At 37.5% G+C, this 288,358-nt stretch overlaps 4 protein-coding genes across 4 annotated transcripts; all 4 read left to right on the top strand.

The window, feature by feature from the left end:
• The first annotated feature begins 67,557 nt into the window (after positions 1-67,557).
• LOC113046348 (WAP four-disulfide core domain protein 18-like) lies at positions 67,558-69,035 on the top strand. Its single transcript, XM_026207235.1, has 3 exons — positions 67,558-67,726; positions 67,968-68,099; positions 68,789-69,035. The coding sequence occupies exons 1-3, from the start codon at positions 67,642-67,644 to the stop codon at positions 69,001-69,003; spliced, it is 432 nt and encodes a 143-aa protein (XP_026063020.1). The 5' UTR covers positions 67,558-67,641; the 3' UTR covers positions 69,004-69,035.
• Positions 69,036-79,700: 10,665 nt separating this feature from the next.
• Positions 79,701-197,827, top strand: hs6st1a (heparan sulfate 6-O-sulfotransferase 1a). Its single transcript, XM_026205314.1, has 2 exons — positions 79,701-80,557; positions 194,349-197,827. The coding sequence occupies exons 1-2, from the start codon at positions 80,037-80,039 to the stop codon at positions 195,070-195,072; spliced, it is 1,245 nt and encodes a 414-aa protein (XP_026061099.1). The 5' UTR covers positions 79,701-80,036; the 3' UTR covers positions 195,073-197,827.
• Positions 197,828-202,047: 4,220 nt separating this feature from the next.
• LOC113045129 (UDP-glucose:glycoprotein glucosyltransferase 1-like) lies at positions 202,048-227,261 on the top strand. The gene is made up of 40 exons (XM_026205312.1): positions 202,048-202,177; positions 203,056-203,194; positions 203,290-203,369; positions 203,658-203,788; positions 203,885-203,997; positions 204,691-204,865; positions 204,978-205,074; positions 205,191-205,272; positions 205,384-205,484; positions 206,083-206,182; positions 207,106-207,166; positions 207,996-208,087; positions 208,776-208,926; positions 209,009-209,128; positions 209,261-209,346; positions 209,635-209,770; positions 209,889-210,020; positions 210,267-210,431; positions 211,276-211,396; positions 211,949-212,047; positions 213,929-214,023; positions 214,961-215,167; positions 215,321-215,452; positions 215,534-215,664; positions 216,672-216,767; positions 216,839-216,941; positions 217,345-217,424; positions 217,633-217,822; positions 219,041-219,199; positions 219,286-219,371; positions 219,469-219,553; positions 221,302-221,390; positions 221,467-221,571; positions 222,345-222,429; positions 222,993-223,175; positions 223,614-223,774; positions 224,070-224,184; positions 224,271-224,387; positions 224,498-224,663; positions 225,696-227,261. The coding sequence occupies exons 1-40, from the start codon at positions 202,117-202,119 to the stop codon at positions 225,719-225,721; spliced, it is 4,653 nt and encodes a 1,550-aa protein (XP_026061097.1). The 5' UTR covers positions 202,048-202,116; the 3' UTR covers positions 225,722-227,261.
• Positions 227,262-249,138: 21,877 nt separating this feature from the next.
• On the top strand, positions 249,139-280,011 carry LOC113046239 (uncharacterized). Its single transcript, XM_026207184.1, has 3 exons — positions 249,139-250,345; positions 253,139-253,443; positions 279,876-280,011. Exons 1-3 carry the CDS (start codon positions 249,224-249,226, stop codon positions 280,009-280,011), a joined length of 1,563 nt encoding a protein of 520 aa, XP_026062969.1. The 5' UTR covers positions 249,139-249,223.
• Positions 280,012-288,358: the final 8,347 nt, after the last annotated feature.

Raw genomic sequence — 288,358 nt, 5'->3', positions numbered from 1 at the left:
TATCTAATAGGGCTGTCGAGCAAATACAGTTGAACAATTATTAATTACTGTAGCCAACATGATGTGCAGCGTTTTCTATAAAAATAATAATAAGAAGAAGAAGAAGAAAAAGAAGAACAGATTATACTAAACAGAAAACTAAAACCACAATTGTTCAACTAGCTGATTCATTTAGAAATTAAGCAAATCTTTATCAACAGGCCATTGAATCATTGGCTCACTTGGTTTAGTAAATCTGAATCTGTATCTGAATAATCTGAAGACTTATAACTTTCTAACGAATCTATATTCAGATTCACTTCTATATGTTCAGACTCATAACTATATATTCAGGATTTACTTCTATATATTCAGAATTATAACTATATATTCAGATTTACTCATATATTCAACATTTTAATTTTATATATTCAGATTTATAACTATATATTCAGACATAACAATATATTCAGGCTTATAACTATATATTCAGATTTACTTCTATATATTCAGAATTATAACTATATATTCAGATTAACATTTATATATTCAGATTTCTATATATTCAGACATAACAATATATTCAGGCTTATAACTATATATTCATATATTACATTTATATATTCAGATTTTTATATAATTATTTTCTGTTAGGCACCTCATACATTTGCTTTTGTGCAGATATTACAGAATATAGAGAAAATACAGCACTGGGGTGGGTATGTAAATGCATGAAGAAAACAAGCATAATGACTTGTCTGAGAATATATCATTTAAATGTTTTTCTTGATTTAAGCATAAACCTCACTACATTTTATGCTTAACACAAGAGTGAGAGAGAGAGAGAGAGAGAGAGAGAGAGAGAGAGAGAGAGAGAGAGAGACTCAATTAAGATATATTCTTTGAAAATAAGGCTAATCTAATGTAAGTAATTCTAATGCAGTATTACTTTTCAAGTAAATGAATCATGTTTAAAGAATGATTAGACATTTTAACGGGAAAACAAGACAAAAATACTGATTAAGATCATTTTTGTCTCAATTTAACTTCAGTTTGGTACCATATCGCTGTATGCAATCTGCAAGTAATATGCGACAGAATGACCTCATCTCAGACCCACACCCTCCCCTCACCCCGGACACGCACATAAATAAAGCTAAAGCCCAGACAGAGATTGAAACCAGAGCCTTGGCGATAACTCCCAGCCTCCTGTCTACCTCCTCCTCTATCAAGACCTGAAAAGTTTAAAGGAGTTTAAAGGCAGACAGGAAGTTTGCTGTGCTGCCAGACTTCACCCGGAGAGATTATAGATTGAGACCCCCCCACCCCACCCCGACCCCAGCACCGCCGCGACTCCAGATGCCCCTGTGACCCCTTTAAAACCTTCTCTGGCTGCCAAAGCCCAGTGGCACTCTGAGCTCGGGCCACGGGGTTCCTCTAGCAGAGAGGGCACCATCTGTCCAGCCCTGCTTGGTATTCGTTCAGGAGCCGCTTCGACGCTGCCCCTTCTCATCCAGTCACTTGTTGTGATGGCAGTTCTACCGCCCTGTCTGTGGTGTGAAATGCTTGTGCTGTGGCCAGACCCAATGTTGAGAAAAGGTCAATTGGCTGTGTCTGAATACTGAAGACATTCTCTTGTGTGTTCCTCTGTACCCCATTCATGCTCTCTTTTTCTCATTAGTAATAGTTTGCATGTGCTTCTGCATGCTATTTATATGCTTTTTTTAAATCCTAAAATATCTGATTATGTCTATGTATATCTGACACATTGTTTCTATGTTTAGATTGTTTAATTTTGAAAAATTTATTTTCTCATCCTCTTGTCATAATAATAATAATAAAAAAATCATACTAAAACTATCAGTACAACAACACCATTCTTTACTCGCTCTTATGTCATTCCAAATCTGTATATGTATTTTGATCTTTGATGTATTGAACATTACAGTGATTTTTTTTTTCTCCTTGCAGTGGAAGTTAAATGTTTGGCTCCTAATGTTCAACAATTATCTTAACCTAAACCGATGCATTGCTTTTTGGTTTAAAAGAACATCAAATCCTCCGCATGTTCAGCTTGTGTCTATTTATGCAGCAAATTACAAGGTGACAAAATCAAGTATTTAGATCCCTTGAGACTGAAATTGACTTCCTATGTGAGGGACTGAATCTCATTTTCACATTGTTCTTTTTTAAATATCATTTTCATGTGTGATATCACCATTGTTTCACAAAATATTATTTTTAGCTTAGCTGTTCTAGAGCATGTGCGGATGGGGGACATCCTGGACTGCCTCGAATTCATGAGATGATGTTTTTATGAAGGTATTACAGATATGGAGTTATGTGTCTTTTCTCTGTGTGATGATGTCTTCACAGTCTCTCTGTAGTGACTGTTTCAGTGACATCATCACTTTTTCTGTATCTCGTCACATCCAGGCTAAGGGATGTCTGATGGAAGTATGGGAATTAATGAAAACACTCCTCCTCCCTCACCAGGATTGGGAACTGAAGAGATTAAAGCAAAAAGGTCAGATATTAGACCAAGTATGACAGGCCTGAGGGAAGTTCCAGGCAGCTGGCAGTCTGACAGTCACTTTGCCTATCAGGCCAGTGCTGTGGTGTTACTATGTCTCATGTTTGTTGAACATGTACATGGGTTTTTATATGTCTTATAATCATTCTGTGCAAAAGCTTTTTATCAGGTTTTAAACTTAGCTGAGTATGTAAAGAAGTCACCAAAGTGGCAGAATTATAGGAATAGATGCCTTTCTCTCTGCACTAGTTACAAAGAGCTGAAAAAAAATCATTAGTATATTAAGATATTAATATACTGTATTGCAGCAATAGTGTTTATGAATTTACAGATGATAAACACATACTTAACTGTTCAGAAGTTTGGGGTTTGTATTTTATTATTATTATTATTATTATTATTAGAATTCTCGGTAACACTTTAGTATAGGGTCCAATTCACACTAATAAGTAGTTGCTTATTAGCATGTCTATTATTAACATATTGTCTGTTTATTAGTGCTTATAAAGTACATATAATGCATGACATCCATAATCCTACCCAATACCCTAAACTTAACTACTACCTTATAAACTATTAATAAGCAGCAAATAAGGAGTTAATTGAGGCAAAAGTCATAGTTAATGGTTAGTTAATAGTGAGAATTGGACCCTAAAATAAAGTGTGACCGAATTCTCTTACACTTAAGGCTGCATTAATTTGATTAAATATAAAGTTATGAAATATTATAGCAATTATTGCAACAATATATATCTTTCCAAATAATGCAACTTATACCCGTGATTGCAAAGCTACATTTTTGGCTGGCATTATTGCAATCTTTAGTGTTACATCATTCTTAAGAACTCATTCTAATATGCAGATTTGGTGCAAGAAACATTTCGGTAGCACTTTATTTTACAGTCCTGTTCCTCATGTAGATACTGTACTATGTACTTATTATAGTAAATAACAATAACTATGTAATAACTAGCTACTAACCCTGTTCCTACCCTTAAACCTAACCCTACCCCATGTTTTTACCTTGTATTACCAGAACTTTCTTAGATAAATACACTGTAAGTACACTATAAGTACATGTACTGTAAAATAAAGTGCAACCAACATTTCTTATTATAAAATTAATTCATTATCAACAGTTGTGTTGCTTAATATTTTTGTTGAAACCTAAAAAAACCCCAAAAACAAATACAACAAATGTACAGTAATACGTTTTCATACTCTTTGTATTTTTATGTACTGGTACATACTGGTACATATTGTAGTCCTATTTACATTTAAAAAAAAAGTAACCCAAAAGTAATCAAAAAGTAGTCTGATTATATTACTTAAAATGTGTTAATTTTTTTGTCATGTAATTTGGAATCTGTAACGGATTACAATTTGTAAGTATCAACCCAAACTCTCTCTCTCTTCTGTTTTCTGTAGTTATGAATATATCTTGACACACATATATATATATATATATATATATATATATATATATATATATATATATATATATATATATATAATTTATTTTATTGTTTTTAAATGGCAGACCGCTGTCAAATAACATTTTCTTCAATCATGAAGCAAAAATGCCATTTTTGTCTTTATTGTTATAATAGCACAAGATAATTGTTTAGTCCAACAGCAGTACAAAGTCACGAGGAGAAATTCCAGTAAATAATAGTCTCTCATTCTTGCTGTCTCACTCCCTCACATTGCTGTTGTAACCTTGAGGTGTATAACCAGGTGCAGTTAGCTCTATGCATTACCGCTGTGTGCTGAATGAAGCAACACCGCTGAATTAACTAATAGAGGGCACACTGACAGCTTTAATGTATTTTTAGCTCTTAGTTTCATGCTGGGTTTCAATTAATGGCCGTACTATGAGGCGCCTCTCTCAACTTGGTGCAGCCACTAAAAAAATCTCAGAATGACCTGATTATTACCCTCTTAATTTGAATGATAATTAGCATTTCATTCTTCTTTTTTTTTTATTTAATTGTCCTCCCATAAGGGGGTTGATTGAGATTTACACCAGGGGACTTGTACCTTTCTCACTGCAAAGGTTACACAAATCATATACATCAGAGAAGGAAAATATTGCTGTGAGCTGCATGTGAAAAAATATTTAAATTTCATGCCTTTTCTGTCTGGAACAATTATCTGAGTTCAAGCAGTAAACCTCCTCACCAGAAGGAAGCGCTACCGCTGTATATACTCTTATGTAAAAATAAATAAATAAATAAAACATGGATAGAGGAAAAACAAGGATATCCAGCTGAAGATAATCTGAATTTATTCGTTTTAAGTGCTTTCTAGGCTCTACTGAATTAAGAGGAATTAATGTTAAGTCATGGTAAGTAGATTTCCAAGATTATGTCTGTTTATTAAGTCCTGTGTCTAATCTACGGCCCGTTTAATTCAAGACAGTCTGAAAACCTTTCTTTAACCCTTAACTAATGTTATACAGATGTGTTACTATGGCAACTTTCTTTAAAAACTTTCTCTTACATGCAAGTTCCCAGAAGAAAATCTTAAAAGTAAATTATGGTACAAAAGTGAATATTAATAATCTTGTAACCTTGCCTTTTCCCTGCCTGTTCAAATATGTTTTGCTTTAAAGTGAAATTTATAATATAGCACTTTGTATCGGATAAAACAAAAATAAAAATAATATTTTATCATTCAAAGAATCTTGGTCTTAATTTGTAAATATATATTGAATAACCTTTTTTTCACCTGTACTAATATATTTACTGTGCTGGGATGTGGAAATAACTCATCCACACTCTACAGTTACAGTCCAGCAGGGACGTGATTATTTATATCCATTCCTTTCCCTGATATAGAAATTCACTTTGGCAGTGATGTGATGCAGGTCCACTCACACTTCATGAACAGCTTGGAGGGTCATCGTCTCGTCCCCATAGCTTCCATCTTCCTCTTGATTAATAACCTGATTGTGCTGGAGTGTGCTACAGTAATCAGCAGTGACACACTGCAAACCATGAGACACTCCATGCACTTTTACTTTATTAATCTCTATCTTTTAGCAGTTCCTGGGTCCTTCTTTCATCCACGATATAGGGAAGTATGCCAGACCTGTTTGGTTCTACTCTACTGAATGCGTAGTGTTTGTATAGGGTGGATAAATTCTTCTCTCATAATTTGGGAAAATGGATGAAAATTCTTAAGTAGCAGAAAAATGAAATAGTATGGCCAGTAAAAATATGATGGGCAAGGGGTCTGGCTGGTTAACATGCACCATTATTTACTTTATTATTATATAATTTAAAAAATAAATATTTTAATATACCCTATTACAGTAAATACATTTTAATCAGTGTCTAATTTTTTAGGTGTCTTATTTTCCAGATAAAACAGCCTTTAAATCTAAAATTCCTTGAAACCTGATTCACTTTTACTTACTTTGTAAATTATTTTAGAATACACATTTTAAATGGGTTCCTCTTTTCAAAAATGACTTAAACATTTTTTAATTGGGCTTTTTTAAAGTTCATTTTAAGTAAAAATCCACAAACCAAAAACAAATTATTGATTTGTTGAAAACATCAAGGCTTGTTTTTAGAAAATGTAGAATGTGTTTGGTTTTACTGCAATGGAAGACTTCTTTCGCTTTTAAAATAAACAAGTAACAAAAAAAAAAAAAAAAAAAAACAATATATGCATTAAGACAAATTACACCTTTAAGATGCAATCTATTAAAACAAGGTATTTTTGTTTAAATATAGACAGGATTTCAGATAGTTCTACTTAAGATACTTTTACGTTTTTTAAATCCATTTTTTTTTATTCTATTCATTCCATGTTAATTACGGTATGTCCTGTAAAAAACTAAAACTAAAAAAATGGTAGCACTTTATTTTAGTCCTGTTCCTCATGTACATACTATGTACTTATTATAGTAATTACAATAACTATGTAATAACTAGGTACTAACCCTGAACCTACCCCTAAACCTAACCCTACCCCATGTAGTTACCTTGTATTACCATAACCTTCTCAGATAAATACACTGTAAGTACACTATAAGTACATATTAGTACATGTACTGTTAAATAAAGTGCAACCAAAAAAACATTATATATATATATATATACTTTATATTTTATATATACTATATACTTTATATATTTTACTTTTAATAGTATTTTACTGTAAAATTATATATATATATATATATATATATATATATATAATTTTACAGTAAAATACTATTAAAAGTAAAATATTTGGTGTTAAAAAGAATAATAATTTGCAATGAGAAAATAATTCCCTGTGACATTTCTCATTTGATGGTTTTTCATTGAAGTGTTTCTGCTACCTTTCACATCATAGCTTAGAATTAGTTTGCTTTCTAGTGGTGCAACCGGTCAGTCAGCTTTGTCATGATGTCCTTTTTGATCTGCAAATGATGCAAACCAGATTCAAGCCTGCATTATGAGCATGTGCACTAAGCACTTGATCAAATCCCTGGCACTTGTATCTTTTTTCTACTCTTGTTGATGTTATTGTACATTAATTAAAGACAGAATTTATGAGCTAATATCCCTGCCCAAACCACAGAACTTTTTAACTGCATACAAAACAGCTGAACCGTACTAAATGCCATGCTATTTCTCAACATCATGATTGTTTTTTTGCTGATGATATACAGGGAGAGTTGAAAAATTCTATTACAAAGAAAAACTGCAAAGTGCATCCATTAGATTTCCATTCTCAAGTACAGTGAAGTCTGGTCACGGCACATTTCCCCTCCCACAGCTGTGTGTGTATCTGTCACAGCCGCTCTCTGTGCTCGAAGATCTAACCTGGGAAGACAAACACATGCCTAGTAATTGCCTACCAGACGGTGTGGTGTTTAGCCCAGCGCCCCATGTGCTCATTTCCTGCATATGCGGCTGGCTTTGCCCTCTCGTTCCATTGTCATTCCTCTTGGCGCTATCCATCCATGCATTCTTTTCCCTTCACATCCATGTATCCATCCATCCATGAATCCATACAGCTCAAACAACCCACCCCCCGCTTCCCAAACCTCTCTCAACCCCGGGTGCCCTCACTCTTCTGTGGCGCTGACTCCCATTGGGCGATGCTGTCATCTGTAATGACAGTGAGCTCTGGAGCTGCACCACTTGTGTGTTTGTATGGAGAAACAGCTTGCATAAAGCTTTTTTTTTTTTTTAAGCCTATAACCTGCTGTACAAACAGGCTCTTGGGCTAGATGAACCGTCTGCACTTTTCAAACGTGCTGAGTGCTTGAAATGTGCAAGGTTTTCTTTGTGGTCGGGAGAGATCTTTGAAGGGATCAGGGCTGCTGTGTTTGGACAGCGTCATCACACAAATGGAATTTTGGTTCGCTGGGACGCTAGTTGATTTAGCATTGACTGATATCATCTACCAGTAGATATACTGCTGCTCTGTAGTGCCAGAAAAAAAAAAAGTTTGATGAATATACGATATCTTTGCTAGCAGGTGGTTTCCACAGAAATGGAAATTATCATAATTTCCTCACCCTTATGTTGTTTCAAAACTGTACAATTACTTTACTTTAAATGATGGATTTCATGCAGTTACAAAAAAAAAAGAAAGTATCACAAGTATTGTGTAAATTATGTTTTCTTATGTCATATACACAACTTAAGTTATTTGTATATGGTAATGCTATAAAAATAAAAATTTTAATAAATGTCACTATATTCTCATTTGTATTTTAAACTATAAACTAAACTAAAATATAAACACTTTATATTTTTAATAAATCATTAACAAACATTTTATAACAAACAAATATAATGGTTAGGGTTTAAATGGCTAGAAATATGATATAGAATTTGTGAAAATGTTAAAGATTTATTTATGAAATAAAAGTTAATGAAAGTTATTTTATAGTGTTACCATGCATAGTTTAAATAAATAAATAAATAAAAAAGCAGCATTGGCACATACTACTATGTTCATATTCTAATTAAATATTATAATGTGAATGTTTATTTATTTATTTATACATAATGTATATACAATAAACCTGTTGATTTAGTTCATAAAACTAGCTTGAGTGAAATTTGGATTATCAGTGACAATTACATTTTGTCCCATTTCTGACATGAAGTTATTGTATGGCTTCAGGAGACCTATAATGTAACCTGTAAATGTTATGGACTACTTTTAATTATGGTGCTTCAGTTTTTACATTTGTTTTACATGTTTTGCAGGTTTCACAGTGTTCCACAAAAGAACCAAAGTCATATGGGTTTGATACGATGTGAGTAAATTTTATCAGAATGATCAATTTGTGTTATGTAATGGCCTTTAAGATCTTAAGAAAACTTCTGGAAGTGTGTAGATACAGAGGCTTCTGTTAGTGCAGTTTATATAAAATGCAATTTTGTATTATTCATTTAAAGAGACAGACTGTGCTCCAAACTAATTTTCCTCTCGAACCCCTGGGGTAAACTTTATTGCGATTGTTATGAATCTCTCCATGAGTGTTGGGCCTGTACTGTGTGAGGGGCATCAAAAGCTCCAAAACCTGAGCTGCCTACCTGAGTAACATTTTTAGACATCGCAGGCACACTCCTGTCACAAAGGCTGTTCAAAACTGTGAATGGCTAAATTAAAGCGTTCTCGTTTTAGCCAAATCACCATCACAACCCAGAAAGCATTGTGACAAGCAGTGAGAGTCAAGGTAAACACTTTTAAAAAAAAGGAATTGCTTTTTTTTTTACCCAATATTTGTGTTGTGAGTTTTTATGCTTCATTGAATTGTTAGCTTAGCAACATGCTAATGTCTAATTGTAGCCTACTGCAATCAGCATGAAACCAGTTCCCACATAATGGTGAAAAAATTAAGCCTATAGCTAAAAGATAGTAATGCTAACAGAAAGCATTACTGATTGTTGAGATCAGATCAGATTCAATATTCTTCTCAACTCTGAACTCTGAATCACATACTAGAATTAACTGCAAACATAGCCAATATTCTGTATGGGAATTGATAGACCAGTCTTGTTACCTTTATCTTAAGATTTTTGGTTAGTAGCCCACCTTAAAAGGTATTCGAAATAAAGTAGACACTGAGGCAGCTCATTAAGTTTTGAGATGGAGCTAAAATTTCGGTATAATTCCTCACTTCATCTTCATCTACTCATTGTTTCTTTCATCCATTCTCTCTCTGTCTCTCTCTATTTTTCTAGTGTCATCTTTAATCCTCTCAGCAGAGGCCTTCTGATAATGTGGCTAGTAAATGGAAATGAGGGGGGCCAGCGGCAGGCTGGTAACTGGACCCCCCTGTAATAAGGATGAAGAATGATAATTTGAATTTGGAGATTAATGGATTATCTGGAAAGGGCTTGTCACAGTGCCACAGCCAATGACCTTTTCAGATTGACGGATGACTCCATTTTACCTGAACGAATTCTCCAGTTCAAGGGACGGTACGGCCACTCTCTCTTCCCTTTCTGATCTGAGATTGAGAAAAGCTTTTTGGTATGTATTGGAATGTCGGAGTGAACTGTGAAAAAAATGATCAGATAGATTTTGTTGGCACAATATCAGCATAAAGTTAGACATAAGGAGACAGTATTATTTCATCCACTGCTAGAATTTCACAGAAAGGTCAATAGTCAGTTCTGTGATTGAAAAGAAGAGAAGAAATAAGGAGGAAGGGACAAACAGATGTTGGATGCTCCTTGATTTAAATCCCGCCTTTAAAAAAACAAAACAATCATCTAGTGTGCATTAGAAATACAATTAAAATTACCAGTGTTTTTTACTTTTTTTCTTTTTTGGCATGGTTTAAATGAAGAAACCGATACATTATTTGCCAAGATTGTTATCTCAAAGGGGCTTTGCAATATGTCCTACATAATTATAAAAAGAGAAATTAAGTCAAATAAACCTGGAATTGAACATCTACAGTATTTATATTTGATGCATCTATGGGTCCTCAACATGAAGTGGCTCTATGACTTATTTCTTTTAACAAGACACTCTAATAATCTAATGGCTTAATTCCTCACCAAAAAAGTGCCTAACGGTTAAACTTACATGAAACAACTAAATATTTATCACACAAGGGACATGAATATACACACAGTAAGTGGAGGACTTGATATACATTCCAGAGCTGATAACGTTTCAATGAGGTATTCATATATGCCTGCTATTCATGCAACGTCTATTTACATATCTTTTTTTCCAGAGGTGCTACATTTTAATTACAGCCTATGGCCTTGTGTTTGATGAGCACTGTAAGTAATATGTGTTCTTGAAGTAAGCATGACAAATGGCAAGAGGTGAATGTTGAGGAGAGTGATACTTGTGTTCTGAGGTATCATCCTTTGAAAAGGCTTAAGAGTTACTGTAGTCTCTCTGGAGCTGTTTTTCAAGGATTTTAGCCACTTGAACATCAAATGATGCCGAAAGCTGTTTGAGATTTGCATGCTGTTTGTATTATGCGTGTGTGAATGAGAAAGAGCAAGAGCTTGAGATTGTGCATGTTTATGCACTCTTTGAAAGCATTTTTTTCTAATTATTATTTAGCAGTATATGAGCCACAGCATAGTCTCTCCTAAAATACCCGAGAAGCTAATGCATATTACACACAAAATTGGTGCTTAAAGGAATAGTACACTGAAATAATCTTTTACTTATACTCAAGTTGTTAAAGTTTCTTTCTTCTGTTGAACACATTTTTTTTTCCCTTACTTTCAATAGCCACCATCAGCTATAAAATATTTATTAATCTTTCTTAACTTAAAAATTAAACTGCTCATTGTTCATGTTAGCTAAGGTCCATGAAAATATTTAACGTTTTATTTTATTAATAAATGTGATTTTATGTTACAATTAAAGTACTGTAAGATAAGATTTTTCCTTGCTTGTTCATGTTAACTAATGTTAACCAATGGAACTGTCTTGTAAAGTAACAAATAATTAATAGATATGGCAAACCTTGCTAGATTATAGTGACATCAATAAAGATTCAAGAGTTTTGCTTTGAGATTCAGAAGTGATCAAGTCAAGAATCACTTAATTAGCATAAATATATCAGATATGAATGCTTTAATATGGTAAATACTGTTCTCATATCATTTTTGTTCATACTAACCATTAATTCTAACTCATACATGTAGGCTATCTGGACACATTGGGCTTCAGTTATATCTTTGTTGCCCGACTGATTCTATAATTGTTTTTTAACAAGTCAGGTCAATGGGCATTTATAGCAGCAGTTAATGCAGACAGGTCTTATGTTTTAATAGTATAGGACTGTGAAGCAGAAGATGAGATGAACCACGCTGAGGCTGCAAACGCCACTCACTTTCTCACAGACTCCTGCAGTTTTGATGGTTAGCGCTTATGCTAATTAAGAATGCAGTATGACAGTGTTCAATGTGATGCCTGAATTCATCTTACGAGGGAAAATTCCTTTAGTTAGCTGTCTCTTTGCTGTAATGGGCAACTTGACATGGTGTTTAAACACTAATCCAGTAGGTTCTCTCTCAATTATGGGTATATTTTAGCTCTTGCGTTTTACAATTTGTGGTGTCACTCAGTATAAACAAAGGAACATTATTCAGATATGACTCAGTGGACGCAGGCTGTAGCACGCCTCACGCAGTGCTATTGTAGAAACACACAAACACATTAGCCGTGTTCCCACCTTAAATGTCTCGTAAAGGTCACGTTTAACATTTGAGTAAGCCATCAAGCCCGGCACAGCTGTAATAAGGGCAAGTCGGGATTATTTTGGGTGGAAGGAAATCACACTTAAGAAACCAATTTCAAGTCACCCGCTCAGCACTAATAAGGCAGGAAAAAGTTTTTTCCAAAACTTTAAAGGTGAAATGTGATTCAACCCAAGCCCCCATCCAAAAAATAATAAAAATAATAATACAGTAAAAACCATTCTGTTGTGAAATTTGAACACAATTGTAAAAAAAAAAAAAATAAAAAAAAAAAAAAAAAATAAAAAATATATATATATATATATATATATATATATATATATATATATATATATATATATATATATATATATATATATATATATATATATAATATATATTAGAGGTGGGCATAGATTATTTTTTAAAATCTAGATTAATCTCACTGTGATCTTGAAATTAATCTAGATTAATCTAGATTAAAATGGCTCATTCGAGTTCTGTCGACGGCATTCCGGATAGGTGTGTTACCCAAATAAAATTGACAAACAGTAAGTCTTTGAGAAGGGGTTTATCAAGCTAGATGGTGCATTAGAAATCTACATCTCCTGTTTCCAAAATGTGTCACAAACTGCTTGAAAAAGCTGTAAACTAATTCCACATTGCACACATTGCCCGGTGAAGGTTGTACCAGTGGGCCCTGTTCGAAATTTTCTAATTTGTATGTTCGTTTATTTATATTTATTTGTGCTATTTACACAATATTTAAGTTTTTTCAAGTTTGTAGGTGTCAAGGTACAGAAACTAAATAATTCAATGTAAAAAAGCACTGGATAGTCTTCAATGTAAAAATGAAATATACAATCAAACCTATATTTATTCGGACACCTTCAACATTTCTCACATTATTACAGTTTTGATATATATATATATATCAAAAAATAAATCTGGTGTCTGAATAATTTTTGGTTTGACTGTTAAAACTACAAAGTAGTCAAGAGCAGTGAGTGATTTTCTTTCTTTCATTCTCTTGGATTAACATTACATCAGCCAGCAGCTAAATTTAAGTCACGTTAAGAGACGATGAACGCATCCAATATAATACACATCTCATTTCTTTCCTCAACTGTTTACTTTCACTTAAGAAATAACTGACAGTTTTTTCGAGCATAATTTCCAAGGTGGATATTTTGACATATTTCGTATGTATTTGTCGGCACTAGAGAAAAATAAAGCAAATTCAATGTTCAAGTGTTTTGATCAAAACACTTGAAAACGCTTATTTTTTGCGTCTCGAGACGCCTTTCTCTGCGTGAGCCCTGAACACCAGAACACCGCGAGTACTGAATCGGGCTCTATCACATCTTGTTGTTTATTTCAAACTGCGATTTGTATTTGTTCGTTCCGTGCAGGAGGGACTTTGAGGAGAACTTCGCAGAAGAGAGCTCGGTTCAGTGTCACTGTCCGTTAGGCTGGCCTCAGCCAGTCGGTTATATAAAATATCAAAGTGAAAGTCATCATAGCTTGCTTAGTATAGACCCAGCTCCCAACCAAACTTTGAGAATAGATTAACGGCGATATTTTTTTTTATCGCCCGATAAGAGTCTCGCGTTAGCCGATAACGGCCCACCACTAATATATATATATATATTATATATATATAACTCCCCTATATATATACACACGTGTTTATAGATCACTTTGAATGGTAGTTTTGTATTAACAATTTTGTCTTGTTTTCAGTTAGCCCATAAATTTCTAAACATTTACTTAAATTCTAAAGATATGAAGACTTGTTTTTTACCCCAATCATTTGTATCCTTTGAAGAAACTACAATATGAAGTGATGTTCATGCAACAATAATTTATTTGTTATTTTTAGATGTTTTCCTGTTTTAGATTTAGAATGTTAAAATCTGTACCATGAGTCAGTCACACAGTACTTTTGCAATTCTTTTTAATGTACAAACATGCTGATTCAAACAAGCCAGAGTTTTCCCACATATATAGAGACATTGTGGATTGTTTCCACTGTTTGTTTAAATTCTTGCTCTCCTCTTTGGGAAAGTAAATGCAATACTTTAAGAGGCTTCTTGGAGTGCACTCTAGGTGCAGCTTTCAGGAGGTGTGGACTGTGAAATTAGAGCTGAAATCTGGAGGTGTGAAGAACTTTGGGAAGGAATGATCATGATCCCAAACTCTAGAAAACAACTAAAAGCCTCTTAGGTTGTGCTGTGGGACAGATGTAAGCCCATGCCTGCATCTACACTCCTGCATTGTTTCAATTTCCCTGGAGAAATATGAGATTATACATTAGAGTGCAGGCACTAGGGTTGATCCGAGATCCGTTAGACACTGAGTTGGCACTCACAAAACATGCAGAGATGCAGTGAATTTGTCCTTTACTCTGTTTTTCCATGGTGTTGAAATATTTTCATAAATAATTCTATAAGCAAATGCTGTAGATCCATATTTGCAGTGAGTCTTTCTTGAATGTGAATACTGATAACCCTGTTCTGCTGTCAGCATCGATCTAATGATGCATCTCACTGTCTCATCAGTTAATCTAATGAGAGCAAAATAACTTTTCACCATAATTTATCATCTGTAGAGAATAATACGTTACTCATCTGTATCATATTTGATACACAAATTTCGACAGCCTCTAAAATATCAACATTCTGTTTTTATTCTGTAAGATTTTTACATAAACACCTACTGGACTAAAGCATCTTAAATTTACCTGATTATCCATAAGTAATTTATTAGAAAATAATCTTAAATTGTGAATATCATATACAATACATCAGGAACTTTTGAGTAATGTTTATTTGTCCATCTCTCAATTATTGCATAGATCTCATTGATTTACATTACAAGCAATCAGAATTTCATCTTTCTTTTTGGCTATTTAAATATTAGTAGCTGCAGTGCACTGAATTGCATATTTTTGCTCAGTTTTAGGCTTCTGAATATGATTGAGTCATACTATATTAGTCATAAAAATCATGATGTATCAAATGTGATGTTCAAAAAAAAAAAAAAAAAAAAAAGCTAAAAAATTCAATATAATTTAATTTGTCAGTCTTTACAGGGTTAAATGTTCATCAGCATATCTAGAAAGACTGTCTATTGATTGCCCCATGCCATTTTAAGATTCAGCATTTTGACATTTGCAACGTAAACTTCCCAGCTGGTGGATGCACTGCCAAATAACACAATTAACCAAATTACGGGTCGCATGCAGTAAGGCTGATTAGTTTTGAGTGTAACCTGAAATGAACCTGATTAAAATGTCCAGCGCTATGGATTTCAGGCGGAGCGGAGATCTCTCCCGCCCAACCAGACTCCGATTCATCATGGGGAAGTCAAATTAAGGTTGACTGATATTAGAGGCAGCTCAAATATTTGTGTATTCAAACAGTTCTTTCGCAATTACAGCCCCTCCTTCAGATACAAGCAAAAAAAAAGAGGAGCATTTTAACAAGCAGTTGCAGAGTAATGATCACGCTGTTTATGGAGCGTTGATTGTTACTTAAGATGGTGCATCTTTTTATATGATATTATATTATATTATATTATATTATATTATATTATATTATATTATATTATATTATATTATATTATATTATATTATATTATATTATATTATACTATATTATTTTATATTATATCATATTATATTATATTATATTATATTATATTATACTATATTATATTATATTATATTATATTATATTATATTATATTATATTATGATGGTGAGAATTTCCATGTTCCCCTGGCTTAAGAAATGCAGATGCTTTCTGATGGTGGAAAGGAAGCGGTTGCCACTTTGCCACAAATGTGCAGAATTTGTTTATTTTGTGTGATCATTTTCTCTCTCCGCCTTCCTCTCTCCTGCTCTTGCTCCCTCTCTGTGTCTGTCTCTGTCTCTGTCTTGCTTTCTCTTCTTTGATTTCCCATGAGCCTGAGAAACAGACTCGAAGTGACAGTCTGTTGCAGACTCTTCAACTGTCTCAGCAGGGATTACCTGGGAATAGGGCTGCATGCAACATTTTAAAATATTTGTTTTGTGCAGTGCTCTCAGTGTCCTTGAAATGTTTAGGGTATTTACAGAGTCGTGTTTCTCATTACAGTGTTGACGGTGGTAAACAATTACTCTGAGAAAAATCTTAAAAGAGTTATTAAAGAAAGGAGTGGTTCTAAAAGGTTCTATCACACCATACTTTTGGTAAAAAGTATGAAATGCATAAGTTAAATATATGCAAAAGTTAAACATTTTAAAATAAGTCCTATGAAAATAAATACAAATGCATCTCAGTGTATCTGCCACATTTTTTTGTATAAATTTTTTTTGCATCAGTTTTAAAATTGTATAAAATGTCCATTTTGTAGAAGCCATTGAGATTTAATTCATGTCCACTCAGTCTGTTTTTAAGCATGAGTAACCTTGTTGGCATCACACATCATACTGCCATCTGCAGGTGGGATGTCCTCTCCCATGCACAGGTTAGATGATTAATATTATAATAATTACTATAAACATATATCATTATTTGTAGTTCAACACTTTTAGTATTATATTGCTTTAGTTTTAAATTAGTGGATGTCCTCTCATGGACACACACATTTCATGTGATTTCGAGAAGCACAGAGGGAATTGAGTGGCAGAAATGGGGGTGGGGGGGGGGGATCCAGCTGTTTCTAAACCAGGTAAAGGCACATTAAAGTGCTGACAGAGTGTGCGAAGAGCGCTGCTGCTGAATTATTCATGACCGCCGTGCGAAGGACAAGATTCTCACTCAAGAAGCAGCGTCACGGCCCCTCTCTGACAATTTGTCCTCCACATTCCCATTTACAGGTGCAGAACAGCAGTGGTTCAATCTTTATTATGACTCAGAAGTGCATAGCAATAACAGCCTGTTGCACCTCTACAGGTCTCCACATCCATCAGAGAGCGCAGGCACGGCCGCCTGCTCACACTAACTTCAGCCATTACCAATGAAGAATCTCTGTAATTAACAACGCTGATTAGTTTTGCGATTGTTCATAATTTATGACCATAATAAGCCTGGAATGTGGCTTGGGCTGCTGTTATGGGAATATTTCGGGTTCTGTGACTGTTGATTACCACAAAATTCCGACTTTATTACACTTATTGAATTATAGCTGTAACATTTCAAAAGACAACACTAGTGTTACAAAATATGTTGCAGAATTAACTATTTTCACTCGTGGCCATGGAAAGTCAGTAAACTCTGTAACTTGCACATTTAAAACACTGTAGAGCAGTGTTTACATGTGTATGCAAGGTGTACAATGTATTTTATGCTTGATTATTAATATTGTGCAATGTTTTTTTTTATTTTTTTTTCTATAAAAGATTGCATCTATTTAGCGGATCTAATACTGTACCTATGGTAATATGATGCTTCAAACAGGCTTGGCTCAGAAGTTTCTAATCTATAAATACATCACCCGCTGGTCTGGTTTCATTTGTAGGCAGTTCGGGTTCAGTGCCAAGACTTGCATTTCATTTGGGAAATCCAATATTTACTTTTTAAATCACATTATATTTGTAACTTCAATGCTGAATATCAGAGTCTTTTTACTTTTGACTGAATTGCTTAACTTTTATTATGGTTGTTTATTATATTATTATTCAGTAAATAATATTTTAAATAAATAATAATATTATTTAATAATAGTGTTTAATATTGAGAATCGGTGTGTGTGTATGTGTGTTCGTAATGGTGATTTTAGTTCTGCCATTGGATGGTGGCAAGAGATTTTATGTTTAAAAAAAACGGTGGTTTATTTAATAATAATAATGTTGGTATTCATGTTAGTTCACATTGCATTAACTGATGTTAACAGATACAATTTAGCATTAAATCAATTGCTCCTCAGTGGAACCTCTGCAGTGAATGAGTGCCGTCAGAATGAGCGTCAAAACTGCTGATAAAATCATGGCATCCATCCAAAAGTAATCCACACAACTCCAGTCCATCAGTAAACATCTTGTGAAATGAAAAGCTGTAGACCATCTGTAACTGCATTTTTGAGTGAACTATTCTTGATCAAACATGTAAGCATCAATCTCTGTTAGGACAAGCAGAGAATCCAACAAAACTTAATGCAGATTATTGTACCGCTATTTTCACCCTTTCCGTTATAGCCCTGGCTTTGCTTACATCCATCTTTTTCATGAGAGAGAGAGAGCGATTGGGTTTAAGAGAGAGACAGAGGCAGAAAGCAAGGTAGCCGGCAGCCCCTGATGATCCGTATATCTCACAGAAGGTTTAATACCATTGTGATCTCTTGACTTCTTGAGTAAAATCAATCCCTGCTGCTTCTGCACTTATCAATGTTCTTTTCAACGTAGCAATTGAAAAAGAAATCCAATACTCTTTCTTTAATTGAGCTATTAATACCCAGCTGGATATCTCAATGGCAGTGACTACACCCATTAAGTTGTATTAGATGGCTGAGGTCATTCTCATTTTAGTGCAATACCACCTTCTAGCCTGCATCCAATCAAGGGCCGAAGAAATGTGTTCCATCACATTCTCTTTTCATTGTCTTTCTCTTTTTGACTTTCGTATGGTCTTTTCTTTCTTTCTTTTCTAACAAATGATTGTCTGCTCACCTCAGCATTTAACGTAGAACTGTCTTTTCTTTCTTGCTAACCCTTTATCCCTCAAACATAATATATAATTTCAGTTGAATGTCATTTAATCAATTTAGCAGTAAATGTCAGGAGTTCCATGGGATTCTTGGCATGGGCCACTTAGGTACATTTTTTTAATCAAAAGATCTTCCGTGTCATCTTTGTTGTCTGTTTCCTCGTGAAGATTTGGGATATTGGCTGGATATTAAAATATATCTGTGTTCCCTTCTTTCTCTCTCTTTTTTTCCCTATCTGAGCTCACTATCCCAAAAACCCTTTCATATCCTCATTAGCATAGCTCTTGATTTATTAATTTTAATACCTGCTCATTTTTTGTTCTTAATAAAGGTTGAGGTAAGCACAGGATGAATGGCACATCTCTACTCCTTTCTCTGAAGCATGAAATTGCTTTTGGTCTTCCAGTCCATTTCTGAGTTCATAAAACCTATCCCTAACTGTCCATCTAGCTTTTCTGGAATTACTTTTTTTTTTTGGAGTGACTGTTATTGATTGGAATAAACTGTGATTATTGGCAGTACAATAGAGAACAAATGATCACTATTGTTGAAAGGTTTGGGGTCCCATAAGAAAAAATGGTGTGTGTGTGTGTGTGTGTGTGTGTTCATATATATATATAAAATTCAGTCTTCAGTATCACATGATTCTTCATTATTATTAAATCATTATTGGTGCTAAAGTAATTCTCTTATTGTTATCACTTATCACTGTTGAAAAACGTGTGCTGTTTGAGATTCTTTTGGAAAAACATTGTACTTTTTTCTTTAGGATTCATTGATGAATAGAAAGCATTTATTTGAAATTGTAATCCTTTTTTGCATCCATTTTATACATCCTTGCTGAATACAAATGTTCTTTTAAAAACAACAACAACACAACAAAATCTCACTGACCCAAACTTTGAACCATTGTGTTGGTTTAGTGTTGTTGTTTGACAGTTAAGGCTAATTGCTTTATTGTTACCTCAAAGCATATGCAATAGTTTATTATTGCATGAAATGATTTCACAAATGCTTAATTTGAATATTTATAGCTCATAATTTTATGATATGCAATTTAAAAGGCGTAATTTAATAATTTATAAAGCAGCCTTTGGAATCCTGTAAAGGAAAGTTAGATGAAGTAAGGTAAGTTTAGGATTATGTGGTGATTTTTTTTGCCCCTTGTCAATATTTTGTCAGTGTTGTGGCGTTTAAGCTTTTAAACACTGAGGAATCCAAAAGTGGGACAGGCCATCAGTTGTCAGCCAGGTCAATATGCGGCGAGTTAAAAAGAAGGTCAAGGTTACTGAAATGTTTTTCCCAGACTGCGTTTGGCTGGACTGAAATCACATTCCCTTCGGTGCGAGCGTGTGGAATGAAGCGGTCTCTCGTGCATCAGCAAACGCATCCTCACACACACGGGTTCCAGACAAACACTGTGGTTTTAACAGGTGTGCAGAGACACACACTCAAACACACACATGCTAAACATTATAAGACAGGAGCCAGAGGATTTTCTTCACCGCACAAATGTGTTGCCAGTTTGCCAGATGGCCCCTGTATGTGCAGAAAACAGGTTCCCCCTCCCTTACTGTGAGCAGAATCAACTGCCATCAATCACCAACCCCGGAGTACGATTTCCTCTAAACTTGTCTGCTTTTTCCCCCAATCACGTCATTTACATTTCATCTTCTGTAGATGAACAAAGACTATTGGTTGTTTTTTTGAAGCTCAGTTGAAATTAGTTGGTGCTCTCAAATCACATCAAATACTTTCATCAACGATTGTTCATAAACCGATGAAGGAACATTTGATCCCACTCAGACAGCTGAATTCTGCATTGTGAACAACAAACATAACCATAGCCATTCCCCCTTTGATGTGTCTGCATTTGAAAGCAGAAGCGTTTGAGCTAGACGAAGGCCCGGTGTGAATGGGCTTGCGCGTATGTCTTCTAACGTATCCTGACTGAGCGTGATAAACCTGCCTTTAAAAGGCCTGGTGTCGGCTTGCCTTTCTTTTATCCAATTACAGTTGTGATTACCCTTAGAAGATGGAGGCTTTCCTGCCTGTGTGGGGTCTCTGCAGAAATGTTAAGGATATAAAGTGCTCAGAGACATTCCACATGCACTCTTGTATGGAAATGTAAGCCTCCAGAGCAACCCTCCCCCTCAAAATAACTATGATATCATGTGTTTGACAGATTGTGCAGGGCATAATAACCGCCTGTTAGCTCATGCCGCAGAAGGAGCCTTTCTCTGAATATAACAATGTGGTGTTTCTCATATTTAACAGCATGTTTCTTTTATTAGCTAGGGGAAATCATATGCAAGCTGTGATCGTATACCTGATCTCTTTTTCCATTATTAATGTGGTCTATATATCTGTTTCAGTTTTATGATGGATTTTCATATTTAAATATTGAAAGTCTGGGATTAAGGCTAAATGTATAGGTAATTGGAATTTGATATAAGTGGTGTAGGTATGTGTAATACCTTCTTATTACAAAGAGAAAAAGTTTAAATATGGGACATAAAAGTGTGTGTATTTAATGTCTCTTGGGCTTGACAAAGCTGTGTTTATTTGATCAAAAATACAGCGAACCAGAAATACATATAAAATGATGTTGTGCTACTGAATCTTTTTTTGTGGAAACCTCAACACATTTTTTTGTGTATAAAAAAACACCAGCATGAATTTGAAATAGTTTTTGTTTTTGTCACTGTTTTATCCTTTCGTGAATATTCCATTACAGTGCCATTTCCATCACACCTCATATTATGTAAATTGTGTTTGATGAAATTCTGTGGAGGAAATGATGGCAATAGAAATTATATATATATATATATATATATATATATATATATATATATATATATATATATATATAAAAATACTGTAAAAGTCATAACAAACATTTTATCTTTGCTAATTACACAACACAATTTTTTTTCTTCAGAATTTACAAAATAACTGCTTAGAAATGAAATGCAACAAAATATTTTTTCTTATTTCAAACATCGCATATTTCTGTACTCTAAATTGTGAAATATTATTACATTTTAAATAAACATTTTATATTTTACTACATTTAAAACTGCTTTGGTTTCAAGAAGCCTTGACACATTTTTCCCCCCAAAGATGTACAAAAAGTTCAGAACAAATGAATTTATTGGAAATAGTTTATCTTTGCTGAATAAAATAATGATGTTGTTTCAGAACATAAACAAAACAAAACTCTGACTACCCAAAACTTCTGAGTGGTACTGTGTAAACAGTTTATACCATTTTGTTTTTAATCTTTATTGCAGAAATCCAGAATACATTACATAAATATGTGTTGGCAGTGTGTGTACATAACCATCCTATAATATACATATATATATATATATATATATATATATATATATATATATATATATATATATATATATATATATATATATATATATATAATTTTTATAATCTCCTAATATGATTAGCCTTTTCTCAAATCACGCTGTTCTTATATTCCTGAAAGTGTGACGTCAGATGTAGACAAGAATGACCCCTAAGCAATTGAGGTGCTTTGTTGTTGGATGTAATAATGAAAACACTTTTCTGACATTATGAAATGAGTTTAGAGTAAAAACATTTTATTAAATGTGGTATTTTCACATGCTTTCAGATGGAGCAGCATTTACTCAAACAGCTGTCATTATCGCAAGTAATATCTTCGATTTCATAATCATGAAATAACATTTTTTTTTGCGTAGCTTGTCAGTTAACTACACTTCTGAGCAGTAAATGTGGCTCCATCTAAAAGCATGTGATGGAGATTTACTGGTGATTACAGAATTGGCTTTTCTGACAAAATGCGCATGACAGTCGCATTCGATTATTTGTGCAGTCCTACTATCTTTGCACGAAATAATCGTGATCCAGCTTCACCTGCAGAAGTATAAGGTTTTTTTTCATGAATCTTTGTAAATCACCTTTCCTAATAACGTGCTAGTTTCACGGCTAAATGTGGTAAAAGTAAACAATCTCTTATCCCCTACTTCTATTCCACCATCTTGCACAGAAATCTTTCATCCTTTTTCATTACCTTTATTTCCTGATTGTGTTGAATTCACTAGACCATTAGAGCATTCAAGCTTTTCTGACAGCTGATGGACGTCGTACAAATGAGATCTGCTGAAGGCACATGAAATAGGACAGATAGATTTAAAAGGAAGTGTTCTGTGAATGACAGCATACATGTTTTTTTTTTTTTTTTTCTTCTGATGTTATTATATTTTGAACAAAGGCTGCAAGAATAATATGCACAAAAACAAAAACATTGCTACCAAATTGTGAGAAAACAATGGGGTAACTAATACAACTTGAATCTGTTATTAACACACACACACACACACATATAATTTGTAAGATGTGCTTTAATTTATGCGTAAAATGTTTTAACAGAATAACTGCCTGAAGGTGAAGTGTGTAATTTGTGTGCAATGCCTTTAGCATCATCAAACAATATTTGAAACTTATATAAACTTATATAATTTTATTTAATCCATTCTTTATATGTAGCTACATTAAATTATGCCCAGATAAACTTGCTGGTTTAGAAAGCTGCTTGACCAAGGAGAGTAATGAAGAACCTAACTGAAATTGGACACTGGATTTTATTTATTTATTTATTTTTAAGAGAAAATGTATCTACTTACAATGTCCAACAGCAGGAGAATTCTGGCATTTTTGTAGTCTTTCATCAATATTTCCATCACACTTCAAATTATGTTGTGTTGAATAAACTTATGTGATGGAGATGATGGTGATAAAAATACATTTTTAGACATTTGTCAAATACTATGGCAGACTTTTGATAAAGGTATAGTTCATCCAAAATCTTTTATTCTGTATTATTACTCACCCTCACGTCGGTCCAAATACTTAAGACCTTCGTTCATCTTCTGAACATGCATTTTGATTCTGCATAGACATCAATGTAATGCCACGTTCAAGGCCCAGAAAGGTATAGACATTGTTAAAATATGGGATATCAGTAGTTCACCCATTATTTTATGAAGCATAAAAGAATATGTGTGTGAAAAATTACACAGAAGAGAATAAATTGTTGAGTAAAGTTGTTAATTTTGTTTTCATTGCATACAAACAGTATTCTCTTAGCTTCATAAAATTTTAACAAAACCATGGGCCTTGGAATTACAGTATGTTGCTGTCTATGGAGGGTCAGAAAGCTCTTGGATTTCATCAAAAATATCTTAATTTGTGTTCCCCAGTGAAAACCTGGTCTCCTAGAAGGACAAGACCACAGGAACCAGATGAGTCCTTTGCACAATCTGACTTTGCTGCAGAATGGAACAACCTGCTGGTTCATCTATAGCCAGAGGAGAACTGGATTCCTGATTGAGCCTGGTTTCTTTCAAGGTTTTTTTTCTAGGCAGCTATCCAGTGCATCGTGATTGGCCTAATGCCTCAAGTGTGTGACAGAAAATGTTACGCCCCTTACCATACTGTGATGCTGTGTGTTCCAGCGCAACAAGACAAATCCAATAAAGGCCATTACAAATGAGGCATTTGTAGCATCCAGTGGGGACATAATTATTGATTATAATGATTTTTACGGTCATTTTATGCTTTGTGTTGTGTATCGCGTTGCATAAACATAAAACCATGTCTGCATTTGTGATCAGAGAAATGACAAACAACAAGTGCTACTCTACACTGTTCAAAACTCGCGTTTGAATCATCAGTGGCAAATCCTGTACATATGCAAACATACTTACAACTTTGAGTCAAAAGTGCCAGACTGTCCTTGCAAAGTTGGAATTGCCCCGCTTTAAAGAAACAAACAATGTTTTGTAGGCTGCTGGTTCAGGAAACTGTCCTCGTCCCCCGTAAAATGTGCTGCACAAATCTGAATATTTGGGTTGATCTGTTCTGGAACAGTGTTGTAAAAACAACTTAACCACTGATTTCTAGTTGTGTCCTCTTTTTGAACGCCAAACAAAGTAGTTTCGCTTTCACAACGAAACAACATCGCTATGACATTGCGCCTGCGGCAACCGCGAGAATAAAGTTATGCCTTCTTTCTTTGCGTGAAGATTTGGGCTGCATTATGCAAATATTACATTGTGATGTAGGGTGGTGTTAGAATGAGCCATTATAGGAGGGCATGGTTGACTCTTAACATTAATAAAGAATATCTCTTTGGATTTGAGACTTAAGTCTTTCAACTTTACAGATCTTTTTTATGCATCAAGAGATTGTAACACTCCAAAGAGAAAAGAAACATTTAAATCACACCATACGACTCATTTAAAAGCGCTATATAAATAAAGGTGACATCACTTGACCTTCGAAGATTAAATAAGGTTTTACGGTTTTGGAACGACACGAGGGTAAGTGATTAATAACAGAATTATCATTTTTAGGTGAACTATACCTTTAAGGTGAATTTCATAACTGATCTTTCATGTGCAGTTTTTAATAGTGCAATTAGTGTGATCAGACTGACAATTCCAACAAGAAAAAAAAAATTCACTTTAAATACCCAGATGATGCCATTATTTAACCAAAAATTAAATGTGGAATGTTGGACACTCTATGCTACTGACAGAGTTTTTATTGTATCGTAGAAGTAGAAGGGCTATCAGACATTGAGGATGTCAAAATAACCTTATAAAACTCATACATAGGAGAGTGCATAGTGTGTACTGTAGTTATACCAAAGAGGTCTATAATACCTGGAAAAAGCTAACCATAAGCATTCACATTCTTCTAAGTTGTAGTAACATGAGTGCTGGAGGCTTTTTTTTTTTTCAGAAAAGCATGTAATGTTGGAATAGCACAGTCCAGGTTTTGTCTCTTTAATGAGTTAGCACTTCCCACTCCAGGCCAAAAGATACTTGCTGATTCAGTCACTCCACTCAAAACTAATTGGTCACCCTTTCAAAGTGGCAATATGGCCAGATTTTTGGGAAAGTCCTAATGAGTAAAGGTTAAATACAATACCAATCTTTTTCTGGGTTGTGAAAGCATGCATTTTCACATGGCTTATTTCTTACTGTCTTTTGCTCCGGTGTGATTGATTCAGAGCAGGTCTGGGACCAGTAATTGCCAGTAGGTGTCATGGTGCTGGGCAGTTAAAAGCATTCTGTTCATATGAAAATGAGACAAAGAGGTTTATATAACCCTGTTAACCTGCCTATGCTGAAAGCTTTTAAATGTGTGCTTCAGGAAGCTGTAATGCACGTCTGTTACACAGTAGGTTTAAAGGAGATGAAAAATGGGACCCTTTGTCTAGGTGACAAAACTCACCAAACCCGAATACACTCTAAATTTGATTGGACGAGAGTTGTATAATTAACCTTGAGAAATAATTAACCTTTTTTTAAAGGTTAGTTTAGCCTAAAATGAACATGCTGTCTTCTTTCCTGACCTTCAAGTCATTCCAGACAATAGATTTTCTCAAGCTCTAAAAATATACAAAATATAAATATATTTTGGGTACTTTTATTATGGTTTCTGGTCATTTTATTTAAGCTAAACAGCACTATATCTTCATTTAACATGCCCCAAGGCGTTGTTAGATGCCAGTCTGTCCTGTCTTAGCTATGCAATGATTTTATATCAAAAACAGTATCATAACTACTAAACTATATCTTTAACCTCAGAACGATCTCAAAGTAAAAGGAGGTGCTAAAGTCTGATTTTGTGGTGGCTGTGCTTTAAAATTAAGCTATTATAATCTAAATTGAAGTGAAGAAGGATTTTGAAAGTCTGACAGTAATTAGTGTTGAGTACTATAAAGTTAACACTGCTTGTTTTAAATGATTTACAAAATGATTAACAGTAAAAAAATATTGTAAAGTCAAAATCAAAAAGCAACCAAATGTAATTTTCCTTAACTTTAATAAAGTAATTGAAATAGTTAGAATACTTATTACATTTTAATGACCTGCAACCTATTACATTTCCAAAGTAACCTTCCCAACACTGATTAATAGTCCCAAACAGACTTCTTAATTACTTTAACCAGATTTAACGTAGTAACAAGTACTTTGGTCAACTAGCTTCAACAGAGAGATTATCCAATTTTCAACTTGAACTACAGCTACAGTAAGTGAACCCACACTTAAACTCCTTAATGCCCCCCAACATAAACAAATCCATGTGTCGAGTGTTTAAGTAGAAAATCTGTGAAGTTCTGTGCTTCAGAATGTGTGTGGTTTAGCCAGTGTCTCAGACTTGAACTGGGCCCCGCAGCCCAGATCTGATTCACAACTGAGACATGAATAAAAGCCAGTGGCTATTATTTAGAGACAAGATGTTTTTGAAGAAAGCCTCACCCAGGGACATGAGTTGGAGGGAGGGAGGAAACGATAGTTCTCGGAGGGAATCTTCAATAAAGAAAGGAGGAATGAAATCTCTGTGTCATACAGCAGATCACCCTTGACTTTGGTTTTCTCCTCAGGACACAGAAGGTCAGTGACCTTGTATTGTTTGGCGTAATACGACTCCTGATTGCCTCGTGCGAGTGTTTGTGTAGCAGCGCAATTAAATTAGTCACAATCGCTCTCTTTCTCTGCACCACAAGCCTTTAGTACACTTGATTCCAGTAAAAGGCATAATTCATCATGGACATGACAAATTACAGAAGCCTACTTACTGTGAGAAGAGATCGGGTGTGTGTTTGTGCTCCCAGTTAGGCTGTAATATTGGTATATCTGAAGCTGGCAATTCTTGATTTTCGAAAGAGAAAAACGAGTCAGGCAGAGGCGGAGGAATTAGAATGGTTTGTTTTGAGTGTGACGCCCGCCCCGGGGACACTCTCGACTCCGGAGCCAGATGGCTAATAAGTCTGCTGAGGGGATCCGAGCTGTGGTTTGGGGCAATGGCTGAGGATGCTGAGATTGAGTGGAGATGGGAGGAACGGGTGCAGGGGGAATTTGTTGGGCTGGAAACAGAAGGATTTGCTGAGGCACATTCTGTCGAAGTTCCTGGGGCGAGTTATGAACTCTGATCATCAGCGATTTCTATTCCCTATAGGGTAAATATACCAATGAACACATCCAAACCTCAATTACCATTGGGCCATTACTGTCAGATCAGCCTCCCATGGCAATGTCTGCATCGATACATATAATCTACAATTATAAACGATAAAACACTCTTTCCACTTGGTTGGTAAAGAAAACTCAACACACAGTCTTGCAATGATATGCATTTCACGTCAGCTAAAATGAACCACAAGAGGCTGACAGCAATTTTACCCTAACCTCAAGTGGACTTTTTTTTTATTAAATGCCAGCAGCTTGATAGAAGACATCAATGTTCAAAAAAAATACATTTGTTAATGATAATAATTTACATTTATGCATTTGGCAGACACTTTTTTTCCAAGTTGACATTGCATTCAAGCTTTACATTTCTAGTTCTCTCATTCCCTTGGGACTGAACCCATGACTTTGGTGTTGCTAGCACCATAATATACTGTTTGAGCTACAACAAGGCTGTATTTAATTATATTTATTTAATTTAAATAAACAATTGGTCTGCCAAGTGGGTTTTTTAGCCTTATGGTAAACTGTTTTTACGGTTGCCTAGCAAAGTAGCAACTAACACGGTCCAACTTCTTTGAGTCAGATGTTTTCAATGAAACTGTTCAATAAACTGGTCTTTAAGATGTATTAACTAATCAGACTGAATCAGTCACTGAAGGTTTCTTTTAGATTTGGGTTAATGTAGCATCACCCTAGTTCCCTCCATAAAAATCAATAGGATTTTTTCCATTGGCTTTGGATTATTGTAGAAAATATTCTTTATGAACAACAAAAGTTTATGATTCTTACATGTTCATCGTAATAGTATTCACAAATGAACCCAACCCAATGAAGTAAAAAGCTGTGCATAGGTTATGTAAACTATACCACAGTTGCATGACTTCATGGTCCTCATTACTAAGCTTCACACCTTTTCAGTCTTTATGTAAAAACATTTTCCCTGAAAATTTGAACAATTTTAAAATAGTTGCAATAGCGTGATTATAAACAAGGCTGTGAGAGCGGACTAGTGAGTAGATGGGTTTATCTGTTCACATAAGGATGTTTAATGTCCCTGACAACCTCTGTAGTCCCATTTAGCCACTTGCTAGCAACTACCATTTTCCAAGACAAGTAAACACTTAAGAAATCCACAATATTAAAAAACCAAACAAAAAAACAACAACATTGATTTAAAGTCAGTCAAACCAGAAGTTGGTTTTGAAATATGTTGGCTATTAAAATATGTCATCCCTGCAGCACTCTATAATACATCCCCACCACTATTTCAAGTACCATGTGATGCTGTAAAATAACAGCTTTAACCAAGTCATTGAAGTGAATGGTTCAAAAGAACCAATTCAGACTCACTATGTGCATTAGTAATTCAGCTTATGCACGGTCAAAGGTGTGCATATATCAGCTATTTAACAGCTTTGAGCATAGCTCATCCAATCAGATTTCAGTGCCGTAACTATCAGTTTTATAATAAAGAGTTTCTCACAGTGTAATTCTCTGTGGTGTTAAAGACTCTTGAGCGGGTGCCAGACATGCTCTTTTGCTTCAGGAAACTGACTGCAACAGCAGGTGCAGGGTAATGGGAAGAGATCCCCTTAGGTGTGTGTGCACAGATGAAACTATTTAGATTCTTGGCTTGGACTGCACAGCTCACCCATCTAAATGCTGAGGGCTACCCGACAGCAGGGCAGGAAAGTGAACTATAGTTTCTGCAGAACTATTCACTTTTACCTAAGCAGCCTGTTTAAGTAGAAGTCTATGACAGAGCACTTTCCTCTGTTCTCAAAGCAAGCAGTCTGTTAAAATAAGCCACCTGTATGAGCACTCAAAGGTGTGTTTCTGGAGGTATAACAAGACCTTGGTACAAAATCACCCATCTGTGTACCCTTATGCACAGAAATTACAGTAGGGACACGTATGTTGCATAGCAACCAGCATGAAAGGTTACCGCAAGTGGGGCAAAGCTTACTAAAGACTGAGTGATGGTGTAAGTCACACAGACAAAGTTGCCAGCAGGTAGAGAAAATAACAGGCAGATGAGACAGACACCATGTGAAAGCTTCAGTTTAAAAGGCTTGAGCGGTAGTTTATGATCCTCCTGCGTGTTTTAGATACTGACAATTTCATTTGAAAACTATCAATCTTTACTGTCAATCTCTGTCAGTATTTATCAAGGTCCTTTTATAGGAAATCAGTCCACTCTGCGGACATCACAGTAACGCCCCCGGGCAGCTTGCCAGTCATGCACATACAGCTCCTACAGTATGTGCATGAATAGGAAAGTCCCACATGGTCAAATAATAGGAATAGGAAAGTCCCACATGGTTTACTAGGCATACACTTCAAGAACAGATCAATTCATCAACAAAATTAGATTTTATATATATATATATATATATATATATATATATATATATATATATATATATATATATATATATATATATATATATATATATATATTTGTATTTTATTTGTATTTATTTTGACTAGTGTGAGCACCTCGTGCTGCGCTCGGCGTGGTTCGTTTGACCGGCCCTGGCCCAGTTGGGCCAGGGCACGGTTTGGTTGGGCTCAGGCGCGGTACGCATGCAGTGTGAGTGCTAACCACGCCGGAGCACGGAACAGATAGTATTTTGTGTGAGTGCTAACCATGCCGGAGCACGGAACAGATAGTATTTTGTGTGAGTGCTAACCACGCCGGAGCACGGAACAGATAGTATTTTGCGTGAGTGCTAACCACGCCGGAGCACGGAACAGATAGTATTTTGTGTGAGTGCTAACCACGCCGGAGCACGGAACAGATAGTATTTTGCGTGCGAGACTGTCATCATACTACTACTACACTATAACTTTACCTTATTGATGAACAGGAAATGTAGTTTGGGAGTAAAGCTGCAGTGAGTACACCTTTAGTTGTTGTTTTTCATCTACTGTGGTACATATAAGTACATACAAATGTTTGTATAATTAAAGGGGTCATATGATGTTGCTAAAAATATTTTTTGGGGTGTATTTGGTGTAACGCAATGTGTTTATGTGGTTTAAGTTTCAAAAATCATATTATTTTCCACGTAATATACATTATTGTTTCTCCTCTATGCCCCGCCTTTCTGAAATGTGTAAATTTTTACAAAGCTCATCGTTCTGAAAAGCAAGGTATACGCTAAATTGGCCAGCTAACCAGTGTTTTGTGATTGGCTGAATGCCTGTGACGGAAATGTTCCTTACCACAGCAGTTCTCATTCCCAGTCCTCACTCCCCACTGCTCTGCATATTTTGCATATCTCTCTTAGTTAACAAACCTGTGATGCTGTGTTCCAGCGTGACAAGACAAAAACAATATAATCCATTATTTACGAGGCATTTGTTGCATACATTAGGGACATATTTCTGATTATAACGACTTATACTGTGTATTTATGCATTGCATTGCATATCGTGCTGCGTAAACATAAAACCATGTTTGCATTTGTGATGGGAGAAACAACAAATGCTACTCTACACTGCTTAAAACTCGCGTTTGAATAATCAGTGGAAAATTCTTTAAATATGTAAACATAATTCATACTCACAGGCTGTGAGTCAGAAGTGCCAGACAGTCCTTACAAATCTAAGCTTTCACAATGAAACACAGCGCCGGCGGGAATAGCGTTAATCAAAGTTACGTCTTCTTCCTTTGGGTGAACATTTGGGTGGTGTTAAGCAAATCTTCCCACATCATGACATAGACATATGTGTTAGAAGGAGTAATTTTAGGAGGGTGTGGTTGACTCTTAACTTTTATGAAGAATATCTCTCTTTGGATTTGATACTTTAGTTTTCACAACTTTACAGGTCTTCTTTATGCACCAAGAGCTTATAACACTCCAAAGAGAAAGGAAAAATTTAAATAACATCATATGACCCCTTTAATGTAGAAACAACAAAGACAGTATATTTGAAATACATATAAACAACTAAACAACTTATACTGTGTACTTAGACTGCTTACAGCCTATGTTTCATAATTCCTCCAGTAGATGGCGACAAGCGATTGTCCTTAATAAACGAGCAATTACAATTTATACAATTAAAAAGCTTGCTGTGTTATAAACTTCCATATCGTGCCAATCGTGCCGTTTTTAATATCAGTTCGCAATATATTTCTGCGCCACTCAGTCTTGCTGACGTTTGGGAACAACAGCACTCTTGCTTGTCTGCTACTGTTTGAATTATATACATAGCCTACTGTACACATACACATTATGCACTGCGGGTTGTGATAGGTGTGGTATGTCCCGGTCATGGTCTCTGTCTTTAACCTTGTCCCAACAACAAACAATATGAGATGCGAAGGCCCTTAAACTAAGTTTGACCTGTCAGCCAAGTGTCTTCCCAGCTCTCGCTCTCTGGTCATTATACACCTTCCTGTCAGCTAATCACATCTCTGTCACCTCTTCCCCTGGAACTGAGATCTTTCTCCTTGATCATGTCAGACATTAAGGACGTCCAGAAAAGAGCTACGCTCTGGCGTCACAGTGTCTGGAACACAGGGATATACAACCCAGGTTCTTCCGGCATTGAGAGCTCACCCTCTGAATTATTTAAGTCCAGATACCTCTGCATAGAGGACTCCTTTCTACATATGTCTGCTTTTGGCCCAGCTGAGCTGGCAGCTCAGAGCTGGTTGTGGCAGCTTATCAGGTGCTGACTTGTGGTGCGCGGCATTGTGATTGCTTGTGCAGCAGATGTAATCAGTTCTGGTATGTTTTCCTCATGAATGTGTGTGTTTACATTTTTAATTTTGCCTACTTCAGCAGCGTGGAAAGATTATAAGGGCAAGTGGGTGTAGCTGTGTTTTTATTTTATTGTTTTTTTTTGTTAGAGAGGAAAGAGATTTGTATAACACCTTTTACAATTTTTTTTTTTAAACAACACATTTTAGCAGTGTAAAAAACTGAGCATGTGATTCAGATGATATTGATTCTGGCAGCGGCTTCAGTTTTCAATCATGCTTTCCATCATTCCACATCCCCCTGACGACTGCCCTGCATACAAGTTAAAAGTGAATTTGTGAGATACACTAGTAGGCAGTCATTTAACAGACTTTTCTATCCAAAACGACTTGCAGTACACGTGTTCCAGCAACATTCCCCTGGAGCAAACTGAAGTTAAGTGCTTTGCTCAAGGACACTTTCTCTTTCTTCACTGACATAGGTTTTTGCAAACCCCTTGTGCTTCATAAAGTATTATATTTAGTGTGCAAAGAAGTAAAATAAAAATAAATCAATAAAATTTCACAAGATTAAACATAATATAGCCTATGTACTCTATTAGCTTTCATACTGTCTGCCAGTGTTTCTTGCACACACTATGCATCTCCCTGTTGTGTTCTAATTAATGTAAAAATGACTGTTGAACTTACTGCTGAAGTGTTTTAACAAGTATTATGTTTGTATTTCAAACATTCATGAAATACACCTCAGTGAGCAGTTGGAATTTGATTCATTCAGTCAGTGAAATATTCAGAACCCACTCCATCACTGAACCATGAGTCTTTTTCTTAGTTTTGTCTTTATTACAGCACATGCTGTCCAAGTGACTTTTAAAAAGCTAAATTAAAAAGCTTATTTAAACAGCAGTTCTGTAATTAAGAGATTAAAATGGAAATTTGGACCCTAAATGTATTGTTTAATCAGCCAGTGGAGATTTTTATTTTTTTTTTAATCTAGAACCCTGTGAACCCCTATACTATGCCATGTCACTAAAATAACATTTATATGACAGGATCAGTGTTGGGGAAAGTCACATTTAAAAGTAATGCATTACAGCTTTACATTAGTTCCTAAAAAAATGAATTGTTTGTCATATTCTTAGTTTGCATTTTACTGTTTTTTATTCATTTTGAAAAACACTGAATCTGTAAATGCCTTAGTCTACAACTACAGTAAGCATCATGTTTACACACAACACCTCCACACTTACTCAACATGGGGACAGGAGAGCCGCCAGCCAATAAATTGGAAACAAAATTACTGGCGTTACTTATTTGAAATAGTAGCTCAGATGTTTTCTTCAAAGTTAAACATTAATGTTTTATTTTACTAGTTACTTGTTTATTAGTAAGGTTGAACTGGATCATCAAAGGTCATTAGCAAAGATATTAGTTAATAAAATGGGATCAGATAAATGTTTTGTTAACATATTCATTATTGCAGGCTTGCGTCATATTCTGAGTTTGCATTTCAATGTTTTAATTTATTTTGATGACTACTAAATCTTTTTTCTTCATTTTTTTTTTCAAGTGGGATGATGTAACAGACACCTGTCAGTTACTTTGCCCGCAACTACACTCCTCACCACTAGGGGTATTAGTGAGACAACTGTGTTTTGATTAAGAGACAAGTGAGCAGTAGAATATATTATCAAGTCCTGTTGGGAAACAGTTTGTTTCATGCTCAACTGTAAGTAAAATGGTCATGTTAATATTTTAAGTTTTATTTACTGGTGAAATATTATCTTTGATTTTACTGAATATAGGAGATTTGATGCAGATAAATAATAGGAGGCATTTTGTGTTTTGTAGAAGGACTTTTCTGTATCTGCTGAATGAATTTTTGCCAACTTTGTGGTCCTGGTTGGGATTATGCCACATTGAATACATCGATGAGGTTCATGATTTGATTGCTACGGACTGCCTTTGATGGGAAATATATATGTTTGATGACTGTCACCTACACTTATTGGGTTTCGTTTACCATCAACCCTCCACATCATTTGGCTCCTTAAAGACAATCAAGACTTGCATCTTACTTCAACTTATATACAGAACTCAATATATATCTTGGTCTGCAGAGCGTTTTTTTTGTTCTTTTTCTTTTTCTTTTCTTTTTTCGCAATACAGTTTGAATGATGTTTCTTTGTTTTGAGTCTATTTTGGTGTTTATATAAGGTTCACAAAAGGTGCTAATATTGCTGTTTTTATTTAATAATTGGTTTAAAACATATGTTGATGCTTATGACCCTTCCTACAAACAGATTATTAATTAGCATTTACTCAGAGTAGCATGTGTTGATTATAATTAATTAATGCACATTCACATTTAGTCTAGAACTACGTCATGTTCACACAGCGCACACATCGCCTCTTTACTTCTGATTTCTCCTATCATGGGGACAGGAGACTTGTCAGTCAATAAATGAGAAAACAAAGTAACTGGCATTACATTTTTGTAAAAAGTTGCTCAGATTTTTTCTTCTAAGTTAAACAGTAATGTGTTGCTTAACTAGTTACTTGATAAAAGTAATCAGATCACGTTACTTGTTACCCCAACACTGGACAGGATGCATTACAAGATGTACACTCTCATAGACAATAACAAGCTACATGCCAAAATATAATACTCAGCAACAAGGTTTTGCACTTTTCGAAGAAACCAGACATACATGTTTTTGTTGTTGTAGTTTCCTTCCAACTGACAGTCAATAAAATGGGCAAAAATCCAGTGTATATCAAAGTAGGGGTTTGTGCTCTATCTAGAGAGCTGAATATCATCAAGACGTCTGGGATTTTGAATGCCACAGCATCGTGGCAGAGAATGCTGCATGACCAAGCAGCACGCAATATCGTTTTTGCAGTTTAAACACAATCAGTGTGATCAACACACACCGAGGTTCACAGCCCTATCACTGAGATAATCGACAGTCTGTTTCCGCACTATTGGATTTTCAGATCACGCCAAATCACACATCAAGAGCATTAACAACTTAATCATGCCACTCTTTTAAATTTAAACTATTCCGCAGCCCACTCCAGCACGCTCTCGGTGCATAATTCATTGAGAAGACAGAGAGCCGTTTATGAATTTGTTGGCCAATTTCCTCAGCCACATTTGACAATCGATATCTCCAGAGCTCAAAATAAGGGCACAAAATGAAATACAAATGACCCCCCTCTCCCAAAACGCAACGGACCCTGTGTCATTTTAGATTCGGACTAGAGCACACAAGATGACACACGCCAGCAATATGCTGTGTGCTTCTGACTGTGGGCGATTCTCTGATCTGCAGACTGCACAGTTCATGAACATGTTGCTAGTCCTCCCACATCAGCTATATTTGAAGTGCAAGAGCTATTATGCAAGTCAATACCGACTCCCACTAGCTCAAGGCAAAATCATTGATCATGCGAATAAAACAGTCTTCATCTAACTGTCTCCTTCCTTTGGCTTTTGAATGCTGTACGTTTGTCTGTCCAGAATTTATAACTTCCATGCTTAAAAGGATGCAGCGAGTAACTCTCTTCATTTCAGCAAAGAATTCTTGAATTAAAGAATAAAAAGAAAAAGTGTTTTTGTGTGAAATTTGTTTGCCAAAGGCAAGTCTATTCGATGCAAGGACTGTTCATTAGAAAGCAGTCAACAGCAGATTGCTGGTCTTATCGTATATGGATATAAGTACAAGTTTTTCACCACCTCCGTTCTGTCTATTTTCACTGTCTAAAGTCTGGCTGATTCCAGACACACTTACATCTGCAGCTTTAATATGTAAAAGCTCCTCAGGGCATGTCTGGCCATATGCTGCCTCCGAGAAAACCTCCTTAGAGGTTTAGCTTTCAAAGTTTGCTTTGAGGATACATAGTTGGGTTTGTAGAAATCGTTGGCTGAGAGAGCACATAGACAAAGAATAACCAGTCTATATATTTTTTGTTTGTTTTTTTACATTTTCAAGGTTTGAGATAAAGTTTGAATATAGCTGTTTGGAACTAGAGTTATTTATTTATTTGAATTATTAAAAGTGTTAGGGGTGCAAAATATTGTTACAGCATTAAAAATGTTAGTAGCTATACTGGAAGCATGCTTTGTAGGATATAAATGGCTGGAAGCACAGGAACTTAAAACCATAAACCAACAGCAAAACCAACCAAGAATTAGCCAAAGTATTTAGTAAAATTTCTTAGGGCCCTGTGTACTGGTAACACTTTACTTAAATCTAGTTTATAAAGAGTTCTTAAAGGGTATGATGCATTTGAATTATTCATAGTGTGCGTTGTAATACATTATATATTTTTGTGAACTGTCTTGGGTTAACTTACTTTTAAAAGTAATGTATTACAATATTGCGTTACTCCCTAAAAAATGTAACTAATTAGTCATGTTTTTTTTTTTTCTCTTTCTTGAGAGCACTTTACTCCGTATGAGTATTTACTTATTTGTCCCTATGTGTTGTGGAGTGTTCTGTGTTGTGTGTTTTTGTATTGGATGCCACAGTTATTGCACTGTAAAACAAATTTACCTACGGGTACAATAAAAGTAACCTAACCTAACCTAACTTAGTTACTTTTTATGGAAAGCAATGCATTGTTACTTTTGCGTTACTTTTAAAATATGTTCAGGGCTTGATTGTTTTCAACATAAGAAGTTCTATTTATAACAAATGTAAAAACCCTTTCACAGCAAAAAGTGCAATGAATAAACCTCAGGCTGAAGGAAAAGTAAATTCACATCTGTACAGAACACAGGAGAAGAAGGTTCAGCACTCTTCAGCAATAAAAAACAACAACAACAATGAAGCTATTAGTTTCTCTAAAGTCATTTTTGCTTATTAGTATGATTGAACTGGCTCATCAAAAGTCAGCAGCAAAGACATAGTTAGTAAAATGGGATCAGATACATTTATGTTAACATATTAATTATTGCAGTTTTGCATCATATTCCGAATTAGAATTTCACTGTTTTAATCCATTTTGATTAATGCACATTCACATTTAGTCTAGAACTACGTCATTTTCACACAGTGCACACATCGCCTCTGTACTTCTGATTTCTACCAATATGGGGGCATGAGACTTGTCAGCCAATAAATGAGAAACCAAAGTAACTTGGATTACATTTTTGAAAAAGTAACTCAGATATGTCCTTGTAAATTAAAAAGTAATGCATTATTTTATTGGTCTCTTGAAAAAAAGTAATCTGATTACATAACTCACGTTACTTATAATGCTTTACCCCCAACATTGGTTGTGAATAATTATAACAAAATTTAAAATGCATAATGTAGCAATCAAATGTTATAATGTATTAACTGTGGTTACAATCATTCATGAGATTGTATAATCCATTATAAGGTGCATTAAAGGCATAATATATTAAAAGTACTTTTATAATGCATTATACATAAAGGCTTTAAGGCAAAATAATAATAACCAATAAACCAAAAAAGAAAATTTCATAACATTTTAATTATATTTTTAATTCTTGATATTTTGTTGTGGTATCAGACTTTTGAACCTCACTTTACCTTATCAACTCAAACCAATGTTGTCATTTTACGTTGATTGAAAAAAAAAGTAATAAAATAATTACTTTTTAAAGGTTGATTAAAAAGAATGTACGATATTAGTTACTGCTATAAATATAAAGAAAAGGTTGAGTGGGAAGAACATTCAAATCTTAGTGCTCTGTCTGTAAGGCAAGATGTGTGAAATCTCCTACCTAACACTGTGTAATATAATACAGAGAAGTGAGTATTGAATATTCAGTGTGTATTTCATAAGAGACCTCAGTTTTTAAAAGTCTCTGTTAAACACAAATCTCCTTTGATGGCTCTCAGGAGAGCGATTCTGTTGAGTGCTCCTGGCTCCCTCCCTAAGAGCAGCTCTCAGATCTCTGCTGTCACTTTCACCAAGATTGCTAAGGCTCCTGGATGCTCTCAGGGTCATTTTGACACTGCACTTTTAATGTGTTGAGTAATATTCGCTTTTTCTGGATACAGATTTTCCTCATGGCTTTTTTTTTTCAGGGGATACAATCACATGCTAAGAGGGAGGTGCATCATGTTCTGATAAGACTTAAGAACTTGCATTAAAGGGATAGTCCACCCCAAAAAATAATCCTGTCATCATTTATTCACTCGCATGTTGTTCCAGTCCCGTATGCATTTTTTTCTTCTATGTACACAAGAAAAAAGATATTTTGAAGAATGTGGGTAACCAAACAGTTTTTGAACGATGGTACTCAAAACTGTTTATTTACCAGTATTGTTCAAAATATCTAATTTCATGTTCCTCAGAAGAAGGAAACTCATTGGAAGACATTAGGATGAGTAAATGAGGACAGAAAAGTCATTTTGTGGGTGGACTTTTTCATTTTAACTTTAAATCCAAATGAGAAATTTATGCTGTCTTGAGAGGATTCAAGATTAAAGGTCATTTTCAACCCAATTAGCAGACAAGATTTAATTCCTAAATTGAGACAAAACACACAACAAGTTCGTTTTTGTAATATTGATAATGTACTTCAAGAATACTACTGTTGACTCGCAGGGTTTTCACACAGACTTAGAAGTGGCAAGATTGGTGGTTGTGAAATTGGATGTCTTGCTCTGGCTGTCTGAAAGTAATACAAACACTGAATTCAATTTCAAGGCACTGTTTCTGTTCAGGAAGAGTTTTTAGAAATAATTGAAGAAAACTTCATCGGTACACTATAAAACACCTGCCACGGTACTTTTCGACTTTATATCATTAAACACTCAGCAGGTGTTCTTTAATGTAAAAACACTTCTTGTTTTGCGTGGATGCTTTTTGGATTGCCTGTTTTCCCATGCTAATGTGGAGCGAATGTTTTAAGCTGTTCTTTAATGGAATAGTCCACCCCCAGAACATTCTTTGCATATCAGTTGCTCATGTAGTACTTCCAGTTTTTTTTCAAAGCGCACCAGAAAAGAGCTGTTTAAGATTAGTGCTTAATTTAAAGCGAGCTGAAAAATACCAAAAAGTGCCACATATGGTGCTGAAAGATTACTGGAGATTCAGTCTTCTGTTTGTTTGCATCATTATCATTGGATCAAAACCAACCAAGGATTTGACACAAATGATGATAGCTCTCCCATGTCAGTCATTGTGATTGCATCTCTAATAAGACCCAATTGCTCCAGAGCTCCTGTCAGTAGATTTGCATTTCCTTGAGGCATTTCATAAACTCTGGAGTCACAAATGACTGATTTTAACTTTCAAACTGACAAATACATGTCTGAAAACCATCAATGATCTAATCAGAATAAGATTTCTTTCTTTCTTCTTTTTTTTACTTTAATATGCATATCTCATAAGTGATTCCTCAAGATTTGAGACTAGACTATTTATTCTTTTTCCTGAGTGGGCCAGCGGTGCATTTATTTTTTCTTCCGTTTTTCTCCTGCCTGTTCAATCACTCCACAGCCGGTATGTCAGCCGCTGAACAGTCCCAAACACTTCATCGTAGATTGACTGCATTCATTTTCATGGAGAATTTTCAAACACAATTTATTCATCACGGAACAGGCCGTCTTCTGCGACCTCTCAGCTCTTTGACAGTAAAGCGACGGGGCATGGTGTTTGCATATACACAGATCACAAAGAGGTTGGCTTTGTTCCATAAAGCAATCTTTTTGCCTTTAATGTTGTCATTTTTTGATCTGTCAACTTCAAAGTATTAGCTGCTTTTGCACACAGCATGCAGAACTACCAATTCCCCCGTTTTTGTTTGTATCAAAGGTTTAATTTGGTTTGTTGTGAACAGATTTCGGATTGAACCTAGTGAGCAGGGGTTTTGTCATATCGGATCATTTAATTTAGGAAGATGTGAGGCTCTCTTCAGTGTATTGCTGTGATTAGTCCGCCAGAGCTGCCTGATCTGTGTCGATGCCAACTTTGTCCATATTTTCTCTAATTAATTGATTTCAGATGAATCAGTGCCTGAATCATTTACATAGCTCATGGGAAGCCTGTGTCCCACTTTGGAAATAAACCTTTTTTGTTGCATTATCTTCAAACTAACATTGATTTAGATTGCGATCTAATCTAACCTGACACACTGCAGAAAATCATTTTCTTTATCAGTATTTTTGTCTTCCAGTAAAAAAAAAAAAAAACATATTTAAAGATCCTTAAAACAAGATTGTGAAATATATCTTGAAGTAAGTGTATTTCTTACCTCATTTGCAAATTACATGTTTGTTTAAGCATGAACCTCAATATATTTGATCAGATTTATGTTTAAAAGGGGACACACATTTTTTTTAAATTATATTCATTGGCTAAAACAAAAATATAAGGATATTTTATTTTATTTTATTTTATTTTTGCAGTGCAGGTTGATCATTAATTTTCCTGTAGTTGAATACCTGCAATTTAATTGCCACCCTTTGTGCTTTGTTTTGTCAATTTACTTTGTCCCAGACGGGTGAGAAACTTTGTATGTGTGGTTATCTGAATTTTACAGTAGCTTGTGTGGATGGGTTTACCGTTTGCTTTTCGTTTGAAATGTCTGCTGGTGAGTGAGAAGTTTATAGGATCCTACTATAGGAAAGGAAACTGTCTGACCTTTCATTATCAGTAAGTCAAAGGTCTATTGCAGGGTGCCAAGAGCCTCAAGGGTCTGGCCCTGACCCGTTCCCAGGCATATTATGGCCCTGAAGCACTGAAGTGAAAACAGAGGAATGTTCCTCCTCTCTTTCTCATCAGACCGAGAAGACTCTGACACATGTAACAGAGAGAAGGTGATGAAAGGCATTTTTTTTTACTTCTAATGAATTGACTTTTTTGAGACAGCAGCCCAAAAATAGTATTTTGCTTCAGAAAAAAAGTTTGATTTAAACCGCATCACTCACACACACACACAAAAAAAAAAAGCACACAAAATGATTTTTGAGTTAGAGTGATGGAGGAAAGCCTTTGATTTTTATGATTTCTATATAATACTTAATGTACCAACTAGGAAAATAATATTTGTATGTTGTACACAGTGAATTAAATTTCTTATACACCTTCCCTAAATGAAAATACAGATGTTGATATAGAATATAATACAAATATAATTAATACAAATATAAAGATGAAAATAAATAAAAATCATGGTTTCCACAAACATTTCGAGCAACACCACTGTGTACAACATTGATAATAATAAGACATTATTATTGGGCACCCAATCAGCCTATTAGAAAGATTTTTGAAAGACCATGTGACATAAGACTGAAATAATGGCTGCTGAAAATTCAGATATATTACCACGGGAATAAATTACATTTTAAATTATATTAAAATATAAAATGTTATTTTAAATAGCAATAATACTTTGCAATTTAGCTGTTATTATTAACCTAAATTATATCCCATTGCACTCAAAAACAAAATTTTTAAAGGCATTAAAATAGGTTGACTTATGAATGTAATTTATTTTATTTAAACACCGTTGTGAAGTAATGGATCGTTTTGGGTTTTTTTTAAGATTCCTCCCAAACAAGCAAATATAAGCGCATGTAAATGAATTCTGGTCTAGTTTGACTCTCTTTAACAGACACAATTTATGATTTAATGTTTAACTCTTTCCCTCTCCCGCTCTGGAATGGAATCATATCAGGAGACACAGCAGTGTTGTAGTTACAAGCGATGAATATTTAAGCTCACTTGTCTGTTCCACTGCGCTGAAGAACTGCTGAACTCTGCACTTGAGATCAGGGAACTGGTTTATGGCGCAGCAGAGCCTCCCCCACCAGCGGCATGGGGCGACTGATGTGGCCTAATCTCTGTCCCGGAGCGCGACACAGCAAATTATGCATTGGTTGGGAACACACACACACTGCCTTTCCACGCAAAATCCACTTGTTATCTTAGTCAGGCAGAAGTGTCCTGATTTTAATGGCTGTCGGAGACACACTCATGATGTGTGAAGCAAATGTGGCGTTAGCACTTTGTGACTAGACTGTGAAGTAACAGCTAAACAGTCAAACTTAATTGAAAAGCTGATCATTTAAATAAAACCACCAGCAAGCAGGCAATGGATTTTTAATAAGTGAGCAATAATCTCGAACACAAAGAAGAGGTGTCTTCCAAAAGGTCTATGTTTCATCATGTACAGCATATGACACACTGTCGTTTTATTGTACACATCACATGATTTCCTAATAACCCTCCTGAGAATTTTTAATCAATGGCATTTGTGCGTCAGCCATTTGTGATAATTGGTCTCTTTTTATGAACATTCACAAATGATGAAACAAGATTATCAAGTAAACAATATGTGTAATATTTCACACAATAAGCATTTCAGAGATTATTTATTAACCTCTCAAGCTGGATATGATTGTGATGTTACTAATGAACATGTCCCGGCATCATTATTGGTGCTGTGTAGCATTATCCAACTCTTCCCACCTTACATATCCCTTAACCTACCCGTCTCCACCCAACTGATCCCTAAACCCACCAATCTCCATCCAATAAGACCTAGACTGTCCAATAAGTTGCAGCTTAGCATTTTTATTCTTTGGTAACTGAAAAATGCATGTTAAGACAAGCACAGAATATAAGCTAATCAACACAGGTGATTCTGTTGTCGTTGTGTAACTTCAATAGTGCTTTACTCAGATCTGTATGTCCTTGAATTTATTATTACAGAGCAGATGGCGAGGGTGGCAATGTCATACGTGCTGTAAATAGAGCAAATGACATTTTAAAGAATATGCTAAGAGGTGACGTCTGTTCCCAACATCCACACGGAGCACGGGACAGAACGGCTCTAAAAACCAGTTAACCGAACACAATTAACCAAGCCGCTTGCCAGTGATGAACAGCTCTGCAATGTCGCCAAGTCTTCCGATCCTCCAGAACTGTAAATGAATCAACACAGGAATAAATCAGCCCGCTTTTACGTCAGCATTTTGACATAACCTTTGTTTCGGCTTTTAAAATGATTTGTTTCTCATAAGATGTGTTCTCCTATCATGGAAAAAATGGCTTGACAATAAAATCAATCAAAATATATTCGCTGGCAGTATATTAAAAAGATCAGGCATGTGCCTCTTTGGATTTGTCACTTTCAGATGTCACTCTGAACAAACAACAGCGATTTCTTCAGAAGTAAATCACATGTCGGTCGTTACATCTGAACTTAAAGTGGCAGGCAACGATATGCAGAATAAACCAGTATGGGTGAGCTTGAGGCGAATTCACTAATGTCTCACTCTCGTGCAAAGCATTTTAGCCACAAACCAGTTTAACCGGGCACTAAATGCCTTTACATTTACATGCAAACATTCTTGCTGTTGATAATTAGGTGCTTAAACAACTAAACTCATTCATTTTTAGGGAATTAGTTTTGAAGAAATGCTGACTTGTAGTGGACCGGATGGGAGGATTGCCGAAGCCAAGGTCGTCAGTGCGGTGTCAGCCAGTCAGGAGATCTGGAGGGAGGATTTCACAGCTTTAAATTGTACACACACCAAGCTAAAGAAGGTCATATTGGCAATCAAGGGGACAAATGGTGGCATAAATCATGTCAAGTGCAGTTACAAGAGATTGACATTCTGATAGTGAAGGTCACAGTTGATCCCTGTTCCATGGAACACCATGTTCCGTTAGTACAACAGTTTTTACACTCCCAAAAGTACAAATTAGATTTTCAGATAAGAGGTTTGTTTTATGACTTTAGACTTGAGCACACATGAGTTAGGACTGGGGGATATAGCCAGATCAACTGCCTTTTGATTTACTTCCATTAGAAATGTAACTAGATATGTTAAATGTACATTTAATTAGAAATGTTTAATGTAAACTATTGTAAAAATCTAATGAGAAATAATCAAAGCATTATTTGTATGTATATTACTGTTTAAAAATTGTGTGGGGTCAGTATGATTATATTATTATTATTATTATTATTATTATTATTATTTTAAATGAATGAATTAATACTTTTATTCAGCAAGGATGCATTAAATTTATTTATGGTAAAAGCACAACTGTTTTCAACTTCGATAATAAAAAAAAGAAATGTTTGTTAAGCAGCAAATCAGCATGTAAGAATGATTTCTGAAGGATCATGTGACACTCAAAACGGGAGAAATGGCTGCGGAAAATGTATAGAAATAAATAAAAAACAAAAATAGATTTTAAATATAAAAATAGACATTTGTTTTAGAAATGTAGTAATATTCCACATTTGTACTTTTTAAAAAATCTAATAAATGTCTTTTTTTAAGCATAAAAGAAACATACATAAATTTAACCAATCCAAAACATTTGAAAATAGTGTAAAATGTAAACATAAAATGAGCAAAATACTTATTCAGTACTCAAATGAATCAAAGTAATGAATCAGTTCAATTAAATGGTTTGTTTTAAAGGAAACTTATGGAAATCATTACAGTGTTGCTTAATTTTAAATTGCCAACAAATCTCCATGAAGCTCTTTGATAGCCAAAAGTTCTAGATAGAGTATGTACAATAAATATCTGCCAACACACAGTAATGCTGTTTTCCTGGTTTCAATTTGTCACTGTACGCAGATATGTTAGTTTCATAATGCAAATTTCTCTTATCTGAATAGACTCACCTACAGTACATAGCTATGTTTTTGTATTGTAACACCAGGCTCAATACCTTGTTGACTTTCAGGGGAGCTCACAGTAAGATTCTCCTGCAATCAGCAGGAATATTTGCCTCTGCTAAAGTGCCTTTTCCCACTCAGCTTGTTCAGAGGGAATTTGTGGTACATACATATTTCTTGATGTGAAGGTAATGACTCACTCTAAGGCCGACGGAACGCTTCGTTGACCTCAAGTACACAAACACAGACACATACAACCTAGGCCTGGACGTAAGCAGATACAATGGTGTCTAAGTACAGAATTGCTCTGTTGTCTGGTTCACTTCTTGCTCAGCAAACAGTCTATGTCTAAACGTGTGTTTTAAAACATGGAATGCATGTATTTATTAGTGATAGTTGTCTTTATCAGTACGTTTATGCATGGTATAAAACTTATACTGGTTTTTTTTTCTTAAATAATCTACATGTGTAACACTGTCTTTAATATGCATATTCTACATACTGTATAAGACAGATTAAACAAGTGGGGAAAAATGGTGCAGTAAAAATACACTTAACAATATATATAAAATAATATTTTATGAAGTGCTTGCTTCTCAAATAAATTTTGTGTTGTTTAAAGATTTGTCAAAATTCAAACTATTTTAGATAGTTTAACAAAATATTTAGATGTTTTAAATCAACTCAAGAAAGACTAATAATTAAAAACTTCTAATATAAGGTCATTCACCAAGAAATGAATAGTCATTTATTCAATTCATGTCAATAAAAATCCTTTTTTTTTTCATTGTATGGCAAACAGCAGCCTTGAATTTTTTTGTGTGTGTGTGTTTTATTAATAATCATTTTTGACCAGTATACTATGTTTTTTATTTGACTTAAAACAGTAAAACGGCAAAACGATGCCACAATCTTACATATTTATGGCATAACACATAATAGCCTCCTAAATATGTCTGCTGTCTTTCTTGGGTGCAGATTTGAAAAGTAGCATTTCTGTAGAAAGAGTTGGTTTTGAATGGTTGCTGATAGTGTGGGGTGCCAGCGGGAGACCGCATCAGATGCTCAGGTTGATTTTTAAGCGTGGAATATATGGCAGACAGTCTGTCTGATGTGAGAGAGTTCTCTGCACCCCTGCAGCTTCACAGAGACTTTCTGAGGGAGATTTTTTGATGTTTCTTGGTTTTCTGTGCCCTGCTTTTAACACCCTGAAAAAAATGGCTGGAGTGCACAGCAAAGTGAGATCTCACGAATACACTGTACAGATGATTGTTTGGACAGTCGGTCCTTACTTTCACATCCGATTTCCTTCAACATTCCCATATGGTTTCATTTACCCATTTTCATGAGTGCCAGAATCTATTTTAGGCTGTAGAGGTTAAAGAAACAGTCATTTTGACCCTCATGTCTTTTCGAACCAACATGATGTTATTTTTTTCAACAAATGCACCTTAAAAGTATTCCTTCAGACTTGTGCAATATTTCAAGTCTCATGAAACCAATGAGTAGCTTTGTGTAATGTACAGATGTAGGTTTAGCTGTAAACTCGCAAACCATTGCCCTTGATTCAGTGAGTTGTGAACTGAAACAGTGAATTAATTGAATGATTTGATTTAGTTCCTTTTAATGAATCAAACATATTCATTCACAAAGAACTCTCTCTTGGACACAGCGGATATACAGTATATATATATTTTTTTAATTTTCTGAAAATTGCTTGTACATTTTTGAAGCAGAAAAACTAAAACAGTACTGCACATTGTAAAATGTACTTCAGTATTTTTTTATTTATTTAGAACTTCAACAATATTTTTTATAGTGCAGACTTGGAAAGACAGCAGCATGATTTCATTTTTAAATGAACTTTTTTTTAATGTGATGAATGAATAACATACTGGATATTACTCATGCAGCTCCACTACAGAAAAAAAGAGACACAAATTTCTCAAAGCCAGATTGTTTATTTCTGTAGTGCTCCAGTAAATTTGTTCGGTGGTTTAAAAACAGGATGTAAATTAAATTCATTTTTATGTGACATTTTCAGTGTTGTTTGATTTCTTGAAATTAAAGCCACAAGCTGCAAGAGTTCCTCCCTCTATGCAAACGTTCCCTACACTCAATGTAACAAACTCTTTTTATATAAGTACAAAATATTTGGACTCTGAAACTATTTCCATTCTAGTGCAAACATGGGTTACCCCACAGAAACTTGAACTGTGGTTGATTGGAGTAGTGCTCCACATAACCATCCAGTGAACCAGACGGTGAGAACAAACAAGTCATATCACCATTAGCATGCTTCTAGGAGGTGTTTAAGATGTTTAGACTCCCTAAAGGGCGGATAGCAGTCCACTATTCTGACAATTTCTGAAGGCCTTGACCACAGGTCAACTACAGTATTTGACAATAAAGTGGTGTTCTTGTGCAATAGCATGAGGTTCTCTTCTCATTCTGACAAGGTCATGGAATCGGGTTTATCGTGTTATGTAAGCCGTGTTATGTTGTTTAACGAACGGCAAACAAAAATGTAAAGTTAGACTTGTGATTTTTCATTAACACATTGGCATGCATGCCTTTGACAGGGAGCAGACAAGTGCAAAAGGTTAGAAGAGAGAAAAGGTGAAATCGACACGGTTTCTCCAAGGAGATCTCACACTTCTTTTCCACAAATAAAGAATATTTTCATGCAGTGTCAGTGAAATGCCTTGCACTTTAAATAAAGAAAGTGACAGATCTTGGGTTTGTGACCGGGTTGTGTCCCTTCCCCTGAGACGTACAGGAGGGTCAAATAGAGGAGAAAACGAATCCCATTTTCCTGATATGTCTTTGACTCATCTGAAACAAGCAATGGTGAGAAAGCTGGAGTAGATGGAGCTCCTCTGTACAGTATACTTGTGCGAGAAGGAAATATTGCATATAAGAAAGTGTAAAATATGGTGTCTTATTCCACAAAGCTTAAATGTTTATTTTGCTTTATCATCTATAAAAGAAATAGATGACTGAATATTTATTTTACTTGTGATTTATCGTCTATAAAAGTACACAATATAAAAATTCAAAATCCAAATCTGAACTATAAAAATTATTCTTAAAGTGCTTAATCAAACAAAAACATTTTCTGCTTCATAATTACCAGCAATTTTCAGAAAATTGGGTGAAGTAAATCTTAGTAAATCACATTGGTTGAAGTAAATCTTAGTAAATCACCAGTTTTATATTATATATATATATATATATATATATATATATATATATATATATATATATATATATATATATATATATATATATATATATACTGTATATATATTCTATGCTTTCAAAGTAATCTTTCGTTAAGTTTCAACAACACACACACACACACACACACACACATATATATATATATATATATATATATATATGTGTGTGTGTGTGTGTGTGTGTGTGTGTGTGTGTGTGTTGTAGTTAACGAAACTTAACAAAAGATTGCTTTCAAAGTTTCTGCATCAATGTTACTTTACTGACAAATAGTTTTACTTGTTTCCAGATACTGAAATTAAGTTCTTGGCTGAAAACAGAAACTAAAATTTTTAGTAATCAGTTATTCAATCTATTAAATTCAACTCAAGTAAAAACTACTGCTAAATATGGTTGTGTATGATTTTTACTTTTGAGTAACAAAGTACAATTAAATCCTGATTTAGTAGAAGTATTACTTTATTAGAAGTATTTTACTTTAACACTATGTTTTTGGCAGTATACCGTGACATATTAATTAAGTGAATATTTGAGTCCCCATGCTATTTAATCCTATTTTCCACAACCTATTTTTGTACGTCATGATAGTGTATTTTCTGTGGACCCCCCTCACCCCCACCCAGCCTCCTTTCCTCCTTCCTCTGTGGTCTTGTATTTGTTTATTTGTGCTGTTTCTTAGTTTGAATTAATATTGATCCTCATCCAATCGTGTGGCTCCGTTGGGATTAGTTCAGTCAATAGCACTAATTACATCCAGCATTCCATGGCCTGTTCCTCTGCAAATTTGACACTGTCAATAAAAATAGATTCTACTTTTGCTGTTGCATTGGCAAAGTTACAAATGGAAATTACAATAAATATTAATGTGCCTTTGACTCACTCTTTATGCATAATTAAAGCACAGACATCAAAGGGGTGATGGGAATGACCTTGGGTTATTAATGACCTTCATTTATGGATGAATGAGCGATATGATGTTTTTTTTTGTTTTTGTTTTTCAGAAGAGCATAGTCTGGGAGTCTCTTGGGTCTGCCAAAACTGCCTTCCTCCTCGGTTTGGCCAATTAACTGAACATTTACCCATTGTATACAGCTGTATCACGGTGAAAGCATTAGCAGCTCCCTTTTTGTAACAACAGGAGGGAATTATCCGAGCCCAAATATTTCTCTTTCATAAAGATGATGGTGAAAGTTTACATGGGAGTTCAGTAAACAGACATGAGAGAACCTCAGGTCAGCCAAATCCCTCCCTCAGTGCAGCCAGCCAACAACACAGTCTTCCTGAATATCACAGGAAGCAGGAGAACCTCTTACTGTTTAAAATATATGGGAACACTTAGGGAAGAATAAACATTAAGATACAATTTTTCCAACCCCGGCTCTGACCTCATAGTAAGATGATTAAACCATTGTCCTTTTTCTCCCCATTGTAACAAGTTCAGTGTTTTTCAGAGGATTCATTCCAGCAATATTTGAAGTCTTGCCAGTATTCAGATTCGCATGTTCTGCTGTTGCCATTTTATACAACAGAAAATAAGCAGGAAGTGTTGTGAAGGTTTCTATTCTTCAGGATTCTTCATAAATAAGTTGGTCAAAATCATCAGATTGTGAGGTTATTTAAAAATTTAATTCATACTGGCATAATGGGTCTGATTTAAAGAATAATTCGTAATTTATCTAATAGCTGTTTTAAAGCCTCCTCCAAGCAACATAAAGTGGTGGTAATTAGATGCAGCAGACAATGACATGAACAGCAGTTGCTCACTGGACGGAAGCAAAGTTGATCCCAAATGGAAGGAAATTGGTTTCCAGCATGGTGTACACAACATACGGGCCTGACTGGTTGAAATATGATGGCCATTATAGATTCATAAAACACTGGCTGTAGCTCTCATCAGCTGTGCCCTGTGAACATCTCAGAAGAGCGTTTCAACCGCCCACCAGCCTACCAGCCTGGGACAAGCAGCAGAGCGTAGAAAGAAGAGCCATGTGTTGAACTGAACATAGAATTTTCTTTCATATCTTAAAATAAAATGGAAACTATATAAATGCAAACTGATTCAAAATCTAATCTATAATAATAGTAAAAAATAAAAACTACAATAGTATCTCAATGATACAAAAATAACAGTATAACTGGTGTAAGTCTATAAAGAAAAGTCTTTTATATTTTATTATTTACTTTATTATTTACTTATTTATTATATATTAATTATATACTAATTTTATATTTAATCAGTTACTTGCAGATTCTGAAATGTGAAATTAACTAGCTGTCACACTCTCAAGTGTAAGAAGACCCGTTTACCAAGAAATTTTGGAGCACTTCATGCTTCCTTCTGCTGACTAGCTTTTTGAAGATGCTGATTTCATTTTCCAGCAGAATTTGGCACCTGCCCACACTGGCAAAAGCACTTAAAGTTGCATTTTTCTTTTTCCCTGGCTTGTCATGGCCCCCTAGTATGATCTTTAGATAGCTTCTTTGGGGAACAGTTCACATGCATGATTATCTTAAGTGCATATGAATATATGTGTATGTGAATAAACTTCTTCTTCTTCTTCTTCTTCTTCTTCTTCTTCTTCTTCTTCTTCTTCTTCTTCTTCTTCTTCTTCTTCTTCTTCTTCTTCTTCTTCTTCTTCTTCTTCATGGTGTTGGTGTGCCTGACTGGCCAGCAAATTCACCAGACCTGAACTACATAGAGAATCTATGGGGTATTGTCAAGAATAAAATGAAAAATTTATTTAAAAAAATGAAACTGTGACTGGAGGCTCTGGCGGAGGGCAGACACCTGGGTGGAGGACGACGACAACCAAAGTTCAGGGTGGGTTATTGACACTTTTAATTGAGATTGTAGATAGAGTTTCAATAGTCCACTTGAGAGATAGGTGGCGGTAATGCATTTATAATTTGCGAACCGCCGTAAAACAAGAAATAGAGGAAGACGCACCACACACAGTCAGGAAAGTCCAGACAATGCAGTGAAAATCAGAGGTAAAAAACTATATAAATGCTGTTCAGTTTTTTGCAGAGACCGATTGTTTTGTGTCTTTACACAGCAATATATCATCAAGAGCCGCAGGTTTAATTTGGTTTCGTTTGTTTATGTTTGATGACTCCACTTACATTGTACGACTGACAGATTGTAACGGTTTGAGTTAAAAATGAAAAAGTTTGTGTTCTACTGAAGTAACAAAGTCATCTACATCTTGGATGCCCTGGGGGTAAGCAGAAAAACATAAAATAAAATTTTTTAGGTGAACTATCCCTTTAACGTTTAACTATGTTTAAATCCATGACACAGAGTTCTGCAGATTTTCTCATAAAAATGCTAAAAAAATAAAAATAATAATAATAATTAGATTGGACCTGGTTATAGGTATTATTCCACACATTTGTCTCACACGGATTATTTTCTACTGTGGATGAAATACTACACTAGTATTACTCAGATGTATTTGTGCAATTTGATCCACCTCCATAGAGCTGATGGCAGATGGGTTTGAACACTCAACTCAACAGAGTTCATTTGTGTGAAGGGTGCTGCAAGACGCACCCCAGAGCCACACACACTGCTGACTCCTGCAGCTTGCGTGTGCTGTCACTGCTATGATGCAAATAATTTGTTTTGATGAGATTTTCTGTTCATCAGCACAAAAAAAGACACACTGAACGGAAAGGTAAAACAGGTGCAGGCAGGTCTTGTTGTGCCTTGCTGCATGGTGGGAGGGGCGGTAGAACGAACAAGTTAGACAGGAGACTAAAATGATATTTTTGACAAGTTATCAAGACATGAGTCTCACTTGAGCTCTGCTGCTGTAAACAGCTGCAAACATTCAGCTATTATAAAGAGGTTATGGAATATTACAACAGAGCACTGACACCAGTTGTTTTGGGCTACATTTGAAGATGTTTTCATTGTTATATTATAAATTATACCTGCTCTGACCCTCCTTAGACACTAGTATACAGATGTAATTGCTGTGTAAATCCATTGAAAACAGTCAGTGTAAAGACAAACATTCACTGCTCCTTTAGAAGTGCCCTGTACTGCTTTTGCAATGTAAATTTGTCAGAAGGCAAGGTTTATTCTTCAGAATGCCAAACAGTCAAAAAATGCCTCCATAAGATATTCCATGAATGATAATATGAACAGTCACTGCGATAAATTAGGAACAAGCATATACACACGTGTGTGTGTGTGTGTGGAAGCATGCATAACATGTGTCAGTGTATAATTAGTATGCCACAAGGCTGTTTGCAGTTGATCGGATCTTGCAGTTCAGTGCACACTGCATCTGAATTCTGAGCAGTCCGGATGAACTTTGTCAACCTTCAGCTGTGCCCTTCAGATCAGCACTTTCTTCAGCCCAGATATTCTCTAATTATCATCCACTTACAGTATTTCAATAAATAATTAAAGCATAAGTCATCAATCAAGACTGAAACATTGATAACAAGAGAGGACAAAAATCCAATACACGCCAAGCCTCGTGACTCAATATCATAAATAAGTTGTGGGCCGTAATATTCGCATAAATCACGTCCCAAATATTACAGAGTGTGCTGCGAGCAAGGAGAATTTTGTTAATCATAGTGGATGCTGATAATTCGAAGTGTAAAAATGACACTGCCGCACTCAAGAGCCTAAAAGGCCTCACTCTGTGCCTGTAAGAGCCGAATAGCATTTCACTGGCAGTAAAACTAAAGGAAATGCCCGGCTTTTGGAGAGATTGATAGTTATTGATTTAGCCAGAGGCGGACAGACTCGTTCCTGTGGTTCCTGCTCTATAGCAGCTGCGGTAGTGTTGCATATTTTCGGCAAGCACGGACCACCTGCAGTGCATTGCAGCCTGGCAGAGACGCTTTATAAGACTGTGATCCTAAAATTCCACATGATGCAGCTGTTATATGGATTATGGATACAGACACACGCACACGTGCAATGAAATCTGCAACTTTTGTCCGGTGATGATTGTTGTTTTCTTCTCTCAGTACCTCCGGTGGGTCTTTCCAGATAAGAGCGACTGGTTGGTAGCTGCTGTCACCGGCGGGATTTCGCAATGAGCAGACGCCCTGCAAGGCTCCATATGCAGGAACATTCTGATAAGATGAGTGAAACTTAAGCCCTCAAGCCTCCGAAAAACAAGCGCCTGTGGCCTGCACAGAAAAAGTTCTGCAGAAATTACTTTTCCTCCCCGCTGGCTTTATGAGGTTTAACAAACTCATCTGTGCTTGAAACAGGAGGCTGAATGTGATGTCCTCGCCACATTCGAACGAGAGGTTCAGCATTCGTTTGAACCGCTTGACAGGGTAATTGAGGGCTCCACATTGACGCAAATGGGTCTATTATGGTGGCATGATAGCCTTGTCATGCACTTGCCATCTTAATGAATAGAAACGTAATGGCTGTCAATGGAGAGCAAAGAAAAGACAATTTGAACAACACTAATAAACTTTCATTTAAGGAATAGTTCAGGCAAAAATGTAAAGTTTGTCCTTATTTGCTTATGCTGAGGCATCTGAAATCCATATGCTATTATATTTACATTCACATTCAAAAATGGGAATGTCTGAAGAATCGTCACTCAGGATTTTCATACAATGACAGCTCTGATAATAACAGAAAATCTCTATAAAAGCATTAGTCCATAAAAAATTGCATTCTTTTGAAGCCATATAATAGGTTTGTGTGAGGGGGAAATTGTTTGGTTATCAACATTCTTCAACATATCTTCCTCTATATTCTGCAGAAGAAAAGAAGAAAGAATTACATACAGCTTTGGAACAGCGTGTGAGCAAATAATGACAAACTTTTCACCTTTGGGTGAAATCTTGCCTTAAAGCAGGAGTGTCAAACTTAATTCCTGGAGGGCTGAAGCTCTGCAGAGTTAAGCTTCAACCCTAATTAAACACACCTGATCCAACTAATCAAGCACGGCAGACTTATATGAAAACTATATGATATGTGTGTTGGAGCAGCTCCGGCCCTCCAGGAATTGAGTTTGACACCCCTGCCTTAAAGTCTTCATTGATTCATTGAATACATAATTACATTATGAAATTACATAAATTTATATATATATATATATGGCAGAAACAAGCTTCCGTAGATAGCTTCAAACTGTAGTATATACAAAGTCTGCATGAAGATCCTTTAAAATTTTCAATTTGTGTTTCACAGAAAAAGATGAAGGCATTGGGGTTTGGGACGATGCAAGTAAGTACTTACAGAATTATAATTTTGGTGTGAACTGTTCCTTTAAATATTTTGGTCTTCCATACAGTAGAGCTTGTTTGTGGTTGTAGCTGGAAATGTTTGTACCTGCATAAATTTTACTCTCCCATGAATTCTAATGCATGCTCCCTAATCAGACTTTGCCTTATATCTTCGGGGCCATGCCATTTTGATGATCGCATTACGATGCTGCAACACACGCTGTGTTTAACGCGTAATCTGTGTTGCCACGTTAGGAAAATCTCCCTGAACTTTCTTACTTACTGGAGGGTAAAAATGCATCAGCATTGCATCGGTAAATGTGTGATTTATGTGGTAACAGAGATGCAATCAGAAGAGTCCGGAGTCATCAATCACAACTATGTTTTTCTCTTCCCAGGCTGTGTATGGAGATGGTGCCGCCTCCGCAGTGCATTGACATGCAAACCAGATCCCACTAGAGACATAGAGAGAAGTATCAAACCGAGGACTGACTGATGAATGACTAAGGTTTGCTTAAAGGTTACCATCTCTTCTTTTCGCTCTTTTTATCACTCTTTCTCTCTCCTGTCATTCTCATTCCCTCCTCCTGATTAATTTGTCTTGATTATATGCCATGAAATGATTTGGCGCACGACACACACATATAACTCTGCTCTACTGATGTAACATTAAGCATGTCCGCTCACATCAGTTCAGCTCTCATTGACAGTTCTTTCCTAGTATTTAGTAGCTATTTTTGAAATGCACTAGAACTAGCTTTAGCATTGATGGAGACATGCTCTCAAGTAATGCATGTATTTACAAAATGCTGAGTTAATCTTGTCCATTACATTTGGCCATTTAATATAAAACTATGTAATCACCTCATTCTTTTTTTAATGCTATATAACAAAGCTCGACTGTAAGAATTTTCATGGGCCAGAGTGAGGAATTCTGTCATTCACTGTGCTTTGGTTTATTGTAACAAATCTGTCTATCAGAATCAGCATTTGTCGCACGTCTATTCATTTCACTTGACCTTTTTAGATGCTATGAATGCTTATAGTTTAAATTTGTCACAAAGGTATACATTATTTAGCTGATTGACATTACTAGACATGGTTCTGTCGAAATGGGAAAACTATGAATTATGAAAGCAAAAGAAAATGGTTTGTAAACATCAGTTTGAATCGAATGAAAAAGGCAAAAAATCAATACTGCTCTATACCACAAGCTGTTGGTTTGCAGCAAAAGCTAATAAGTTAGGAGCTTTTTCACAACAACTGTCTGCAAAATTTTTGCAATTATGATTAATTTGGCTTTACCATTTAGACATCCAAACTGAACAATTTTAGCCTTTCTCATATCCACCTCTCTAATTTCTATATGAATTCATAACTGCTTTCAATTTATTAACAAAAAAAAAAGCTAACTTTTGCATTAGTGCACAAGACAGTTTGTACAACATACAAAGAGATAAAAATGATTATTGAGCTCTGTACATACTGATACATACACTACTAAAAATAAAGATTCCAAAAAGTGGTTTTCGCACCCATTTTGGGTTCCACGAAGAACATTTCAGTGAGCAGTTCTCTGTCAGTTTTTTTTAAAGAAAGTTCTCTGTCAGTTTTCTCGGTAAGTAACATTTTAATAATCCAAATACCATTTGTCCACTATGAAGAATCTTTCGTGGATATGGAGATAAACGTTTCTTCATGAAACCATCAATGCCAGTAAAATAAAGCTTCCAAAAGTGGGTTTTTGCAGCGATGCCATAGAATAACTTTTCAGTAAACAGTTCTTAAAAGAACCATTTTTTTTCAAGTGCGAGGAACATTTCAATAATCTGAAGAACCGAAGAACCATTTTTGCTTCAGTGAGGTTATATGGAGGATTTTCATGGAACCATCAATGACAATAAAGAACCTTTATTTAGACCTTAATAGCTTATGGTGAAAATCAGGCCACTTTATGACAATCGTCTCATGGTCAAAAAGGTGTCCCAATTAACCTGAATTTACTTTAAACTTTTTTTCGACTTTCGTAATTCCTGAAGTTTCATCACTGAAGTAACTTTACAAACACAAGCTCTACAACTCTTCATAAGGAGAGCAAACAACAGTGTGCTGCTCTTATGAAGCTAACAACTATTAAACCGACGCTTTCAGCAAAACACAAGTCGGCACTTCATATCTCCGTTCCCTTTGAAGTCATTCAAATATAGAATCAGGTTGACAGTCCTAAAGATGGATGACATGGTTCACTGTGACTCCGAGAGTAAAACAACTTTGTTATTTGAGAATATTCCGCACTCTCAGATCCTTTTCCTTTTCTCCCCTGATGAAATAAGAGAAGCAAGAGAAAACGGCAGGAAAAACAAATGTGATTCACTCAGAAAGGACTCACCTAACAAGATTTACCAAAAAAGACTAACATAAAAAGATTTAACACATCTGTAAGTGTTTTCCAAGTCCTCATAGAGCAACTGAAGTGTTAGATTCAAGTTTTGAGTTGTTTTTTATATATATAATTATTGTTATGTATTAAGAACATAAGAAGTGTGAACCTCTTCAATAGCATCAGCAGACTTTAAAATGTGTTTATCTTTGGGATGTTTTAACAATGCTTCAGTCTGTATGGAGGCTAAATTCACTTCCTCCCAGTGACATCTTATTACGGTGGCCATTTAAGCCCCAGTGACAAGGTCAAACCAAGACGATTTCACTCGTCACATACTAATCGAGAGAGGCGAGACGATGGCTTTTGTGGATTTTGACCACAACAAGACTTCAATATCCTCAAATGAGACACTCTCCAAGTATAAGAGCCCCAACCCTTATTAAATATCTGACCTCAAGTATTTCCAGGGCAGAAATAAAAAAAGTGCATGGTGATTTGGTGACTCTTCTATTTCTTTTTTAAATATGGAAGACAGAGCATGTTATTTCCCTTGTCATGAGATAATTTTCCTGCTTTACAGTCCTATTACTATAGTCACTTGTAAATTAATTTGGAGCTGAAATGAAGAAGCCTGGGGACGACCATAGAGAGAATGATATGTAAAACTCCTGCTGCTTATTCCGTTCATGGTGAAGTTCTGTCAAAGCGGTTTGCCGAGGCAATCTCACGGGTCAGTGCACGCTCTAAATTACGTTACACATCCTAATTGCTGCCTGTAGCAATTAGAGCCGAAATATGGGTGCAATAAAATTAATACATAGTCTTTGTTTGACTGGAGAAATTTTGTTTGTGCACTAACCTGATTGTATTTATAGAAGCCATTTGACAAGTTGGTTTGCATTTGGATTCAGCACTAACTTTTCAGCGAGTGGAATCTTTCCACTGTGCACAATGTGTTGCTATTATACTTTTGTTTTTCTCTAAATACTGCTTATATTTTGTGTTTTCCCTTCCCTATAGTAGGTGCAAGCAAACCTCTTATTAACTCCTTAACACCGTAGCATTAAGTACAGAGCTGCCAGAGAGAACAGTGCAAGTCTGGAGCAGTTTGGAAGAGGAGAGAACCAGAAGGATAATTATAGAATCTCGTGACCAAACGCCAGAGAAAACATGTTTTTGTTTGTCTTCTGTGTCCCTATGAGAATCCTGAATGTTTGGAATAGGGCGGCAGACTGTGGGTTTTAAACTCTCCTGCCTAATCACGTCGGAAAAGATCAAATATTCAGGACAGAAGGACAGCCTTTTCTTTGCCCACCATTTCTCTGCATATCAAACACAGGAAGAGTTGAAGAAGAGAAAATGTCAAGGGGCCAGAGCCTCGTTTGAACCTAACTTCTGTAATTATCGAAGCTAATTTAAGTTGCTATTTTCCAGCACTTGCTGGAATGTAAAATCAGTGTTTAGTGAGGCAAGTGAAATGTTGAATTAAATGTTGCTGGTGTTGACTTTCATTTCCCTGAAAAACTGAAAATAAGAATTAGACCGATGATTAATAAATACAAATAAACAAATTTTATGTTACGTCTGGTTGCTGCCTCTTTCTATTACTACTGCCACTACAGGTTAATCACTGACATAAATGTCTCAAAACATAGCTGTTATTATTATTTTTCTGTTGCATGAACTGAACGCATGAACTGATGAATGTCACAAAATGCCATATTAGTTGCTTTAGTTAAGAATCTGCCCAATGCAAATATAATGTAATAAAGTACATGAAATTGTGTCACAATATGAAACCACCTATGACCATTGCTGAATCCAGCTATCTCTAATATAGAAGCATGTCAATGAAGAGATTTGTTTTACCGTGGTACTTAACATCACATCATTTTCAGTTCTGTTCTGTTTCAGCATATCTACACTAATACATGACAAGTTCTGTGTACTTGTGGTAACATAAAACAGGTTTTTGTGCTAATGAGGTGAAACTTCTCTATATACAGTTTCAGAATTTTTGTTTTATTAGGGGATCTAAAATATTTTACATTAAAAAAATGTAAAGCGTTGCTATGGACGACAGTAAATATCGGGAAATATCTGATTGCTAGTATAGCAACTGACCAAAAATTGAGTTACCTGCTGCTCATTTTTCTTAATTTTAACAGTAAAAATTAACTTTTATGTAATCATAAATGCCTACATACGAAATGTCTATGCTTATCGATCCTGCTGCTTTGCACTAGTTTAGTTTGTTGCTAACACTCATGTGCTTCTGTATCCAGCCTAGGCTCACTGGAAAAATGGGCTTCTATCTACACCTTTTGCAAATCTTCAAAAACCTAGCTATACATACAGTACAATTCACTGCCGTTTCCAGCTGAAAAAACAAACACTAGTGGCAGTAAAACACCAACAACTTGTGTTCTGTTCACCTGAATTATCATGCTTCTTTTGGCATTGCTACCACAAAATACTTTTATCATAGTGCAGATTTAAACTAATGCATTCTGACATTTCCATCACATAGCCAGAATCTTTTTTTTTTTTTTTTTTCTGATTTAACAACCTGTGACATGCAAGTCATGATAAAAAATGTCAAAGACTTGTTAAAGCAAACTAACATGGTTGCTTCAGCAAATGTTGATTTTGCAAATGTTGCTTCAGCAAATTATGAATTTTTTAACTGGATGTTGGTTTGATGTGTGTGCCTGCCACCAAGCACATGTAATGAAAATGTAATCTCCTGGTGCTCACGACTGGTTGGACTTTGTTATGTGGCACACCGTGTTCTGTTTCGAGAATGGTTAATTTGGAATGGCTTGGATACTTCAGTGTAACAGTCTGTAATAGTGTTTAATGTTTTGCATTATTAGATTTTTGGAAAGGTTTGGTATAATTACATTGAATAACGCACACAAACCAATCATAAATCAAAACATGGCTAAATCTGGCTTAAAAAATCAGAAGTGGTACTTAATGAAGAGCTATTTGGGAACTGAAAGAGCTGGATCTTAACTGATAAGCTGAGCTGAGCTGAGCCAAATGATCTTGCTAAACTAACATTAAAGCTGAAAACACTTCTCATAAGTATTATTGCATTGTGGGATGTGACAGATGAAGTGATAGCATAGCTGTAGCTTCTCTCAGTCCTGAGACACCCTTCGATCTCAGCCCTGTCAGATATTTATGAGTTGAGCTACTGTCCACTCACTTCTCAATACAAGCCAGGAAAACACATCTGACCTCCTGACACATGGAACTGGCTAAAGGCCCAGTGATATTCTGTAAATATGAAGAAGTTGAGCATCAGGCAGTTTTTGAACTCCTCTGCCATGGATAGTTGACTCTTTTACTCATTTTCTCCTAGAAGAGTTTTTAATTAATTTATTTATTTATTTTTCTTCTGTGGGCTGCTGTCTCCCTGGGCTATTTTTTATACATTTGAGGGAAACATGGAGGTGTGAGCACACTTATTAACGGTCTCTCACTTTGTTAATTTGCTGACTCACTAGCGAGCGAATATCTGGTTGGAGTCTGTGTGGATTTATGCCCTGAATCTGAGCAGGCATCTCAGCTGTCTGTCCTTTAGAAAGGCTGCAGTGACCGGAGACATTAAGGGAGGTAAAATACTGGTGCATTTAAAAGCGAATGGAATAATACAAATGGAGTGTGTATATCTGTCAGTGTACCTTGCTGAAAGAGAGACAGAGGGAAACAAAATGTTGACATTTTCATGCAGGTCTAAGCTGGTTTCTGTGATCTCATTAGTATTCAAGGGTAGGCCTATTTTTTGTAAACATTTTTAGACACTCATATTCACAAAGTCTTTTCACAAAGTTTTTCCAAAAAGTGCAGTTCATCAAAAAATAAATAAATAAATAATAATTTTAATGAAAAAGACTGAAAAACTGCTAAGGTATGAACATGTTCTTTGGTTAACAGTGATAAATCCGGGATTTCATGTCATTTTAAAGTAAAACATTATTACATTATTCCATATAAGATATGGAAGCTTTAGTCTAAGTTCTGCCAGGAAGACTCAATCACTTCGTCACTAATTAGCTTCATCATTATCCAATCACGTCTTTATACTCCTGTATAAAAGATCGTACTTACACATGTTTGAGTTCGCAGATGCCGACGCGACAACAACCTCCACCCTCCCCACCACCACCAGGATGGTCCTGTCCTTACCTTCCAGGGGGGTCGGCTGCGCCCCTGCCTTCGTCTTCAGGCAGGAAATGCAGATTCGCTACCCTCGGATTACGAACCATGGACGGGGCCTTCCGCCAAAGAAATTTATAATTGTGCTTGCTGAGCTGTCAATAAATGTTTGCTTCGTACATCATTTTATCTCCCGAATCTTTCTGGTAGAACTATATCTATTAGAGAGAGAGAGAGAGAGAGAGTTGGAGAAGAAAAGAGTAAATGTCTTGCAGAATTGATTTGTAGGTACCACTTGATGTTGAAATTCTTTGTGTGTGTGTGTGTATGTGTGCCTAAACTATATGCAAAAGGAGATCAAATCTGATTAAGATATATTGTTTGTAGATAATAAGTGATGTTTTTATGATGCATTATCCTTTTTTTGGATTTCTAATTCAGTTGGAACAAAGTCTCGTTGCCTCTCTTTGTCTTGTTTGTGTGCGATTAGACAACACTAAATCATCTTTCTTTCATTCTCTCTCGCTCATCATTAATGCATGATCTGCATGGCAGACTCTTTAATCTGTTGGCTTGTTGAGACGCAGTTTTGATCTCCCTCTCGCTGCGTTTTCTGCTGATTATATTCACATGCCAGGATTGATTGAAATTGAGAGATAATTAGTTTAAACAATCCCAGGCATAAAGAGGCTCTCTTCACATTTCATGAATAAGTCCGTCTCTGCCCCTCCCCCATGTTCCTGAACACCCTGTCAGATCAAGATGTGCCATGAAATAAGAGATGGATGATATTACTTGTGAAATTCAAAGGAGGGATATTTTGAGATGTGAATATTTTTGATAGCATAATAATTATAATAATAATTAAAAAGAATGCTATGTGTTAATGAATCATGAATCATCATGATGTTCATGTTTTTTCTCACAAACTCACCAATATTTTAGTGAGCAATTGAATTTCAGTCTGTTGCTCACACTAATTCATTCAGAAGACTTGGAATATAGTGCAAGAGTCACGAGAACCTCTTCCTTGATACAGTGTGTTTTAGTCATTTTGAAGCTTGACAACCACTAGTCCCCATTCATTCTTAATAAAAAAAAATAAAAATAAAAAAGGCACAAAAGAATTAAAAATAGGCCATAAGAAGGAATCTGAGTAAACCGTTTATTCAGTCTGAATGTCTGCATTCTTAGTCATTTTCATGTATCTGTTGTAAAACTTTTATACTTCTATTACATTGTTGTCATGTAAACATACCCTCAGATGTCAGTGTACCATGTTAGCTTTAAATCCTTACACTAAGCTGTCATATGGCTTTAGGAGACTTATATAGTGCAAGAGTCATTCAAACCTCTTCTATTTTGGATCAAATTCATAAATATTAAATCCTTTTAACATCATTAAATGTACATACTGTGTGACTGATAACATCTTTATGGAACACACTCTTTGGAACACACTGAGTTCACCGTTTTAACAGATCTTTTTCAAGATCTGAGGTGAACTATCTGTTATTGCTTTCAGTATGGCAATAAGGTCACACAAAATTATTTTTAAACTCATATGAGACACTTTTAATTTTGAATAAAGCACGTAATCACCTGAGATTATCATAATGTCATATAGTTTGTATGTTGTTGTTCCAGCCGCGACATTGAGGAAATAGAAGGCTAGTTAGGGCAAAAACTCAGATTAACATGGAAAAGATACCTTTTATTGCGCATCACGTCACGTGTAGTTGGGACATGGTGTTGGTCCGCGCTCACAATTCATTACATAAAAAAGAGTGGCCAGAGTATTCGTCCAAAAAAATCACTAGAAAAAAAATCAGACGGCATTTCAGAATGATTTCAGAATTTCATTGGGTGCATTAAGAAAACAATTCTTTTTTAGCAATAGAAAACCAGCTGGTACTACTATCCAGGCTCCAGTGCTTGAACTAGCTAAGGAAGCGGGTTGTTCTTCCATGTTTTTACTGTTTGGCTTTGGAAACCAACAGAATTTTTCAAATACAGAATTTCTTGACAGATTTGTTCCCTTATGCATCCACCAGGACTCTTAAAACACCTGCATGCACAGCTCATCAACCTTGTTTACTGTACCAGTCAATGTCTGACAATGCAATTATATGAATGGAGTCAGCAGTGCCCAATGCTGAGATCAGAAAGAACCGTGAGCAGAGATGAATCTGCATCGCATCCTGGGTGATCTTTCGTCAGAGCAGTCACCAGTGTGCCTCCCCTCATGACAGAGTCACTTTTTATATCTCTATGCTAATGTGATGAGCCTTCGCTTGGCCAGGCTCATTAATCTCACGGATGAGTCTGCATGCTCTGGCCTGAGCCACAAGTTAGACCACAGTGTGTGTCCCCTCCCCGCTCCGCTCAGAACCTGTTCCCTGAGGAGTCATGACAGCACACTTCACTCATTCGTTTTTTTCTTCAGTGCCATAAAGATGCGAGGGGAATGCTAAAGCTGCAGTCCTCTAGTAAAAAACTTAGTCTGTTGACTCACAACCTACACAAGGCATCATATTGACCTTTATAAGCAACTGATTTGGAACGCTCTACGTTGTTAATGGTTTAGATAACATGGTGACTCAAAATGAAGTTTGATTTTAGCGTCTATTTCTGTTAAAATCGTCAGCATAAAAATACAATAATTTCAATTACTGAATTAAATTTGTGCATATTTCTGTTTTGTACTGCATTTCATTTGTATTTTACCAAAAAGGTAAAGATCGGGGTCAGTAAGGTTTCATTTTCTTTTTTATTTATAATTTTTATATAAAGGATGCATTAAATTGATCAAAAGTGACGGTAAAATCATAAATTCATAAATCATAATCATAAAAAAACTGGCATAACCACCCCCCCCCCCCCCAAAAAAAATGTCTATTTCAAATAAATGCTGTTCTTTTGAACTTGCTTTTTATAAAAAAGAATCCAGAATTGTTTTTATCATGGTTTCCAAAAAAATATTTCAATACTGATAATAATAAAAATTTGCTTCTTTAGCACCAAATGAAAATAATTTCTGTAAGACCATGTGACACTGATGTGTGCTGAAAATTGTGCTTTGTAGATTGCAATGCAACATTTATTTTAAATTTTAATAATGTTTCACATTATTACTGTTTTAGTCTATTTTATATAAAATAAATTCAGCTTTGGTTAACATAAGTGACTTCTGTAACATCTTTCTAAAAAATATTTTAAAAATCTTACTGACTCCAATATTTTAAATGGTAGGCTAAATTAAATTACCTCAACTTCAGCTTCGGTCTGTTTGTGACACAAAACTGTTGTATTGCATGAGAGTAAAAAAACATATATTTTACTGTGTTTTTTGAATTCCTTCTGAAGCTCAAAAACTTCATATTCATGTAAGGGTTAGTTATACATGACAGAATTGTAATATTCATTTGAGCTAACAGAATACATCTCTGTGTGTTGTTAGATACCATGCTCGTTTCTAGCCACTGATAAGCAGACAAGTGTTTACATGAGAAGCTCAGTGGGGTTACTGAACACTTTAAATCACTTGTCCAGCACAACGTGACCTTGGAGCACAGACGCACTTACAACCAAATGAAAACTATCAGCAGCTCATAATATGACATCTCTTCAATAAATGAGAACACCTGGGTGAGCTGCAATGACTGATTTTTCTTTCATTAGTTCTATACAGCCTGGTTTGGACAAAGATGCTGCATTATGTTTTCTCTTTTTCTCATTATCATGTTTTCTCTTTCTTTCTCCCCCTTTCTCTCTTCTCCAGGTGGAGAACATGAATAATTCATTTTATAATTCATTCGTTTAACCAACTTGATAACATTTCAAATTTAATGAAAAACCTCAGGGAACAAACACAGGCGCCTTTGTGTGTTTGACAAAGAAAGTTTCCTCATTTGAGCAGGTGAAAAAAGGCGTCTTAAGTAAAAAAAAAAAAAAAAAAAACATAAACAGAACTGTGACTCAAGTACAAGTACACCAGTAAGGGTGCCTTAAAATCAGTACTGTTATATTGACAGGCACTTATAATTTTGCATTGTACTTTTCAATAGCAAATGCATTTTATGAGAGTCCTGGGCTCTCCGGTGATTGGTGAAGTCAGTTTAGTTAATGTTAGATTTGATGTAGCACCATAGATGTGTAGTTCCTGGGCTAGTAAGAAACAGAAAACTTTTTCCACATGTAAGGCTATTATGGAAAAGAAAAGCTTCCCTGTCAAATGTATCTGCATTTGCTGAATTGCTTCACTGATAGCATAAATTACCAGAGTACTCTTATGATTATGGTCAGTCCTACGCTTTTTTCGACAGTAAATTCCAAACTGAAGTGCAGTTGAGCAAAAATCCCACAGCCTACATTAATGAACATTATGTGTTATAAATGTCTTTATATTCTACATCTGTTAGATTTAGATGGCCTAAGAGGCATAAATTGTGAGTTTTATAACCAGTGATCCTGAAACAATTAGACAGGTAATAATTTGCGATAGCCCACTGACTACATTATTTCTGGCTTTTCACGAAATAAACAAATGCACATGAAATATTGGCTTGAGACATAATCTTGACTTCATATTAAAAATGAAAATCTGCTAAATACCCCCCCCCCCCCATCAATGGATCCTCTGCAGTGAATGGGTGCCGTCAGAATGAGAGTCTAAACAACTAATAAAAACCCCACAATAGGCCACAAGTTACTCACGACTTCAAATCTGTCATTAAGGTATTTTCCTGCTAAAATAATCAGAATCTGTTGATAATATTGAAGTCAGACGACGACTTAGTGTAAAAGTCGTCTGATTTAGGAGACAGATATTCACAGATCAAGTTTACAACTGAAAGCGGTTCAAAACCGTTTTAAACAAATATGTCAGTGGATGTTGATGTGAGAAGATAACAGTGGATGTACTTTTTCACTGGAATCATATTTTGGCCAGAAGTGATGGTTTAAAGTTAAATATATATTATTGATGGATTTGTTGCACAAGATGTTAACAGATAAACTGGAGTCTTGTGGATTATTGTGAAGATTTAATGAGCTGTTTAAACTCTGACGTTACCCATTCACTGTTGAGAAAGTCATGTAATGCTACATTTCTCCAACTCCATTCCGATGAAGAGAAAAACTCATCTAGATCCTGGAGGGCCTGTAGGTGAGTAGATTTTCAGCAGATTTTCCTATTTGGCTGAACTACTCTAATTCCTTCTCTTAGGTTATTTTTGTAACTAACAAATATTTGACAAAATTTGACACCATTTGAAACGAGTGCGAGTTTGTGATCTGATATTGGAGACATGAAAGTATTGTATAAAGTTAATATGCAATGTCGTCATGAACGATGGTGAACATACAGTAAGTTCAACCTCTTGATGCTGTGACTGAGAAATCAAAATCAAATATTCCAAAGAGCTATTGAATAAAGCTAAAAAAAAAAAAAATTCTTAAATCAAATAATTCTATTTTCCTAGGTTAATGTTTATGCCATGCAGAAACTGAGAGGCTTTGCAGTGTCTGGTTTCTTTTAATACATTTGCAATCTTCCTCGAATGGGTACAGGTAGCCATGTGAGATGATTCAGGGCTTACATCAGAATTTCTTACAATCTAAACTCACACAAGCCTCAGTGTCAGACCAGATCATGTTTCTAGCCTGGCATGGCTCTCTTTTTCTGCAGGGAATAGAGCTCCATTTTCTTCTATGCCAATTCTGGCCATCTGAGGTAAGCAATATTCACACAATCTGCTGAAAAAAACCCTTATCTGTACAGGCCCATTAATATTACACATTCAGCAACTTAGTAGGCACAAAAAAAAATTGCTGCATATAGTAACTATGACCTTACAGTCATTTTCTCTCTCACTCTTTACAGGTCTTAAAAATGGCTCTTATATCTTGTTGTCACCGTAAGTGTCAAAACAAGGAATAAATAACTCCCACATGCATCCGTTAAATCTGTGCACATCATTAATTTAGTCAAGGCAGTTGAGTTAATCTAAACGCAGGAGGTAACAGGAATAGTTTTAAACATGAAAAGAAAAAAATACTTTGTCTGGATCTAAAAATACTGGATCTATGACATGGCTAGAATGCAGCATTCAGCTGGTCCAACCCCAATCAAACACACCTGAACAAACTAATCAAGGCATTTCAGATTAATAGAAAGCTACAGGCAGGTGAGTTTGATCAGGGTTGGAATTGACCTGCTCCTTGAAATCTTTAAAATCCCATTTTACTGAGGTTGCTATTACACCAACACGTATTCATTTTAGTTTTGTTCGCGTTACCGTCTGCTTCTCCTGACGCACCAATTCAGTGCATTTTCCAGCAGAGATCACAGGCTGGGAGGATGACAGCTCGAGTGTATTTCTTGTTGACTGCGTGTTTGTTCGGACACTTGAGCATAACTTATGCTATTCAAAAACAAAACACAGGTGAAAAGATCCGTTAATTTCATTCCACAACCTGAAGAAATGGAGAAATAAGTGACTCTGTCTTTGAAAGTATTTAACATGGCTTATGAATGAGTAGTAGGTTTTAAAATGCTTTCGATTTGAAGCAGACATATGTATAAACTTTTTGTATATTGGTTTGAGACCCATTGAGAACCCCAGATTTACAAATGCTGAAACCGCACTCCCTGGCCTCCCCTAATAATCCTCTTGAATTCTCTAGTGGATGGTTTCTGTCCGGTGAGGCTGACGGTTGTGCCATCCCATCAAGGATGTTCCTCTGATGAAGACTGTCCTGGAGGGCAAAAATGCTGTCAATTTGACTGTGGGCCTGTTTGCGTGCTGCCTGTTTTCAGTGAGTTTCAGTTAATAATAGATGCCAAGACAAAAAAAAAAACAACAAAAAAAAAACACACCCACTAGTAATGCACTGGTTTTAGTGTAAGTTCTAAGCAGAGACTTTGCATTTTGTTGTTCAAAGTTGGTTTGAATTAATCCCTTAGGATGGTTTTAAGGACCGGATGGCTTTACAAAATAAGATGAATAGTACTTCGAACCGTGGTTCTCAATTCCAGTCCTGGGGGACCCCTTGCTCTGCACATTTTGCATATCTCCCTTATTTTACACACCAGATTGTGGTGATCAGCTTGTCAGGATGGAGATCCATGAACTGGACTAACAAGTTGATCTCAATCTGGTGTGTTAAAAAAAGACACGCAAAATGTGCAGAGCAAGGGGTCCCCCAGGACTGGAATTGAGAACCACTGACTTGGAGTGTAATTCATTCTGTAGATAAAACTTGCTATTTGCGCTTTGAATGTTTTGTTGTATAACAATGTGGCATACTGTCTATGGACACTGCCATTTTTTTTATTTTTTTCTCTCTAATGATCCCAAAGACATTGATTTGCACTGATTAGCATGCTCTGGTGTGTCTGATTACAACTGGAGATAAACTCTGCAGGAATGTGGCTCTCGAAGTCCAGATCTGAAGATCCCTGGTCTACATGCACAAACTAAAGCTGACGTTCTGTGTTCACGCAGAGAAGCCGGGTCAGTGTCCCATACCGGAGATGATTCCACTGTGTGCTAAAAGCTGTTTCAACGATGGCCAGTGTCCTGCCACACAGAAATGTTGCCCAACCACCAGTGGCTTAGCATGCCGTGAACCACGTGGTCAGGGAAGAGGTCAGACAAGTTGCCAGGGAAGCGGCTACGGCGCGGGCCAGGGTAGCGGCTACGGCGCGGGCCCAGGGTAGCGGCTACGGCGCGGGCCAGGGTAGCGGCTACGGCGCGGGCCAGGGTAGCGGCTACGGCGCGGGCCAGGAGCGGCTACGGCGGGCCAGGAAGCGGCTACGGCGCGCGGGCAGGGAAGCGGCTACGGCGCGGGCCAGGGAAGCGGCTACGGCGCGGGCCAGGGAAGCGGCTACGGCGCGGGCCAGGGAAGCGGCTACGGCGCGGGCCAGGGAAGCGGCTACGGCGCGGGCCAGGGAAGCGGCTACGGCGCGGGCAGGGAAGCGCTACGGCGGGCCAGGAAGCGGCTACGGCGCGGGCCAGGGAAGCGGCTACGGCGCGGGCCAGGGAAGCGGCTACGGCGCGGGCCAGGGAAGCGGCTACGGCGCGGGCCAGGGAAGCGGCTACGGCGCGGGCCAGGGAAGCGGCTACGGCGCGGGCCAGGGCCAGGGATAGTGGCGCTGGACAGGGGTAGCGGCTACGGCGTGGGACAGGGCCAGGGAAGCGGCTACGGCGCGGGCCAGGGCCAGGGAAGCGGCGCTGGGACAGGGTAGCGGCTACGGCGCGGGCCAGGGCCAGGGTAGCGGCTACGGCGCAGGCCAGGGAAGCGGCTACGGCGCGGGCCAGGGCCAGGGAAGCGGCTATGGTGCGGGACAGGGCCAGGGAAGTGGCGCTGGACAGGGTAGCGGCTACGGCGCAGGACAGGGCCAGGGAAGCGGCTACGGCGCGGGCCTGGGCCAGGGTAGCGGCTACGGCGCGGGCCAGGGCCAGGGAAGTGGCGCTGGACAGGGCCAGGGAAGCGGCTACGGCGCGGGCCAGGGAAGTGGCGCTGGACAGGGGTAGCGGCTACGGCGCGGGCCAGGGCCAGAGAAGTGGCGCTGGACAGGGTAGCGGCTACGGCGCGGGCCAGGGACAGGGTAGCGGCTACGGCGCGGGCCAGGGCCAGGGAAGCGGCTACGGCGCGGGCCAGGGCCAGGGAAGTGGCGCTGGACAGGGCCAGGGAAGCGGCTACGGCGCGGGCCAGGGAAGCGGCTACGGCGCGGGCCAGGGCCAGGGAAGTGGCGCTGGACAGGGGTAGCGGCTACGGCCCGGGCCAGGGAAGTGGCGCTGGACAGGGTAGCGGCTATGGCGCGGGACAGGGCCAGGGCCAGGGAAGCGGCTACGGCGCGGGCCAGGGAAGCGGCTACGGCGCGGGACAGGGCCAGGGCCAGGGCCAGGGCCAGGGTAGCGGCTTCGGCGCGGGCCAGGGCCAGGGCCAGGGCCAGGGCCAGGGCCAGGGCCAGGGCCAGGGTAGCGGCTACGGCGCGGGCCAGGGCCAGGGTAGCGGCTACGGCGCGGGCCAGGGAAGCGGCTACGGCCAGGGCCAGGGCCAGGGCCAGGGCCAGGGAAGCGGCTACGGCGCGGGACAGGGCCAGGGCCAGGGAAGCGGAGCTGGACAGGGTCAGGCAAGCGGCACTGGACAGGGTCAGGCAAGCGGCGCTGGACAGGGCGCGGGACAGGGTCAGGGAAGCGGCGCGGGACAGGGTCAGGGAAGCGGCTACGGCGCGGGACAGGGCCAGGGCCAGGGAAGCGGCTACGGCGCGGGACAGGGCCAGGGCCAGGGAAGCGGCGCGGGACAGGGCGCTGGACAGGGTCAGGCAAGCGGCACTGGACAGGGTCAGGCAAGCGGCGCTGGACAGGGCGCGGGACAGGGTCAGGGAAGCGGCGCGGGACAGGGTCAGGGAAGCGGCGCTGGACAGGGTCAGGGAAGTGGCGCGGGACAGGGTGCTGGACAGGGTCAGGGAAGTGGCGTGGGACAGGGTGCTGGACAGGGCCAGGGCCAGGGCCAGGGCCAGGGAAGCGGCTACGGCACGGGACAGGGCCAGGGCCAGGGCCAGGGAAGCGGCTACGGCCAGGGCCAGGGCCAGGGAAGCGGCTACGGCGCGGGACAGGGCCAGGGAAGTGGCGCGGGACAGGGCGCTGGACAGGGTCAGGCAAGCGGCACTGGACAGGGTCAGGCAAGCGGCGCTGGACAGGGCGCGGGACAGGGTCAGGGAAGCGGCGCGGGACAGGGTCAGGGAAGTGGCGCTGGACAGGGTCAGGGAAGTGGCGCGGGACAGGGTGCTGGACAGGGTCAGGGAAGTGGCGCGGGACAGGGTGCTGGACAGGGCACTGGACAGGGTCAGGGAAGCGGCGCGGGACAGGGCGCTGGACAGGGTCAGGGAAGCAGCCCTGGACAGGGCGCTGGACTGGGTCAGGGAAGGGGCGCTGGACAGGGTCAGGGAAGCGGCCCTGGACAGGGCGCTGGACTGGGTCAGGGAAGCGGCGCTGGACAGGGTCAGGGAAGCGGCGCGGGACAGGGTGCTGGACGGGGTCAGGGAAGCGGTGCGGGACAGGGTCAGGGAAGCAGCACTGGACAAGGCACTGGACAGGGTCAGGGAAGCGGCGCTGGACAGGGTCAGGCAAGCGGCGCTGGACAGGGTGCGGGACAGGGTCAGGCAAGCGGCGCGGGACAGGGCACGGGACAGGGTCAGGGAAGCGGCACGGGACAGGGCGCTGGAGAGGGTCAGGGAAGCGGCGCTGGACAGGGTGCGGGACAGGGTCAGGCAAGCGGCGCGGGACAGGGCACGGGACAGGGTCAGGGAAGCGGCACGGGACAGGGCGCTGGAGAGGGTCAGGGAAGCGGCGCTGGACAGGGTGCGGGACAGGGTCAGGGAAGTGGCGCGGGACAGGGTGCTGGACGGGGTCAGGGAAGCAGTGCGGGACAGGGTCAGGGAAGCGGCGCTGGACAGGGTCAGGGAAGCGGCGCTGGACAGGGTCAGGGAAGCGGCGCGGGACAGGGTGCTGGACAGGGTCAGGGAAGCGGCACTGGACAGGGCGCTGGACAGGGTCAGGGAAGCGGCGCTGGACAGGGTCAGGGAAGCGGCGCTGGACAGGGTCAGGGAAGCGGCACGGGACAGGGTGCTGGACAGGGTCAGGGAAGCGGCACGGGACAGGGTGCTGGACAGGGTCAGGGAAGCGGCGCTGGACAGGGTCAGGGAAGCGGCACTGGACAGGGTCAGGGAAGCGGCACGGGACAGGGCGCTGGTCAGGGAAGCGGCGCGGGACAGGGCGCTGGTCAGGGAAGCGGCGTGGGACAGGGCGCTGGACAGGGTCAGGGAAGTGGCACGGGACAGGGTGCTGGTCAGGGAAGCGGCGCGGGACAGGGCACTGGACAGGGTCAGGGAAGCGGCGCGGGACAGGGTCAGGGAAGCGGCGCTGGACAGGGCACTGGACAGGGTCAGGGAAGCGGCGCGGGACAGGGCGCTGGTCAGGGAAGCGGCGCGGGACAGGGCGCTGGACAGGGTCAGGGAAGCGGCGCGGGACAGGGTGCTGGTCATGGAAGTGGCACGGGACAGGGTCAGGGAAGTGGCGCGGGACAGGGTGCTGGTCAGGGAAGCGGTGCGGGACAGGGCACTGGACAGGGTCAGGGAAGCGGCGCGGGACAGGGTCAGGGAAGCGGCACTGGACAGGGTGAGGGAAGCAGCGTGGGACAGGGTCAGGGAAGTGGCGCGGGACAGGGCACTGGACAGGGTCAGGCAAGCGGCGCTGGACAGGGCGCGGGACAGGGTCAGGGAAGCGGCGCTGGACAGGGTCAGGGAAGCGGCGCTGGACAGGGCACTGGACAGGGTCAGGCAAGCGGTGCTGGACAGGGTCAGGGAAGTGTTGCTGGACAGGGCGCTGGACAGGGTCAGGGAAGCGGCGCTGGACAGGGCACTGGACAGGGTCAGGGAAGCGGCGCGGGACAGGGTCAGGGAAGCGGCACTGGACAGGGTCAGGGAAGCGGCGCTGGACAGGGCACTGGACAGGGTCAGGGAAGCGGCGCGGGACAGGGTCAGGGAAGCGGCGCTGGACAGGGCGCTGGACAGGGCCAGGGAAGCGGCGCGGGAAAGGGAAGTGGTTATGGACAGGGCGCGGGACAGGGAAGCGGTGCTGGACAGGGTGCCAGTCAGGGTGCTGGACAGGGCCAGGGAAGCGGCTATGGCCAGGGTGCCGGACAGGGCCAGGGAAGCGCTCAAGGGAATTGATGGGGATGTGGCAAAAGTCAATGTTGTGGTCAGGGAGATGATCATGAGAATTTTGCATGATACTGTCTGGAGATCTTTTCCAGTGCTTTTATTCAAATGGCATGTTTTCATAGTTTCCTCAAACAGTTTAGAAAGACTTTGTCTCTCTACCACTACTACCACCTCAAATAAAAAATAAAATAAAAAATGCTTGATTTGAAGACCTGGTGTTTGGTATCATTTGGCTGTTTTCTTGCTTTATTTTTTTTTTTTTTTGGGGGGGGGGGGGGCAATTTAAAAGAACTGTTGTGTATTACATTTATTATTGGCTAAGCTGAATAGTCTGCAGTCATTACTCCAGTCGGAAATCATTTGTATTATGCCGATCTGGTGTTGTAGAAACATTTCATGAATTCTGAAAACGGTTCGTAGGGAGCAAGTAATACTTCCATGAGCGCTTGTGATTTTTCTGAGGCAACATGTTAAAGACTGCATGTTTCTAAGAGATGTTGATTCTTAAACGGTTGCCCAAATAAATAGAGTAGCATAACCAGGTGTTACAGGTCAAAAGCTTATTATGGACCAGTGGATTTAGAATTGGAATAAAGCTTGGCGTGTTTGTGTAATATACGGTTTAAAGTAAAAGAGGCTTTTTAAAAAAAAAAATCATGGTAGGACTGTCGCGACTTATACCGGTATTGGTGATAACCGTGATATAAAATAACCCCCCCCACCCCAAGGTTTCTATAGACATCACAATATATCGATACAGTGAATTCTTGAGGCCACAATAACCATGACATGAAAAATCTAATATCGTGACACCGCATGTACCATGAAATAGGGCTGATTTGATCTGGATCTTGATTATCCCTGCGATTTGTTTGCTCAATGGAAAAGGAGTATAGTATCCATGTATTTTGTAATTGGGTTTAATTATATAATTATAATTATTTTGTTTTTTTATATATATATATTTTTGGGTGGATGTGCAAAATGTAATGAAAAAGAAAACGTATTGCATTCAAGTAAATTAATTTTAATGCGTATGTGTTTAAAAAAGAATGTAATAACGTTTTTGTACATCTTTTTATTATTTTGGGAAAATTTCAGATACAAGGTCAGGATCCAAATCAAATTTCGTCAATTTTCTTCAGCAGACTTGAGGACTACTGCACCAGTTTGGAGAACATTGTAAAGAAAAACAAGACTTGTAATTTTTTATTTATTTATTTTAATGAATATAGTTGTTGATTGCTGAATAAATTGTTTGCACACTCTTATACATTACTGTTGTAAATTTTGTTCTGGATAAAAAAAATAAAATAAAAAAAAAAGAATTCGAAGAACCGGCACACACTGCTTCGGTCTGCGCAGCGCTGCATGAAGTCGAACACACTTATTGGTACCACAACATGATCGCTGTAGCACCTGACCACTGCAGATTCATTTTGCAGTTGATAGTGTCGCCATAGAAATGCACAATCCTCTCGTAATTTGGCTAGCTAATAAGATTATTTTTGCAACAGTCTGAATAAAATAAGATAAACATTATGCCCTAAAATGCGTATTTGTATGAGTGTGCGACACACATACACAAAAAATGGATTGTATCTTTTAAGGTCAGAGATGCCTTGTAGGATTAGGATTAAAAATGCGTTCAGAGAAATGATTATCCTAGTCTAAATGTTTATGGTTGTCGTCAACAAGACTCAGGCCTCTATATAATATTATACAGATATTTCCTGGTGATGTTTTCTTAAGCAGTCATTTTATGTGAATTGTAGTAATGAATGTTATCATGTATTATGAATTTCAGTTGAGTGTCGAGTTATGTTTAGGTTTGATTTTTGTGTGTTTCTCTGTCAATTCTGTCCATAAAGTTTATTTTTTAGTAATGAACTTGAGAATTAATGTTATCTAAATCCTCAGTTATGAGCTCTACTCTGGAGAAAAATAACAATAAAAACAACAGCATTCCAATGTGCTGCAGTATGTGATGCCAGGGGTCAGAGGTGCTCTAGTAAGCAAGTCTCAGGCCATAATCAAAAGCGGCCCTGTGTGTATAAAAGAGAGATAGAGAGGGCTTTTGCCCTTCAGTTCAACTGTGCACAAATTGAAAACAGTTGCGGGAAGGTAACACGGTAAAAGTTGCTTTCTTTCATAACAGAAACAATTCATAACAGAAAAACAGAGATAGTTTGGCAAATCAGTACTCCCATCATTATTATACATTGCAGCTGGGATTGCCAATTCCATGCAAAGGAAATCAGATTTTGAGTTTCCTTTTAGGAATTTATCAATATCTTTATACAACAAATGCCATTTGAGATTTAAAGTGATGCTTTGTCCAAAAATGAAAATGTTGTTATCATTTGCTCACCCTCATGTTTGTTCCAAACCTGCAGAACTCCATTTCTTCTGTGGAACACTACAAAACAATACTTTGAAAAATGCAGTGTATTTTGGTTCTATAAAATGAAAATCAATGATCTCCAGAGTTGTTTGGATCCCAGCATTCTTATATATAAATATATATATATATATATATATATATATATATATATATATATATATATATATATATATATTAGTGCTGTCAAAATTAGCGCGTTAACGCATTCGATTAATTTGAAATATTTAACGCGTTAAAAAAAAATAACGCAATTAACGCGGTTGCAGTTTTTTTATTTCCAGTTGTGGCCTATGTGTGTTCAACGTGCAAAGAAATATGGATAAGACCAAGGAAGGACTTTTAGACGGAAAGTTTCAGTATAAAACTCTGCCGGATTACTCTTCAGTCTGCCACAAGAAACATTACTCTTCATTCAGTCTGCCACAAGAAACAGCAACATTAAAATCATGAACTCAAATGTCATTGTTTAAAACAAAAACAATGACTGTAACAGTGCGTAAATCAGACCTTTCTGTAACGCTAACGTTAATAAGCTTAAACGAAAAATAACGAAATAATTGTGTAGCGGAGTATTTTTTTGTACACAGTGCCGCGAACTGTCAATCACTCCTGTACGCGTGCATCACTGTCCTCCTCGCAGCTGCAGCAACTTGCGCTCTCTCTCTTCATCAAGCTTTAAAACAAAAAGGGGACAAAAAGACCATATTGTCTTTGTGCATAGGCTATAGATTAATTAGATAAATGAATATCTAAATTTGTGCCTTGCCGTCTAGGGTATTTTTTTAGAACTTAGAAAAAAGATGCTGCAGCCAATGAGCAGCCAGCGGGGGCTGCAGGACGACTCAACCTCCGCAGACAGTTTTTAATGTTTATCAGACAATAAATACTCAAGATTTTGCTTTAGTATAACTCTCAACGAGTTTCACACACCTTCTCCGGCCACGTTGAGTTGTTGACACTTAACAGTGGGAAAAGCGACACATGCGCTATTCACTTGTATAACTTAAGGGTGAATGGGTAATGTAGTTTCTGCTCTGGGTGGGATGAATTAGGAAGCTTGCATTGTGAAGGGCGCTCTGAAAATCGGCAGTGCAGGTAAAAGATTAAAACCTCTATTAAAACAGATGTCCAAATGAGCGCACCGGTACGCTACAAGCACGTTCTGGGCGCACGGAGAGGTGGCGGTACGCTCAAGAGCTATATTTGGAAGTGGCCGTACTTAGTACCGGTGCGTACTGGCCCACTTAAAGCACTGGCAATGACTATACTTTGGAATTTTTTTGCAGTCCACTTAGAATTCAACATGGAAATCATGTTTGTTTTTTATTGGCATTGATTGTTTTGAAATTCAAATGGTACTTACATGCCTGTGTTTTTATTTCTGTAATGGCTTTCAAGCCAACAGTTAATTTGGAGGATATTGATGGTCTATTGCAGGTATGTTGTTTACATGAGAAAATCTGTGTTACAAGTTAAACAAAAATTCCAATAAACAATCATATTTTGAATTTAAATAGTTTCTTTGTCTTGAGTTTACATTAATTATTTACATTTTACATTTACATATCCAAAAAGTTTCAGTCTTTTAATTGCGATTAATCGCGATTAATCGCGATTAATTTTAGAAAATTGTGCGATTAATTAGTTAATTTTTTTTAATCGATTGACAGCACTAATATATATATATATATATATATATATATATATATATATATATATATATATATATATATATATTTATGTTCTGCAGAAGAAGAAGAAGAAAAAAAGAAAAAAAGCATTCCTGAAGGTGAGTAACTGATGATAAAATATTAGCACCTTTGTCAAACAAAGTCACTGTCACTTTGACTGTTAAGTGCTAAAGATGTAGTTAATTTGTTGCGTAATGACAATTTTGTCATTTAAATTTTTTAAATATATGTATTTAATTCAAACGTTTCAAATACCAGTGCTCACCTCAGCCAACCAAGGTAAATTCTAGTGCCACAGAATTGTATCTGTGCATAAATATTTATGGATGAACAAGCACCCAATTAAATTATAAAGAGTTAATATATACATATTATTTTAATTAATACAAAGTGTCATCCCATGGAGAAAGAAAATGTTTGTGTGTGATCCTCAGTCATTTATGATTCCTATTTATCTCTGTAACCATTTACAAAGTTAGCAAGAGTGTGAAATCTAGTATTTAATTAGTAATTAGTAATTTAAATTAGTTCAGATTTTAAAAGTTGTCTAATGTATTCTAGTTTTTACATGTAAACAATTCTTAATGCTTCTACATATGGTTAATGTCATTGAAATATCTTTTGCATATTGATCACATATTATACATGATAGCTGGCACTCTAGTATCCCTGTTTGCACAACTGTACATAAACTAGCTAACCTGTATTCAACAAATGCATACATGAAGCATCTACTACGCTTTGAAACTGCTGCAACAATGGAGAAATGTACTTAAGTGAAAAAGTTTTGCACGATGGAGTCCACCATGTGGAAACTAGACTTCTATCTGCAGAAGAGAACCAGAGGGCAGGACACACTTTACAATTCATCTCAGTGAAACTCCCTGGCGACAAATGATCAGCCACAAAGCAGCATTTCCATAGCTTCATTATGCAGTGGGTCCCCAGGTGCAATAATCATGATATCAAATGACAGGCTTTCTTCGGGCCGCTGCAGAAGTTGTAAATAAAAATATGTTAATTTGGCTTGCGGTATTTAAGCGAGCAAGTTGCAAACATCATTTGTTTGAGTTAATTTGTACAATATCAGCATGTTCTGAGTAGAGAGATATGAGTCAGGGAAATGACTAATGTTATTGAATTAGCTAAGTAATGTGTAATGGTAAGCATTAGTTTTATATTTTTAGTAGAATTATGTTCTGCATGAGTGTCAGTGAGTTTTCTCATATGATGACAAAATAGAATTAATGTCTGTGAAATCTGTTTATATAATATCAATATTAGAATTTACAGAATTCAAAAATACAGTAAATTCTTTTTGCCTGCTTTTTTGAACAAATTCTTTGAAATTTAGTACATACAATTACCCACATAAATATATAATTAATAAAATTAAGAGGCATGGTGCTCTTGCACATTCGTGAGGCAAAATCAAAAGTCAATGTCAATGTTATGCTACAGATCTCTACTGTATAATTGAGCAGAGCTCTCAATACTGCCCACTAGCTGTGGTGGAGGAGTGCAGGATGAGTACTAGCTAATCGTTTCTGTTGTTAATTTTATGTTTCACTGTTTCTTCAAGTTAAAAGTGGTCTCTCAGTCTTTATACACATTAAAACATTGTTTTACACTTTATTGGACTTTGTCATTTTTTTCTTTCAAGGCAAGTTAATCTTACAAAATGTGTATTATCACACCCTTTATTGTTACATAACTGAATTTCTCAGCCAGCACTATAAAACAGTTTGAGTGGCTATACACAGCAGTGGTCATATAAAGCATATGAAAACCTATTGGCTATCTGAGATTGTATCCTCATGTCTGTTTATCATTTATATAGTATAGACATAAGCATTTACTTTTCTTTTAGATGCCTGACAAGCTTTGTGATTACACTCGAGCCTTTCCCTCTCCACTGTAACGTGCAGCTTTAGTATGGTTCTGTGAAAACGTTTCAGCTTTTATTTTGCTTTTATGTTCTCAATAAGATATCACGGTTTCCTCAAGTGCGTCGAAATGATCCATCCTCATAATTTGTAATCAGCTTTGACAAAACTCCTCAGCTAGCACATCTTTTAGAAGTGACTAGCAGCCTTGTGGCCAGAATAATGTGCGCCGCATGCGAAAAGGCCACTTGTCGGTTTCTGCTGTAAATCATGACAATGGACAATACCAGCTGTTGTGACAAAATTGGTTTAGGGTTAAGAACACGGTATACGTGTAAAATATTGCACAGCAGTCAGTTCTTTTTTTTTTTTTTTTTTAAGTGTGAATTATAGTTTTTTGCAAATGAACTCTTTGCATGATTTGAGTCATTTCAAGATTAATGTCTATTTGGACATGACTTAAAGTGATAATAGTGAGATGTGTGGGAGACTTTGTAACTGGCATTCAGGCAGATTTATGATGCACCTGTTCAATTTTTGTTTTCTATTGTTGATTGTTTCTCCTGTTTATTTATTTATTTCTATTTTATTTTATTTATTACAATATTTATTTATTTATTTATTTGAGGAGGCACTGGCTGATTTGCTTCATGGGAATAAAACGGCGTTGAGTTTAAAGAAATATCATAATGCAGAATGAGTCGCGGGCGTTCACTAGAAACAAAACATTGTGCTCATTTGTGTTTGAGAGAGTGGAGCGCGCGCGTGTTGGGAAAGTGGGTGTCGCTGTGCACGCTGCTGGAGGAGCTTCAGAGCGATGTGTCGAGGACTTTAAACACACTGTGTCATACAGTGGTGAACGGAGGGAGATCGCGGAGTACTGGATCGTGTACTGCAACACTTCTGATGCAATGAGTCCGACCGTTCCCTTCCTGATCCAAAGTGTCTGACGATTCACTTTCCGCGCGCGATGCACTGACTGCCGTGTGTTTATATATGGAGACACCCTAAAAAAAACAGTCAACCGGGAAATGGTAACACATGAACCTCCTCACTGGAAGGAACATGGTTGAGAGGAGCAGTAAATTTCTGTTCATCGTTGTCGGCTCGGTTCTGTTCATGCTGATTTTGTATCAGTACGTGGCTCCGGGGATGATGAACTTCGGCTCTCCGCACGGGTACATGCTGGAAGACGATGCGGATCTCTTCCCAACTCCTGATCCACATTACGTGAAGAAATACTATTTCCCCATCAGGGATCTGGAGCGGACTGTGGATTTTGAAATCAAAGGGGAAGATGTGATCGTGTTCCTTCACATCCAGAAGACCGGCGGCACCACGTTCGGGAGGCACCTGGTCCAGAATGTCAGGCTGGAGGTTCCGTGCGACTGTAGACCGGGACAGAAAAAGTGTACCTGTTACCGACCCAATAGGAAAGAGACCTGGCTCTTCTCTCGGTTCTCCACCGGATGGAGTTGTGGCTTACACGCGGACTGGACCGAACTAACCAACTGCGTACCAGGGGTTTTGAACAAAAAGGAGAACAGGATGAAAAACCAAAGGTGATGCTTGTATAGAATTGTTTTGTCTGAAGTGTTTGGCTGTGTCTCAGAACCCCGCGAGCTCTTAACCAAAAACGTTTGGGGCATCATAGGCGTGTGCAGTCACAAAGAGATTTGAAGCACAACCAGTGTAGAAGAACTTTAGCGAGTACAGAATAACGCTTGCCCTCATCTGCGCTATACAAGACTATACAGTTAATAATTATGCATAAATTCATTGGTTACATTGGCTTTTCATACTACATTTGGGTTAACCTTTTTTAAAACTTTGTATAAATGCCAGTACAGGTCAGCACTGCTTTTAACCCTATATGTTAACCCTTACAAGAGATGCTACAACGTAAACGGCTAGTGATGTCATTAAATATTCACGCACTTACGTAGGCTTTGTCGCGTAAACTTTCAAGCGTGATAAAGCTCTTAAGAGAAAGGGTTAAAATGCCGAACATTAGCTAATGCTGGCGCGACTACTGATAAAGAATCATGTGTTTTAGCAGACACAAGAACAGCAGATGTACTTGGTGACATTAACGGTGGGCAATAGTTTTCTTTTCTGTTTTTCTTTTTTTTTTTTAAATAGAATGCGTGCTGTTTTCCCACCTCAAACCTTTGAAATCATAAATATGCAAAGAGCTTAAAACCAAGGGTCGTAAGTGTACAGTGTGAGAAATCGGAAACCTAAACATGAAACAAGATAACCCAGGATTAAGTTTACCTGGGGATGAAACTGACAAACGGTTAACGATTTCAAGTTTGGATAGCCCAGTGATGTTGAGTCTAGTTGGATTTCTGTTTACATGAAACTGGATATCAGTCTTTCAAAAAATGAACATGGAAACCATATGAGGCCTGTACCATAGTATTTTACTACATGTAAAAATTCAGAAAAGAAACTGTTACTTGAGCTAACTTCTTTCAAACAAGTAAGAAAGCGGGCAGCATCTAGAATGTAGTATTGGCTCAAACCTAGTGACAAATTTATTGAATTTTGGACAGAACTATGTTTACCATGTTAAAGTGTTGTAAGGTAAAGCTCTCGTGGTGCCTGTCCTTCGATTTCAGGTGGAAAACAGAACTTGCTGTGTTAGATGTTTGTGTTTTCTCCAGTGATGGAGGTGGAAAATTACTGTGTTGTAAAACAGCCACTTGTAAACACTGTAGTGAACTTTGGCTGACAGAATAGTGGTTACAGACTCACCACATCAGGACACTCCATAGCAGTCGTCTTATCAGGAAAAACCAGCCACTGGTAGTCAGTGTCGTCTTGTTTTGTATTTTGGTTAAGACATGGCTTAATTACCTTTATACCCACAGCTAGTGGGCATTGGAGTAGGTTTGTGAAATGTGTTACACTTACTTTTGCAATAATGTGAAATCCATCTCAGAGCCATATACGTAGACTGTTTTAGTTTTTAATAGGATTTTGCAGATTAAATTATCTAAGCTCTGCAAAGTCTAATACATTAGATCAGATTTAGCAAGTAATCACCAGCCCGACTCCTATTCCTGAAAGAACACAGTCTAGATCCAACATCCCCTCGAGTGTAAAACATCCCTCGTATCACAGCGATGCCATTACTCTTGTTGCTTTTGGCGACCTTAGGAATGCAGCACTGATATGGATGCACATTCCTCTCCTTGATTAATCTCTACTGTGATAAAGGCAGACAGACCACACCAGTGCTATTCTCCCCTAATTCATCACGCATGTGTACATGTTCGTTTTGTCTGTGAAATTAGCACAGGGTCAGCTGTAAAAGAGGTGAGAGGAGTTTTGTCATTTCGCATTTTTAATATCTGCATTATTCTGATAATTAGATGGGAAATACTGTGCGTAGATAATTCGGATTTGATATGCTGCTTTGTTGCACAGATCAAGTGCTCTTTTTACATTAGTTACAGTGAATTCAAAAGGCCAATGTAGGGTGAATTGAAACTTTGTTCATTGCTATGTCTTGAAGCTGTAGGGAGTTTTTTTGATCTATAAAAATGCTCAGAAATTGGGTGCTTAAGGAGAATTAAAAGGATGAATAAAAAATGTTAAAAAGCCAATTGAGCCGTGATGGTGGTCACAAAGGAGGCTGAGGAAAGCTGCACTGTTTATGACCCGTGAAATCTCTTGTAGAGATTTTGAGCTGCTGAGGACTGATGGGCTGTTTGTCTTGCTATGGACAGTTTTGTTCATCACTGAACATTTCACAGGGATGTGTGTTCATTTTAATAATAATTGTTCGCTTCTTTATTGTCAGAAGTATGTGGAACTACTTAATTTACATTTTTGTGAGTAATTCATTAAAAAGGAACCATTCATAAGGGTCATTTGCTTGTGAATCACACTTTGTTGATTGGTTGCATCTGCTATCATTTTACTTGCAGACTGAAGCTCTAATTATTATGGGTGTTGTCATGATGTTGACAATTAATTTGAACGTTTACTTAACATTTTGAATGGTGGTGAAATTATTTTTTGAGAGGTAGACCGACACATCGCCAAGGCTGCTATGTATTGGAAGTTATTTATGATTTTTAATTTACTGGATTGACGGTTCAGGTCTTTTGTTCGGCTCATGGTCTTCCAATTAAATGGTGTGATATTATATATTATATCATTTTTTTATTGGCCATCAGCTGCATTATGCTATACTCTCTAAAATATCAGTACTGGCCTTCAAAAAAAATCCATATTGGTTGACCACTACTTTTGTATTTTAAGATTTGTTACCCTCTTCAGTCCTTAATTGTTTATTCATGAGATTAGGTGCACTTTGGACGGCCACAGCACAGAGTTTAGCACCTGTTGTCAGTCCAGTGAGTTTCAGTTCACGGAAGCCAGCGCCATCCCCACCAACAGGCAGGAAGCCATCTGACAGCTGTGCCAATCTGCATGCTTGTTAGACATGTTTAACGGACTTGTTTACATTTAAATCTCTCTCGTTTAGCGGGATTTTGGAAGCGATGCCCGCTCTCCTCTTCATGGCCATTTATTTGGCAAAGGACAAGCTTTTAATTACACATAGGTCTTATTCGGAATGTTGGGATTTCTAGAGTCGCATTTTCCAAATCACATTCACGCCATGCTGCTCCCCCGGGGACCTGATGAATGTGGGAGAGCGATGGGGGCATTTTAATTGCTTAACGAGATGTGTATCACCACATTCTCATTGAGGCACCGGTTTCAGTCAGGAAGCCATCTGGCGAGTGGTGTGTGTTGCTCTCAGGCACAGGGGTTTCTGATCAGATCAGTGAATGCAGACCAGAGGAGAGGTGACGTCTCATGTGGGTGTGAGAATGTTTCCCACCGGATGTGTGTATGCAGTCAGTCACCAGCGGCTGTGTTTTACCCCACCCACCCACCCACCCCAGTGGCTGACTACTAGTCTGTGGCCCTGCTGCTCTAGATAGGATGTAATCGGTTTAATGAAGGGTCTGTGTCTGCCCTTTGGCCGATATTCTCAGTAAGAAAAGGTGAAAGGGGCTGCTATTAGACCTTATGTTGCTCAGAGATGATTCTGTTAGATAAATAGCTGATAATCGTTCTTATGTTATGGCTGATAACTGATATTAAAATTTGATTTTGTTCAAATGAACAGTGAAGCACTTAAAAATGACTTTAAATGGCAAAAGTGAATTTAGGAATCATTAGGCAACATAATACACAGTATGGAAATTGTATATTCTTTTTGAGATTTGCCAAAGATTACATTTAACAGTATAATGAAATAAAAACAAACAAAACAAAAAACAAAACTTTGCTAATATAATGTACATTCTTACATAATACCCGAAAAATAAAATGACTTTTCAAATTTCGAAAATACGTATCCCACACTTCATGTGAGAAAAAAATAATAAATTGTGTGCATTATTTACTAATTTGATCCCTGGATGTACTAAAACGTGCACACGATTTACTAATTAGTTCCCTCGATGTACTGAAACGTGCACACGATTACTATTTCATTCCCTCCATTTACTACACGATTTAGCAGATCGAGGGAATGAATAAGTAAACCGTGTGGACAATTTATAAATCGCGAAAATGAAATAGTAAATCGTGCGCACGGTTTAGCCTTTTTATTTACTTTTCTGTATGCCATGTGTGGGGCTCCGTACGAAAATAATCCATCTTGCCTTTTTTTTATACAGCAAAGTTGAATGTGACCACTGGCTGTCAGGCTTCAAAAAGAACCGTGAAAGTTTCTGTTTGACACTTTTCTGCTACTTTGTGAGGCTGTTCTGTCACTTTCATAACAGAATTCTAATTTATGGTTGAATCGTCTCTTCAAGTAATCTATTTGATTTCTCATTTCTAGCCATCATAGATGAATATAGAATCCCAGTTGGGGGTCATCCTGGTTAGGAGGCCTGGCGCAGTGATCAAGCAGACACAATTAACTTGAAATGACAAGGTGCCGATGGGGTACCAGACCACGTTGTCATGTTCCTGTTATACTTGACATTTACTGTGATTATTTAGAGGGAAAATGAAATTGCATGTTATACTGGCATGCAATTGTGAGCTGCAAAGAGTAATTTGCAAATTATCATATTAGGCCTTTATGAGCTTGCATTAAAGATTATGGAGGGAGAAAGAATTGTCATCTAATTACTTTAAAAAATAGATGAAATAGATGTCTTAGACTACACTGAAAATCCAATTTAGAAAATAAGAGAAAATATTTGAAAAAAATATTGTGTGTGTTGACAACTTAAAAAAAATCTGATATCATGACATTAATCGAATATAAAAATAAAAGAGAGAAGTCATCTTTTTTTTTTTACTTTATTTTGTTTCAGCTTCTGTTGGCAGTAATGAAACAAATGTATTAACTACAAAATAAAAAAAAAATGCATTTTGGTTAGTGGCCTTCGACTTTTGGACCTCACTTTATGTGTAAATACAGTATGTATTCTTCTGATAAAGTGCCCGTGTGTGTTTTTCTGTGCATGTGTGTGAGCAATGAGAGAGGATTCTGGGCTGTGTGCACCTACTGTCATTTTTTTTCCCTATGTCCTGTCTATTTAAAGATATTGCAGCAGATTTTGAGTCACAGTCCAATAAACAGGCACAGAAAAATCCTGCAGTACTGCTGTCAGTCTTTTCTTTTAATTTCGTATATATCCACACTCATTTCTTCAGCCTCTCTCTCTTTCACTCTCCCTCCATCTCTTCCTGTTCCTTCAGCGGTGTCAGTGTCTAATCAAACAGGCAAGATAATTTTCCACACTGTGGCTTTATGGATATGGGCCGCACCGTATACCCCAAGCGTGACTAGAACATTAGACGGAATGTATTTTCATGGAAGATTTACTGTAATTTCTAAAATGGCAGGCCCTACTAATGGACAACTGGCTGCCTTCTGTATTGTGAATAACAATTTTTGGTGTACGTACAGGACACCCCCACAGTCTCCAATCATGGTGTCATGGAACAATTACATTCTGTTTAGTCTATGTTATTTAGACTTTTGCTAGGTCAGCTGCTTTCCTGAGATGAATGTTTTTTTTCGAAACCTCATGCCTTTAGCCTGGATCACTGTAGATTTTTGCACCTGAAGTCAGTGTAAGTGGACTGGTCATCATAACACTCACTGTCTGTAGGTTGAAGGTTGTAGATGTGCAATTGGACTTTAATCACTAAAACTTGAAAGGGGTTATGCATGGAATATTATGCAAGCAACAGGAAGAATTGAGGATGTTTCCCAATTGAATGGACCAGTTTCCCAATTGAATTAAAGGAATAATTCAACCAAAAAGAAAGAGTTGCTGAAAGTATAGTCACCCTCAGAACGTCCATGATTTAAGATGAGTTTGTTTCTTCATCAATTTGGAGAAATTTAGCATTACATAACTTGTTCACCAGTGCATCCTCTGCAGTGAATGGGTGCCGTCAGAATGAGAGCTAATTAAAGCATCACAATAATCCACAAGTAGCTTCTGTTTTTGATTGTAAACAGTGCTTGGTCTTTGCATATTTCTCTCCTGATTCAGACTTTTTCACTAGAGAAGGCATTAGGCATATTACATAGAAGTCTCATATTTACATATACAATTTCTTTGTCATTTTTGTTTTTAGGTGAACTATTTTTAAAAAAATACCTTGCTCAAATGCACAGTGCTGGTGTGTATATGTTTACATACCATTTATGTTTTTTTACATCTCATGTCTTGCAAACTGGTCAATGAATGAGACAGTCAGCCTTCTTTTAGTTAAGCCATCAAGGCAGAAGTGACAATAATACTTGCAGTAGCTCCGGAGATGAAATTGCGATGGCTTTTTAAAAGATTTGTTTATAAACTAATATGTGAATCACATTGCAGTGTTAAAAGTTCATATAAAAAGAATGAAATCAGATTGTATTCATTCTGACTGATGTAAATTTGTACTTGTTTTCTTGAGGTACTCTAGAGTTCTGGTGGTTAATATGGCACAGTAGATGATAGTGAGACAAATGTGTGGAGCACAAAGCACCATTGGTGTAAAGATATTGCATGAAGATGTTCTTCAAAACAGTCAGTTCTTGAAGATGTTGTTCTCCATATTTGGCTAGGAGGACTAGAAAGCCACATTGTGTCTGTTATAGGTCTAGCCCTTTGCTTAAGAGTGTGTGCATATTGGTTTGCCGGTCCACAAATTATAGTCTGATGTGGTTAGCGGTTGTGTGATCTTTGTGGTTTGGAGGTCAGTAGCTCAGAGCTTATAAAATCCTCCAGCTCTCCGTGTGAACCCAGATTCTGGCTCTTGCAGTATGAGCCAGATGGCTTGGCGGTCTCCAGGTCTGCTTGGAGCAGAAAGCGGAGGTTCTGACAGGCTAGTTTTTCCTGGGCCGGTAAGAAAAAGCGCTTGGAGGCAGGCCTGATAGCAGCAGCCTGACCTCGATGTGTTAATCCCATCAGATCAGTGTGGATTAAATACAGGCTGCTCAAAGTCCGTTATGTGGTAATGCGGAATCTTTGCCCGCCCACCGTAAAAAAAATCAAGAGACCCGTGCTTACAAACAAATAGCTCTAAGAACGTTTGATCTCTATGTTTGTGTCCTTTTACACATTTTTACTTCCATTGTGTTATGAATGATTCATCTTCAAGTTGTATTCACAATTAGATATGCTGGGTCTAGGGGTTGAGACACAATGGTTGACTAATTGTCCTACAGCTGACTAGACAACTAGTGAGGTTGACTATTAGATACCTTTCTTTAATTTTTTATATCTTTTGCATAAATAAAAATGCTATGTAAGTGTGTGACATACAATCATCTCAGAAAAGTTGAGCTTTTAATTTCATCCACTTGAAGGCACTGTCAAAACAGTCATGCATGTCTCTGAGACGTCACATCTCATACTGTTTTTGAGCCTTATGAAATGTGTTGCATTTTTAAGATGGCAGGTCAAGTTAAAAAATAATCCAATGTGAGCCTAATCTCACATATAAAGATGTCACTGGCTGTAAGTAGAGGTGCTCCGATCAGGATTTTTGAGGCCGATCGCCTTGTCACAGAATGCTGAATCTGCCGATCCGGTCACTGATACCGATCTTTTTAAAGCCTTCTTTTTTTCATGTAGAATTATTTATAATGATGATCAAATCAAGATTTTTAGTCATTTGTTCAGGGCCTGAATTTCAATTTTTGAAAATGAATTCCTCTCTTAGGTGACTCTTGTGAGAAAAAATTGCTTTTTTCTTGTGAGAAATGTCATATGAGGGGTATTCAAAAATATATTTATCTAACCTAAATGTTTGCTCATGCACTGTATTTTTGTTTTTACAGTCGTGTAACTGTTGCACAATAGACTACACAGCGCAATCACAAACATTCTTAATTAAAACTTACCATTGACAGAAACTGCCTTTTCTTTTGCATTTATTTATCTAAAATGCCATGTATAAAAAGACATTTTAAGAATGTCACAATATGCATTCTATTCGATGTTAGTATGCTTTGTCCAGCAATTTGTGTACAACTCATGTAAATACCCACTAATAAACGTCTAATTCATGACCAGTGAACTTGAAACCACCCTAATTGTATTCGGATTCCTAGTCAGTCAGGCAACACAACGACTGAAAATATGTAACTTTGCACATCCCTTGTACGGGTATCATAGCAAAGAATGCCTTTTCGCTTAATTTCTATTATAGGATGAAAAGCCGTTTTCATATCACTGGCACGGACTACTGAAAAGCTTCTTGTTTACCTCGTTCTTTGCTGATTATCTTGGCCCATTTCTGCTTGTTGTCTGTGGAGATTCGGTAATTGCTCGACAGCGTTCAATAGTGTTTCTGTTAGATAAGCTGTTTTTTTCTGCTTTTTTTCAAAGAAAGTCTAGCGTTAAGAGGTGCTATCACTCACATTTCAGAGAGTGTGTGCTTTTTTTTTTGTCATCTGACATCTCAACTGTGCGAAGACAAAGTGCTAACAGAGATTGTAAGTGTGTGTGAACTGATCTAGGGTAGTTCAAGGGAAGGTCGTGACGGGCTGCCGGTGTTTTAGGATCAGCATACAAAATTAGCAGAGGACACTGAGCTCCAGCAAAGAAAGTGCTTACCCGGAGAAGCACAGAATGTTTGTGTTCTTTATGAATGTAAGGTTACGTGTGTAAAGATGACATTGACCTTAAGTTCTCTGCTGTTGTTTGCAATAACATTTCTGTGTTTTATGCTGTTAATGCATTATTAATGGCTTACAGAATTAATATTTGTGATACCAGGTTGAGTTTAATGCCTTGTGCTGTGCTGAAAATGGTTAACCTAATTTGGTGTTACCAGTAAAAATTGCTTGCAAGTCTCTAATTACGCTATAGTTTTGGAACTGATTGGTCATAGGACTCATTGATCTGAGGCTATTAAACTCAAGTTTTTTAGTTTAAAAAGCATTATTTTTGGATAATTTTGGCAATGCTTAAATGTGCATAAGTTGTTACTCAGTCAAATATTGTCATCAGAGTAAATCCGCACCCGCCCGTACCCGCAGTGCTTAAAACCGCACCCGACCCGTTTTCCGACAGCAGCACTAATTAAAATCCGCACCTGACCTGACCCGCTTAAAATAGAACCGACACCCGACCCGCACCCGCAATCAAATCAGTTCAGCCAATCACATTAGACACACCTTTTTTCGAATTTTATTGCCAGGTCACATAGAAGTTATTTATGGAAAACTCTTTTTAAAAGATATTCATTTTTTATACATTTTATCTTAATTTTGATCAATGTTTTATCAATCAATTGCCCGTATTTAATAAATAAGAAGCAGACAATGTAGCTAATAACCTTAGTGTAATTGACAGAATTACTAAAAAATATTTTGCTACCTAAAAGTTTAATATTTTTTGTTTCACGCATGCATGCATGTCTATTTCCCTCATATAAAATATAGCCTAAAATATCTCATAATTGACTGATTTATGAATGTATATGCATAGTTGGAAATACAGATAAACGCTTTCATTTGTTGTATTTTTGATCCTGAAACAAAACAGAACAACAAAAGAGTGAATCATATCATACCACCGTCTGAGGTTTGTGCTTCAAGTCGAACGCACCCTTTTTTAAATCGTTCACAGCTGAGCATCGCGAGAGGCGGATCTGCGCCAGAGCGCGCATTTGAATGAGTTGCACAAAGTCATTTTCAGATGCAATAAAAAAATAAATAAACAAAAAACCTGGATAGCCTAGATTAGGCCCATATTCACAAATGTGTTAGCTATGGAATGAAATATCTGATATTCCGATTGTCAAATACATGCAAGTGGAAGTGTATTGTTGTTTAAACACCTTTATAACGATCGTGTTAGTTGAGCTGTATGCGCAATATAATTTTATGACACAAATTTTGAAATGGTGTCATAAATTGAACCCGTGTTTAGACCGGTGTTTCCCCTGTGTCCGACCTGATCCGCACCCGTATCCGACACAGTTGGATATTTGTCACCTGTTTCAGCCAAATTTGCGGGTCACCCGTCACCGAACCCGTACCCGAACCCGTGCAGGACTCTAATTGTCATGTCCTAACAAACCATACATCAGTGGAACGCCTTTTTTTTAACTGCTAGAAAATGACACACTTGGTCACTTTTAATTTTTTTAAATGATTATGTGTGTGTGTGAGTTTCTGTTGTTTTACCTCACAGCCAGGCCAGTTTCTTAACTTACTTGCAAGTGCCTGACTGCTGTTTGATAATATGAATCTTGTGGCCCGTGAAGAGAAACGTGCCCTTGAGCTGGACCTAATGTCGGCACTGCATGAATGAGCGCTTCAGTGCCTCCTCTATCTCTAATGGCTTTTTAATAAACAAAGACTTGACCACCCTTCAGCCTGCCCTTTGTGTTTAGCATAAATGAATACATGAAGATGAACACAACTCTTCTGCTAATGCTAGACTGAACATGTGCTCACTCTGGTCTTTTTTCTTTCTTTCTCTCCTGCTGTCGCTTTTTATGTGTGCAGTTTTCTTCATCTTACATCCTTGTGTACAAAATGCTCTTGCTTAAAAAAAAAAAAAAAAAAAATCTCGCTGCTCATCTCTACCTTTCGCTCGTATTACATCTTTTTCCCTCCTATTTGATTTTGAATCTTGTTCCAGTTTTCTTTACTTTTCTAGTTTTGGCTGGTGTAGCCCTTTCCAAAACATTGCTGGCATTATGACGGACAGGCTTTGAAGTCTCATTGTGTGCCACGCTGCCAGGTAAAGCCCTTGGCGATGGCACCAAATTGATTTCTGCATGCTGTGGACAAATTGCCTCGCAATAACTAATTAGCAAACATTTTTATAATTCATAATTAGGACCCCCACTCTCCCCGTGTGAGTTGGCTTGCTGCCGAGCCTTAATTTACAAAGCCACGAGTTCTGCGTCAGAATTATAAAGACTCTCATCGTCCCCCAACTCATAGCCGAAGAAGGTGTCTTAAATTTTGTTAGCAGACTGTTTTAGCACTTGTTTATGTATAAAAATGTTGAATATCCTAGGCTGCTCGGAAACCGGTCCATGATGCATCAAGACAGTGGTGAAAGTTTTACAAGTGAAAACAGAGTTTGCATGAACGTGGCCATCATAAAAGGTTTTAATACTCCTACTTGATTTGGACTTTTCAACCACTGGAAATTCTTCTTAGCATCCCTCTAAAACCTACCATAATAACCGTAAAATACAGTAGCATGTATTCTCTACGGCCACTTTAAGTACAATAATAAACATTTTAACTCATATTTATATTTTAAGTGATTTTATGTATTTTTTTGATAAGCAGCCATGTCATGAGCGTCATTATGAATTATAAACACCTTCAGTGTGTTACAAGAGATCCTGATCACCCCTTTCTGGGTTTATTAGTAATAATGGCCTGCCGACCGTATATTAGGCTATCGCTTGCATATTGAAGGTAATTCTTTTTAAAGCAGACCCAAAGCAGAACACCGGTCTGTCTACCGAGTGTTATAACTCACAAATATGGTACAAGTTAGTTATCCACCGTAATAATATATGTATAATTCCAGAGCTGTAGGTAAATGACTAAGTGCAAAACAACAGAATTTTCTTAATAATGACTTTATGCTCATGAGTTTGTCTTGCGGCTATGTTATTTTATTTTATAAAAGCACAGGTTATTGATTTTCAGTACAGATGCCTCCCACTTAACAAGCAGTACTTTAATGAGGATTTACATAACCACACAATTTGCATAACAAGCTCCTTCTTATAAACAGATGTTTTACAAACATTATAAAAATTCTGGCACCCTTTTTAGCAATGTTTGGGCATCTTAGTGTTTTGGTGCTTCTCACTTTAATGTTTTAACATTTGTGATCTAGCTCTTGATGAAATCGTAAATAGAAAATACTTTTTTGTTAAATGATGATGAAATTGATGGCAAATTTATTTACTTTATATTTTTGGGAACAAATGATGATGATTATAAAAAAATAAAAATCTATCATATTTTTGGTAAGATGTCAGCGCCAATAGCATTGTGGGCAGTGCACCAACATATAGCGTTGTTGAGGTACAGGAGTCCCTAGTTCGAATCCTAGATAGAGGACCTTTCCTGATCCCACCCCCAGCCCCTCTGTATGCATGCAAGGTGTGTGTCTTTGTCAAATTTGTCAAATTGATTCATCCATTTTTAAAGATATCTCTTGGTAACCTACTGATGCTTTTTGATAATGTTTATTAGAAGTCAAGGGTGTATCTATAAATAATGCACCTCACAGTAGTATTCGATCAGTATCCAGTGAATCTGCAAAACATCATCTAGGAGCTGTAGAAAGTAGTTTGAAGTTGCAGTGATGGCATTGGTTTAGTTGGTTAGTGTGCAATGAAATGCGCTAAAAGTTCCTAAAGCACAGTCCAGATGTTATTCATTTTCTAAACAATGTTTGAGTTCTAATTATTGAGGTTGGATTTCTGTGATTAAAAGTTCACTCAAAAAAGAACATTTGCTGTAAGTTTACTCGCCCTCGTACTATCCAAAAGTTTTTCTCATCATCAGAACATATTTGGAGAAATTGACATTAATAAAGTTGGTTACCAATGGATTCTCTGCAGTGAATTGGTGCTGCAAGAATGAGAGTCCAAGAATGTGTCTTTTCTAGGGCTGCCCCTTGATTAAATATTTTTCTGGTCAACCAGTAGTTGTTCATGTTAAGCGGTTAGCCAACTAATCGCACCTTTATATTAATAAACCATACATCATATTAATGAGTGTTTAATTGCCTATGTAGTGCATGGATAAGGTTTGCTACAAAACGCACCAGAAGAAGTAATGATTATGAATGCATCAGAAAAAAAAAAGTGTTATAGGAGATGAATGGCACTTGCATACACTTCAAATTTAAATTGGGTACAATTAGGGATGTAACAATATCAAAATCTTATGACACAGTGATAATGCAGTATGAAAGTCCATGCTATAATTTTTATGTTGATTAAGAAAAAAATCATATTTCAAGTTATTCTAACTAATGCACTTTGAGACTTCAAAATTAAGAGCTCCAACCCATGTTCTCAATTAAGAAAACTTACGTTAGTAAATTGAATTGTGAATTGAATTTACCTGTTAATTTACCTCGATCGTCTTTTTATGTGCAATATACTGTATCAGTCTAAATTACGTACACACTAATGTTTTAGGAAACCAAACAAATTAGATTAGCTATAATAACAACAACAATGACAGTAATAGCCATATATTGTAAAACAAATGCCTTCTAAAACAAATGAAAATTAATATTTCATAGGTATATTAGATTTGCTTTACACTATAGGGAAATTACAATATCTCTTTCCTAATTGCAATTCATAGTGCACTTTTAAGCTTTTATTTTGACGGAAATGGCATTGGAGCTTTTATTTTAAAGGAAAACTCCAGCTTCGGTGAAAACAGTCTTACAAAAAAATCGTCTCACAACAATTCTAGTGAGATCCTGTAATTATCTGCCACAAAATGAAGCCAAACTGATGGCTCTTGCATTCCCAAACGTGCACTAAACTCTCGCAGCACATGAAATAAATGTTGACTGCATTCATTCACTGTGAACGTTGAAAAATTGGGTCATTCTGAGGTGCAGAAAACACCATATCATGAGCTGGTTGCCTGAACGAAGTGTGCGCTTTGCTTTGAAATGCACAGTGTAAACAGACTTGATAAAGGCATTAAGCCATATTGTGTTTTCGGTTTTAGTTTGTTTGATAGATACTGTGCCAAAGCATAATGACCCAAAACACAACTTTAAAGACATTTATGTTAAAATAAGAAGTTTAAATATATTTTAGAAACTACACATTTTGCCCAAAATACCTATTGTTTCATTTAGTCATGTGACTACGATAATATTGAGACAGTTTTGCTATTGCGATATCACGATATTGTTACGTTCCTATGTGTAATTATTTAATTATAATATTGTGTATAGAATTAAGGGAAGGAATTGTTTCTACAGTGGTTTTTATGAACCTCCTTCTCGAATTTTCTTTTTATGTTGGATGCCATGCCAGCACTGTTGTCATTTTATCCAGAATATGCACCTGACAGGATTAGTTACAGCATTCAATGGAGATCAAATTAAGTGAAAAGATTTAGCCGGAAAAACAGTTTGCTCCTCTTAAATCCTGACAGAATAAAAATTATCCATGCATGTCTTAAAACTCAAATTTACCTGACCTCATCAGACAAAACTACTTAGTCTTGTCCAAATTGGGCTTAAGACTCCTAGCCACCCCTTCCCAGTGTCCTGTGCTGCCCCACTCTAGAGAGCACTGAACTGGGGAGGAAAGTTTATTTGTGGGGACCATATAATGGCACATAATGTTCCCGTATTATACACTTTTCTGCTGATATGGCCATGCTGTCGACAACTCCACTGAGCTGGCAGCTCCGTGCGGCGTTATCTGCTAAAGTGAGAGAGAGAGAGTGAGAGAGAGCGCACAGGCTTGATTTATTGCCTCTGCAGAGGAGAGAGCGAGAGAGGAGGGGTGAATAGTGAGAAAGAGAAGCTAGATTCTTTCTTTGACTCACTGGAGTTGAGTGAGACAGGTTGGAGTTTGGGCCCGAGTGAAGGAGGAATCCAAATGAATGAAGAGGTGCTGATTTTTCTCACTCCTCATCTGCAGGAGACTTTTCCCAAACTTCTCTGCTGCTCCACATCCTCTGCGGGCTACCGATTCTTCTGTGTCCTTCTCCTGGGAACCTGTTATAGACCTCATCTGACCGCTGCTCAACAAAAGCCTCTCGGGAATTACCCAGCATGCCTCTCGGTCTGCAGAGAGTTCTGCCTTGATGCTTTTCTGGCGGTGGAGTGAGAGACGCTCCCCCTGTGCTGAAACCCCTGCTGTGTTATTAAGCCCTGTTTGAGTCCAAACTCAGCCATTAGAATTCCAAGATAGCTTGCATGCAGCTTTTCCCACTTTATTCCTGAGTTTGTTTGCACAGAGAAATTGCATAACACCTGATGTATAATTTGTACGATCGGTTACACATTAGCAATGCCTGACTAGGACAGTCTAAGCAAATAAACTTTAGTAAATCATTCACCAAATGTAATAGCCGATTCCAGCACCACTTTTACAGAAACATAACATCTAGCATGATTATAAATGCATTGATTTTCTATTTTATAATATTATTTTTTCATATCAGTGGATGTCGATAAGTTGTAGTAACCAGACCATTAATTTTCCTTTACAAAATACATATCTAATTTCTTAGTTTCTACATGTTCTAATGAGTAATATATTTTTTCAAATCAAGAAACAGATTTGGGTTGCCTTATAATATTAATTGTAATATCATATTTTGTCACCAAGCATTAGTCTCCCATAGTAGCATACATTTAAATCTTTATAAACACAGTTAAAAGCACACATATAGCACCTCACTTCCATGGTAAAAATATAATTATATGTTTTTTAGGTAGCCTATTTGTATGAAAAACCATAGTCTTAAAACATTTAGTATAAACGCACACATGCTATAGTTTAAACACAAATACGTAATATAATTAACATTACTCTTGTATTAAAATTCAGTGTAAATATCCCAAATTTCTGCCATAATACCTTGCAGTGATTGTAACAGAAAATTGATGGTAAATGATGGTGACGTGTAGAAAAGCCTTCTGGCTGTCTCGTTGCCCACAGTGTTTCTCCTGTTTGGCTTTTTTTTTATTGCTTTTTATCGCGGTATTCAAGCACTGGATCTCACAGCTTTGTTTAGTGCTCGCATGATCGAGTAAACACATCTGCTCTAGTGAGCTCGCACCATGTGGCAGTTTGAACTTAAATTTTCTAGGAAAATTCTATTGCGATAATTATCGTTATCGAATTATGGCCCTGCCCTAATTACAACACAAAATAATATTGACAATACATTAGTTTAAAACAATTAAAAATAATGTTTAAAATAATACACTTACAATAGAATTAAGACTTTGAATGTTTTTTTTTTGCACTTTTACGTCCTCTGTCTATATATATATATATATATATATATATATATATATATATATATATATATATATTTATTTATATTAGAGCTCAACCTAATTAATTCTTTATCATACAGCATCATGGTATATTTTAAGTACCATAGTGATATCCACCAGATTACATCACTTAAAGATTACTTTAACTTGCACAGTTCTTTTTGATAAGTCATTCACTCCTTTTCCATTGTTTATTTAAATTTTTTACAGATTTGTTCACAAGAAGTGTCTGTTTCCTAAACATTAGAAATGCCATACTCCCACTTGAGTGACTTTACAGATCTCTATTGACACAAAGCGGCTTTATGTTTGGGAATGTTTATTTAATGGACTATTCATATGAAGCACATTAATCTTTTCCTGCTCTCAGCTGTGCCCGCTTGGACCGTCAGTCATCCCGTGTCAGTGGCCCTAGGAGGCAGCCCACAAAAGCCCTTCTCTGTCTCAGTCTCTCTGAGAGCAGCAGGAGGGAGATGGGATCTCTGCTAATGTGAGGCCTCTTAAAAACAAGCTCCCAGATCTCTTCTGTTTTCCAGAGAAATGATTTACATTCTTTTGCATGGAAAAGTGGGGTCATTGTTGGTTAAAACTATCTCACCCTGCATGTGCAACAAGCTGAAAATGCAACTTTAGCATGTGCACATACATTTTTCTTTTTAGTGAGTGGGCTTTCTTCTGTGCAAAGCAAAATGAGATATTTTTTTAGAATGTGTGTGCTGCTCTTTTCCATGCAACAAAAGTGAATGTTAATTTGTCCTGTCAAATTTATATGCTTATTATTTGTTAATTTATAAAAGTATTTCATTAAATTAAATTTGAAAGTTTTTTTTTTCTTCTTTTTTTTCTCCAGTTATCTCTAAAATTTGAGTTAAGCTTAATTACATTTTATTACATTTTTCTTTTTCTTTAAGTAATTTTAGTAATAAAGCTTAAACTTTCTATGTCAGCCATGGCAACATTTCTAATTTTCATTTAAGTTAAACAATTTCATATAATATTTATTTTACATTTATTTCAGCTTCATGATCAAATTGACAAAAATAAATGTTCATAGTTTTGTTTTATAGTTATAGTTAATAACAGCTGTGGTCTAGAGACAAATTTCCTGTGCAGGAAGCATTTGTTCAGATCTGGGATGTGACATTTCCTGGTCCCATTCCTTCTCTTTATCTTGTCCCTGTCAATACAAATGGCGAAAAGCACAAAAAGAACACAAAATGGGGTGTGGTGAAAGCCCTTGTGATTCACTCGGTTGGGTTTAAAGTGACTCCAGTGATAGACTGAGTACTGACTGCTCTTCAGCCTCTATTTGAGAGTTGACATTTCAGCAGACGTTGATACACTCCATATCAGTGCTTAAACATGATGGATGACTCACAAGAGCTTTGTTGACTTGTTAGTAGATCACACAGCAGCTTCTGGAAGAAGCAGGTCTGTTCAACGACTGAAGATCACAGTCATGCAGTCATTGGCCAGGCATGGAGGCATGCATTTGCTCTTCAAAGATTCAATTGGAGCATTAACTGCACATTAAACTGTCAAAATCCAGACCAAATTTCACACTTGTTTGGTGTGTGTGTGTGTTTTGTTCAAATTCTGCCTAAAATGCTTTGCACACTATTCTTTCTTTTCTTCACTCTGTTATTTAGTGTGGCGGGATTGTCTCTTGAGGGCATATTTAACAACAATTCCTTACATCCAAAATGCTGTATGACAGACAGTTTTTTATTCTCGATTGGGGTGGTTTTTGACTTGTGCGATAAAGTGTTAAAGTAAACGTGTTAATGAAAGTGTTAATAAGAGATGGAATAAATTCCCTTATGTACATCAAAAAAGTCATGCAAATTTGCGCAATGGCATTAATATAATATATTATTATATTCAGTAGCTTTTTTATTTAGTGATATTTAGTTTATCAGGAAGTGACAGTTATGTTCTCTTTGACTCATTGGATGAAAATATTTTATGCAATATAAAATTTTGCGCACAAGTTAAATTCGCAATTTTGGATGGAAACCCATCCAATGTTGAGCCACTTCCTAGTAACTTTGGGCTTTCACTGCATAAGATGTTCGAATAATTCTTATTATGTATTGTATAAGAAACAAAAAGATTTTTACTAGTGCTGGGCAATGATTAATCACATCCAAAATAAAAGTTTTTATGTACATAATATATGTGTGTGTACTGTATATATTTTATGTATATATTTATTATTTATTGGGTCTCACATTTTACTCCGGGGACTGAAACGTACTTGTGAGCAGTCAGTAAACAGATGATCCTGTAAGTTTTAGTAGGTTTATTTGCTGATTTACTTGCTCATTTTGCACCCGCTAATGTGATTTTCTCGAGCACAGGAAGTGGTGCCTGCAAGGCAGAGAGAGTGGATGAATGAGTAAAAGAGAGAAAGTGACTCTCTGAATATGAGGAAGTGGAGGGACGAAGAGAAAAATGTACGGTGAGGTGGGGCGGGAGGGAAATATTCCGTCGTAATCCAGCTGTTGCTGGGACATGAATCAGGTGACCTTTAGCTGTCAGCATCTCAGTCCATTAGAGAACATGATTTGCAATCAGCAAGAGAAGAGAAATGCTGGAGGTTGCAGAGGAAGCGGGGAAAAAAAAATGTATATCCACTGACAGAAAGCCATAATGTAAGAGCGGGAGATGGAGGGAGGAGGAAATGAAAAGTGAGTATATGAAAGAGTGAAGGAGAGCAAGTACTTGGCTGGAACACAATGAGATGTCATTTTTTCACTCTGTTTGTATGGTGATGTATTGAAAGGATTTGTCTTCCTTCCATGAGTGGGAGTGACCCCTGTGGTTTCCTGTTGTCTGGATCACTTTTCATTTTTTACACACTCTTCAAGATCCTCCTGATGTCCCCCACACAGAAACCGGGAGGCTCTTACCTGGATCTGTGTGATTTTCACGATCAGATTGAAATGTGTTTGTTAGGCACTATTGCTGGATCGAACAGAGGGCAATGTGATCTCACCCCTCTTTGCTTGACAAGCGTGCTAATTGAATTGTGGGAAAATGCTAATCATTGGCATTTAGGGGAATGTTGGTCTTTTCTCGGCTGCCATTGCACAGGATTCGTGCAAACACAAGTGTTATTCACGGTTCTTTAGATGCGATTTATCTACTGTTTTTATATAGTTCATGGTCTAACCAGTCAAGAGGTGGACAACACATCATCAGAATTGTTAGCACAGTATACAGTGCTAGTTGTGTGGTAAAGTGTAATTTGCAGGGATGGTAAGCAGCCTGTTGCTGGTTTGATTCATGCAAGAAGTAGGTCAAGATCTTTCCATGGACCTTTTAGCAAGGCTTTTAACCTCTGTAGTAAGTTGTCATTCTGTAAGTACAATAATTTCACTGGTAGTGGTCTTTTAGCAATGACTAAATCTTTAAATTTAGCCATTGATCATATACCAGAGAGATTTCACTGTGGACCAAATTTTGATTTAGTTTTAGTCATATTCTGAAATGAAATCGTTATACAGGCTAATTATGCACTCTTTATAGAAACTTGCTTACCATATTCTTTGTTCTTTCAAGCAGACAAATTTATTTCTATAAATAAATTTAGATTAATCTAAAGTTTTTTAGTCGAGCAGTGCATGATTTTCTATCTTTCTTTTGTTGCTTGATTAACATAAATGACTTCGACAATTGCGACTAAATTAGGTTGTTGTTTTGCTGCTTTTTTTAGGTTGTTGTTTTGATTTTTTTGCTGCTTAAATATTTTTCACGATTCGTTCAAAAGAAAGGAAGTTATTTTAAATATAAATAAGTTACATTTTTATTAATCAAAAAGCATGTCTAATTAATTGAATTATGAAGCATACAATATTAATCCAATTAATTTTCTTGATTCCATTTGATGGTTTCATTAAATATTAATGATCAAAAGCATCTCTTATTAATTGCTTTTGTAAAACAACAAATAACAAAAAATATCTCTCTCTCTCTTTATATATATAGAGAGAGAAAAAAACGCGTGAAAAAAAACGCTAGGCACGCTGCTTTCTGATTTTTTCCCCCCAAAGCCTTCGGGCACTTGCGCTCCTGAGGAGTCTGGCGTTGCTAAGCAACCATGAACTGCTTTCTCCATGAAGACGCGGAAATTTCAGCAATGGATAAATGGATCTGCAGCGCTAAAAACTGCTTGCAGTAGCACAGCTATTAAATTAATTAGAAAAATCCACATACATCTATCAGCTGTTCCTTCACCTTGGCTGAGCTTTCAACGTTGTTACGGAAAAGGTGAGGAAGTTACATGACCTGCGGTGCGCTTGCGGCATTCTGAAAAGTTCTGAAAAGTTGAGATGTTTTTAACTCGATGCGGTGTGGACGCACCTGGACAAAAACGAGCTTCGCCATCGTCACTCTTTATTATTAAGCGGGAGTTTTTATAATGTTATGTCTGTGTGTGCGCCGTGCTCGTCGTGGTGTGTGTGTGTGTGGGACTGACAGACAACCTCCGCGGCGCGCATGAGAGATCTCGCAGATCTCACAGACAAACGTCTTAATATGATCACACATTAAAGATGTTTGGTGAGATAAAATGTGCACGAAAACATTATTAAGCAAAAAAATACATAGTACATTAATTTTTTCCCCTCCAGTACCGAAAGCAGAACCGATACCTTCAGATCTTACTGATACTACGGTCTTTCATAATTTAGCACCGGGGCCATTTTAATACCGGGTTTCTCTACCCATCCCTAAGTATCAGTACTATCATTGGTATTAGTTTGCATATTAGATATCATAGGGCCCTAAAAAAATATTTTATACTTTAATAAATGCCATATTGGATGTATTTAATGCATATTTGCTGAATAAAATTAATAATAATAATAATAAAAAAAAAATACTTACTGACCCCAAACTTGGTAACAGTAGTGTGTATGTGTGTGTGTTTGTGTATGTATGTATGTATGTATGTATGTATGTGTATATATATATATATATATATATATATATATATATTAGGGGTGTAACGGTTCACAAAATTCACGGTTCGGTTCGATACGATACACTGATGTCACGGTTCGGTTCGGTTCGGTTCGATACGTTTTAGATACAGCAAAATGTAAAAACATCTCAACTTTTCAGAATGCCGCAAGCGCACCGCGGGTCATGTGACAAGAACCAACCAATCAGCTTCATCCTTTCCCGTAACAACGTTGAGAGCTCAGCCAAGATGAAGGAACAGCTGATCATAGTTGTATATGGATTGCAATTTTGAAATAAATTCAGTAGCAGAGCTACTGCAAGCGATTTTTAGAGCTGCAAATCCATTTATCCTTCGCTGAAATTTCCGCGTCTCATGGAGAGAGCACGTCATTGTTGCTTAGCAAACACAGACGCCTCAGGAGAAAGACGCGCTTAGCGTTTTCCATGCGTTTTTAGGCACGATATGTGAACGGCCCCTAAGGCGCTCGCTCACTCAGCACGCGCTGAAGGCTCGTTGCAAAATGTCTAATGCATTTAACAGACCAGAAATATAAGATCCTAAAATAACCAACAGGTCTGGTGTTTGGGTTGGATTCCCTGTAAGCTACAGTGTCTAAATGCTGCAGGGATAGTTTGCTGCGTGCATGTTTCTCCTTTTTTTCGTCTTTTCCCAGATAGTACTGACGCATATATCCCAGATATTCCCGCTGGTTTTTTTTTTTTTTTTTTTTTGTAATCCCGCTGGTGTACCCTGTCATGTTGCAGATGCGACATACCGTTGTTTATTTATCCACCACTCTCTTGCCATCACCATTATAGCTTAAAGGGAATCCAAAGTGCACCCAAACACCAGACCTGTTGGTTATTGGAGGATCTTCTCATTTCTAGTCTGTTAAACGCATTGGCTATTTTGCAACGAGCCTTCAGCGCGTACTGAGTGAGCGAGCGCCTGCTGAGTAGCCTAACATAAACATATAAGATGGTGTTTTTTTCTTCTTCGGGAGTGTCAGGGGCGTTGCCTGTTACGTTGTTTGGGTTATTGGGCTACCTTGTTGAACGCATATCATTATATTTCTTTCCCCCTTTTTTTTTTTTTTTTTTTTCAAATATAATTAATTACTCCAACGAACCGTTCGGTATACATAATGCGTACCGCGTACCGAACCGAAAGCGTCGTACCGAACGGTTCAATACGAATACGCGTATCGTTACACCCCTAATATATATATATATATATATATATATATATATATATATATATATATATATATATATATATCAGTCTTATTTGGTGGAGTGTGAAGTTCTGGACTGTGGCTAAGGTGGTCCTGGAGTTTAATAGCTGAGTTCTACACTACAAGCAGATGCTAGTGCAAGCGAGAGAGGAAAAGGTGTCTGACAGAAGGAGATGACTATGGCGAAGTGTTTCTCTGCGATCCGTCGTGTCCACCCTCGCAGTCACTTAGCGTTTTTGACAGAGAAACTCAAGCTTTTCAAGCTCCAAGACTCTAAAGTGCACTTAACAGCTTACTATAACAACGTGTTTTCAGCCGCGCACTCGGGGCCTGCGCCGAGGAAGAGCACTTCCTCAGACTCGTCGGGTCAAAGATGATGTGCTTCTCTTTCTCTTTTACTCTCTCTGCACCGTGTTTATTTTCACGTCGTCATCAGTCACTTCGCATCTGATTGACAAGCCTGCTGAATCATCTGGAGACGGCTAATGCACATTTCGTGTCTCGCAGAAAGTGCATTCGGTAAAATTCGCCTCTGGAGTGCTGCTGTCAGACTTGTTTTGCTAATATGAGAAGTACTGTGTTGTAATAGACTTGAGTTTTTGTTTTCACACAGCTTGTTTTCTTTTTGGTAGAGATATTCTGCTTATAATTTGTAATTATGATGCGTAGTTACATTGTTGGAGCTTTAATTCAGGCATTTAAAATGTAGCATGAGGAAGTTTACTTGCATGAATTGCAAGCACTTAAAACGTCTGAGTTGTTTTATGCTTTACTGTCATGAAGCTTCTGTAGGAAGTGAAGTGCTGCTATCAGGAAGGGATCAGATCTCTGTTTGCGATAGGACATAGATTGGTCTCAAATATTGTCATGTGATCTTCATCTTCATCCTCAGAGGGATATTTCTTCATATGCAGATGACTTTGTTAGAGGTCAGAGATCCCAGAGATCAGGGCTCCACAAACTGAGCTTTTTTTCTCTTGTGTGCCATTGTATGCGCCCTTATTTTAATGATGCAAAACGGATGCAAACGTTTAGCTCGGAGTTGTTTGCTTTCGCTGTTTTGAGTCTCTCTCTTTATCTAATTTATGCCTTCTTGGGCAGGAAGAAAAAAAAATCTCAAATGAGATCTCTTTAACATCTCAGTAGTTTCGCTTGCATAGCAATATGTTTAAATGGGGAGCAAATGGGCTTAAAATTGTTCTTGCTTCTCTGCTCATAATTTTGTTTTCTAGAGCCTACAAAGTGGGAAAGTTTTAGTAATCAAAGTTTACACATCTCTGGCAAACGCAACTCTATTTACAGTTATGTTTTCATCTGAGATGCTTCTCCTTATAATTGCCAACTTTTTGTCAGCTAAACAACAGCTAAAATATTTACTTGTAGTGCCTCCTCAGATTTGAACGTAATATTTTATTAATTTAACCTCAAATTCACGTTCAAATCTGTGTTTTTTTTTCTCAGTTTTGATCAATTGAATGCGTAATGCTCTAAATAAAAGTATTAATTAATAAATAAAGTATTGGAAAAAAACCTTCCTGTCCATTAGTTTATCATCAACTCTCAAACCCCCTGCAGTTCTCTCACAAACCTCTAGGGCCTCTTGAACCCCATGCCTTAGTAGAAATAAACAGACAAGGTCATTTTTGATAGAGTAAGTGTATGGTTTCATTAATGTGGATTCTATACTCCAGGTCGTTTGGTCTTTGGAGAATTACAGTTTTGAAATCTCTGTCACCAAAATACGCAAACCAATGTCAAATGCTATTTTGTAAACCAGGACCAAACTATCTGAGCTATACCCTCCACATTTCATTTTATAGCTCTGTTTTGTTACTCTATGTCAAAAAGTCCAGCCTAAATGTATTTCGCCCCAAAGAAATTTCAGGAGAAACTTATTAGACAAAGTTTAAATGAAACACTGAGAACTCCATTAAGCGGCTGAGCTATGAAAGCGCAACCTCTGAGCAATAAATTTTCCTCAGGGCTCTTCTGGACGAAACCCTGGCGATGGCATTGCGGGAAACAACCAGCTAATAAAAAGAAGAGTGTGATGATTGTGCTGGAGTCCTCGGCGCTCCGGGGCCGTTATCGTCTCATCCATCCGTCTTAACTCTGCTCCTCACAGTGCTCGGAATGGAATTCTCTCCCCCCCTCTGCCCTTTTGGAGAGCTGGCAAGTGTGAAAAATTGTTAAGCAGCTCTCTCCTCTGTTTTCTCCTTCTCTCTCCCTCTTTCTGTCCTTTGTCCTGGAGCAGGCATGTTCCAAACTCTTGAAATCAAAAGAAGGCGTCTCTCACTAGGGAAACTCTTTTCACCGGGCGGCAGAAAGGGGGACACGAGTGAAACAGGATCTGTGGGGGTGATTTGTGGCCCTCTGTATGTGTTTGAGGGGGGCGGAAGGGAGTTGTGGAAAAAAACCGAGTGTGCAGTAGCCAGTCTACACTGGGCCGCTGGAAACATAAACATGGGCTCATAATCACGGCGCTGAACACACAAACACACATGGCCCTTATTCGTCAGTTTTTTTTTTTTTTTAACATATGCACCCTCGCTTCTGTTTCTCCCTCCATTAACTCCTCTCTTACAGTCACCTCTGAACTTTTCCCCTAAACACTCCACTTCTGCTTTTTACTCCTCATTTCCACTTCGTTATGATCTTTATTGGTCTCTTTAACTAATATGCTGGCTCTCATTCTTTTTTCTTTTACTGTGTTCGCTCACAAAGGTTTATCAGGCCGCCATTGTCAATAAGAACCTGTTCTTAATGACTTGCCTGTAAAAATAAAGGTTGAATGAATAACTTTCACTCAGTCAGTTTTTTATTGATTTGATTCAGTCATTCATTAGTTTGAGTGCTCTTTCGCTTGTTTGTTTGTTTGATGAATAACATCATTTTTGGTAGTAGTGAATATTTTTTGGGGGGAATTATGTTTTTTTTCTGTAAATATTTACAGTAATTCACAGGTTAGTTTACTTACAGTTTTATATAAAAGCTATTCTGCATCAACAGAAATATAATATTTAGAAGTATCAAGATTGTGTGTAGAGTATCTCATATTTTGTTGGTATCGTAAAGTAGTTCATACAAAAATGGAAATTTGCTGAAAAAATATACTCACCCTCAGGCCATGCAAGATGTAGATGAATTTGTTTCTTCATCAGAACAGATTTGGACAAATTTATCATTATATAATTGGCTCACCAATGGGTGCTTTGCAGTGAATGGGTGCCGTCACAATGAGAGTCAAAACAGCTGATAAAAATATGACGGTAGTCCAGCAAAAAGGTTCTGTGAGTAGAAAGCCTGTGTGTTTGTAGGAAACAAATCTATTTTTAAGACGCTTTAACTTAAAAATGTCAATTCTGGTTAAAATACGAGTCCATTTAAAAGTTATGTAATGCTAAATTTCTCCAAATCTGATTTGATGAAGAAACTAAGTCACACTACATCTTGAATGGCCTGTGAGTGAGTATATAATTAGCAAATGTTCATTTATGGTTGAACTATTCCTTCAATGGCAGGAATTTGTCATCACACACAAGTTTGAGCGTGAAGACAATAAACAAAAAAATAAAATAATGGTACATTTTCCACTAAGGTAAATGTTTATAACACTTTGCCTCTAGTAGACCATTTATATTATCTTGATTTGGATGTCTCACATCATTAACATCAGCAAAGGACAAACAACAATTCTTACACTGTGATTTAAATGATACTGCCTGTAGTTGCAAATAAATTAGAATTCACTGAGAAGTTAATGCAGTAAATCCGTGACATCAGTAAAGTTGAAGGAATCACACTTGCACTCATTCATTTCTGACATTCTGTCAGACTTTCAAGAGGTGCAAAACAAAGCTAAAAGTTCTAAGACATTATCAAAAATATGCACTTCTATAATAAAACGGGTGTCTTTTTTATTGCTGCAATGGTCTTAATAGTCAAATGACAAGCAATTCAACCAAAGCAATGCAACTTCATAATCCATATCAAGTTCATAACCACAAATTGATGTTTAAAAGAGGAAAATGTAGCTTTTTAAAAAGCTGGCATTGAAAAATGGTCTATGTCCACATTCAGTGTCTGTGCTAGTTTGGACACAGCACAAGCTCTATATTCTGTGCATAATAGAATCACTTACAGTATTGCAGATTATAATTATATCTAGTATTGTGCAACACTTGAGTCAACACGTGGGCTGGCATGTCAAGAAACCAGTGATAACTAGATAACATCCTACCACACAGCAATAAGTGAGTAATTACACTGCCATTTCATCTAAGAGCAAACAATAGAATGATATGACAGGGTCTACAAGGTTTATCACACACACCGAGCGAATGTTATAACCCTTCGTTGAACTGACATATCAAATAGCATCCGTCGGTTTGGGGTCGGAGATAAAAATCTCTAATGACAATAACAGACGTGAACTACTCTAATCAAACAGAACACCAAGTTGCCATATTGACATCTTTTGCAGCCTGGATCAGAGCAGGGCAGTTGAATAGAGGCCAAGGCTAAAGTGTGTGTGTGTGTGTGTGTGTGTGGCCACTTTAATTATGTTAATGCAGCACTCAGGCTCAGTGAGAGGAGTATTAGTCAGTGGGCAGGGCCGGAGAGTGAATGGAGAGCCATATGGAGCCCTTTGCCAAAGTTATGTTATACAATCTGCTGCAGAAGAGCTATGCTAATTCTACTGACGGAACCATTTCACACTACAGGACGCCTGGCTGAGAGGCCGAGAGAAAGGCATGTTAAAGAGCGGAAAGAAACATGCTGAGTGTGTATGAGTGAATGAAAGTAGGAATAACAAGAGAGTAAATATATAAAGATATGAACAGTTTGAATGAGTCTCCATTATATTTTACTGACTTTTTCATATTTTCCTTAACATAGCCCTTTTGCCTTAATTATCACTGCATATTGCATTGTTTTTCTTTCTTTTTTTAAAAAAATATACACATTATGTAAACTGCTATCATTCAACACTTGATCAGAATGTGACTTGCAGTAAACTGTCACAAGCTATTTATTGTGATAATAAAGTGTGTTACAAACTTAAAAACCGAACACTTCTGAGGTTGTAAATTAATTAGTAAAGATTTGAGGGAATAAATTAAACGGAGTGAATAAAATGGGGAGTGACTAAATCTTAGTACGCAAATAAGCAAATCACAGAGACAAGTGAGTGAGCAAAAGATAAACTGAGTGGGTGAGGAAAGAAAGGAAGAAAAAGAAAATGTGAACTAGTGAGTGACTGACACTTAGTGAGAAAGCACGCAAATGCATGAATGAGCAAGTGAACGGACAAACAAGTGAATTTAACCTATCAATTTATTTAAAAGAAAGAAAGTAAAAGAACAAAATATAGCAAGAAAAAGAAAAAAAGAAAGAAAAAAGTGCACTAGTGAGTGAATGAGTGAATCAAATAAATCAATTCACTGAAAAAGCAAGTGGGTGATGAAAGAAAGAAAGAAAGAAAGTGAACTAGTGAGTGAACGATTGAATCAAATAAATCAATTCACTGAAAAAGCAAGTGGGTGATGAAAGGAAAGAAAAAAAGAGAAAGAAAGAAAGAAAGAGAGTGAACTAGTGAGTGAACGATTGAGTCAAATAAATCAATTCACTGAAAAAAAACAAGTGGTTGAAAAAGAAAGACAGAAAGAAAGAGAGTGAACAAGTGAATGAACAAGTGAATCAAATCAATCAATTCCCTGAAAAAACAAGTGGGTGAGGGAAAGAAAGAAAGAAAGAAAGAAAGAAAGAAAGAAAGAAAGAAAGAGAGTGAACTAGTGAGTGAACGATTGAATCAAATAAATCAATTCACTGAAAAAATCAAGTGGTTGAAAAAGAAAGACAGAAAGAAAGAGAGTGAACAAGTGAATGAACAAGTGAATCAAATCAATCAATTCCCTGAAAAACAAGTGGGTGAGGGAAAGAAAGAAAGAAAGAAAGAAAGAAAGAAAGAAAGAAAGAAAGAAAGAAAGAAAGAAAGAGAGTGAACTAGTGAGTGAACGATTGAATCAAATAAATCAATTCACTGAAAAAAATCAAGTGGTTGAAAAAGAAAGACAGAAAGAAAGAGAGTGAACAAGTGAATGAACAAGTGAATCAAATCAATCAATTCCCTGAAAAAACAAGTGGGTGAGGGAAAGAAAGAAAGAAAGAAAGAAAGAAAGAAAGAAAGAAAGAAAGAAAGAAAGAAAGAGAGTGAACTAGTGAGCGAACGATTGAATCAAATAAATAAATTCACTGAAAAAGCAAGTGGTTGAAAAAAAAGACAGAAAGAAAGAAAGAAAGAAAGAAAGAAAGAAAGAAAGAGAGTGAACAAGTGAATCAAATCAATCAATTCACTGAAAAAACAAGTGGGTGAGGGAAAGAAAGAAAGAAAAAAAAGAAAGAAAGAGAAAGAAAACTAACTAACTAAATATATATTTATATATAGGTCATAACAGGTAATAAACGTTTATGGCCAGTCAGATTTATCAATTCAGTTCTTGCTGTAAAATCTATTTTAAGGACGTGCTGCTGAATTGATCTAATGATTTGGCTGATGGACTGCTGGGAAATGTACATATTTGGTTCAACCATGTGCTTAGAACCAATAAGCAAGATGATCTGTCTCTTCCTCTCTCTGTGTGTCTCGCTCACCTCACTGTCACCTCGCTCTGCCCCTCTCGCTCTTCCTCAAATAAATCAATTCACTGAAAAAGCAAGTGGGTGATGAAAGGAAAGAAAAAAAGAGAAAGAAAGAAAGAAAGAGAGTGAACTAGTGAGTGAACGATTGAGTCAAATAAATCAATTCACTGAAAAAAAACAAGTGGTTGAAAAAGAAAGACAGAAAGAAAGAGAGTGAACAAGTGAATGAACAAGTGAATCAAATCAATCAATTCCCTGAAAAAACAAGTGGGTGAGGGAAAGAAAGAAAGAAAGAAAGAAAGAAAGAAAGAAAGAAAGAAAGAGAGTGAACTAGTGAGTGAACGATTGAATCAAATAAATCAATTCACTGAAAAAAATCAAGTGGTTGAAAAAGAAAGACAGAAAGAAAGAGAGTGAACAAGTGAATGAACAAGTGAATCAAATCAATCAATTCCCTGAAAAAACAAGTGGGTGAGGGAAGAAAGAAAGAAAGAAAGAAAGAAAGAAAGAAAGAAAGAAAGAAAGAAAGAAAGAAAGAAAGAAAGAAAGAGAGTGAACTAGTGAGTGAACGATTGAATCAAATAAATCAATTCACTGAAAAAAATCAAGTGGTTGAAAAAGAAAGACAGAAAGAAAGAGAGTGAACAAGTGAATGAACAAGTGAATCAAATCAATCAATTCCCTGAAAAAACAAGTGGGTGAGGGAAAGAAAAGAAAGAAAGAAAGAAAGAAAGAAAGAAAGAAAGAAAGAAAGAAAGAAAGAAAGAAAGAAAGAAAGAGAGTGAACTAGTGAGCGAACGATTGAATCAAATAAATAAATTCACTGAAAAAGCAAGTGGTTGAAAAAAAGACAGAAAGAAAGAAAGAAAGAAAGAAAGAAAGAAAGAAAGAAAGAGAGTGAACAAGTGAATCAAATCAATCAATTCACTGAAAAAACAAGTGGGTGAGGGAAAGAAAGAAAGAAAAAAAAGAAAGAAAGAGAAAGAAAACTAACTAACTAAATATATATTTATATATAGGGTCATAACAGGTAATAAACGTTTATGGCCAGTCAGATTTATCAATTCAGTTCTTGCTGTAAAATCTATTTTAAGGACGTGCTGCTGAATTGATCTAATGATTTGGCTGATGGACTGCTGGGAAATGTACATATTTGGTTCAACCATGTGCTTAGAACCAATAAGCAAGATGATCTGTCTCTTCCTCTCTCTGTGTGTCTCGCTCACCTCACTGTCACCTTGCTCTGCCCCTCTCGCTCTTCCTCTGATGAGCACAGTAAGTGTGTGTCGGCTGCGTTTGATTTGTGGAACTGTGTAAACAATTGCAGATCCCTACACGCTCACTAACTAGACTTCACCCCCCTCCCGTCCCCTCTTCTGTTTATCCTGCTTTTCTTTTGCCCCCGTTTACCCCAGGCAGACAAAAGGGCAAAAAGAGTATTTTTCTTCACCTAATCCCCACCTGGAGGCTTTGTCTGAGACCCCATCTTTAACACGCATGCACACACACACACACACACACAGACGTGCATTTCTCTTGTTGCATATGTTTCTGCTGTTCATGTATGTTCTGTGTTTTCTTTCTTTAACCATTTTGTGATTATGTAAAGAACAGGGCCCCTACATTGTGAATCCTTTAAATGGGTTGTTGTGTGTTTAATAGATTGGTTGTTTCAACACTGTGGATTGAGTTTGTTTCCTCTCATATACTGAGAGAGAAAGAGGCCAAATGAAAGAGTTTAACCTTAGTTTAGATGGAAACAGGATGATGCTTTCTAGACAGCCTCCCACTGATGATACCTTTAAATGGAGTCGAGTAGGTTGACATCTCTTCTGTTTGCTGTATTTAGACGGGGCATTGAGAGCTGGCTTTTATATATCTGCTCTGCCTGTCATATGACAAATTACAAGATTTTTTAAAAAGTATCTTAATTCATAAACAGGTTTATCTTTGTTGAAAGGCCTGTAATTGACCAAAGGTTTTTAGGTTAGCTGGAAGCAGGAGGTGTGTAGTATATGCATCAGATGCATTTATTTTATTTTATTTTTGTTTATTTTTTATTTAATTTAATGTTTTAATCATTAATTTTTCATTGTACTACTACTGTTTTTTTATTTTATTGTATTAATGTATTAATGTTTTTACTGTACTACTTTTAGCTGATATTTTCATGACAAACCATTTGTCATTCATTATTATTTGTAATAATTACATTTTTGGCTGATAATTAAGGATGGTTGCAATGATCGTTACATTAGTTTTATTTATTAGATTTATTTATTATTTAATATTTTAAATTTGTTTAAATGTATTTTTACTACTGCTATTTTATGTAAATATTTTCATTTTCATTTTATTTTTAATATTGGCTGATATGTTTATGATAAAGCATTTATCATTTATAAAAATTATGTATAACAATTATATTATTATTATTATTATTATTATTATTATTTTGATTAATCATTTATTTACCATTTATGATTATTATTTACATTTCAATTCAATTATTTTAATTTCAATTGATTTTAATTAAAACAAATTAATTACATTTTTAATAATAAAAAAATATATATATATTTTTTTACTTTTAAATTAATTATTATTTTACTGCTAATTATGGCCAGGCGATATATGAAAAAATAAATATCTCAATATTGTACATTTTTGTTATGATATTTGAAAGTATGCCTGAATGTGAATATTTTCAAATTTTACATTGTCGTGAAAATTATTCCAAAATTATCGCTAATATTCGATATATCGGCCAGCCCTACTGCTAATAATAGAATTACATTTTTTTAATATATTTTATTTCACTGCTACTAGTTTGCATGATATTTTATTTTACTGCTGTTGTTTTCATGATATACCATAGCCCATTTTTTATGTTTAACCTCCAGTTGTAGCTCATCTGACTTCTGAATCCTGTTCCTTTAGACTAAAGTTCTCTCATCAGGCATGTGATTCACCTTCAAACCTGGTTAAAGCAGCCTGGTTAATCTAACACTTCTCTTACATTGCTGTTCTGTGGCGGCTCAACACCGACCCACAATGCTTAAATATTAATACAAGCATTCTTCCTCCCCAGTGCTCCGTTATCATCGCTGTCACTCTCAGGGGCACGGCAAGCTCATAGTATTGTCACACACTTTCAATTTCAACTAAGGTGGGTGCACAGGGATAAGGTGAGTACCGACAAGAGGATGGAATAAATACCTGTTAAAATGCTGTGCTTGTTTGAATGGGTGCTGCAGATTGATAAAAGATTAAAAGCGTTGAGAGTGATAGGGAGTTTGTCAGCACTTTTATCTGCTTTAACATGCCAGAAAAGATGGGACCCAGTCATGCCTCACATCCCTCTTCCCTTGTTTCCTTTTCTCTTTGCATTTGTCTTTCTCTTCCTTAAAATGATGGGGATTTTAGTGTCTCAGCAGCCACTGGCCTGAGAGAAAGATTTTTGGTAATGAATAGACAGCCCAAAGCTTTCATGACACAATCTTTTGGTTGTTTCTTAGGGTATTTTTTATTTATTTATTTATTTTTTTTGCCAGTTTTTATAGTAGTCAGCCTAGATGATATTGCAATAAGTCAATAATTAAAAAAAAAAGTTTATGTATATTTAAAAAACAAAAAAAACAAACGTATTGTTCCTAAATGTTAAAACCATTTCAGAGGAAACATCATAAAATAAATAAATAAATAATAATAAGCATTTTAATGATACATGCAACATAGGGATGTGGATGAACCTTTTTGTGTGACACAAATAATTGAATCAAATTGAATCAGTTTTGAATTGATTCATTGCAATGTAGAGTTTTCAACTGATGCACAAAAATGAATCCAACTACTGATTATTTGCTATTGAAGTTAATTAGAACTCTTGCCAAAACACTGGCCAAATAAAAATGCATAAAAATAAAAATTGACAAATATATTGTGATTAATGGCTAAAAATGGATTAAAAGAAGCCATATGCCAAAAAGATGAGTTCAGGTGATTCATACAGTATACAGTTTTTGAAGGCGCTGCTGGTCAGACCTTGGGTTTGAATGATTCTTGTGGTTATAACAACACCCAGCATTAGCACACTTTAGAGAGGACAGGAAATGATAAGAAGGAAAAGGGGAAACGTGATCTGGAAATCCCTATTTGAACTTACATTGTTGATCTTATGACCAATGTCCACCAGTATTAGTTTTTCAAAAATAATTATTAATTATCGTCTCATTAAGTGTTTTAATCCCAGCATTGAATTTAAGCAGATGTAGAAATTAAATTCTAACAAAAAAAAGGAAGTGGATCTGAAATAGTTTCAGCAAACCACTTCCTGGAGCTTGATTATCTATAACTATGGCAGTTCTGCAGAATAAATTTTTCTACAGAGGGAGCTGGCAAGCTGTATATTTGTGTGTTATGTGTTTGTATTCCTCTCTTTCTCTCTTCAGGTGAGTGCTGCAGGGTTCATTCTTTTATCTCAAACTCTCCGAAGTATAACTGACAGGTTGATGCACACCAAAACATGAACACTGACAGACACTCTTTTTGCTCGTCCTTCATTTGCACCTGTACAGTTACCGTCTGTGTCAACAGTGTTATGAGCTTCTCGCTGGCAGATTTGGATAAATTGACAACTCCCGTGTTTAATGACACTCTGTTGTACTTCTTGTTTGGCCTCTCTTTAGTCTCTTTTGCTCTTGCAGGTGTCCTTGCATATGTCTGGATACTTAACTGCAGCATTATGTTCTATAGTTCTGCCAAATAGAGCCCCGTCTTCGTCTCTTCTCAAGACGACGTGTCTTCACGAAGGAAATTGCATTTACACCTAACAAAATCAGCTCCACATTAAAGACGCCTCACATCCGCTAGTGAAGGAAAAGATGTGTAGGCTATGTGACCTTTAAGAGGAAAACAAAAAAGAAATACATCTCCCATTGATTCAGGAAAAAAACATTCATTCGAATAGAAATCATCTTTCAAGGTTATGACTCACTCCAAGGCGTCAAGTAAATCTTCTCTTCTTGTGTTGGAGGTATCGATTGAGTAATAATGTTACGAGCGGCTGGGTAATTTCACTTGTGGAGAGAGGCTTCTTTGACTGTTTTTAATGGCTAAAAAGAAGCCAAATGCCAAAAAGATGAGTTCAGCTGACACATATGATAGTTTAACTTGCGAAAGTTGTTGAAGGCGATGCTAGTCAGACCATGCGTTTGAATGATTGTCTGCTTTTTGAACTTCAAAAGATCTGATAGTGGACTGACTGCACAGTTTGTTTCTTTTAGACCGACTTCTCTGGTTCAATGGAAAGGGTCAGGCTCTATGGACTCTACAGGGAAGCGCCGTGAGGAAACTCAGGTGAACAAAGTTCTCATTAGCACCATTAATATACCTTGCAAGGGTTCCATGGCAGCCTTTCCGGCTCCTCATTAGTTGATTTCAACCTTTCACAGTGACCCATTATGGATCATTGTTGACCCCAGGATGAGGTGACTTATAACGGAACTAGGAAACTAGGATTTAAAAGAAGCCAGAGGCCTCTGCGCCAATTTAAGAGCTCTCTTAAACTGGAGCCGAGGAGCGTTGCTTGGAGACATAACTTTATAATGAGGAGCTGAGCACTTGATTGATTACTTGTCTTTGTGACGGCTCAGCTGTGTTTATCTTCAAGGTAGTGTGGCGAAGCTTTTGTGTACCTGTAAGGTCAGATTGCATTATAGTGGTGAATGCTTCATTAGTGCTGCTCGTTGGCAACAATGTTTGGTTTGTGCGGTTAAGTTGTGGTGGTTTCTCACTTTATTTAGGCTCTGGAAGAGTCAAGGTAACCGTTCAAGAATCCCAATAGGACGGTGTTTAATCTTCGCAGGTGTAGTCTTTTGTTTTACAACCACAACAATTAAAAATGATATGAAAAAGGGACATTTAATTAGCTGGTAATATAGAAGTCCTTCAAGTGCGGTTATGTAACTATAGCTGTGGTTGCTGTGAGCAGATAATGAGCTCCTCATGTTTCTTGATGGTATTAAAGTCGGTTAAACTCAGATCTCTAGAAACAAGTAGATACAGGCTGCAGCAGTTCCAGTACCAGATGTCAAAGACCAAACTGAAGATCTGTTCGTTTCTTTTTTCCATTTAAAACTGATATATTTGTGCTCATAAGTTTACATACCCCTTGCAGGATGTGCAGAATGTTAATAATTGAAACTAAATAAGAGGGATCTTTTTTTTTTTGTACTGTGCTGAATGAGCTATATCACATAACAAATTTTTACATGTAGTCCAAAAGACAAAATAATAACACACTCTACATACCCTTGAATCTTAATACTATTTCTAATTTCCTGGATGATCCTGGGTGATTTTATATTTTGTGATAGTTGTTCATTGGATAGAGTCCCTTGTTAGTCCTGAGCTGTTCTTCAGAAAAGTCCCCCAGCTACTGCACATTCTTTGGTTTTCCTGCATCTTCTGCATATTTGAGCCCTTTCCAAAATGTTGATTTTGAGATCCATATTTTCATACCGAGGACAACTGATGGATTATTCAAACTATTATAAAAGGTGAAAACAATTACTGATGGTCAAGAAAGCAACACAATGCTTTAAGAGCTTGGGATTGTAAACTTTTGAACAGTATGATGATTTGTAAATTCTTCTCATTTTGTTTAACGAACATATTTTTTCACTAAGTACTGGATTTCAGAAGACACATAAATACATGTTTCCCAGAATACAAAACAAGTACAATTTAACTTCCAATTTTTAAAGTTTACATCCCCTTTAATGCGTTGTGTGGCCTTCTTGAGCAGTTAATTATTGAAATTAAGTTATTTTATCTCATGTATTATCTTGTAGCTTATTCAGGACAGTACTAAATAAAAAAATAGCATGCAATATTCATGATCCCTCTAAGTTTGTTTCAATTATTAAAATTGTGCATATTCTGTAAACTTTTGAGCACAAATATATATATAAAATGCTGTCAAACAATTAATTATGATTAATGTATTTATTTATTTAATTTCATTCATTCATTTCAAAATTCTGAAGTCATAGTTTTGATAAATTTACTTGAGGGCAAGATTTTCTTTAATATTTTGTTAAACATATGCAATGCATTTAACACATTTGCCTAATTTTCTAATCGCTGATCAGAATAAATCTCTCTTAATTAGGATTCAATAATGACTAAATTATTTCTAAATAAAAGCTATGTTTGACAGTCACGTTGTTTGCATGGTCATTTTTAACCTTAATGCCTCACACATACAACAACAACAACAACAAATTATGCATGTTAGTATTTCTTTAATAATTTGTACATTTCAGTATATTTATTTTATATATTTATATATTATCAAATTATTTATATATTTGTAGTGGCCCAGTTGAAGATTGATCCCCCTACCCGTCCCACTAAAGGATTGTAAATCAGGCTGAAGGGAGTGTCTGTGGAAGTGTCATGAAGGTGAAGAGTTCATTGACACTCTGGCTTTTTGAAGCTCTTCATTGCTCTTCACTCTGTCTAATTGATTGGAGAGCTGCTTGTCCAGCACTCAAGAACTCCATTTAACTCTCACAGAAAGAAGAGAAGGAGGTGGAGGGGGCTTGCTTAGTGACTGAGTTAAGAGGGGGTTGGTAGGTTGAGGGGTGAGTGCTTGTGTCTCCTCTGTTGCGCTCCATCTCCTCACTAAATCTTTGTTTGATAGATAGATTGTTGGATGGATGTGTTTTGGATTTTAAATGTGGAAAAGTAACATATGTAGCAAAGTAAAAGAGTGGCTAAGCCTTTGGAAGAAGTGACCTTGTAATCTGCAATCCCTGGTATAAAACATACGTGCGTGTTTGTGTAGCTTCAGAAATAGCATGTTTCCATTGATCACCTGTACACACTTGAACGTCTTCACTTTTACTTCCCCTCATAGTCTAGTTTCACTTCTTGGAATACATTTGTTGCTATAACAACATGGGAAATTATACTGAATAATAATAAAAAAAAAAAATGCAGATACAGTAGTTCTGTGTCTCACTGAAATCTGACTGATTCAATGTCGCTCCTGATAATTATGTTTTTTTTCTTTAATAATGTCTGCTGCTTGTCTTTTTTTATCATTGTCAAAATAACAAAATAAATGATCATATGTGGTGACTGGTGAGGAGGTGTAATATATTCATTGTGCTGCGTTTTTAAAACACAACAATGGAAGCAACTGTCAAGTTCACAGAAAATGCTGAAAGTAATTAATCAGGCTAGTCAAAGGAAATGGGTTTTCTGTTATGCCAGACACAATACAAATGATATAACTTGGTATAGAAGTTGAACTGTCTCTTGTGAGATTAGCATCAGAGATTTGGACTTCTAAATGCCTTTGCGCCGTCTAAAGAAATAAACAGCAGTGCCAGAGGCCGGGTCAGAGTCTTGAGGTCTTCTCCAGTCTTATCTCAGCTTTAATACCCCCTCCGGGTGGGTCATGTCCTGTGGAGAACACCTGCCTGTGGACGCGGTGGTGGGGGGGATCAAGGAGCTTTTGGTAATCAAGATGACTTGCAGTTCGTTGGTGGACATTGTTTACTGAATTGTACTGTTGTTTCCTCTAACAGGGCTGAGTCTCTAATCCGGATTGTGTGTTTAATAGGTCCACTGGCGCTGTCTTTATTATGGTCTTTTTTAAGGAAAGTGCTGGATATACTGCTGAGTTTGCCCGACTGTATTGTGCCAGCTGGTGTGGGTGCTTTGAAGATGCCCTCTGGTTATCACACACACACACACACACACACAGATGGAGGAGAGATCGCTCCTTCAATGCTGATGCTTCAAGTACAGATTGTAATTATGATATCCGCTTAATAAAGCCTCTCCCTCTTTCTCTCTCTCTTTCTGTCTCTCTCTCTCTTTCTCACTGAGATGTTATCATCTGAGATTTGTTACGTTTCATTTTTTCTTGTCTCATCGCTTCTCATCTTGGCTCATCATTTCTCTTCTCTTTTCACACGGGCTTTTTCCCATTTTGCTGATTTTTGCTGCTTCTTCTTCTTCTTTTTTTCTGTTCTCATCTATTCTTGACTCTCCTCTCTCTTGCTTTGGCTGTCTCTCAGATGTGGTCCAAGATTTGTTTCTATTCTCATCTCTTGTGTTTTTGTCCCACCTCTTCACATTTTGCATTTGTTTTTTTTTTCTTTTCTTTTCTTGCCTCTTCTAACATCTTCTAATTTCTTCTCGACTCTTCACAACTCATTTTTTCTCTCTTCCTCGGTTTCTGTTTCCTCTTTTTCTTTCTTTTTCCTCTCTCTGAAACGCTAAGAGTTTTCTCCTCTTGTCTCATCTCTTCTCACATTTTCTCTCTTTCTTCTTCTCTCTCAAATCTTATCCGAGATTTGTTCCTCACTCACTTAATTTGCTTTTCTTCTTGCCTCAGCTCATATTTTCTTATAATGTCACTTCTTATCTTGGCTCCTCTTGTCATCCCTTCTTATCTCATCTCTTCTGTTCTCATCTTTTCATTCCTCTTGTCTTTTCTCACCTTTGCTCGTATAGTCACGCCTTTTCCTTTGAAGTGTTTATAATAATAGACCTACATTACTCAATCACTTCACAGTTACCACAGATGTCTTCGAGGTGAGAAGGGAAGTGAAACCATGATCTCGTTGGTCATCATTTATCTCATGTGAGATGCCTTGCTTGAACAAGCCAACACAGTTGTTCTGCCTTTCTTCTCCCCCTCTTTTGACGCTTGTCTGGCCTATATTTCCTGTATTATGCTCCATCTGTGTGCTTTTGTCCTATTCTCTCTGTCTCTCGTCTCATATTTCTCTCTTTATCTTGCCTTTCCTCTGCTCTCTCTTTCCCTCCATCTGCCATCTTGCAGGCCGTCTGAGAGCTGGAGAGCGCTCTGAAGGTTCTCTGCTGGGGGGAAGGCTTTCTGGAAAGCAACAAACTGATTTTTTAAAATAAGTTTGGTCTTTTCCTTACTTTTCCTGAATATTTCCCAGCCAGACAGCCTGCTGCACTTTACATGTTTGTGGATGCATGTGTTGTTTTTCTGTTCATGGATATGGTCTGAACTCCAGAAATAATTCCTAATGTACATATTTTATCAGTATTTTGTGCGGTGTGGTGTGGATGTGAGATAAATAGGCCGCATAAATCTTGTAACCCATTGCTGTTGTATGAAAGTAATTATAGTTTTAGCTTTGTTGAATGGATTAATTTTAATTGGATGGATTAGAATGTAAGTAGAGTGACTCGTTTGTTGTATTATCTTTTATTATTTATTATGGATGTCTTTGAAGTGTTGACAGTGTGTGTACATGTCATTATAGTATATAAATAGTTTGCTTATTACATCTAGAAATTCGGTTTCTTTGTAATACTTCTGTTTATATACAGGAAATGTCATTCCAAAAGAAAAAAAGGGTTGAATACTTTCATCCGATTATTTTCATTTTCTGTTGACATTGGGTATTCAGGCTTTTGGATGTTTAATTAAGCAATTCCTTTTTATATAGATTAACTTTGCCTCCCTTAAAGTTAATCTTTAGAGACATTAAGGATTTAATAACACTGTTAAATGTAATCTTTAACAAAAGTGTTTAACTTATTTAGACCAAATAATTTAATAATATTTATTTAGTTTTATTTATTTAAAAATGGTCCTTGTGTTCGTCATACTGTACATATTTCCTATCTTGCCTGATTATTTATCAAGCAGCACAAGATAATCATTGAGCGATTTCTGCCGGCAGATATCTCTGCACTTTAACTTATGAGGAAAGTTCTTATCCTCTTGTTGAGCCTGGACAAGAGCATTAGCAAGCACATCAAATGAGAAATGGGGGAAGGGCCTTGTCCCCACAATCCTGTCCCATCTGTTTGGACATTTAGCAAAAAGAGTGCTTAGATCATCTGAACCGCTCTTATTCTGCACCTTCTCAGCGCCTGCCATGAGTTTGCATAGCTCTCAGATTTGTAGGTAGAACGATTTAGCTGGCGTCATTGTGACAACACAAATTAGCAACACTTAAGAAAAAGCCCTTACAAATCACAAACAGCGGCTACACAGAGTGCTGATTGTCGCTAACTGCTAACAGAGACATGGTGTATTTACACATTCAGCAGTGTTTTTTTAGCCTGTTATCTGGCTTTTTTTGCACTCTGCGTAAGCTGGCTGTGTAATTGGGTGTTGTGATGGGCGATGAGCAGGATGGAGCGGGCAGTAGGTGTAATCTAAGGTTATTTGTGGTCAAACGTTAGATTGAAGATTGCAGTTAGCCTCTGCACCCTCATAATCTGTCCTCAATCCTGTTAGCACTGCGTGAACTGTTATCCTGTGAAGGACGTCCTAATTACAGGTCACGGATTTCATGCAGACTTACACTCACTTACATCAAACAACATTTTAACCATTCAACAATTTTTTTTTTTTTTTACACAGAATTGTAATATATACTTAAAATATTATTTTGTAGTATCATAAGTTATTTATCCTTATTGTGAGCATATATGTAATAGCATTTTTTAAATTTTATTTAGTTTTATTTTATTTTTGACACATTAAAGGAAATAATCCAACAACGCTGTTTAACATTGCTTAAAAAACAGGTGGTACCTTATGAATTTCCTGTTATCATACTTTTAAAAAGCTATTTTTGTTTCATATTTTGGCCACTAATTTCCATACTTCAATTTATACATTTGCATATCTAGTCTAAAATGGTATCAATAATGAGCACCAATTGTCTGCTCGAACTTTGGTCGATTCAGATAATTAAAGGATGTTTATCAGATATTTTATATCACTTTTAAAGTTGAATAAACTGCTTTCCCATTTATTCACACTTTTCCATAGATGTTTTTCCAGTTACCTCTAGTAAATGAAGTCAAGTTTAACTTAAGAAACTTGCCAGAACCTTCCTAAAGCAGGGATTCTTGAGGCCCACCTTATCAAACCATTGCATTAATTCGAGTTGTACACAAAACCAGGCTTCCAAACCCATTACCATTGCACAATTTGCTCTCATTGTCTTGTTTAAAGCAAACTCAGCAGGCATAGCGGTTTCATCCTTGTGCCTTGAGGCCAAGAGTGGTATATGGGCAAGACTTTACTGCTCAGATCTTAGGTGGAGATCAGAGGAACGTGAAAGAGCTCTTGACTTTCTTTTGTTGGAATGTTTTTTATGTCTTTAATGTGCTATAACCTGAAAATCAGAGTTGAGGGACAAAAGGAAGGAGCTGTAGAGAGGCCTGCTACTTCTGACGGGTCTCTGGGGTCATTTTTACCTCTTTGTGCCGTGTTGTTTGGAGCTCACATGCCAGGGCATGCTTTGACTTGCACAGTACTGTTTGTTTTCTTAACTCCATGGGTTCCCTGTAGTTCCAAATGCCTCAGTTCCTCTGAATCTGAGTGTGAGGAGTCAGTTTATGCTTTTCTACTCTTGTTGGAAGCTCTTACCCCTGAGGGTCTTGTAGATCTTTTCCATGTTTTTCTGTGGAGTACACAGTTCACATTTGAATTGAATTGATATTCAGGCCATTCAAAATGTAGTTGAGTTTGTTTCTTTATCATAACACATTTAGGAAATTGAAACATTACATCACTTGTTCACCAGTGGATCCTCTGTAGTGAGTGGGTGCCCTCAGAATGAGAGCCCAAACAGCTGATAAAAGACATTACAATAAATCACAAGTAATCCACTCAACTCTAGTCAACTGATTTATGTTGAGTGAAGTGGAAAGCTTTGTGTTTGTAGCAAACAAATCCATTATTAAGGGGTTTTAATGTTAAACTGACATTTCTAGACAAAATACCAGTCCATAGGGCCTTTCGCATTTTTTTAGTTCCGGAACTAAATGTACAGTACTAAAGTACTGGGACGATTTTGTGTGAACTATTTCCCAATACCATTTAAAGTGTTGCATTCACATTGACAGTACCTGGAAGTGATGTAAACTGGTCAACAGCGATGTCATTTGTGTGCAGCGTTCAAGAACGTTAACAAAGAAGAATTATGTTAACAACAGGAGGATGGAGGACGCTGTGATCGGAGCTGTATTTTTATTGTGTCTCGCGGGTTTCACAATAATGGACATGGAATGTCGACGTATACATAAAGCAATTTAAAAGAACGGAAAGTAGGACTAAGAATGTCCAATGACATCTGTCAGTGCTGCATTTGCTACAAGTTCCCACACTTCAGCATCCGTCCATCTATCGCTGTTCATGATGTTTACAGTATGTTTACACAGTGTTTGAAATCATCGTGGGTGAGGGCTTTTTTAAACGCGTCTGGCCAATCAATGTATACTTACGTCACTGGTAGTACCAGTTGTGCTAATTAAACCCTGCTGAGAAGTAGGAGCTCATTTGGTTTTTGAAAAAGGCAGTCCAGTACTAAAATCGCACCCAGTTCCGGTGGTGCAAAAATTCCTAAAAGTGGGTAGATCCATAATTAGTTCCGGTTCTATGAAAAGGTTCCCGTGGTGTGAAACGCCCTCATAATAACTCTTCCTCCAATTAAAAATAGTCCATCCCCTGTTATCATCTGTAACATCATAATTCTCCAACATGAGTTTAAAACTATTTTGGACTGTTTTTGCTTGTAAATGGTGCTTGACCTTTGCAAATTTCTCTTTAAATTCTGACGAGATTACTTTTTTAATGCAGAAAGTAATATTATTGATAAAGGACGTGCATTTCAGCTAGAAAAGTCTTGATTGATTGGTTTAATACCAACATGCAGCTTGCTTTTGGATTTTTGCGATGATCAGCTTTTGAACTATTATTCTGACGGCACCCATTCACTACACAGGATCCATTAGTAAACACATGATGGAATGAGAAATTGAACCAAATCTGTTTGGATGAAGAAAGAAACACATGTACGTCTTGGATTGCCTGAGGGTTTGCTGTTTGGGTGAACTATTCCTTTTAAATTATTAGTGTCTTTAAAGATTCATTTTAAGTGAGATAATGGTAAAAGTTATGTAAAAGTGATGGTAAAGATAAATGTATGTAAAATCTGAATGTATGATACAAAAATAGCATACATTCTCACGGAAAGGTTTTTTTAATTTTTTTGCAGTAAATGCCATGTGACTAATCATTTTGAATCCACAGGAAAATGACGTTAGCTGATGGCACTGCAAAAAAAAGTGCACAGTCTCAAGCCCTTCTCTAGAGAATATCCTGTCAGCACACAAGCTGTGACGTGAAAGGCAACAGACAGGGGAAAAAGTCCATTTCACGCTCTCCAGGGCCCTCCACAACATCAGGCAATGGCAAAATATCTATTATTACATAATGAAATAATTGCGATTGATATGTTGCTTGCAAAAAAATGTCGTTTCGTCAGAATGCACGCCTGTTATATGCTGATTGAAACTATCATGCGGACTGGTAATGGGCTATCACACACCAAGTGCTCCAGTCATTGTAACCTCTACTGTCGGCCCGGCTGTCCTCTCCTCTGCTGTAATTGCATTTCTAACTGACTGCTTTTAGCATGGAGGATCCTGCTAGTTTTTCCTCCTTCATCTTGGGTTCCGTAACAGCTCTGTACAATTAGTCGGGGCCAGCGTTTAGCGAAGAGCTACGGCTCGGCTGAACCGTGAGTCCATGTAATTGCATTTGGCAGGAGGGGCAACCCGACCGGCTTGATTTCACACCTTGCAGTCGCAAGTCCATTTACATGCAAACAGCTTCAAATTACAGCTGTGGGGAACAGGCAGGGGACCGTTCAGCCCACCCCGGGCCCCTCGCGCGGCTGGTTTAGCAAAACGGAGAGTGATTGAATGAAGGAAATCAGCCTAATTATTACCCAGCCGCACTCCCACATTAATGACAGGTTAGAGCCAAAGATACAGTAATGGGAGCGAAAGCATTCTCTTGACATAAAAAAAAAACCTCTGATATTATTGCCACATTCGCTCCGGTATCGCCAGGTAGTGTGTAGTGCACTCGAAGCGGAGCCAGGAAACAGCCATGTGGAAAGTGAAGTTGCTAAGTGACATCACCTTTGAGATCTCTTCCTTTGAGTTTCTAGCATGTTTCACAACAGGTGTGAAACATTATAACAGATTTACTGTGAACATATTGACATAATGTACTCAAAGCAGTGTATTATTAGTTTTATAAACATTTACGTACTTAATGCATAGTAATTGTTAGTAATTGCAAAGGTGGCAATAACATAATCTCAAAGAATATAATGTCACGTAACCATGTGGAACATAACCTCTCACGGCTCAAGTCTGCATGAGAAGTGCAACCCCATACATTTAGCTTTTCCTGTTAATGTAATACTTTATTGGTTTGAGAACGTTGGCCACAAAAGCCAATGCTTCATTGTGGAGTGTTAGTTACAGTCTGTGCCATATTTTTAATAGTTCTCTCTTTCTCAGAGTCAGAGTCAATAAATTTTTATTGGCATGACTATAAAGGATTTCAACAAGAAAATCATTCAAGTTCTTACATGCTGTGGATGTATAAAGCAGGTTGAAGTAAATGAAAGCAAAATATATAGAACTGAATGATACATATAAGGCGTGCATTTTATAATTTTATATAATCTTTTTAATCTTTTCTATATAATCATGTATTATGAATTATGTATTTATTTATTATGGAAATAAGTTGCACCTGACTAACCCGCAGGAGGGTCAAACTTGCATGGTTTACAGAAAACACAGAAAAGTTGCGCTGATGTGTAAATCACATTTTATTATAACCATATAAAATTACGGTAAATAAAACAAAACTTTCTAAACACAATAAATATATAGTTTAGTTCCCGTCACTCCTCAACATATACCTTAAATGTAACAATATTCAGAACAGGACAGAAAAATAAATTATAGCTGCATTTATATAAACAACATTTATAAACAAGCCTATGGCCTAAACATATAGCCTATAGTTTAAGCTAAACTGATACTATTAGCATAAAATTATTGGAAATGTGCATATACCTCTCATTCTCAACTGTTTTAATATAAACTGAATGTAAACAAACAAGCAAAATTGTACACGTGTCAGGTCAGATCAGCCCTTATATACGTGCAGTACATTATATTTTACAAAGCAACCCTTCCGGCTACAGGAATTAGCATGCTACATAGATGGCAGATACATACTATAGCAAGCTGCTATGGGAGCGTTGTGACCTTTCCCGAAATAATTTCAATTTTCTTTTTCTGTTTTCTCTCTTTCTTTCTCACTCACTACGTACTTCAAAAGGAGTGAGAAGGTCATAGCCCAGCAGTAGCTGTTGTTAATATATCAGCTCCTGTGTTTTTGACTGTAATTATGCAGTAAACTCCTAGAGGTCTGGCTGAAGCATGTGTATACGGGGCTCTGGGCCAAACACAGAGGGGGAATGGAGATATTTTCTCTTTTGGAGTCTGTTTCAAAGCTATTATAGCTCTGAGGCTCTACTTATTGGGGTTCTGTTCTCTTTTTTGTGTGAAATTTAGTGCCACCCACATTAAGATGAGCTGTTTAGGGTTTTGTAATAGCTGTTTTGCTTGGTTTTGTGTGCAGATGACCTGCAATTGTTTTTGAGATTTATTGGATGCAGCTGGAGGATGAAGTATTGACCTGGTTTGGAAAGGAAACTCTGTTCTCTGTTGTTTATAAGAATACAATCCATCTTTGAATGCTGCAAAATAAAAACAAAGGAATAACACACCTGACCCCATGGTTCGTTGCCCACATGTGAAAGGCATAATACAGTTTCCAGTTCATGGACTGAGATTGGCACCGCAGTGACTCAGTCTGTATCCCACACTAGTGACTGTGCATTTTTATTAGGGATTCTTTTGATATGCTTAGAGGAAAGCATAGACCTACACTGATTCCACAAGAAGCTTTCTGGAGAATTCAAACTGCTGTCTTTTTCAAGGATATAGTCCTTTCTCCAAGAATGTTCAATTATTACAAATTCTGCTTAATTTGTTGACCACAGCTATTTTAGAACTTCCATATATAAATGGATAAAAATGAATTCTGACAGCTTTTTTAAAAATTGGGCTAATATAATCATATTTTTTTGACCTGGTAAGGACTCTAGCCACTTCATTTTTTAACTACCCGTAGCTTGTTTATTGAAGATGCTGGACAACAAACTAGAAGTGCATTACAATAGTCAAGTCTAGAGGTCATGAATGCATGAACTAGCTTCTCTGCATCAGAAACCGGTAACGTTTCGTAGCTTGGCAGTGTTTCAAGATGGAAGAATGCTGTTTTTGTAAACATGGGAAATTTAGCTGTCTAATGTAACACTCAGATTTTTTACACTAGAGGAAGTAACAGAATATCCATTTAGTGGCAAATTTTAATCCAAGAGGTTCTGTGTATTGTTTTTGGTCCAATAAGTAATATCTATGTCTTATCCAAAATTTAATAGGAGAAAAGTATTGGTCATCCATTCTTTTATACTTTTATACTTTTAGCTTAGATAATTTAGAATTTCATCTGGTCTTGTTGAGATATATAGTTGAGTATCATCAGCATAACCGTGGAATCTAATCCTGTATTTTCTAAAAAAAATTACCAAAGGGTAACATGTATATTGAAACATTTTCCCACATAGATTCTGTTTTAAGTTGGAGTTGTTCTGGAAGCTGATTGATTGGAAAGTGACTTCTTTGTGATTCATAATGTACTATTGGCAATGGACCTTTTTCATCTGTGTAATTTCACCAATGTAACTATTTTGACAAATGTTTTCAAATGGTTCAATCACGAAACCCAGTTGACTTTAATATGGATTAAAATCAAGTCTTATTTTGCAAATAGGTGTCGAATTGTTAAATTGATTGTTTGTATTTCATATGGTGTTCTGCAGGGGAGTGTACTAGGTCCATTTCTTTTATTTTTTTATTATTATTCTTTAATGTTATAAAAATTGCCTTTTCTAATGAGCTTTTCTATGCAGATGATGCAGGTGATGATTTCAAATGTTGAAAATGAGTTAAGACTTAAGCACATTCTGGTCTCTGCACGTTAGTAGAAAATATTGTGACATAAAATATAAATCTATGCCATGGAGTTCTTCTGGCTTTTCCCTTAATATGTAAAAAATGTGTTAAAATTCCATTCAGACCAAGTCTTAGCATCAGGTGTTGCTCTTCTTTCGTGTGTACTGCTGTACTGGAGAGGTGACGGGCATATCGCTGTCTCGCTGCCTGTCATGAGTGAGGGCAGACAGCTGTGCTCTGCTGAGCTCAGAGAGTCATGTATGAGAATTCATGCGCTGACAGAGACAGATGACAGCTGAAAGGAAGCAGCCTGCTGGAAGAACACCTCCATATCTCACACCGCCTCGCCTAGACCACCCCTTTAGAAAACCCTCGGCCATCACTCTCTCTTTATACTCGCTCCCTCTTTCACTCTATTACTCTTACGGTTTCAAACTACTGTATTGGCATTGTTGTTTTGCATACATTTATGTCCTTATAAAAAACTGAAACATAATGAGAGAAAATTGGAAGTACTAGTTATGCTAATAAGCATTGCAAATGCAAAATACAATTTAAAATTCACTATACTGTAAATTAAACATGAATTTACTTGTTTTATTATATTTTATATTATATTATATTATATTATATTTAAAAGAAATTAAAAGTAGCATAAATGCAGTAAGAAATCCTCCTAAACAAAACAAAACAAAACAAAACAAACTCCTTTACCATGCGTTGTCTTTCATAGCCGGGCCTCATTGTTGCTATGTACTTGAAGTCATTTTTGGCACAATTTAAATGTCTGTCTTCTTTCTCTTCTTTCCTTTATGTTCTGCTGTCCTGCCCACTCGTGGTCTTGACCCTCTGCCGACTCACAGGTAAGCCTCTCCATCCATGTTTCATTAAATGTGTCTTTGTCATTTGATGTCTGAATTTCATGTCCTTGTCTCGTCTGAGCTTATGGATTCCACCCACACAAAAAATGACATCTTTTTGGAACCTTTAAAATTGGCCAAAAAATTAAATTAGCGGATGGGATCAACGAAGCAGAACCTGTGGGCTGGTCTGGTCTGTTTTTTTGTCATACTGTAATGACCTACTTCCTCGTATGTCTGAATTATGAAGGAATGTCATTTATGTATTTTGGATAGAGAAATATGTGCTGAAAGACGGGCAGGAATTTAGGAAATTATGCCACGGTATGTGCTTTTATCAGCGCGAAGAGCTTTCGCTATTCTTTGGGCTGGGATTACATCGAGGTTTAGCTGGACCACTATAACAATGTGAGGTCAGGGACAGCGGCTGATTTGAACGCTGCTGTATTAATCTGTACATTAAGGGGAACGTTATAAGTCTGAAGAACGAGAAATGAAAAAAGTTATGTAATGAAGGTTATGTAAGTAGAATTGTGTAATTGAATGTTCCTCAGAGACCCCGGCAGCAAGTATCCATGAGTTTGCTGAGCTTTAGAGCTGGGTGATACAGCTAAATAAATATTATTACTTTTCATCCACATCAAATTATTATTTTTTAATATGTTTTGGCCTTTTAGCACCATTTAATTACGGAAAGCGCAAAATGACACTGCAGTAGCTTAAAAACTTTTTCAATTCAATTAGAGTAAATGTTTTTAAGCAAACAGCAGTTGTGGGTTCATGCAGTATAAAGGAATATTTTAAAATCCACTACTGTTCAAAAGTTTGGGTCTTGTAAGACATCTATATATCTACTTATCTATTATAACCTGGAGGCATGACAGACTTTTATGACTTTTTTTTTTACTGCTTTTCTGAGTACACCTGATAGCGTTGGTCTGTTTTTCTCATAGGCTTTTGAATAAGCAGTAAGCAGTGGTTTTTGTGGTCTGTTCATTTAGTCACGTACTTCCTCTGTATATTAAAGCTGTGCAGTAGTGTGTTTGGAACCGCTTTAGAGAGAGTATGTGTGTGAAAGAGGGAATAGGGGTCATAACACCTTCCGCAGTGTCTGATTTCAGAAGTAAATCTGATAAGTGTGACAGGATGCTGGAGAGGAGAGAGGGGTGAGAACAAGGAGGAAAGGGAACGATCTGCCCAGGGACTGTTTATCTTTAGGGATAGACAGCTGTTAAAAATTCTATTTATATACAGCATAATCAAAGTAATTCCATAATGACAATTAATCAGTACAGTTAATATCAGTATGTGACCCATTTCAATCTGGTCAATCGTGGAAATAGGTGACATCCTTGGAAACACCAAAAAATCCAGCTCTCCAACATAGCTGAGCTTCAAATAGTGGTATTATTTTGAAGAAAGAAAATAAATTCTTAAAAAACACACATATCATGGACAATTTCAGGCCATTTTCCACCAATTTTTTCTTGCACCTCTTTTGATAGAGGCTTTATCAAATTTTTGGTGCTTGTACCTAACTGAGGGTTTTTCATTGGCACTCACATTGCGAAAAGGCAAGCTTTTCAGGGTCGTCCCAACTCTAGATTCCGCCTGCCCCTCTTATCAAAAATGAATTGTTTCCTTGTGGGAACCCTTTTTTTTTTTTTTTTTTTTTTTTTTTTTTCTCCACAAGCAGCTCCCAGTGCTATTGTTCTGCTATCCTGAATCTCCTCACCTGCTGTTTTATTATTGTATAGGCTAGTAAAATTGTGCTCAATTTATGTAAACTGCTATTTTAGGCATTGGAAATGAAAAAGGAAATGTCGAAATGTTTGATACTAACCATGCAGACTTTGTACAGGTGTTTTTCCCTCATTCAAACAAAATTGTGAATAATAATAATAAAAAAAACTGTTATAATTCAATCAAATAATTTCACATTTTGTATTAAATTGCAGATGCATGAATGTACGAGCGAAGGCACAAACAAACAAACAAATACAATTTGGATACTGGATACTTTTTTTTTCTTTTTCCTCTCATGAACTAATAAAACCATTTCAACCATTTACTGTTAAGCCTAATAACATACTGTAGAATACAATACAGCTTAGTTAAGAGTGATCCCATTACACCGTCCATCCTCTGCGTCATTAATTGACTGCCGACTGATATTGTGTGAGTGTGTGTTTGTTCAGTAATAATGTCTTGAGTGTAATCTCTTTCTTGGGTGGCACTTTGTGCTCAGTAGGGGTGAACTAGTCAAACAAGGGAATCCCACTGATGTTGGCTTAACTGTCAAATAGCTCCTCCTTTCACCACGTGTCCCACTGCTTTCTTATTCCCACCCTGTGGCTGCTGGGAAACGCGGTGAAGATGCTGTTAATTCTCCAGAGAGATTTTCCTCTTAATTGCTGCAGTCATTATATTCCCAGACGCTCTTGGTTTCCTCATTGTTGTGGCAGTGCAGGTGGTCAGCTTCAGGATGTGTCCACCTCCCTCTGGTGCCTCTGCCACTACGCTTTTCTTGCACACTTTTTATTTTTTCTCTTTCTCTTTGTCTTCTCTACAGCTTACTGTGACATTGTAGGAAAGAAGCATGAAATAATCCATCTGTATTCTTAATTTTCAATGAATTGGCCACACCCATAAGAAGATCTGTTTTCATAAGATGAATCTGTCTATCATCAGTCTTCTTTCTATTCATCGTTCTTTCAAACTATCTATTGTTCCATCTTTCTTTCCATCTGTTTATCTCTTTCTGTCTGTTGTTCTGTCTGTCTGTACATTGTGTTGTATGCCTGTTTTAGTCTGTGTCTTTAAAACTGTCTCTCTGTCTGTTATTATATTGTTATCTGTCTTTCTGTAATTTAGTCTGTAATTATGTCTATCTATCTATCTATCTATCTATCCATCCATCCATCCATCCATCCATCCATCCATCCATCCATCCATCCATCCATCCATCCATCCATCCATCCATCCATCCATCTATCTATCTATCTATATGTCTGTCTGTCTTCCTGTCTGTCTGTCTATCTAGCTATCTGTCTGTCATTCAGTCTGTCTGTTCTATAATTGGTGTGCCGTTCTTTCTATATTTTGTCTGTCCATCTGTCTTTGTCTCTGTCTGTCATTTTACTTTTAAACATGTCATGCTGTTTATCTGTCTATCTGTCTGCCATTCTGTCTGTCGTTCCATATTGTATCTATATGTATCTCATTCTCTTTCGCTTTCTGTTTTTCTGTCTGTCTGTCTATCTGCTGTTTTGTCTATCTGGCTTTCATTCTGTCTGTCTATCATTCTGCCTGTCTGTCTGTCTCTCTATCTGTCCATTGTTCTGTCTGCTGTTTATTGGTCTGTATCTTTAAAACTGTCTGTCATCTGTTGTTCTGTCTTACTATCAGTCAGTCTGTTATTCTTTCAGTCTGTCTGTCTGTTGTTCTATCTTTGGTCTGCCATTATTTCTGTTTCTCTATCTATCTTTTTGTCTGTTGTTTGTATGCGCATCCGTCTTTTTTTCTGTCTGTCTGCCATTTTTATTGTTCAGTCTGTATTTCTGTCTGTTTGTCAGGTAAACACATCTTCTTGTAATTCTTCAAATTATGAACTGTTACATAATAAAACAACACTGCGTGTGGATGGCCGTGCACATAAACTAACCCCAGATTCCTGACCTTGGCAAACCCATGTACTTACATTACTTTTCTCCTCACACTCATTGTCTCTTCCTGTCTCCCCTCAGGAGGAGCTCAACTCTCACTGCGGTGACAATGTCATTTCATAATAAATTCATGCAGACTCCATCAGAAGAGCATTTTCTGTGAAAAGCAGCAGGTTTCTAAGTTTAGGGGAGTTTCAAGTGTTGAAACAAAGACTGTTCTTGTTTTGTTTTTGTAGAAAGCATCATAAACCAGATGTATATGCTATAAGTGTATAAAGCAAAAGCTTGGAGAGAAACCCCTTCAGCAGAGCTGCATCTAAAGAGACATTTTGCATGAGGACGACTACCTGCATTTTCACAATAATTCTCTCAGGTATACATGCCGCTTGTGTGATCTTGCCTCCACTCTTAGGGACACTATTTAGTATATGTACAGCTTGTGTTTTTTGATGAAAACATGGATTTGGATTAGTTTGATGATCAACATTCATGGTAGGAAGGACAAATTGCAAGAAAAGTGTTTGATGTTTTGGCATTGAATGCTCAAAGTAAGGCCTCTATTGGTAAGGAAACATGTACCTGGTGGGTTGATACCTCATTATATTTGAGCACATTTGTGATCTTGAGAAAGGCATATTGTGTCCGTTAGCTCTCATGTGTATTTAGTACTGTGTGAAAAAGAGCAAGTCTGTTACAGTAACAGCTGGTGTGCAAACAGATGAATGTTAAATTGAGATCCAGTAAAGAGGTAAGAAGAGATCGCCAACATCTACCCCATCCGAAAGGAGCAACACCCAGCCAGGAGCTGAACAGCTGTGGAGCTCATTACTTGATGTGTGTGTGTGTTTGTGTTCATTCCCATTTGCAACTATAGCTGAAAGCACTTTTTGTTTTTAATGTGTGATTGTGTGTGTGTGTGTGTGTGTGTGTGTGTGTGTGTGTGTGTGTGAACAGGTGTTAGCAGTATCATCACTCGTCTTTACCAGAGGATTTCAGCTTTGTTAAATAACTGCTCTACTAGCTTCAAACAGCACAACCAAAGACTTTTAATTGAGTTTCTGATGCATGTACTACACTAAATGGCAAGATAGATGGATAGATGCATAGATAGATGGATGAACTGTTAGAAACATAGAGGGATAAGTGGAAAGACAGATGGAAGGATGGATAGACCTGTTTTTTCCTAAATGTTCTGCTTTAAGTTCATCGGTTTGCCGATTTTTTTGCCTGTCATTTAAAAATATGAACTTTGATTGGCTGAATTGTATCCAATTCATCATGGCTAAATACGGCTTGACAGAGCTAGTTCAATCTTGTGTTTTTAGTCTACTTTTGTACTTCTAAAGCACTCAGCACATCCTCAGGCAAGATGTACAGAATTTAATGGGAGAGAAGCAAAATTGATTGACAGTTTGAGGTGAATGCACACACATTCACGTACAGTACCACTCTACTAATACAAACTGCTCATGATTATTTTATTCAGGCCTACTACTACTAAATTTAAATTAGACATACTGAGGGAAAATAACATCATTTCTTCCCTTCCGTGTTAGTCTTTGACGTGCCGTCAGGAGAGTACCATGACGTGCGTGTTCATTACGGTTGAACCACTGTTCACATGGACTTTTTCTAACGATGTCCTTACTACCTTTCTGGGCCTGAACATGGTAGTTCTGTTGCTGTCTATGCAGGGACAGAAAGCTCTTGGATTTCATAAAAAAATATCTTAATATGTGTTCCGAAGATGAAAGAAGGTCTTACAGGTTTGGAACGACATGAGGGTCAGTTAAGCCCCTTTCACACTGCCATTCCGGCAAATACACGGGTAAAGTGTTCCGGCAATTGATCCTGGGTCGCTAGACTTTGCACTTAATCACACTGCTAGTGATTACCCGGGATATGTGCATGCTTTCACACACAACCCGTAAAGATCCCGTAACGACACGTGACATCAGGGCGTGACGTGTAGTGTACGAGTCGAAAACTTTAGGCACGTTATACTTTCACTGAAGCTGGCGAACGATCTCAGCTTCAGCGCAGAAAGTGAGGAACTAACTGATCTCTGCTTCAGTACAGTTTGCACGTTTTTTCATCGCGAACGTTGAACTTCCTTCAAAACAGCCGGTTAAAGAGTCGCGTGATAACCCGTGTCGTCACTTCGACACGGCATTAGATCTGGCTTTTGTTCACATAGTGCTCATCACGGGTTGAACCCGGCAATGTTACAAGGTCCCCGACCCGGGTTCAATGCCGGAATCAATCCCGGGACATGTTTGCTTTCACACAATAGGTGACCCGGCAATGTTCCGGCAATTTCCCGGGTCCGACGTGCAGTGAAAGGGGCTTAATTAACTACAGAATTTTATTTTTTTGGTGAAGTATCCCTTTAAGTTGTATGGACTACCCTTAAAGTAATTTCATGATGCTGCTTGTTGGAAGAAAGTCCATAAGAGAGAATTTTTGGGGTAACCTATCCCTTCATTTATTACTTATTTTAAGCCATTTATGGATGAATCAGGACACGAAGAGAGACAATGGCTGTGTTTTAGAACACAGTGAGTTGCCTTAAAAGCATTTTGAAACATTTGTACATGCTTTTACTATGTTTTACACTCAACCACCTTTGATCTGTGACCTCTGACCTGATTCAGCAAGTCTCATACACAGTGCTATCATTCAAATGATGGACAGCCTCCTCGTTATTGGCTTTTAGTGCATTCAGTCGATAGATGTGTCTGCACGCAAGCCCGTATGCGCATGCGCGTGCATGTTTAAACAAGTATGACAATGAGGATCATCCCTGAGGCAGCGTCATTAGCTCTGGTGAAGCCCCTCTCTCTCCCATCCATTCAGGTTAGCGTCACTCTTGAAGCTTGTGACAGCTCCCCAGGCGCTCATCTCGGGAAGGCTAGACTACGCGTTCGAGGATGCAGCTTCGAATAAAAGCATCTTGCCTTTGAGCCGCGTTAATAGTTAATGTCCTGGCGGCCTCCACCCTGGCTGAAATATTCAGCGGAATATGAAATAATCATGAACATTGATGGAATGAAACCTGCTAATTTGACTAACCCCATTTTTTTTGCAAAGTAAACAGTAAGTTCATTATTACAGGTCGAGTGTACAGAACAAATTCAGTATTTACAGGTCTCATCGTAAAAAGAATATTGTTCCAATATTAGAGGAAATTGGAGCTCGAGTCAGACCAGACGTCTTTGAGTTTTTATGAGCGGATCTCCAGACGAATGTACGATACTCAAGTGAAATTCTTCTAGTAGAATTTTATATGTAGGACAATTGTCCCATTTGACTTGAGTTACAGAAACCAAACAACACTCAAATCAGAGAATATCTGACTGAGATATAAATGGTGTAAAAGGCAGAGAATTGTCTGATTGTCTGCCTTGTTTTTATTATTATTATTATTATTATCATTATTTATTAAATTGCCTTTAGGTGCAGTGTGCTGTATGTTTTTGATTACTTAAAAGGACTTGTTCATAGGAGTCATTTGTTAAGCAGGTAGCCCTCACTGATCATTATTTTGATACTCTAAAGAACCAGTTCATGTGAGTCATTTATTTAGAAATAGGCCAACAGTAGCTGTGCTGTATGTTTTTGTTTTATGATTATGATTATTCATTAATAAGAACCTGTTCATAAGTAATTTTTCACATCTCAATTTTCACTTCATTTTAAATTTATTTTTACCTCTTCTTGACGTTCTTTTCATTTTTTTTTTTTTGTTGTGTTATATCTTCACCATTTTTTTCTGTATTTTACTCATCTGGACTCACTTTTTTATTTTAGTTTTGTTTGTCTCCGTCCATTCTCTTTTTATTTTTAATAGTCTCTTTTCATTCCTTTTCTTTTTTTTCATTTCTTCTAAATTAGCTTGTTTTATTCATGAGGTGCAGGTATTGGTATCTAAAATTTAATTTAGTGTTACAGTTGGACTGGCTTTGTTCTTTGGAACACAAAACATTTGTGGCTTTTAAATTAAGTTTTTTTTTTTTTTGGGGGGGGGGGGGGTTGTCTTTTAGAGGTAGGTTTAGAGGATAGTAAATACAGTTTGTGGTATTAGAACCATTATGTGTACGAAATTTACCCTTAAAACATGGGAACCTGTGTGGGTGTGTTTGTGTGGGTTTAGCTAGTGGTGTCCAGTGTTGTTCCTAAAAAGTTTCTCAAAATCTCTTCTGTTGCAGAAGAATGTCATACATGTTTGGAACAACATGAGGTTGAATAAATGTTGAATTTTATTTTAGGGTGAACAAGCCCTTTAACCCTCTTAATCCCTGCTCTGCTCTTTCTGTCTCGTGCAGAGAAACATCTTCATGCTACATCAGCTATCGGCAGTTGTCCATTTGTCTTTATAAGTGTCCACAGGGCGTCTCAGAACCACAGGCACCATGCCACCTTCTTCTCATTCTCAATGTGAGTGTGACCACACATAGAGAGAGATCTACTTTGTACTTTTCCTCAAAAAAAAAAAAAGAAAAAGAAGAAAGGATGGGGATGAATGGATGAGAGGGAAGATGTGAGGGCTTGCTGACAGCTTAGTGGGGTCAATATCTAGACGGCAGACATCACTGCCCCTCAGAGCCTTTGAGCCTCTCGGCTATCACACAGGAACAAAGATGAAGTGTAGGATACGTTTGTGTTCAAGGGAAAACAGGATTTCTAAATAGGCTTAAATTATTTAAATCAGGATTTAATTAGATTTAACAAGCTGCTCATCTACTGTATCATGTGGTTGCAGGCATTATTTAGCTCTTTTACACTTTTTCATTGAATGAATGTTAAGACACAGATGTACACAATAGTACATTAAACAACAAACAAACTCTATCCTGTAGTTTATCCTTTACAGACTCGTTTTCATGTCAAATTAAATGTGGCATCTACCTTGAATCCATTACCGCAAGTGATTTCAATTCATCTTCGATTTGATCCTGATTTATTTGAGTACATTTAAGTTTAACTATTTATTAAAAGATCTGGTTTTTAAGGGTTATTTTATTTTAGAAATTGACCCACACTGGTTATGCTTCATGTTTTTTATTGGTTAAAAAGTACTGGTTCATAAGAGGCTTCTGTTAAAAATTTTTTTTTCCAAATTAGTCATATTGCATGATTTTGATTCACTAAAAGAATCAGTTCATAAGAGTAATTTTTTTTTTTTTTTTAGCAATTGGCCCACACTGGTTGTGGTCTATTAACGACTACACAGAATTGGTTTAAAATAGTATATATTTCTTTAGAAATGAGCCCACACTGGTTACACTGCACAATTTTGATGGACTTAAAATAACTGGTTCATCTAGAATGAATCAGTGCAGACTAGAACTGAATCTGCAAGTGGGTTTTTTTTCACCACACCCACAATCTCTACCTGAACTGGTCTGTCAATACCTGCATTGGCTGAGATCTATAATCATAAAGTTAACTGTCATGAGACCCGTTATTCATCTGTAAAGCTGTTAACCTTTAACCACTGTTGGAACTGAAGATTCACAGCCTTCATAGTGCAAACACACAGGCGTTTATATGGTGGAGGTTGGCTTATAAGAATCCTTCTGTGCTTCTTGAGAGACTTCCAGCAAGAGAAAGAGGTGTTTGATTGTTGAATGAGCTTAGAATGAAACTGTCAAACTCCACAGGAACCTTTTTTGTGGCTTCATGTCTGTGATAAACTTCCTGTAGTTGCATTAACGGGGAAGTCGTGGCCTAATGGTTAGAGAGTCGGACTGGCAACTGAAAGGTTGTGAGTTTGAGTCTTGGGCCGGCAGGAATTGTGGGTTGGGGTAGTGCATGTTCTCTCTCCACCTTCAATACTTAGGAGACTTAGGAGACCTTGAGCAAGGCATCGAACCACCAACTGCTCCCCGGGCGCCGCAGCATAAAAATGGCTGCCCACTGCTCCGGGTGTGTGTTCACAGTTTGTGTGTGTTCACTGCTCTGTGTGTTTGCACTTCGGATGGGTTAAATGCAGAGCATGAATTCTGAGTATGGGTCAACATACTTGGCTGAATGTCACGTCACTTTTCACTTTCACTTTTTTCATTAAAAGTTGCTGATTTTGTTTTGTCCTTGTATTTATGAACTTTGTTGCTCTCTCTATGAACTCCCTTCCACCTCCCTTGATGGTTGTTGTTTTCTACTCCTTTCACAGTCAAAAGAGACTCATTGTGACTTCAATTACCTGGAGCTCTGTATGTGTCTCAGGTAGACAGAGGCTGAATTGGAAGTGGTGTCAGCTCCTTCATTAAACATTAATCACAGCGGGTCCCTCAGCAGAGCTTCTGAAAGGGCAAAACTAATAAACAGTCTGTCGTGGGAAAGACATGAGCACTTATGGGGGTCCCTTCACAGAGACATGATAGACATCTGGCAGAGGAGATGCTTCTCTTCTCTTCTCTTCTCTTCTCTTCTCTTCTCTTCTCTTCTCTTCTCTTCTCTTCTCTTCTCTTCTCTTCTCTTCTCTTCTCTTTTCTCTCTCGTATCGTATCGTATCATATCATATGATGTTGTGTCATAATGTAAATTATACATTATTTATCATTATATAACATTTTTATAATGTTTCAATATGATTCAACCAGCAAATCATCTTTCAACTAATAATGAAAATTAATGATAAAAAAAAAAAAAATAAGAGTCATAAGACAGTTTTTTTAGGAATTGGCCGAAATTGGAAATGCTTTATCTTTTTGATTCTACAAAGTTCTGGTTCAAGATTGTTTCCTTTCCTTTCCTTTCCTTTTTTTTCCATCTGGAGTCATTTTTCTTATTTTCTTTTAGTTTCATCAGTGTTTTTCTTTTCTTTTTCTCATTGCGTTATCTTATTTAGTCTTGAATGTCTTTTCACTTGTCATCTTTTGTTGTAGTGCTTTTGTAAATTTTTTCTCATCTGTTCTCATTTTATGTCTTTCTTGTCTCACTTTGTCTCTTTTTATCTCAAATTTTCTGTTGTCTTCTATTCCTGTCTCATCTTGTCTCAATTTATCTTTTTTTATCCACTCGTCTCTCCTTACCTCTCATCTCCTTACATCTACCGTTTTGCCTTCTTGTCCCATTAAATATAATCTCAAAAGCTTTGTTCTTATAAACAGAGTTTTTATTTGTATGGCTCCATTTTTTTTTCTTTGCTTCCATAATTCCATGTGCATATGAGAGTAGGTCACAAGATTACCTCATATCTGGCATCATGCGTGTTATTTCACAAATTCATGAATTATTCACTCCGATGACTACATGTGGTTTGCCATCTGTGTTGAAATGCAGACCAGGGGTCTGTTCGAGTTAAAGAGCTGTGCCGGTCTGACAGGCTCTCTGGTATTATGGCTCTGTTATTATTATGATCGTGTGACGCTGGCAGATGTATTGAGACTGAAAGGGAAGAAGCCTCCACGGGGAGGGCGTTCCGGCCCCGGTCAGTCTCCACATGCACATTCCACCGCGGTGTGCTGGAGGTATCTGGGAGAAAACAGAGGAGATGTATTTCCTGGTTCCAAAGCAGAGGTGTCAGACAGATGTATGCTGGGATAGATCTCACACTTATCATGCCCAGAAATGAGACACAACTGGGTTCTAACTCGGTGTGGGTGTGAATACATCTGTCTCTTTGTCGGACAGATGAGTGTGTCATGTGTACTGTATGTTAGTGTGCAGAGAACCACAGAATATCTGCCCTCTCTTTCTATTTCTCTAGGATATACAATGTCTGTGTGCTTTATGTCCTGCAGCAGGTGCCAGAAGAGGGCAGAAAGTCACATCCACGTAATTGACAGGGACTACAGAATTGCTCCCTGCAGGGTTTGGACTTGAAACACAAAGCAGATGTTGCTTGGAGGAATTCACAGGACAGTTATACCAGAAAGTATACATTCTAGTGCTGCTCAGCCAGCTCAGAACGTTCCTCCCAAACCCATATGAACAGGAAATGAAAAAGATGCAGAGGGGATGATGTGGTACTTCCGAGTGGAAGCTCTCAGGGAGTTGGGTTTGGATGTACGACGACACTTCTAGCACATGCACTTAGCCCTAGACGTCTGATCATGGTGTGCGTTTTCATATGAAAGATCTCATTTTGTAGATGTAATCGTTAGCTAATCTGTTAAAGTGTTCCCTGTTGAATCTCTAAATGACATTCGACAGATGTTTTCGTGACATTTGTGATTACTTTAAACGCCATGTTTAAAGTCGAACTTAATGCTTTCTAGATGACTCGCTCCTTTACAGATGTCTCGGCTTCATGCATGTGCTTACTGGCTAGCATGGCTCTCCTCTAATCTCGTACCAAAAGGCATTTTTCTTCTCATGTCAGAAGATAAAACTATTGAAACGTGGCAGCGACTTAAATAAAGACATTTTTAGTCAACGTTACTTTGAAGTCAATTCCCTTGAGGCATTTAAACCGTAAATCCAGCCCAGTTCCCAGGGGCTCTACCATGTGTATAGCAGTGAGCAATCCCACGAGTCTCTGTTGTCAGGTGTTTCTCTATTGGAGATCACTGAAGTTCTTCTAATCCACTTTCGCTAATTAAGATTCTATTAATGACTTCTTTTTTAAGGTGCAATTCAAACCTCAACATAAATATTAACTTTGAAATGTAACACATGTAATTAGTTGTACTTTTTTGCTTCCAAAAATGTTACATTTAACAGTATTTTATTGTATGTAATGTAAGGTTAGGTCCATTACAGTTTTTCATCATATACAGTATAGTGAGAGAATTTACGGTTGACCAATTAGGTAGGTTTTTACTGTTGCATTTGTTGTAGTTATTAATGGTAAAAAAAATTACATTTAGCATTTTTAAAATATAGATATCAGGCATTTACATTTATGAATGAAATGTATACATTTTCTTAGTTCATGCATGGGACCCAAACCCATATCAAACCCAAAACCTACTGTTTAAACTTCAAAAACATGGAGACTTGTGTTTTTTTTTTTTTGACTCGTGCCAGTGAGCAGTGAGTATTGCCTAAGCAAAAGATCACACATTTTCCTCAGTAATTGTAAAATCCTATTTTATTTCTTTTATTTATGTGCACAGTTTTAATCTCATCTACATAACTTAGGGAATTGATTAAAAAATCAAGAACAAAGCGTATTTACTTAGTAATTTACATAGGAGTTGATTCTTTCTTTTAATTGGAAGTTTAAATTATAGAAACAAAATTTAGCTTTTATCAAGGCTGAATCCATTTAAAGGGATTCTAATGCATCCGTTAAATTCAGGGTTTACTGCTTGTCTTATCTATTTTCCTTTCTTTTTGCTTTCATGATTTTGTGGTCCTTTATGGCTTTATTGTGTAACCTTACGGGTCATAAAGTGGCATCATGTGTATTTGAGCTGAAAAAAAGAGAGCCAATGACTGGGTGTGTTCAATGTGACATTACATAATCACCACTGCACACTGTAATGAGCGCTTCTTTTGTCTAGATGCGACAGACAGTTTAATGATTTCTAAGGGGAGGCGATGGGCAGGCTCTCGCGCCTTCAGTCTCTGAAACATTACACCTTCCCTTTAGATGTCTCCGATGCGGCCTTGACAGCAAGATAAGTGCCGGCGGCTGCTTTTAGGCTCCATCTCAGCCTTTACCGCTTGGTACATTAACCTGCAAGTAGGTGGAGAGGTTGGATGAAACAATGGACTGCAGACTCATGGATGATTTTCCTAGTTCACCTCAACCGTTCAGGATGCTCACATGTTGATGCATGTTCCGTCAAATAAGTCATAAATATCCAAACCAAGATACGAGAGTGGTTAATTTCCTCCAAGAACAAAATAGAAATACTTTTGAAATGGAGATGAAGGTTTCATATGCGTGTCCTTTTGTTACATTCTGCCTTAATGAAAGCCTGGTATTCTGCACAGAGCTAAAGTGCTTCTTTGTGATGCCTTGGTGCAGTAATTAGGAGCGATGTTAAATGCTGTCTGGGATGTAGAGAGGCGTTCAGTCGCACTCATACGCCGCCATCCCCTGCTGATTAGAGACACGCCGAACAAAGCTCTTTTGTCTTTTTCGAGGCCGCGCGTTTTGGCTCATAGTTGATCTGGGGTTGTTCCTGTGGAACATATCAGTTCACTCTAACCGACTAGTGAGAAACACAAAGCAGGGCAAGAGTAACGTGTCAGTCATGTCCAATGAGAATTCTGGGAGTGGATCTGAAATTGAAAGAATCCTATTAAATGGTTGCCAGTGATTGATGGTTTTGTCACATCACATCGTTTTGAAGTGGATCATAATTCTTTTGCTTTCTTGTTCGGTTAAAGGGGTAGTTAATCCAAGAATAAAACCCCAGATTCATTTACTCATGTTCTTTTAAACAAAAACTTTGTTGTTCTTTCAAAAAAAAAAAAAAAACAATAGATTGCCTGAGCTGCTCATAAATAATAATGCTCTGTAAATAATGCATTCAAAATATTGTGACAATAAAGTGATATATATATATGTGCGTGTGTGTGTGCATATAAGTACATTCTTTGATTGAACTTTTTAATAATGCTATTACAATGCCCATTACAAAAATGGGAAATATTGGCATATGACTCTTGAACTATATTCCAAGTCTGTGAGGAATTGGTGAAAAATGGTCATATTGACAAGCAAGAACTTGGTGTCACTGTTGTCAGATTTGTACACTATGCAATGTAAGATTTAAGACTTTTGGTTTGTAACACCCACAATTTGGTCTGTTCCTTGCAGAAAGCTATTAAATGCCTTCAGATGGATTGGAATGTAATGTACAAGTTCTATGGATTCTCTTTATGCTGCTTTTTAAAATTTATGTGCTTTCGACAGCCTCTGGTCACAAACTGTTTTCGCTGTATTCAAATGAACATCTTGGAGAGTCTTCAAATATCCACAGAATGCAAAATTAAGTATGGGTTTGGAAATATGAGTAAATGATATCCAAATGAAGCCATTGTTAACTGTTACACAACTGTACTTTTTTGTCCTGTTGCAATGTTCTTTGTGTTGACAGACAGTGTGTGTGTGTGTGTGTGTGTGTGTGTGTGGATGTGGATGTCAGCTGGTGCCCGGCTGTGGATGGACATTTGAGCCCGTTTGTGCCTGTTCTGCCTGCCCTGATCCCTTTTCCTGTGTAAATAACACAAGTGAAAGGCATTCTCAATAGGCTGCATTTCCCACATCAGCACAGGTCCTGTGCAGACACTGATATATTTGCCTTAAAGTCTCTCTTGACACTTTCACTTGTTTCTCTCTCTCCCATTCTCTTTCTCTCTCCTACATTCTCTTTCATGTGTTAAGTTCTTCCTCACCTCAAACAGAGTTTCTGGACTAAATCTGTCTGATTTTTCACACTTCGCATACACAGTATGTACTAACGTTTGTGTGGTACAGTGGGGTAAGATGAAGAAAGACCTGCAGTATCATAAACATCTGTATGTGATTAAGAAGAGTACAATTTACAAGGATTTTATATGGCATGTTTAATAGTTATTTTGTAGTAATATTATAAGCAAATTTATGAAGGTCTCAAAATGTATAGATCATATGTGTTGGTGAAAACCATCTATCTATCTATGTTACTGTCTGTCTGTATAAATTATCGTGTCAATATCATAATTTAGAGAAAAATATACGATAAAATAAGCACATTTTAAATCATTCTCTCCTCATTAATGGAAAAGTGCATACAGTACTTTTGGGTACATTGTACAATAATATTGCAAGTATTGCAACATATCACATCATGATATTGTGTCTTGATAAAAATAGAATCCCATTGTGAGAATGGTTTGTGTCTACAAACTTCCAAAGACATCATTAACAAAGCAAAGCACATCTTTCACCTTGCGCTCCTCAAATGGTACGTGCAACATTTGCTACCCACAATCAGAAGTGAATTGGTGCACATGTTTGCAATGCGTGGGCTAGTTATGCATAAATACGTCTCACTTTGTATCTCTGGGCTTGAATTTTATTGCCCATTTCCAGCAGTTATAGCCAATCTCCTGGGTTAATGCTCATTGTCAAATGACAAACAGCACTGGGGGTTTTCTCCAGCTCTTCCGATGATTTTATCAGGCAGATATTTTATCTGCTGGCTCTTCTTGCCTGTTTTTCTGTCGACTACTTTAGCCCCCCCCCCCCCCCCCCAAAGTCTGTGTGGAAACGGGGTGGGAGAGAGACCACCTGCTCCAGGAACTCCACTGTGGCACACGTGAGCCTGATTCTCACGTTGTGTCATTCTTGAGGAAAATTGTGTTTTATTTATCAAAATATTGCCTCTCAGCTGACTACAAATGAATAAATTACGTCGTCTGGCACAGATGTTTCGGCTTTTGTCTTGGCAGAGCAGTCGGCTTTCATTATTGTTCAATTTGAACGTTGGTATTTTTCCTGGAAGCATTTTTGATTGCTTACTGAATGGAACATTAGAGAGAAGTTGTAGATCCATAAGATGATTTGATAAGCTGCTTCTCACTTCATTTTATGTGTGTGTGTGTTCGGATTTGGAAGGAGAAAACTGACTTTGCGATTCATCTTGTTCTGTAAACAAACACACTTCAAACGTAAAGTTGTATAAGAAAGAAAGTTTGGAAAGACAGCACCCCCCCCCCACCCCCACTTCCCCTCTGGAAGTACTTTTAACACATTTCAGACTTGCCAAAATCAAACGCTGTCATGTTTGTGCATCTGCATGTGATGCTGGAAAAATGTCGGAGAACTTCTGGTTGTCTTTTAATCAACTCTGCATGAGGACCCTGCTGTGTCCTTAGACATTCCGTCACTTCTCATGCTGTTGCTCTCTTTCTCATGCACTCTTTGCAACTCTTTGTCAAGTCAAGCCAGTGTTACTTGTGTAGCACTTTTCATCGTACACATTGTTCCAAAGCAGCTTTGCGTAACAAATAGTGCAAGCCAGTGGTGAAAGTGGCAGAAATATCTCAACACAACATCAAACAATAAGTATTTAATATTAATCATATAATTGTATTAATACCTTCAATGGGATTATGTTACTGGTCAAAACCTAAAAATGCAGCATTCAAATCTGAATTATGCAATGATATGATTTAAGTACCAGAAAATCGGACAGATTTTGAAGGTCTTACGACAGATTTCCCCGCCTCCCCTGTCAGCGATTGTCTTCTGTCCGGTGTTTTGCGCCTCTCATTTACATGAAGTTGGCATTTATGTAACTTTGTGACGGCCTCATAGCAACTCACTCTGCTGCAGTAGACACATGCGTTAACAGCGGAAGTAAATAACGGTTCCAGTAGGTTTAATTGCAGAAATCTGAAGCTTGTATTTTTGTTAAAGCACCTATTTATTATTTGAGCTAGATCATCCTTGTAAGCATAATTTTCCTTACATGCAGATGATCTTCTGGTTGGGCATTAATGCAGATTAATTTCTGACAGTGGATTTTAGTTCCTTTCGGGTATCCTTGTGCACATCTTGTGGATGTTTTCTTGAGTTTGAAGTTTGATTGGATTTAACTTTCAAGGTCAGTAAGCGATTCTGTCGATTATATATACCTTTGAATTCTGTGTATTTAATTGCGTTTATTGTCTGGCCCTTGTACGTCAGTTGTAAATGCCTTACTGTATTGAGATTTTTGCTCAAATATTATTTTCTGTGGTCACCATAATTGACGTTATGCCGCAAATGCTGTCAGTAGACCTTAGCTGTTTTGAACCTGGAACACTCTTTTATGAAATAATTTAATATTGTGCTGTTAATTAAGATATTGATTAATTTGTAAGTAGTGAAATCAATCTTGGAGGGCTGTAGGCAGTGAAGCGTCGCTTGCTGTCTGACTGGTATAGACTGCAGCTGGTGGTAAACATGGCTCCGCCACACAGATGAGGAGGTGGAGGAGGTACAGCTCTGCAGCTGTTGTGAGTCTCAGCACATGTCTGGATTGTGACCACAGAGCTAATGGTCTGAGGTGGATATGTATGTGACTTTCAGCACTGAATTATCACTCAGACATCACTTGAATTTGATTGCTAATTAAGGCAGAATTAAAAAGAACTTGCATTTAAAGAAGCTTGTTTAACTGTAGCTTTTAACTAGAATATCAAAATTTTTCCTGATAAACTTTAAATGTTGACTTGACAAAGCCTTGTTTGAAAAGTATTGAAATAAGTTTAAACAGCCTTGAAGTTTGAATAGACAGATAGTCAAAAGTCTGAAATGCAACCTTTAGAAATGTGATTGATTTTGTATATTTCATTACATTTTATAAATGAACTTTTCCATAAGTACCTTACCTGTGAATTTCTGAACATTTTATTAAAACCTTCTTCCTCTCATTCCAGGTCGACTTCCTGTAGGGTGTGGCCAAATCAATTCAAATGAATTAAAAAAGGGAGGATTTGTAAATGATCAATCAAAAATGTTCAATCCTGCTCTGTAAAGCAGCTTTATATCAATTATATCAATATTGTGAAAAGTACCACAGATGTATGTTTTAAGATTGTACTTGACATACTGTTTTATTTATTCAAAATAAATATTGCACACATATATTTATTTAAAAATTTATTTGTAATATTTACTGTATTTATGTTTTTTATTATTATTTTTTTAGCCCTCTGTTAAAGCGTTGACTTTTTTTCTTTTTCTTTTCTTTTTGGCATGCAACATTATATCAGGTTTTCTTGTTAAATAGAATTTACAGACAAGTACTATCACAGACAGGGAATAAATGTCATTGAAAAGTCATTTGTATGGATTGCTGATTATTTTCCGCTTGTCGCAGTAGGGTTGCTGTGGAAACCAACCCTTTTGCTTAAGAGAATGTAAAGCGATGCTTTTCTTTCTCTCTGCTTTTCAGGTAGAGGAGAGAGCAGCGATAACCCACCACAAATAATGACTTCACTCATTTGCAGGATCTCTCCGATAGCTTCAGCCTCCTCTGTCACAGCTCTGTTAAGACAGGTTAAAAGGATGGTTAGTTTAGAGGGAGGATTTCTTCGGTTTAGAAGTGTGAGGAAAGACCCCGGTAATGGGAACAGCACTCGTGCCTGAGGGAAGCATTCTGCATATCCTTTTTACACCATGTGAGCTGCTACTGCACCAATCTCCAGACAACTAACATCTCTTAAAATCAAACACACGTCTGGTCCGGCCTCATTGAGACATGAACCAAACCCTCCAAATGCTTCTTGTGACGTCCCAACCTAAGGCACGTTTCAGCTGTTAAGTGCTCTTGAGAAGGATAGTGGGTGAATTCAGACGCTGTCCTAGTTTAAGAGCTCCAGCGAGGGAAGGAGCCGCGGGCGTACACAGAGAGCCCGGTAACGTGCATGGAGTCCCAATTGTGATGACTACCTTGGATGCCTGCGTACATGAATAACCTCCACTCTCTGGTTGCCACAACTGTTCAAATCAGCTCCTTGACATAGCGCCGCCATTAACATACATGGATTTGATTTGTGTTTTTTTTTTTTTTTTTGCTTTAGAGAATGTGAGAGTTAGAAAAAAAAAACCCTGCGGCTTTAGACTTTGAAAAGATCCCTGGCCTTCGTGCATTTGATCTCGATTTTTCCTTTTTTATTTCAGACGTTATTCCCAAGATGAGCGCAGAAACCTCTTTGCATCCAAAGTCCGCCATGGAAGTTTGATAAGACTGTATTTTTCTTACTCTGTGTAATGTGCCGCAGACATCCCTAACTCCTCTTATCCTCTGAACTCACGACATAATCGGGATACTTGCGGCCAAACAAAGATGTCAGCAGTGGCCGAGGGGAGCAAGAGCGAAGCGAATCAACTTTGGGTTTTCTCCTCTGGTCATCTCTCATTCTCTTCCAACGTTGCTCTCTAAAGACATCCAGCTCTACCCGCTCTGCCTCGAGTCACATATCCTGCTCTGCTCTTTTGCGTTCGCTCTCTCTCCCACACTCTCAATTTTTTCCCATCGTCTTCCTTGTCCTGTATTTTCCCCTCAAGCATTGTCCCACTATGAATATAAATAAGGCAGAGAATATTAACAGTCCCTCTGTTCTCTCATCCTCTCAAGCTTGACTAAAATAGATGTTTACATGGGCTCACAAATTTAGCATGAGAGTGAAGAATATGGGGGATTTTTAACAGTAAATGCTTGGCTGGCTTCCACTTTTAGAGCGTGCAGGTCGATTTGCATGTTAATATTCATCTCGCTGCAATGGAGACCCACAATACGGCTCTGAAAGCGATGCTCTGGTATCTATTGTGAAGGAAAACTTGGGCCTTTGGTTGATAACAGCTCACTCTCGTCTCTTCAGTCAACCGCCTTCACCCGTGTAGCTCATATCAATTATTTTTTTTCAAAGAAGTCTCCGAATCAATGCGAAAGTCCTTTTCTGCAAACGCGCGCCATGGGAGAGCAAATCAATAGAGAGCATGCCATTATAGCGCATCCACCTTGTAAATGTAAGATGAAGTACCGACATCCTTTCTACACACTTTCTAGAGTATCTTTCTGCTTGTTTCGACACAGTCGCCTCCCTGTTTCCCTTCGCAAGACCTCCGCCTCTGCGAAACAAATAAAAAACATATTTTTGGTGGAGTCGTTCTTTCCACTACTTTCAATGTATGTTTCGATGGTCCCACAGCCTCTGCCCCTCTGCACTCTTCATTAGTTCTACTTCCTCTCATAGAGAACGGATTCTATTTGATTAAAGCTGCTCTCAGAGGCCCCGGGCCCAGGCGTTTTTTTCCCCCTCCTGAGAACAGCCCCGTCTCCCTTCCTGTATGTTTTTTTTTTATTATGCTTTTATGAGGGATATGCATTTGTATTTTGTTTTGGCTTTTGTTGGTCCCCAAACAACAAACCGTGTGTCTCAGCATTTATCTTGCTGTCCTGTGACATTAGAGAGCGGTGCGAGTTTCGGCTTCTTTGTTGCTGTCGTCAGGTTTCAGCTCTCTCAGGGTTACAAACTGCAAAAGGCGACCGTAATCACTTTTGGAGACTTCTCCTCAGAATTTGAATAAAGACATTGCTAGCTTGGCTCGGAAACTGACACGCAAGTGATATCTGGTTGTTCTCTGTCTCTCTCTGTGTTTGGTTTCAGAGTTATCTCACTGGTTATTCATGCTAGGAATGTGGTTGTGAGACATCACTGCAGGATGAGACTCAAGAATGTTGTCCTTATGCAGGAGACATGTGTTTAAATAGTATTCATTATCTTGCTTGCTCAGAATCCTTGAGGCATGACCTGCAACTTCTGCTCTGCTAGCGGCAGCAAAGCTAGTTTCCCGAGACAAGGGTTTTCAAATTAGGATGCTAGAGGCTCTGTGGAAATTTTCAGAGAAGAAAGTGTTTAAAAGAAGAAAGAAAAGAAAACAAAGAAGCAGAAAGAAGTTGCATGTACTGTATTGTCAATTAATTTCATCTATTGCCAACCTCGAGTTTTTAAACATTACAAAAAAATATGCATATGGTTTGGTGAAGTATTGTTATACAGTTGCTATACAAATGTTTCTCTCGTGAACTGTTTTTATGCACAGAACTCTAAATGCCTAATCTTTTTCCAGAGACATGTATAGAAAATGGATAATGGATACCGATTTTAAACCATGTCAAAATTTTGCCAATTTGCCAACTTTATTCATTTTGATGTCAGTAGCCATTTTTTTTTCTTATGTCTTGCGCATATAGCAGTACTCTTTATGGTGGGTAGGAAAAAAAAAACAATTAAAAACAAAACAAAAAAGAGGTTCTTTAGACCTCTGGCCTAAACTGGTAAAGATTAATTGTGGAACTAATAGCATAACAGCTGAAATCTCACACTTTAATTGGACCAATTAGTCTCTTTTGTCTATAATTTAATGTGACTAATTTTCTAGATGACGACACAATGTATCTTTTGATATTAATGTCTCCATAATAACCCAAGGCTTCCTCACCTTAAAAAAAAAAAAAAAAAACACACACACTCAGAATCACTGCACACCCGAAGGCTGAATCCCATTCTTCCAGCTTTTTATTCATTTCCCCTAATGTTTCAACAAATGAAAGTGTCAAAACGAGAGACACCTCCTTCCTAAACCCTCATTAACCCTTCAGGAAGGCACTCGAGTGTCAGGACCTCCCCTCCTCTCAAAGACTCCCAAAACCCAAGTCTTTAGGAGAGGAATCTTCAGAGAAAGAAAAGGATTTATTGATGAATGTTCAGTCTTTTACGGAGTGGTTCTCTTAAGACTTGCAGTGGTTCTCTCAAGACTTGCATACAGAGGAACCCAAAAAACATCTCATGCAAGAGGTTAAATCCCTACTGGCACAGTACCATATACCTGAAAGACATTAGCATTAGCTTAGACTGATCAGAGTAATTAAGGTCTAGAGGAATCTTTGTTGAGGACGCTGTCACAAGCTCTTATCTTGTTGTCCATCAAGAAGGGGATGTGAGGGATAAGGAAGGCTAAAGCAGGCCGGGCCAGAGGCGCACAGGGGCTCCCCTCAGGGGGCATCCATGCTGCCATCTGAGCCTGGCTCCACATCTGCTTTTGTCTCTGCCTTCCCTGTGTTTTTTCTCTTTTATCCATGAGATGGCTGATCTGGTGGGAAGTAGAGCCAAGCTGACAGCTGCATTTATGCTGGAATTCCTCAGCATCTAATCAGGGGTGTTGGGGCAGCAGAGGAAAGCGTCTGTTCCATGTATGTGTGTGTAGGAAGAGGTGTCTTGATGGTTACTGGCAGGCCGTGGGGTAGAAGGTCACAAAGCTTAAGGATAAAATAGAAAATGGCCCCCTAAGCTGGTTTACGTTTCAGTGGAGAGAATCTGCCTGTCAGAGTCTGTCAGATCACTTGGATTGTCATATGATGATGCAAAGGCTTTTGCTCTGCCATTTTTTCCCCTCTGTTCTTGCATTCCATTCTTTATATATCTTTCTATATACGTCAGGAAAGTTTCCCTCATACAGTATGACTGACAAAGGATCGATTTTTGCACATTCTAAGATAAAAGCTGTCTTTAATGGCTTTGTCTCCAAGTTTTCAATTCTTCTTTGTGCCAGTAATTTTCTATCATCACTTCATCACACCATCTGTTGACTGCTGATGCTTCTTTAAAACATTTAGCAGTGTTGATAGTTGTTCCCCTGGCACTCCAGACACAACACGCACACCATTAACAATGATAGAATGATTCTGAACGATCTCTGAAATATTATAAACAATATTTATTTTTTTAGGCGTATGCCATATCTGTCTATCTTTTGTGTATACATAGATTTCTGAAATTCATGGAAGATAAAAAGGTAAAGCATTTTCTGTAAGCAGTGATTGGATGTGTGTTATTTTGATTATTGGCTCTGTATTGCGTCTCATCTCGTGTTATTGCTTTAATGCATCACTGTCAGGGAGGAAGCAGAATACACCATTCTCTCTGCCTTTTGCGTCTCCCGCTGTTTGTCCTGCTTTCAGATCCAGTTCAGTCTTACCTGGTCATGTCCCCTGGGGTCTAAGCCACCGTCCTCAGCAGTGTAACCTTTCATCACTCTGACCTTAATCTCTTGATTAGCCGGTCCCACCGCTCATCACCGCCATCCTGCCCGCAGGCCCATATGCACACTGGCACAGAGCTGAGTCCTGACAGCCAGACGTTCTTTTCCTCTGAAATCAGCTCTGCTAGAAACTTTTTCCCAGAATTCATTGTTTTTCTTCACATAGTAATGCTGAAAATTCAGGGGTGTCGTTTACTCAGTGTCCCTTTATTAGCAAATTTCTACAAATAATTTTGATAATTGTATAACTCTGACTTTTTATTAAAGTGTGTATATATATATATATATATATATATATATATATATATATATATACACACACACAAACACCTCAGACAGATTTTATTGATCTGAGGGGAAAATTAAGTTGGAAAGACCAAGATGGTGTGGCTGAGATTGCTACTGTTTTGTTGACTGTGTTTATCTCACATCGATAACATTAGCCTGAGGAATTGTTGTTGGCATTGTGAACTAATCCCTTTAGATGAAACCGATTTATCTAGACAAGACAAACACAGTTCATACAGGTATAAAACCTGGTGTAGTGGCTACTGGTGTGACTGTACAGGTTATTTTTTTTTTTTATATTGCTGTTTTTATGGAAGTTTTGGACATTTTGCCACTAGTCACCTTGGCTTAGCAGTCTTTTGAAAGGCATTTTATATATGTTTCATTATTATAATATTTTAGTTGTTTATTATTTATCGTTTGGATAAATATGATCGCAGCTTTGTACCTGTTTTGGAAGTCCCAAAAATGCCAGAAAGCCAAACGCAGACGTGTCTGGGTTCACAGCACCATACAGAGGCGCACACAACTCTGTGAAGTTGTATTATAGATTTCGGGGTGTACGTAAACCGCTACAATAATGTGCTCCTCCATTTTCTGATTCAACCAGATGTCCCAGTGAGCTCATCGCTGATTGGCTTACACGAGAACACGTCAGGCAAATTTTTCGCCCGAGTTGTGTTTTTTTTTTTTCAAATTTATCGCACAAGATGTGATTGAAGGGAATTTCTTGTGTTTGCGTGATGCGCATTTCATGACATTTGACATGACATTTGCGTCTTTGCATTGACTTTGTATGTAATCTACTCGCGCAAATAATACAATTATTAATCGTTTGGTGTGAATACACCATAATTCGATAATTTGATTATAATCAAAACTTTTCCTGTCAGAAAACATAATACTTGTCTTAACTAAAAAAAAAAAAAAACTACACAATTTTCTGGCCATGTGGGAATACTTTGCTCTTTTTAAAGAGCAGAAAAAAGCCATTGAAACATGGCAAGAGGATTCTCTCCAAAGGTCTTGGCTTCAATCAGGAACTGAAACAGCTGAATAGCTTAAGAGATTGATTTGGGAGAGAACACAGTCGAAGCACACACTTTGTCCTCTAACATAGTGTTCAGACCCATGGTGCCCTCGAATCCAGGAACAGTGGCTCACTGCATGGTAAGGATTGACCAGAACCTGCGTGGTCACGTTGTGACTTCTAAAAAGCCAATCTGGAATAGAGACAGTCTTAAGTAAAAGGGTTTTAGAGTGAGAGAGCAAGAGATTCGGAGAGAACAGCTGGCCTAGTTATCAGTCTGTTTACAGTCGTTTTTGATAACTGAATAAAAAGTTAATCTTTTCCCAGAAAACTCATTATCTCTAACTTCCCTGTACGTCAGTAACTCATTATTAACCTCTCTAAGCTGTTATTCTAATACAAAACTGCTGTTTTCACAGTAAAACTGTGGTTTGGGTCCTCAGACAAACTCTTGAAAAGTGGGTCATTGCAGACGATAGGATAGTCGATTCAAACAAAGCAGGTAATGCGTGTCCATGTAGCCAGGCAGAGCGAGTCACACAAGGACCAGCGGAACCGAGGTGTCGGGAGGGGGGCCCCGGGGGGCCGGTCCCTTTCTCCTAGGCTCCGGCAGTGTGGTCTCGGATTAATGCAGCTCGCCACAATGGGCCTCTTTCACCCACAGCTGTGTAGGAGCACATTCACTCTCATAATGAGCCCTCTGTGCGTCAGAAATATTTCACAATGTTTTTGCACTCTCTAACAATATTTGGCTACGTATCATTGCACGACACTGTTGGGGAGGGGTTTCTTAGTATGCATTTGCCTGTATTTTGATGTTATATGCAGCCTCATCGTGATGTCATTTTGTCGGCAGCTAACCAGATGCACTTTTGCACTCTTCCTTCTCAATTATACATGCAAATCTTCATGAAAGAAGCTCCCAGACATCTAAATGCTTGTCAGGTTATAAAAAAATGTGAGAAGAGAGGCTAAAAGGAAATAGGATGAGGTAGCATGGGATTTTGGACTGTCTTTGTACCAAATATACAAGAACTATTTGAGGTGACGAGTTGGATTTTATTAGCCAATATTCTAGGTTCAAAAAATAGTTCATCCAAAAATGAGAATTGACACAAATGCCACAAACAGCTTAAAGGCACAGTTCACCCAAAAATGAAATATTTGTCATCATTTACTTTTTAAAAAAAAAAACAATTTGAGAAAAAAAAGAAGTTATTTTGAAAGCTATAAATAGAAATCAGCCGGCCTCTAATATTGTTTGCATACAGATTTTAAATGAGAACAAACTGAATAAATTATGACAGAGTTTCATGTTTGGGTGAATGATTCCTTTTAAGCTCAACTAGTAGCATTTGTGCTTTTTTTATTTTATTTTTATTTTTTTAATAAATGGAAATGTGGATAATTCAGTGTCAAAATTATAGTTTTTTAAAAGCAACATAGTGAAAAAAAGATTAAGCACTTAGGTTGTGCTAAGTATACAAATACATGCTTAATAAAAAAATATCCTGCAATTGTGCTTTTGGTGTACTAAACTGATATACTTAAAGTGGAACTATTGCAAGTATACTTCAGGTATACTTTACATATCTTGCTTTTAAAGACTGATATTATACAGAGATTACACAATCCTTATTAAAACACATTGGGCATAACATTAAGAAATGTGCTTTGTTCAATAAAGAAAAAATAAAAAGTTATAATTATAATGTAATATCAGTAAGTATTAAGTGATGTCATGTTTTTAAAGTGAAGTACAATTGGTTATAACCTTTCACAGGAAAGACTAAAGTCATGTTAACATGCAAAATGTTTATGTCTTGGCACCATTCACTTTCATTGTAAATGCCTCATTGTTTTTTTTTTTTTGTTTTTTTTGTTATGAAATCAAGAAAATATGAATGGGCTTAGCATTACACTGCAAATGCTGTTAGTTTGAGCGTGGCTTGTATTCAACCCATAATATTATTTTAAGTGTTTCAATTTACAACTGAATTTCTCTAAATACTAAGTAAATAAATGGATTTTGCAGATTTGCTAAAGATTTGCTTATTTACTCCGCTGTGAAATACACATATTTATGCAACGTTGATCTAATTTTTGTATGAAACTGAGCCTAACGTTTATGCCTCCAGCGAGAGATTTCTCACTAATGCTTGGTTGATGTAATCCCCTGAGCGCTAATCCTGATGTAATGATTGTCAAACGTTACCATAACATCATGTCCACCCAGTCTCTCATTAACTGATGCTAAATCTAGTGCAGGCCTGTGAAAACGGGGACCAGCCCCCAAATGACCCATACCCCTCTGTCTAAACCTTTCCCAGGATGAGGGAGGGCTTTCCCCCTGCTCTCGGCCCCTTTCAGCCCTGTTCATTAGCCCAAAAGCCCCTGCCATGCAACAGAGACATGTTTGGCAGAATCCCCATCTCACCGATTCAGGATTAATTGGGCATGGAGCAGAGACTTGAACATGTAGCATGAAACACCCTTCCTCCCCTCCACTCAGTTTACCAGCCCCAAAGGGACGGCAGTCAGGGTGGAAAATAGACAGCCTCGGGCATCTCGGCCCGCCTGGGTTCTTTTGCAGACCTTTGCTAGATGCTGACAAAGGCTCTGCTGTAGGTTTTAGCTTGTTTGTCCTGAATAGGAGTTTTGTTTTGTCCCTTTTTCTGTAGATGAAGCCAATCTGTTTGTGTGGAAGCTTTCTGCAGCATCAAGGCCACATTTAACGTCCTTAATCTCAAACTTGATCTAAATGAGTTTGTGAATTAAGGATAGAAAATGATTACAACTACCCTGATTATTATTATTATAATTTAATTTATGCAGTATAGCAAGCACCTAGTTTGAGTTTATGTAATCAGGGCAAAGAAATGCAAAGTCTTAGATTGCCCATATCAGTCTCCAGATTTAAATCTGATTGAACATTAATTTCACCATCTGAAGAGGAGACTAAAGACAGAAACTCCCCAAAACAAGCATGAGTTGGAATTGGCTGCATTAAAGGCTGGGGAAAAGCATTTCAAAGCATAAGACCAAAAGTCTGGTGATGTCTATGGGTTGCAGAGTCACTGCTCTGATTGCATGCAAGGGATCTGGAACTGAATATTAACTTTTATTCTTTTACATCTGCCGCAAATTAAACTGTTCCAATACTTATGCTCACATCAAATAGTGGGATGAACTCTACAGGTGCTGTCATTTTTATTTGGTAGAACATGTATTGTCGAAAGACCTAATAATAAATGTGACATTCTATAGCTTTTAATCATATTTGCAAAGCAATTTTGTCTTTACTGTTCCTATGTATACAGTATATATACACTGCACCCCATAAACACAATCAAGCCTGGAAAAAAAAGAAAAAAAAAGAAAAATACGGTCAACAACACCTTTAAGTCATCATTTCTTGATTTACACACAAAATTGAAGCCTTGCCATTATCATTATCTCCCTCACATCCTGCTTTGCCCTAGTCTACAGGACATCCTGTTACAGTGGGATCAGTTGTTCCATTCTATATTTTGCAGTAAAAAAATCATGCTGATGCCCTTCTCATTGTTTACTTCGCCACTGACATATTACTGACCCCTCGACCTAGTCCTTGTGTCGTTGATCCCTATCCGTCAGGCTGAAACTATTGCAGGACTAGGTGAGGCTCGCAGTGTATCCAGAGATGGCCATGGTCACATCCCATTAGGAAGATGTAATTACAGCAGCAAGGTGGCATGGGTTGTCCAGTACACTGCGCCATCTGCTCTCTAACTCCTGGCAACTAGAGCCACAACATGTCCGTCCTGTAAGAGGCACTTTATTGGATTGGTGGAGGGGATCGTCCCTTGGTTAATCAAACTCTGTGTCGGAGGGAACCCTTTGTTCATGCAAGCATGCACAGACATGAGTAGCACAGAGGAACACAAGGAAAGCAGTCCCCTAAGGCTGCTCGGTGTCAGAGGGCTCTGCAGCGACTTGTGCACCATCTCAAAGATGAATCCATCATCTCTGTTATTGCTGGAGTGGTCACGCTGCAGGACACATTCTGAGGAAAGCCGTGTTAGTAACTTTGTTTCTAGGATAACCTGTAGAATTTTGTAAATTGTTGTAATTTTTGGAGTATCATTTCTGGCCATTTCGGTCTCTAAAGGTGAATCTTATCCAGGTCACTTTTTTCGTATTTAAAAAATATTTATATATATATATATATATATATATATATATATATATATATATATATATATATATATATATATATATATATATATATATATATATAAATTTTCCTGATTATGGGGGATTAGAAATTAGGGATTAGATTTGAAATATTATTATTATTTCTATTTTCTATAATAATCTAGAAAAGTCATTTGTAAAATGCTCTTGTATAATTTAGTTGATATAATTACTATTATTATTATTATTATTATTATTATTATCATCAGCAGCAGCATCTTTTCTTTTTTCTTGTTTTTATTTATTTATTTATTTATTTATTTTTTACATTTTTCAGTTTACATTTTTCTGGACTCCTTTTTAATGGTTAAATTAAATAGTATTAAACCAAAAGCATTAATTAAAGTCACGAAACTCAAACAGTTTTGCATCAATTTATTAAAAGTTTAACAAAAATTATGTTAAGGGCCCTATACATTTTTTTATTTTTTTCCAAACTTATGTTTTATTGTTACCAAATTCATTGTTTTAGCATTTCTAACTATTTGAAAGTTTTATTTATTTTTTACAATAGCCTTTTTTTTTTTCTCAGAAATTCTGTGTTGTGTATTTACATTTTTCTGTTTTATCAAATTATGGCAATTTTAATTTATCTTTTAATTAATGAAAATTAAAGAAATTATGTTATGCAAATAAAGGGTATTTAAGATTACAGTTGAAACATTGAAAAGATATTGTATAATTATTCTTTTAAAATAAGGTTTTAGTAATTTTTGTAGTAGTAGTAGTATGTAAATATACTGACCAGGGTGTCCTGGTCAGTATAAAGTACATACAGTATAAAGTCTTAAATTCAGATTTCTGATGAATCTTAAATATATCTGACGGACGTAATGACTGTTTACAATCATTGGACAGATCAAGGATTATTATGTTTTTTTTCTCCCCTGTGGTATCATCAGAGAGAATTGAAGTAGCAGAATACAGGTCGAACTACTTGAAATGTATTTCTAGGAATTATTTGTATTATTTGTAAGATTTTGAATTTGGGTGATAGGTAAATGTTTTTGTGAGTACATAGAATTTTTGGTCTCAAATGTATTTAAATGCAAATGTGACTTTGGGGGCAGTGTACATTTCCTCGCAAAATCAAGAAAAAAGTACACTTACATGGTGTACACAAAGTGCACATTTCCAAGTGGAGCTGGAAGGTGATTAGAGTTACTGTGAGTCAGACGGCCTGTGTAATAATCCATGTAAATGCAGATCCCACATACAGAGCTGAGAAATGGCATCTCCTCTTAACAATATTAAGCCTAGCAGTACACCATGTCATTTCCTTTTCTCCCAATGTTCCAGAGACTATTTTGTGTTCTGATGACCATTTACATTAGTACTAAAGGATAAAAGAAACTGCAACCTGTAAAGCGTCACATGGGAAGGCTCAAGTACAGTATCTCGAATCATTGCATTGTGGATTTGTGATGCAAATGTCCCCGGCTTTCTGCATCAAAGCCAAGTGTTAATCCTTGCCGGAAGGTTCCAAGTCTCTGGTCTTGCTCTCTCAACAGCACCATCTGTCTCAGTATTAGCCTCATTAAGGGCCTGTTAACTACGTCAAGCCTTGCGTTGGCCACCAGGGCACTACCGATCATCCATCCATCCAACCTGCACCTTCTCCTTTTACGCGCACTTCATCTGGTGACCCTGGCCTGGTGGCTGGAGATGATGGCTGTTGGCAGGAAGTGTGATCACTCATTTAGAGATAATGCATGGGAATATGTGGCATTACTTATGCAGTGGACCGCATAACAACACTGTGCACTGGCTCTAGCGCAACATGTAAAAAAAAAAAAAAAAAAAAACAGGTTTTCTAGGCGTATTTTCCAAGTGATATTTCAGTATTATTGCGATACTGTTATGGTGTGTGCACATCAAAAATGAATTGAATTATTTGCGTGACTACATACAAAGTTAATGCAAAGATAGGAATAGATGCTAATTCTTCTGTGCAAATTGAAATACTCAAAATCAAGTTAAAAATTTGCATAATGTGTTGTCATGCAAGCCAGGCATTGAAATGATTATTGACATGTCGAGTTTGACATGTCTGGTTGTATCAGAAACTGTATTTTAATATTTTTATTCGTGCAAGTGACGCGAAAACCTTCCCAAACAAGAATTGTCTTGACAAAAAGATAAAATTCTGATTCTTTTATTTGTTTTATTTATATTAAATTAAATGTGTTTTCAAGTAATGAAAAACCTTATGGATTTATTTTTTTAATTTTTATTTATTTTTTAACTATAATAACCCTTTATTTCACTCACAGAAGAAAAAAAAAACTATTCTGTGTATCCATCGTAGATCTCCAGAAAAAAAATTAATATAATAATCAATATATTCCTTTAAACTTTGTTTTTTTTATTTTAATTTTTTGTATTGAGGGATTGTTTTGTGTTGTGGTGTGATAAATATTTCTATGCAGATGGCTCCATCACATGGCTCTAATTTAGGCCCGTGAGACACACATCCCGGCATCTGTGTTTGTCAGCTTGCTCCGTTATTCAAAATATGAGCACTCAGTATTCTAAACTACTTAAAAATGTTTCGGGTCATTTGTTCCTGGACCTTTTGTCTCGCGATTGAGGAGAATATGGGCAGAGTCCTGTCACACAGTGTGTCTGTCCCTCAGGCTGACGGCTGTTGTATTTTTCCATTCTGTCGCTTATTTCAGTGGACTTTTTCCTCAGTGGGGGGCTAACATTTCAGTTACATTTGAGAGGTGCACTGCAGTTGGCAAACACACACAAACTCACTCACACACACACACACACACATTCAAATCCCAAGTGAAATTGTGAGTCAAATATCTCTCATACCTGAACCATTGGAGGAAATCTTAGTTTGAACTGGCCTCTCTTTCATTTTCTGCAAAACACAGGGTCCTTCCTGTCTCTTTTCCTTTTGTTAGACATTTAGCTGGTGTGCTTCCAGGGGTATGGCATGAGAAAACACATCTCAGAACATTCCATTAAAAAAAACAGCGTTGGCATTGCCTTGATTCTGGAAATAGCTGTCTGCCAATGCTGGATCCACATTCCTGCTTATACCAACACCTGCAGGTCACTTTCTGAACCCTTATTACCGCTGCAACACATGCAGGTCTGGAAGTTACATGTCTTTAATCCTAAAATCAATCAAAAGCTGAAAAAGCTTAATAAATCTATAAAGTTTTGATTCTTACAGGTCACAGATCACAGGTTGTTCAAATTGATTAAATCGATTGGTTAGTCTGCGCCGTGGCCCAGTGGTTAGTACAGAGAAGCTGATACTGGCTCATCATTTTTCATATAATTTCCTGTCTTTGTGCTTCACTGAAATAAAAATGACTTTTCCCTTTTAATGGTTGCATTTCACTTGAGATTAATGCAAACAGTTGTTATTCTTCTTCCAGTATGATCACATTTTTATTTGGTTTTATTCCATTATTATTACACTGTCCTCCATTAGGTGAGGAACTGAGCGTGTGGTTTGTCTCAGAGCAATATCTTGTGACCTGGTTTTAGTGCTCTGACGCCTCTCAGCTGAAGTTCATGATATGAGGATGTGAAAATAGAGGCCGCACTGAACACCCAGAGGAAAGAGGAGAAACACAATATCATGTTATCATACACAATACGGCTTTCTGTTCCGCTGTGTTAATTGACATCTCTCTCTTTCTCTTTTCATGTCGCTGCCTGCATGCCGTTCCTCCGTCATCACACTTCTTTGGCTGAATGACAGGTAAGATTCTACAGCACTAAACACATCAGTCAACAAACACATACAATCACATGTTCAGGCTTACGGCCAAGTCGTAGCTTTAAGCTGAGCAAACAAGCTTTGGATTCATTTGCCAAACAATTCTTTTTGAGAACATTAAGTACAGTAAGTGAGCTAGCATAATGATCAAATGCAATTTAGGAGAGTCAGCAAAGCGCTGGGTCACGTGTGCACTTAAATATGAGAAGGATGTCAGTGGTTTCGTGCGGCGTGCTCACAGTGTAAATTCCCAGGGGGCAGATAGAACAGTTACAGTTCTTACTTCCACAAAGTGAGGGAACATTTCTCTCCTGAGCGGTTCTCTGATGGAAACTAGGCATCCCTCGCCACAATCGCTTTTGTTTTAGGCCGTAGCCCTTTTCTCTTTGCTCCATATAGAGATGATTATGTTGCTTTTGTCCCAATTTTTTATAAGCTTGGTGGAAGGACCGTCTTCTACACTGTTATAGTCTTTTTTTTTTCTTCCTGAAGCACACATATAATGTTAGTCAAGGTTTCTTGCACTAACAACTGTTTAAAAAGAAAAAAGTACCATGAAGTAGTGATGCACTGAAACAAGTTTTTTATTTATCCAAATGAAGACAGCAAGTTAAGGTCGAATTGAATGAATATGTTGCAAAATACCCTTCAGAAAGATGTTCTTGGCCGAACATCAAGGTATGGGCGTTGAATGTCTTTCCTGAGGTAAATGGAATGTTACGTGATATGTTGTTTACAAGCTGTTTTACTGAGGAAACATTTAGTGATTACATGAAACTTGGTGCATTTCAGTAATATGTACTATTTATTCATCATTCCTTCTGATGTTCATTCATGTTTATTTTGTGCTATAACTAGTAGTAAAAAGATGATGATCCCTTCATGGTCCACTGGAATCGAGGCAACTACAGTGATCTGTCATTCCACTTTAAAGAGCGAGATTTATTGTTTGAATTTCATTACGAAATGACTTTACAGGTTGCGTCATGCTAATACGATCATGGATGTGACGTCAACATTTTTATAGTCATATTTTGGTAGCTTAATTGCTTTAAATAGACTTGGTATTGGGGGTGGTGTTGGCGCTGTGGATAAGACACATGCCTTTGGTGTGAGACCTGGGTTCGAATCCACTGTGAGACACCAATGTGTCCCTGAGCAAGACACTTAACCCCTAGTTGCTCCAGAGGCGTGCGACCTCTGAAATATATAGCAATTGTAAGTCGCTTTGGATAAAAGCGTCAGCTAAATGTAATGTGAATGTAAAAATTGTAAGCATTAGAGTTTGTCTTCTTAGTAGATTGAATTGACATAAACTGGGCCACTTGATATGTCAAAATGATACTTCCCCTTTAAAGCGTTTTGCTTTGATGGTGAAGGTTGAAGCTCATGGAAATTGCTGTCGACACTTTAGAGCGCTTGATCTCCAGTCTAGAGCTGCATGCAGTCCCTCTTTATGTGAGGCCTGTAAGACATCATTCCTTATTTTCCCCACGTCATTCAGCACTTGCGAGCTACCTCACCCAACAGTAATTTCCTCATCCCTTCTATTCACTGTCCTCGTCCAGTCAATGAAGCACTTAAGCCCCCAAATAATACCTTCCAATGACAAATGGATACTTTAAAAGAACATGCTCTGATAGGTCTCCACATGTAGTCAATTTGTCAAAGGGGTTTCGAGGGCTTTACCTGCCTAGTCCTCTTGCAAAAAGAAATGGTTTCTTTGGAAATGTTGTTTTGGGATTGATTGTACAGTAAACAGTGGTTGTGTGTCATGCAGAAAGGCTGTAGTGTGTCCTTTTCAATGTGTTTTGAAGTGAGTGGTTGTTTTTTAGCATAATAGTTGATACAATTACACTGGACCGTACAATTAGGCGGAATAGCTCAGTGGTAAAGGCTCGGATGAAAGGTTAATGGAGGAGAGTATAAATGATTTTGAGTAATCAGCCATGGCAGTGCATGCTGACGCTGCAGTAACTGCTGTAGGCCAGCGGCACCGGAAGCAGCAAAAGCGCTCTCTGATCTGAGCTGACTTTTCAAGCTGATTCAAATCAGGAGAGCATTTGCACAAATGCAGAAACATCAGGAAAAAAAATCCGGTTTTCATCATAATTTAGAGTTGCAGTGATGTCTGCAGATGCAGCTTGCATGCGGTTTTGGTCCATTAGTCAGACGGATGTGAGGTAGTTTTCCAGCTCGGATGGATCGGTGGTTATGATTGACTGAATTGAAGGTTTTGCTCTCCATACAGTAGAGATCTCTGCAATTCATCATTTCAATGCATGTTTTTGCACTTCAGTGTCTTATTGATTCATTAATTTCAGCACAGTTTTGCGAGATGGCAAAAACACTGCCTTCAAAGTCAAGTGTGCACTGCAGTTAACTTAGCACTTTATTTGCAATTTTCATTTATACATAAAAGCTTTTCAGTGATGTATGGTTTGTTAGGATATGACAATATTTGGCCAATATACAACTATTTGAATATCTGGAATCTGAAGGTGCAAAAAAAATCTAAATATAGAGAAAACCGCCTTTCAAGCTATCCAAAGAAGTTCTTAGCAATGCATATTACTAATCAAAAATAAAGTTTTTTTTTTTTTTTTTTTATATTTATGGAAGGAAATTAAAAATCTTCATGGAGGATGATCTTTTCTTAATATCCTAATGATCTCTGGCATTAAAAAAAAAAAAAAAAAAAAAAACATTTTGTTCCATACAATGCATTTTTGGCTATTGCTACAAATATGCCTGTGCTGCTTAAGGCTGGTTTTGTGGCCCAGGGTCACATATAATAACAGAATAATAAACTAATTTACTATCTAACGTGAATTAAAATGTCAATTTATTGAGAAAATATGATATCACTACTCATAATAATAACAATAATAATATTTTTTACAATGTTACTACTACTACTAGTGTTGTCAAAAGACCCGGTACTTCGGTACCAAGTTGGTACTAAAACAAATGAAAATGTCACGGTACCAAGTTTCTTTAAGTACCGGTGGTACCGAGTACCCGGTCAACCCGGTTCTTGATGGATACAGCGATATGATTTTTATTTTTTTAAGAAATATATCACACAATATTTCTTCCGTGTTTTAATTTTAATAGCAAGTCCCCTTTATTTACCAAAAAATAAAATGTGTTTAAATTTCAGTAATTAAAATACAAATTAAATTTGGGTAAAACTTGTTTATGGTTTTTCATAATTATATTGATTGTTGAAAAATTTTAAGCACAATTGTAAATAAGTATAAAGAATGGCATTGTTTTTTTAATTTTTAGTGATAAAAAGTGTTAACATATTTTTGTGTTTTGCTCTGGTACCGAAATTGGTACAGAGAACCATGGATTTTCACTGGTATCGGTACCGAATACTGAAATTTTGGTACTGTGACAACACGAACTACTACTATAAAACATTTAAAATAATTAATAAGAATAAAATATAACAAATTACTCGTATTCAGATACATTTAAATGAATGTGTATTATTATTACTTTATTAAATAGCTTGTATTATTTTTAATATTTATATTTATTATTAATAAAAATGTTTACAAATATCTTAAATATTATGAAATGTACATGGCATTCATAGTTCTCCTCACGTGTTTAACAGTTTAAGCAGTAATAGCAAGCCATTAATTTAATCCCAGAAACAATACTTATGAATTGTTTTTCATTTCAATCATTTAAAGCATTCAACTTCTAAATCTTGTTTTTTTTAAACAACAAAGAAAGAAGGATAAAGAAAGTACAGAATTTTAATTGCTGCATGTATTGGAAATGACCTGTGAGAAGTTCAGTTCAGTTCAGACACTCATCCCAGCTTTCTCCTTGGCCGTAGATGAGCTTTGATGTACTCCGAGGTTGTCTTGCAGCCAGATCGCGGCAGACAAAAGGCATTTTTGCTGCAGCGTGAAAGCAGGCACTTATTGATTGGCTGTATTATGGAGTGCTGCGGCCACAATGGGGGCTCAGTCATCACCATAACTCTGGCCTGTTCCAATGGGTCGGGAAATGCAGGCTTGGTATAGCACATGCATAATAAAAAGCTTTTAAAGGAATGGATTTGTTGACAGGGGTCTTATCCAGATTCAGCATTTGATTGTTATGCTTTCCCTCTTTTTCCCTTTTAACATTTCAAAAATAAATACTGTTGAATGTAGAAGAAAAACATTAAAAGGAAAGCATCGGTAAAGCCATAATAAGCCTGTAGCCTATACGATTAGTTGATTCTAAATACTTTTGGAAAGTTGATGTGTTCTACAGTTTTCTCTTTCTAAGAATAAAATACTCTTTGACTGAGAATACTTGAAATGCCTTTTTGCTTCATTATTATTGTTATTATCATCATTATGTAATTTAATTACCATATTAATGGAGAAACTTGATTTGAATATTTGTCTGGTTTTTTTTTTTTTTTTTTTTTTCTGGAAATAGTAATATAAAACAATTAGCAACTGTGCAATTTTAGAACCCACCCCAACCCTGGTAGAATATATTTAAGAAAAATATGTGACATATAGATATATACATGTAAGTATTTTCAAAACATATGCTGTATGTGTGTATCTTTATATATACATAATACATATACCGGTATACACATATATTATGTTAAAAAAAAAAAAAAAACTTTTATTTTGGATGCAATTAATTGCGATTAATCATTTGACAGCAGAGAGAGACCCCCTGATAATGTAAAGCACTTTGAGTGCTTAAAAAAGCGCTATATAAATGTAAGAATTTTTATTATAAATATAAAATAAAACATAATATATACATATAAGTTAGATTAATTAAGTGCAAATGGTATTCAGAATCCTCATGCGTTCTGAAGTATTAACATTAAAAATTACCTGACTAAATTTATACCTTTACTTTTTCATATTATTTTTCTGACCGCTCAGTCTTTTAAAGTGTTCATCATCTGAATCTGTGCTTGAATAGTGTCTGTAAATCAAGAAAAGAAGGTATGAGAAAGAAAAACATCACTTTAATTAATGCTTGTATTGAAAATGACCTGTATTACTGAGAGTGTATCATATGGAAAGCATCAAATCCTATTTTGAGCATTATATCTGTGTGACGGGCAACATTTATATGTATATAAGCTTCACAAAAACATCTGCTGACTGGCAACATTTTAGCACCATATTGCAGATAAGCAAGCTTTAAAAATTGCATCTACCATATATAACCACTCATCGCATATATCTCCTGGTGACGCATGTGTGATCAAGAAATAGGACTTTGTTAGTGTTTGAGTTTTAATTGGCTTCAGAGATGATGCACAGGTCACGTCCTCTCAGAGCGCCTTACAGGGAACACAATGAATGTGAAATCAAATCAGTAGAGGTCTCATAGCCCTCATAATAGCATATGGCCTCTAGGTCTTTGGTCTTCTGGGGCTCTGGGGTGAGAATTGGGTTTCATAAAGCTTTTTTTCAACTTCTCCTTCTTCCTTTCGCTCGTCACACTTTTTATTTCATCTCTCAAACCTCTAAAGAAGAACTTGGCCTTCCCATCAACACCTCATCCATCAGACCAGTCCTCTGTGACCAGCTGGGGAACAGTTACATGTCAGAGGCACTATTGTTTCGGTCTTCTGCGGTCAGGAGGCCTTTGGGTGGTCTCTGCTTATGTGAAGCTCACTGAACCGGACATCCAGAAACCATCCTACCTTTTGTAGTCGCTTTTATTTCTTCACTCACTCAGCTATGTCAGTCCAGTCTATTTCCTACCATTTCTTTTCACCGTATTCCCTTGTTCTCTTACTCTTTTACATTCATATTTTTTGCACTTCCGTCATCTCCCTCTGCTCCTCACGCCTCCCTGCATGTTATTTTCATACCTCTCGGTCCTTCCACTCTTTGGCGTTCTCCTCTCTCTGGTTAACCCAGCTCGTCTGAATCCTAAGGCGCGATATCGATCTGGCACTGCAGATGCTCCTACAGCGGAGCTGAACGTGGGCAGGCGGTGGACGCCTTGGCGGATCCCTCTCCTTATAAAGGCTGATTGCGAAAGTACCTGTCTCAGGAGCATCTGGGTTATTCCTGTCCGTCTGTCTCATTAAAAGCCTGCAGCACAGAATGAGAGGGCAGCAAGTTCAGGCATGAAGGAACACAGTTGGCCCCGGTGCTCTCTGGTACAAGATGGTGGAGAATTGAACAGGAATCGGTGCCTTGGGGTGTGCAGATACACTTCAGAGGAAATGATTGGCAGATGCTGGGTTTGATGAGGCAGTTGTTCTGTAAACCTTTGTTTGGAGGCAAAAAGTAGTTGCTTACCAATATTACAAATTTTTTTTCCCCTCCTAGGCTGATTCTGAGACAAGATTTGATTACTTTTTTTATCCATCAATCCATCTATCTATACTGAAGTGTTTTATTCTCACCAAGGCTGCATTTATTTAATTAAAATAATAGTATAAACAGTAATATTGTAAAATAAATAAACAAAAAAGAAGAAAAAAGATAAATAAATAACAAAATTGAAATTTAAAATAACTTCTATGTTGATGTATTTTAAATTGTCATTTATTCCTGTGATCGCAAAGTGATTTTTTTTTTTTTGTGTGCACTTTTGCAAAATACAAGTGTGTATGTGTATATATATATATATATATATATATATATATATATATATATATATATATATATATATATATATATATATATTAGGGCTGCACGATATTGGGAAAAAATGACATTGCGATATTTTATTTTTCTGCGATATATATTGCGATATTTTTTCTTACAAACAAATGGGTTGAGCACACTTACATTCTCATTTTAAATGATTTAAACATCGACACCATCGTGTCAATTGATTAATATGCGCGAGGGAGAGAGAGCAAGACAGAGCTCGTGTTGTTTGAAAATCGGTCTCTCTCTCTCTCTCAATTCAATTCATATTGCTTTATTGGCATGACATACAAAGGTACATATTGCCAAAGCATTGTACATATCAGAATAGAAACAAACAAAATAAAAATACATATATATATATATATATATATATATATATATATTCATAAGAGGGAAAAAAAAGGAAAAAAGATTACATGCAAAATAAATCCATATACATTTCTATAAACATTGATGGTAGCCTACTTCTAATATACTCTCTCTCTGTCTCTCTCGCGTGCGCTCTCTCTCTGAATTTCACCCTAAACCTAATGAATGGCCTTATGTAATAGGGCTCCCTATAGATCAGAGCAGAAGGTCGATTTTATCACTCAGAAAATGTTAATTATAATTGAATTTATTTTAAAGAAAAGCAATTCCCATTGTAAAATGTAGTCCGTTAAACTGTTGTGATATGAATGAATATTCTGTTGCAGTGCACAGACCAATTCAGACAACCATCTTTCCACACCAACCAAACAAAGTAAACTCTGACATCAAATAGCCTCGGGTTCACACCAAAATGTCAATTCTAATTGCTTGTTTGTGTGTTGTTACTCCTGGAGCTGAAAAGTGTCTTGCTTCAGCAGATCTGTGTTGTTTTTTGTCCACGTCTCATTTCTGTTTCAGTCCTCTGCTACTGATCCAAACTTTTAAGGCTTTTAAATTCCACTTCATGACCTTCTTCAAAACTCCGAGTTCTTTGGTGTTGAGTCTAGGACTGAGAATGACCAAGACTTTTCAAAGAAGTCGCAGTCAAAGCTTGTTAAAAACAGCTGCTTCTGATGTCCCTGGACGCAGGAACTCTTGAACATCTAAGAAATTCACATGCTGCTCACACTGCGAGAGAGACCGCATGAGAGAAGAGTCCAGATGAGATTAAAGTCATTCTGAGGACAGAAATGTATGCATTTTTATATGAATCTGTGGGTTATGAACATGTTAGTGTATCTGTTGTGTCCACATGTGCTTGAGGCAAAGCAATCCGATTCCTAAAATCAGAGACGCAGGTGTTTCCAAAAGGATTGAAACAAATTTGCCATTTGTTAACAATCATCCTGTCAGCTCTGCCTTTGTCTGCTTTTCTGCCTTTGAGCAAATGTAGAGAACTCATATTTTTTTCCTTCTTTATTTTGAATAGACTTTCCTGCAGTATGTGATGCATCTTTGTACCGCACACAGAAAAGAAAAGACGGTGACATGCAAATGATTATTTACCAGGCCAGACAATGCCATGCACGTCTCCTCTTTGTGTGCTGCTTCTGTTATGATAGCAACCGTTGGAGTTATCAGGCTCGATAAAGCCCTGCAGGAGCTGAGCTCAGCCGTCCTATGGTATATATGTAATATTATTTATTTATTCATTTATTTTTTCAAATAAAAATCCTATCAGTTTCTACAAAAGTGTTTCTTGAGCCCCAAATCATATTAGAATGATTTCTGAAGGATCATGTGACACTGAAGACTGAAGTAATGAAAGCTTGGAGGCATGGCATACACCTTGACGTCAAATAAAAGAAATACATTACACAAAGTTTAAATAAAGTAAAAATCGCAAACATTGTGGAACCAATTAAATAAGGATCGAATGTTTAACAAAACGTCCAAAATCACCTTAGATAAACGACAAAATTCAACAGGGTTTTCAAAATCCAAAATATTGGCAAACAGGCGCGTTTGGTTTTCGTTTTAAAATGAAATCGTCTGCTATTGTCAGTCAGCTTGATAATTGGAATCTGATCTGTGACCATGAGACTGTCGTATCATTGTAGCATCTGCTAACTGAACGAATTTTTTTTTTTATTACTATTAAAAAAAAAAATCTTAACGACGGTGGCGGTCGGTATCACCGCCAACACCGTTTATCGCAGCAAGCCTATTGACTAGTCTGTTGGACAACTAACCTGACTCATCCCGAGTGCTTATTGGGTCCTTCTTTATTTTCCATTGGATTCACATTTTCACTGATTTGTTTTGCTTTGTGATAATAATTAATGTAATTACTTGACAGCTTAGTTTGGCCGCAAATAACAGGTTTTTTTTTCTATTTATTTGTGCACTTGTTTGATGTCCAATGCTTATAGCACAGGGGTAGTTATCCACTGGCAGTGCCTACATTGTGATGCTGCCAAGATGAACGCTATGAAAGCTGTGCTCCTCTTGCCAGATATTGCCAGTTTTCTCTAAATCTTCCCATCACTCAGTTCTGTCTCATTGTCTTATCTAACAACTGAGAATTGCCCTCCCACAATGCACTTGTGGGTGACCCATGAATGGAGCTCTAACATGCAATACTAATCCTTTTAGCGCTCTGCCTCAACCAGCTCGCTGCTTTTGTTGTTATTTTCTTTTTATTTCATTCAGTTTTAAGTGGGGGATGGGTTTATTGCGCTTTATGTGGTGGGTAAAAGCGGTACACGATTAAACAAGATGCTATCAGAGAAGAGTGCAGATGTATGTTGCTCGTTTACGTCAATCTGTGAGCTTTTTGTTTTTGTTTTTTTTATGAATATATGAAGTGCATGATTTAAAGAGACAGTTCACCTTAAAATCCTAAAGTTCTGTCATCATTTAATCACCCTTTACAAACCTGAATGAGTTTTTTGCTGTAGTGAAACACAAAAGTAGATATTTTTAAGAATGTTTCAGTAAAGTGTCAATGGGTCCAATGTGTTTTGTTCTCATTGTACGGACAAAATAAGTCGCCTTTTTTTGAAAGAAAGAAAGAAAGAAAGAAAGAAAGGGGTCATTGTATGACTCCAAGTGACTCATTGGATGGTCAAAATAAAAAATAAAAAAAATAAAAAAATCTTTTTTTCTACCTTCCATCATTATTGATATTAAGTATCTTCTATCGTTATTGATATTAAGTTAGAGGCCAGAAATATTTTTTAATATAATTTTTTTTTTAATAATTAAAGTATAGCTACAAACTTTTTACCTACTTCTGACAATGTGATTTATTAAAAATTATATATAACTTTTTTTTTTTAAATATATTGTTTTTAAAATAATGTTTCAATAAACAGTCAATGGGGTCCAGTTGATTTTTATTTAATTTTACCTTTTTATTTATTATTATTGTTATTATTATTATTTATTTGTTTTTATTTTCTGGATCCCCTTAGCTTTCATTATGTTTCACAAAAGAAAGAAAAACATCAGGTTTGAAAACAACATATGTTAATGATATTTTGGGGTGAACTGTCCCTTTAAATAGTAATGATAGAAATGATTTACTCGTCTTCATGTGTATGACTTTCTGTGTTGGAGTTATCTAGGGGAATGTTCAAGCTGCTCTTTTCATAATATGAAAGTGAATGTTGACTACTGATGTCTCTGGTCCCTAGTCTGCTTCAGATCTTTGGTTTCTCTTTTCACTGCCTTTTCTCCAGTGTAAATATTCTTTTTCTGCGGATTAGCTTATCTTTCCTACCAAATGAATAAGAAGCTTATAAATCCAAGATCTGGAGTGTCAGGCTTGAAAGAGAGAGAGCGAGCGATAGAAGAATCATCTCTCACTCCACCTGTCCATGTCTCTACAGTGCAATAATGACGAAGCGAGAGAAATTTGTGAGGGATGTGGTGAAAATTTGAGAGGGGTGTGTTGTCGTTGCATATATTTTTGATGTTGCGAATCCCCATTTTAGCTTATCAGTCTCAAAGGCAGTTATAATATTTTGGGATTAATTAAAATCTTAATCGGGCATGTTCATCTCTTCAGCACGGCTCTCTGCAGGCTGCTGCTGACAGCTGTATTTTAGCGCTCTGAAAATGTCTGGAGGCTAAACAAGTTTGGCTGCAGACTCATCACCTCCAGAGCAGCCGGTCTCACTCAGAGATGAGCAGCAGGGGATCTGTGATGACTGCGGTTGGGAGTGTGAGCAAAAAGGAGAAAGTGTGATAGACAACTACTGATATGGAGAGTGGGAGGATGAGCGTGTGGATGGAGAGGGAGGCAGAGGGAAATAGGGAAAGAATGAAGGCATTTGGAGGAGGAGGGATAGAGTAGGGCAAGGGAAGGGCATTATAGTCTCAAAGGAGCTGTGCTGCCTATTTGTTATATCTTCTTCCAACTTCATTATTGATATAAGTTTCAGAAAGACCAAAAATACTTTTATAAAGGGCTAAAAAAAACATATACTGTATATTAATTAATAAATATTAAAATTGTTTTTTATTTTTTATTTTTATATATTTTTTTGTCACTCTGGCAATTACATTAAAAGCATTAATTTATTTTCGGTCATTATATATATATATATATATATATATATATATATATATATATATATATATATATATATATATATATATATATATATATATATATATATATATATATATATATGAAATCTTTTTACTAGTAAAGATAGCTGCTTTCTATTTGAATATATTTTAAAATGTAATTTATTCCTGTGATTTCAGAGCTTTTTGCATCCTTACTCCAGTTACATGATCCTTCAGAAATCATTCAAAAATTCTGATTTGCTGCTCAAAAGCATATATTATTATTGTTATGTTGAAAACAGCTGAGAAATTTTTTTTTTTTCTCAGGAGAATAACTATATTAATATTTAATGCTAACCAAAGTTACTAGCCCATGACAAGTCTGATGTGTGGATCATATTTTTGTGCTCATTGACTGCCTCCATCAATTTCTCGGAATAAAATTTTTGACAGGTTTGGAAGGATTCATTCATATTGTGGAATATGTTGATATCATTTGTATGGCAGTCTAGCTTTTGTCTGTTATTAAGGTCAAGTAAACTCTCCATCTCGCTCCCCCGTTTCAATAAAACCTTGCAGTATAAATGAGGATCCTTTTCCAGATCAACAGCAACATTCATATGCATGAGGATACAGGAGGCCATGAATCAGAATCCTGTCATCAAGACAGGTCTACAGTAGATAATTCACCAGCTGTCAGTCACACACAACCTGTCACAAACACACACACACACACACACTCCCAGAGTCTTTGATATGTTTGTGTGTATTCAGAAGGATAAACCTATCCCCGTGTAATGCATTCAGACGCTGTTTTGGCAGGGAGGTGATTTTACTTGCAAATCCCAAACACTGAAAAATAAAACATAATTCAGTCTCCTGCTTTCTTTTTTGTATGTTGAGAGTGTGTGTTTGACTTTGTCCTGTTCTCCTTCCTTTCCTCAAACACGGGGTCGGGTTTATTTCATCAGTGAAGAGGTGACTCACTCGAGATGGAGCTGTATCAGGAAAATTTTCCCGCTCTACAGTCTCTCTCCCACCATACACATTTGGAAATACACAATATTTTGGTGTTTGATGTCATTGCAGAACTAGTTTTGTGATTTGCATTGCATGGAGATTTTTAATGTATTTTTAAAGAATCTTGGTCTACAACGAATATAGTACCATTTGTTTTGTGATTTGCATTCCATGTTTGTTTGGTTTTGTTTGGTTTTAAAATCTCATAATGTTGGCTGAAAACCAATACGGTACTGCAATTAATGGACATCCCTAAAATGCATTTCTCTCTTGACTAATCAGTATCCAATATGCTGGTTTTGTGATTTGCATTGGATAGACATCTCCTCCATTTTTTCTTTAAAGCCATATATGATTCTTTTAAACATTTAGGTTTGAATGCATTTCATTAGGGGCACCTGAGCAGCAGAGATGATATCATCAAGTCAGTTTGCATCACAGTTACGGACACAATTACGCCAGCATTCATATTAAAATGTGCTCCAGTAACGAGTTCTTCGGGACTAATTATATAATTGTCTGGAGAGTGCGGCCCACCTGCAGCGGAGGAGGACCTCAACTAATTACATCAGTAACTCAGGTTCACATCGCCTCAGGAGCGTAAACTCAACCCTGTGTGTGTTTGCTCCAGTCTGTCAAATCCATTCCACCGACAGGGAATTCTCATTAAGATGCCATGCCCTCCCTGAACTACATCACGGCAGAAGTTTTCCAGCCCAGTGACAGAAAAGTCAAAGAAAAAGGCATCCCTTGAGGTGACAGAAGCGTGCAGTGTCCTACAGCAGGGACAGGCTTTTTTTAATCTGGTGCGAAAAAGAGACGGCGTGTTTCCACATGATAAGTGATAAAATGTTAAGCAAAACTGGCAGGCATAACTTCACACACATAGATCTTAATGCATGGCACACTGGCGAGAGTGTGCTCCGAGTAGACAGGACTTTGCCCTGCAGCTGTGCTGGGGTTCAGAGCCAAACTTCAGCTCGAAGAGCGGGAGAGATGGAGGGTGAGACAGAGGGTGTGAAGTTTAAAGTGCTGAAGGGTTTTACTGCACGGAGGCTCAAGAGTTTACACAATTCCCTCGTGGCAAATTAAAAATGTGGCTTGCTACTCGGCCTGTTTTACAGCCAGAGAGGACAAGGAACAAGAGATTAAGTGAAGAGAATGGTAGGCTGTATGAGCCTGGATTTCCTTTTAGGAATTTACCATGGTAACAGTACTTTTTGTCCAAATACCATTGTTCCTACATTTATTGTTAAAGCCATAAACCAACCGACCAACCAACCAACCAACCCTCGCTTTTTCAATATAGGGCTAAGGGAATCAGCCTAAATTTGTTATGTATTTCCAAATGGCTTGTCCTATGTAGGTTCATAGGAAACTTTTCATTGGGTCATAGGAATGTCGAACTTTTCCACGACATTCTAATTCATGTATTGAGATGCACCTGTACTTTAGCTTTGCAGGAATGTCTCTTGAAGCATCTTGGAGACGTTGCCACAGTTCTTCTCAGTTTGTTCTGTTTCTTCATGTTATTCCAGACAGACTGGATGATGATGATGATGATGATGATGATGAGATCAGATCTCTGTGTGATGCACTGGCTGCTGTCAGACTCCTTGCACAATCAAAAATCTCACTGGATCATTACAATTAATGGCAAAATTAATGTTTGGTAACGTAAACTGATATGTCCTACTACCACACCACAGCAAAAGATAGAAATAACTGGCTTCAACCATTTTTAGCTGCTGAAAATACTAGTCTTCTAATAATTTTGGGCACCACTGTGTATGAAAGGCCTGTGGTGTGATAAGATATCATCTCTATGCTGTAGTTTCCGCTGTTTTTGTCAACGTGCTGTACTAATGTGTAGCATTTTTTGTGGTGAGGTCATTCAGTGGTGTTTTCTTTGCCATAGGAGCAGACAGCAGTGAGGGGAGGAAGGAAAAATAAAAAAAGTGCCGAGCCTCCCACTGGGGCTTTCACTCTCCACCACAAAAAGTTTTCTTTTCTCTCTATCTCTTTCTCTCTCTCTTTTATTCAGGAGTGCGGAGGTCACCACTGGGCATCTAGAGAAGGAAACTCTCATCCCCCTTTGACATAACTGCTGTCATGTGGAAACACTGTGGGGGAATTCACAAAACAACCACTTGTGCGTGTGGTATTTCGACACAAAAACCTGTCTTATTCACTAACCACCCATAATCTAGTTTAATCAGGCAATAAATGCACTGAAATAACACTGAGATCTATTTAAATGAAGTAAATTTTATTATTTTCAGCGCAAACACGTCTCCTTTCTATGAAAATGAGGATCAATCATTATGGATTTCCTTATTCACACAACCTTATTCCTCTCCTTTCGCTTCCTCTCTTTTCCCCCAAAGGCCAGTGTTTTTGTGCGAGTGAAAGCAGATCTTGTGGTTAAGTGTTGTCTGTATTGTAGTGGTGGGATTAAGTACAGTATGTGGGTCACAGCTGGGATAAGCACTCTCATGAGCGGCAGCAGAAGTTAAAAATGTCAGTCAGTGTCAATGTGCCGCTGACGCGACGACGTCTTTTAAAGACAGTCCCGCTCCAGCCAACGGGAACCCACCCTCCTTTGAAGCGCACAAGCGTCTACGTTTGTGATTTTGATTTGTTGCCGCTCAGTATTTGTTCCCATCTTCCTGGCCCTTACATGTGCTCTGACAGACACCAGATCTTCTTTTTGAACAGAACTCCCTCCGGCACCCGTGACAAGGTTCTTTCAGTGTTTCGAAACTTTCAACTCTCTCTTTTTTTTGATTCTCTCCTCTGAAGTCACCCCGTCCTCTCCGCGGTGGAATGATATGAATATCCGCTGCAGATTCAAAGAGTTTTTAGTTTTATTCCGTGATCAGTGGGATATATTGTGTCGCATGAGTCATACAGCAACAAGCTGATTTTTTCCTATGCACACACACACACACACATCAGATCTGACAGCAGGGTCCTGGGTAGAAATTGCTCCGTCCCTCCTGCTGTGTCACTGCGCATGTATTCACAGGTATGGCTGAAATGTGTGTGATCCTGGAAATATGAGAATGAGCAGGAACTCTGTTACCTTTCGTCCTCTGAGGAGGAAGTGACATCAGCAATGCAGAGACGCACCAAAATCCTCACATGCATGTATATATTTAAGAAAAATGTTACGTTTATATATGAAATATATTTGTATATGATATGATTTATGAGTGTGTGTATATATATATATATATATATATATATATATATATATATATATATATATATATATATATATATATATATATACACACGTAAATGTTTTCAAAATATATATATATATATATATATATATATATATATATATATTTATATATACACACGTAAATGTTTTCAAAATATATACTGTATGTGTGTGTATGTATACATGATAAAAATATAGAGTACACACATATATACAGTATCATGTGAACAAAACTGTTCTTTTGGATGTGATTAATATATAATTAATATAATTAATCATTTGACAGCACTAATAAAAACATTATTCTTCCGACAAGCAATGTAGTTCAGTATATGTATGTGTGTGTGTGTGAGAGAGAGAGAGATAGATAGATAGACAGACAGACAGACAGACAGACAGACAGATAGAAGCTTTTAACAGAATTTATTGGAAAGGGTTATAGTGTTTATATAAATAATATATATAAATTATATATATATGTATATATATATATATATATATATATATATATATATATATATATATAATTTTTTTATTTATTTTTTTTTTTTTTAAATCTCATTATTGCTGTTTATGATATTAAAGGGGTCTGTACGGGTAAGGTGTCAATATTTTGCATGGATGTAGCAGTCACTGTGAATGTGAAAATGTGGCATCTTCTTCACCGTAGTACTAGGTTGGTACTACGGTGAAGTTCACACAATGCTTTGTCTCAGTTATATCACAGCTTTGTGCTTCTGCCAGCCACGAAACCCTCCCACACTGCAGGAACAGACTCAGACGGGGTAACACAGGCACAGAGTTCACACTCTCCATTGGCAGATTATTAGAAAAAAACGTACAAACCCAGAAACGACGATATGTAGAGTGCAATTAATATTCTAATTATGGATTTGGTATTATGAAATTATTGCTGAGTGAAGTGCACAGGCCTGAAATGTACCTCCACTTTGAGAAGAAGGGCTTTGTTATTACGCCAATAGTGTGTCTGCCTCCAACTGTGTGTGTGTGTGTGTGTGTGTGTTTACCCTTCTAGAAAAAAGGGTCTTTTTTCCTCCCTCTGTTTGGTTTTAGCTTGTCATTCTACAAAGCCGGGCGTGTGACATGTTTTCTCATTAAGAGAAGCAATAACTTTGATAAATCATTCGTGCTGCCAGCCCAGCCTCTCTGTTGGTATTAGAAAAGCTAATTGAAATTCTCTCTCCCTCTTTCTCTCGGTCTCTGTCTCTCACTGACATTGTGGATTTTCTCTTTTCTGTTGTACTCTGTTCCTTTCTCCTGGTGACACTTCAAAGGCTTGCAGTTGTGTGCATGTTTTCTAGTAATAGAGAGTGCAAATATTTGTTCCTGTAATAATACTTTTTTCATTAGAACGACATCTTTGTGGTGTCGTATTTAATTAACTTAATGTGAGGACATGAGTGTGTCAGAAAAAGGGTCAGGTCAAATGAGCCTAATAAACTAAAGATTGTGTTCTGTAGGAAGTATTTGTGGGTATATTTGTCAAAGATATGTTTGAGTCATATTTCAACACAATCAAATATGCATATTATTGTACATAAACATTAAAATACATAAAAAAAAATAAAGCTAACTACAAAATATAGCATCTATTAATACCAAAAGTGTCAGTAAGTTTTTTTTTTTCATGTTTTTGAAAATTTTTCTTATGCTCACAGAGGTTGTAATTAAAAATACAGTTACACTGAGAAATATAATTACCATTTAATATAAAAAAAAATTGTTTTACTTATTTTAGTCCTGTGATGCAAAGCTGAATTTTCAGCAGTCATTACTCAAGTCTTGTGTCACATAATCCCTCAGAAATCATTTTGCTTTAAAATAGACATATTTTGTAAAATTATAAATATTTTTGTTGTCACTTTTGATGAATTAAGGAATAAAAAATAATTGCTGAATAAAAGAGAAAAGAAAAAATCTTCAGACCCCAATTTGCAGTATATGTAAATGTGTTTGAATTTAGATGTAATGTTTATTCTTTGTAAAGTGCTGAAAGTTTTATAGAATTATATTAATAATTATAAATAATAATAATTATTATTGTTATTTTTGTTATAGTAATAGTAGAGGTCAGCTTTGTTAATTGTGTACGAAGTTTGATCATGTGATCACAACGTACAGTCTAATAATTAATTTTAACCACAGTAAATATATTATAACACTTATCAGTTCATTGTTACACCATTTATTTTAAATTTGGTAATAATTATTTACAACAAGATATAATTTATTACAATGCACATTCTGAATAATTATTATACATTATACCCTTTAATAACCTTTTATAATGGATTATACAATTTAAGTCAAGTGTTTACACATTTTGAATTAGCATAGAAAATTTGCTTTTAGTTTTGTTATGCAAAAAGGAATATCTTGTTTTTGATTCTGTGGTGAAATGACACATCTCGACAGTATTTGTAAGAATCGCCCCCTTTTGTGCGTTACGTGGGCGCTTGTTTTTGAACGTCTGCATTATGTCTTCACGAAATCAAAGATGAAATTTCAGTCAGCAGTTTTTCAACCACCCATTTCTGTCTTATCTCTAGTTTTGTTTGTGAGTGCTAACAGACAGAGTTCAGAGTGACTCAGAGGAGATGTGAGCAGAAGACGTCTGAGCACATTATAAATGACAGCCCAGCTTTTTAGTGGCAGGACTAATTCACAGCCGCACACCGACTGCCTGTGGAAGGCACGGCCCATGAGGCACCGAGCAGATGTGAGCGTGCATGCCTGGGTGTTTGTGCACGGCACCATCGGCACACATATTCTGTGGAGGTTTATCTTACATCAGTACATCATGAGAGTTCTGCTGCGATGGAGAATGATTGCACCGCTCGAGATAGAACCGGCCTCATGACTCACTCTATGCTCAGGGGAGCTGCAGGTAAGAGAAGATTCATATGAAGAAGAAACAAAGCCAAAATGTATTGATAGAGACAAAATGACGACCTAAAATGGAGCTCTGTGTGTGTGTGTGTGGCAGTAGACCTGTGGGAACCTCATCAGCAGTCATTGTTACAATGAGACGTCTCCACTTTCTGTGTCCGCATCTCAATAGCGAGTGATTTCTGAAAAGAGGCCTGTCACTCAAATGGCCTGTCATCTATAGCTCTCTCACGGAGATGCCACAGAGTGTCAGCCTTCATTCACACTTTCAGACCAGACCGGGTTTGATGCCAAGTGTCGGGTTCGATGGAATGCTCTCAAGCTCCATTGGCTCTCAAGTTCCTTCCAAATGAGGGTCTTTTGTGGCCAAACTTGGCTGCGTTTGGAGCGCACGTCGTAGGGAGCTCTTTTCTTTTCAGTGTGAAAATAGACAGATTTCTAGAAGTGAGTCAACCTTCTCCTTTCAGAGGCGTCACGTGCACGCTTCTCGAAGCGGAGTCAATGGGCTCTGTGAGGAGTGTTTAGAAGATGTAAACAGAGAGATGAGGAACTCGGCTGTACGCTGTTGGCTTTTTGTCTGTAGTGTATAAGGGCTTTTAACTTTGTGACTGTCAGTCAGTGAGTCGAGGGGCCGAGCGCTTGTCTGATTGAGATGAATGCGGGGAGGAAGATGGGTATTTTAAGGGATGGATATCCATGACAGCTGTCAGGTCTGTGGAATAAGGTGGCACACATCGATATGTCCTCTTAATATGCTGCAGCGCTGTGATAGATTGTGTGTAGAGCCCTGTTAGCTGTCAGTCAAATTCTGTGTTTATGTGCTTGATATTGATATTGTCAGTTGTCTGCACAAGAGTATAGCCATAGTCAGGTCATGGTCCTGCACAAAGACCTCTGCTGCCCCAAGTGGAAGACAAATTATCTTATTTTAAAGGAATAGTTCACCCAACAATGAGGAATTGGATTACATCACTTGCTCACCAATTTACCTTCTGCAGTGAATAGGTGCCGTCAGAAAAAGAAATCATCACAATAATCCATAACACGACTTAAATTACTGCTTTGTGAAATAAAAAGCTGTGTTTGTAATAAACAAATACATCAAGAAGTTTTTAACTTCAAATCATCACTTCCAGCTAAAATATAAACCCTTTATGCATACTTTTGCTTTCTCCAGTAAAAAATTAACTCTGAAACTGCATTAATTTTCAGAAAATTGGTTGTGTTATTGGTTGGTTTCAGATACTGAGCATTACAACAGTAGTTTCATATTAAGAGATATAAATAATCATGAAGAACATAAAACAAGCAGTTTTAAAACTTTGGAAATTATTTAAAAATAGATTTATTTAAAATGAATTTATAACAAGTAGAAATAGAAAATGATTTGACATAAAATACAGTGAATACGTAAAGGACAACGCACAGTGGTCATTCAACAAATGCACAGCTAAACAGATGGGTTTTGAGTCTAGATTTAAATGTGACTAGTGTTTTAGCACATCTGATTCCAACTGCGGTCAGCATAGTAACTAAAAGCGGACTCCCATTGTTTTGTGTGAACCCTTGGTATTTCTAACTGACTCGATCCTAATTATCTGAGTGGTCTGTTAGGTTTATATTCAGTGAACATATCTGCAATGTATTTCGGTCCTAGGTCATTGAGTGACTTATAGACAAGTAAAAGTACTCTAAAATAAATCCTGAATGTAACTGGAAGCCTGTGCAAGGACCTGAGGACTGGTGTGATATGCTCAGATTTTATGGTTCTAGTCAGAATCCTGGCAGCAGCGTTCTGGATGAGCTGCAGCTGTCTAATCGTCTTTTTGGGAAGGCCAGTGAGGAGCCCATTACAATAGTCCACCCTGCTGGTGATAAAGGCATGAAAAAGTTTCTCCAGGTCTTGGCTAGAAACAAACAAAAAAAAAATCTAATCCTTGCAATGTTTTTAAATGATAGTATGCTGATTTAGTGACATGACTACTGAAACTAAGGTCTGTCTCCAGAATCACACCAAAATTCCTGACTTGATTTTTAGATGTTTGACCTCTACAGTCAAGGTATTCATTCACCTTGAAAACTTAATCTTTGTTTCCAAATGCAATGACTTCAATTTTTTCCTTGTTTAACTGAAGAAAGTTCTGGCACATCCAACTATTAATTTCATCAATGCATTGGCAGAGGGAGTCAATGAGGCTTTAGTCATTTGGAGATAAGGCTAGGTAAATCTGGGTATCATCAGCATAGCTGTGATAGGCAATTTGGTTCTTTCTAATTATTTGACTTAGTGGAAGCATATACAGGCTAAACAAGAGCAGTGCAAGAATTGAGCCTTGTGGGACTCCACATGTCATGGACGTCCACTTAGACTTATGTAGGGCTGGGCGATATGGCCTAAAAATCTTAAAATCAGATGATTTTAATCCTTTCTTGGGAACAAACTTCCAACTCTCACCGGTAGCCATGTTGTCGCTTGCTGTTTCGTGTGTGCTATGATGTTGTTTTTGTCGCTTGCCATACTGCCATGTGAAACTAAGGTCCGGGGAGCCAAAAATGTGCCATTACACAAAAACTCGATTTACTTATTTTTTAAATCGCCTGTAACAAAAAATTCGAATTAATTCATTCAATCGATTTTTCGCCCAGGCCTAGACTTATGCTCTCCTAGACTCACATAATAGCCTATCTCTTCTAAATATGACCTGAACCATTTGAGCACCATCCCAGAAACCCTAGCCCAGTTTTCCAGTCTCTCTAGTAGTATGTTATGATCGACAGTGTCAAACGCAGCACTGAGATCTAGCAATACCAGCACCGATATTTTGCCAGAGTCACAATTTAAGTGAATATAATTTATTATCTTAATGAGTGCTGTCTCTGTGCTGTGATGCAGTCGGAAACCAGATTGAAAATTGTCCAGGTATCCATTTGAGTTTAAGTATTTATTCAGCTGATTAAAAACTACATTTTCTATAATTTTGCCTATAAAAGGAAGATTAGATATCGGTCTATAATTGCTCAAAATGTTGTTATCAAGATTACTCTTTTTCAGGAGGGGCTTAATAACTGCTGTTTTCAGGGAGTTTGGAAATGTCCCAAAAGAAGTAAGGCGTTCACCACTTATAAGATATCTGCTTTTAAACAGTTAAGCACACTTTTTAAAAGGAATTGTGTCAAGATAGCAGGTTGACGATTTTAGATGCTGCACTATGTCTTCCAAAAATGTTCGATCAATTGCTTCAAAAATAGACATAGTATCTTTTCGATATTGCGGCCAAATCTGTCTGACCTCTGCATTACTTGAGGATGTGCAAATTGCCTTCCTGATATTGATGATATCTAGTTTAATTTAGTAGACTAGTTTAATGTGTGAGGCCACACAGACCGCATATATCTAAAGCAGCACGTTCACAAAAAAAGTGTTCATGAAAACTTTTTTAGTGTGACATTTACAGTAGAATCTCAAGAAGAGTTTTGCACAGCACACAAATATATCTGCAATGAAATATACTTGTATATATAATTGACGTTTTTGTCAACACATTGCATTCTGGGATGTTTTGACATTCTTATCCATGACAGACAGATACGAGATTATTAACTGCCTAGTTTGGAACAGCTATAAAACCAAATGATGTTGTTTAGCAGGTTTTGTGGCAGGTCACTAAGATTTGAGCATTTCTTGTGTGTGTTTGTGCATAATTTGTGGCTAAAAATGTGTGTTATATAAGACGTGACATCTAAGTTCATTATTTTATCTTGTTATGTCCCTCTCCTCCGATTTAAATGACGTGATAGCTCTTCTCCATGGCGGAGGTAAAACAGTGTTTTTCCCATATCGGATAAGAGTGTGGCATGTCCTCAACTAGCGCCGCCAATTATCAGGAGTACCTGCAGTTCATATCAGCATGAAGCAGCAGAATCTCATGTACCTTGTCTCTAATAAGGACCCAGCAGGAGGACGACCGCTGAGTCTTACAGGCCACAAAACAACAGCCTCCGTCTCTCTTTCTCTCACACGCACACCTGTGGGCCACCATTCAGAATTAATGCACCTACATAATTAAAGTTCTTCATGAGCTGATGAAGCTGTTTAGCTAGATTAATTATGTTTTTTTATACATAACATTAGTAAATTTTAGAACATGTGTGTATATATATATATATATATATATATATATATATATATATATATATATATATATATATAGTATTTAATGTATTATGAAAAAAATTTATACACATTTTTGTTTGTTTTTTCAAAGAAGTCTCCTATGCTGACGAAGGCTACACATATTTTATCAAAAATACAGTAAAAACAGTAATACTGTAAATTTATTGTTTTCTATTTTAATATATTTTAAAATGTAATTTATTCCTGTCCATCACTTCAGTCATCTGTGTCGAATTATCATTCAGAGATTATTCTGATATGATGCTTAAGAAGCATTTCTTATTATCAATGTTGAAAGCATAACCCTAACTTGAACCCTTTTTTTAAATTAATATGCTAATATTTATTTTTATAGTTTCTTTTTTTATATATATAAAAAAAGTTGGTTTTTGGTATTATGTTGGCAGAGGGTGAACCACTTTTTAAATACTGCAGATCCAGAAAAGTCCAGTGAGCCAAAATTCCAACCGCTTAGACATCGCTATTCAAACCATAATGAGATTCCTGCTGTGTTTAGTTGCGTGTAAGACAATTGAAGCATGGTTTATTTTTGTTAAAAAAAAAAATTGTCATGACTTTAAACTCTGTGTAGTGTGCATTTGTTTGAAGATTGTGAATCCTGATCCCTGTGGCGACAGCGGTTCGGAAAGACGACTTAACAGCTTGGGCATATTTGACAGTCAGCAGGACGTTTACATTGAGCTGAACTCACAGTCGCTTCCATTCAAAACATTCCACTGGTCTGATGCAACATGGGTCAGTGTGAATGTGTTTGAGCCCTAGATACAGAAGTTTTCCCAGAATTCTGTGTGTTTGTGTGCATGTCATGGGTGTGTACGTGCGTATCCTACAGTTTATCCGTCTTAACTTGTCACTCTCTCATGTCATTGCTCTGAGCCAGAGGTTGAGGAGTTTGCAGCACAGCTGTGAGCTGTTATTGACTTCATTGTGTTCGGCCAGTAGAGCACCTGCATCATCAGTCACTGGGGTAAAAATATTAATACACCCAACCTGTTCAAACAAATCGCAGCGCTGACTAAAACACCATACACCAGCCAACATTTATCAAGACCAGGTGCTCAGGAAACAGACCGAGGGTTGCAGTGTATTCAGGGTCCACAGTGAATATTTTGCCACACCTGCCAATAGTGAGTGAATTCATTGTGAACCTAGAGACACGCTATATATTTTTCCACAGTTGTTTTTTTGGAGGCTTAAAGTGAGGAATATTCCACTTTTCTGTTGCCATATGGCATTTTTATGGAAGCTTGTTTCTGCCATGGGATAAAACACGGTACGTTCGCAGGGAGATGGATTGGCAGGAGATCTAACCAATTAGAATGCAGATATTACGTACTGCCACTGCTATCCGCCATCTTGATTGACAGCTACAGCCGTTCTCCAGAGAAATCCATGGTAAAAAAGTCTGAATTAATTTAAAAGTTTTCATTATAATATAAAAATATGCGGAGGATTAAGCTGTGCTGTTGTTTACTGCCACAGTAACGGCAATAAACTAAGGAATTCCTTTAAAGTACTTTTTGTGTACCAGAAAATCGGTCATGCCCGGTGCTGTATGCATGGCTCACAGTGCATAAGTTAAAGGAAAATGCCACCGTTTTTCAATATTCCACTAAGTTCTTCCCTCAACTTAGACGAGTTGATACATACCTCTCCCATCTCAGTGCGTGCACTCAATCGCTGTAGCGTGCGGCGCCACTATGTTAGCGTTTAGCTTAGCACCATTCATTCCTTAGGATCCAAACGGATGAATTTAGAAACGTGCCAATTTTCTAAGCGATTATAAATGATAACTATAATGTATGGTGGAAGACTACTTTGCAGCACTTCGACCTCGGCACAGTAATATCATCACTCCTGAAAACTCCCCCTCTCCCTCTAACTTCCATCAATACAACCAACATGAGGAGTTTTCTAAGGCTATTTTGATTACCCCACTACAGTCACTTTACAGTCAGTGCTATCATAAAAAATAGATTAAAAATATATATTTTTTTTTTTCAGATGGAGAGTATACCTGTTATGCATTCAGGAATATAGCACTTCTCAAACACATTAAACAGCGCAAGTAACCTAGCGTCTCTGTCAGCTGCCATGCAGCCTTTCTGTCAAAGCGTATGACGGGACGGGCCGCTTAAACTAATATGCGAAACCTATAATAAGTGTTTATATTCAGACTATTTTAGATAGCTTCGGGGGTACCGCGGCAGAGTAACCCAGTACCTTTGTGATTCTTCATAGACTTAAACAGAGAGAAGTAGATCCGGCTACAATGTTCTTCCGCAAGACGCAAGCAGTTCTGTTTATTAACCGCTAGAGCGTCAAAAGTTACCGACTGCAGCTTTAATATGAAGCTTGTCACACGTTTAGAACAAATTGGATTATTCCACAGGAACTCAGTCTGTGTCCACCGCTGTATTTTCAGATGCGCTCGTATCAAACTACTGTATATTGATATAAACGTTATAGAGCATCACAGTCCCGCCCACAGCCCGAGAGAGCTCTGGTGCCGGAAGTAAATTCCCCATTCATTTCTCCCATTGACTTTCGGAAAAATCCTTATCTAAAGAGTTTTAGAGCATGTGTGAGGATACATATTTTCATTTTTGAGTGCAGGAACTACTCATCCCATAAACCACCGTGCCTCATTGAATTCGACTGAAGCCACAACCGGCGCGAACGAGCCTTTTGAGTGACTTCCAAATCTGATGATGGCCGCTCGCGCGAACTTTTTCCTCCAGTGAATTTTATTTTATATAGTGAATGTAGTGATTTTACAATCGTGTAAATAGTGTTTTATATAGGTATTGTGTATTTTATATATTGTGTGCATGTGTGAAAGTTGTTAACAATAACGTCAGCAACATGGTGCAGTGCTTTGTACCTGACTGCAATCACCGCTCAGTCGTCAACACATGTCGTTGCCATTACACAAATGTTAAGTAAATGCACAAAAAGGTATGCTTTGGCTAAATATTGTTTTGACAGTGGCATTATAAAATGCTTGATAAGACTCATATCATATGAAGGCTAGTAGCCTAGCTAAGTTACCAACCTCCCTGCAAAACTTTCGAGGCAGCCAAGGAGATCATGATTGCACTGATAAGTCTACCGTGCAAAAAAGCAACACAGGTTTTAATTTAATTACATTTTTTTATTAATGATCTTCAGTCTTCACGGACCCTCGTGGGGTTTACACAACCTCCACCAATCAGATGCATCACTGTGGGATTGTGGATTTGTTCAGGATTGTTGGTAATGAAGTACTTAGCCAAGACATCGCAAATAAAAGGCATTTATATCAAAACAAGGTTAGTGCCCCATGATCCTTTTGCGTTTTTATGAGCATATACTATCGCTTAGTACAGCCGTAGCTGGTTTTAAGTCTACCATGTATGGTTACGTTTTTATGGCTTATACCCCAAATGTCAATGCAGAAATTGCATTGAATTTTTACTTCCGGCACCAGCGGTGGGCGGGACTGTGATGCTCTATTGCCTCATACCAAGTCGCTTATAAAGAAAATATTGATATATCTTACAAACTTGATATACCCCCCAGCCTTAGTGGGCTGAAATAGATGCCAGATAAGCAACAAATGTCTTGTAATCACAGTAAGGCAAAAGTTCAAATTTGAATCCTTAAAGAATACATTATGCCCCTGCCTTAGATTTAAACAGAGTATCAGGTTTTGAACAGCATTCACAACACTACTTTTCTCATCTCTGACCGGATAATCAGTAAAGGGAATTCTGCCCATTGCAGTATTGTTATACTGAGTGTATGTTCAGGCTTCAATCCAGAGAGACATGAAAAATAAAAGTCACAGTCATGCGCTCAGGTTTGGAGTCAGAGGTTGGCTGAGTGGAAGCAGTGCCTGTTCCTTCCTCAGGAGAACTCAAAAAAAGCCTTTCCTCTCCGAACAGGAAAGCAGCAGACGCTCTCTCATTGTACTCTCCGCATCTCTCTCAGAGGCATATCTTAATGCAATATGTCAGATTTCTATGACAGTTTTATTTGTATATGGCTTCTTGACAAGATATTTACATTTATGCAAATATCTCCACTGTATTTCTTAGGCTGTACCATCGTGTCACTTCAGAGTGGAGAGAAACTTCTAGTTGTTTAGACATCGATAGTTTTCTTTTTACAGCACTTCACTGAAGTCCATTATCGTATTTGATTACAAACATTGAGAGTCTGAGTCTGAGTGAGAGAGATGGACGCAAGCGGTGGCTCTCAATCCGGAACGCTGCGCCGCCTCGTCCCCGGGGACAGACAGTGGCTAATCAATTTTAGACCAATGGGAGCTTCATTTACATCTCAAAAGCTAATTATTGCAGCCTAATCAATCAGCACATCCTAATTAGCTCAGGGCTTGAGCTGGGACTGCCAGAAAGAGAGAGAGAGAGAGAGAGAGAGAGAGAGGGATGGAGAGAGATTTCTGCCCTGCAGTACAGAAACGTTTTCAGACATGCTGTTATTACATATCCAGACAAGCCTGAGGTGAGCGACTTTGTTAAACCTACAGAGACAGAACGAGAGCAGCTGACAAAAAGAAAAGATGTATGGATGGATATTCTCTTGTTTTAAGAACATTCCCAAAATCCCTTAAATTTTTCCACCCTTCAGGGCTTCGGTCTTTGTGAGGATGTGTAGAGGTCTGATTAGAGACGTCACTAATTTTGGTGTGCGTGTGTGTATGTGTGTGTGTGTGTGTGAACTTGGAAAACTGAATAAGTTCTGAGAGATACAGTAGCTGGGATTTCTGTAGATGCTACAGTTCAAACAACTGGGGTCAGTGCGTTTTTTATTATTATTGAAAGAAATTAACAATTTTATTTAGCAGAGATGCAATACATTTATCAAAAGTGTCAGTAAAGACAATGTAAAAGAAAAAAATATATATTTTTAATTCAAATTATATGCATGTATGTATGTATATGTATGTCTTTATTTATTTATTTATGATCCACCAGTTCATGTTTTGTTTCATGTGACTGACTGACCTTTATCTTGAGCATGACCCACTGAAGGACCGAATGGCCCTCAGCCATTTCCAAACCCAGTGACAATTCAGAATTATACACATCATTAAACAGCTTCTTCTTAATCTAATCACAGTCTTCCTCACAGACATGAATTATCCCAGCAGGGATTTTACATGCAGATGGGCTCTGGGATTGATTGTGTTTCAGTGGTAGAAGCATGTCCTCGTATGACGCACCTTATGGCCTGATATTGTCATGGGGTTTGGAACAGCTGAAGATTTTACGAGGATTGGCGTTTGAGTTGACATGGTGGATAACACAGTGAAAGAGGACAATAGATTTACATCTGCATTGATTTTCTAAGCAGGTTTTGAACCGAAGTGACTCAATCAGCAATAATCTGCATAAATTGCAATAATGGCAATTACCATGACAGATCTCTGAGAAATAAGATGGGCTTCAGGTGATCCATGTTGAACTACTAAATCATGTTGCTAGTGAAGTGCTACCCAAACACATTAAGTTGCTAAATAAGATTCCCTGAAGAGGAGTACAGCATGTATTAATAGATTTTAATTAGAGGTGTTTGCTAAGACAGTCAGCACTGTTATAATTGCTCATACCTGTGGTTAGAGATCTGAACAAACATTTAACCCGAAGTATTCCACTTTGGAAGAATGTTTTACACAGTGGTGGACAATAAAGTGCATGTTATAGTTCCATAGATTTATATTGAAGTAGAGACCCGAACCATATTTAGGTACGTGGAATTGGGCTAGCATTCCAACTATCATTCACTTATTTTTCCCCAAATTCCATTTTCTTCTGTTTTTAATTTTCTACACTAGACTGTTTTAATGGTTAAATGAAATTATTAACTGAAATAATGAAACATACAATATTCTTCTCTTTTTTCATTTTAATGGTTTCATTAAATTTTGACAATAAAAAGCATCCCATTTTAATTGATTTTCTAGCAAATATATATATTTTTTTCTTTTCTTTTTTTCTGAAATACTGTGCATTTACATTATTCTGCTACATATTGGCCTATTCTTGTAAATTTTCTTTAAAAAATAAAAAATCAGTAATAACTTAATTAGCAGAAGTAGCACTATCATTACATTAAGTAAAATTTTTCTGTCACAGTTTCTTCAAGTTAAACCAAGCTTTTATTTTGAGGGGTTGCTGTGAAGAACTTTTAAGTTTCTGTTTGCATATATGATGATAGTTTTACTCAAAAGAAATAGTAAAACGCTCATAAAGTGACTCCAGGGCAGCTCTAGAGATTATATTCATGTGTTCATGTACACATATTGAGGCAGCAGAGGCTGAAAACATTCAAGCTTTGGTATGTGTAGTAAATGAAAGTGAGTGTCTGTGCCATTCATTCACACAGACACGCAGAACATGCAGGATTCTTTTTTAAATTGTATTTTTGTGACTTAATATTCATAGACCGTAATCAATATCACATTTTGATTGTACATTTTTGACATATCTGTCTATATCAAATTTGGCAAATTCTGTGTCATACAGTAAATTCCAGTTTTATGACTGGATTGCACCTTTGCTGCATCGTAGAAGTCATAGGGCCTACTTAACTGTACCTGTTCTGGCAATTGTCTTTAACACGATTTGTGCACTGTAATGATGAAGTGAAGCAGTATGAGGTTGAGTGATGTAGAGCGAGGGTGTTTTGTGGTGAGTTGTGACTCTGCCGCACTGCTTCCCTCCAGGTGTTTGTTTTTGTGACTGAGGAAATTGCTCATAAATTTCAAATGACGCTTTGCAGAGAGACTCAGATTTCCCCAGATTCCCTCACAGTCAGATTTACGATACAGCAGAGAACTGGTGCTGATATTAATGGATAACACCCGCATCCGACTTCAGCCATTTGGGCACAAAAATACACACAAACAAATACACTACCATAGCGACTGTTTAGGAAAACGATTTTACGATTAAAATAATTACCGCAGCCCTACATTCTTCTTTTAGCTGAACAAATCATAGCTGCATTAAATCTGTCAGGTTTATTGAATTAGCCTCCCAAATGATGCTCCGGTATTTTGTCTCTTCAGTGGCGATGACACATGATAGTGATGATGTGCAATTTGTAGCCAGTCCCTATATATTATAAAAATAGGAATATAGAAAGAGTGTATATTGTAGGTCCCTGCAGTATGTGTGTATGTGGTGGTGTGACCCTGACTTTGCTGTTTGTCCGTGGATAAGCAGGACGGACCTTGCTACAGGAAAAGTCTTGTTTAGTTTGCATATTGACAATGACAATGACCCCGACCCATCATTACCCTTTGCCTGCTTTTCTTGCTCTAATTGCCTCTCTACTCTGTTTCTCATATGTAAGGCCTAAACAGTCTAGCTGTTTAGTTTCTAAATATATTATAGGGATTTTTTTTGTTGTTGAGGAATTCATTTATTAACTTATAAATATAATAGATTTTTTTTTTCTTTTTAAAATAATTAAAAATGTTTATATATAATTATAATGTAATATTATTTAAAATGTATGGATTATCAAAAAAGCTAATAAAGCTCTTGTCTTTTTACTTTTCTAAATCAGTCTAGCTGTTCAATTTATATATTATTAATATATGTTATATATTACTGTTTGGGATCTATCTATCTATCTATCTATCTATCTATCTATCTATCTATCTATCTATCTATCTATCTATCTATCTATCTATCTATCTATCTATCTATCTATCTATCTATATATATATATATATATATATATATATATATATATATATATATATAGACACACCAGGCATTATTATTTCAAATGTATTAAGTTTAAAAGGGTAAAATAGCCATCAAAGCTTTCCCTGTCTCTTCTCTGTTTCTTACGTGTAGTTTCTCCAGCAGTCTAGCTGATTAGTTTCCATTAGAAATCCTGCTTGAGTGGAGTGTAGTTAAATGTGACTGATACCAAGGCTCTAAATTTGTGTTTAATGGTAGCATATGCAAGTAGATCTTAGTTACCCAAGGATCCTTGAGAATTCTGTGTGTATATCACCATCGAGTGGCTGTGTCGTGAACTGCATGTTAGTAAGCCGCTCACGACCCAGCGATGCCCCAGAGGAGTGTGGCTTTAGACACACCATGATTGAAAACAGAGGAAAAAGGTCACCGGATAGGGTGACGCTGAGCCTGTAAACCAACAGGAGGGAATACATTAAAAAGAACAAAGAACGAGGAGGAAAGAGCAACTGCTCTGCTCTCAGATCAGGAGAATTCGCTAGATTATGTATATTTCCAGGCTGCCACATGCTGGGATCGAAATTCTGCTTAAACGCTGGTGTTCTCGCTCTTTCTGGGTCTCTGCTAGAATTATGCTGAATGCTGCTGCATATGAGAACAGCTCAGCTTATTTGATTTGACTTGAGCCATCAGTCAGAGCTCTACGCTGTGTGTGTGTGTGTGTGTTTTTTTTTAAGCCTATTCTGTCTCTGTTGGCTCTTTCTAAAAACATTAAACTGCATATATATATACTGAAATATTACTTTTTATAGATAATATAATTATGGATCATTTAATAATAGTAATATAATAATAAAACAGTTTTTTTTTCTGGTGTTTTTTTGCATGCTTTTCCAACTCCGTCATCTGTCTGGGACAGATCTGTGTATGAACAGACATCACACGAGGACAGCTGAAAGAGTAGAGTGACGTTCCCAAAGAAAGAGCGTGTTGGAAGTGTTTAACACTGTCTGCTCCGCAGGAGTGACTCTGACACACTGTAGGATATTGAACCGTGTGTCAGAGAATAGACACTGATTCGTTTTTAAGTGCCAGACAGTAGTGATGGTGTGTTTATAAATGTGTAGATTGTATGTTGCCAGAGATACTGAAAGAAAAATAATAATAATAATACAATTCTGACTTGATTTCAACCTAGAGTGTAAGAAATTGAAGCAACAAAGGCTTTTGCTCTTTACATTTAACCTAGGGGTCAAAGCTGTGCTTGTATTTTAGCTCAGAGTTTTATTTCATTATCTAAATATATGCTACTTCAAGAATGTTTAGATGTTTTGTATAGAAAACACTTTGAGGATACTGATTAGATTTGTGTTTGAAAGAGATTTTTTGCCAGTGTGTATACCCTCAGGGTCATCACTATGCATAATGCTCATAGCTTAGCTTGAATTTTAACACAATACTACTTTAATACCTTATGGCAATGTTATTTTAAGCATTTTTAAAGATGTTTTTACTAGAAAACAAACTGAATGTACTGATGAATTTGTTGAATTTTCTGTTCATTTACCCTCAGGGTCAGTGCTTTACATAATGTGTGAGCTTGTGGTTGACTTGTTGCCGTTTTCAGTCCTGTCTTTCACAGATGAATACATTTACGCATCTCAAGCAGAGCTGTTAAAATAAATAAGTCTCCGCCGTTCGCTACACTAATGTCTGATTTATTCTGCACCACGTACGCTCAAGTGCACAAAAGGGGCGCATCCAAGAATTCACTAATTTGGTGTTGGAGTGCAGGTTCAGAATGGAAGAGAGGTGTTGTGGGACGTGTTATGCTCTTTTCATCTGCATTAAGTCTCACTGAAGCATATCAGAATCAAGAGCTCTACAGTTCACTTCCCCTTTATGACTGGTTGTGTTCACACGCTCTGAAATTATTTTAACGCTGGAGGCGAGGATATTATAATTCTTACCTACCAGTGAAAGATTACCATGTGGCTGCTGTTGGTGCTTTACTGCAATACAGATATTTATGATGTGAATAATGTAGCTAGAGTTCAGGTTTATGAGAAAAAAAGATTTACACACTTCTTGCGTTTTAATGAGTCAATAAAAACCCATAAAAAAATAAATGTGCAGAAAATGTTAAAGACACAGTCGTCCATTCCCAGCTGTTACAATACAAAGTTATTTTCCTTGTAAGAATGAGCAAAACTAATCGACTAGTTAGTGGGCTGTCTAAACAATCAGTGGACAAGATTATTATTATTTTTTTTAACTCAGTAATATGATTTTTTATGTTTTACAGTTATTCAAATTTAGGTCCACATTGTTGATGCTTTCGAAAAGTGTTTTTTTTTTCTTTTTTCTTTTTTTTTTTTAAGGTTTCTGACAATTCTCACAAAATTTGACTTTGTTATATATTTTAAAAATATATAAAGCAGGCGAAAATGTACAAACATTACAAAAAGACAAAAAAAATTTGCACAGTTCGATCTTTTATAATACACATTGCAAAATTAAATGAAAAAACTTTGAATTTTGACATTATTGTTCATTTGTATGATTGATAATGTACATCAAATCTTTTTTGCATAGTAACCATGAGGGGTTTTGAAGTTGTAGCGCCCCCCATGGGTGAAATTTGACATGTATCTTTAGAATGTTGTCTGTACGAAGTTGTTTGGATAGTTCATCCAAAAAATGAAAATTCTGTCATTAATTACTCCCATAAACCATTCCAAACCCATAAAACCATCTTCGGAACACAAATTAACATATTTTTAACTGGAATCTAAGAGATATTTGACCCTCCATGGACATTACCATTATCAAAGCACAGAAACATATTAAGCACATCGGTAAAATAGTCCATGTCAATTCAGGGGTTCAACCAGAATTTAACGAAGCTACGAGAAAACTTTTTGTGTGTTAAGAAATCAACATAATGATCGTTTTTTTACGTTCAGCATGCGCGCATAGTCTACTGAACACAAACAACGCTCATTACGGTGATTACATTCTGGGGTACTCTCCAAAATGGCAGAAGACGGTAACTGGGGAGAAAAACTGCTGAAAAAATTATGTCATTATTGTTTTCTTTGTGCACAAAATGTATTCACGTTGCATCAGGTTGATCCCCTGATATGTCACATGGACTATTTTACCGATGTCCTTATTACATTTCTGTGCTTCAATTGTATTTTTATTTTTGGGCGAATTAACCCAAAGTTTCGAAGTTTCGACTTCCCTATCAGAAGATATAGGTCAATTAGTCATTGTGAACCACACCAAAAAAAAAAAAAAAAACCTTTGGTTTTGTGTTATCTATTTGGTTAAAACATTAAAAAATTAACAATTGTTTTGATGACACATTTTCATGAGTGTCTGTAAATTATAAATATCAGAAATATCACTTCCCTGTTTACAAGTGTCCTAACAATTTCTGTTTCTCGTCATCTTACAGGAAGTTCTACTACATTACCCTGTTACGGGACCCTGTGTCTCGGTACCTAAGCGAGTGGAGACACGTCCAGCGCGGGGCCACGTGGAAAACCTCCCTGCACATGTGCGACGGGCGAACGCCAACACCAGAGGAGCTGCCCCCCTGCTACGAGGGTACCGATTGGTCGGGCTGCACATTACAACAGTTCATGGACTGTCCGTACAACCTGGCGAATAACCGACAGGTGCGCATGCTGGCCGACCTCAGCCTGGTGGGCTGCTACAACATGTCCTTCATCCCGGAGAAGAAGCGCGCGCAGGTGCTACTCGAGTCAGCCAAGAAGAACCTACGAGACATGGCCTTCTTCGGCTTGACCGAGTTCCAGCGCAAAACGCAGTACTTGTTCGAACGGACCTTCCGCCTCAAGTTCATCCGGCCCTTCATGCAGTACAACAGCACGCGGGCCGCCGGTGTGGACCTGGACAACGACACGGTGCAGCGGATCGAGGAGCTCAACGACCTGGACATGCAGTTGTACGACTACGCCAGGGATCTTTTTCAGCAGCGCTACATGTACAAGCGACAACTCGAGCGAAGAGAGCAGCGCCTAAAGAACCACCCCTCCCTCTTCCCCTTTCGTCGCGGGTCCAGCTCCGATCCTGCTTTCAGGGATGACGTGCCGGAGTCCGAGGCGTCCCGATTACCCACGGAGGACTACATGAATCACATCATCAACCGCTGGTAGCAGTGCTGGGGGGAGGGGGACGGAAAATACAGGTTGACGAGGAGGAAAAGGCTGCGATCCCCAGGTCAAATCAAGCGGGAGAGGAGCACGGCAAACGAGAAAGAGACAGAACTTTAGCGCCACCATCAAATACGGCCCTCCCCCCTTCTGTTGTGCTCCAGGAAATCCTGCGGACATCTCTGAGAGGAAGGACTCAAAATGCGGGATGCTCTTCATCGCTACTGCGAAGACTTTGCGTGTCAGTTTAGAAATGACTGACTAACTTAAAGCACTGAGCCTGAACTTAAAACTAAGAGGTGAACACTTCTACAGGCATATTCGCCCAAGGAAGGGAGAAGAAAACATACGTAAAAATTATCGGAATTATATTCACTGCAGATGTTAAAAGAATGAATCGAATGAAATTGTATAGAGGTATTTGCTTAAATGTCTGCTGCCATTTCAGCCATGAATTTCTGAGGATGATGGTCTGTCTCTTTATTTTCTAGTTTGTTATGGTCCTGTTTCTTTTAATTATTTTTAAAAGGGATTTTTCTTCCCTCAAAGAGGTAAAACTCACAGCACTGAGACCAACAGAGCTGCCTAACACTTATTGGATGCAATTTATTAGCTTTTCATAATCAGTGATGACTTGAAAAGGTGTGTTCTGTAGTCCTTTTTCTTGTGTATTTGCACGTCAGTTGCAAATTTCGACGGGCAGACAAAGCGTGGACCATAGCCATTATTTAAGCTTTCAGCATACTGTATGCGAAAATCCCGTGAGCTAAGTGTACTAATATAACCTTACCGAATGTTAGAGGTGTTTCGTTTGTCTGATCTGACAGATGTCTTGCGTGATGTTATTGGCCCAGACAAATTCTAAGTTGTCATCAGCACCCAATTTCTTGGTAGCCGAAGCGGGAACCTGGTGGAGATCCAAAAAGGAAACTGTGTCTTATTTTACACTTGGTAAGAATGGGCTCTGCGTTTCTACGTGAAGTCGTGGACTCTAAATGTTATTGACTCGGTAATGACACCTATGTGTCAGTCAATAACAGGAGCATCGTACAGTTTGTGTGTAACTGAGTGTGAAAGACAGAGCTTGTGAAACGCAAGAGCAGAATGAAGAAGCAGCAAACGCAGCCTTTGTAAATGTCACCACCATTCCCAATTCCCAGAGACTACTCATTATTCAGTATGCGGGTGGATGGAGGATGACTGTGTGTGTTTGAGATTCTGAGCAGGATGACTGTTTTAAGTATGCAAGCATGTTTGGGTGCTATGAATGTGTGCGTTTCATGACCAATCTCATGCCATGGTCCTCAGGGACTAAAGCTATTGCCAGTAAGGGGGCAAGAATGATGTCACATGTCTCCCCTTATGCAAATCTTTGAGTTGTTTGTTGTTAAAGGTATAGTTTGCACAGAAAAATTACCATTCCCTCATTATTTACTCACTCCTAATCCATGTAACCTTCAAAGGAGATGTTGTGCAGAATGTTCAAGCTGCTCTTTTTCAAGCTATGAAGGTGAATAGGGACGGGAGCTGTGAAGCACCAAAACTATATTTAAATTCGCTTTATTTAAAGTATTCATTCAGTATACAGTATAGAACAGCAAGAACATTCTGCATAGTGTTTCCTTTTATGTTCCACTGAAAAAAGAAAGAAATAGTGATTTGAGTTAATAATGACAGAATTGTCATTTTGGGGTAAACCGTTCCTTTAAGTTGACGACTACGCAGCAACTTCAGAGTAAACTGTATGTGAATAATGTATCAGGAAGAATTACCCCACTGGAAATGTGTCCTTTCTGTTTAACTGACTCTTAAGGTGTTATGAGGGACGTTTTGACTTTACTTAATGCTCTGCGATGGGAATTTGTTTTCTCAGTAACCATAAAGACAGACTACTCTTCACTTACTGCATATTTAACCAAACCTAGAGTGTTGTTATGTTATTCAGGAACAAATGTCTTCTCATGAACGATCCGCATAATACATGTACGATCTTTATGAAGGCAGCCCTTTTATTAATATGTGATGCTGTCATTCTCTTCAGTTGATATGCTCTTAATGGAAACCCAGAGTGGGTTGTAGTAATTGTTGGTCTCATTTCAAAATAGTACAGTGACCAAATGTTTCTCAGTCTTAATTCCACAATGGCATCCAGGCAATCAGAATAGAGTACTGGTGTGCTTTAAAAATGGTCACTGCATCCGACTGTCAAATGTTAGGCCAGAAACATACTCTACAGTCAAAAATCAAGAGGGCGACATAGTCACCTTCAGATGTCTGTGCCATTAAATATTTTTTATTCAGGTAACTAGCTATAGATGGTTTAACTTTTACTAGATTCTCTTCAAATGGTTGCTTAGCCATGATGCTAGTTGACCCAAAAGAGATAACTATGCTAAAGCCTGCTATAGCGCCCCTTGTGGCAATGCTAAGAATGCAACACACATCTGAGTTGCATTATCAATTGTATTCTGACTGTTTTTAGAACAGTCTCTAAAATGAAGCTAGAGGCATTTGCCTTCACCTACTCCTCTAGAGTATGTTTCTGGACTCATGTGAGTCTAGCAAATTGACTTCAACTCTTAATTAGAGAATGTGTGTTTGTAAGCGTGCGAGAGCAGCACTAGCGAATCCCTGAGCTCTGCTCCCGGGTGCATTTATTCATCACATCCAGTTCATCTGCTCTGGGTATTTTTCTCATCATTTCAACAATGGATCGTCAAAAACACCATTAAAAATATTTCATTTTTATATAAACACGCCAGTGCTTCATGTCTTTATTGTTAAGTGTCTCTAAACTCACACAAGCACATTTAAGGTACAGTATATCATGGATTACTTTCTATTTTAATGTATATGGGCATTGATTAATACAGACAGTAAGTTTGACTCTTCACTCGGTTTGTGAAAATGAATGAAAAAGTTTTAATAGTAATGGTTTTAAGTGGAAACCTTGAAGGCATGTGAGCAGAATAAAAGTGTAAAATATATGACTATTAAGTTCCATTACACTTAAATATTAAATATCTAAAGAATGATTTACCAGCCCTGTGTGTGCAAAGGCACAAAGGATGTCAAAGTCCATTCACCTGATAGCCATCATGAAAAATGTTGAACCACCCCAGTTTAAGTGTCAGTCAAAGTACAATAACTTGAGAATTCATGAGTATGATTATTATGCTTTCCTCTGTTTCCCCCATATAATAATATATGTCTGGAACGATTTAATTTAAAGTTTAATCAAATGCAACACTAATTAAACTTGTTTAATTATTGTGAATTAAAACAATATTCCCAAGAAGATCTTTTGATTAAAGAAATGAAAAATTATATGTGTGTATTATATAAATCTAATATGATTTCCATTTTTCAAAATTAAGTTTAATATACCAAGTCAGAAATGATGGATACATGAAAATGCACAGCAGGAATGACCCTTGAAACCCACACACACATACACCAGCGCTGTCATGAGGAGCTCAGACATAAAGCTGATAGACAACATCACACACACACACACACACACGCAGCAGACATCAGCCGCTGAAGCGCAAGCTACGCTGCAGAAGCAGCTGACTCAGACGAGAGCGCTCTCCCTGGTAATTACAAAATACCTCCTGGCACGGATATCAAGACACGCTTCTTTGTCCTGTTGAACTGAATGGCAGAGAAGCAGCGTATCCACAGCCATTATTGTCTGAAATGGATGGGGGTAATCACTCCGGCTCCTCTGAGTTCTGCAGGGGTAATGAATTGCCACTGTGTCTCTTGGACAAGAGCCACGCCGAGAATCACTTGCACCCAGGCCATTGTTCTGCCAGGATATGATAAGAATTCCCACTATGACAAATACAGTATGTAGAGAGAAGATGAAGTGACTGGGAGAAGAATTAGGAGAATTTCTATAGCTCTGTACAATAAGTATTGAACCTAGATGACGAAGGGCTACAACATACTTTTGTTCCGAGCTTAACAATTATCCATTGGCCTCAGCAGCTTTTTGAATTCATTAAAACAAAAAGAGACCAAAAGTGTGTTTCCATATTTTTAGGGCTGGAAAGGACCAGTAATTTTAAGGCGATAGTTCACTCAAAAATGAAATGTACTTACCTGCACTTTGTTCCAAACTTGACTTTCTTTCTTCTGCAGAACATATTTTGTCACTTATAATTAAAGCCAATGGGGTCCAATATTGTTTCAGACCCTCTCTTTACATTTTTCTTTAACATTCCAAAGAAGAAAAAAGTCAGGTGAATATACATGAAGGAAAAACCTTGTATTTGTTGAACTATCCATTGTATATATATGTGTGTGTGTATATATATATATATATATATATATATATATGCACATTTTAGTTTTAATTGAGTTATTCTAGGATTTTAACTTTCAATTGAAAGTTTTGACTTGCCACCTAGCTAGAATAAAATAATAAAAATATGTTGGCATTATATATATATATATATATATATATATATATATATATATATATATATATATGTGTGTGTGTGTGTGTGTGTGTATTTATTATACAGTCATGCCCACAAATATTGGCACCCTTGGCAAATATGATCAAAAAAGGCTGTGAAAATTCATCTGCATTGTTAATTATTTTTCAAATAAAACATAAAAAGGATTAACAATGCAGATTAATTTTCACAGCCTTATTTGATCATATTTGCCAAGGGTGCCAATATTTGTGGGCATGACTGTATATTCACTTAATGTTTATTTCAAGAAAGTTTTTTTTTTATGGTTTCAGTTAGTTAACAATGATAACTCTGATCGGATGAATACTACTCATTTGAATATTGAGGGGGCAACAGCACATCCCTCTTAACATCTAAAGTGGTTCCTGCCTGATTGTAACACAAAATTCACCTCAAAGGGCTTGATTAAAAACTCATCACAGTAAATTAGGTTTTAGTGGCATTGATCTATAATCATTAGTCATCAATTGCTGCTGTAATTTACATTACGAGTGCTATCCACTTCTTAGCTTATGGCTGACTTGAAGGCACACAGGGGATGATGTGGAACTGACATGGCCATTTCACCTTTTATGTGTGTGGTCCTTACTTGACTTTTAAAGGTGAGACATATAATTTAGCTCTGGGAAATTTAAGTCAGTGCCATGGAAACATGATGTCACATACTCGAAAAGCTTTTAAATTTGATTGTTATTCCTCTCGAATACAGCACTTCCTGAGGAATTTAGTGGGGAGAGCCGACATAAATTTTCTGGATTGTTCTCTGAAATTTACAGTCGTACAGAATATTGTGCAGTCAGTTCCTCTCATTGTTAGCTTTGAAGGACTTCTGCAAATCACCTCCTAATCAGGGTAATTGATTTTTATGAGCAGCCCCCATTCGCAGCAGGATGCTGGTTTTATAGCCCCCCTCGGATATAAAAGGTAGACGCTCCAGCGGAAAGGTTAACAGCCACTGCGGCAAGAGGAGGGTGGCTTTGCACTAGAATTTTCTCTTTTCTGTCCACAGGCTAATGCATAATGGAGCCACCTTGACCCCATAAAGCACCCAGGGCTCCCTGTCCCCTCGCAAGCACACTTCGACCTGTCACACTTGATCTACAGTTTAATTTGATGCCGGAGCATGCAATTTCTGCCACACCATCACAGTTTGTGTGGCTCTACCACAAGAAAGACCAATGGAAGCATATATAAATATCCGGCTGAAACATCAAGCATGCCCTTGTCAGTTTGAGCTTGTATGGTAATAGCCAAACAGGTCCAGGGTGTCAAATCATGTCCAATATTGACAAACAGAGCATGGACTTTGACATCTGACCCAGCAGTAGCATTGAACTTTTTAGCAGTATCAGAGCATCTCTGCAGGCTGTTTAATTCTCATGCTGATAGAAACAGGAAAAATAGGCAAATAATACAAAGAAAATAGCCTAAGGCTTGGTAGCCATGTCTCATGATGCTATGCAATTAGTCTTTTGTTTGATGTAGAATTCTGGTAATAAAAAAAATCTTCCCAGTTGATGCTTCAGCCTGAAAACATCATCTATAACGCAATATAAAGATGAATCCCAAGAGGGCAATGTATCATATTAAAGTCTAGATGGGTATTTCCTCTGACAAGATGATTGAGAATCAACTATTCACAATGAGAGTCTTGTGTTACTTCATAAAACCAGATGAACCAATTTAAAAAAGTTTGAAACTGAGTGTATTGAAAACATAAAGCCCTATCTTTTTTAAATGAAGATCAAAATCCATTATGTATTAATCATCATTTGAATTATATCTTCTCTTTATTGTCCCGGTTTGAATGTGTCATGCAGTGGTGGGAAATTATAGGTGAAACCAACTCATTCGACCCCTATATCGATTGAGTTAGGCCTACTACTTGTCATTTAGGAGAGTTTAAGTTAATGAGTTACATGGCAGATACTGATTTTGTCATTGATTTGTTTTTGTTTTTTTCATTTATAAAATATACAATGTAAGTATAACTCAGTTCTAACACATAATGTGTTCAGTAGAAACTGTACATGGGTCCATTTTATAGTTGGCTATAGGTTAATTGACAAAAAGGTTAATTAAAAAATATATTTACACAAATTAAGCATGTCACTGCTTGCATATACAATACTATATGCCTTACAAATGTATTACACTAAGGTAGCTGTTAAAAAATATTTAAAATAGAAGCAGCGTAAAAACAGACATCATACACAGTAGTGCTATGAAAATATAAAACAGAAAGACATTGCAGTCAGATCGCATTATTACGACAAATCCAGTTTCCGTTCTTTCCCTTTAAAATCTGAGTTAAAAGCTCCTGCGTGCTCTTCTTGAGCCAAAATGGCGTCTATGACCATTTAGCTGTCTAGCATATAGCCCGTAAAAACATTGCATTATGTTGTTGTCTTAAATCAAATTTATGACATTTTATAATCAATGTGACCTTCTTTTTTATTAATAATATTGTTAATGCGGCGCTAAAAATATAATATGTGATTTTGCCTATACTTCAAGCTAGATTTCTGGAAAGGCACAAAGAGCAGATCACGGACGTGGGATGGACCACTCATACAGTTCAAACATGGCAACCCAAGAAAGAGGTTTAGAAGCCGGTGCTGGTATGGCTGCTCACTTTATTCTCTTCATATATATATATATATATATATATATATATATATACATATATGATAGTGTGTATGAATACGTCACTTAATGCATTTAGCCACTGGGTCGAAGCAAATGTATGTGAATCAGTCATTCTTGCATCTAGTTATAATGACTCCCAATACCCTAACGTTACATAGAGAAGTGAGCTCATGTAAACGCTGGATCCTTCTTTTTAGATATTTTTCTGGTTATTGTGTTCTAAGAGTATTTGAATTCAATCGCATTTCATTCTCATAACCTGTAAAAATCGAATTGCAGTCCTTCGCATTATGATTATGTAAGACACATAATGTTACTAACTTACTTATTTTTACTTAGTGCATTTAAATTCGGTCTGAGAGCCAGTTAGATGCCATTAAAAATTAATTCATCCTCCTAAAATATGCTTTGAAAGATTTAGTTGTAATGCAGGAAGTTAAATACGAACCCGGAACTCCTGCACGATGAGAACGCTGATTGGTGAAGCCAATCTTCATATCCACGATGAGTGCTCTGATTGGCTGAGAGTCAAGTCGCGCTGTCTTCTTCAAGCTGTCAAATGAAGAGAAATATAAACAATGCATGCCGAAACAAATGATGGCTGTCTGATTACATGTGTGTATTATATTTGCGCATTTTATGGTTATAGGTTGCAAGTATTTTATGTCAGTTTGTTCTAATTTGTTTTAGATAAAAAAAGGGACAGTTCAACGTTTGTTTCACTTTCTTTTTAAATGTTTAACCCATATATAGCCACGGTTTAACCACTCCAGTATTTTTAACATTAGTGGTGTACCATTACCATTTAGTCCCGTCCTCAAACATAGACTAACCTGTATTATTTTCTCAGGCTTTTATGGGAACATGTGGATGTTGTGTGTTGCACTGCTGGCTCTGGGCTCTGTCCACTCTGCCAATGGGGACTCAAAAGCTGTCACAACAACACTGACTACTAAATGGCCATCTACACCACTCCTGCTTGAGGCCAGGTTAGCTTGAACACACAACGATGACAGCACGTTTAATATACAGGTTTATGCTACACGTTACTACTAATAAATAATGCCTATATAATGTTCTTCAGTGAGTTCCTTGCTGAAGAGAGTCAGGACAAGTTCTGGGACTTCGTGGAAGCCAATCAAAATTTTGAAAGTGACCATGATGGTAATGTTTGATCTGAATCCTATCTTTTACTTTCATTTTTAGACACGCTGAGGTTTGTCAACATGTTTGCCTGATTTTATGAAGCTGTTACCCTTTATATTTATGAAAGTGCTGTTGTATTGAACATCATATAATAAAATAATGTATACTTTTATGCTGCGGGTATGTTATGCAAACAAAATTAATGTCTAGTTACTTGCGTTTAGTTCCAATAGCAGCAGTATTTGTATCTATGCTCTTGACGTGCTGTTGGCCAATCAGATTATCAGACTGGTGTCCATATTTCAGACACGGATCTGGCATACTATGAACTGATCCTGAAGAGAGCCAATGTGCTGCTGAGCCCGGTCCAGCTAAAGCTGCTGAAGTTGGCTTTGTCTCTGAGGGCCTACTCATCCACCGTCCATTCCTTCCAGCAGGTGACCAGGACCTCTTTACAGCTGTTTAATGTAAATGCAAAGTGAATCTGGAGAAATCATGTTTGACTCTGTTTGGTGGACTGTTTGTTTATGTAGATCGCCTCTAATGAGCCTCCTCCACCTGGCTGTAAAGCGTTCTTCAATGTACATGGACAGGTGTCTTGTGATACAGAAAGACTTAAAGTCATGCTTGATAATGCTGTAGAACGGTGAGTAAAAGCAAGACCTGTTGTAACCTCCCCTACAACATTAAGGAACATTATCAACTTTTTTTTTAAATAAAAAAAACTTTAAATAAGTACTCTATTGGGAATGCATGAAAATGTTGCTAATGAGGACACAAACAGAAAGCAAATAAGGCATTTCAAATTTCAGTAATTACTGTAAATGTTTTAAGTTTTTACTTAAAACACTTAAACACTTGAGTGCATTAAAACACTTAAAGGATCACTTTTTTCTTTCTTTCTTTTTTTTTTTTTAAATAGGCTCATTTTCCAACTCCCCTAGAGTTAAAACAGTTAAGTTTTAACGTTTCCGAATCCATTCAGCCGATATCTCAGGGTCTGGCAGTAGCACTTTTAGCTTAGCTTAGCATAATTCATTGAATCCAATTAGACTGTTAGCATCTCACGCAAAAATTACCAAAGAGTCGGAAAATAAACCTATTTTCAAAAAAAAAAAAAAAAGTGTAGTGTTCCTTTAAATCCTACACATTTTCTTATACAAATACATTTAAACTAAAGTATTGACCGTGTCAACAAACCCAAACACAACCAAAACTTGTAATGTTTATTTTTTTTTCACTTATTTATTTATTGCTTGTATTATTTATATATTGTTTTGTTTGCTTTCTATGATTTATGTATGATTAATGCATTATGTATTTATCTTTTCATTTTCAGGCCCAAGCCATACCTGTTCAAAGGTGATCACAGATTCCCCTCAGCCAATCCTGATGCACCGGTTGTGATTCTTTATGCCGAGCTGGGCACCAAAGAATTCACTAGGTTCCATCAGCTGATGCTGGCCAAAGCCAACAAAGGCTTGATCACTTACATTTTACGCCACTTTCTGTCTGTGAGAATTCAACCTTTTTGTATTTGAATCATAATTTTCATTGCGCTGAATCTCTTTATCCTTTCATCTTAAGATGAATAAATCCATATACTGAACTCTGTCACCCATGCAGAACCCTAGCAAGGGTAAAGTGCACCTGTCTGGATATGGAGTGGAACTGGCCATCAAAAACCAAGAGTATAAAGCCAAAGATGACACCCAAGTTCAAGGTATGATGGCAGCTGAAAGTCTTTGTGTTGTGGCTTTGAAAGAAAGTTAGTATAATTTAAGTACAGATATCAAGTCTAATTAGCAAACTCATTTATCTTTTCTCCACTCTTCACAGCTGGAGCTGATGCGAATGCCACTGTAATAGGTGAAAACGATCCGGTGGATGAAGTCCAGGGCTTTCTGTTTGGCAAACTTAAGTAATTTGAAACTCCATAAACATTAAAGGCTGCTCTATGTTGACTTAAATGCATCCCTGTGTTTGAAATGACATAACTGTTTATCTTTATATCATGTGTTATATTTGTTAGGACCATTTATCCTGAACTTAAAGAACAGCTGAAGGAGCTCCGGAAACATTTGATTGAGAGCACCAATGAGATGGCCCCACTTAAAGTCTGGCAGATGCAAGGTGAGTGTTGTTGAACTGGTGAAACTTCTGGCATCTATAAAATTGAAATTAAATGCTTGTTGGCTGCAGGTGTTTATATCGAAGGCCACAAGAAATGTACGCTACAGTGTTTTACCATGGTTAAGGTAGCATAACATCTTGTACTATTTGGCACAACTACATTAATGCCACTACTTCAAAGCCTTTCAAGCTTAATTATTATATTACCTGTGACTAAGGGAGCAGTCGGGTAGCTCAATGCACATTCTGACGGTATGCAAATGGAAAGTTTTCACATTGTTAATTAGATGTGGCTCTGCAGGCCTTGCATGGTTGTCAAACACAACTCCCTATTGCCCAGAGCTCATTACTGCTATATCAAGGTAAACTCATCAGAGACTAGTCACATTTAACAAAACCTTTGAGTCAATACACACACAGTTGAACGCACTATTCCCAATCGTACTGGAAAAGTGCTTTGGCACATCAAATTCATTATATGTGGGATCTGAGAAATTGGCATGCCATAAACAGGCCATGGCTATTTCAAATAAGATCTTGATTGTAGGAGCAGAAATGCAGGTTTGAATAACCTGTGTTCTTTATGCTTCTTCTCAAGATCTCAGCTTTCAGACTGCCGCCCGTATCCTGGCAGCTCCCTCAGTGGACGCCCTCAATGTCATGAGAGATTTGAGCCAGAACTTCCCCACCAAAGCCAGGTAAATAACCAACTGTCCTTTACATACATTCAGTCCTATCTAGACATGATAATGCAAAAAAATAAATAATAATAAATCATTTATTTAAAAAAATAAATAAATATCATTGGTTTGAACTCCACTACTGTATATTTAACATTGAACATGTTTTGAATTGGCTGAGGTTTTGCCAATTTGCACAGCATTTCACTTTCAGCGAAGGCTCTAAATTGATGCTGGAAACGCTGTGTCTTAACCTTGTGTGACATAATGTGTTTATATGTGGCATACAGTTTATTTCACTTTCAATAGCCACTTTTCTGTGTTTATTCATTAATTCCTCATTGGGTCTATAGTAGTAAGTGCTTTTCAGTTCAGAGGCCCTGGCAGCAGACCACTCAAGTCATCAAAAAATTAGTTTGAGCTGGATGTTTTGAGTCTTTACTGCCTTCCTAGGTTTAATTAACACTTTAAGGCTAAAAAACGAGCCGTCAGCAGTTATGATGAAAATAATATGCTTTATTTGGCCCAGACGGTGCAGCCACAGCTGTTTTTTTTGGCAAATGTATTTTAAATGTGCCGCCCACACTAAAGTGCAATTTTGTTAAAGTGATCCTTGACATCATGGAGTATAATACGCAGTCATGTATCGCCCAGAGCAATTAACTGTAGCTCTGAGTCATCATACATATATATATATATATATATATATTTATTTTTATTTTTATTTTTTTTTTAATGTCTGAATGTAGACTTGCAATGACGTCAGTGAAAGCAATCTCTTCTCAATCTAGTTAAACAGCGTTGATTTAAACAGTCAGCGCAGACATTTTTATGCAGATTACAGTAGGCTGTGCATTCAAAATTTGATTATAATGAATCATCATGATGAACTAATAAATCATTTTCAGTAAAACCACGCACATTTCTCTCTCCCCTCTCAGGTCCATAACAAAAACGGTTGTTAATTCAGAGATCCGGAAGGAGATTGAGGAAAATCAAAAGGTGAGGGCTACCATTGTCCTTTTTTCACGTTCTCAGAAAGCTTTGGCGTCAGCAGGTATTCTCATTCACTACGCTTTTTTTGCTGCACTGCTGAGATAATGGACTCAAAGAAGAGGCCCAGTCAAGTCTTTGTTTTTTTCCCTCATAACTCACCAAGAAAAGTCATGAGAAAGTCTTACAATGATTCTCCCTTCCCATATATTAAAACCTGTGTTTAAAATGAAAGAAGTATCAGTTGCAAAGTGTTTTGGTTGTTAGAGTAATGGAGAATTATTCCTCTCCACCTCTCTGCTTGCTTTTTTTCACGTTCCTCTGTATTGGAACGTGTGTAAACACTTTTGTTTTGTCGCTGAAAAGGTAATGAATGAAGTAATTGTGGCGAATGCGGTTTAAATGTGGCTTCGTTCATTGTTTCGGTCATGTCCTTTCTGTGATTAAAGCTGTTTCTTGCCTCTTGTAATGAGGACGTGTAACGGACCTGCTCCTCATTCCTCACTGTAATTGCATGCTGGGAAACTTGACGAATGGAGCCTCTTTAAGGTTCTCTAACGAGCTCCCTCGCTCTAATGCATGTGCCTTTAGCGAAAAACAAACATGAGTGCCACGGATAAAAGCATGAATATATAGAGTGTATATGGCCTAAGGCTCAAAAGAGTGTGTTTGAATTATAGATCATATTGAGCATCTCTTTCAACTTCTGTTCTGCTCTATGAAGTGACAGAAACGTATGTTTCATCCAGGGATTAGCAACCCACAGGGCTTGGGAGGTTACATTAAGGCTAATTGTGAATGTCACACCTAATATCTCATGTTTTTATGTCTCCTCTAGTATTTTAAAGGGACATTAGGTCTCCAGCCAGGGGACTCGGCTCTGTTTATCAATGGACTCCATATTGACCTGGATGTGCAGGACATTTTCAGGTAAGCAGCTAGAAGTTTTTTTTTATTTTTTTATAACTTATTTTTTTTCTATATGTATTATATATTAAATATAAATATTACATTATAAACTAATTATTTATACTTAGCAGAAGTGAAAATAATGAATTAATATTAGAAATGTAACTAAAATAGTAATGTAATAATGCAGCATGTAATATTCACCTATTGGTCAAATGTTTGGCATGTATAATTGTCTTGGTATGTTTTTGAAGAAGTCTCTAATGCTTCCAAATGGTGTATTTATTTGTTAAAAAAATACAGTAAACCAATAATATTGTGCAATATTAATGCAAATATTTGGTTTCTGTGAGAGTTTATTTTATAATGCAAGTCATTCCTTTGATGGCAAATTTGATTTTTTTTTCCAGGATTCTTTGTTCAGTAAAGTTCAAAAGAACAGCATTCATTTAAAGCAGTGAAATGTGGATTTGAAATGTCTTTATTGTTACTTTTGATCTATTCAATACATCCTTGCCAAATAAAAAACAACCTTTCAGACCCGATACATTTGAATGATGTAACATAAAGTTTTATGTGTTTGTCGATGTTTTTATCTGTCATGCTGCAACCCTGTATATATATATATATATATATATATATATATATATATATATATATATATATATATATATATATATATAATTTATTTATTTATTTATTTTTGCAGCGTTTTGGACGTTTTGAGAAATGAGGCAAGGGTCATGGAGGGTCTGCGTAGTCTGCTTATAGAGACACCCTACATCCACGACATCCTGAAACTTAATGTTCAGCCCTCAGACTCTGACTATGCAGTGGACATCCGCAACCCTGCTGTTAACGTGAGCTATGTGTTTTTTTGTTGTTGTTGTTTTTTTCTGGGTGAGATAATAGAGAATAAACCATCTTTTTCTCTTTCTCCAGTGGATTAATAACCTGGAGACAGATGGCAGATATGCATCCTGGCCCTCTAATGTGCAGGAGCTGCTGCGACCCACCTTTCCAGGCGTTATTCGACAAATCCGGAAAAACTTTCATAATCTGGTGAGTAGCGCAAGTGCTGTGTAAACATGACAGTTTCCTTCAGACATTAACAGTTCACAATGTGAAGCCCACATACAGTATAGATATGAATTCTGAGGATCATTTCAAAAATTGTCTGTGTCATCCTGACAGGTGATGATTCTGGATCCAACCCATGAGAACACGGCAGAGCTGATCAGCGTGGCTGAGATGTTTTACAGCAACAACATCCCACTCAGGTCAGTCTGAAAAAAATAGACCGAACATTATTACAAGAACTTGATTAATGTTTCACAATGCGTAGGAGCCAAGGTGCTCCTGAAGGAATGTAGGTTCAAATCTGGTCAGTTTCTTGTGACATTCTCACCCCGTCATTTCACTTTATTTAGCATCTCCCAATATAATATTAAAAAGTAATTAAAACCCATAAACAGTTTTGTGTATACATAATATATATATATATATATATATATATATATATATATGATTTCTGATTTCTGATTTCTGTGTTTCGGTCTTTTCTGCAGGATTGGTCTGGTGTTTGTGGTGAATGATTCTGATGAGGTTGATGGGATGCAGGATGCTGGTGTGGCTTTACTTCGAGCTTTCAACTACATCGCTGACGATGTTGACAGCCAGATGGCCTTCGATGCCATCATATCTGTAAGTCACAACATCACGAGTGCTTCATACAACACCAATTTATTTTGTCTATGTTTAGGAGCTTACTTGATATAGATTTGCCTAAAACTAAGAAAATAATTGTTGATATGTCTTTCAGATGTTGAGCAGAGTTCCCCGTGGAGGCAAACTGAAGGTGGAACATGTGGTGGGTGTGTTGGAGAAGAGATATCCCTATGTAGAGATCAGCAGCATCCTGGGGACTGACTCTGCCTACGACAACAACAGAAAAGTGAGGGATTTGTCTTTCTAATGTGTGTGCTTTGAATATTTCAGCAGTGCTCCTTCTCAGATGTCTCATTCTTGATAAAATAGACAAAATATTGTGGATGAGTTTTTTTTTTTTTTTTTTTTTTATCATCAACTGTAGAGATTAAGGATGTAACTGTCAGCCAGAGGTTGTTCCTGTTCTAAAAGCTCTTTGTGTCTCCCAGTACCCATAACTCTTATTGAGGTCATCTCTTCTATGTCTCCACAGGAAGGAAAGGCATATTATGAGCAGACTGGTGTTGTCCCATTGCCTGTGGTGTTGTATAATGGAATGCCTTTACAACGTGAGCAGTTAGACCCAGATGAACTGGAGACAGTCGTCATGCACAAGATCCTAGAGACCACCAGTTATTTTCAGCGCACAGTCTACCTGGTGAGAATTGCTTGTCTGTCACCTATAGTCTCTGTGGTGTCCTTTTTTAGATTAAAATGTAACACATTAAACCTTTGCACTCTTGTACTAAGAAAAGCCAAGATCTGTCTGTCTTCCAGACCAGCTTTAGTGGAAGAACTCGTTTCACGGAGTAGTTGTGGGAAGTCGTGGCCTAATGGTTAGAGAGTCGGACTCCCAATCGAAAGGTTGTGAGTTCGAGTCCCGGGCTGGCAGGAATTGTGGGTGGGGGGAGTGCATGTACAGTTCTCTCTCCACCTTCAATACCACGACTTAGGTGCCCTTGAGCAAGGCACCGAACCACCAACTGCACCCCGGGCGCTGCAGCATAAATGGCTGCTCTGGGTGTGTGTTCACAGTGTGTGTGTGTGTGTGTGTTCACTGCTCTGTGTGTTTGCACTTCGGATGGGTTAAATGCAGAGCACAAATTCTGAGTATGGGTGAACGTCACTTTCACACTTTCACTTTCGTTAATGTGCCGTGTCATGCACTCTGTAGTCTTGCATGATTAATCGTAAATATATATTATGTAATAAGTTGTTATTGCCAGGTAGGATTCTGCATTAAATACAATACATAAAAAGGAAAATAACACCCATTATATAAATCCACATCCATATTGTAGGATACTCCAGGTGTGCACAGTAAATACAAAATTAATAATTAAAACACACACACACTATATACAGTGTGTGTGTGTGTGTGTGTGTGTTTGTTTGCATATTATTTTTTTATTCATTGAATTTTTTCATTCATCTGAAGTACAGTTTAGGGTTATTTTATTTTTAAGTGTCATCTTTTGAAGTGACTGTTATGATCTTTTCAGGGTGAACTGAATAGTGACCATGATGTAGTGGATTTTATCATGAATCAGCCCAATGTGGTCCCACGAATCAATTCCAGAATCCTGAGCACCAACAGGAATTATCTGGACCTTTCTGCCACCAGTGAGTTCTTGTCTGATTGGGTTCATAACAAAGTTGTGTTTTTTTCTTTTTTTTGTGTGTTTTGCTGCTCCCCAGTTCTTTTCTGTTGAATCATAAATAGCTTTTCTTCCGGTAAATGAGCTAGTTTGAGATATACAACACGTACGCTCTCACATGCTCTCGGGATTGAATATCTGCCTCATTGTGAATTCTGCGCTAAATGTCTTGTTTGTTCTTGATAGCCCATTTATATACAAAGACGTACAAATGAGCCTGCGCCAATGATATTCATAAACTGCTTTGTTTTTGCAAGGAACTTGAAACTGAATTTTAATAGCTTTCGAATAGCATATTTGCAGTCTTTCAGGAAGCTGAGAAAAAGACCCATTTCAATCTGAACTCAAATAGCACTCCATGTTTAGAAATAGCTGCATTTGAAATGGCTTTGGTTGGATTCAATTATGAATGTGAATGAACCTCTAACAGAGAACAAAGCACAACCTTATTTTCATTTTCTCCCCTAGTGTTTGCCATCACCTGACCTCCAAAAAAACCAAGTATTTTCTTTTTCAGACAATCATTTTATCGACGAATATGCACGTTTCCTCTTTCTGGACACCAAAGACAAGAACGCAGCAGTAGCCAACAGCCTGAATTACATGACAAAGAAAGGTGAGGTGATTGCTGCTATTGATCTCCGCCAGAAACGCAATTCCTCCAACCTGCTGATATATGAACAATTGAGGGTTTCTCTATGGGACCTTTGTGAAGTGTATCATTTTTATCTTATGTTAGGTGCACACTGCCGATTTGGCGAAAAAAATCAAATTTCAGAAGTTGTCAAATACTGACAATACTGCATTTGTTGGATGTTAAAAAATGGTGTAAATACTAGAGAATTAGCTATTGCAAATCTTGGTAAATTAAAAGATGGATTGCGTTGGTACAAGGCCCTTGGTTTAATAAGAACGTTGTCACCTGGAAAAAATCTGTTGATTCTAGCTTATGTATATTACATGCAACACATATCTCAGTATTTAGCATTTTATTTGCATTATAATATAAAAATGTCCTTCAGTTTGCTTTGGAGAATGAGCAGTCAAATGCAAATGAAGATGACTAACATGGATTGGTGACTTAAATGGTCCAGTAATGACCAAAGACTTGGCTGATATGTATATCACAAAGTCTGACATCAAAGATATTTAATGTTGTACATTGAATATGTTCTGTCCTTTAGCCCAAATTTCATTATATATTCTGACAGGCAACACACAAAAAATTGCAGTGTACACCTGGCTTTAGACACCAAAAACTGTCTTGTGTAGCACTAAATATATCTGTCTGCTTTTATTTGTGCTTCTTGAATGCTGATTTCAGGGATGTCAATCAGGGATGCTCCTGGTAATTGCATTGAGCTGTTATACTCACTCAACTGACAGCCCACTTCCCATAGATCTCATCTAAACATACAGTACTGAGTGCAAATATTGTTAGAAAACGCCTACATTGACATCATTAACATAACACTCTCTATTGCTTGAAGGAATATTCTGGGTTATTTAAAACTTAATGTTTGTTTACCACATCTGTGGAATGGAAGTAGTACAGCAAATAGGCTAACTTTGACTCTGTCTCAGTTTGTGTACACAAATGGGAATGCCTTTACAGGAATACACTTATAATGGAAGTCTAGCAGGTCAGTGTGCAACTACTTTGAATAAATATCTATACATATTTAAAATGTCTATTTTTCTGTCACACTGTTTCAAAAGTATAGGTTCTCTTTGGCTCAGTATGTGTGATACAAGGATACCAGGATGAAAGTATCAAGGCATGTGACGTAATATATAGAAGTGAAATTACATCAGAATTTTGTCCATCTAGAAAAGCAGTCCAACCTCAAAAGGACAATTCAAGACAAATTTAATGTTGGTTCTTCAACTGAAATACAAGCCTCATATTCTTAAACGCTCTGGCCTGCGAGACTTTCATTATAAACCAAATGCATTTCTCTGAATGAGTTTTTAATTGTTTAAAATGTTAAATTAATTTCCGTAGTAATTGACAGTATGCCACTGAATGATATTGCTAAAGTTGCAAATGTCGCAAAATATTCCTTTTTAAGTGTGTCTGCAAGTTTAAGATTAGTGTATAATGATTGTTGTTGTTGCTTTCCTTTAACCAAGTGAAGAAGTTTTCTGAGGCTTGCTATTGATTTAAGCACAGCTGTGCATTTGTCATCTGTCAGAATTGTCAGTGTGTGATGGATGAAAGAGATTCTCTTTCTATCCTGTGGTCCCCTGTAATATCTTTCTTTTACAGACGTTTACAGGTTTATATCTAGGTTGAAATTGCCTGTCTGTCTTTTGTGTGCCGCTTGGGCACTTCAGATACATCTTGCCTTTTTGACTGTTAAAACCTAAGACAAGCCAGAATGCTCTTAGTTCCTCACATCATTTTCACTCACCTTTTTAGATTGCATGAGGAAACAGCATGTCTCGGCTGTGTAATTTTCTTCAGCCCGTGTGTCTGTCCTTCTCTGACTTGCAGATGATGGCATCATCCGTCCAGTGACTTTCTGGGTAGTGGGAGACTTTGACCAGCCCTCGGGACGACAGCTGCTGTACGATGCTATACGTCACATGGTAGGACAATGTCACTGAGCCAGTTCCGTCAAAGTTTTTGCCACAGTGGTCTGTCTGATGAATAGAATATATTTACTGCCAATTTCATTATATTTTTTACTGCCCTTGTTTGTGAATCTAATCTAAATGTATTCACACAAAGTAGCAAATCACACTATAGTATCAGTACATCAATATTTATAAAAAATAATGTAATTATTATAAAGCGTTATTTAAATATTTGAATATCATCAATAATATCTATGTACATAAAAACATAAACCAGCACACATAGCTGTGTTCCTTACTGCTTATATAATGTTATATTATTGTTTTTTTATATATATAAACTAATATATATATATATATATATATATATATATATATATATATATATATATATATATATATATATATATATTTGTATACTATTCTATTATTTATTATATCACTTTAATTTTTTGTTATTAATTTTGGTAATGTGTTTTTGTCCTTTTTTATTATGTTATTTCAGATATTTGTACTTAGCTTTATTATTTTTTTATTTTAATAATTAGTTTTACCGATTGTAGTACTTGAACCTATTTCAGATTTATAACAACATTTATAGTTTTCTTTAAAAAAAATTCTTAACAGTTTTCATCTAATATTTATATTATATATATATATATATATATATATATATATATATATATATATATATATATATATATATATATATATATATATATATATATATATATATATATTGATTTTATTTAATCACAACACTGGATATTTCAAACACTAAACATAGTATGTGATTTATAAATATTTATATGGCAACTTAATTAACAAAATATTTATATTAATGTTTAAATAACAGCTTTTAAATGTGTGTGATAAGAGTGTGTATGTGTGTGTGGGGGGGGGGACAGGTCTAAACCAATCAAAATTTGATGCCTTTTTTTTTTTTTAGAAAACCAGTAATAATGTACGATTAGGAGTGATCAATAATCCCAGCGAGAACCCGTCTAATGAGAACAGCCTTATTGCTCGAGCCATATGGGCAGCCATGCAGACCCAAACTGCCAACAACGCCAAAAACTTCATCACCAAAATGGCTAAAGAAGAGACGGCGCAGACTCTTTACGGAGGGAGTGACATTGCAGAGTTTGCTGTCGGGGTAAAATAAGCTCTCCTGTAATTCATTTACAGTTGTGATGGATTATTTGCTCTGGGTTATTTCACTGTTGCCGCTGCGAATGTCACTTTTAAACTGCAGAATTTAATATAGAACCAATCTAACCAGATGCTTCTGCATTTTTCTGCACTACAGGGCATGGACGTTCCTCTGTTTAAGAGTGCATATGAGTCCCCTAATGTGAACTTCCTGTTGGCTCACTCTGCCTACTGTCGGGATGTCCTCAAACTGCAGAAGGGCCAGAGAGCTGTGATCAGTAATGGACGAGTAAGTTAGACATTTTGTAAAGCAAGAATTCGGATGCTTTGAAAGCTCTTCTTATTCTGCTTTTTGTCTTTTTCTCTGCAGATCATTGGTCCATTGGAAGAAGGAGAGGTCTTCAACCAGGATGACTTCCTGCTTTTAGAAAACATTATCCTAAAGACATCAGGGGAGAGTATTAAGGCCAAAATTCAACAGCTGGGCATGGTAGAGGACAGGTATGCTAGACCAATCCTGTGCAGCAGGTTATAGACACTTTTGTTGGTTGAAGCAAATATAACCAATAGCAGAGCTCTTAACCACTTTGAGTACAGAACACCCTTCTGTCAGGGCTGTAGAAGGATTACAGGACATTAAACATAACCATCACATGTACTCTGTGCAGTAATTACTTCCTCTTAATGAAGTGTGTCGGCCTGCCTTGAAGATGGAGACGTAATAAATGTGCCATTTTATGTGGACAGTGACACCATGTTCATTATCCTCTCAGTAAACTTTTAGAGGGCTGATTATTGAAGTGTTGGGTATAATAGTGGAGGTAGTCATTGTCTTTATCAGCTCTTGAATCTGACACTAGGCCTCTGTGAGAGAGTTGTAGCAAATTTTTGCCTTTTGCTAGTTAGGCTTTGGTTCGCACGTGTATTTGATTGATACACACACAATACAAAAAAATTAAATAAAAATGTGTATATATATATATATATATATATATATATATATATATATATATATATATATATATATATATATATATATAGATTATAGTCAAATGCTAGTACATAAAAACAACACATTGCATTTGATTGATCATGGTTTGCTGGACATTTTGAACTTTAAACCTAATATGCTATTTATATTTTAGGGTTTCACTGATGTGAAAAAGCAAGTCTGAACTTATCATTATTTTACCACAATATTATCGCTTACAATATTAATTCAGTCAGAGAAAATATTCACACCCCTCAGTGGGGTAAAATGGTTGTGTTCAAATGTCTGTTCTCATAAAATTATTGTTAATCTATCTAGTTATAAACATATCTACACAGATGAAAAAAAAAAATAACTAAGTTGCACAGCATAATTCTTTTCAAGCTTGAAAGGTGTTCTGACATTTTTGAATGCGACGACACGTGAAAGTGAGCTTGTTTGCATTCATTCACTTCATTAAAGTAGATTTTGTGTCATTTATCCTGTATTTGTTTGTTTTGTATGTGTTGTGATGTAGAGCTAGTGATCTGGTGATGAAGGTGGACGCCCTGCTGTCCTCCCAACCCAAAGGCGAGGCAAGGATCGAGCACACTTTTGCAGAAGACCGATACAGGTACGTCACTTCTTCTCATCTCTAAATCCTCAGAATTCAGTTGTCAACTTTCTCTCCATTTCTCTTCACAGCGCTGTAAAGATCAGACCGAAGGAGGAAGAAGTGTACTTCGATGTCGTAGCTGTCGTGGATCCAGTGACCAGAGATGCTCAGAAACTGGCACCCCTCCTTTTGGTGAGAACTTCTGCATCCCTTCACTTAACATAACTTATGAAAGAAGGACATGTGGAACCAGATGGTTTAGATACAGAATCTACCAGCAGGGGCTGGACTAAATCATGCTAACCAGCCGAACCTTGACCTTTAGATTAAGTTTGAGCCATTATTATTTATTAAAAATGTTGACCAATGGATGTTGATCCAGAATCATGTCCTGCTTGTCCTACATGCTGTGTATATACCTGCATTAGTCATCACAGGACATCTGGTCCCTCTCTGTGACATTTCACAGGTACAGTCAGTCAACAGTCAGTCTGCATTTGTTGGCTCTGTTTCTGAGACCAGCTGTCGTTGAGAGCGGGTTCATTTGGTTGTTTCTACCTTGACTCATGTCATGTTTTTCTGTGTGCCCACTCAGGTGTTGAAGCAGCTGGTCAACGTCAACCTGCGAGTGTTCATGAACTGCCAGTCCAAGCTCTCTGACCTCCCACTGAAAAGGTTAGAAGAGAGACACTGTCTCCGTGAGAACACATGCTCCATCACAGAGTCACCTTCACATTTCTTTTACAGGCTGCAATAACATGGTGCATGACAAGACATCATTTACTCTGCAGTGCTGCATTATTGTTTTAGGCTTGCTTATGTTTTCAACTATCTTGTAATACTTTTGTACAGTGATTTAATATTTCTGTTTGTTTCTCCTCAGTTTTTATCGCTATGTTTTGGAGCCGGAGGTTTCCTTTATGGCAGATAGCAGCTTTGCTCCTGGTCCGATGGCTAAATTCTTGGATATGCCACAGTCGCCGTTGTTTACACTCAACCTCAACACCCCTGAGAGCTGGATGGTTGAGTCTGTCCACACACGCTATGATCTAGATAACATCTACCTTGAAGAGGTACTGTAGGAATCCTCATCACTCTTATTTACTCGTGAAGTCTAGGTCAAATAAGTTTAAGATATTTTACTTACCGTATTTTCTGGACTATAAGTCACACTTTTTTTTCATAGTTTGGCTGGTCCTGCGACTTATAGTCAGGTGCGACTTATTTATCAAAATTAGTTTGACATGAACCAAGAGAAATGAACTAAGAGACATGAACCAAGAGAAAACATTACCGTCTCCAGCCGCGAGAGGGCGCTAGAACGGTAATGTTTTCTCTTGGTTCTAAATAAATGCGATTTATAGTTCAGTTCGACTTATAGTCCGAAGAATCCGGTAATTTCATTCAGTGTTTAGAGAACCTTTAAACTTGTCATTTATACATATGGACTTTTGATGTACTTTATATTTTCTTGATACTTCCGAACTTTTTGGGCAGTTTTTGATATAAAAAATATTATTATTATTATTAGTTACATTTGCTTTTTTTCAACTTAAAAGCCTTTCTATTGATTTTAGTTTTTCACAATATAAATGTTATAATTTGATTTGTGGTAAACAGTTCCAGTGTCAACAAAGAGTAAAACAAGGTTATGAAAAAAAAAAAAAAACAATCTACAATAACGTTCAAAAAAATATGGATCAGTGGTTAGTTTTTATTTATTTTGTATTTTTCTTTTTTTTATATAATGCAGACTTGCATACATACTTTATTCAGCAAGGATCAATGTGTATAATAATACAAATAATATAAAATAAAAGTAAAGGTATTTATTATTTCACACAATGTTATTTATTTAAAATAGATGCTGTTCTTTTGTGTTTTTTTATTTATTAAATAATCCTGAAAAAAATATATGAAGAAGAAGAAGAGGAGAAAGAAATGTTTCAAATCAGCATAATAAGATGATTTCTGAAGATTCATGTCACACTGAAGACAAGAGTAATGATGCTGAAAATTCAGCTTTGCCACCACAGGAATAAATTACATTTTAAAATATATTAAAATAGAAAACAGTTGTTTTAAATTGCAATATTATTTGATTATATTACTGTTCGAAATATATTTATACTGCATGCATATCAAGCTAGTTTTGTAAAACAGACAAGACACCCAATTTTTTTTTTTAACATATGCATTTTATTTGTATTATATAACACATTTTATTAAGTATTGTTCAGGTATTCATTATTGTGATCATTAGTATTCGAGTCATATTCTCCTGTTTGCAGGTTGACAGTGTCGTGAACGCTGAGTACGAGTTAGAATATTTATTACTGGAGGGTCATTGTTTTGACGTAACGACAGGTCAGCCGCCCCGTGGGCTGCAGTTCACTCTGGGCACTGCCTCCGACCCTGTCATAGTCGACACCATCGTCATGGCCAACCTAGTGAGTGGACGTCACAGATTCATCCGAGAAATGATTTCTGATTGCCTTAGAGGTCATTGTCGCTTATTGTGATCCATCTTTAACAGGGCTATTTCCAACTAAAAGCAAACCCAGGAGCTTGGATTCTCAGACTGCGGAAAGGCAGGTCGGATGATATCTACAAAATCTACAGGTATCTTATTATAACACGTCAGACGTCTGTCTCTCGTAATGTCCTTCTGTCTCTTCACTTGATCGGTCGCTTCACTGTTTTAATTCCCCTGTCGCAGTCACGATGGCACAGACTCTCCAGCCGAAGCTGATGATTTAATCGTCGTCCTCAACAACTTCAAGAGCAAGATCATTAAAGTGAAAGTAAGTAATGGGGGTCTGAATCAGGTGTCGGGGGGAGGTCACATGCGAGGTCTTTGTCTCTGTAGTTTGAGGGTATTAGAAGAGTTAAATGTGCTTAGGAGGCTGTAGAGAAGAGCGTGTGAGATATTCCTTCCTTTTTTGCTCGACTAGAGAAATGGAGAGCTGGAGTGTCTTTACTTTTCCAGTATGTATACTCTTAATATCTGACAAGCTGTCACATGTCAGCCGCTGCGTGGGCGTGTGTCCAATGCGAGGTCTGCTGCTTCCTGTGGGGCTGTGGGTGGACTGGGATGAGTGTGTGTTTATATATATATATATATATATATATATATATATATATATATATATATATATATATATATATATATATATATATATATATATATATATATATATATATGAATTTTTGACACGTTGTGGCTTTAAGTATACAGCATGGGCCAGAGGGAATGTGTTTGTTTATGCAGCAGTGCTCGTCTCAGGGTTTGGATTATTGTTTCCTCATCAAAAGTTGGCAGTCGTCTTCACTTCACGTCGAAATTAATTTCACCTGCCAGTCGCTGGTACATTGAGAAATATATTTAATGTTCCTAATATTTCTCACTGGTTGTGAAACTGAATTTTGCATTTGATTCAAATGCAAAAGGGGAAGTTGTGGCCTAATGGTTAGAGGGTTGGACTCCCAATCGAAGGGTTGTGGGTTCTAGTCTCGGGCCGGACGGAATTGTGGGTGGGGGGTAGTGCATGAACGGTTCTCTCTCCACCTTCAATACCTCGACTTAGGTGCCCTTGAGCAAGGCATCGAACCCCAACTGCTCCCCGGGCGCCGCAGCATAAATGGCTGCCCACTGCTCTGTGTGTGTGCATTTCGGATGGGTTAAATGCAGAGCACAAATTCTGAGTATGGGTCACCATACTTGGCTGAATGTCACTTCACTTCAGTATTTACTGGTGGATAGGGGTGTGCCGGTTTCAGAATTGGTGATGAAGGTTATGATGTGAGTCAAATGTGACGGTTCATAACATAACGGTCGGGGGGGGGGTTAGTGGATCTACAATAGAGTCATGCCATGGCCATGCAATGCTTTGCTGATGCGAGTCGCAAAAAAATGCCATTGTCTGTTCTAGAAAGGATGCAGCAAAGATATTTAATGCTATTGTATGAGGCATAGGCCTATGCTGAGTTTCATTTGCGATGAGATGCGCTCTAGTTCACAGTGCAAGTGAACGCGGCGCGCTGGTGCTTCCATGTCGGTTATCATTGTCTGCTATATTTGCTTTTTATTTATTAAAATACACGCAATTGGTTGATGAAACATTTATTAAAATTAAGACAAAATTTGTACAAAACGAAATTCGTTTTTAAGAAAGGTTTTCTACAAAGCAAAATTTTATGAAGTGGTAAATATCATGTCTGACGATTTACAAAACTTCATTAAGTGGTAAAAACCATGTCTCCCGATATATTGCGCATCTTATGATCCTATCTAAAAAATGTTTGTAAAAAATATTTTAATGACACGGTTTTGGCAGTTATAGAGTTCTAATGACGGTGTTCAACTATAACCGCCGGTCTCACGGTTATATACGAACCGTCACACCCCTACTGGTGGATCATTTTGAATGTCGCTGCATGGGGTTCAGGAGTTGCAACAATACGGAAAACACTTTTATCTTCCTAGTTAAACATCCTACTGAGAAGTTATTATTTCATGCATAGATCCTGTTGCCCTATACCATGTTTGCAGGTGCAGAAAAAGCCTGATATGATGAAAGAGGAACTTCTTAGTGATGATACCCATGAGAACGACTCTGGATTCTGGACATCCATAACCAGGTACAAAGTGTTGCCTGTTGAGTAGCTCTCACTTACAGTATTTGTCAGGTAATGGTTCTTTCTTCATCTCTTTCAGAGGATTTACTGGTGGTTCAAAGCCAGAAGAACCCAAACATGAGAAAGATGGTGTCATTAACATTTTTTCTGTGGCTTCTGGTCACCTGTATGAGAGGTTCCTCAGGTAAACAGCTGCGTTTTCGGTTTTTCAGATTTAACAGTGCCAGTATTCATTGCTAATGACTATTACTGTAAACATGAAGAAAATATTTGGGTACTTGAATACACTGATATTGCATATATAATGGAATCAGAAAAATACATCAATTATATAAACATATACCAGCTTAACTGATCATTCATGAAAATACAATCAAGTAGTTGTGAATGTCGTAGCTTGATTATTGTAATATTTATAAACTGCTGGCCTGCTCAGCATAACCAATATATTGTTGTTCATCAAATGTTCAAGTGGTCAGGACTGTCGTTGTTTTCATAGACAAAAAAATATTAGCATAGAGCCCTGTTCATGTTCTCAAATGAATCATGACATTTGTGCTATGACAAATATATGACTTTAATATTATTCTTGTGCAGCAGAGATGGCTACAGTTTTGACATGTAATACAGACAAGTCCTCTTGTGTATATCCTTATGTGATATTGAAAAATGACTCGCATACATCTAATTTCACATATTAAGAAAATGCAATAACTTTTACATGACCGCCTGGCGCGGGTCACATCATGACTTTTTGTGACATTTTCCTCCTTATATATATATAGTTCTGTTTAGGCCTGTTTTTAAATGCTGATCTCTGACTTGCTATGTCTTATTAGCGGCAGTGTTATTGGTTGTGTAATGCAGCTCAGTTTAGAAGGTCACTCGCATAACTCTTCTGCAGCCTGTCACTGCAGGCGCTCTGTGTTGAGCTTTGGCCTCTCTCTGTCTCTGCAGGATAATGATGATGTCTGTGCTCAAACACACCAAGACACCCGTCAAGTTCTGGTTCCTCAAAAACTACCTGTCTCCTACTTTTAAGGTACTGGATTTGAGATTTAACATGATGGCACCGTTACCAGACCCTTATGTTGTATAGATTTTATGTAACGTATATTATATTTTATTTTATTTTCAACAATTCTGCTTTGCCATCAAATAATTAAATGACATTTTACAATCTATTTAATAGATTTAATATATATATATATATATATATTTCACAATATGACTGTAGTTGACAAATAAATGCAGCCTTATTACACAATATATTAAATTTTCTATTTAACATAGAATAAAAAAAAATGTTTTAACTAATAGATTTTATATTTATATTATTTTAAATTCAGTAGCCTTTACTCCACTATCACATGATCCTTCGGACATCATACTAATATGCTGATTCTGTGTAATTTTATTGTGTAATTTTACTGTGCTTTTTTCATGATTCTTTGGTGAATACAAATTCTTAAAGAAAAGCATTTATTTGAAATGGAAATCTTTTGTAATGTTATACTGCTAGTTTAATGCATCCTTGCTAAATAAGTTAATTTCTTATTTAAATATTACAGTAGTGTTTCATATTTTTTGTCTATCTTCTTGTAGGAGTTTATTCCATATATGGCAGAGAAGTATGGTTTCCAGTATGAGCTGGTACAGTATAAATGGCCACGTTGGCTTCACCAGCAGACAGAAAAGCAAAGGATCATCTGGGGATATAAGATCCTGTTCCTCGATGTGCTCTTCCCCCTGGCTGTGGACAAGATCCTCTTTGTAGATGCGGATCAGGTACAAAAACAGAGCAGCGCAGTTGTGTGGCATGAAATCCTGTCTCTAGTGAGCACTAATCACAAGCCTGCTCTTATGGGATTTATTTTCGAAAGTCTACGTACAGACAGATCACCCATTTGTAGTCACTGGAATTGCACAGCAGTTGTTGTAATCCAGGGTGTTTGTTACGCAAACTGGAGAGGGCATCATGCACATTACACATCTGATGATACACTGCTGCCACCTCTGGGTAAAGAAAAATACAGCTGGAGATTAAATATAAACAACAATAAATACAAAAAAAGATAAAGATTTAGTTTCTTCTGAGCAATGCAGGTTTTCATCTGACCATATCATGTCCTGATTCCATTTCCAGCAGCTGCTTTCATTTGTCTTTGAATTAAAGACACAGCAGTGTAGGATTGGCAAATATTGTTGCTGTGCTTTTTCCAACAGATAGTTCGCACAGACCTGAAGGAGCTGCGGGACTTTGATCTGGAGGGAGCGCCGTACGGTTACACGCCTTTCTGTGAGAGCCGAAGAGAGATGGACGGATACCGTTTCTGGAAGTCTGGCTACTGGGCCAGTCACTTGGCAGGACGTAAATACCACATCAGGTAAGATTGGTTTGCTAATATTGTTGTCTGGCCATTTTGTCTACCTCATTTTTAATGATGATGATTCATACCAAACTACACAATTTTTTCTGTTTAAAATGCCGCAGTAAAGTCATAAGATCCAGTACATCAAATGATTTGTCCAGTGTAAAACTGCTTTGCAGCTGAAATTGAATTTGTTTCGTAACTAAAAAATGTTATTTTCCTGTTTATTGCTGTGAAGCTGCTTTGAAACTATTTGTATAAAGCTCCATATAGATCAACGTGACTTGATTTGATTTTGTGTGCTCCCCAGTGCTCTATATGTGGTCGATTTGAAGAAGTTCAGGAAGATTGCTGCTGGAGACAGACTGAGAGGCCAGTACCAGGGTCTGAGTCAGGACCCCAACAGCCTGTCCAACCTGGACCAGGTGGGATGTTCTTTCCTTCACAGAAAGGGTTTATCGCTGGGCTCATCATTTGGGCTCATCATTGATTATGTGTTTTCCCCTCTCAGGATCTGCCCAACAACATGATCCACCAGGTGCCAATAAAGTCACTTCCTCAGGAGTGGCTTTGGTGCGAGACCTGGTGTGATGATGCATCTAAAAAGAAAGCCAAGACTATAGATCTGGTAAGATAGTTGCTCTCTGCACACAACGGTTGTGAATTTGTCAAAAAATTGGTTTGATTTTCTTTTTTGTTTGTTGTCAGTAATTAACACTGTGTGTTTGTCGGTCTTAGTGCAATAATCCACAGACAAAAGAGCCCAAGCTGCAGGCCGCTGTGCGGATAGTAGCTGAGTGGAGCAACTATGACCAGGAGCTAAAGAGAATCTACAACAATTTCCTGGAGGAGAAAGAGAGAGGCACCACAGACAGCTATCAGCAAACCGACAGAAAACACCCAGGTGAGACCAATCTGTCCTTTTCCTGTTTGTGTCCGTGAATGTCACTGTGATGAAGGGCACTTTCCACAATTATGGTGGAAATAATTATTATAAATACTAAATAGGACTTTAAAGATATGTTGTTCATCCACTTCATGAAAGGAAAGTAATTATACCGTACAATGTCTTAAAACGATTGAAAACTCTGCAATGTATGATTTGATTGGTGTGTTTTTACGATAACCATGACAAACAAAAACAAATAAAATGTATAAAACAAAAACATATATAAAACTTCACAATGTAGCTTTATTTCAATAGAGGGAAATTCATGCAATAATTAACCTTTTTGGTAACTGGAATTAGTTAATTTAACAGTTTTTCCTTGAATAATGAATAAAAAATCTATTCCGCATATCCAAAATATGACATTTTTGTTCACTACCATTTGAAAGCTTGGTGTCTGTGATTAATTTTGTATCGAAAAGCATTATGCAAATGCATTCATTTCATCTAAAAAGTAAAATGAGTAATATTATGAAATACTGGAATTTGAAATACCTGCTTTCAGTTTTAAACTATTGTAAAATGTCATTTATTCCTCTGATGGCAGAGTTTTCAGCAGCCAGTATTCTAGTAATCTTTCTAATATGCTGATTTGGTGATCAAGAAGCACTCCATATTATTATCAATGCTGAAAATATTTCAGTGGAAACCATTATTATTATTATTATTTATGATTATTTGATGAATAGAAAGTTCCAGAGAACAGCATTTTTAGAAATAGACATCATTTGTAACATTTTAATTGTCTAATAATGCTACAAATATAATACTACATATATATTACTAACTTTTAAACAATAGTGCATGGTTTTGAGCTGGGACAAGCAGGTATAGTTAATTAATTCACAGTTTATCTATTCTTATCTAATATCTAGTTAAACAACAACAAAAATCTCCTTAGAACTCCAAAGTTTAGCTTAATCGTTCAAAGTGCTGAGTAGCTTTCTATAATGATTTGCTTAATCGGAGCCTCTTTCTCTCTGTCAGGTGGTGACACACACTCTGAGCTTTGAGCTGAGGCTCTGCGACTGAAGAACAGGGGACTCTGTTCAAAGAGTCATCTTTTCTTCACCCTTTTTAAACCAAGCCTATCCTCCAGGAATGGGATGACATTCGTGCTTGACTTGACTTGAACAGAATTAATGCAGGATTCCTTCTTTGGTATCTGAATGCTTGTGGACGTATTGGGGTTCTGGGTAAACGACACAAGCAGAGGACATCTTCTACATCCAGGCACTTCTGATATTTAACCCCCTATACTTACATATGCCATAAACAATACCAGTTCCACTAGAGCAAAAAAATACAAATAAAATAAAAACTGGCGCAGTTTCGACTGGTTGAGAGGTAGTACTATTGGGAATAACATAACTGAACGAGAAACTGCATGTGCGCAATTTTAACATTAAAGCAGATTTGATAAATGTCCCTCTTAGCTGTAACTCGCTCTCATGAAAATGATTATTAAATCATGAAACATGAGATGCAGACTGTTCTTTTAAAAGCCACCCATGGGGTTGAAATGCCATGGCAGCAAAGTGATGTCATAATAGTTCGACTTTAAAGTACAGATCATTTCCTGTGACACATCACAGTTCAGATGGAGGCTTCATTTAAAAATTCAGATTCATCTTTTGGTAAACCAGCCAGCGCTAGTCTGTTTTTGTGATTATGAACGCGGAGCAGTTTTATGAAAATGTCAAAATCACATCCCTCTTCAAAGAAACGCATCAAAAGACCTTTTTAACTCAGGAAAAATCTATTTTGTCAATTTAGTCACAGCTAAATCTTTTTTTTTTCTGTTCCGCAGAAGGAAATTTTAGTTTACTGAAAAATGTTTGTGGGCATTGAAAAGCTCCAGTGGTGTTGTCACAGCCTAATATTGGTTCTTGGTTACTCCACATTAAAGTGATTCATAATGGTTGTCAGTTAATGAAACTCAGTCAATGGTTCTTTTAGGCCTACAAGATAAGAGAGATGTCTTCAGAAGATGACGATGGAGGGAAACGCCAACTTCCTTCAGAGAAGCTGCTAGCAGATAATTGCAGGTTGTTGAAATGTACTTTTTGTTTGTTTTCTTTTAATATCACTGGATTTCACTAAGTCATTGATGTGGTTGCTTTGGCCAAGTTTAAATTTTTTTATTTTTGGTCATGTCCATTTCTGTGGTAATGCTTTTATAGGTTTGAGAATGACCACTTATTTTAAACATTTGATCATAAACCATGGGCCGGGGCTTTTTTTTGTTTTTTTGCCTTTAAGCAATATAGATGTGTGCACACTTTTCATTCCTGGTTATTACCTGGAAATCGCCAATAGAGTCTGTATAATGTCCGGTTTTACAGTGAAAAGAAAAGTGAGGCTTGTACAGTGCCTTGTGCTTCGTTCTGTTTGAGGGGTACACTGCAGTGTCTTGTGGTTTATCTACTGTTCTTTTACTGAGTACACTTAATATGGGGAAAATTAAGTCAATCAATCAGTACTATGATGCTTTGGAATTACTGTAAGATTAATTGTGGGATGACAGTATTTTGTAATAAAAGATGTACCAAATGGAAGTGTCTATTTTTTACAATCTGCAGCTAATAATTATATTATTATTATTATTACTATTCATTAAAAATATTTTTCTTTCCACTACTTTTAGAAAGAGAAAAGGTCCACTTAATGCAATGCATTATTCTACCAAATGATGGCAGCACAATCCAGTAGTGAAACTAAGACCATAATGTAGAGAGGGAGAGAATGATGATTATTATTACTTTTATTTTAAATGCTCTGTCTCTGGCACTCAAACGTCCCATTGATTATCATAAAACTGGAAGAAAACTTTTAAGCACAAGTAAAACCAAACATTTCTTCAGCCTTTGCATGAGCAGATGTGAATAAAAAGGAATATATGAGAAATGTTTGGTTTTTCCAGCACTTACTGTGCCTTCTCAAGACATTGTTGCAGATTTAGTGTTGTAAATTGTCATATGTCATTGTAAGTTGCACTGAATTTTGTTAAGCACATATAAAGTTTGCTTATATTTGAAACTTTAGATCTTGTTGCAGCTCTCTCAAATTTATGATGCAATTTCTTGTTATTTTGGACATTATATCTCACATCTGCATTAAGACGACATGACTGTAATCTGTCCTGCATCGCTAATGTGTTTTCATCATTAGTTTCTTCCAAGTTCTTTTCAGTTTTGTCATTATAATATTAGGCTCCCAAATGATCTTGAATATTGCATTTAGCACACAAATTAGAGCTCATTTTGCCTCAGTGAAGTCAATTAAAGACCTCAAACTCTCGTTATTACACAACAAGAGTGTCCTTGACTCTGATCAAAGGTTTAATGAATTGTGAAGGGTGCAGACGGTTAGATTTTTAGATTTGACACAAACAACAAAGTTCCATGGTACTATTTTTATTTGGACTCAGTAACATGGCAATACCATAGTTTTTGGATATGCATCATAATTTTTTTTGGAATACATGTACTGTACATGAATGTACAGCGCACAATCAAGTGTTATCACCAGTACTATGGTATTATACTATACCACTCAAAGTTTGGGGTAAGTAAGATTTATTTATTTATTTATTTTAGTGAGAGAAATTCAATACTTCAGCAAAAATGCATGTATTTTAATATACTGGGCACGATGGTTGCACCGCACGCGCATGCACCATAGTCGGCTTCATTAACAAACAACTCTTGAACCGGTTCTTTTTTTTAATAAAAACCACAAAACGCGGCCAAGTTCACCAACAAATTGTTTTACATTTGTTCGTGAATCAGATAATTACTGCTTTTCAGGTAAGTCAGAAGTCTAATCCCTTCCGGATATGTCTGAGATTCATCGTGACACAAAAGAAACTCCATAGGTGATCCGATTCTCCATAAGAGTAACAATGACATGACATCAAAAAGAAGATGCAGTTCACCGAAACTAATAGCAGAGTTATGTATGAATCCAATCGTACTGACGTTTTCTCGTTTTCTTGTTAATATAACTGATTTTAGCTGGCACCCCCTCCCCCCACCAAAAAAAGAACATTGTCATTCAGTTATCAAAACAAAGACACATTTTTCAAAAAGTTTAAAAAGGAGTAAGTTAAATATTAGGTAGCAAAACTGATGGCACACCAATCAATCTCTGCATCCTAACGACGGAGAGAGCTGAGCCAATCATGATCTACAGGGGTTTTATACTTACAGTATAATTACAGTACAGCACCAGTACATTCGATAATGGAAAGTCACTATTATACAAGTACAGTAAACTGTAGCACATGTTGCACACCTTCAAGCATATGACTGTCAATATTTATTTGTATCCATTTTTTTATGTGTAGCCTACTGGATTTTTTTTTTTTTTTTTTTGAAGAACTGCGAAATGACAGCCTAGAAACGGATATAGGACTGTATACTGTAATGAAATTTGGCCAAATGTTCAAAGGATGCAAAATGTACTTCTTTTTTAAATCTTTTTTTTTAGTGTACTGTATTGTGGTGCATGCCAAGTACATTCAATTCTTTGGTATTTGAACTTTTGTAGCGCTTTTCATCTACTGCAAGATTACAATAATTAAATGAAAATATATTTTTTTCCCCCAAAAGTTCAATGCTAAATTATACATCTGTATCTGTAAGTCAAGTCAAGTCTGCTTTATTGTCAATTCTTCCACATGTACAGTACATACATACAGAGAATTTAAACTGCGTTACTCTCAGACCCCTGGTGCATACACTAACAGAACATTAAATACAGATATAAAGTACAACTATACAAACAGGTCATGTAAAAAGAAAGATAAGTAAAGCAGCACACAGCAAACCAGTGAAGTAAACAGTGCAGACAGAAGAGCTTATTCAGTCTGATTAAAGTGAATCATTTAATGTAATAAACAATGAGCTGTAGTAGCCTAGTAGAAGTAGTAATATTTTTTTTTTCATTTTAAACAGTATAGATGAATCCCTAAATTTAAAACAACATTGTGTATGTCAGACCATGAATCCCCCCAAAAACTATGCATGGGGGCTTGCTTTGATGTTGCCACCCCTCATAGACCCCCTGCCGCCTCTTTGCCACCCTAATAATTATTTTCTAGACTCGCCCCTGCTGTACACTGTACTTTATTTTATAAGGGAAAAGAGTGGTTCCTTTATTATAATCGCTCTTTCCCTTTGTGAGAAGTTTACAGTGTAGTTTCAGCGTTGAAATCTCCAGGAGCATAAAGAGTCAATGCTGCTATTTACAGAGAAAGAAAAAACAAAAAGTTTGTCAATATCAATTGAGAGCAGAGCAGTGGAGCCAGAAAGAGGATCATTTACATGAAGATGATAGTTTTAGCCTGGATCCATTCTTTCTCCCTTTCTCTCTCTCAGTTCACAGTTACCATGACAACGTGCATGCCATTTATTTCTGTACATTAGGCGCAGACTGCTCGTCCTCTGCTGCTTTGGCCGCTTTTTTTCTCCAGACCTCTTTTTAGGAGGATGAATTTGCATGTAGATGAGTTTGTGCTGTCTGTCTTTACCCCACTCCCCGTCTCTCTCCCTCTCCCTCTCTTCCCATGGTTTTATCTTTCCTGTCTTTCTTCCCGCCTTTTGCTACCTTTAATCCGCCGGTTTATTCTCCATCTCATCTGTCTCTCACTGCTGTCTCGTTCCTCGGTGCTCGCCGGTCATGGTGATCTCGGTCCGCTGAGGCCTTATGAGGGAGAGAAGTGATGTAGCGGCGTCATATTGGACGAGAGAGACCAAGGCGGACAGAAAATGGGCAGCCCTCCTGTTGCTGGGGGAGACTCTGTGGCTCCGGAGCTGGAACTGAGGGAGAGTGTCCATGTCTCTGTGTCTCTATCCAGATGGCACTGGTCAGCCGTCCCTTACTCAGCGGGCACATTAAAACGGATCACTGATAGTAATGACCAACACCCACATCTGTTAAGCCACGTCCCTTGTCTGGGTATATACGGGCATCCCGATGCCTTCTGCCCTTACTTTGATCTCGCTAACGTCTGTCGGTCTGGGCCAGGAGGCTGTCCGTGTGCCGCCTGTACCCATGTCATCCTCGGCCCAGCAGGAGAAGAGCCTTAGTAGCCTGTTGCCAGCTGGGACCGGGCTTTAAGCTCGTTTGGTGCAGTGAATTTGCAGAGTTTAATGAGAAATGTCTGAGATCAGCACAGCCGTTCACAGAGCATCTGAAGCGTGTGGTAAACACAAATGACAAAAGATTTCTCCTGTTTTATGCTATCTCTGTGGTCAGATTGTTCAGGTTTTATGTCAAGACAAAACTGAGGACTGGTTAAGTGTTGTTATTGTGAGCCAAAACTATTAAAATAGTTTTCTTTAATTGAAATAAAACTGTGAATCAAAATATTAAATTAGTTAAAATGTTAAAAAACAAACAAAAAACATCTAATTCAAAATTAGAAATGTTGTGGCAACTAACTAAAATAAAAAGTTGAAGCAGCCTTACTAAACTAAAATAATAATAATAAAATAAATATAAAAAAGCATAGAAATAAAAAATTACAAAAGCTAATAACAAAATGACAAACTTAATTAAATGAATTTTTTTTTTTTTTACAAAGAAATACAAATAATAATAATAATAAATATTGTTAAATACAATAATAGTACACAATAGTTTGAAAAACAAATTAATCACATGTTTGCATTTACCCTGTGGGCTTTAACCTACTTGATATGCTAAATCTTTATGTAGCTAATAAGAGTTTTTATTTTTTATTATATACATTTTTAAGTTTGCTGTATTTAATATAGTGTTTTAATTAGTGTATTCTTTGAAATATGTTTCACTTCACATCAGATATATTCTTGGCTGTCAGTAAACCTGAAGTAGCTATCCTAGCTGCTTTTCTATTATTATTATTATTATTATTATTTTTTTTTTACTTTAATACTTCACCTTAAACCTATAAAGACACTATTTGTAATTTTTTTATTTAATTTTTAATCTAATATTTGTATTTTATCTCAGTTAACAAAAGAAATTTTTAAATGCTTTTCCTGAGAAGGTGGTGAATTGTCATTGTGCTGCAAGAACTATTCTGAGCTGATGACTGCACCTTATTGTAAATCTTTTTTTTTTTTTTTTTTATAGCATTGATTGCCTTTCAAGCCATGACTGTTCTGCAGTCCTGCTGTTTAGTCCCTCAACCATACAGGTCCCTTGACCTCTGTTTCTAGCAGCCTTCATCTTAAAGCCGGTTGGGTCAGCAGGTGATGATACAAACTTGCAGCTCTCCTTCATAACCTTGGTGTCATTCTCACTCAACAGTCTGGCTCTGTGGTTCCATCGTTTTAATTTTTCAATGGACTTTTTCTGGTGGTTAAATGTCTCAGAAGGATGAAAGACACTTGCATAACATGTTTTATTTCTTCATTTTAAAAGTGGGCTGTTATATCAAATATATATATATATATATATATCTGTATCAAAACACATTAATGACATGTAATGGATGAGTGTTGGAGGTTTATTTTAGCATGCAGTCATAGCTCATGATGCAGTAATGTGGCAAACCATTGGGTGGCGCTGTTACTCTATGAGCCACTTACAGCAAACCGTTCAGTAGCATGTAAACATGAAGAACAAAAGGTATTTAATAGTGAAATGGTCTTGTTTTTCAAAGTGACTCTCAGATACAAAGATGATGGCAGAGGGCACTTATCTTTTGAGAACATCCAGTCAATGGCTTTTAGGAGTACAACTACAATTTCAAATCATATAGCGTACTGATATACATTGACATCCTAGACAGGGTGAAAGATGTCTGTTGTCTCTTGTTGGTTTGTGAATGACATGTAATTTTTACACCGCTTGAACAAACAGGATTACCACAATGATCAGACAAAAGCTAATAAGTTGGTATTCATTGTAGCAGTCTAAATTAGCCTCTGTCTAATATTAACCACGACACAGACTCCGCTCTATATTTAGATCATTAGCCTGAAGTCAGCGAAAGTGTCTTCACACCAAGAAAGTCTATAAATAGTCTATAAAGCTATCTGTTAACTTGTCCAGCTATACTAATCTGTTAGCAATTGTGTGTTGCTTTCTTCAGAATGTCCATCAGTTAGAAAATATGCTTTTCATAACCACATAGTAGGCTTTTACCAGCCAGGCTGGTAAGAGCTGCAGCCAAAACAGTTGTTTCCATGGTTCTCACATTTAGTTAGTGATGCGTATGTCAGCCAGTGAATATATGTGCTCACAGTTGATTAGACAGGCCATATAGTCTGTGAGTTTTCACTTGATTAGCCAAGACTAATAGGTTTTGGTGCCAGAGCTCCCATTATGATCTACATGAAGCATTTGCCGTCAGAAGTTAGAACACAGCATGTTGACTGATGGCTTCAGGATCTCAATGCTAATTAACCAGGTCTGTGAACCCTTCCGGAAATCTAGATCCTCCTTACTGATAAACCAAAACCAGCCACGTGGTTAAAAAGATGATTGTGTGCTTACACATTGTATTTGCCAATAACCATATTCACATTTCTCCTGCAATGTAGGTTTTCTAAATCTTTCTTTTTTAAAATTGTATTTATTTATTTTCAGAAACTACGTGATGTTTCAACAAGATACACAAGACTCGGTTCCGCAGACTAAGGCAGTGTCCCTCTGTTTTGTCCATGTTAAATCAGATTGACCAGAATATGATTACATGACCTCTCAGTATTTAGGAATTGAGTGGCATAAAAAGCATGTGGACACTTACAACACATGCAATGTTCGAATGTCTTTGCATTAGATAGCAAAATGTCAAACCAAATGGCATTTATTTTAAAGAAAGATAGCGCATATGCAATTTTCAAGGAAAACGTTTCACAAATAAAGTTGGTTTGGAGAAAAAGCCTTGCATCATTTGTTTGCAGCTCGATTCAATTATTTATTACTATAAATACAAATAAAATCATACCTTTGAAGTGTGCCTTAAAGCCTTAGTTCTCCCAAAATGAAAATGCTGTCATCAGTTACTTTCTATGCTCTGTGTATATGCTTTGATCAAAGTTCATATGTAAATAAAAGCCTAAATTAAATCCGTTCATCTTATAACACTACCCTGTTTCGTCAGAAGACTTGAATTAAACTGCTCGATTCATATGGATTTCTTTTATGATGTCTTAATTAACTTTCAGAAGCATCAAAGCTTTTGATGACAGTGACAGAAATCTCTCCGGTCTTCGTTAAAAATGTTTAAATTTATATATATTGTGAACTATCCCTTCAAGATTTCAAATTATGTGTAAATTTATTTAGTGTGTGTTCACAGTATTCCCCAAAAAATCAAAGGCACGGCGGGGTTCCTCAGCATGGTTCCTATAGTCAATCTGCTACGAAGGTACACAACAGGACATTGTAAATGCATCTGGCGTGAAAACCCGATTTAAATAAGAGAGTAAATCTGATTAACATTGATTGACATTCTCTAAGAAGTGACAACCGTCAATTAACAGTGGGTAGGGATGCTGTGGTGTGGGATGTGTTTTGCAACCTCATGCCCAGCAGGTGAATGGCAACACTGCATCCGACTGACCTTCAGCAGGTGTTGAAAGAATAAAGAGGTTTGCGCTAACACGTCTACCACACACACGCACACACAGCCCCCTCTATCCTCCGGTGTCCTGCCTGAAGCACAGTCAATACTGATAACTCAGCCCTGAGCTTGTGTTTGCACGCTTTCCCTGCCCTTGATCCCCTGTGTCCTCCCTAGTGTGTGTAGCTGTCCTGTTCTCTCTTTAGAACGGAGGAACCAAGGGCCTCAGCCTAATGACTTCATCCAGCCTTGTTGGCACAACAGCGTTTTAAGTACTCAAATGAAATATGGATTTTTTTTTTCATGTTGGACTACATCCCAACTCAGGAGAGTTGAATTGAAACATCTTTTATTTCCCCACCACTGTGAAGCGAGGGTTAAACAAGAGGTTTAGATGAATTAATCACATCTGTGGTGAAAATCATATTATCAGTGAACCTCTACTTATTCATGGAAGGTTGCTTCTGGTCAGTGCAATGTTGGGGAAAAAAAAGGAACCGAATTAGGCTAAGAGAAGGATGTTAAGAGTGTTAAGTGTTAATGTGGTGGATGTTAAGTTTAGATCTATTTTCAACCCAGATGAAAATTTGATTACTCTGAGGTTGATCTCTCAAAGCTTAGGAAATTTAATAGAGTTCTCACTTATATCTAAGTGTGAGTTTCATACAGTTTTTCCTCCTAAAACTCTGAAGGAGAGACGAAAACAGAAAGTAACTGCTTAAGAGTTATTGATATATGGATAGATATACAGAGCTTTAAAATGTATGTGGGTATCATAAAATAGGTTTTAGCTGTTCACATTAGTTAGAACATTAGTTATCTTGGCATTTTCAGCATTTATTAATTTTGGTTAAAATAATATCTTATCCAAAAGTAAAGAGAGAAAAGAGAAATGTATTCACGCCATTCAAGATGTAGATGAGGTTGTTACATCAGAACAGATTTGGATGCATTTGGAGTTACATGCAGTGAATGGGTGCCATCAGAATGAGAGTTCAAACGACACAAATCCAGTCTATCAATTACTGTCTTGTGAAGCGAAAACCTGCATGTTTATAAGAAACAAATCCATCAATAAGACATTTGAACTATTCCATTTTGGCTGTTATATGAGTCTTCTATCCATTAATTAAAATGTTTTGTAATAATACAATATAAAATGTTATTTCTAAATATATATATATATATATATATATATATATATATATATATATATATATATATATATATATATATATATATATATATATATATATATATATATATATATATATATATATATGTACAAATTAACCATTATGGATGAGAACTAAAACAAAGAACATCATTTTTAAAAATTAACTTTAATGTTATTATCATACTGATAAGACTGAAAATACAGTTTTAGGGTAGGGTTAGTTTTACTGTAAATCTAAATTAAATTAATAAATAAACATTTATATTTCTATGAATATATATTGATGATGGGTTCCACTCATTATAGGTGTTATTTCATGCTTGCAGGGAAATGTTTTCTCTTTCTCATTTCCAGCCAAATAAATAATATCTGAGAGTGAGCTATTTGGATGTTTGTTTTATGAGCTGTGGTTGATATTTTGTGGTGGCATTCAAAGCATTATGTGGGTTATTTTAAGTGGGTCTTTTTGTGTGTGTATCGTGCATAGTTTAGGATGTACACAGGCTCTTTTTAATAAGTTGGTATTTTGAAGGTATTCAAGTACTGAAACTCTGTAAGAGAGAAAATGTGAGATTTCTAAATTGTTGATTTGTACAGCCACTGCTCTAGCCCCATAGCCACTAACACTTCAGTGTTCATTTGTGTCTTCTTAACTCATTTTAGAATCATGGTTGTGTCCTTAAAACGCCATAAAATGCTTCCTTCAGCTGAAGAGATGCAGGTTAACAAGTGTGTGGAGGGAAAAAGTGAAATTTGGCAAGACATAAAAGGGAAAATGGAATCAGATGTGCTGGCAGACAGAGGAGGAAGTGTAAGGGGGCATGAAACATGCATTTCTTACCCACCCTTAGATGCTAAATGAAAGCACACAACTCATAAAAAGATGGAAAATCAGTGCTAATGGCCTATTTCACAGGTTTTTCTCTGCGTTGGTTTGTATCCATCTGTCACTTGAGACATGAGACTCTGTGTGCTACAGTCATAAATATGTCCAAGTGGCATTTTAAAAATAGTCAGATTGACTTTGATTGGTCTGTGGAAGCTTAGAGAGAACCGTTGCTGCCGTGCGCAACTACTGATATTGCCTCCTAGTTATTTATGTGAAACAAAGACTTAAGTAAATATGTCTGGAACATCAGGTACTAAAATGGCTCAGTATCATATGCCAGGTTGAATTCAGGTGAAAACCCTGGTCTTTCTCACTGAGGACAGCCATGACAGAAGACCTCGGCCCGTCCCTCAGATCAACCAGACATCAATGTACCGGCTATCAGAGGGGGGCAATACTGCCACGGACTCACATCCTGCTTTAATGTCTGTCAAAGCTTTGAGAAAATCTTCTGAAATCATTAGGAGGAGCCACGGAATCAGAAGGTGGAGGTGAAGCTGGAAATTGTGGGAGGCTGTGAAGACGGGACCCTTCCATCTAGTCTGTGAAGCCAACAGTGTCTTCCTCCTGAAATCTCTCATTTCATTCCATCACAGGTTGTACCGCTAATAACTTCCCAAGCTTGATGGATTAAAAGCCATTTTTATAGGATTTGGTCTACAAAACTCCTCGAGTTCAGTGCTGGTTCGTTTATGATTTATGTAGCAGTGATGACAATAATAATACCAGTGTTTTTGCACAAAACATAAATCTAAAATACCCGTTAAGAGGACTAACACTCTGTCCTTGCCAGCGCAAAGAATCGTTTTGAAATGGAAATGAGCATATGGATATTTCGTCATGGCTCTTGTCAAGGTGGAGACGCCTTTCGCAATGCCTTTTAAAGAATCATTGGCACTTTAAAGTTGCTTTTATGCATTAGAGAAGGATTTACGACTGTATGCGTGCGAGCGCTGGCCAGTGCGACGTGATCAGGCTAATAGAGTTACTGACACCCCTCCGTATGGCCACACTCTTTCAAGCGTCCATCAATCCATCAATCTCTCTCCTTTAAAAAGGGATTTAGACAGCCCAATGCATTTCATTAAGACTTGAAATTACTTTTGAAAACAGGGAGATAAATAAAGTCCGTCATGAAAGCAAATGCTAAGCAGACACTTTGAAAGTGAGTGGAAATGCTTAAATCATTGTAATGCCGCACCAAAAAAAAGCAGAAGCAAGTAATATCCATTAAGTAAAACAAAATGAAAATGTGATTAGAGAAGTGTTCCCTAGCTGTAACACCTCACTCTTCATCATGCTAAGAGATGTTCACAAGAGCCAACCAATCAATGCTGTTACAGATTACTCACATAGACAAAAACTGCACAGAGATTCAGTCCCACACAGGGCTTTCTACAAATCAGTCGTGTCTTAGAGTAACAAAATCAAAAGCTCATTGTGACTTTATATCTCCTAATTGTGAGTTTGTCTCTTGTGGTTGCGACTGCATTCAGACACCTTCAACATTTCTCACATTATCACAGTTTAGAAAATCGCAATAAAATATGACAAGAACTCAGATTTAAACTGTTTTAGAACAAATTCATCTTGATCACTTTGATAGAAAGGTATGTAATGAATTAGGTTGAATAGTTTGTAGGTGTTAAATATAAGTACACAATTAGATATATATATATAAGTATATATAAGTCTATGAATTATGAAGTCTATTATGAAATTTTTGAAGTCAAAAATTATATATATATGGTGTCTGAATAATTTTTGGTTTAACTGTATCTCACAGTATCTCACTTTTTTTTAAATCAAATTGGACTTGTGATTCTGTCTGCTCATAATTCATAGACTTCATATCTTACAATTTCACTTTATGTCTCACAACTTTATTTATTGTAATTGCATATTTTCATATAATTGAGATGGTACAGTTGCAACTTTATATCTCAGAATTGCAACTTTATATTTCATTTTATTCGCAACTTTATCGAGCCTTTTATGGTGAAACAGGTTTCCTTAGGCTTGACTAACAGAAGCACAACACAGGGGAAATACTGTATCTGGAATATATTCAAAGGCATTGATATTTATTTTTCCATATAGTAGAATTATATTATTTAAATCCCACAGAATAGGATTTTAAGAGCATGCAAGATCAATATGATTTCTCATCAGGTGCATGGATCCCAAAGGAGATGGAGGAACATTCTCCTTAACATTTAAAAATATCAGATTGTCAGGTAATATTAAGGAAAACATCCTACAGTATTTCCTTTCTATACTTAAATTTACACTGGGAAGTAAAATAACGAGATCTCTGTAATATCTCAGTTATTTCTCCTATAGAAAACAATGAGAACAAATGGAAAATTGTGGTTGGATGATTCTTGTCTTTCTTCTGAGAAAGATTTCAGCCCAGTCATCCTGTTATTGTCTGTGTGATTGCATCAAACTACAGCTCTAATGAAAGATCTCATCCAGGCTGTGATTCAGGTCCAATATTCATTGTTGTTTGTTATTTTTTTTTTATCAGGGTCTTCATAAACCGCAAGAGAAAAACACACTTGTAATCTGATGATTTGTCTCAATGTGTGATTCTGTAATTATGGAAACAGTAAATAATTAGAAAACAATACATAATTCATTGTTGACTCGGATTCATTAGTTGGAATTGCATTAATGAATGTTTCATAAGCGGATGGATCTCATTTTGAAGGTGAGGAGAAGTTTGACGTGGCTGGTTTTGCAAAAACGCCCCTGAAGTTCCCTTCAGGACGACTATGCAGATGAGCTGAGAACTCATTCAAGCAGGGACAAACCAACTGGGAGCTCCAAACAGTCCTGCTGTGAGGAATGGAGATGAGACTTTATTTGCTGCTGAAGTCGAGAGCTTAATTCATGCTCGCTTTCAAAACAAATACCAAAAGAAACTCTGTTATTTCTTAAGGGTGTCATGAAGTTACTTTTTGCTTCTCTTTCTGACTTGAATGTTTTGTGCCAACTTTGAATGCATGAATGATTGCCTGAGTTTTTATGTGATCCAGTTCTGGGGAACTGTTCTGCTCGTTTCTCACGTCTGTGTAAACGCAGCTGGTTCGCAAAATATTCCAGTTGGCATTTCCAAGAACTGGACAAGAATGGGCTCTGTTTCCAGGACATTTTTGGTAGAAAATGGAGAGTGAGAGCTCACATTTTAGTCAGAGCTCTGTGTTGTAGAAATGTGCTTATCAGCATAGACAAAATATATTTTTGGTGGAATCTAAAAAAAGAAGTCATGGTGTAAAGACCACATGGGAAAATGTGACTAACCAAGTCACACCAAATGCAAACTGTGATAATCTTTTGGATGCTAGCTTAGTTGCATTAAACATAATAAACAGATGTTTTATGTAACTTATGTAGTGGTGTGGACACTTGTTGAAGAGTTTAGTGGTGGAGAAAAAAAAAAATCTAAATGTGTCTTTTCCCCCAGTAAATAATTTGGGCTCACTTGTATGTGTGTGCGTCAGCCAGTCATAAATTAAATATATGAGACTAGTATTTTTGTTTTTTTTCCATTTGCAGTCAGACTCATTCTCCGTTGTGCCGTGTGCCTGCACTGTTTTACTCAGGAAATTCAGGAAACCGTTATCTGAATCTCACAGGAACTGTGCAATCAATGCTCTCTCTCTGTTCCTATTCTTTCTGCATTGTGCAGCCCGCCTACAAAAAATAAGGCCATGCGTGGTTTACATGCAAAACATGTCATTCAGTCTATAGCCTATTCAAAACCAGATGGGCAGCATTGACCTGAGAGCGCTTGTTTACCTTGCTTAAATAGTTTTGTCTTCTGTTCGGAACAGAATAGATACCTTCTCCATGGTTTTACTGTCAGTATGTGTTAATTAGTTTAAATTAGACTGTGTGTCTCTGTAAAAACGCTTAATGAAAAGATAGTTGGTAAACTTCCAAATGAGCATCTGGTTTTTACAGTTTACAAACTAGATGAGTGAATTAACAGTGTTTTGAAAATGCTCTTAATTGCTGAAATCACACGAGTTACGTTTGATACGAGGACAAATTATAGTTGAATTCAAATTAAAAGTTTGACTGAGACACAACATAATGTGCTAAGTACGTAGACTGCTTTTTCATCTTTTTTTTTTCTTTTTAATTTAATATGTTATGTTAATTAGCACTTTTTAATATTTCTTATCGAGTGAGATCACCAGTGTTGGGGAAACTTTGACTTATGATCCGTGTGTTTTTCTAATAGACTGTATTACCTTCAAAATATTCTAAGTTTTATCTTTAAAACTATTAAAAAAAATCAAACTTAAAGCATTGAAACGTTTAAAACTTTTTAATTTTTTTAAAAACTTTCTGGTCTGGCTTTCTCAAGCTAACTTCAAAGTTTATCTTTACAAACTTTTTTTTTATCTAGTTGGAAATTTAAATGGTTATTTTACTCTCAGTGGCTCACAACACTGTAAGAAAAAGTAGCTAACTACTCTAAAGTGTTACTTTTACATTATATAAATGGTTAAATAAATGTATCTGGAATGACAAGCATACAGATCAGCTCTGTAAAGCTACAGTTGTAGTACAAAGTGCCCAAAATGGCAGCACATTGGAAAAAGCAGCTTGTTGGAAAAGCTAAGTTTTTGGAAACTGCTGAACTACTGTAATGCTGCTATAAAAGATTATGAAAAATGCTTGTGAACACTAAACATCACATTCATTGCAGTCAGAATGTGCTGGTGCAACTTTAGTTTATAACAATAGAGAAAAGGCGAGTCATTTGAAATGATTGAGTGTGCATTATTTCAGAGAAAATCATTTGTTAAAGAAGTCCCTAAATGGTGAAGGCAATTCTCTGAGGTCATTTTTGGATACGTACACCAGACTCAGAGCCAAGGTCCATATTAGTGTTCATGGCTAAATTTACAGCTCGGCTACTCAGCAAGCTGTTAATTTTCTTCTTCTTATATTTCCAATTAGGCGAGCTGGAAATGGGGATGATTGCCTCCGTCTCCCTACCCTTTACCTTCAGATCTGAGAATTAGAGAGTGAAAGAAAAGAAATGACTGAACGAGGTCATGCTAGATCACATTTGGCCGGTAAATGACAGTCTGAACGTTTGCGTGAATGATGAGGTGACGAGAGCCAGCCAAGAGTCCAGACTCAATGACAGATGCAGACGTTGGAAATTACCTCAAGATGAACCAACCGGTCCGTCTTCCCCCACCCCCCCTTTCCTTTCAAGGTTACGGTACCTCAGCTTCAGAATGGCATGTTTGAGTTTGATATGTTGACCTCCACATCTCTCATCAGAAAGCATTCTGTGTGTCCTGTAAAGCAATTTTCTGTGCTCCAATGGGACTGTGGACAAAGCTTTACCGTATACCCACTATGTATGGATGCTGGGATATTGTAGGGATCCTATTGATTGCATGTAGATATTCATGAGTTACCTGCTTCCCGCTGGAGCTCGCTATGTGGTCTTACATTTCTGCAATATTCTATGGACAAATGAATAATGATCGAATCCAGCATGGATTTAGCACACAAATGGGGCCCATTATAGATTCCAGTCATGCAGCTAACACTTGTTAGAGGGGGCAAATCTGGCTATGAAGCAGATTTCTTAGAGCATATTTCTTACCTAATACTTATGATGTTATATGCTATTTGCATCTGAAAAACAGGAAGACATTTTTCGATTTCACTTAAAGATAAATGCACAAGTGTTCTATTAGTAGAAAAGGTGCATTGTTTGACGTTATAAAGTGGATTCATTTTGAACATATCAGATTCACCTCTCTCACTGTCAGTTTTTCTCTCTGTGAGAGCTACTATATCAAGTCCAGCAGCATGTCTCTTGACCTTGGCTGTCAGAGCAGTGAATGGTCAGGCTGTAATATTTGAATCGGGGGACCGTAAAGAGTGGGACAGGCTAATCTAAATGAAATGAACCAGGATTTTTCACAGATTTTTCCCAGGCTGAGAGAAATACAGGGCTCTTCTCATGTGCCTTCTCCAACTTGGATAAAATATTTGTTAAATTTTTATACCTGGCACTAGACTATTAGTTAATTCAATTAGTTACCTTTGGCCAGCTGCTGAGGAAATGCAAACATAGTCAAGTTCCCTCTACTGCTTTGAGTGAAATAACACTTTTTCTGCTTTCAGGGTGACATTATTATGTGATTATATAAGTATACAATTGTTTTTTAAGGTCAGTCCAATTACATTGTAGAATAAAAGCGATAATATGATGCATTGTAATGACTGCATTCAACAACTGTTGGAGCCACATGGTCAAAACAGGCTCATTTACACAACAGAGATGTTAGTTACACAATGCTCTCACAAAATAAGTGCGTAGCTGTCTGAAGAGTAGAGTTGTGCTCTTTAAACCCTACACTTTCAAATGTTTTGCCTTTATAAGAAAGTTTTATTAAATTCTCTGGGTCTTGAGGGGACAATCCTAAGGCATTTGTTGAGCAAAATTTCTGAGGTTTTTAATGAGAACATTATTTCTTAATCTGTTGAAGTAATGAAAATAGTAGTTCATGAAATGGGATTTGAATACATCATATAGGTGATATAACAAATATTTTTCAGTATAGTGAAGCAAAAAGTGTCATTATTGATACAGATACAATTTGCATTTCAATGACACACACTCACACAGTTCAGTCTAGGGCTGCAAGATATACCAACATTAATTACGAGTTGCAATATTCTTTTTTTAATTTTTGAATCGCAATTAAGTCATCTGATAAGCTAAAAAGAACAAGACACTCCAAGGAAAAAAGCATCAAATGTGAAACGTAATGCAAGGAATTCTTGGAATTCAATTTACAGTTATTCACTATAAATTATACATTCTTTTTCCTCTTCCAAAAACGGTATACTACCGTAAAATTGCATGTAATGTCCGATACAGTTTTTCACCATATATAGTACGGGAACTTGCCGTTAACCAATTAATAGGTTTCTACTGTAGCATTTTTACACTTTTTTACAGTTACAATCACAGTCATTTTTACAGTGCAGCACTGTCAATCAGTTTTCACAATTGTCTCATTATAAATAGTAACAAGAAATTAAATATTTCTGTTCACATAATATACCACTGAATCTAAAGTTCCTGCAATTTATACAAATGTACTCATAATGGAATGAAATATAGTGCAAACATAATAGCAGTCACATTCTGCTTTATAGTCAAATAAATTGTTTAATCTAGTTGTAATGATTTTGCTGATAGGAACAAAATAGGCCATTTCTGAAAAATACCACAATGATACCTTTGAGGTATAGTTTATTTGCACATTCTTGTTAGTGCTTGTGCTTCATCACTTCGAGATTTTCCCTGGAGCCCTTCATTTTGGCTGTTGCATCACTGTGGAAAGCTTGTTGCATGTCTATATCCTCCTACTTCCATGTGTTTTACATAAAATACTGACACATGTATGACCTCAGCTGAACCCTGGCATTCTCTCGCTGTACATTAAGTTTCATTTATGCTCATTAGTTCAGAACAGAGCTGACAGTCTAGCGCTTTGACCACGTGTTATCATACGAGAGACCATCGGAGCCATCCTATGCTGAAAATAGCTGGTTTGAACATGTATAAAGTTGTGTTGATTCTTTATTAAACATATTTTTAGCTCCCTGAGTCTAGTCTTGAAAGACTGTTTCATGGAGAGCCTCTTAGATGAACGAAAGAGACTGTGAAAGTGGCTAGAGAGTGATGTGTTGCCTTTTAAAACGTGCTTGTTACCAGACCGTTTTGAATTCTATGAGGCCGTTATATATACAAGTCAATGGCTGTTTGTCTCTGAACAATATAATTGACATTCTGAATGGCTAATGTTACTATATTAGTTGCAGATTGCACTCACATTCTGTCTGTCATGAAGGAATCTATTATAATAGTATTAGTGTAGTAAAGTAGTCTGCCTCATTGAAAAAATACTGAGGGAAGCCTGTTTATAAAGAAATCAGCTTGGCAGTGACAAGCACAGATTTCTTTCTCCTTCCACTCAGTGGATTGAAACGGTTTGAAAAATAGCTTTGAGAGACCCTCTTTGTAAAGATGTCTATGCCGCCGTCTTAGCTATCAGATTTGTTAGTTCTCATTTTGGCGTACGTCCGATTTTCTGTGTTTTCAGGATATGAATCAGCTCATCTTTTTTTCTTCCTTTCTTATCAAATAATCTGAAATGGATAGTTTCTGTCATCGTTTTCGCGCCACATTTTACGTCAAACCCATTGATTTTCTTTCCTCTATAGAAAAGATGTTGAGCTGGATGTTCGTGCTGCTGTTTTACATACCGTAAACCTACAATCTGTATATAATGTGTATACCCTATGTATTTTGTCTTAAAGGGCAAGTTCACTGATTTTCACCCAGTTTTTATTGTTATAATGTCGATAGTTCAAGTAAATGCACAATATATTATTTTTCTATTAACTGCATCAAGATATCCCAGGTTTTGAAATTAAAACTAAACACTCATGGATAATCTGGATAAATCCAGTGCATTATGGGCTTTATAATTTTCACTTTTCTTTACCGCAGCCTTTAGTCTCTGTTTAATCTCATTTTTTCTATTACATAGACAGACGACTTTTATTAAATCGTCATCTTGTTAGCTGTGAATTACCCTTTTAATATTTGCAAATTCTTGACTGACATGTCTAACCATGCCATGTTTAATGTACACAACATAAATGAAATTTGACAGTTTAAATTTCCGTACTTTCTCCGCGTTATAGCGCATGAGTATGAACCACTTTTATGATACAAAGGCATCTTACCAACATTTACTTTAATTCTCTGCTAAAACAGTTAGAACATTTGTCTATACACAAAAAAAAAAAAAATCACGTAGGTTTGGAAACAACTTGAAGGTTTCATTTTTGGTGTGGACTACTGCGTTAAAATCTTCCCACATGAGAAATAGCTTATACAGTATTCTTGCATTGCTATTCCGGAGCCGTGATTGCAGCATGCAGCAAGGTGGATGGAACATCCCAGAGGAGCACAGAGGCCTTCTTACTCGCCTTCTCCATTGAATTAGCACTAACTCACTTTGACTTTGAAGAAAAAACAACAATTGATCTGTGCATCAGCGGCTTGGTGAGGGAGAGAAAAGATTCCTGGAGGAGGGCATTGACTCGCTGAGACAGATCAAAGCCGAGCCGGGTAAGCGATCACAACTTCTTCCTAATCAGGAGAAATGGAACAGCTGTAACATCGTATTTTCTTAAACTGCTCCTTGAATCCTCCCCAGCAGCCTCCTAAAATCAACTTAGATGAGTCCAAAATGTGAGAGATTTGCATTCAGAGATTGCAGAAGCCACAAGAGTTCTGTCTCAGAAAGGTTTCCCATTAAAGTTTCTTTCCATCACTGCAGAAACTCTGAATCATTTTCTTCGCATATTGATTTTTCTTCAGATCTATCGAGAGAGTCTGAGTTATTGCTTATGTACGCATCTAATGTGTTTGCTCTCCCATTTATGTGCTTGTCAAAAGTTAAGTGAACCAGAGAAAAGCTTTTGTTTAGCATGCTCAATAAGACCAGCGTGACATAAGCAACTTTAAAATGTAACTCTCATACTTGGCAGACGTCCACTGTATTGCTGTAAAACTCATTTTAAGATTACTTACTGTAAGAGGAATCTGTTAATCTGATGAGCAAGAAAAGACATTTGAAAGCCGTCATTCCTCACTCAAAAAGATTTTCAGCAATTATAAGACTACTCAGCACAACAAATGGACAATATTTTTAATATATCACAATATTATGGAGAGGGCCTAGATGCAGTTGCTTTTGCATTTATTTATTCTCTATCATTAGCAAGGTATATTCTCTGTGCCTGATGATTATTTATGCCGCGTGTTTGCTAAAGCAGGATAAGGGTGGGCTTTTATATACAGCTCAGTGTCTCTTTACGAGGATTGCTCTTTTATAGAGAGGCTGGTGAGGATTATGCCACTGCACAAAGGTGAAAGAAAAGCACTTAGGGCTCTAGACGGTTGACATTCAATTGTCCTTCAGTTCGTACTCAATTGTGGATGAAGGTAATTGAAGTTCTTAGAATGTCTTTAAAGAGTAATGAGTTGCTTTTCATCAATAAGTACATTATTTGAGAATGACCTGCCTTGATGGCTGGAATTTAAAGGGATAGTTCTCCTAAAAAATGAAAGGTCAGCTCTGTAGCTGTCTGTTCCTCGTAGTGTTCCTTACTTGGTAATAATTGCAAAATCATCAAAATAATCATTATGGTGTAGCGAAAGGAGAAAATTTTTAATTTTACTTAATCCATTTTAATGTATGAAGAACAATGACACATTTAGCTGAACAAACATTACCCTTAACTTTGGTTCAAGAGCATGTCAGTCTGCATTTACTCACCCTTATGTTGTTGACTGTGTGACTGTTTTTTTTTGTTTTTAATATAAAAGATTATGTTTTTGAGAGTGTTGGTATCCAAACTATTTAGGTTGCATTTCATTATATGAAAAAAATAAATTAAAATAAAATAAAATAAATACAAAGAAAATCAATAAGAGCTAAAATTTGTTGGTTACCAGCATTCTTCTAAAAGTCTTTTAGTGTTCTGCAGAGGAAAGGATTGCATGTATGTTTGCAACGATTTAAGTAAATAATGACAAGAAATTTACAATTTTGTGTGGAATTTTTTTTTAAATGCATTTTTGTATAACAGATTTTCGATTCGAAAAATAGTTGGAGATAAGTTATTATAGTGCAACTCATGCTGCACATGGGTTACTTTCACGGTCGTTCTTTGTCGTTTGAGTAACTTTAAAGCCATTTTGAAGAATGTTGGCTTCCAAACAGTTTTGGTTGCCATTGGCATCCATTATATAAACAAAGAAATCCAAAGGAAATCAATAGGAACAGTTTGGTTACCAATATTCTTCAAAATATTGTTGGTACTGTATTCTGCAGAGGAAAAAAATGCATACGAGTTTGGAATGACTAAATTAAATAATGAAAGAATTTTAATTTTTGGATGGACTGTCAAATATTTATTATTTATTTTCTTTTCTCCAAAAAAAAAAAAAAAAAAAAAGTTTAAGATGAGATAATATACTGCAAATACTGCAGTGTAAGACATGGGCTACTTTAATAGACTTTTTTAGTTTTTTGGTGAACTATTATATGCTTTAAATTCTTCACTTAGGTTTCAAGGCTAATTGAATTTCTTATAACATGCTATGTTTATTCATTATTCCCTCTCGTGTTGGCATTAACAGCGATTTGACAAAATAACCACTCTACAGGTGTTCTCCAGTGGGAAAGCATGCCAGTCTACGGTCTCATGCTGCTTTTTATTTGTTCTTATCGTGTACCTGTCTGTCTAAAGCAGAAGTCCTTTCACGGCCCATGTAGGGCATTAAAGGGCAGGACTTGCGTGTCTTTGAAGGTATCAGATAGGACAGAGGATGTGTGGACAGAACTGTACCCTACTGAGAGTGTGTGTGGGCTTGGCTTCAAAGGAAGGGCGTACTGACCTTTTCATCACATCAGAGGGGAATAGCATAACCTGACTGCCGTCCTCTCCACAGGGCCTCTTACCAGCCTGGACTTCACATCCTATGACACACACACACACACACACACACACACACCCTTTAGATAACTCACCTTGCAGTGAAAACTATGCTGTTTTTGCACAGCCATTGCAGTCATTTTATGTACAAACTATGTTTACAAACAAAGTCATTTAAATTAGTTTTTATTAGTAATTAAAGGGGTAATTCACCCAAAAATTTAGATTCTGTCATTAACTACTCACTTACTCACTCTTTTATGCTGTTCCATATCCCTAAAGACCTTTGTTCATCTTCGGAACACAAATTAAGATATTTTTGATGAAATCCGACAGTTTTCTGAGCCGCCATAGACAACAATGCAAATGTACTCTCTTGAAGACTGACCAGAAGATAAGAAATTGTTTAATAAAGTCATTATTTTTCCTTTATTCCTACACAAATTAAATTTTCATAGCTTCATTAAATTAAGGTTGAGCCACTGATGTCAAATGGGCAAGTTTATGTCCTTACTACCTTTCTGGGCTCTGAATGTGTCAGTTGCATTGCTGTCTGTTCAGGGTCAAATTTTCTCAGATTTCATAAAAAAATATCTTAATTTGTGTTTTGAAGACGAACAAAGATCGTATGTGTTTGGAATAACACGAGGGTGAGTAATTATTGACAGAATTTTCGTTTTTAGGTTAACTATGCCTTTAATTCTATTTAAAGTGATAGTAAAGACTTGGCTAAACGTTACATAACTTTTTTATTTCAAATTAATACTGCTCTTTTGGACTGTCTATTCATCAAAGAATCCTGCAAAAAAAATATATAAAAAAGTTATATATATATATATATATATACATGGTTGTCACAAGAAATATTGACCTCACAACCTTTATCAACATTGATGTGGCGAGGGGGGCGTGGTTTAGCGGAATCCGCAACGGGAGAGAGACGGAGGGAGCAGAGCGAGGCGTAAGTAGGTCAAATGCAATTAACGAACACGTGTGTTTGATTGCAGTAATTGGCGTGGAGAGACCGGATATAAGCCGAGTCACCGCAGAGAGAAGGAGAGAGAGACACGCTGGGACCTCGTTCTGCACTAGGGAAGCTACAACAGTGCTTTAAAGTTATTGAAGTTATTGACCGTGTTTAAGCAATCGTTTGCTGTCTACGCCCAGAGGGCATCGTGTTTTTCTTATTTTGTATTACTGAATAAACGAGTGTCCCAGCAACAAGCCGACCCCTGCCTTCTTCCTTCCTATTGAGACTGTGTTGAACCTTGTTACAGTGGTGCCGAAACCCGGGAAGGAAGAAGAGCATCGCCGCCATGCAATCTCCGTCAGGTACGCCATTTGCGGACATCATCCAGTCGCTCGCCGGTCTTCATCAGGAACAACATCAACACATGCTGGCGATCAAGGAGGAGCAGGACAAACGCTTCGAGGCGCTCCTCCGGGCCCAGCATGAAGACCGCGAGCTATTCCGGAGCTGGGTAGACCGGGAGGCCCGGGCCACCCCTTCGTTTAAAGACCAGACATCTCCTCTGCCGCTCAACAAGATGGGGCCTCAGGATGACCCGGAGGCCTTCCTGGACCTGTTTGAAAAATCGGCAGAGGCTCGAGGGTGGCCCCCTGCGGACTGGCCCCTGCGGCTCATTCCCCTGCTGTCCGGGGAAGCGCAGGTGGCCGCTCACCAACTGCCAGTCCAAAACCTCCTGGCCTACCAGGACCTCAAGCGTGCCATCCTCCAGCGGGTCGGTCGGACTCCGGAGCAACATCGCCAGAGGTTCAGGACTCTAACCCTGGAAGAGTCTGGCCGGCCCTTCGTGATGGCACAGCAGCTCCGGGATTCCTGCCGCAAGTGGTTGATGGCCGACAGTAGCGACGTCGAGGATGTGATCGATCGTGTGGTACTGGAGCAGTTCATGGCCAAGCTGCCAAGGAAGACAGCGCAGTGGGTCCAGTGCCACCGCCCGACGTCGCTGAACCAGGCCATCCAGCTGGCGGAAGACCAAATGGTGGCGTGTCCAGGGGTCGGCGACCCCTTACCATCTGCTTCTCTCTCTTCTTCTCTCTCCTCCCCTCCCCTCTCTCTCCCTAAATCTGTCCCTCTCCCCAGGTCCCGTGGGGGGCTTCCGTCGAAGCTAGCCCCGAGGTGGAGGACGAATTACGGGGCTGAGTCACCAGCAGGTCCCAGGGCTCCTCCCAGGGGTGGGACCTCGCCCATGGGATCCGTTCCCCAGGCCCCGGCCTCTCCGCTCTCTCCTCGCCAATCGCTTGACCTACTTCCTGCCGCCAGGGTGGCGGTAAAGTCTGGGCCGGCCTGTTGGCGTTGCGGGGACCCAGGGCATTTTATCGATAGGTGTCCGGTGATGGAAGTGGGGACGTTGATCCGGGTCCCCGACGCGCCAAAGGCTGCCCTCGATCAGGCTGGCTTATACCAAATACCAGTGAGTATCAGGGGGGGTACATATCAGGCTTTGGTGGATTCGGGATGTAACCAATCCTCCATCCATCAAAGCCTGATTCATCCGAAGGCATTGGATAATAGCCGCATGGTTAGGGTTCGGTGTGTACACGGGGAAGTGGTGAATTACCCTATTTTGCCTGTGGATATTAAATTTAGGGGAGAAAAACATAGAGTAGAGGTGGCCGTTAACCCGCACCTCAGGCATCCGATAATTTTGGGTACGAATTGGCCCGCGTTTAATGAATTATTGGGGTATTTATGTTCGGATGGCTCTTGGGGGAAACAAGGGAGGGATGGAGTAGCGGTTGCGCAGGTGGGAGAGGCTGAACCGGAACCACCGGAACCTGTTGCAGGGGAACCGAGTGCTCCCGAGCGGAACATCCTCCCGGAGCGCGATGATTTTCCCCTGGAACAGTCCCGCGATGAGACGCTAAAAAATGCTTTTGACCAGGTTCGCTCGATCGACGGACAGCTTCTCCTCCCTGACCAACCGCTCTCTTATCCTTACTTTTCAATTTTAAAAGATAGGTTGTATCGGGTGACCCAAGACGCCCAGACAAAGCAAGATACAACCCAGTTGTTGATACCTAAAAGCCGCCGGGAAATGCTTTTCCAGGCGGCTCATTGTAATCCAATGGCCGGGCATTTAGGGCAAGCGGCTACACTAAACCGTCTCATGGCCCGCTTCTTCTGGCCGGGCATTCACGAGAATGTGCGCAGATGGTGCGCGGCTTGTCGTGAATGTCAGCTGGTGAATCCACCGGCCACCCCAAAAGCACCATTGTGCCCCCTTCCATTAATGCAGGTCCCCTTCGAACGAATTGGCATGGACCTCATCGGGCCATTAGAGCGGTCAGCACGAGGACACCGCTTTGCATTAGTTCTGGTGGACTATGCAACGCGATATCCTGAGGCAGTGCCTCTCCGCTCTATTTCCGCGAAGAGTGTGGCGAGTGCACTGTTTCAATTAATCTCCCGGGTGGGGATCCCAAAGGAGATCCTCACCGATCAAGGCACGGCGTTTATGTCACGTACTATTCGCGAGCTTTATGAATTATTGGGCATTAGATCGATTCGAACAAGCGTCTATCACCCACAAACAGACGGGCTGGTCGAGCGATTTAATCGCACATTAAAATCCATGATTCGTAAGTTCGTTCAGGAAGACGCCAAAAATTGGGATAGGTGGCTAGAACCCCTCTTGTTCACTGTACGGGAGGTCCCGCAAGCCTCCACGGGGTTTTCCACCTTCGAGCTTCTTTATGGGCGCCAGCCCCGCGGGGTCCTTGACGTCCTTAAAGAAACTTGGGAGGACGGACCTTCTGCTAGCAAAAACGAAATTCAATATGTCATGGACCTGAGAACAAAACTCCACACGTTGGGGCGGCTATCCATGGAGAATTTGTTGCAGGCTCAAGACAAACAGAGTCGGTTGTACAACAGGGGGGCTAGGCTACGTCAATTTGCACCGGGGGATAAAGTGCTTGTATTACTCCCTACCTCTAGTTCAAAGTTACTCGCGAAGTGGCAAGGACCCTTTGAGGTCACACGGTGGGTTGGGGATCTTAACTATGAGGTAGCTCGAACGGATAGGGGCGGGGCACATCAAATATACCACCTCAACCTATTAAAAAAATGGTCTGAGGCGGAATCAGTGTTGCTGGCGACGGTAGTGAGTGGGGAGGAGGATCTCGGTCCAGAAGCGAGTTCAAAATCCCAATCTCTCGCTCTGGCCCCTGGAGGAGACCACCTCTCACCATCGCAGCTCACTGATATCAAGTCCATTCAAGCAGCCTTTGCTGATGTGTTCTCGCCCCTGCCTGGTCGAACGAATCTCATTCAGCACCATGTTGAGACCGAGCCGGGCGTGGTAGTTCGCAGCCGGCCGTATAGATTACCTGAACATAAAAAAAAGGTGGTTCAGGGGGAGTTAGAGGCAATGCTAGAGATGGGAGTAATAGAAGAATCCAACAGTGACTGGGCGAGCCCGATCGTCTTAGTACCTAAAACAGACGGCTCCGTGCGGTTCTGTGTGGATTATAGAAAGGTGAATGCTGTGTCAAAATTTGACGCATATCCAATGCCCCGGGTGGACGAATTGCTTGATCGGCTAGGCTCGGCTCGCTTTTACTCGACGCTGGATTTAACTAAAGGTTATTGGCAGATCCCCTTGTCTCCCATGACCAAAGAAAAAACAGCTTTCACCACGCCGTTCGGGTTACACCAATTTGTCACTCTTCCGTTCGGGCTATTCGGGGCTCCAGCCACGTTTCAGCGTCTCATGGACAAAATTCTCCGTCCGCATGCTGCATATGCCGCCGCCTACCTGGATGACATCATCATCTACAGTGGGGATTGGCAGCGACATATGCAGCATTTGCGAGCGGTCCTGAAGACGCTGAGGAGGGCTGGGCTCACGGCTAATCCGAGGAAGTGTGCAATTGGGCGGGTGGAAGTAAGATATCTGGGTTTCCACTTGGGTCATGGACAGGTGCGTCCCCAAATTGATAAGACGGCAGCAGTTGCAACTTGTCCAAGGCCTAAGACCAAAAAGGAGGTTAGACAGTTCCTGGGGCTGGCAGGGTATTATAGAAGGTTTGTACCTAATTTTTCGGATACTGCTAGCCCGCTGACTGATTTAACTAAAAAGGAGGCACCAGATACGGTCCAGTGGACGGAGCAGTGCCAGCAGGCTTTCACCCAGTTAAAAGCTGCCCTGTGTGGCGGACCGCTCCTGAATGCACCTAACTTTTCTCTCCCCTTTATCTTGCAGACAGACGCGTCGAACAGAGGGTTGGGCGCAGTCCTGTCCCAGGAGGTGGAGGGGGAAGAACGGCCGGTGCTGTACATCAGTCGGAAGCTCTCTAAGAGAGAGACGATGTACAGCACCATAGAAAAAGAATGTCTAGCGATCAGGTGGGCTGTTCTTACCCTCCGTTATTACCTCCTGGGGCGGGAGTTCACCCTCTGTTCGGACCACGCTCCTCTGCAGTGGCTCCACCGCATGAAAGATACCAACGCGCGGATCACCCGGTGGTATCTAGCTTTACAGCCATTTAAATTTCAGGTGATCCACAGGCCGGGTGTACAGATGGCTGTGGCTGACTTCCTCTCCAGGAGGGGGGGGGGGGAGGCTGCAGGCCGGACGGCTCCCCGGCCTGAGTCGGGCGGTGGGGGTATGTGGCGAGGGGGGCGTGGTTTAGCGGAATCCGCAACGGGAGAGAGACGGAGGGAGCAGAGCGAGGCGTAAGTAGGTCAAATGCAATTAACGAACACGTGTGTTTGATTGCAGTAATTGGCGTGGAGAGACCGGATATAAGCCGAGTCACCGCAGAGAGAAGGAGAGAGAGACACGCTGGGACCTCGTTCTGCACTAGGGAAGCTACAACAGTGCTTTAAAGTTATTGAAGTTATTGACCGTGTTTAAGCAATCGTTTGCTGTCTACGCCCAGAGGGCATCGTGTTTTTCTTATTTTGTATTACTGAATAAACGAGTGTCCCAGCAACAAGCCGACCCCTGCCTTCTTCCTTCCTATTGAGACTGTGTTGAACCTTGTTACAATTGATAATTGTTAGAAAGCACCAAATCAGAATATTAGAGTATATACATAAATAAAGAATAAATGTTGTTCTTTTAAATGTTTTAAAAGATATCCCAACATATAAAACTGTAGTTACATATAAACATCATATTAGATTTCTTATCTTCATCATTTGATCATCACTTGTATAATTATTATCAAAAGAAAAAAATATATTATGGAACATTTCATGCATTTGGGGTAGGAGGCATGTTTTACTTTGTAAAATTCATTTTAAATACTCAGATGCTTCGTGAATTTGCTTCTCTGGCTTTTCCAGTCAGCTAAACCAGCCAAAAATAAAACATCTATCCAACTTCACAACAATTGCCATCACTGATTTACAACTTATTGAATCATCTTAGTTTCACTGGGACTATAATGCCCCAGGATCAGTCAAAGCCTTGACAAAAAGCTCCTATTTTTTCCCCACCTCCTCATTTCTGTGTTCTACAACTCACCATTGCAGTGTTTCTCAGCAGGCATTTTTCCTCTGTAAATAAAATCTATTATTTAAGTTGTGGAGCTTTGTTCACAAAGTGTGAGTTATGAGTATCATAAGTCTGGGTGTCATAAACGATAGCTTGTTGGATGACAGAATATGTTTATATGTGTTTCTTGTTGCCTAGAAACTGGTGTTTGCTGTAATTCAAAGCAATCTTTTGAAGCAGCTCGCAACAGAATCATTATCTGAAGTGGATAATCTCTCATGCATGCATGCACATAAAAAAAAAAAAAAAAGCATTCACCTTGACATGCTTCATCTGATCAGGGATGTTGCTGAGAATGCAGATTGTGCTATGATTACAAGATTATGTGTAGATTCTATCCTATTTCCTGTATTGATGTCGTAAAATGTCTTTGTTGTTCTCATTCAGCGAATGGCACAATGACAATGCAGCAACATCAGGATCTCCGGCACAAAATGTTGGGATGATAACGGCTAATCGGTAAAGCTGTTATCTAGAAATCAAATCAGTGACATTGATGGAGCCCTAAATACATCTATCACACCTTCATTCTGTCTGTTCAGGTCCTGTGGTTTATATTTTTCTGTGAATGTCACCGTCCCCCTGAAGTCTCCTCCCCAAGTCAATAACTTTTGCTAGTGTGTGGCCAGTTGCCCTCCCACCTGGTCTGGTTTGTGTTATACTCATGCTGAATCTTCTGTCCTGAGGGATAGAGCTTGTGAAAATCCAATATTGCAGTTATTGTTGTGTGGGCTCAGCATGATTGAATGGACTAGTGGAGAACGGGTCACTTCACGCGACAGAATGAGGCTGGAAAGACAGATGGAGAGGTGCAGAGGGAAATAGTGAGGCAGATAAAGTTTGGTGTGGATCTGTGTTGACTGAATTCACAGATTAGTACAGAGCCCAATAAAGGACATGTTTAGGAGTTCAGTCTGCAGTGAAATGCACCAAATGTTTCAGTGTACCACTAAATGATGTTTTATTAACAAAGTTCGGGAGAAGCACGAGCAGATAATTAATACAGGTGGAGAGCACTCAGCAATCAATGGTAAGAGGTGTATATATACAGCAGTCTCACCTCAATTCATTTGACAGTCTCGCAGCATCCCCCCACCACCCCTTCTCCACACTTCTAATCCTAAACCACTTACATAGGGTAGGGGGGAGTACTCTGGGTTCGGGCCGAACTCCGAGCTCGGAGCCCTCCCTCCGGACAGCACGCCAAATACGCATTAAATCTTACCCTCCCAATTGTATGTAAGTGTGAACTCGTGAAATGCTGTTTTATAACAAAGTTCGGGAGGAACAGTCGCAGTTCATTAAGTGGAGACCAATCAGTAATCAACCCATGACAAGGTATAAATAACAGCAGAACCTACCTCTGTTCATTGACAGTTTTCAGCATCCCTCCTCCACCCAATTTCTTCTCACTTATAGATCCATCTACTCTTACCACAACCGGGGGGAGTACTCTGGGTTCGGGCTACATCCCGGGCTCGGAACCCTCCACCCAGACAGCACGCCAAATACGCAAAAACTTACGGTATTAATATTCGTAGATGTGAACTCGTGAACGGACCTTTAACATCTTCAGACAATGATGTAGGCATTTGGAATGTGCAGGATGAGAGTTAAAATTGTTTTGTTAGACAGTTAGTTATTGATTTGTGCCACGTGTCTTAGAATGTAAATGAGCATCAGTAGAAGTTGTTTAGTTAGAATATAGAGCCAAGTGTTTTAGAATGCATATGCATTTCAGTAAGTCAGTTAAACAGTTAGTTGGTCGTGCCAATTGTCTTTGAATATGAGTGTCTTGTAAATTAGTGTGGGTATCAGTTAGTGGATTAGATAAAGTAGAATGAAAATTAATTTTATTAAAGATTATGTTATAGATAAATAAATGTTATAGAATATAAATGAATTTCATTATAAGTTAGTTGGTAAACAGTTGTGACAGGTTTCTTTAAATGTGAATGCATGTTAGTATCAGTTAACTAAATAATTATGCTAAATGTCTTTGAATGTTGATGAATTTTAGCAATAGTTACTTAGACTGTAAATAAGTGTTAATATCAGTTAATTAATTAATTATTCTAAATGTTGAAGAATGAATTCAGCATAAGTTAGACTGTAAGTATGTGTTAGTATCAGTTAGTAAATTGGATAACTACTGTTTAATTCAAATTTCAATTATTTTCAGGCTCAGTTAGTCTTAATTGTCTTTTACGTTTACTTTACTTTTTAGAGCTGAAGATCTTTGCCCGAACTTAATTTATATCATCTTACGAGGGCTCGGACCAGGCTCGGGCTTGCGCTCCGGTTTGCGAGGTAAACGAGCAGTCATGTAATGTGTTTCGATTTGCACGAGAAAGATGCGAAAATGGATGCTGAGTAGGTGTAACAGAGGCTTGCCTCTGGTGATTACGCATTTAGGTTGCACCAGCAACTAAAGCAAAGTCTGAGGTGTGGGAAAGTTTTGACCGTGTTTATAATGAGAATAATGAGTGAATAATGACGCACCATCAGTGAGCACAGGAACGCGCTGAAGACATCTATGACAATGTTAATGTATTTGGTCTTGGTGGAACAGATCTGCTACAATGCTGCTAAATTTGCTGCTGCTTTTGGTTATTGCTGTAGTTGTAGATTATTGCTGTTGCAAGTAGGTAAAGGAACTTGCTACTGCCAATGTATATGGCGATACGGTGCCATGAGTATTTAAGACATACTACTGCTGCACAAATAACATATAAAATAACTCGTAGAAGATCTTTACAGGTGGAGCTAGGGAAGGTGGAGGGTTTTGGAGATCTCTGAAAGTGCGCTGCAGGAATCTCGAGTAAATACTAGCCAACCATTTAAATACAAGGCAGTAAGCTCATTAACCAATCAGGTTGTGCCAAGTTGTTTAACTCTCTGAATATCACCAGTTAGGTTGACACGCCCCGTTATCCAGTGCCACTAAGTAGTCATTATGTTAAATTTCTTAAAATGTCAATGAATTCAGATTTTGTTATTCTAAGCATGAGTGTTAGTATCAGTTAATAATTATGGAAACACTTTAGCATAGGGACCAATTCTCACTTTTAACTATTAGCATGCCTATTATATTATTGACTGTTTCTATAAAACACATATTCTGCATGACCATATTTTAGCCTCCTAACCCTGCAATGCCTAAACCTAACAACTACCTTACTAAATACTAATATGCAGTAAATAGGAGATTATTGAGGATCATGTAATATAGGGTTTGTTAATGAGACGTGGACCCTAAAGTGAGAACAGTATTAATGACAAACTAATTAATAAACTAGCTAGTAAGACAGTCATTTAGACTGTCTTTAAGTGTCTTAAAATTTAAATAAGCATTGATATCCAGTAATTTAGTTAAACAGATAATTAGAATTAGAATTAGAATTTGAAAAGTTAAGTAAAAAATTAGATAGTTACATTGGTTGTGCCACGTGTATTGAATATAAATGAATTTCAAGTTACTCAGTGCCAGTTACAGTTGTTAAAAAGTTTTCTTTGAATGTATAAAAGTGTAAGTATATGTTTGATTGTTAGCCAACTAACTGATACTGGGGCTTGTTTACATTCTAAGGCTATGTTAACACTAGTGTGTTTTCATTTTAAAACACATAACTTTTACTACGGTTACTCCTGTTGTTTACATTAGTCTGGTGTTTTCGACCCTGAGGTTTAGTTTCAGGCCATGTCCACACGTACATGGGTATTTTTTGAAACAGAGTTTTTACTTATTCCCTTTTAAAAAAAAATCTCCAAATCTCTATCCACATGAAAATGCAAACACATGCTAGGATGCACTGTCAAGAGCATGCCAAACCAACAGGTGGCTATATAATCTCAACCGTAAAGCCATGTTGGCCAATCAGAAGCCTAAAAAGTTTCCAGTAGGTGGAGAAAACAGTGTAGCCTCCGACGTCACAAGCCAAAAAAATTCAAATTTTGCTGTCTACACGATAACAAGTTTAAGTTTAAACATAAGTTTTTTTTCTAAATCTTCACCCTGACAGGCGTTTTCAAAAACGTTCCATTTCATTGACTTGGTGCTGCGTCTGCATGTGGACGAATAGCCAAACCGCGTAGAAAAAGCTGTGGTTTTAAAAATAACCATGCTCATGTGGACAGGGCCTCAACTGAGACTTTTTTAAATGATGGTGTGGATGCCCAGATTTGCTCTGCATATCCTTGATGGCCATGTAAACAATAACACCCCACTCGATGTACCTGCATGAATGGTCATGTGACATGCATTTTTTTTTTTTTGGATGTGTAGTGTTGACGAAGATCGTTTCTGAAATTCAGTGAAAACGCCAGTGTAGACGAGGATCATTTCATTGTAAAACCCCATTTTAAATCGAAAATGCACTTGATTATACAAGGCCTAAGACACTCAGAACAACTAAATAACTAACTGTTTAAAAATTAACCTACTTATACTGACATTCGTGCACATTTTTTCAAAACTACCTACTCCACTAAACTAACTCATGACTGGATGAAAGTACTGACACTTGTTTACATTTTAAGGTACTTGGCACAAATACTGTATGATGAAGCACTGACGCTGGACACCAAATGACCGCTTGACCATGCAGTATTGTGCATCACACATCATCCTGATGTCTCCATCATCTGGTTGCAATTGGAGATGTAGCTCCGTCCACCACCTCTGGTGAAGTGCACTGTACGTTGCCTCCAGCATCGCTCTGTTGTCTCCCCTCTGTGATTGCTGAAACAGACCCAATCAGGTAGAACAAACCGAATGAGCTCTGCTCCTGTCAACTCTGCTTTCTAATTTCCAGCAAACTCTCAATGTTTAAACACCTCACATGCATCACAGCAAACCACCAAGGCTTAGACCTTTCACAGCACTTGTTAAAGCCTGCAGCAGAAACAGACTGTCCCCACAGTGCCCTCTGTTTTTCACCTTCTCTCTGTCTCTTTATCTCTCTCTCGCCTGCAGCAGGCTGTGCGCAGACCATTAGGTTTGAGGTTACTAATGTTCCTCTAGCCTGTTCTGCTTTCCATTATGACCCCAGGCACTGTGACCTGTTTCTCTCTGTTCTGTGTCCCGTGTTCTATCAGTGTAATTTCCCCCTGATCGAAACTCCTCATGTGCCTCTCTCTCGTCCACTACCCATACAAATATAGTAATGCACATTTCTGGACAAGATAGGACCATTTTTTAATGCATGGAGGACTGAAATGGACCTTTATTTTCCTTTCAACAAAATGCACTAGTGAGTATATATATATTAATAATATAAATATTATTATTATTATTATTATTATTTTCCAAATACTTGTCATTCTATGTAGTATTATATATATTTAATATATAATAATGTGAGTTTGCATTTATTTTTATTTCACTGTTAAGTAACATTTTAGTTTAATTTGTTAAAGTTTAAATATAAGTAATTATTTTGTTTTGACATATTTACAGACTTTTTTATATTACTAAATGAAAACATAATATTCTTCATTATGTGGGTTCCTTTATTCAGTTTTAGTTTGTTTTAGTTATTTGTTTCCAGTTAATAATTTTCATGCTTCGGTCTAAACATATTCCTTATTTCAAAAAGTAATACATTTTCTATATTATTTCAGCTTTATTTCAGTTAACAAAAATGTTTTTAATAGCTTTAGTTAGTTTTAGTTTTAGGTTAAGTTATGATAATAATCATGCTACTATGACTACTATGGATTTTTTTTTCCTTATTGAAATCATTTAAATTACTAATTATATTGTCAGCATAACCATTTGAGTGAAAAGTTAAATAAAATAAAAAAATAATATGAAATTGGTTTGTCCTCTTTTTGTTTTTTGACAGTGGCAATGGAGCTCCATGAACTCCACAAGTTTGCAATACCAGATGATCATGTTCAACAGCAAGATTTGAAAATGTACAAAAATTATCAGCGCTTTTCTTTCATAAATTAATTTCAAAATAGTTCAAACGCCTAGTAAAACTTTAAATTAAAAAATTTACATTTTAAAAAGTCAATTTGATTTTCAGATTTGAACCCCACAGTACAATTTTCTCTCCAAAGGTCTCCTCTCCGTGGCTTCCCTGAAATGAAAGTATGGTTTATCTCTGGTTCTGTGCAGCAGAGGAAGCCCTGTGGATCGATCAGTGGCCTTCCATCAGGTGGCTGCTAATGAATGAGATGAGAGTGGGAGGGTGAGTCTAGTGAAGTATTGCTCTCCTCAGCAGAGTTCTTGTCTCCGGGTCTGACAGCATCCTCCCCCCGGCCGCTTCACCACTATCTGTCCAGTCACTATCAATTACCGAGCTCTAAAACATCCTGCACCCTGTACACCTTCCACGGCAAGTGTGGATGCACATGTCGGGGCCTTGACCTGCTGTGTGTGTGTGTGTGCTGCATGTCAGGAAATGAGAGGTAATGCTATAGAGGCAGGTGGCCACCGAAGCATCTCGCTATCCATTTTGTGTAATTGTGGTCATCACCTTGTCAAATGTGTGTGTGTGCTCTTGTCCTCCTACAAAGGTCACAAGAAAGTTTTTGGAGCTATGGAACAATGGTCAACCCATGCAGGTACACTAGGACTGAATCCAGCCTGCAATGTTTATTGTATTCCTAAACTTTTTCCATCATATTTGCTGATAAAAATAAGGAAGTACAACAATTAAATACAAGTCTAATTCCTGATGAAAAATAAACGTTTAATCCAGTTTATTGGTTTGCTGGTTTTAGCTGGTTTAGTTGGCATTCCAGCCTGGTGCTGAGCTAGTTTAGCAGGTTAGCAAGCTAGGTTCGCAACTCACATGTGCCAAAAACACTTTTAAAACAGGCTGGGAAACCAACTAAGCAATCCAACTTAGGTTGAGGACAGAAAAACAAACTGCCCTTTTACTCACCTGCAATTCAAACTACCCAAAGACCAAAACAAATGATACAAAACGCCTCATACTTGAAGGAATTACATCATTTTGCAGTCTCACAAACAAACTTGTCTCAATTATAAGATTAAATCTGTTCCTTCAAACACGCTCTCACATCGTTGAATGCATTTCTGTATAATCATGCTTGATTCTTGGCATGAAGAACCGAGCTGAGGAGCTCTGATTGCCGAAGTCACAGTCTCAGAGTGACTGATGAACAAGGCTGAAATTTCATGTTTCCTCTCCAGAGCCCTTAAGCAGATGTCACATTCTGGCAATTTTCCCTTCAGTATTAATGGAAAGGCTCAGCTGGCCAGAAAGAAATGGTTATGAGTCAGCTGCCGAGAGGTAGAGGACGGTAACGTGCTTTTGGAAAGTTTGCGATATTCTCCTCGAGCTCTGAAGGTGAGTAATGACAAATCTAATCAATTGATCATTATCCCTTTATATGAGCTGAGAGGATCCATTCTATCATTCTGTTATGCGTATCTCCTTTGGACATGAGGAAGACCAAATGGAACTCCATTATCAGAATGTGTGTTTAAAACACCTTCTTTTCAGAAACCGTGTGCCATGCACAATGAATAGGAAGGTTTTTTTGTCTCTTTGATTTAGTTCCTCCGGCTTGGAGCCGAGAATATATTCTTTTCATGCTTGCATGTCTTATTTTGCTTGAAGAACTAGCAAGAAAGGCATCTAAGCCGTAAATTATTTTAAAGAATGGGCTCTAATGACCTAACAAACTTTAATGTAGCCTATATTATTGAGTCGCCCCATTAAGTATAGCCAGTATTTCCTACCCATGCATTCATCATGCTGCGGACAACCTGGCTGTTGATTTATACTGCCATTTATTCCACATGAAATGAGCAGAGATTACATATTCTATTCAAAATCATATAATGGGCTAACTGCATGTGTGTCTGTAAGAGTGCTTTTTCATGTTCTAAAAGTTTACCCTGGCTCTTTTTACAATTTACATCCAACCGTTTAGCAGGAAGTTCACACTCTGCAACAAATGTTGGTGGTCTGGGAGCGGAATGTTTTTTTTTTTTTTTTTTTTTTTTTTTTCATCTGTTATTTACAGGTATCACTGGGACAATAAATGTCGGAACTCAGTGTCTTTCTCTTTCAACTCGTACACAACTCATTGTCATTGGAGTCACTGCAAGTATAAGCCGATTACCTGCAGCTAAATGGATTTCTGGTTGGTGATCACCAGCTTTGTACCAATGTGCTTAGCATTTGTGGTCTACCCCATTGGAAAAAAAAAACAGGCCATGTGGTTATTCCAAAGTCTAAGGTGGTCTACCAACCATAAACAGCTTAACCAAAATGATCTCTTAGGTCTACCTCGGTCACATTGACTGGTTGTCAACCATCTAGACCATTAACAGACCATACCTGATAACTTTTTTTTAACCCACTAAGTGATGATTGCCATTGAAAGGCTGAAGATCCCTCATCCAGACTGCCTTTGGTTGATAAAAACCATGTAAAACCCACTCTTCAGCTGGATTTTGCTGCAATGTCATCAAAGGCTTGTTAGATCACTGCACCACCTGACACCAATCCCAATTCTCAATCCATCACACCTCTTTCATTTGAAAATGCCTGTTTTGCTAACTCGAGTCACAAACTCACAACCAATATTTTCCCAAATGGCCTTTTGGCCACACGTTTCAAATTTTGCAGCTGCAGCCATGCCACACAAGGCTCACTTCATTCCACAATCAGAGAGAATCTCTGGCAAGCCAGAACTCTCCAATCACTTCTCTGGTTCAGAGACGGATATAGAGCTTTGATTGAAGAGCTCTGGTAATCAGAATGCTTTGACATTCTTTCCCCTCATCAGGGCTGGAGGTTTGGGTGTCTTGTGTTGGGCCTGCAGAGCTGACAGCAGACCCCCCCTCACAGTCTCACACACTCTTCGTAGGCATCGAGTAGGAGAGGACCCTCTGATTACAGCTCCGCAACCTCTTCAGCCTCATGAATCAGACGTGACAACTAATGATGACAGACAGGTGGCTCTATCATTTCTTTTTAACCAAAATGATTTAGTCTCTTTAGCCATATAATATATTTTAGAACCAATGAGATTTAAGTCACTTTACAAAGTACTTTTCATGCTTAAAACACTTGACACGTGTGTGTGCAAATGCACAATACTGTTCATAATTTTATGGTCAGTAAGGGTCATGATAATAATACATTTCTTGGGCACCAAATGTGCATATTAGAATAATTTCTGAAGGATCATGTGACAATGAAGATTGGAGTTATGGATGCTAAATATTCAGCTTTGCCATCACATGAATAAAATGTAAAATATATTAGAATATATTTTAATCAATATTTTTACGATAATAATTGCCTCTGTGAGCATAAGAGTATTCTTTCAAAATCCTACGACATCATACAGACCCCAAACTTTTGAACTGCAGTGTATGTGGACATGGTTACTTACAGTTGTTATGAAAAAAAATTAATAATTATTTGATTCAGATTAAGTTGTAAACCGTATAGAAGTGTGACGTGAACTTGCAAAATAATGATTAAAATACCCAACAGTCCTAATTAGTTTGTACACAGTCTGAGATAGCAAACTATCTCCCAGTTTTCCTCCGGCTCCAAAACAGCCAGCCAATCAAAGAACAGAAGTGTAGTGCTGAATGTAAGATTGTAGTGTAGGTTAGGGAAATTAAATACAACAGCGGACATGGAGACACGGGATGCCAATCGCTCTGTTTTGAAGAATATTCCTGGCATTTGCCAAATGAAGCCCGAACAGGAAGAGTGTTTGTTTCACATTTTGAATGGAGGTGATGTTGTGGCCCTATTCCCGAGTCCCGACAGGTTTTGGAAAAAGTTAAATTTATCGACTGTTACCGATCGTCAGCAAGAAACTGGGGAGGCCAAAGTCAGGCAAGGCGATAATTGTGATTGTGAACTGCCATGTTCACTCCGGTATTTCGCCAATGGTTTGTTTTCACAGCATTCCTGTGTTTACAGTGGAAGTTTGAAGTGGCAGAGCCCGCGAATAACACACGACATAACCAAACGTTATGTGATTGGCTTACGGGTAACCAATGATTTTAAACTTCAGACACGCCCCCACCCCCCACCCCACGAGAAAGTAAACGCTTGTCAATTGTGGCCATCCAGACTATCTACGAAGCAAAGCAAAGTAGCAGAGTTTGGTATTACCAGGCTACTAATTAGTAATATTTCTAAATAAAACAGAATATCCAACCAGAAAATAATGCACAGCATGGTTTGATTTTAGCAATTGGGAATTGATTGGATTGTGGAAAATGGCTGTTATATATATCAGAATGTAGTCGAATGCATGTTTGCTAAAGCAATGCCTACATTCGGTCATCATTATTCAGTTGGCAGATTTCTTTTTTTTTTTTTTAAATAAAGTCAGTTTCTTTGGAAATTTACATTTCTTTGCATTTGAATTCTAAAGAATAAGACCAGGAAAATGCATTAAGTACATAAGTCAATTTAGATTTTGGTAACATCCATTGATTCATCTTATTATGATCAGTATGCTTTTTTCTTCAAGACTGTGCTTCTAAAGCTTAATCCCAATCACCAATCCTGTAAGTTGTATTGACTCTTAGAGCTATTTTAATGTAGAAAAGATATCCAACTTGATTTGTTATAAAAGCGTTTCAAATGTCTTCAGAACAGCTGCTTGAAAAGATGTTCCTCAACTTTTAATTAGTTATTTAAAACTGTACGTTGTTGCCCTAAATGACTGAACATAACACGTATCTATGGAATCACAATACTAGCAGCCTTTCGGTATAAACAACCTCTCAATTCCTAATGTGTCGTTTGAACAGATGTAGCTGGACGTTGTGCTGTCTGGCCCCTGCTGTCATGGTGATCCCACGCTCTTGTGTGAGGATGGCATTAATCTCAGTGCCGTGAATGAGGATCACAAAGGCCTGAAATTAGCGGCACGCCTCCAGCCGCACTCAATGTCACATTTAACGGAAACACACACATACACGCGCATAAACACTTTGCCAGGAGTCATTAATTTTAGAGCTGAGCCTGGAAATCCAGCTATGGCCTTTTCATACCCGGCTAATTGCCTCTAATTGTGCTCTTAGCAGGTGTTGCGCTGAAGTGGCGAGTTCTGTCTCTCATCCCAAAACCAGGCTGGCCCTTCACCCTCACAGAGAAACAGAGGTGATCTCACTGCATTCAAAAACAACAAGACAGATTGCAATCCATCATAACTTATAGAGAGGATATATTATTTAGTGTCCTTGAATGTATTTCTGTGATAGTTTTGACTATTCTTGCAATGGAATACTAACAGGTTGTTCACTGTGTACTGCAAAGTAGCTTGTGAACTGCCTATAAACATGCAGCAGTATTTGGTATTATAGCATCAAACGTCTTTTGTTCTATTCCAGATGAAAGTCGTCTGGAATAGAACAACAGATGTTTGATGTTATCTAATAGTCTGATGTTTATGCAACTTCAATGAGTGTAGACAGCAGCAATCAACATAATGCAAATATGCATGAAAATTCAATACAGGTTAATAACAGTAACACACATACAAAACATGCAATATTACAGTAAAATGTAAACCTACAATCAACCAAACCTGTTTCACACAAGTTAACAGTCCTGACAGTCTCCACGAATCTTTATGGGCACTGTGCCACAGTAAGCAACCATGAGCTTTTGCAAAACATATTGCCACATGACCATTATGCTGGAAAACGTGTTAGTATTTATTAATATTTTTAATATTATATATATATTGTCAGTGCTCAGCGCAAAACTAGTCAGGCCCCATACATGGAAGCAGTCTCATGAAGCTTTCCCTCTTTGGACATTTCAAAATTTTCTGTATCATTAAAACATTGGAGGCAGAGGAAGTTATATTATTGCCAACTTGACCTTTAAATGGTAATTGCCTTTTCCTTACCAAAGGATAAAAACCCTGAAATGTTCAAACGAAAATAGGACCTTCTTTACAAGCTACAATAAACCAAACAATAAAAAATATGTTTCTCCATGAAATGCTAGCTATCTCACTCAGGAAGAGATCTTAAATTGCTTTTAAGGGAAAGAAAGGGCCACAGTATGTATGGTACTGATTTAACTTTCCCCACTGAAATGTTCCCTGTATAAAAAAGGTTACATTTTGAATGAGAACAGTTTTATACAAATCAAACGAGTATGTTGGTCACTTTAGAAATCACACGGTCATGTGATATGTATTCCATGTTGTAAGAAAACTTTAAAAAGGGAAGGCTTTAAAAGAGTAAAACACTCTTTGGAAACAGAGTCAAAGTTTTATCCTGAAGTTTATGGGAAACTCGGGCTGCAGAATGAAAGCGTTCCACTGCAGCTGTCATGAAAGATAGACTTTAAAGGGCACTTTTCAGACTATTGTCACATCAAAGCACTGCGGCTCTCTTTGGGGTATTGTGCTACTTTAATGATTTTTTTTTTCTTTTTTGAGTTGGCAGGAAGCTATCAAATATAGAAACCACCTAATCTGGAAACAGTGTAGTGAATGGAACTGGAAAGTTGCTTGGAGAAGACCAACGACTTGAACACATGACAACAGAATAATTGAGAAAATAGCTCAAAAAAAGTATGAGAAATTGATTGAGTATAATAATAATCTGAAGATGATGTAATTAGGCCTATTTAAAATGAGTGCACAGTTCCTTGAGATGTGTGTAGTTTATACACATACTAACACACATAATATTGGCCCCAGAAAGTATTTGGACACTCAAAGTAATAGCTCATCCTCAGACCATCCAAGATTTTGATGTAGATGAAATTGTTTCTTCATCGGAAAAGTTTTTGGGGAATTTAGCATAACATAATTTGCACACCAGTGGTTCCTCTGCAGTGAATGGGTGCTGAATGAGTGTTCAAATAGCTAATAAAAACATCACAATAATCCACAAGCAATCCACACAACTCCAGTCCATCAGTTAACATCTTATGAAATGAAAAGCTGCGTGTTTGTGAGTTACAAATGCATAGTTATTGCATTTTAAATTAAAAACGGTACAAGTTCATAATCTATAATAACACTTTCCCCAGTGAAATGCCATCCCCTGTTGTCCTCTCACATCTTAATCCACCAACATTTTTGTTATGAACTGTTTTCAGTTGGATCTTTATCTGTGCATATTTCTCCCCTGATTTAAATATATATATATATTTTTTTGGAGAAAGCAATATTATGGAGAGAGTCATATTTTAGACGAAAGCAACCGTATTAAGTTTGATGAAACAACTGTTAAAATGTTTGATGATGGATTTGTTTATTAAGCTTGTGAATGACTTACATTACATGTAAATTATTGTGATGTTTTTATTAGCTTTTCGGACTCTCATTCTGACGGCACCCATTCACTGCAGAGGGTGCATTAATGAGCCAGTGATGTAATGCTAAATTTCTTCAAATCTGTTCTGATGAAGAATTAAACTCATACACATCTCTGATGGCTTGAGGGTGGATGAGTAAATTTTAAACACATTTGTATCCAAATCTAACTTCTGGGGCCCATAGCAGACTCAGCCTTCCAGATGCTCACTACAGAAGCCGTCACAGGAGCTACAAGCTACCATTTCAATGGGGAAGGTCTACAGTTTGCTGAGGTTCTGTAGCGCAATACAGTGTTTTGAACATTGGAGTTGGAAGGAAGAAAATTGACCACTAGAGTCCAGCGCGGACAGAAAAGGTCAAGAGCTCCCCTCCTCTCATCTCATCCTCCTGGTGGAGGTGCTGTTCCCATAATTACAGTGTAAGCAGTGCCTTCTAAGTGCGCCTAAAGCAAACATCATCAGGCTGACGGCAGTAATTTTATATCATTACTGAATATGACTGGGTAGGGACATTAGCAATGGAACATTAAACTGCCTCATGCCGCTTCCAAATGGTTTGTAAAACAACGTACGATTCCCTTTTCATGATTTATGCAACTTTCAGGAGACCGGCACAGAAACGGGGATGGAAAGAATGGGATTCGGTATGTGCTGATGAAGAGGAATTCAAGAATGATGATGATGACATTGATGATGAATCATGATGAGTCATTGTAAAAAGTCAGAGACTAGTGCAATGTGGTGGTGGTGATAATAACAACAGCTGTGGTCATGAAACGATTCAAACATCTGCTCCCCATTCAATACTTTGTTTACACTCATAATGAGGTAACAGCTTGTTTAGCATGTTTTATTATTACTGAACTAATCAATGCAGGGGACTGCAGAGTGTGTCCCGGGTCAGGTTCACTCACTGTGGCTTACTTGGTCAGCCTGAAAAGTTTCGAAAGCTTAGTCACTTCATCAAGCCAAGCTTAAAGTTTGAAGAGCTGCTGGGCTGCTACACTGTATCCATATATTTATAATCAAAACAAATGATCTGACTTTTCACACTTGCTCATTTGCTGTGTTTTTGGTGCACAGGTTGATTCCATATTAGTAAAAAATTTGAACATTTTTTTTTGGACAACTGTTCCTTTAAGAAAGCATTGCTAACTATTACCTAGTGAACCTTATAAGCAGTTAACTATGAAGCAAGCTTAAGGAGAGAGATACAATGGGAGGTAAGAATGAAATTTAGCAGTGTATTTATGAAACTTGCTCTCAGATATTCAGAGCAGCGACGGATAAAACATCACTGAATGCCGAAGTGAAAAATCCCATTTCTCAGACACGCGGTGTGAGATTGAACATGAAGGGGATCATTTCTCTGCCGTGGCTAATGTCTCTTCTTCTGAGAGTCCTCTTTTTGCTAAATTAATTTCACTTCCTTTAAGTGCATGTTTACTTTAAACAGCACCGAAGTCCCCTGACAAATGCATTTCTTTCCCATCCCCTGAATGTTCAGATGCTCTCCAGGTGCATGTAGAATTCAAGTATGCCCAAAAGACATTTTCTAGCCTTTATACAAATTGCAGGTTGCTACATCATTGAAATCTGTGCCCACCCGTGTACAACTGAAGTATGATGGCTGGAGAGTGTGTTTACTGCGCTTCTATCAGGGACTGTAAAACTGTCCTAGTGAAGAAAATCCAAACATCAAATCCCTTTCCGTCATTTGAAAACAAGCAGGTAGTGTTATGGACTAAACTGAATAAGTAGCACATTCTATTTGTTTACTATTGTCTTTTTACAGACGCTTCACAGCAGAATTGAATTTTGTTTCCATTATTAAATCACTATTTCCTTAAAACAATCTGTATTGTATAAAACGCTGTATAAATAGTGTGATTTGACTATTTTTTACAATGTCACCAGAGTTGCCCACAGGACAATGATCATATCCAGGCCTCGAATTGAGGGGGGATTGCGGTGGGATGGCATCCCCAGCAAAATGGTTCAAGTGCAACTTTTGAAGTTGAAAAGGTATAATTTGTCATTGATTGTAATTTAAAGACATTCCCTGACATTATGTTATTGTGCTGTATGTGTGACTGTGAGGGATTGAGAGACGATAGTCTGCCTGGTTAAGCCTGTATATACTTTTGTGAGTCAAAGATGGTTGATTGCTTGTATTTGTGTTTATTTATATATATATATATATATATTTTGCATCTTTTTCCGGCAGAAAACAGGAGTCCCTCCTGGAAAATGAATTACATGAAATAATGAAGTCACTGAATTAGATCATTAGCTTGATTAACTCACCCCATATGTTGCAGTCATGGAAGAATGATGAAAAAGCAGGAAAACACATCAGCGCTTGTGAATCATAATTAAGAAATGCTAATTGTGTTTTTCATTACGGGAAAATCAATGGCTAACTCTGGAGACGTTACACTTGGTTTATTTTGTTTGGGCCTAAGATTTCATTTTAGTAGCGCAATATTATGATGCTGAACACTTAGAAAATATATGCCATTACTTTGAAGTTCAACTGTCACATAGGCTACTGTACAGTAACTATAAAAAGATCTCATTACATGTTTGACAGAAAGTTATTTTGCATACGCATTCTTTTGTCTATTTTTGATGCAAATAGTATTCATCAAATTTTCATTTATAGGTGCAAATTGAATAAAGTGTCTCCATAATATCATACACCCAGTGCCAGGGAATACCGCTTAGCTCATGTATTAAAGCTGACTACTTAGCCATGGCCTTGCTTTGAGTCAGTAATATGCTGAGATGGGAAATCTTTGGATTGTGCATTGTTTGCAGGGTCACACACCATGTAATTATATTTTGAACCTGCTGGTGAGCTCGAGACAAGAGCATACATTTGAATATACAATAGATGACTGCAGAAAGAAAAACTTTTCTATAATGGCAATAAACCATATAGAGTAACATAATATGTGCTTGGTCAGTAAAAACCAAGGGCACTGCAAACATCATGGTTAGCTTGTATAGCTTCAATACGAGTGATCTAGGCTTGCATAACTCTGTTAAATGTGCTGACAAAAGCTAAGTTATCTAATTGGTATTTTTTCATATTTTTCTTAGCAAAGCTACTTCAAGATCAGTGGGTAAACATCAGTTACTATCATATCAGCTGCTTCACTCAAATACATGAACTTGTATAGGAAGGGGTCTTAACCCCTTATACACTGAAAATAATTCACTTTTGAGATACCAACATACAAAGAGGTACTACTACATTATAGTACAGGAACAAGAGCTATTTTCTATTAACTAGAATAAACTGTTAGGGGCTGCATGGCTTATTGAGCAGCCCACATTACTCTGTGTTGTGTGTGAGACCCTCTCTGAGAGGTCTGTCCAGTGATGCCTCGGCCCCCGCATCCGTGTCATTCGTTGCAAGGTTAATTGCTACACCTTAGCTCATGTCCTTGTTAATGCAAATGAGATCTTTTGACATCCCGCGACGAGTTTGTGTGGTGGAACAGAATAGGCAGTGGCTCCGGAGCTTGTAAGGGAAGGTGTGTAACAAAGGCTGCTTGTCTGAGTAATTACTCTCCGTTGTTTGCCAAGGAGGTCGCAGAGGAACAGTATATTCATGAGCGGAAAGATGAGGGAGACGCATTTGTTTCCTTCCTCAAACTGAAAGGTAAAGCCCTTGTTCCATCAATGCTCAACACTGCAGTCTTTCCTCGAGTGGATGTGACATACAGTGACAAATGAAGTGGAATAAAATAGGTTTTCAGCTATGTGACAAGCACAGGAGACGTGTGCCACCTTAATTTAGCAGCTAATTAGATTGTTTTCAATTTTTAGGCACAAATATTGTGTAGGAGAGGCTGAGGGCAGTTCTCCATTGAATGTTAGATTCAACTCAGGGTAGATTTATTTTTTAATGCCAGTTTCTGTATAAGCACACACCTTAAAGAGTTGAATATATATATAACCTTGCTACGTACATGTTAGGCCTACCTGTTATTTGCACGTTATTTTTTATGGTTGATTTCTTATTAATTTAAGTACTTGTTACATTATCAGCACAGCGGGAGATGTTAAAACTAATATCATGTAATTTACATCTCTATGATGATTGGTTGATACAGAAGGGAGGCTAGTTGCCACTACGATGTTTATTTTCTCAACACTCCTCATCGTGAAAAGTGAACACTCAGTGTTGATTGGTTTATTTATTTTTTTATTTTTTAACCATTGAAGGCACGGCAGATCAGTGCTCCCCCTGCCTCCCCTTCTCTATCACTTAGTGGTTGTAATTACATCTGCAGATTCAGCACATTCGCAATACAAAAGTTGCGATTTCCAACTTCAGTAACATGTTATGGCATTACAGCCGTGAAATTAACACAAAAAGTACACATTCTGAGACATGAACTAAAATGAATTGTGAATTTTATTAGCATTAAATCGTCCTCATCTTCACCTTAAAATTTTGGTTAAGCTGTGCCTCCCCTGACAAGCGACCACTGCTCTATGCTAGTGTGATTTTTACTGTGTTGACATGTTTTACCAGTTGTGTGCATACTTGTGTACTGTTTCTGTACCGGTCTTGTTTTTCCACACAGGTGACCTTGTGCACGTACACAGAGACATATGATCACACTGCTGTTTACCATATCCACTTATAGAAGCCAAGCCAAAGCACTTTTTCCCCTCCATGAGCTAAAGGTGATCTTTACTGCGGTAGGAAATGGCCAAGATCTGTCATAGCTCTGACAAATGTAGGGCAATTTTGCAGCGTTACACTTTGTTAAGGCTTGTGTCCCCACAAAAAGTCACCTAGCAGCTGTGTTAACCAGCCTACTGGGAGGGAATCCAATACAGAGTAAAAGATCAAGGAAGTGTGCTGTTTAGCCTGGGTCATTTAACTTAGCTTTTCCTCTGCTTCAGTGACAGCATGCTGCAATATCACAATGCATTTTGCATGACATTTATACACAAGCTTTAGTTACTGCTTAATCAATTTCATTATAGTCTGTGATTTTGTAGATTGCACAGAAAACGTGCCTGACACTTTCAAAAGGAAATGTTAACACTGTGTTTTTTTTCTGAAGCTAAATCTTTTTTTTTTTTTTTATGCTGAGATGTTTGTTCTTATAATCCTTTCACAGAGAATGACAAAAAAATTGCATCTGACGGGATGTGAATAGTTTTGTGTGTGGTGATACTTTCATGTCATTTAATCAGACCTGGCTTGAACAGCTTATTCATACTGAAGCATGTAAGAATTATTTTGCCCTCCTATAATCACGAAATTGACATCAATGGTAGAAAACGGGATCAAGATGCTCATTCATTTGGAGAAATGCCAGAAATGTGTGATTAAATAGCAACATATAACCCTTCTACCTGAATTGAAAAGGTTCATGGGTAGTTCACATGCAAATTAAAAGATTTGCATAATGACTCCTTTATTGTAATCTCCTGAGATTGGATCTGTGGCCAATGGTAAATTAAATTCATCACATTGTGGGATGATTCTTAATAAAAGTGGGAAGAATCTGAAAGCTATGATATTTTACAGCCAGAATTTAGTATCGTCATCACACAGACTGTGTTTTTTTTACCTGTTTCAATAAAAAAAGTAAATGACCTCAATTGATAGGAATGTGTAAATTGACCACACGACACTTTTGGGCCTGATTCAATCTTCATTCATTCTTTATAACCATAGTACAATCCATAGAAGTTTGGAGTTTTACAATTATGGTCCACACAGTCATTCCCGAACTGTATGCATTTCCAGCACAGTCTTTGGTAATTAATAAAATGATGTAAATCATATTGTAACATTGTTTTCATAATGTCACCCAAGCCCTTTCGGATCTTTTTTTTTTCTCATTTGCTTCCAGGTTTTGGACAACATGCCAGATGAATTTAGAATGAGGTCTCTCAAGGATAAACACTCACAGCTTCTGTTTTCATGTGCTTTTTGTTATAAAGCTGTTATTATAAACCACAATTCGCATTTCCATGGTTACAATAACATTCACAAGGCATCTTTTCAATGTCCTTGCTTTACGGAAAACATGAGAGTGAATTGTTGCATTTACAAAAGAAGATGTGTGTCTCTTTTACAGCAGGGGAGGGTTACGCAAGGAATGGAGAGGAGAGAATCGGAGCAAGCAATGCATCCTCTGAGTCATGATTATACTGTATTTAGCTCAGGCCAAGCAAACAATGCAAACTGATTGTCTAATAGATAAAGACAGCAGTGTTCAAGCAGTGCACATGCAGAGTACTTTTGGGTATTGTTATTTGAGCAGATTAAATGTTTAGCAAATTATCTCACAAGGTTAAGCAATTCGTTTATTCCTCTCTCTCTACTCTCTCTATTATTTACTTTCTGCACTCACTGGATGTTTAAAGCAGAACGCCCACTTCTCAAAGAGACTCGTAAACTTTTATATTGTGTCTTCACTTAATTAAAAGCATGCTCTTTATTGACTGTCTCTGCAGAAAGTTGACTGACATCCATTTGTTCATTTTCCAGTCAAGTGTGATGGGACTTTATGGTCCAGCTGGGCACAATGGAAACTCTCACTCGAATGTGGATCATCCTTCATATCACGATGACAACAATCAATAAAGCTCAGAGAAACTGAAGATCTTTTTCCTTTTCGAGGCCAAATTTTATATAGGCCTTTTGATTTTGGCTATGGGGCTGTTTTGCCGTGATTTAATATCTTGTGTTCTCACATCCGGACCCTTGTTGTTTTATCTCCACACAGATTGAATTGGGCAGTAGTGATAGATCAAACCAGGTCATGACAAAATGATTTTCTTACTTTTCTTTCTTTAAGGGAAAACTTACTGGAATTCTTATTCAATGTTTTATTATTTCTCTATGCATTGGAATTATATTCATCTGGTCAATTTTCTATTAAAACATACTTATATAACCTTGAGCATTTCAAGAGAGGATCCAAACTGCAATAAATGGATTTACATAAATTAATAATACACAGGGCTGAAATGAATCCCAAAAATAATCCCCTTCCTTTGGCCATTGAGTTCTTTACACAGCATTTATACTCCACACTGTGCCATAATCTCTACCCGCAGTCTTTAAAACCACACTTGCTGGTGTATAAGTATTAAATGATTAGAACATTTTTTTTTTTAAATTGTATCCAGAGATTCTGTAACTTCTGGTTTGTACAGGTTGATAATAACAGAAGAGTATTTTTGGGAACAAGAAGAAGAAGAAGAAAAAAAAACTATATGGCCTGCTGCATCATTTTGAGTCTTTTTGATTCAGAAACACATTCTGAGTTGTACTGAATGAAAAATGAAAGTTTATTCTTTGTAATAATATTATTATTACAAATAGTGGCTGTCAAATAAATAATCATAATAATAATAATAAAAATACATCCTAGGAAATGTCCAGACAATAGACATATTTTATTTATTTATATTCATGCGTGCTCAGTGCTGCCATTTGAACTAAGGCAGCTAGATTGATTTGTCACAACCACGTTAGAAATCGTCAAAAAGGTATTTATTATTTGAGTGTCCTAATAAAATCGACATAAATTTGTAAAATGTAATTTGAAGTTGAATAATAATAATACTAATACTACTACTACTACTAATAATAATAATAGTAATAATAATTAATTACATTTATATAGCGCTTTTCTAGGCACTCAAAGCGCTTTACATAGTCAGGGGGTATCTCCTCATCCAGCACCAGTGTGCAGCATCCACCTGGATAATGCGACGGCAGCCATATTGCGCCAGAACGCCTACCACACACCAGCTTATTGGTGGAGAGGAGACAGAGTGATGAAGCCAATCAGCAGATATGGGGATTGTTAGGAGGCCATGATGGCCAGAGGCCAATGAATGGATTTGGGATTTTTACTGACCACAGAGAGTCAGGACCTCGGTTTAACGTCTCATCCGAAGGACAGTGACAGTATAGTGTCCCCATCACTACAATGGGGTGCTAGGACCCACACAGATCACAGGGTGAGCACCCCCTGCTGGCCTCACTAGCACCTCTTCCAGCAGCAACTTAGTTTTCCCAGGAGGTCTCCTATCCAGGTACTGACCAGGCTCAACCCTGCTTAGCTTCAGCGGGCGACCGATCTTGGGCTCCAGGGTGATACGGCTGCCATCGGTCTTAAACTACTTATTGCAAATTGTGGCAATTATCTGCACATCAGTATTGTAGTAGGCCTACATTATAAAATAGTATGCAATAATAGCGTATTGAGTGTAAATTATAATTTTAATTCAAAGTATTAAATGGATCTCAGCTTATTGGGACAATAAAGCCCTCCCTACACCCTAACCCTACCCAATACTTTATGTTCAACTTTTTGATCATTTCCTTCATTTTTATTGAAAATAAATTCCTTTTCAATGTGATAAAATATTTGAAAAGGGAGAAAAACAAAGTTTGGCAAATGGTGAACTCGAACTCCGGTCGATCATGTCAAAAAGCACACTCCTTACTATCTACGCCTCTGGAACTGATGTATCAAATGTCTTTTGTAGTGTTGCCTACCCCAATCACAGATTGGTGTGCAGAGTTAGTGAAAATAGCCTCAGCCAACAAGGCGGGCTATTTTCACTTAGTGTAAATAGACACTATGTAACTGGTAAATTCTGACTAAATAAGATACAGTACACCACCTACAGTGTGTGCTTACTGTGATGTTTTAGAACCAGAAGTTCAGTTCCATTATACTAGCAATCCACAAACACATTTCACAGTGACACCTTTTTGGTCCTAGCATATGTGAATGAGTAAAGCGCGCATTTGTTTAGTTGCTCCCACTGACACTAACTCACCACACTCCAGTACTAAAATTCAGCTCTGCCTGTAGAAAACAGGATTATTGTGCATGCTTTCGGCCTCTTGTGATGTAACATATGAGCCTGTGCTGATAACCAGGACCTGGGACCACGGCCTGGCTCTCTAATTGAGCCACAGATAGAGGGCCCTTCCCGTTCGCAATACGAGAAACCATATCCGCCAACTCTGATTTAATCAGGTGGTGAAAAGAGAACTGGCAGGAGGTCTCTGATTAAAATATTGTTTTTTAGCACTGCCTGGGAGAGCCAGGCTCCTTATTAAAAATTGATCCTCAAGCTGTGTCGCCTTGCGTTTCTGCCTTGCTGAAGAATTCATTACCTCTGCCACGCACCATGTCGCCTGCCTGGTATTCTTCATGTCACTGCACCCCTCCGTAACCCCCACCCCCCTTTCGTTTATCAATTCTGAGATGCAAACAAACAAATATTCCAGAGGGAGGAGAGAGGAAGAGAAAGACGAGGAGGGAGGTTGAAACAAGAACACGCTGCCCCAAGGCCTTTTCAGCACTAAGTACAAGACGCTTGATCACCGGCATGAAAACCAAATGCTATTAATAATAATAAATAAAAAAAATAAGAAAACCAATATTCAAATTTTCCCTACTTTTATAAGTTCACCTCTTTATGCCCTATGAGTAGTTTATTAGTTCATTGCAAGTGTTGTTGTATGTTACCTATAGAGGAAATCTTCCCTATCAATAAATTGATTGATTGATAGCTTATAGGAAACAATGACAAACCCAAATGAGACAAATCTCTCCCTTGGACAACAATAAGACTGAATGGAGACATTTGTAAGTCTCCAGTTTGTCAATTTTTCTCTCTTTCGAAACATCTTTCGAAATAATGTTATACATGACTATTTGTTCAAATGGCAAAAAAATAAAAATAAAAATGAAGTCAAAAACAGTAGAAACTCCAATATTTCTCATTAGTTGCTCAAGGATAAAATTATAAGCTGTGCTATTTCATTTATTGATTTCATAGGTTGCTTATAGGTTATCCTAAAAAGACAGTCATCGCAAAGGTCTCTGTGATATTTCTTAGACAACACGTATTACATTTTTATTCCCAAAAACATCTGAGAAGAAATTGGAACATAACTGAGATTCCATTAAATCTCCTGAGCTATGAAAGAACAGTCTCTGAGCACATACATTTCCCCTGGATCCTCTCATTTTCCTGTTGTTCTTTTCTCTATTTTTCTCCCTCCTTCTATCAGACTTTGTTGATTAAGAACTAATGCAAATGATGGAGCCTCAGCGTCAACTGCCACAGGAAATCAATATCCCGCAAACCCCTGCTCCTTCCCCCTCATTTCTCCGTACCGATAACTAGAGCCTCCTCAAACAAAACAATTAAAGACTCAACCTTAAACTCATTACCCACACCGCTGAACAAGAAAGCCTATTCCAGGATGACATTGAGTGCTGTTTGCTTCTCATTGTGAGCCTATTTGATATTCAGCGCTTGTCTGAGACCTGTTTAAATACTCCGATTAATTGTGTTCATGTCCACTTGTCTTTGCTCACACAGGTGTGCCTCTGTGATTGATTTTCTGAGAGCTTTGTATTTCACTTCCAATAATTTAGCCAACCAATTAGAACAACCTATAAGAGTACATGTTGGTTGAATGACTGAAAGCAAAGACCTTAACTTGAGTCATTAATGAAAGGATTTGAAATAATCTTTACCTTGACTTTTTATTGCAGATACTTAAATGATAATTAACATTGAATCTAGTGTTGATGTGTATACCTCGTGTCTAATAAAGTAACAAAATGAGTGCACTAGTAAAAGACATAAAGGCTGCTGTTCCTAGAATTCCTGTATTACTTTATGACTTTATGACTTCACAGTGAAGACTGAAGCTTCCATTCATTAGAGACACATCATTGCATGATGACATTTCCTTCTTTTCACTGGCAGGCAGTATTAATTACCTTCTGGCACCTTTAGCGAATCTACATATTGGAAATAGTGACAGTGAATCCTCTGTTAACACCCATGTCTCATCTTGTCTATCAAGATTATTAAATAAAAAGACCTTTGAACCCACCAAATGGTAAAACCTTACTTTTTTAAAGTCAATTTGCTGGTGATGCACTAGATTCATATAGCAATCTGTCTCCAAAGCTTCTCTTTTTTCATTCTTTTCATTCGTATGAATCATCCATATGTGATTCTGATAAATGGTGTTTGGGCAGTCTCGAATGAAGTTTTTGGTGCACTTCTGCTGCACATTTGGTGGTTGAATTACCACTGGGTCTGTTGTTCAGTATGTGTCCAAGAAGTGAGTCATTAAAAGCGGGATAAATTGTTAATGCCATAATAAGGATTTTATCATTGTGGGAATTACTCTTGCCTGTTGTTTAAATTACATCTTCATTCAGTGCTGTACAACAAAGCTTCGGAATTTGATATTTTATGAAAAAGTAGTCAAAGAGTTAACAAACTACTTTGGCTTTTGGAGACACAAAGTCTAGGGAATTTATAGGGTAATACATTTTCTTTGACTCAGAATATTTCCAAGCAGTGAATGGGTGTAGCCTTTTCAGTATATATATATATATACTTATTATCTTTTTCACATTTACTTGGTTTGGATGGTATTGAAGTGGTTTATATATAAAAAATGCAAAATGATTTTTCATTGCAGTCTCTTTTTGCTTGTATTTTGGTGTTATGCTCTGAATTAGTGAAACTTGTTACATGTGTGCATATGAGACTTGCATCATACAGTCACTTGTGCTCAGACAGCACTTGAGCAGGTGGTAATCACAACAGTGTCCATTTAGATTACAGTGTTAAACGCTGCTCTGATAGATTACATTTCATGGCCCATTTAGCTTATGACTGGCAAGAAAATGAAAAAAAAAAAAAAAAAAAAAGCTAGATTTTTGTCCCATATTTGCTGATCTTGCTTCACAAAAATAGCATTTCACAAAACTCAAGCCAATCTATCAGTGGAAATACTGAAGAAGTCATTTCCAGATTTGGTCCACCTACAGCCCCAACTGTAAAAATGATAGCACCCAGAAATTAGGTGAGCTTTGGAATGAAGCAGAAAAAAAACTAAACAAGAAGAGAAAAGAAAAACAACAACAAAGCAAAGCAATCTCCTGTAGGGTAGTGTCTGTAAATTAGCAAACTTAATGAGCCAGTGACAGCATGACGGATCTTTAGCATCTGGGCTGGGGTGACAGTGATTGATAGATGTTGGATGTCTGCGGGCTGATCTGATGGCTGATTTATGCCGTGCTCAGTGCTGATTACATAAATGCCATTAGAGCTCCCAATGGCAGCGCTGGAGTGCGGCGTCAGCCAGACGTGATGGAGGAGAGGACAGTGACCGACCTGACACAACTCTACCTCCTGCTAAGTGCCCCCAATCCACATTGACTTGAGATTATTGTATCATTTTTTAAATGATTGTTTTAGTATTTTATTATCTGTCCTCTGATTTCCATCATTTTTCATAGTCTTATATGGAAAGAAATAACAGCACTCTCGTGATAGCTTTTTATAAGACTCTTTATAAGGACTGATATGCAAGGCAAACAATCTTTTTCCAGTCTGGGAACTCGGATGCCTGTTTCAGGTCGTAAACCTCAGCATCCAAGCATATAGGCTGTGCAGTGGTAATGACATTTAAAGTAGAAGCTTGCATTTGTTTAAAACTGTAATGGAGCTAGTCATGTGATAGATTGCAAAATAAGGGAATTTTCATCTCTTAAAAAACAAACAAACGGGAAGTAATATGAAAAAAGTAATGAAAATATAGATGAACAAAACAACAGTTCTGAAGCAATGAACAACTGGGTACAAAGAAATTATCTTTTCAAACTATGGGTTTTAGACTCTTTAATCCCTCTTTATATATAGATGTATGTAATGGAAACCCTGTAATATATGGTAAAAAAAATAGATTATTTTAAGCCTGACAAAAATCAAAACAACTGTCTCATAAATATACAGACCAAGCATCAACCTCCTGCTCTCCCTCGTGAAGCCCATATCTGGAAGTGACTTAAACTGTAATTCGTCAGCTGGCCCCTAGAGGCTGGCTGCAAAAGAGACTCCCGTTTTTAAATGTTACCCTAATGTTACAGCAGAAAAAAACAAAAAACATCCCGGTTCAAAAAATGATTTGGTTTACATAGCTAATTTTGCCCTTCATGACAACTGTGAAGGTGCTGAACTTTTTTTTAAACATTTTTTTATATAACTCATCAATTTAAATTCTATTAAGCTTTAAAGTTCTGCATAATTAAGGGCACAGCCACTTCAGTGACGGGTGGATTGCCGCTGCTGTCACCGCCGTCGAGCTAGGTAGGTGTGGTTTCAGCAACCAGCTCCCACCTCTTTGCCCATCGGGAGTGATGTGCGGTGACGGGCAGCCAAGATGGCAATGGCAGCCTCCGCCAACTTTTGGCTTCGGTAACTTATGGGTGACATCACCTTCATGCTTTTATACAGTCTATGATGCAGACAGACGTGACCATGGACAGTAAAAGAAATGGACACAGCGACCCCATTGGATTCAACGGAGACAAGTGAAGTCAATTAGAACCACGCACTTCCTTGGGGTCGAGCGTACTGCACAGACTCAAACTGAGCTTGATGACGTAGATGTCATGTGAGCAACCTGTCTGACAATTGTAAGTCTTCTAATAGCTGTGTCAAGAGAAATCTGAATCGCCCACCGAATCTTGCAGAGAAGGCGAGCGTAAACAGGAGCAAATTTTGGTAAGTATTCTTCTCCCTTGACTTTATCCCTCCGCGTCCCCCCCGATAGCCTCATAGACAGTAAAAGATTGCCTGCGAGCTTCTCCTCTTGTCCATATGGTAATTTTTCTACTGTGCGACAGAGAGTCGCTGGTTATGACGCAATCGTTAGCCTATTTTTTTACAAAAACTGCTTCTACGGTACCATAACGTAAGATTCAATGTAATGGAGCCTTTTATAAAGTTCCAAATTTAGAAATAATTAATGGACAAATGAAGACTTTTAACGCCTCAGATGTAAAGTTATTCACTGTCAAAGTGACGCCAAAATGAATGGGAGTCAATGGAATGCTAACAGCAGGTGGGGGTCCGCTAGCCAATGGCGGAGCCCAGGGGTGCTTCAATAAAATATGAAACCTTGCCCCCCTGGACCTGACTCAAGCAAAACACCAAAGGGAGGTAAGCTAACAATATACAGTAATGTTCATGCAATCTTTATTTACACCAACATGCACATTTATAACTAGACAAATACACAAATGTATCATTAAAAACTGTTGCCAATGATGTGAACATGTGAATGAGGTACTTATACCACTTTTTTTTTTTTTTAATGTCCATTATAGTAAATTTTCTTGCTATATTAGAGCTACTAGACTCCAGTCCAATAGGTGGTGGGAATAGACCTTTAAGTTTAGTTTCCAAACTGCCATTAGAATAAAAAAAGACAAGAAACCACAGAGGAAGAGTATACCCCGTTTTTACTGCTAGTACCTGTAAATACTGCAGTTTTCCCATTTAGAGCTGAATTGGACTCTGGTAAAACAGCTAAACTTGTATTATTTAAAAAGAAGTGTCCATCATTTTGTGTGTTTAATATGCTTTGACCTGTGTGCTCATTTTCACTTTATATAAAATCTTGTCACAAAAATGGTTGACCTAAGACTAATTATGAGATGATTAGGCTATTATTATTATTTTCTCAAGGGTGGAAAGTAAACTACACCAGGCCAACCAGGCCACGTCTTCACATCTTCTTAGAATCTGTTTTCCACAATAGCAAACCTGCATCACTAAATGACTCTGCTTGCTTCATAAAATATGTATGTCTGTACAGGGAGGAAAAATGCTAATAACTTTTGGTGGCCGAATTAGATTTGGGATCGGAGGCAAAGAAGGAAGAAATGCATGAAAGAATTTAGCTGTGCAACTCATAAATAGTTTACCAACCTAGTGAAGATTCATCAAGTTGCATAAGAGATAAATTATATTTTCTGGCTTTGCATTCTCACCCTCACACCGCCTTTCCACCAGAGGAGTGAATTGAATAAAAGATGAGGGATGGAAATTGTGTCTGCGGCACGATACCAAGGCTAACTGCGGTTTATACCTGCCGACGCTCGTGAAATCCCGATATCTATGATAGGCCACATTTGGAATGGGTGTCACCGATGCTATCGCCTTGCTGTGAATGAGGAAATATTGACAGCAATACAAAATGCCTTCCATGTGCACGGAAACACTATAGCATATCCTCAACCTCCAGCAAAGCTGACATCTGCTAGTTTTTGCATCCTGAAATGGAGGATGTGGAAGAAATCCACCACCAGTGGTTTATCAGATCTCTATTTAACATAAGGCAGGCCGCTGATGAAATCAATTCTTGCACAAACCAAGAGACATGCCTTTTTGTTATTCTGGAAGAGTTAGAAATGGCTTTAAAAATTCAGTAAGCTGGAGACCAGTTCCCTCGCTAGATGTCATTCTGTGTTCGCAGCGATGAAGGAAAACAAATTTTCTCAACAGGAGACTTTGACTTTTTGCAAAAGTTAGAGAACGTTGTGGAAAACAGATGACTAAGCTAACTCGCAATAAGCAATTTCTGTCATTTTGGTGCACACTTTGCACAGCTAATAACACACTTTGCATGTAGTTAAAATCCCAAAACTTAGCTTTTCCCACAAATTTGTGAACATGCCTGCATGTTGTTTGTTGGCAACATGTTAACAAACAACATAAAGGATGAACTTCCAGTAAATTTTACACTGATTTGCAAAGAACACATAAACTAAATAAATAAGTGTGATTCTTTTAACATCTTTTTAACCAGTCCACAGTTGCAACATTGGAAACATTTGGTTAGATGCACATATACTACATAGGGGGTGTTTACACACAATTTTTAATTAAAAGCAGAAAAGTTTTCATGATTTTTGGTCATTCATTTGCATAACATAAGCATTTTAAGTTTTTAAAAATGATACAGTTATTGTATCTGTGTAGACTTTGAAAACATAAATTAGTGAAATCAGTGACATCATGCACGCATATTATCGGTTCAGTCCATAGTTATGTGTGTAGGTGTTTCAAGTGACATCGCCAAATACTGGCCTGAAATGTGTAATACAGCATTTATAGTCGTTTTCACAAATCAGTATGTCTGTATGTGAAAAAAAAAAAATTGATATTTATATATATATATATATATATATATATATATATATATATATATATATATATATCCGTTTATAGCAAAGTTCCAGAGGAGCACGTTCATATAATTAACCTTATTAACATGACAGTAGCACAATCGTTAATCAACCCAGTTTGTGTCCAATCTATGTAGTGTGCACATGGTTCCTTATAGGGTAAGTCATTAATAAAGCATTTGCTGGGATACAAACTGTGGCCTAAGTGGACAGGAGGTGAGATGTGAAACTCCTACAGCAATATTTTGAGAAAACTAAATCATGAGGGGTTGAAGTCAATTGCATTTGAGTTAGTTGTGGTCTCAAGTGTCAAAAAAGATTTAGATTCTGTGTTGTCAAACAGTCATCCACTTCCCTTTGAAAGATATCCCTGTCTTTGAAAACATTACTCTGTTTTGCAGTGGCTAGACGTGGTATCTATTGTGACAGAGCTCTTCATTTATCCAGTCTGACACAAAGCAGTGGCTTATGCCCAATGGGAGTCCTCTGGTCTGGGAAACCTGAGATGATTGGTTGTGTGTCATTTAGTGATCAAAGAGAAAGACACTTTTAAATCATCCTCCATTTGGCCATAGATTACTCAGCTAGGCAGCGTTCAGACAGAGAATTGAATGTAATATGTGTATAAGACTAATGGTTAAACTCTGCACAAGGCTGACCACCTCTTTTAATGCATTTAGTTTGATTAATAGCTTTATAACTGTACACTGCATGCCAGTCTCTGCTTCTGATCTAATTGGTTTTATTTGAAGTGGTGTGTTCTGAGTTGATGGTACCATTAGAGTTTTGCTTGTATTGAAATGACAAACACATATGAAAATAACTGCAGTGCTATTAAATACTGAAGTCCAAGGCATTCATCATATCTCTATTATTATTAGGTTAGAATAACTGTAAGCCCACACTGTTTACATATATCTGTAATTTGTCTCATTAAGTTTCTGACAAGCTACAGAACATGAATGACTTGAATTAGTGCTCAACATGAACATCATTTCACAGAAGCACAGTCTGCGGTCTACAGTGTCTACAGGGTCTGGGTTTCTTCCATCCAGACTGTGAATCATTTTTCAAAAATGTATATAATTATGAATATATATGTATTTAATTGAATTCTCTTAACCAGCAGCCATGTCACCCTGTAGCCCAAGATCGGTCGCCCACTGAAGCTAAGCAGGGTTGAGCCTGGTCAGAACCTGGAAAGGAGATCTCCTGGGAAAACTAGGTTGCTGGTGGAAGAGGTGCTGTATGAGGCCATTAGGGGGTTTTCACCTTGTGGTCTATGTAGGTCCTAGCGAAGGTAATGTTTTAAGTAGGTTTTGAGTATGTCAGTCACTGCACTGGTGTGGATATTTGCAATCACAGATTCTAGCCTACGTCTTGGAATTTATGTCCCAAATAAGAATTTTCACTGTATATTGTCATCTGAACAAGTAACAAGTCTGCCAAGTTTGTTCATGCATCGGTTGCGGTATATAAATGTGGCTGTGAGTGACGGTGGTGGTATACAAATGCATCATCATTCATTAATGTACAAATTTACAGTTTAATGTGATTTAAACTTTAAAAGTACATTAAACTAGAAACAACACAAAGTTCTTCAACATGGAAAGCAACATAAATGTAGTAACTAAGTAATTTCCCCAGGCTCTGTGCTTTGCAGGGCTGGTGGTGGATGAGGAGATACCCCCTGACAATGTAAAGCACTTTGAGTGCTTAGAAAAAGCGCTATATAAATGTAAGAAATTATTAATAATAACTATCTTGCTTGCATGAGTTGTGTGCCTGCATGGCTTCAGCGCAGTTGAATCTAATGTTTTGAGTATGTGTGCCAGTCAGTCACTGCACCGGTGTGGATATTTGCAATCACAGATTCTAGCCTATGTGTTATAATTTATGACCCAAATAGGAATTTTCACTGTATATTGTCATCTGAACAAGTAACAAGTCTGCCAAGCTTGTTCTGACCAACTAAGGACAAAAGCATTACAAAAAATTGCACTACCAATGGTGATTTAATCTAAAGATCAGTTAGCTCATATAACATCAACTAGCGATGTCAACAATTAATCGGTGATCGATTAATTGTCGATAAGAGAAGCTATCAATGATCGATTAATATATTTAATGTTGCCGCAAAACACGTGTGAGTGGCTGTGAGTGACAGTGAAGGTATATAAATGAATCATCATTCATTAATGTACAAATTTACAGTTAAATGTGATATAAACTTTAAAAGTACATTAAAATAGAAACAACACAAAGTTATTCAACATGGAAAGCAACATAAATGTAGTAACTAAGTAATTTCCCCAGATAATTGTTTCATATTGGGCTCTGCGCTTTGCAGGGCTGTGGGACACAGGACAGACAGGCTATTCGTTCCTACAATTTGTTAATTTTTTCCAACAACTTATTAATGTGTGGCAACTGTTCATTTTTCATTAATTTTGTTCCTCAAATAACCCATGATTTAACTGACTTGAGGGAACAAATTAATAAATCAAACAAATTCTTAATTCATGAAAAAAAAATGGGATGATTTAAGGAAAATGAATAGCCTTTGCAAGTATCCTAATAGGCCTAAAATAAAAATAACAATTTGTTTTCACTAATATGCAAAATATATCTGACTTAAATAATTAAGATAACAGATTTAAAACAGAAGTGTGTCGCGGGGCTCCATAAACAAGTTCACAGAAAGGAGAAGATGACAACACACTTTGTTTTTGTTTGCTTTATTTTTATTGTGAGTGTGCACAAATAAAAGTAAACACTTTTGCAGATTATATCTTACTCCAATTGTTTTTTTTTGTTTTTGTTTCTTCTCTCGATCGCGCTGGCTCCTTGCACACACACACCCCACATATTCTAGATGGAATGGAAATGATAAAAAATTGACATCCCTACATGAAACCATGCAAATGACTATTATTGTTATACTTTATTCTCAAATTATTAATGTTAACAACATTAACGTTGCCTATAGTGTGTATTAGCATGTAGATTTCAATTTCCGTACAGTCTAATCTCTAATTGTCATACCATTTGAATTTCATATTAAGAAATTCTTTCAACCCAAAAAGTAAACTATGCTCCCTTCGAACTGGTTGTCTTTAAAATGCAAATATTGTGTAAACCCAGGCTATCTGTAATCAGAAGCACATTTAAAATTGTAATATAATTAAATTTAATTCACATGTTTCAGAGACACATAATCCTTTCTGGATTAATCTGACCTCCAAATTATACATTTAATTATTCTAGCTGCTGTGAGAAAAGGCTAAAAACGGTCCACCACCTGCAGGATCCACTAATGCGATAGCCTAGTAGCCGGGACCTATTCATTATGTTTACAGACATGGCGTAATGACGGAGCAGCATGCTCTACATGTATTTCCAGTGAAAACCAACCAGTACAACTCAAATTTGAAAAACATTAATAAAAGCTAATCTTTGTGAATTGGCTAAAGTAAGGCAATGGTTTTTTAACACTGGCTGGTTAAGTACTCGCTCAAATACTGATTTTGGATCATTTTTTAACCAAAAGAAAGACTGCAGCTTTACTGTTATAACAAAGCCAGCTTGTGCAAATTTTCGTGGTCTCCAGTTTACTAATTAAAAAATCTTTGGTTACTATCTTTTTATGTAAGGTACAGTACCTTAGGTTATATTTGTAGCAATGTTAACAGTTAGTAATGCTTACTGTTTTGTAATTATATAATATATTATATCTTATGCAAAGGCATTTTAATACCAGTTGATTTCCATTGTAAAAATAGATAATTATTTGCCCATTAGAAGTAGATTTTCACTTTTTACAATAAATTCTTGACAAGATAGCTGGATAGTTTTGGACTATCATACACATAAATGAAATGTCTTGTTTTTGGTAACATGCAGCATCACCTTAAATTGATTTTTCAGCTTTATTTTATTTTATTTTATTTTAAAAGTCCAGTGTTGTTTTGGTCCCCACTGATTTTCATTGTTTGGACAAAACATTCTTCTAACTTATTTTGTATTCCACAGAAAACAAAACTCAAAAACTTTTGGGATGAAATGGCAAAATGGTGACTGAATTTTCATTTTTGGGTGAACTTTGGGTACATTTCTGTTTACCCATGAGCTATCTCATTAAAAGTTTGCCTTGTAGTGAGAAATAGCACTGGCCCACTCAACAAATGTCTCCTGTGATACTAAAGTCATTTAGCTCTTGTTAACTATTGTAAAATCATATTGTTTTTGATCAAACAAAGCATCCCTGCACACCATTCACGTACTGTAAACTATTTCTAATCCCATCCCTCTCTTTATTTTTTTTCTCTCTCTCGTTTACTTTTGTGGCATCAGCCACAATTCTTAAACCTCTTCCATAGGGCCGCTCCATTCTCTGTAGCGGCAGATTTTCATTACAGAAGAAGTCAATCATCATCAAACCGCCCTCTTGCCTTTATCGCTGGAATCTATTAGAGTTAATCCTTTTAGCGGCATTAACCAGGGCCCTGCGAACCTGCGGCAACCAATAGGCG

This window comes from Carassius auratus, chromosome 27 (assembly GCF_003368295.1).
Source record: "Carassius auratus strain Wakin chromosome 27, ASM336829v1, whole genome shotgun sequence".
Classification (NCBI taxonomy): domain Eukaryota; kingdom Metazoa; phylum Chordata; class Actinopteri; order Cypriniformes; family Cyprinidae; genus Carassius; species Carassius auratus.
This window is presented reverse-complemented; position numbering and strand designations above follow the sequence as displayed.

Excerpts from the sequence above, each read along its gene's own strand:
- LOC113046348 (XM_026207235.1), top strand. The coding sequence starts at position 67,642 with ATGACAGCTCGAGTGTATTTCTTGTTGACTGCGTGTTTGTTCGGACAC. Across the intron at positions 67,727-67,967 it reads TATTCAAAAACAAAACACAG|TGGATGGTTTCTGTCCGGTG; the intron begins GTGAAAAGATCC and ends TGAATTCTCTAG. Across the intron at positions 68,100-68,788 it reads TTGCGTGCTGCCTGTTTTCA|AGAAGCCGGGTCAGTGTCCC; the intron begins GTGAGTTTCAGT and ends GTGTTCACGCAG.
- hs6st1a (XM_026205314.1), top strand. The coding sequence starts at position 80,037 with ATGAACCTCCTCACTGGAAGGAACATGGTTGAGAGGAGCAGTAAATTT. Across the intron at positions 80,558-194,348 it reads AACAGGATGAAAAACCAAAG|GAAGTTCTACTACATTACCC; the intron begins GTGATGCTTGTA and ends GTCATCTTACAG.
- LOC113045129 (XM_026205312.1), top strand. The coding sequence starts at position 202,117 with ATGGACCACTCATACAGTTCAAACATGGCAACCCAAGAAAGAGGTTTA. Across the intron at positions 203,195-203,289 it reads CCACTCCTGCTTGAGGCCAG|TGAGTTCCTTGCTGAAGAGA; the intron begins GTTAGCTTGAAC and ends AATGTTCTTCAG. Across the intron at positions 203,998-204,690 it reads CTTGATAATGCTGTAGAACG|GCCCAAGCCATACCTGTTCA; the intron begins GTGAGTAAAAGC and ends TTTCATTTTCAG.
- LOC113046239 (XM_026207184.1), top strand. The coding sequence starts at position 249,224 with ATGCAATCTCCGTCAGGTACGCCATTTGCGGACATCATCCAGTCGCTC. Across the intron at positions 250,346-253,138 it reads CTGGCTTATACCAAATACCA|ACAGACGCGTCGAACAGAGG; the intron begins GTGAGTATCAGG and ends TTTATCTTGCAG. Across the intron at positions 253,444-279,875 it reads AAATTTCAGGTGATCCACAG|TGCTGATTACATAAATGCCA; the intron begins GCCGGGTGTACA and ends TGCCGTGCTCAG.